General features: G+C 36.3%; 17 protein-coding genes, 1 long non-coding RNA gene and 3 pseudogenes across 30 annotated transcripts in view; 16 read left to right on the top strand and 5 right to left on the bottom strand.

The window, feature by feature from the left end:
* The first annotated feature begins 16,717 nt into the window (after window positions 1–16,717).
* On the top strand, window positions 16,718–21,560 carry LOC133851712 (auxin-responsive protein IAA9-like). Its single transcript, XM_062288260.1, has 6 exons — window positions 16,718–16,975; window positions 18,053–18,742; window positions 18,863–19,089; window positions 19,253–19,394; window positions 20,886–20,947; window positions 21,158–21,560. The coding sequence occupies exons 2-6, from the start codon at window positions 18,072–18,074 to the stop codon at window positions 21,193–21,195; spliced, it is 1,140 nt and encodes a 379-aa protein (XP_062144244.1). The 5' UTR covers window positions 16,718–16,975; window positions 18,053–18,071; the 3' UTR covers window positions 21,196–21,560.
* A 2,724-nt stretch (window positions 21,561–24,284) lies between these two features.
* LOC133851713 (serine/threonine-protein kinase ZRK1-like) lies at window positions 24,285–31,801 on the top strand. Of its 3 annotated transcripts, none has more exons than XR_009895837.1 (3): window positions 24,285–25,474; window positions 26,576–26,638; window positions 31,247–31,801. XR_009895837.1 is itself a non-coding variant. In XM_062288261.1 (1 exon), the coding sequence occupies exon 1, from the start codon at window positions 24,399–24,401 to the stop codon at window positions 25,485–25,487; it is 1,089 nt and encodes a 362-aa protein (XP_062144245.1). In that variant the 5' UTR covers window positions 24,285–24,398; the 3' UTR covers window positions 25,488–25,688. The 3 variants fall into 3 exon arrangements, 1 of the variants encoding a protein (XP_062144245.1); XR_009895838.1 differs by lacking the exon at window positions 31,247–31,801 and adding an exon at window positions 27,279–27,454; XM_062288261.1 differs by lacking the exons at window positions 26,576–26,638; window positions 31,247–31,801 and having other exon boundaries at window positions 24,285–25,688.
* A 1,084-nt stretch (window positions 31,802–32,885) lies between these two features.
* LOC133851714 (auxin-responsive protein IAA8-like) lies at window positions 32,886–35,667 on the top strand. Its single transcript, XM_062288262.1, has 4 exons — window positions 32,886–33,161; window positions 33,325–33,466; window positions 34,948–35,009; window positions 35,220–35,667. Exons 1-4 carry the CDS (start codon window positions 33,140–33,142, stop codon window positions 35,255–35,257), a joined length of 264 nt encoding a protein of 87 aa, XP_062144246.1. The 5' UTR covers window positions 32,886–33,139; the 3' UTR covers window positions 35,258–35,667.
* A 3,748-nt stretch (window positions 35,668–39,415) lies between these two features.
* Window positions 39,416–45,273, top strand: LOC133851843 (serine/threonine-protein kinase ZRK1-like). 4 transcript variants are annotated; one of them, XR_009895848.1, is made up of 3 exons: window positions 39,416–40,644; window positions 43,509–43,571; window positions 44,773–45,273. XR_009895848.1 is itself a non-coding variant. In XM_062288438.1 (1 exon), the coding sequence occupies exon 1, from the start codon at window positions 39,641–39,643 to the stop codon at window positions 40,655–40,657; it is 1,017 nt and encodes a 338-aa protein (XP_062144422.1). In that variant the 5' UTR covers window positions 39,416–39,640; the 3' UTR covers window positions 40,658–40,843. The 4 variants fall into 4 exon arrangements, 1 of the variants encoding a protein (XP_062144422.1); XR_009895847.1 differs by lacking the exon at window positions 44,773–45,273 and adding an exon at window positions 43,860–44,703; XR_009895846.1 differs by lacking the exon at window positions 44,773–45,273 and adding an exon at window positions 43,918–44,703 and having other exon boundaries at window positions 39,417–40,644.
* A 1,430-nt stretch (window positions 45,274–46,703) lies between these two features.
* Window positions 46,704–48,325, top strand: LOC133851882 (non-functional pseudokinase ZED1-like). Its single transcript, XM_062288493.1, has one exon. The coding sequence runs from the start codon at window positions 47,053–47,055 to the stop codon at window positions 48,136–48,138; it is 1,086 nt and encodes a 361-aa protein (XP_062144477.1). The 5' UTR covers window positions 46,704–47,052; the 3' UTR covers window positions 48,139–48,325.
* A 1,716-nt stretch (window positions 48,326–50,041) lies between these two features.
* On the top strand, window positions 50,042–51,311 carry LOC133852687 (non-functional pseudokinase ZRK2-like). The gene is made up of 2 exons (XM_062289447.1): window positions 50,042–50,619; window positions 50,662–51,311. Exons 1-2 carry the CDS (start codon window positions 50,402–50,404, stop codon window positions 51,242–51,244), a joined length of 801 nt encoding a protein of 266 aa, XP_062145431.1. The 5' UTR covers window positions 50,042–50,401; the 3' UTR covers window positions 51,245–51,311.
* Window positions 51,312–52,116: 805 nt separating this feature from the next.
* Window positions 52,117–53,108, top strand: LOC133852686 (serine/threonine-protein kinase ZRK1-like; annotated as a pseudogene).
* Window positions 53,109–55,332: 2,224 nt separating this feature from the next.
* Window positions 55,333–56,778, top strand: LOC133852768 (serine/threonine-protein kinase ZRK1-like; annotated as a pseudogene).
* Window positions 56,779–70,286: 13,508 nt separating this feature from the next.
* LOC133851278 (probable E3 ubiquitin-protein ligase EDA40) lies at window positions 70,287–73,584 on the top strand. Its single transcript, XM_062287615.1, has 2 exons — window positions 70,287–71,054; window positions 71,179–73,584. The coding sequence occupies exons 1-2, from the start codon at window positions 70,659–70,661 to the stop codon at window positions 72,958–72,960; spliced, it is 2,178 nt and encodes a 725-aa protein (XP_062143599.1). The 5' UTR covers window positions 70,287–70,658; the 3' UTR covers window positions 72,961–73,584.
* Window positions 73,585–75,981: 2,397 nt separating this feature from the next.
* Window positions 75,982–80,504, bottom strand: LOC133852003 (protein RMD5 homolog). Its single transcript, XM_062288654.1, has 2 exons — window positions 80,354–80,504; window positions 75,982–77,409 (listed from the first exon to the last, which is right to left on the bottom strand). The coding sequence occupies exon 2, from the start codon at window positions 77,365–77,367 to the stop codon at window positions 76,207–76,209; it is 1,161 nt and encodes a 386-aa protein (XP_062144638.1). The 5' UTR covers window positions 77,368–77,409; window positions 80,354–80,504; the 3' UTR covers window positions 75,982–76,206.
* Window positions 80,505–81,490: 986 nt separating this feature from the next.
* On the bottom strand, window positions 81,491–94,028 carry LOC133883130 (uncharacterized). Of its 2 annotated transcripts, XM_062322348.1 has the most exons (10): window positions 93,869–94,028; window positions 93,556–93,661; window positions 90,003–90,141; window positions 89,562–89,670; window positions 89,308–89,444; window positions 85,517–85,653; window positions 84,528–84,634; window positions 83,746–83,873; window positions 82,471–82,608; window positions 81,491–81,888 (listed from the first exon to the last, which is right to left on the bottom strand). In XM_062322348.1, the coding sequence occupies exons 1-9, from the start codon at window positions 93,911–93,913 to the stop codon at window positions 82,536–82,538; spliced, it is 981 nt and encodes a 326-aa protein (XP_062178332.1). In that variant the 5' UTR covers window positions 93,914–94,028; the 3' UTR covers window positions 81,491–81,888; window positions 82,471–82,535. The 2 variants fall into 2 exon arrangements, with proteins under 2 accessions (XP_062178332.1, XP_062178333.1); XM_062322349.1 differs by lacking the exon at window positions 81,491–81,888 and having other exon boundaries at window positions 82,479–82,608; window positions 83,746–83,877; window positions 84,536–84,634.
* A 15,347-nt stretch (window positions 94,029–109,375) lies between these two features.
* Window positions 109,376–116,093, top strand: LOC133851335 (phosphoenolpyruvate carboxykinase (ATP) 1-like). Its single transcript, XM_062287697.1, has 13 exons — window positions 109,376–109,527; window positions 109,927–110,199; window positions 110,855–111,027; window positions 112,271–112,424; window positions 112,534–112,618; window positions 113,428–113,528; window positions 113,762–114,060; window positions 114,252–114,425; window positions 114,539–114,604; window positions 114,844–115,022; window positions 115,215–115,384; window positions 115,482–115,650; window positions 115,768–116,093. The coding sequence occupies exons 2-13, from the start codon at window positions 109,934–109,936 to the stop codon at window positions 115,909–115,911; spliced, it is 1,980 nt and encodes a 659-aa protein (XP_062143681.1). The 5' UTR covers window positions 109,376–109,527; window positions 109,927–109,933; the 3' UTR covers window positions 115,912–116,093.
* A 2,793-nt stretch (window positions 116,094–118,886) lies between these two features.
* Window positions 118,887–126,010, top strand: LOC133851833 (protein spt2). The gene is made up of 10 exons (XM_062288427.1): window positions 118,887–119,178; window positions 120,099–120,189; window positions 120,282–120,538; window positions 122,297–122,414; window positions 123,978–124,052; window positions 124,145–124,268; window positions 124,372–124,820; window positions 124,949–125,079; window positions 125,513–125,599; window positions 125,768–126,010. The coding sequence occupies exons 2-10, from the start codon at window positions 120,169–120,171 to the stop codon at window positions 125,871–125,873; spliced, it is 1,368 nt and encodes a 455-aa protein (XP_062144411.1). The 5' UTR covers window positions 118,887–119,178; window positions 120,099–120,168; the 3' UTR covers window positions 125,874–126,010.
* A 5,041-nt stretch (window positions 126,011–131,051) lies between these two features.
* LOC133852101 (uncharacterized) lies at window positions 131,052–133,074 on the bottom strand. The gene is made up of 3 exons (XM_062288776.1): window positions 132,652–133,074; window positions 132,400–132,547; window positions 131,052–131,456 (listed from the first exon to the last, which is right to left on the bottom strand). The coding sequence occupies exons 1-3, from the start codon at window positions 133,009–133,011 to the stop codon at window positions 131,230–131,232; spliced, it is 735 nt and encodes a 244-aa protein (XP_062144760.1). The 5' UTR covers window positions 133,012–133,074; the 3' UTR covers window positions 131,052–131,229.
* Window positions 133,075–136,615: 3,541 nt separating this feature from the next.
* On the top strand, window positions 136,616–150,448 carry LOC133851558 (probable starch synthase 4, chloroplastic/amyloplastic). 5 transcript variants are annotated; one of them, XM_062288008.1, is made up of 20 exons: window positions 136,621–136,861; window positions 139,497–139,547; window positions 139,637–139,670; window positions 140,017–140,083; window positions 140,188–140,316; window positions 140,805–141,009; window positions 141,839–141,973; window positions 143,139–143,243; window positions 143,419–143,517; window positions 144,548–144,677; window positions 145,507–145,557; window positions 145,655–145,765; window positions 145,984–146,093; window positions 146,964–147,132; window positions 148,264–148,350; window positions 148,614–148,685; window positions 149,006–149,119; window positions 149,611–149,672; window positions 149,782–149,878; window positions 150,040–150,448. In XM_062288008.1, the coding sequence occupies exons 1-20, from the start codon at window positions 136,752–136,754 to the stop codon at window positions 150,157–150,159; spliced, it is 2,058 nt and encodes a 685-aa protein (XP_062143992.1). In that variant the 5' UTR covers window positions 136,621–136,751; the 3' UTR covers window positions 150,160–150,448. The 5 variants fall into 5 exon arrangements, with proteins under 5 accessions (XP_062143995.1, XP_062143994.1, XP_062143992.1 ...); XM_062288009.1 differs by lacking the exon at window positions 136,621–136,861 and adding an exon at window positions 137,026–137,913; XM_062288011.1 differs by lacking the exon at window positions 149,006–149,119 and having other exon boundaries at window positions 136,616–136,861.
* A 2,863-nt stretch (window positions 150,449–153,311) lies between these two features.
* On the top strand, window positions 153,312–170,493 carry LOC133851293 (probable sphingolipid transporter spinster homolog 2). The gene is made up of 16 exons (XM_062287631.1): window positions 153,312–153,467; window positions 158,080–158,211; window positions 160,352–160,453; window positions 160,653–160,757; window positions 160,863–160,938; window positions 161,068–161,142; window positions 162,011–162,113; window positions 162,217–162,273; window positions 164,255–164,336; window positions 165,713–165,810; window positions 166,257–166,333; window positions 166,480–166,593; window positions 167,199–167,318; window positions 167,399–167,527; window positions 169,160–169,238; window positions 169,751–170,493. The coding sequence occupies exons 1-16, from the start codon at window positions 153,409–153,411 to the stop codon at window positions 169,882–169,884; spliced, it is 1,542 nt and encodes a 513-aa protein (XP_062143615.1). The 5' UTR covers window positions 153,312–153,408; the 3' UTR covers window positions 169,885–170,493.
* A 5,034-nt stretch (window positions 170,494–175,527) lies between these two features.
* On the bottom strand, window positions 175,528–176,112 carry LOC133852742 (uncharacterized). Its single transcript, XR_009895971.1, has 2 exons — window positions 176,006–176,112; window positions 175,528–175,928 (listed from the first exon to the last, which is right to left on the bottom strand). It is a non-coding gene; the product is annotated as an uncharacterized LOC133852742 (long non-coding RNA).
* Window positions 176,113–179,701: 3,589 nt separating this feature from the next.
* Window positions 179,702–183,247, top strand: LOC133883039 (putative pentatricopeptide repeat-containing protein At1g12700, mitochondrial). Of its 3 annotated transcripts, XM_062322218.1 has the most exons (3): window positions 179,702–182,188; window positions 182,489–182,663; window positions 182,879–183,247. In XM_062322218.1, the coding sequence occupies exon 1, from the start codon at window positions 179,790–179,792 to the stop codon at window positions 181,974–181,976; it is 2,187 nt and encodes a 728-aa protein (XP_062178202.1). In that variant the 5' UTR covers window positions 179,702–179,789; the 3' UTR covers window positions 181,977–182,188; window positions 182,489–182,663; window positions 182,879–183,247. The 3 variants fall into 3 exon arrangements, with proteins under 3 accessions (XP_062178202.1, XP_062178203.1, XP_062178201.1); XM_062322219.1 differs by lacking the exon at window positions 182,489–182,663; XM_062322217.1 differs by having other exon boundaries at window positions 182,489–183,247.
* Window positions 183,248–188,087: 4,840 nt separating this feature from the next.
* On the bottom strand, window positions 188,088–189,473 carry LOC133850992 (uncharacterized). Its single transcript, XM_062287279.1, has 2 exons — window positions 188,574–189,473; window positions 188,088–188,482 (listed from the first exon to the last, which is right to left on the bottom strand). Exons 1-2 carry the CDS (start codon window positions 189,288–189,290, stop codon window positions 188,477–188,479), a joined length of 723 nt encoding a protein of 240 aa, XP_062143263.1. The 5' UTR covers window positions 189,291–189,473; the 3' UTR covers window positions 188,088–188,476.
* A 10,287-nt stretch (window positions 189,474–199,760) lies between these two features.
* Window positions 199,761–202,063, top strand: LOC133883110 (putative receptor protein kinase ZmPK1; annotated as a pseudogene).
* A 10,771-nt stretch (window positions 202,064–212,834) lies between these two features.
* Window positions 212,835–214,314, top strand: part of LOC133851304 (putative receptor protein kinase ZmPK1) — a 2,628-nt gene continuing 1,148 nt past the window's right edge. The window contains exon 1 of the mRNA XM_062287646.1: window positions 212,835–214,314. This exon is cut by the window's right edge and continues 1,148 nt beyond it. Coding sequence (XP_062143630.1) covers window positions 212,915–214,314 — 1,400 coding nt within the window. The 5' untranslated portion in view covers window positions 212,835–212,914.

The raw sequence follows: 214,314 nt of genomic DNA, 5'->3' as shown, positions 1-214,314 counted from the left end.
AATTACAAATACAGAGTTTGAAATTAAAATATTCGTTCTGATGTCATGTTAAATAACCAATTATTTCAAAAAAAAAAAAAAAAATTGCTGATCTAATTGATTTTGTACTAAAAAGTGTAAATGAGCTTTAAAAGGGGCAACAAAAAAAAATATCTTTTTGGGTCATTTTCTGATTCATATCCCAAATGCAACTAAAAAATGTTACTGGGATGGGCCTTGGGCCTAAAATATGTGGGTGCAGGGAGTTGAACCAGCCCAGTACTAGCCATTGAGCATCTGCAGCTCTGCTGTGTGGGGCTTACTTTGCATGGACCTGCTAGATGCAACTTGGGCCAGGGATCATTTTAGATTTTCAAGTTCGTAAAATCACGGGAAAAGTATATATATATCCACTGAAATTACTATCTAATTCATAATTGTTAATGTGTCTTGAAACTACCAATTATGTCAATGTCTCTCCCTAAATTACCCAACAATGTCAATGTCCCATAATGACAAAAATACTCTTCTTAAAATTATATAAAAACTAAACAAAAAAACAAAAAAATTATTATTTTTTAGTCACATTAATAAAATGGATAGTGTGTATACTTTAACATAACATATAATTATATAAGCTGCTTCCATCAAGGGTCAAAACATGGAGATGTCAAGAGTCCTCTCTCTTGGGGCTGGGTCTCTCTAGCGTAGCCAAGAGGAGAGTGTGATAGTCCTTGGCGTCTTCCTGCTGCTAGGAGGTTTTTCTAGTCATCTTGGGCCTGGTCAAGACCCCTGTCTTGATCAAGTCAGAGATGGAGGAGTTAGTTGAGAAGTTAGGGGAGAGTATGAGATTATTGGAGGGTGAGAAGGCGAGCATTGTGATCACAGAAGATGACACGGCAAACCTGAGACTAAGAAACGGTCGTTGTCTGATTGGGCGCATAATGTCCGAAAGAAGAGTCCAAAAGGAGGCTTTCAGGGCTTTTATGGCTCGGCTGTGGAAAACAACAAGAAAAGTGGCTTTCAAGGAATTAGAGGACAACTTTTGGCTTATAAAGTTCTCCTCAGAAGCAGACAAAAAGAGAGTTCAGAAGGGCTGCCCGTGGTTGTTTGATAGGAATATTCTGATCCTTAAAAAGTGGAAGAGAGTACCCCGCCAGCTCAAACGGACTTTTCTAAGTCCCCGTGTTGGATTCAGGTTCGTGATATTCCTCTCATTTGCATGAATAAAGAAGTGGGATATAAGATTGGAGAGTCTATTGGGATAGTTGAGGAGGTGGATGTCTCTGGAGAAGGGACATGAAGGGGAAGTAGTCTACGGATCAAGGTGCACATAGACATCACCAAGCCTCTGGATAGAGGCCATGCTCTTTGGCTGAACGGGAAAATGGTCTGGGTCAACTTTAGATATGAAAAGCTCCCACACTTTTGCTTTAACTGTGGGCGTATCTTCCATAATAAGGCGCAGTGCAGTGATAATAAGGGTCCCAAACAGAAAGGTGAGGAGGCCCCAAAACTATGGGGAACCTAGCTCCGAGCAGAGGAGGCGCAGACTACACAGTGAAGAATGTGGCTTGGCAGGGGAAGAATGGGTAGTCCCTTTCGGCCGGAGGTTGCTGATCAGAGGGGTGGTGACAGCGGAGACGATGATGCGTCGAACTTGCAACAAGCTGAGAAGAGGGAAGAGACACCGGTCCATCAAAGCGTGGATCCCAACAAATCTGTCAGTGTACACAGCGTTGGGAATGACAATGAAAAGCAGATCTTGCAGACAATTTTGGGGAAAGAGGTGCGGGACACGAAGGCTGCCGAGACAGGACAATTTCAGAGTCCTAATCGGCGATGTGATTTCATGGAGTTAATGCTCACTCCAGACCAGTTGGCTAAGGCGGACTACCCTTCGGTCATTGAGGGAGCCACTGTTAAGTCAACTGAGACTAATCCCCTGGAAGATCTCATGGGAGGCTCGGATCAAGATGGGCCAAAAAGTGGGCCGGTTGAAGGTAAGTTGGGCAATACCTCTATAGAGGATGGGCCTGGGGTAGAGATGGACCCTCAGGAGTTTGGCAGTGGTCATTTTATGGAAGAAAACAGAGTGGATATTCATGGGCATGGAGATGGGCCTACCCGCAGATGGAAACGTAGGATCCGTTCCCCCCTATTGATCTTAGACCAAGCGAAGGGGGGAAAAAGAGACTCGGTGCAAGCAAGATTAGGCGGGGGGGATGACTCCACTGAGCTGGGAAAAAAGGTGAGATTGGATGCTGAGACGTTTTCTAACATGGCTTGGGCGGAGGCTGGGCACCAGCCCCGCCAGCCACAATGATTCTCCTAAGCTGGAACTGCCGGGGACTTGGGCACCCCCGGAAAGTTCAGGACCTCCACCAAATTGTGAGGGAGAGACGGCCCACTTTTGTTTTCCTGATGGAAACCATTAGCTCCAAACAGTATATGGAGGTTATTTGTATGAAAATTGGTTTTGATAGGATCTTTGTGGTTGATCCGATAGGAAGGAGTGGGGGATTGGCCTTTTTGTGGAATTCGGAGTCTACGGTAGAAGTGTATAACTATTCCAGACGCCATATCAATATTGTGGTAAAGGATGGGAATAATAATCCTTGGTGGAAGCTCACTGGCTTCTACGGTAACCCGGACTGTGCTAGGCGGGCTGATTCATGGGAATTGCTTAAGTTTCTGAATACCAACCATCCGATCCCTTGGCTTTGTGCAGGGGATTTTAACGAGGTGGTTATGCAGGAGGAAAAGGAGGGCTCAAATCTTAGGAAGGAGTCTCAGTTGACAGGATTCAGGGATGCTTTAGAGGCCTGTAGGCTAGGAGACCTGGGGTTTTCCGGTTCTCTATTCACTTGGAGCAACCGGAGGACAGATGGCACATTTACGAAGGAGAGGCTTGACCGTGCTGTGGCCAACCCGGAATGGTGCTCTATTTTCCCAACCTTTTCTGTTGTGGTCTTGGCAGCGAGAACCTCTGATCACAGTCCCATTTTGGTTAACTTCTCTACCAGTTTTAGGAGAGATCAGAATCAAGGAACGTCTGGAAGAGGCTTTAAACTTGAAGCCAGCTGGTTGAACGATGTAGAGTGTGGGGATATCATTCGTTCGGCATGGAACAGTTGCACTAGTGTTGCCTCCCCGGTTGAGGGGATTCAGCTAAGACTCTCGGTCTGCCGTAGGGCCTTGTTGGAGTGGGGGGGGCATAAATTTGGGAGGGTGGAGGAGGTAATAAAGAAGAAAACCGACCAGTTGGCTGCTCTCCAAAGCAACGAATGCCCGGCTTTAGCTACCCAGATTAGATCTCTGCAAAGGGAGATCGATGACCTGCTGGAGTTTGTGGACATGAAGTGGAAGCAGCGGGCAAAACAACATTGGCTTCAGAATGGTGACCGAAACACAGCTTTCTACCACTCCTGGGTTCAACATAGAAGGAAAATCAACCGCATTAGGAGTGTCGCAGACGAGCAGGGCAGAATGTGGAGGAAAAATAGAGATATTGGTAAGGTTTTCCTCAGCTTCTATGAGGAGTTGTTCACCTCTCAAGGGGCTGACAGGGTGGAGGAGTGCACTAGATGGGTTGACACAAAGGTTACGGATGACATGAACAACCGGCTTCTTCACAGCTTCTCCGAGGAGGAAGTCCAGAAAGCCTTGTTTCAGATGCATCCCCTCAAGGCACCCGGACCGGATGGCTTCCCTGCTGCCTTCTATCAAAGGAATTGGCCCACGGTGGGCAGAGACGTGTGCAAAGCAGTTTTATCCTTTCTCAACGATGGGCAGATGGACATGGGGATTAACTCAACCAACATTGTCCTAATCCCTAAGGTGAACTCCCCTTCTAAGCCTTCTGATTATAGGCCTATCAGCTTGTGCAACGTTCTTTACAAGTTGATTTCCAAGGTCCTAGCTAATAGATTGAAGACTATTCTCCCTCATATTGTTTCTCCGGAGCAAAACGCCTTTGTTTCGGGCTGGTTAATTACTGACAATGTTCTTGTTGCCTTTGAGACCCTCCACACCATGGCAACTAGGGTTTTGGGGAATGAGGGGTACATGGCTTTAAAGCTCGACATGAGCAAAGCCTATGATAGATTGGAATGGGATTTCCTAGAGTCTATGCTCCGTAAGCTTGGTTTTGCTGCTAGATGGATCAATCTCCTAATGGCGTGTGTCCGGTCTGTTACCTACTCCATTCTCATCAATGGTAGGCCTTTTGGGAGAATCGTTCCCTCGCGAGGCTTGAGGCAAGGAGACCCTCTCTCCCCCTACCTGTTCATTCTTTGCGCGGAGGCCCTGAATTCTTTAATTCGCAATGCTGAAAGGGTTAGAGGGATTACAGGCGTTCCGATTTCCAGAGGAGGTACCCGGATACACCATCTATTCTTTGCTGACGATAGTTTACTATTCTGTAAAGCTAATCCTAGAGAGTGGAGTCAAGTTGATTCTATCCTCGATTGCTATGAGCGGGCCTCCGGCCAGAAAATCAACAAGGAGAAGACTTCCATCTTCTTTAGTAGGAATACCCCTTCAGAAGCCAAAGAAGAGATTCTATCCAGAGCTGGTGCGGGGCTGGTTCAATGTTTTGAACGGTATCTAGGACTTCTAGCCCTTATCGGGCGGTCTAGGGTCTCCTCTTTTAACTTCATTAAAGGGAGAATCTGGGCTAAGCTCAATGGTTGGAAGGAGAAGTTCCTTACGCATGCTGGGAAGGAGGTGTTGCTGAAGGCAGTCATACAAGCGATCCCGACGTACACGATGAGTGTGTTTCGTCTCCCAAAAGCTTTGACCAGAGAAATCAATGCCATGATGGGGAAGTTCTGGTGGAGTTTTAAGGAAAATTCCAATAAAATAGCTTGGATGGCTTGGAGGAGGATGGGCAGAAGCAAGGATCTTGGGCGACTGGGCTACAGAGACATTGACTGTTTTAACACGGCATTGCTAGCTAAGCAATGCTGGAGGTTACTGAAGAGGCCGGAATCCCTGGCTGCTCGAGTTATGCGCGAAAAATATTTCCCTAATTCGGATTTTCTAGTTTCCAATTTGGGGAAGAAGCCATCCTTTGCTTGGAGAAGTATCTGGAAGGCAAAGGGCCTTCTCCAGGAGGGGCTAATGTGGAGGGTGGGGAATGGTCACAGTATCAATCTGTGGGACGATAAGTGGATCCCAGCCATTTCTCACAAAGTTCTTGATCCTGTCAGGGTGCTTCCAAGAGATGCAACAGTGGCTGATATTATCAACAGGGAAGCTAATTGGTGGGATATTCCTCTCATAGAAAGAATTTTCTCAGAGGATACCGTGGAAAAGATATGTAGCATTCCCATCAATCCTAGGTATCATGAGGACAAGTTAATATGGAGTGGGACTAAAAATGGAGGATTTTCGGTCCGTAGTGCCTATCACCTAGAAGTGGGGAGAAGAGATAGGGATACTGGGAGTTCTTCTACGGTGAACTCTGCTTCCCACCTATGGCGGCGTCTCTGGAGTCTAAAACTTCCCCGTCATATCCTTCTATTTCTATGGAGAGCATGCAACAAAATTTTACCTACGAAAAATAACCTCTACAAGAGGAAAGTGGTTTCTGACCAGTTATGCCCGATGTGCGGCTCCGAGGCAGAATCCGTTGGCCATGCTTTGTGGAGTTGCGGCTCGGCTCAGGCGGTTTGGGGCTCCTGTAAGGGACCCATCCAGAAGTGTTCTGTCGGGGCTGAGGAGTTCTTTGGGGTCTTTGCCGCTCTTTGTGATAAGCTGGAAGATAAGGACCTTGAGCGATTCGCCACGGTCGCCCACAAAATTTGGTCCCGGCGTAACAGGGTGGTTTTTGGGGGTGTTGTTCTGCCTCCGAACATCCTGATTAAAGAAGCCTTTGACCTGGTGGAGGAATTCTGGAATGCTCAATTGCGCGCTGAACATCCTGATTAAGGGGGGCAGTCCTCCAATGGCAGATGGATCAAACCAGCGCCGAATTGTATTAAAATCAATTGGGACGTAGCACTAGATGGTTGGGAAAAACTTATGGGGATAGGGATTGTTGCTAGGGACTCCCATGGAGACGTGAAGGTAGCCATGTGTGATGTCTTTCCTTACATTAAGGACCCAGTTGTTGCGGAAGCCATCGGCGCTCGGTGTGCAGTTGTTGCGGAAGCCATCGGCGCTCGGTGTGCTGTCTTTTTTGGCCGTAATCTGGGGTTTCAGTCGATAGAATTGGAGGGTGATGCCCGAGAGATCATCCTGGCTCTAAGCAATCCGGCGGAAGTCGATTCTATTCATGGGCATTTTTTGATCGAGACAAGGCAGATGTTGGGGTCTTTGTTTTCCTGGAAGGTCTCCCATGTGAGACGCGAAGGGAATATGGTTGCTCATATTCTAGCTAAACTAGCTTTGTCCAAACAGTTTAATCGTGTGTGGCTTAACTCTTGTCCCAGTGAGTTGTTGTGTGTTGTAAATGCTGACCTTTTTTAATGGAAGCCTCTGTTTCCCTTAAAATATATATATATAATTATATAATTTAGCGAGTAAAAAAGCAAGGCCGATGAAAATGAAGATAATGCCAACAAAAATCAAAGTCACATTCTTAAAAATTAGAAGTCTTAAATATCACATTCCTGAAAACGTAAATGTCAGAGGGAATATTAAATTTCATGATCCAAACATAGCGTTAGTATCATGGATAGATTTAGGGGGTTGGTATAAGCCATGCCCCCCTCCCCCAACAATTCTAAAAAAAGAAGGTGAAAAATAAATTATAAGGTAAAAAATAAAAATTCAACCTATTGATTCCCTATTAACAATTTTTTTTTTAGTCCCTAGTCATTGACTATAAGAGCTTCTGACTCCGTTCCTGGTTAGTATAATTTTATTTCATTTGGGGGCTAGTGTTGGTGAAGACTATTATTCTAGTGATTACACTAGTGTGTAACTTTAAATTATGAATTGAATGGAATTGCATGTCACGCATTGATTGTTCTTGGAGAATTAGAGATCTCTTACCCTTCCAACTGTCTTCCTGGCTAGTTTATTAGTTTTTCACTGATCATGTCAGAACAATATATCTTCTCTTCACTGACTTCATCCCCTAGGGCTTGCAGAGTTGCAGTTTCTGAATTTTTGAAGTCGATCTGTCCTTTTTGCCTCAATAATTGACTTACTCAATGCCACCAAATTCCTGGGTTTTTTTTTTTTTTTTAAAGGAATATTTTATTAATAAAAAGTAAAATAGTCACCAACTCCTATGCTTTTTTTACTATTTCGATATTAAAATCTTAATAATTTTTAATTTAATAAATTCAATATATGAGTTTAACTTTAATCACACTTTAAGTTCGAGTCCTCTATTATATTTTTTTTTATAAAACTTGTTTTTCAGTACTAAATTAATTATAGGTATTATAATGAAAAGTTGTTTTAACAATATGATCAATGGGCATGAAATTCGGCAATCGAAGAACCTTGCAAGGCCGAAATTTTCATGTAATTGTCTTCAAAAAGTTCAAGAACCATTTGAAATTATAGCTATGTATTTAAAAGAAAGATCAGGTTTAAACGAAGTGAATTTTTCCAAGAAATCCCGAGAAAATTTACAGATTTGAGTTACTTCCAGAAAGTTTGTAAGACATGTTTAGATATGTGTGTTTGATCCGTTATAGTTTGGTTATGGGCTTTAAGAGATGTTTATAATTAGCTAATTAAGCCCAAACTAGCATGTTATGTTCATAAGCTCGTTTAAGTTGTTTAAGGCTTTATAATTGAGAAACTAGTTAGGAGAAGTTTGGAAAAATTTCACACTCTTTATATTTCATTACTTTTGCAATTAAGCACTTAAACTTTTAAAAGTATTAATTTAGGCATTCATCTTTCTCTTTTTTTCAATTTCGGCCTACTGGCTTGCGTTTGTAGCTTTCAGGCTGGTTGTTTGTCTTCGGATTGATGTATTTGCCTTCGGGCTTTTTATTAATGAAAGTTCCAGTTCCCATTAAAAAAAAAAAAAACTATTCGTTAAATTTTTTTATTAAATTCTCTCTAAATTTCCAAAATACACCTTTTTTTTAGGATTTTTTAGGAAAAAAAATTGCATAGATTTAGGTGTTGGTTATAATTTAACAGGATTACCCATTCTTAAATCTTTGAAAAATTAATATTTTTTTTAAAAAAAACATGGATTTTTTGAAAAATTTGATAGGATTTAATATAAAATTTCAAAATTCTAACATAGAGTTGAAATTGAAAAAAATTGAAAGATAGATAATTTAAATTGACATTTTAAAAAATTTGAGTACTTAATTACAAAAATAATGAAATATCAATGATTATTCGTGAAATTTTTCCAAAAAAAATATATAATAAGAAAAATGTTTAACCCAGCCTATTTTAAATTGGTTGGAAATATTTCTACTCGTTTTGTTTTCCTTTTTCAGGTGTAGAAGAGACAAACGAGTAGATGAATAGGATTTATTTACATTGTATTTATGTTTTTGTTTTACTTGCATTTAAATTTCAACAAGTGGCTATGGGCTAAGGCCTAAGGGCATAGGAGAAAAAGAAACTCTTTGTTGCATTTACAGTTTATGATATGCTTTTATTATGTTTAGTTATAAATGCTTTGGTTGTCCCATTTATTGCATTTGCGGCATCCAAAATCAACCCCTAACAAATTTGGGTGTTATAGTGGCGAAACACTTTCTTGAATTGCTTGGAAAAAGAATGTTTCTCTTTGGGTTAAGATTTTTTACAATTATTTATTTAAATTTGAAAAAATTCAAACAGGCGTTAACTTATGAGACTTACCTGACTAAATAAAAATTGAACTGCCCAACCACTTATCCGGTCAAATGGGTCTCATAAGTAGTTTCTCACAATTACATGTTCAAATTCAGACAAATAATTATAGAGGATCATGATCTCCTATCTTCTCGTAGAGGAATTAAGATGAGAGAATTTCTCTCGAATAAGATCAGAATCCCTTATAATTTATTTAAAATCGTAGATTTTAAAATTATGTGAATTAGGTGGCTTCTTACATCGAACGCCATGATAATGTTTCATATTCAAAATGTGACATGTTAACAATGAGAATTGAGTATATTTTTATTAGGTTCTTACATTTTATGTCGTATATAAGTTTAACCAAAAATTATGTTTTGACTTAATAAAAAAGACGCGTCTTTTCAAAAGTGATGTAAAAGCCTTTTTGGAATGAATTATTTTTGTTTGGTTCTCTCGATAATATGTCATATCTTTAATATGTAACATTTTTTATAACGTTCAATGTAAAAAAAAAAAAAAACGCAAAAATTCACATAATTTGAAAGCATAATTTTTTAAAAAAATTGTATAAAATTCTGACCCATTTCTCTCTAAAAAAAAGCTAGAGAGAGAAGCATAATAATTTGTTCTATCGATCCCAAATGGCTGGATTGGAAAGCTGTTACTAAAATGTTTCTAAAAGATTGACAACAATATTTGTCCATTAGTATCACAAGCTTTTGTCGGTCGTTTAGAGTGCACTAACCCTAATGGCAGTTCCGTTAGATGTACCTTAGCCTCCCCGCTAATCGCTATCATTATGTTCCCAACATCCCTCCTATTATTTCTAATCGTAGCATTATTGGTTTTCGCATTAGAGATGCCAATCATAGCTGTCAGTCTTAGTAGACCGTATCCAATGCATATTAGTTTTTATAAAGTTTTTTTAATTCGGTTTATAAAATTATCATATATTTTTTAACATATAAAAAGTACATTTTTTTTTTTATTAAAAAATTTGTGTAAAAACTAAAAAGCCTGCTAGCTATAAAAATAAAAATAAAAATATATGCATTTTAAAATGATAACACATTAATCATTGAGGCCACTCCCTTCTGTATATTAGAAAAAAGAAAAGCATTTTCACGACACCCTCCATCTACCTCCAATAAAATCAACGGGTAAAAAAAAAAGTATATATATATATATATATAATAATACTGACAACTTTATACAATGATTATGTTGTGCGTTGGATTCCATATTCATCACTGTAATACGAAGGTAATTGATAAATATTAAAAAAAAAAAAAACACGATGATAAACTTTAATTATAAAATATGTTCATAACGGTTTTGCTTTGATGCTACACTCTCTCTCTCTCTCTTCAAATTCGACTATGTCCTCATATGATTCATCTGAAGTTCAGACTGCTTCACATAATCTAACTAAGGTGTTGGAATAAGTTGTTCATAATTTTTTTTGGTCATAGAGAATAATACGAGAGTACCAATAAATATGTAATGATGTAACCCTAACGTATGTTATTGAATATAACTGCACTTTTGTGGACGTAGACAAATTGTTAATCCACGTTAAATTTGTGTATTTCTTTTCTCTTATTTTTTCTTTTTCGATTTCATATTATTTATTATTGTAGTGCATGGTAACAACATAAGGTTGTTGTAACTTGTTAGGAAATGAAAAATTCAATGTGGAATCTAGTTAAGGCAATAACCAATTCGTGAACGCTTTATATAAATGAAAGTAATATGATTATTTCAGGAACATCCATTCTCATGTATAAAATTTTAGCAAAAAAAAACTCTAGCGATATACAGTTCTCTTTGCTACCTGAAGCATAAAAGGGTTCCCCGTTAGCAAGTCCCTTATTTATCTTTACTCATTTGTAGGTGTTCGTCGTTTGAAGGTGGTCATCTGATCAATGATATAATATTTTCTTTATTGTATTTACATTGATTGTGGGTTTTGGTCCTATAAGGAAATGCCCAAATGTTGTTGAGCGATTTATAAGCTTTATACACTTCAGCTGAATAGGAATTAGATTCCTACAGGATGTGCCATATTGTATGTAGGCTTGTAACTCTATTAAGTTAGGAGGAGTTTGTGATGGGTGAACTCCATTTTCTACATACATGCTAGGTCCCCCTCATTTCCATACACAAAAGCTTATATTTTTTTTTTTTTTTTTTGAGTAATGTTATGAATTATATTTTATCTCACAATAATGACATGGCATTCTGGAATGAAACTAAAAATTGAATTCTAGGGGAGCCAAATTGCATAAAAAGGGGGGGGGGGGGGGGGGGGGGAGGGAATAAGAAAAGAAAAAAGAAAAGCATAATTTCTTTTTAACAACTTTAAATATTAAAAAAACCTTTTTTAACGACTTTAAAGATTAAAAAACCGTTTTTAACAATTTTTTTTTTTAGAGGTGGGGGTTGGTGGATGCCCCCCACCCCCCACCGGCCCTACCTTAATTTCGATTTTAGTAGCATTTTCAATTAACTATTAAATCATTTTTTATTAAAAAAAAAATGTTTGGTTATGATTAGTACGTTAGTATTATAAAATGTTGTAAGATTAAAATATGATATATAACACTTCTTATATTATTTTAAAATACATCTGATTCAACAATAGCAAAAGTATGATTTCTACAGTATTTATAATCTCTAAAAATTCTTGATCTCTGGAATTATTATTTATTTATGTTATAATATTATAATATGTTTAACATAGTTCTAACAATAAGAAATCAACTGCAGCATCAGTGGCGAATTCAGCCTTATAAATATGGGAGGGTCAAATTAAAAAAAATAAAAACAAAAATAAATAAATAAAATTGATTTGGTAAAAAAAATGGCGAATCCAGCCTTAGAGCTTAGAAGGCCCGGCTCACATGTAGGTCCGCCCTTGAACTGCATAATCACCAACTTTTATTTAGACTTCAATAAAATAAAATAAAAAAAAAATAAAAAAATAAAAAAAAAAAGAAGAAAAAAAAGAAAAAGAAAAAGAAAAAGGTTTCCTCAAAACTATTTTCATTTTCCCAAAACCATTCATGGCCAGAAGCCTAGAACGTATGGATTCCTGACGTCATTTCGTGGTAGTAGCTACAAGTCAATAAATATAAGAATTTTAATTTTAATTTTTTTTTTTTGTCTGCTCTTGTGAAAACAAAAATAGATTTTATTTTCTTTTTCTTTTTTCTTTTTTGGTTCAAAAGCCAAAGCATATTCAAGCTACGTATCTTTCACACGTGAAGTAGCAGAGAGGAGCGTGTTAAAGCGGGCCCCTACTTCGTCAGCCTCATTGACCTTGAAGCCCAGGCCCTATCCCCGTCAGTCAGAGTCCACGTGCCATTATGCCTGTCACAAAAGCTTCCAGCTAATAAAAACGTGTCAGTCCCTTATTGGATGATACAGACCTTCAGAAAAAAGTGTGCCTACTGCCTAGTCTCGGACGCTTATCTGACGTCTCTGCTTTGGAACCATCACCAATTACTCAACTGGCTGATCAGAAACCTCACGGTACCTCAACCGTGGTTAAATAATGTGACTCTTTTAGCCATGGTTATGTAAACCGGGGTTAGAACTTTAGTGACCGGCAAAAGCGGGAGTCTCCCGGCATTGGGTCCCATTGTCGTGGCACAGCACCGCAATCTGTGGCCCTAAACCCCAAAGTACTACCCCACACATTTTTTTATTAAATTATTATTTTGGTCACCGCCACTTTCATTATACTCATAGTCCCATACCATACGAAATGAATTGAATTTGGAGTTTTTTATTATTATTATTTTTTAAGCATTTAAATGTGATATAAAGCCATAAAGGTAAAATTCAGTTTTTTATGTTTTAATGAGTACTTTTTTTTTTTTTTTTTTTTTTTTAAATTTCTGGTTATTTGTTAATATCTTTAACTTAAAGAAGAAACGACAAAATACGTAAAACAAAAATTATTAACAAACACCGTATGAAATATTTTTGTGTTGTATATTAATGTCATAGGCTAAACTCGTTCTTAGAGCCTTGGCAGCTATTTTCTTTATTTTTTATTTTTTAAATTTAAAAAACCAAATCACTTTATGAGTCATTATTTAAATGAGCGTCACAATAATTTTTCTTATCATTTTCTTATACTTTTTAAATATTCTTTAAATTAAATAATAGGTAAAAAAGAAAAGAAAGATAAATAATTTAAATACTGTTTCAAATAAATGTCAGAGGAATGAAAAAGAAAATATAAGTTATGACTTTTGGTTAAGGGGAATACAACTCTAGATTTAAGTTATAACTTTTGGTTATTTTATTATTATTATTATTATTATTATTATTATTATTGCAAAAAAGAAGCTGATAGAACGTGTCTCAAAGTAAACCTAAGTAGGATTACAATTTAGTAAAGAAAAAGCAATTGAGCCAAATTCTTATTTATTTCTAAAATGAGGAATTTTCAAAATTGAATATTGATAAAACTTAGAAGGATATCAAACTTGACGACACTGTTATAGGATTATATGTTAATTTATCCGTTGTTTCAAAAGCTTAACACAATAAGAAATTGTGAATTTAATAATTTAATTAACATTTTAATACTTTATATTATGTGTGGGCTCAAATTTAGAGTATTAAACTGAAATTGGAAAATAAACTATAGAATCACTATTTGAATTTAAGATATTAGTTATAATACTATGTTAAATCATTGATTCTCTTAACAATTTAAGCTGATAAAAAATAATAATTTAATTCTCTAAACACTAATTAAGTTGAGTATATGAAGTTTCACATACATCAAAACCTACCCTTATTATTCCTAATATCTTCACGACACCAAAAATAAAAAATAAAAAAAGACATGATGTATAAACATATTAAAAATTTGAAATTCTCCGGGGGATTTTATTGAGTATTTATTGATTCAAACGGCTATGTTCATTCCCCCACATCCCTTTCTATTATATATAGAGAGAGAGAGGGGGGGGGGGGGTGGGGATTGACTGAAAAAATCAGATATAATTAGCTGTTTGAATAATTATCCAAAGAACTAAGAAAAGAGATAATTCACAACTGGTGAAGAAACATAAAAACAGCAAGCTTAGCAACGTTATGGGTCACACTATTATCACCTTTACAAAAAAAAAAAAAATCAAGCAATTCAAAATCAGATGGATGAATAAACTTCTATTGTATACGGCTAATTGTACCAATTTTTTAGTTCAAATTTAGCTATAAGAATAAACTTTTTATTTAGGTCTTAAATGACAAAAATTAAAAATTAGGATTGCGGGAGTCAATATTTGATGAAGAATCGATCAATCGCATTTGTAATTAATATTTAATTAGGAAGGAGAGAAAACAATATTATTAATTGTGTATATTGGTGACGTGGGGTGATGCGAGGGTGATGATGGGCGGTTACGGTGGCATGCAACTATGCAAGTAAGATGAACCAAGCGTGCAAAAGCAGTTGCAGTCAATGATGGTTGGGAGATATTTTAGTATAGTATATATAAGACTTTCAGCCAAAAAAACAATTAAGTAGACAAGAGGGGTAATGATGGAAAGGGAAAGTGATGAGGGGGAGGTTAGATGTCCCCGTCACCGCCCGGCAAACTGACTTCAAATGCCGCTTTCTTGTCCCCCAATCACACCTATTTCCCCTGTTTTCCTCTGTCCCCCCTCCTGCCTTTATCCTACCTCTCCCCATTAAATGCTCTCTACGCCACTTCACACCCACTCTCTTTCTCCCTCCTTCCCATTTTCCCTCTTCGCCCTTTCTATTTCACGTTATGTCAATCTTATCCTTTTTTTTTTTTTTTTTCAAATTAAATAAATTAAAATTTATCATTTCGAATTTTTCTTTCTTTTGACCCCCTTTTTTTAAAAAAATAAAAAATAAAAAATTCTAAAGGGTTTTTACATTATTTCTAAAATTTGCTCTTTTCACATTGTCCAACTCCGGATATAAGTAGTTGGATAGTTCAATTTTTATTTTATCGGATGAATCTCATAAGTGGTCTCTTACAATCACATATCTGAATTATTTCAAATTCGAAAAAATTAAAATTGTATTTGATTATAAATTTTGTATTTTTATGAGGTTAAAGAGACAACCTACCGTCATGTTTGTTAATGATTTTGTTTTTTATTCTTAAGTAAAAGACAGTAACAAACAACTTATAACATAAATATTATTGAAAATATAAAAATTATTCTCATATTCAATGTCACATTAAATATTACAACTCTCTACGTTTATGGACATTTTGTGAGTCATGACTCATGACTTAGTAGTGGTTGAATTTGCAATTATTAATTATTTCTGCAACTGTCTGTTAGTTTTGATGTCTTGGGATCTTCGATTATACTTGCCATTATAAATGAAACTCAGTTTTAAGGAAAGTCGAATTGAATAAACACCTAAAACCTCTTCTCTTTCCTTATGTCCACAGCATATATCACTTGACATGACCTACCCATTTCTTTTGTCACTTGAAGCCTGAAGGTGTTTCCTGCCACTAGTCATTATTGGACCCAAAAATATCAAAAAGGAGACAACACGTCATATTTTTGACCAGGAGTCATTACCTGGTAAATGAAAGAAACCTTGATAATTTAGAAAATAACAAAACAAGGCTCAATCACAAAAGAAAATTATTAACATACAATTCTAAACATTAAAAAAAAAAAAAAAATCAAAATACATAATGTAAAGGGTGTTTGGACCATGAGTCGTTCTCGGCTAGTTTGATAAAACTTTTAGAATGTAATGTTAATATAAAATGATAGTAAAGAATAAGAGAGCCATTCGGATAGAGCATAATTAAATTAATGTTATTTATTATATAATTAAATTTCAGTTGCATTTCAAATAAAGCATAATAATTTTTTTTATTAAATAATAAAGAAGAAAGGACGAGTAAGTAAAGTTCATATATTAAAATATATCCCAAGACCCAAATTACCTCTTTTTTTTTTCTTTTTTTTTTTTTATTTTTTATTTTTATTTTATTTTTTATTTTTATTTTTTTTTTATCAATTGGGCATTTTGGAGAGGTCAAGCGAAGTAGCTTTCCCATCTGCGCAAATACTGCCACCTCTCACAGAAATGCAAGCAACAGAGGACGAGTAAAAGAAACACACGGGTAATGCTAGAGTTTTTTCATATTTTTAAGGTCATTTTATTTTGACATGACATTATATGTTTTTAATAAAAATAAGATAAAAAAATTAAATTGTAGTTTTTTTAATTAAAAAAAAATATCATATCAGCATAAAAAAATCTAAAAAAAAAAAAAATTGAAAGATTCTAGCATTTCTAAAAACAACATAACGAACACCCATTTTTTTTTTTTAATTTTTTTTTTTATATTTTTAGGTGACTTTTAAAATCACAATTGAATTAAAATTTAATAAAAATTTATATTAAAATTAATGATGATTTTAAAAATCACATAAAGTGTTGAGAAATAAGTGTGAAAAAGGAGGAGTGTGTAGCCATATTATGGTTAGTTTTAGACTTTTAGGACAAATAAGGGCGAGGGCAAAAGCGACCTTTGACCTGCAAACCAGCGGGATTTAGCCCCAACTAGAAAGCCAGAATCAGCCACCGTTTTTCGTGTTCTTTCGAAGACAGAAATTTCCTACGTTAAAAGATTTTCTTTACCTCCCATTAAAGAAAATAAAAAAATATATATATATATTTTTATCATTTATTAAAAAAAAAAAAAGTGAAAAATACATATTATTAAAAAAATACGTACTTTTTACCTACGAAGGGACACGGGTTGAAGATGGGAGGACATATTATCAAAAAAAAGAAAAATTAAAAGCAGATCATCATGATTTTATTGACAGTTAATGGGAACCGTCGGATCATATTCCTCTCGTATACCGCCGCAGTACAAAACAAAACCGTTCTTCATTTAGGAGATTGAAAATTAGAAAAATAATGCCAACTTTTTGCTCTATTTGCCGGTTTGCCCTTTACGCAATTTTTAATTTCTCAGCTTCGGGTTTCTCGGCGAGCACAGCCTAACGCTTTCTTCTTCCGTTGCTTTCTGCTTAATGGAAGGGCCTTGAGCTCTCTCTCTCTCTCTCTCCCCCGGCTCCGCTCTCTGCTTTTGCATCTCTACGTCTCGTGCATTTTCTGAAGGATTTCAAAAGCGTTGATCGGACTTCTCTTCCTTGTCTGATCCACAAAAAAGCTCAGGTACTTGTTTTGAATCTTCACTTTCGGCTTTATTTATTTATTTTTGTAGTTGATTATATGCTTGACGTTTAGCTTCGTTTCGCTTGAAATCAGAGTTTGAGTTGAATCTATAAGTAGCTGTTGGTTGATTCCCTTTTTTTTTTTTTTTTTTAAATTTTTAATTTTAGAAATATCCTGAGGTTGATTTTTCTTTTCTTTTTTGCTTTTTCTTTGGATTTCTTTGTTATTGTACATTATTTTCGGTTAACCTTTTTTTTTTTTTTTTTCCTGGAGTCTGTTTGGCTGCTGAGAAAAGTGAGGAAATGAGAAAGAAAAAAGAGTTAACTACATTCTGTATTAACTTTCTGAATTTTCAGGAAAGCTCAGCTCGTGCAGATAAGAAAGCAGTTGAATTTGGTGTTATTTTGGGTTTTAGAACGTTGATTGAGCTTACTATCCTCTGATCTCATCATTTGTGTGTGATGCTTATGTTTTGGAGTCTCTTTGTTGTCTTTGGTATGAACTTTCATATTGGAGAAGAATCTGATCATTTTTAATGGCATATTATTTTGCCATAACTTATTGGTTGTAGCAGGGTCGGCAAAGGGTTTTGGACTTGGTCGTTACTATGACCCCTTCCCCCCCCCCCCTTAAATTTAACCTTTTATTTTCAACTATTTCAAGTTTTTGTTTTTTACCAATTCAACGTCGCTTATTGTTAGAATTAGCTTAACTACTAGTATTTTTCTTCTCTCTGAAAGCAAAGTTTAACGGATTTTGGGTCTTAGAATCTGTAATTTTTTTTTTTTCTGATAAGCTATCAACTCGTACTCTAGTTATTTCGACTAATTTCTTCCCGAACATAAGAAACAGGAAAGGTATGTGATCTGGGACCTTGTTGTTCTGGTCGTCTGATTTATTGACTAATTTGCATGGTATCATTACCAAAAGCCAGGGGATGTGCTTGACAGAGTTCTTATTTGTCATGTGGAAATTTTGAGTTCTCAAATTAATCTTCCGCTTATAAATTACTACTTGTTTTCATATTTTGGCAATTAAATATGTGGGTTGAAGGTGGATTTTTCTCTTCCAAAACAGTTGAAAATATTGGAATCTGATGTCTCCTCCGCTGCTGAGTGCTGAGGAGGGAGAGCAGAGCAATGTCTCTCTAGTGGCTTCGTCACCCTCTATGGACTGTATCTCCCAAAATGGCTCAGGATTAAAAGAACGCAATTACATGGGTTTGTCAGATTGTTCTTCGGTAGATAGTTCTCCTGTCTCGAGCTTGTCAGAAGAGAAAAAGAACAATCTTAACTTGAAGGCTACAGAATTGCGGCTTGGCCTTCCTGGATCCCAATCACCTGATCGAAAACCTGAGCTTTGCTTGCTGAACACAGGGAAACTTGATGAGAAGCCACTGTTTCCCTTACTTCCTTCAAAGGAAGGAATCTGCTCGTCATCACAGAAGAATGTTGTTTCAGGCAACAAGAGAGGTTTCTCTGACACTGTGGATGGATTCTCAGAGGTAAAAAGTTCTGTGTATACCACAGGGAATTGGATGTATCATGCAGTTTCTGATTCTGAATCTCCACAATCTGTGGGGCAAGGAAAGTTTCCTGGTAGTTCAGGGATGAATGTAGTGCTATCATCCAGGCCTTCTGGGGCTCAGTCACCCATAATGAAAGAGTTGCCCACAAAGGTGTTGCAGGAACGTCCTCATGCCACCAATGGAACTAGCCACAACAACAATACTGCTACTAATGGCAACAGCAGTGCTCCAGCTCCCAAGTAAGTGAAGAATGCTACTCGGAAAGTTCTCAATTTTATTTTTTGTCGTAATAGAGTAATTTACGAATAATGAATATTTTGCTTTGTTCATAATTTATATCTAATTCCCCCCCATGACAGGGCACAGGTTGTTGGTTGGCCTCCAATAAGATCATTTAGGAAGAATTCATTGGCCACCACTTCGAAGAACAATGATGAAGTTGATGGGAAACCAGGTCCAGGTGCACTTTTTGTGAAGGTCAGCATGGATGGTGCTCCCTATCTCAGGAAGGTAGATCTGAGAACCTACTCTACGTATCAAGAGCTGTCAACTGCTCTTGAGAAGATGTTCAGCTGTTTCACCATAGGTGAGAGAATGTTTTAGCTTTTATCATAATGGCAATATGCTTTTGTACATATTTAATATTATTAAAAAAATTAAATTTGTGGGATTATCATCCTTATTGTTCGAATAAGGACAACACTTAATTTTTGCCTAGATTTGGTTACTATTCTTTATTATGACATCAGGTCAATGTGGATCCCAAGGAGCACCAGGGAGGGAAATGCTGAGTGAGACCAAGTTAAGAGATCTTTTGCACGGATCGGAATATGTACTTACATATGAGGATAAAGATGGTGACTGGATGCTTGTAGGGGATGTTCCGTGGGAGTAAGTGTTGATCTGTCATTTCTATCTTTTTCATCTACCTTCATGCTCCTCCTATTGTTTCCCTTGAAATAAATTAGTAAATAGCAATGAAATTATAAGTGATGTATAAAAGAAAAATGGACTTTGAGATTTCAGCAGAAGCATTTTGAATTTGATGTGCCTAATCATGTGAAATTACAAAATTTGTCTTCTATTACTGAATAATGTTAAGGCTGAGGTTGGAAAAGTCAAAGGCCTATATCTTATTGATAGATTTAGATTAACTCATCTTGCTTTGACTCTGTTAGTTCTAGAGGTCATGGCGAATGTGAATTTTTATCTATTACACTTGTAAAAAGAACAAGACTTTGCGACAAAGTGGAGAGTTGATGCAAGGGGCGAGACACGAATTTTACTTTAATTTAGTCTTCTTTAATTTTAGCAATCAATTCTATCTTCTTCTTCTTCTCTTTCTACTTTCTTTTTTTTTTTTTTTTAATTCTGGTAATATTGGTCCATGCACTTTTATTTAGGTCCTATTAGTTAATTGGGTTATTACTTATTAGTATTTAGTTTTATGTTTATTTAATTTTCAAGGGTGAAGATTGTTTTTGTTATTCAATAAATGAGCTTTGCCCAAAGTCAATTAGATTATGGTTCAGTCGTAAGTCTATTTGAGTGTGTTTTGTACTCCAATGGGGAAGACTTTGATGATATAAAAAATGTGGAATTGGATCTCGCTATTTCTCTCTTTCTCTCACCTTGGCTTCTTTCTTTCTCCCCTTTTACTGTAAATCCCGGTCACAATATTAACCCAACCTCCTCACCACTTCCCTTCTCCTCGAGTCAGTAAAAGAGAAAATAAGATAATGTGGATTCTCACACCTAAATGGATACTGATTTTCAAATCTCCACTTTTTACATGGTGAAATTTTTTGAACTTAGTATACAGGAGCAGTAGTACATTATTTGATAGGTGTCCAAGTTGTCATGCATGTCGGTCCATATATATTCTAAAACTTACACGTGGTTTCCTACTTTATTTGAGCAACTATATACAGGACCTATTGAAACCTGATAGCTTGAAATCAAATAATTCACATGATTAGGGTGAATTAGAATCCACAAATATTTAAGGTGGATAATCTTATGAATTTTAAAAACGTGGGGTGTCTTTGATAACTACAATGTTGACATGAGCTTCTTGTTCTACTTATATCTTTCTCAATGGCTTTGGGGTTACCTAAACTTCAAAATGGAGAACTCAGAGCTCTGTAATTTTGCCATTGTACAAGACTTATAGTAATAGGCTGTACTACTGTTTCCACTTCCCACGTTTGAACTATTGCACAAAAATTACTTGGCCTAAATTAGAATTTTGTGTTACTTGAAAAATGATTACATATTAATCTTTGTCTTGAATAAACTGTTTTTATTGTTCATGAACTGAATATTCTTCTGTCGTGCTGTATAGTATGTTCCTACATCTCACTGCAACTTGGTTTGTTACAGGATGTTTATTGACTCATGCAAGAGGCTGAAGATCATGAAGGGCTCTGATGCCATTGGCTTAGGTGTGTATATTTTTATGAATGCACACGTGTCATACATATATCAGTTATCACACTCAATATTATCATGTGAATTGTTGTTTTGGATGATGGCAAGTCAACTGAAATTTTTGTTACCTTTTTATTTTTATTTTTATGCCCTTATCAGTGATTACATTTTTTAAATTGCAATTGATAGTTCTCTGAACTTCTTACCTTTTGTTTGTTCCATAGCTCCCAGGGCCATGGAGAAATCCAGGAATAGAAACTAGCTAGTCTCTGAAACTCTTGATTGCTTTGTGGCTGGCAAGTTCAATGCTTGGAATTCAAGCGGGTGAGGAAAGAGGAGGAAAGCTTTTAAATGTGAATGAAGAAAATGACAGGATGATTCTTTAGCTGGATGATAGGTCATGTTCAGATGGACATCCTGTCTTAGACGTATCTATGTTTTGATTAAATCAAAAAATTTGCTTATGTCTGAGTTGAAGTAAGGTTATTTAAAACCTCGTAAAGCTATTAAAAAAATTAGTACTGTGGAGTTCATAGTCCTTATAAAATTCTAGTTGTTGAAGGTGTTTTGTATTTGATGAATCTTTGTTTGATTGAAGACCATCTGGATGCTATTCTTCTGCTGCTTTGTTGACTGTCAGTGTTATCAGTAAATTTCCGGGAAGTTGTCTTATATCCGCTATAACTTTGATTATGTGAAAGATTGGGACCAGAGATTTTAAATTTTGATAATTAAGGATATGAGTTTTAACCAGATGACATATCGCAAATTTTTGACGTTTGAAGTGCAACTTGGCATATTCTTCAAGTAAGACCAATGAAATTGTCACGTGTATTAAAGTCATCATGTCATGTATACGTGTAAATAAATAAAAGAAAAAGAAGAAAAAAATAAATAAAGATGAGAGGGTTGGCGTGGTGGCTCCATCATCTACGATGGTCCCTCGCGGCGGGGTACAGTACCCTTGTAGGGTGGATGGAGCATGGAGTGCCTTCAGCCCACTGCTGGGAGGTGGGTGGATTAGCCAACTACTCTATCACAAGGGTGGATGGAGCATAGAGTGCCTTCAGCCCACTGCTGGGAGGTGGGTGGATTAGCCAACTACTCTATCAAAGGGTGGCCACACGAGCCACCCTACTGTTGGGGTGTGGCCGCCCCCTGTCCCCTTTGTGGTGGTGGAACCGTGGAGGTGGTTGCTCCACCTTCCTGCACCATGACACGGTGGCGGTGAAGGTGGAGTCACCCCTCCACTCTTTTTATATATATTTTTTTCTTGTATGGCGTATGTGTTAAAGTATTGATTAAATGATTAAATTTTCATTTTTTTATTAGTTTTAACTTTTGGGATAAGTAGTAATTTAATATGGTATCAAAACTAAAGGTCATAAGTTCGAACTTGACTCCACAATTTCCTCCCACCCACCGCCCATACCCATTTTAATTAAAATTTCACGTGTTAAACCTTATTAAAAGAGAATTTGCGCCTACACATGAGGATGATATGAGTGAGTCAAGGCGGTAGGAGAACATATCATATGGTCAGTAACACCATTGTCAACAATCTATTGGGAATCATCATACAACACAAAAGACGTACCACATAGAGATGATTCGGTACTACTTGCTTGGTGGGCCATGGACTATTATGGAGTGACGATAATCACAATTGCAAGGAATTGTTGGCACTAATCATGTATAAAAGAGAGACTACTGGTAGTGGAAACCTTGTGAGCATGGTACTTATGACCATGGCCTGAGCCAAATGTAGAGCCAGAGTTAGTCTTGCGATGGGCAGGAGGGAAGTTGTAAAGATGGTAGCACCGTTCTGTAGTGTGACCTTCACGACCGCAATGACTGTATTTCAATCGTTCCTTCTTATGAGAATCTGATCGACTGTCTTTCCTGTGTTGGTGCTCCTTTTGAAGGACCAAAGCATAGGCACGATTGGCTGAAGGAAATGGTTACAGCAAGAGGACATGTCCACAAACAGCTGCATATGATTCATCAAGACTCGGCCATAAGGAACTTCACAGTATGCCGATATTGCTATAGTTGGAGCCCCTCCTTGACTGCACCACATGTGTAAGATAGGCTGAGCTGAAGTGCTGATAGTTCATCCGATAGTCCCTTCAATTTTGTGATATATGTGGCTATTGGCATGGTGCCCTAAACAAGACGACTGATGTCTTGCCTTAGTTGAAACATGCAGGGCCATTTGTTTGGGAGAAACACTTTTTAAGATCCAACCAGATGTCGCTAGCAAGGTTGTAATAAATAACAATAGTGCAAATGTCTTTAGAAATGGAATTTAATAACCAAGATTTTACTATATTGTTGCAACAGCTCCATTGTGGAAAATCGTTGGAGGATTTCACCAGTTGAGAGATGGTACTGTCAACAAATTTGAGCTTGTTCTTGGTGCTGAGAGCCATAATGATTACCCTACTCCATGTTTGATAATTCTTTGCAATAAGAGGCTGAAATACTACACCATGCCTGGATGATCGGAATGGTGAAGGTAGAGCTTAGGGGTGTACAGGCGGTCATTGGCTAAAATCACTAACTGCAACCGCCTAAGGTGGTTATTGAATTTAAACAATCGCAATCGCTTTCACCTAGACGGTTAGCGGTTATTATGTTTATAACCAGAGGTTTGAAAACCGCTTTTTAATTTGGGCTTTGGGCCGGTTTTAATTTTTTCAAAAATAATAATAATAATAATTTTTGGACCTTTTTGTACAAAATTAACAAATCTAAATACAAATCCAATATAGCTATTAAAAGAAAATACAAATCCAAATAACCAAATACAAACAAATTTTTAATATATATATATTTTCTTGTTTTTGAGAAACTAAACGACCTGTAGCTTAGGTATGAAGTATGACTTGATGCCTAATTAAACAAGCTGTAAGTTGGACAATTTCCGTAAATTTTTTACAAACCTAGCTGATCTTGTTTTGCTTGAATGTCCTAACCTAGCGTCTAGCGAGATTATGTAATGGAGCTGAAATCAAGATTTAATCTGAAATCAAGATTTATCAGACAGCTGTGCTACAAAATCCAATGGGATACATTTCCCCCCCCTACATTTTCAGAACTGACATCAAGATTTATAAATATAACAATTGGGTAATTACTTTGCAAGAGCTTGGAAATGTTGTATTGGGGTTCTCTGTCTTGATCAGCCTTGTCAATTGTCATTTGGGCCGGGTCTGATCCTCATTTCTAATGCCCCAATTTTTTTTTATGAATATTGTATCTAAAATATAAGCAAAGCATGCTATGTAAAGCCCTTCATATATATACCGGGAGGGAGCATTTATTAATTGTTAGTGAGACTGACTTTGCTGGTTTTTTTAACGGGTTAACGCGTGGATGAGGAAGGCTCCGCCTACTTTCCACGAAATCAACCTTAATTTACTTTTGCGGACGCAAGGGGAAATTTGAGATCGAGAGGGAAGCATGCTACCGAAGAAACTGAATATTGCTGCTGCTCTTGTAGGTCATCGCCGGAAAAAGAGAGAAGAAGAGAGAGAGAGAAAGAGAGCATTTCTAGAGAATGGAGGGCTTGTATTGGAGAAGCTGGTTGCCTCTTGTAATGGCAGGCCTATTCCCATCCGTACCTTCTCCTATCAAGACCTTATCTTGGCAACCAATAACTTCGATCATCGCCTTATTCTACATGAAGATGAAGACTCGGGGTTTCAAGTTTACAAGGGTTCTTTTGAGGGCCGAATACTTTGCATTAAGAGTTATAATAGAAAGATGTCCTCCCCAAAGGGCTGGGCCCTAATGGATATAGGTATTTCTGCAAAGATGAGCGCTCACAAAAATATTCAAAAACTGGTAGGATGCTGTCTCGAGACTTCGATTCCGACTAGAGTGTATGAATATGCTCAAAATGGAGTCCTTGCCGATCGAATTTATATCTCTAAACGAAAAGGTACGCCTATGGTGTGGCAGAGCAGGTTAAAGATTGCAAGACAGATTGCTCATGCAATTGCATATCTCCACACTGCCTTCTCCAGACCCATCATTCATAGAGATATAAAACCGCAAAATATCTTATTACACCAGTATGATGTTCCCAAACTCGCAGATTTTTCATTTTCTATTTCAATTCCTGAGGGTAAAACTCACGTGGAGGATGAGGTGTGTGGGACTCAGGGTTTCTTATGCCCTATCTATTTATTGACAAATATGATAACAGAGAAAACTGATGTCTATAGCTTCGGTATGGTTCTATTACATATTTTAACTGGACAGTATAATTATGGTCAAGAGGCGGAATTAGCTTCTGAAAACATTGACATGCGGAAGAATAATTCTCTTGAAGGCCATGAAAAGTTGGTGGATTCTTTGAGAAATCGTGCTCTAAATGAGATTGTGGATCCTGCAATCTTGGAGGAGGAAGGAGGAGCTGGTTTGGAGCCGCAATTGCAAGCTGTGCTAGAGCTTGGTCTAACATGCACAGAGTACGATCCAGAGATAAGGCCGACAATGGTGAATGTTACGAAAGAACTCAGGCGGATTGAGAGGTTCTTGGCATGATTCTTTTCTCATTTGATTAGTGATTTTATTATTGATTTTGAGCCTGTTTCGCTTGAAATCTAAGTCTATGTACCATTGACATCTTCATTCTGTTTGAGTTTGACTTGAATTTAGTTAATTCCGTTTTTGTAATTTTCAATTATCTCTATCTTTTTAAAAGAAGAAGAACAAAAGTTAATTATGCAGTTGAATTTGATATCATTTTAGTGTTTAGAGAGCTTCATTTTTTTAAAAAAGAAAAGAAAAGACAAGAAAATGCATTATCAAGAATAGTTGATGGTGACATTGGAGGATCATAATCCTATCAAATTATATAACTGAATTTAAGAGAATTCGAATAGGTGATTGTGAAATATCACTTATGAGATCCATCTGATCAAATAAAAATTGGACAATCAAGTCTGTCCAACCACTTATCAAAAAGGGTAATTACTTGTTTTAGGAAGACCCAAATCTTATAAGATCCAGGGAATTAGCAATTTTTTTTTTTTTTTTGAATAGTCTAGTACTATTTTTGTAGTTTAATTTTCTGTGGCACTAAATGGCTATCATTCAGATGTTATAGTTCTTTCCAAACTCCAATGTAGATCCACCAGACAATTTAATGTTGTCTAAATACTGAATGGAAGTGGTCGTTGAGAAAGTTGCGTTTAATATCTTTGTCAATAAAAGCTGCGTTCAAGCCTTTACGCGTAGATTGGGTCCAAAAATAAAAAGCCATTACGCGTAGATTGTTTCCCAATCAATGGGCGTTGATCCTCCAAAAAGCCCAATAAAGGCCAACACGTAGCAATGATGAGGAACGCTCCGCTTAGTTTCGACCAATTTCGTGCACATTCAATCAATGGGGGAGATGGAGATCAAAAAGAGAGGATTTTTGTCAAGAATGACTTGAAAGTCTCAAGTCAAATAATTCAAGTCCATGATAAATTAGAATCCACAAATATTTAAGGTGCATAATCTTGTGAAAATGATTACATATTAATATTTGTTTTGAATAAACTGTTTCTATTGTTGATGAACAGAAGATTATTCTGTCATGCTGCAAAGTATGTTCCTAACTCTCACAGCAACTTGGTTTGTTATAGGATTGTTTTTTGACTCATGCAAAAGGCTGAAGATCATGCCGGGCTCTGATGCCAATGGCTTAGGTATGTTTATTTTTATGAATGAACGCATGTATACATATATCAGTTAAACAGGGTGCCTTTTGTGCAAAGTTAAATTGAATTAGAAATGAAGCTTTGGGGTTGGAGGTGTAGTTGTAAGAGTCATATTCAGTGATTACATTTTGAAATTGCAATTGATGGCTAAGTTTTCCACTTCTGAACTTTGTATTTTCTGTTTGTTCCACAACTCATCATAGGAACTTTGTACTTTCTCTGAAACTCTTGATTGCTTTGCGGTCGCAAAGTTCAATGCTTGAAATTCAAGCGGGTGCCGGAAGAGGTAGAAGCTTTTAAAGGTGATTGAACAAAATGACAGGATGGTTCTGGGCCAGACGATATGTCTTGTTCTGATGCACATCCTGTCGTAGGAGTTCATAGTCCTAGTAAAATCCTAGTTGTTTAAGATGTTTTGCGTTTGATTAAAGACCACTTGGATACTATGATTCTGCTGTTTTTATTAACTTTTGGATAGCCTATGTTCTTAAGTAATTTTTTCAACCAGCTGGTCTTTTTGTTTGAATGTCCTACCTAGCAAGATTCGGCTTTTGTTTTTAGAACTTGTATTCGATCAGCTTAATATCTTGTGATCTCGTCATTTATATGTGATGTTTATTTTGTGAAGGTGAGCATGGATAGTGCTCTTTACTTGAGAACGGAGTCTACATATAAAAAAAACTATCTACTGCTTTTGGAAAATGTGCAGCTGTTTTGCCCATAGTGAGAGATTATTTTAGCTTTATGTTAATGGCAGTATGCCATTGAAAAACAATAGAAATCATATGATGTTCAGTAATTAATGGCTTTATGTTAATGGCAGTATGCTTCTTTTTCTACTTATTTATATCTCTTGCTCAGTGGATATGAGGTGACCCAGATTATGAAAGAAGAACTTGGCGTTCTTTCTAATTTACTTACAGGCTGAGCTAGTATTTCCACTTCCCATATTGAACTATTGCACAGAAGAAGAAAGAATGTTGAAATGAAAAATGACAAGCTAGATTTACTTTCAGAATAAACATATTTTGCCTTTTTAAGGATTTGAAACCTTAGGATTGGTTAGTTTAGACGAATTTTGCGAACATTCAATCAGGGGGGGAGATGGAGATCAAAAAGAGAGGAATTTTGTCAAGAATGACCGAAAAAAGAGAGAAATTTTGTCAAGAATGACCGAAAAAAGAGAGAAAAAGAGCGTTTCAAGAGAATGGAAGCAAAGTACTGGAGGAGCTGGTTAGAGTCAGTTACAGACTATTTTTCAAGAACGATGGCAATCGTTAACAAGATGCGAATCCATGGCGACAAGGTAGAGGATGTGAGCATTGTTGAGAAGATTCTTCGATCCTTGACACCAAAATTTAATTTTGTTGTTTGTTCTGTAGAAGAAGCCAATGATGTTGGTGAACTTTCAATTGATGAATTACAAAGTTCTTTCTTGGTTCATGAGCAAAAAAATTAACCAGCAAGAGACAGAAGAACAAGCGTTGAAGGCCTTCTCAAAAAATAACTTTACACCCAATGGAGCTTATAGAGGGCAAGGTAGAGGCAGAGGTCGAGGTAGAGGAGGCAGATACAACAATGGTCGTGGGAATCAATAACAACATCATCAGCATCAAGAGAGTCAATTTCAAGGAAGAGGCAGAGGACATGGCGGCCACAACTCAACAACTTATAGCCCAAAGTCAGCAGACAAGTCCAATGTTGAATGTTACAAATGTCATAGGTATGGCCATTATAAGTCAGAATGTCAAACTAATTTGAATAGACAAAGCGGAGAAAACACTAACTTTGCAGAAAAAGAAGAAGAAGTGTCTTTTTCGATGGTGTGTCACGTGAAGGAAGAAACTCAACAAAACATGTGGTATTTAGACACTGGTTGTAGCAACCACATGTGTGGAGATAGGAGGCATTCTCTGACTTGGATGAATCTTTTCGCAGCTTTGTTAAGTTTGGTGACAACTCCATGGTTTCTGTTATGGGAAAAGGAAAGGTAACCGTCCAAACCAAAGGAAATTCCACCCACACTATTGCTAATGTTCTTTTTGTACCAGAATTAAAGACCAACTTGCTTTGTGTGGGTTAGTTGCAAGAAAAGGGATACGAGATTTCTATCAAAGATGGAGTATGTCAGATTCAAGATGCAAAGTTGGGCTTAATTGCTCAAGTTAGCATGACAGCAAATCGTATGTTCCCACTTTATCTCCACAACACCACTCATTCATGCCTCAGCGCAATTGAAGGATGGGGCATGGCTATGACACTTCCGCTATGGGCATCTGAATTTTGGTGGATTAAAAGCACTACAGCAGAAGAACATGATGACGGGTCTTCCTCAAATTACAGCTCCTTCTCAAGTCTGTGAAGAATGTGTTGTTAGCAAACAACACCGCAATCAATTCCCACAAGGAAAATCTTGGAGAGTGAAGAAGGCATTGGAGCTTGTTCATTCCGACATTTGCGGGCCAATAACACCACATTCTAATGGAGGTTAAAGATATATAATTACCTTCATTGATGATTATAGTCGTAAAGTATGGGTTTATTTTTTGCGAGAAAAATCTGAAGCCTTTGTAGCTTTTAAATGCTATAAAGCGCTTGTTGAGAAAGAGGTTGCCAACCCAATAAAAGTTCTTCACACAGGATAGTGGTGGAGAATATAGCTCACATGAATTTGCAAATTTTTGTGAGAACCATGGAATCAAGAGACAACTTACAGCAGCTTATACACCCCAACAGAATGGCGTATGCAAGAAGAAGAATCGCACTATTATGAATATGGTGTGAAGCCTTTTTACAATGAGTGGCATTCCAAAAAGTTTCTGGCCTAAAGCAGTTAATTGGAGCATTCATATATTGAACAGAAGTCCCACACATGCTGTTCAAAATATGACACCGAAGGAAGCATGGAGCTGAAGGAAACCTGCTGTAGATCATTTCTGGATTTTTGGGTGTATTGCCTATGCCCATATACCAAATAAGAAGAGGAGGAAGCTAGATAATAAGGGAGAAAAATGCATTTTTCTTGGTGTTAGTGATAAGTCAAAAGCTTATAAGTTATACAATTCTAGCACCATGAAAATAGTTATTAGCCGTGATGTGGTTTTTGATGAAGAAGGCACCTGGTCATGGAATGAAAATGGTGTTAAACAAAATATTCCAGCAGATTTTGATGATGAGGAGAAAGGGCAGCAGCCTATGGAGAATGAGCAAGAACAAGAAGCCGCACAAAATGATCCAATAGTTGATCAAAGCCCACTTGCAGCTGAATCACAAAGGCCTCAACGTGTTCGAACAAGACCAGCATGGATGACTGAGTATGAGGTAACTGGAGTTGACCAAGGTAATGACCCACTTACACATTTTGCTCTGTTTTCAGATTGTGATCCTACCACTTTCGAAGTGGCTGTAAAAGAATCAAAATGGAGAAGGCCATGGATGCTGAAATTGCAGCCATCAAAAGAAACAATACTTGGGAGCTACATGATCTTCCAAATGGGCAGAAAACAATTGGTGTAAAGTGGGTTTACAAGACAAAGCTGAAGGAGAATGGTGAAGTTGACAAGCACAAGGCACGCTTGGTGGCTAAGGGCTACAAGCAGGAGTTTGGTGTTGATTATAAAGAAGTCTTTGCTCCAGTTGCAAGGCATTACACAATCAGATTGGTGATTGCATTAGTAGCGCAAAACTCATGGCCTATCTTCCAGCTGGACGTAAAATCAGCATTCCTCCAAGGAGATTTGAAAGAAAAGGTATTTATCGATCAACCTCCTGGTTATATGAAACTTGGCAATGAGCATAAAGTGTATAAGTTAAAGAAGGCTCTATATGGATTAAAACAAGCTCCACGGGCTTGGTATAATCATATAGAAACTTATTTTCTGAAGGAAGGATATGATAAATGTCCTTATGAACATACACTTTTCATAAAGATTGAAGATGGAGGGAAAATGCTCATTGTTAGCTTATATGTAGATGATTTAATCTACACTAGAAATAATACAGCCATGTTTGAAAGTTTCTATCAGTGTTATCAAAGCCAGGTTCAATTGAATCATTTGATGGCTTCCGACAGTTTTGTACAGCCAGCCATTCCACACTTTGATGGTCACTATGACCATTGGAGCATGCTTATGGAGAACTTCTTGAGGTTCAAAGAATATTGGGCGGTTGATGTTTCTGGAGTAGCAGAACCAACAGAAGGTGCTGTGCAGACAGATGCGCAAAAGACGGAGCTTGAAGAGCTGAAGTTGAAGGATCTAAAAGCAAAGAATTATCTCTTCCAAGCTATTGATTGCTCAATCTTGGAAACCATTCTTGCAAGGACACCACCAAGCATATTTGGGATTCCAGGAAGAAGTACCAAGGTACAACAAGGGCTAGGAGGCAGCAGCTTCAAGCACTTCGTTCTCCCTGGAAGTCTTGAGAAATTCTCTGCTTGGTTACAATCCAAGGCAGAGGATGTTATCTTATTTATAGTAGTAAAAGATTACACCTTGAGCTCATTGAGCTGAAAACAAACAAAAGCACCTAAAATTGTGTGCAAAGAATAAACTAATACACAACTAACTTCTATGCTGATTACATTGTTTTGAGCAGGAAACATGGAGGCCTTGAAACCAGGAAAACAGGTGGCTGCAAAGTCTTCTAGGGTCAGCTGTAGATGTGCAGCTAGATCATGTGCAGACTGTGGGATTTGGTGATTTCTGTTTATGGAAGGCTGAAGATGATGAATGCTGAAACATGTGCTGATGCAGATAAGAGAGGACTGAAATGGTGTGTCACGAGCTGGTCTAGCTACTGCTGAAGAAATTGTTCACCGGGTAACGGCTACTAGCCGTTACTTGGTGATTTCTGCATGATCTTGATGTTCTACCTTAATACTCCCATCGGTCTGCACAGCAATGGCAGGCCTATTCCAATCCGCACCTTCTCCTATCAAGAGCTTAGCCGAGCTTCGGGTTTCTCAGCGAGCACAGCTTAAAGCTTTCTTCTTCCGTTGCTTTCTGCTTACTGAAAGGGCCTTGAGCTCTCTCTCTCTCTCTCTCTCTCTCTCTCTCTCTCTCTCTCCCTGCTCCGCTCTCTGCTTTTGCATCTCTTCGTCTCGTGCATTTTCTTAAGGATTTCAAAAGCGTTGATTGGCCATCTCTTCCTTGTCTGATCCGCAAAAAAGCTCAGGTACTTGTTTTGAATCTTCACTTTCGGCTTTATTTATTTATTTTTGTAGTTGATTATATGCTTGATGTTTAGCTTTGTTTTGCTTGAAATCAGAGTTTGAGTTGAATCTATAAGTAGCTGTTGGTTGATTCCGTTTTTTTTAATTTTAGAAATATCCTGAGGTTGGTTTTTCTTTTCTTTTTTGCTTTTTCTTTGGATTTCTTTGTTATTGTACATTATTTTCGGTTAACCTTTTCCTTTTCTTTTTTTTTCCTGGAGTCTGTTTGGCTGCTGAGAAAAGTGAGGAAATGAGAAAGAAAAAAGAGTTAACTACATTCTGTATTAACTTTCTGAATTTTCAGGAAAGCTCAGCTCGTGCAGATAAGAAAGCAGTTGAATTTGGTGTTATTTTGGGTTTTAGAACGTTGATTGAGCTTACTATCCTCTGATCTCATCATTTGTGTGTGATGCTTATGTTTTGGAGTCTCTTTGTTGTCTTTGGTCTGAACTTTCATATTGGAGAAGAATCTGATCATTTTTAATGGCATATTATTTTGCCATAACTTATTGGTTGTAGCAGGGTCGGCAAAGGGTTTTGGACTTGGTCGTTACTATGACCACTCCCCCCCCTCCTCTTAAATTTAACCTTTTATTTTCAACTATTTCAAGTTTTTGTTTTTTACCAATTCAACGTCGCTTATTGTTAGAATTAGCTTAACTACTAGTATTTTTCTTCTCTCTGAAAGCAAAGTTTAACGGATTTTGGGTCTTAGAATCTGTAATTTTTTTTTTCTGATAAGCTATCAACTCGTACTCTAATTATTTTGACTAATTTTTTCCCGAACATAAGAAACAGGAAAGGTATGTGATCTGGGACCTTGTTGTTCTGGTTGTCTGATTTATTGACTAATTTGCACGGTATCATTAGCAAAAGCCAGGGGATGTGCTTGACAGAGTTCTTGTTTGTCATGTGGAAATTTTGAGTTCTCAAATTAATCTTCCGCTTATAAATTACTACTTGTTTTCATATTTTGGCAATTAAATATGTGGGTTGAAGGTGGATTTTTCTCTTCCAAAACAGTTGAAAATATTGGAGTCTGATGTCTCCTCCGCTGCTGAGTGCTGAGGAGGGAGAGCAGAGCAATGTCTCTCTAGTGGCTTTGTCACCCTCTATGGACTGTATCTCCCAAAATGTCTCAGGATTAAAAGAACGCAATTGCATGGGTTTGTCAGATTGTTCTTCGGTAGATAGTTCACCTGTCTCGAGCTTGTCAGAAGAGAAAAAGAACAATCTGAACTTGAAGGCTACAGAGTTGCGGCTTGGCTCTTGAGAAGATGTTCAGCTGTTTCACCATAGGTGAGAGAATGTTTTAGCTTTTATCATAATGGCAACAAGCTTTTGTACATATTTAATATTATTAAAATTTTCAAATTTGTGGGATTATCATCCTTATTGTTCGAATAAGGACAATGCTTAATTTTTGCCTAGATTTGGTTACTATTCTTTATTATGACATCAGGTCAATGTGGATCCCAAGGAGCACCAGGGAGGGAAATGCTGAGTGAGAGCAAGTTAAGAGATCTTTTGCACGGATCAGAATATGTACTTACATATGAGGATAAAGATGGTGACTGGATGCTTGTAGGGGATGTTCCGTGGGAGTAAGTGTTGGTCTGTCATTTCTTTCTTTTTCATCTACCTTCATGCTCCTCCTATTGTTTCCCTTGAAATAAATTAGTAAATAACAATGAAATTATAAGTGATGTATAAAAGAAAAATGAACTTTGAGATTTCAGCAGAAGCATTTTGAATTTGATATGCCTAATCATGTGAAATTACAAAATTTGTCTTCTATTACTGAATAATGTTAAGGGTGGAGGTGGAAAAGTCAAAGGCCTATATCTTATTGATAGATTTAGATTAACTCATCTTGCTTTGACTCTTTTGGTTCTAGAGTACATGGCGAATGTGAATTTTTATCTATGAAACTTGTAAAAAGAACAAGACTTTGTGACAAAGTGGAGAGTTGATGTAAGGGGCGAGACACGAATTTTACTTTAATTTAGTCTGGTTTAATTTTAGCGATCAATTCTATCTTCTTTTATTTTTTATTTTTTTTTAAAAAAAAAATCTGGCAAAATTGGTCCATGCACTTTTATTTAGGTCCTATTAGTTAATTGGGTTATTACTTATTAGTATTTAGTTTTATGTTTTATTTAATTTTCAAGGGTGAAGGTTGTTTTTGTTATTCAATAAATGGGCTTTGCCCAAAGTCGGTTAGATTATGGTTCAGTTGTAAGTCTATTTAATTGTGATTTGTACTCCAATGGTGAAGACTTTGATGATATAAAATAAAATCTCGTTGTTTCTCTCTCTCTCTCTCTCACCTTGGCTTCTTTCTTTCTCCCCTTTTGTTGTAAATCCCGGTCACAATATTTACCCAACCTCCTCACCCCTTTCCCTTCTCCTCCGGTCAGTAAAATAGAAAATAAGATAATGTGGATTCTCACACCTAAATGAATACTGTTTTTCAAATCTCCACTTTTTACATGGTGAAATTTTTTGAACTTAGTATACAGGAGCAGTAGTACATTATTTGATAGGTGTCCAAGTTGTCATGCATGTCGGTCCATATATATTCTAAAACTTACACGTGGTTTTCTGCTTTATTTGAGCAACTATATACATGACCTATTGAAACCTGATAGCTTGAAATCAAATAATTCACATGATTAGGGTGAATTAGAATCCACAAATATTTAAGGTACGGTGGATAATCTTATGAATTTTAAAAACATGGGGTGTCTGATAACTACAATGTTAACATGAGCTTCTTGTTCTACTTATATATTTCTCAATGGCTTTGAGGTTACCTAAACTTCGAAATGGAGAACTCAGTGCTTTGTAATTTTGCCATTGTACAAGACTTATAGCAATAGGATGAGCTAGTGTTTCCACTTCCCACGTTTGAACTATTGCACAAAAATTACTTGGCCTAAATTAGAATTTTGTGTTACTTGAAAAATGATTACATATTAATCTTTGTCTTGAATAAACTGTTTTTATTGTTCATGAACTGAATATTCTTCTGTCGTGCTGTATAGTATGTTCCTACATCTCACTGCAACTTGGTTTGTTACAGGATGTTTATTGACTCATGCAAGAGGCTGAAGATCATGAAGGGCTCTGATGCCATTGGCTTTGGTGTGTATATTTTTATGAATGCACACGTGTCATACATATATCAGTTATCACACTCAATATTATCATGTGAATTGTTGTTTTGGATGATGGCAAGTCAACTGAAATTTTTGTTACCTTTTTATTTTTATTTTTATGCCCTTATCAGTGATTACATTTTTTAAATTGCAATTGATAGTTCTCTGAACTTCTTACCTTTTGTTTGTTCCATAGCTCCCAGGGCCATGGAGAAATCCAGGAATAGAAACTAGCTAGTCTCTGAAACTCTTGATTGCTTTGTGGCTGGCAAGTTCAATGCTTGGAATTCAAGCGGGTGAGGAAAGAGGAGGAAAGCTTTTAAATGTGAATGAAGAAAATGACAGGATGATTCTTTAGCTGGATGATAGGTCATGTTCAGATGGACATCCTGTCTTAGACGTATCTATGTTTTGATTAAATCAAAAAATTTGCTTATGTCTGAGTTGAAGTAAGGTTATTTAAAACCTCGTAAAGCTATTAAAAAAATTAGTACTGTGGAGTTCATAGTCCTTATAAAATTCTAGTTGTTGAAGGTGTTTTGTATTTGATGAATCTTTGTTTGATTGAAGACCACCTGGATGCTATTCTTCTTCTGCTTTGTTGACTGTCAGTGTTATCAGTAAATTTCCGGGAAGTTGTCTTATATCCGCTATAGCTTTGATTATGTGAAAGATTAGGACAAGAGATTTTAAAATTTGATAATTAAGGATATGAGTTTTAACCAGATGACATATCGCAAATTTTTGACGTTTGAAGTGCAAGTTGGCATATTCTTCAAGTAAGACCAATGAAATTGTCACGTGTATTAAAGTCATCATGTCATGTATACGTGTAAATAAATAAAAGAAAAAGAAGAATAAAATAAATAAAGATGAGAGGGTTGGCGTGGTGGCTCCATCATCTACAATGGTCCCTCGCGGCGGGGTACAGTACCCTTGTAGGGTGGATGGAGCATGGAGTGTCTTCAGCCCACTGCTGGGAGGTGGGTGGATTAGCCGACTACTCTATCAAAGGGTGGCCACACGAGCCACCCTACTGCTGGGGTGTGGCCACCCCCTGTCCCCTTTGTGGTGGTGGAGGTGGTTGCTCCACCTCCCTGCACCATGATAGAGGGTGGCGGTGAAGGTGGAGTACCCCTCCACTCTTTTTATATTATTATTTTTTTCTTATATATATATATATATTATGGCGTATGTGTTAAAATATTGATTAAATGATTAAATTTTTATTTTTCTACCAGCTTCAACTTTTTGGATAAGTAATAATTTAATATGGTATCAAAGTCAAATGTCATAAGTTTGAACTTGACTCCACAATTCCCTCCCACCCCACCCCATTTTAATTAAAATTTCATGTGTTGAACCTCATTAAAAGAGAATTTATGCCTATGCATGAGGAGGATATGAGTGAGTTAAGGCAGTAGGATAACAGACCATATGGTCAGTAGCACCGTTGTCAACAATCCATAGGGAATCATCATACAAGCTAGAAGACGTACTAGAGATGATTCGGTACTACTTGCATGGTGGGCCATGGACTATCATGGAGTGACGTTATTCACTATTGCAAGGAGTTGTTGGCACTAATCATGTGTAAAAGAGAGACTACTAGTAGTGGAAACCTTGTGAGCATGGGACTTATGACCATAGCCTGAGCAAAATGTAGAGCCAGAGTCAGTCTTGCGATGGGCAGGAGGGAAGTTGTAAAGATGGTAGCACCGTTCGGTAGTGTGACCTTCATGACTACAATGACTGTATTTCGGTTGTTCCTTCTTATGAGAATCTGAACGACTGTCTTTCCTGTATTGGTGTCCATTTTCAAGGACCAAAGCATAAGTACGATTGGCTGAAGGAAATGGTTATAGCAAGAGGACATGTCCACAAAGGCACAAACAGCTACATATGATTCATCGAGACTCGGCCATAAGAAACTTCACGGTATGCCGATATTGCTGTAGTTGGAGCCCTTCCTTGACTGCACCACATGTATAAGATAGGCTGAGCTGAAGTGACAGTTCATCCCATAGTCCTTTCAATTTTGTGAAATATGTGGCTACTAGCATGGTGCCCTAAACAAGACGACTGATGTCTCGCCCTAGTTGAAACATGCGAGGGCCATTTATTTGGGCGAATCACTTTTTAAAATCCAACCAAATGTCGCTAGCAAGGTTGCAATAAATAACAATAGAGCAAATGTCATTAGAAATGTAATTTAATAACCAAGATTTTACTATATTGTTGCAACAGCTCCATTGTGGGAAATCGTTGGAGGATTTCACCAGTTGAGAGATGGTACTGTCAACAAATCTGAGCTTGTTCTTGGTGCTGAGAGCCATAATGATTACCCTACTCCATGTTTGGTAATTCTTTGCAATAAGAGGCTCAGATACTAACACCACGTCTGGATGATCAGAATGGTGAAGATAGAGATTAGGGGTGTACAAGTGGTTACGGTTAATGATTATTGGCTAAAATAGCTAACCACAACCGCCTAGGACGGTTATTGAATTTAAACAACCACAACCGTCTTTGCTTAAGTGGTTAGCGATTATTATGTTTATAACTGGAGGTTTGAAAACCGCTTTTTAATTTGGGCTTTGGGCCGGTTTTAATTTTTTCAAAAAAAAAAAAATAATAATAATTTTTGGACCTTTTTGTTCAAAATTAACAAATTTAAATACAAATCCAAATAACCAAATACAAACAAATCCAAAACCAAAACATTACAAATCCAAATAACCAAATACAAATAAATTTTTAATATATATATTTTTTCAATATATAATATATATATATTATAAGGGTAGGCGGTCAACGATTACTAGGGGTAGGCAAAACCTGCTCCAAACAAGCTGATTTTTAGGCTTAAAATCGCGGGTATGGGTCTCAATTTGGACCGCTAGGCGGGGCGGGTCACAGGTATAAGTTTTTTTTTTTGCTTGGATCCCCGCCCCGCACTAAAACAAAGTTAACAAACATACCTAAAAACCCTAAACTACCCCCCTCCTAAAATAACCCTAACATTCATTCCCTAAGCCGCTCAACTCCAAGATCTCAGTCCTCATTCCCTCACGATCTAAACATATGTTGCGCCGCTCACCCAGATCTCTCTCTCCCTTTCTCTCTATCATTTTCTTGTAGAAGCTTCACCTTCTTCTCTGTATTTTGGATGAAGGATTCGCACTTGTAGGGACGTCATGAAGCTCCAGATCAGGGTTGATGAGGAGACCGGGAAGATCGTCGACGCTCACTTCAAGACCTTCAGTTGTGGGCCTTGTGGCTTCGCAATTGCGTCCTCATCCGTAGATTGTTGTTCCTTTGTTGCTATCATTTGTTTATGATTTGTTTGGTTGTTGAGAAAATCGAGGAAACGAGAAAGTCGGTAAGGGTTGCTTGGTTTCTCATGTTTCTAGGTATTGAATCTCGCTTTCTTGATTTCTCAAGCTCCAATCTTTTCCCCTCTCAAATTTTCACCCGCATCGCCTCACCAAAACCCGAAGGTGTGGGGGTGGGGGCCAAAGTGGCCGAAATCCGCCCCGCCCCACCCCACCCCACCCCACCCCACCCCATGCACAGCCCTAGCGGTTACTAAACACTTCCGCTTAGTCCTAACCTGCTTTTGAATGCGGTTATGTGGTTAACGATTATAAGCGGTTACAAAGCGTTTATAACCACCCCATTTGTACAGGCCTAGTAGAGATGATGGTTGGGATCTTGGAAAGAAGGTAGGAAAGGTGCCGAAACTATGGTTTCAATCATGGTGGAGAGTAGCTAATTAAAAAAAATGTTTTTGTTTTTTTTGAGAAACTAAACGGCCTGTAGCTTAGGTATGAAGTATGACTTGATGTCTAATTAAACAACCAGTAATTTGGACAATTTCCGTAATTTTTACAAACCTAGCTGATCTTGGTTTGTTTGAATGTCATAACCTAGCGTCTAGGTCTAGAGAGATTATGTATTGGAGCTGATATCAAGATTTATCAGACAGCTGTGCTTCAAAATCCAATGGGATACATTTTTTCCCCCTACATTTTCAGAACTGATATCAAGATTTATAAATATAACAATTGGGTAATTACTTTGCAAGAGCTTGGAAATGTTGTATTGGGGTTCTCTGTCTTGATCAGCCTTGTCAATTGTCATTTGGGCCGGGTCTGATCCTCATTTCTAATGCCCCAATTTGTGATCCTACTTTGATTTTTTTTTTTTTTTTTATTTTTAAATTTTTTATTTTTTATGAATATTGATTATTGAAACAAAAATATAAGTAATAAATCATGCATGCTATGAAAAGCCTTTCTTAATCTTATACCGGGCAATTTTTGTAATTTAAAGTGATATTACTGGGACCAACACGGTGGTGCTAAACTCCAGATTCCCACGAAATTTCCTTCTACTTTCGTGGACGAGAGAGGGAGCATTTATTTATTAATTGTTAGTGAGACTGACTCTGCTGGTTTTAACGGGTTGACGCGTTGATGAGGAAGGCTCCGCCTACTTTCCACGAAATCAACCTTAATTTACTTTTGCGGACGCAAGGGGAAATGGGATTAAAGTTAGGCCACTTAATTTCCAGCCCTGCAGAGCGGGTAGACAGATCGAGAGAGAAAGGGAAGCATGCTACTGAATATTGCTGCTGCTCTTGTACATCATGTCCAGAAAAAGAGAGAGAGAAGGAGAGCATTTCTAGAGAATGGAGGGCTTGTATTGGAGAAGCTGGTTGCCTCTTGTAATGGCAGGCCTTTTCCCATCCGTACCTTCTCCTACCAACAGCTTATCTTGGCAACCAATAACTTTAATCAAATTCTACATAGAGATGCGTTTTATACACTGTACAAGGGTTCTTTTGAAGGCCGAATACTTTCCATTAAGATGTATGATGAACGTGATTCATCTGCCAAGGACACGGCCCTAATGGATATAGGAATTTCTGCAAAGGCGAGTGCTCACAAAAATGTTTTAAAACTGGTAGGATGCTGTCTCGAGACTTCAATTCCGAGTTTAGTATTTGAATATGCTCAAAATGGAGTCCTTGACCGTCGAATTTTTATCTCTACAAGACAAGGTACGCCCATGTTGTGGCAGAGCAGGTTAAAGATTGCAAGACAGTTTGCTCATGCAATAGCGTATCTTCACACTGCCTTCTTCAGACCCATCATCCATGCAGATATAAAAATGAAAAATATCTTATTAGACCAGCATGATGTTCCCAAACTTGCAGATTTTTCATTTTCTGTTTCAATTCCTGAGGGTGAAACTCACGTGCAAGTTGATGTGGTGCGGGGGACTGGGAGTTTCATTTGCCCTATCTATGCTTCGACAGGAAGGATAACAGAGAAAACTGATGTCTATAACTACGGTATGGTTCTATTACAGATTTTAACTGGACAGCGTACGATTATTCTTGATCGAGAAGATGAAGATTGTTCTTTACCAGATCACGTAAGAAACCGTGTTATAAATGAGATCGTGGATCCTGCAATCCTGTTAGAGGAAGGAGGAGCTGGTTTGGAGCCGCAATTGCAAGCTGTACTAGAGCTTGGTCTAACATGCACAGAGTACGATCCAGAGATAAGGCCGACGATGGTGGATGTTACAAAAGAACTCAGGCGGATTGAGAAGTCCGTCGCATGATTCTTTTCTAATTTGATTAGTTGATTTTATTATTGATTTTGAGCCTGTTTCACTTGAAATCTAAGTCTGTATACTATTGACATCTTCATTTTGTGTGAGTTTGACTTGAATCTAGTTGATTCCGTTTTTGTAATTTTCAATTATCTCTATCTTTTTAAAAGAAGAAAAACAAAAGTTAATTAGACAGTTGAATTTGATATCATTTTAGTGTTTAGAGCTTCATTTTTGTTTGATGTTTATGTTTTGAAGCCTATTTGTTGTCTTTGTTATAAACTTTCATATTGGGTAGAATATGATAATGTTTAATGGCATATATGTTTTCTTTTTTGGGTGCTTAATAAAGGTTTCGGTAATTATTATATAGCATACAGTAGGATATAGAGATAATTGAAAAAGTTCATTTATAAAAAACCAAGTCCTGATGGTCTTTTTGTGAAGGTGAGCGTGGATGGTGCTCTTTATCTGAGAACAGAGTCTACACATCAAAAACTATCAACTGCTCTTGCAAGATGTCCAGCGGTTTTGCCAAAATGCGATATTATTTTAGCTTTATTTTAATGGCAATATGCCTTTGAAAAACAGCAGAAAGTAGTATGGAGTTCGGTAATTGCAATCTTAAGGTTTATAATCTTAAAATAAATGTGTTAATGGAGTTTGGTAACAATCCTAATGTGCGCTTCTTGTTATACTAATATCTTGCTCAATGGATTTGAGGTGACCCAGACTATGAAATGAACCACTTAGCGTTGTTCTTCCTAATTTTGCCATATTATAAGACTTATACAGAGAAAGAAAGAATGTGGAAATGGAAAAAAGAAGGAAAGTTTGACAAGAACGGTCAAAATTTGGTTATTGGGTGATTTCTAAGTTTACTTTCAATAGAGCTGCTAGTAGAGGAGGATTTGCACGTCCAACAATAAACATATTTTTCCTTTTTAAGGATTTGAAACCTTATAAGCAGAGTGGTAAACCTTAGGATTGGTGCCATTATATCACAATGGAAATGGTTATGAATATAAACCAAAGCATCTTTTGATTCAGGTGGTCCATCATCTTAAGTTCATGGCCCCTACATCATAGTCTTGTTTGTTTGGCTCATGGATTGGTAGGTTCTGCACCATGGACAGGCTGGTATATGTGCAAAGTTACATTAAGTTAGAAATGATATTTGGGGTTTGGAGATGTATTTGAAAGAATCATTATTACCTTTGAATTTTGTATGGTTGGGACGAGTAATTGCTGCATTTTCACATGCAAATTAGGTAGGACTGCTTCAACTTTGTAGTCTTATTTTATGTGATTGGTCCGGAGTTCACTATGATGTCTATAGCACTGTGTATTCTATAAGTTAATGCCTTATAAGTAATTACATTAAATGCAATAGCTCCCAGGGCCATGGAGAAATCCACAAATAGGAACTAGCTAGTCTTTGAAACTCTTGATTGCTTTGCGGTTGCCAAGTTCAATGTGTTAAATTCAAGTAAAAGTAGATGTTGGGTTTCTATGTCCCAACTATGCTATTACAGGCATGGAGACTGACGTCTATAGCTTTGGTAAACTTGTATTAGGTCTTTTAATTAGACAGTGTTCTGAGTATATGTTCCGAACGACGCCAAGTCATTGGAGCTTATTACATGGCATAAGAAACACTGCTATAAATAAAATTGTGGATCCTCTAATCTTGGCAGAGGAAGGAGGAATTGGTGTAGAGCAACTGTTAAACTCTGTGTTGCAGCTTGTTCCCATGTGTATAGATGAGAATTTTGAGTTAAGGACAAATATGATTGATGTTACAAAAGAACCAGGTGGATTGAGAAATCCATCGCAAGATTATTTTCTCACTTGGTCCATCTAAGTTCCTCTGTCCATCATGGGTCAATTTATATATTTTAATAGTTGATTATATTCTTGATTTTGAGCCTCGTTTAGCTTGAAATCCGATTCTGTGTACTCTTGACATCTTCATTCTGTTTGAGTTTAACTTGAATCTCCTCCCCCCGCAGAGACAGGCAGCTTTCCTTCACGTAGTTAATTATGCAGTCAAATTTGATATTATTGCAGTTTTTAGAATTTAATTGAGCTTATTATCTTGTGATCTCATCAGTTATGTGTGATATGTTTTGAAGCATATTTGTTGTCTTTGTTCTAAACTTTCATACTGTGGGAGAATCCAGTGCTTATTATCTCTTGTGATCACATCATTTATGTGTGATCTAGGGTGTTGAAAAGATTTAGATTCTATGTTCAGAAGTCACTGATCCAGTGCTTGGTGTTCAAGTTTCATCCTAGATAGTGGTCATATGGTATTTCAGTGTGCACTCAACATGGAGCTAAACAGCATGCACAATCCTTCAAACACTGGAGTACTATACACATTATCTTTGATTGGCTTCCCAAAAAATCAAGACAAGTTATTTTGATGATCGTATATCCTAGTCACAATATTAACCAAATTTCTCTCTCTCCATTCTCCTCCGGTCAATAAAAGAGAAGATAAGACATTTGTCCACTTTTTACATGGTGGAAACTTTTGAACAACTTAGGCTCCGTTTGTTCCGGCGCAAAATGTTTTCCGCTGGAAATATTTTAATGGCAGTATTTATGTTTTATTTGAGCAACCATATATGGGACCTATTGAAACTTGTTGCTTGAAACTCTCAAGTCAAATAATATATTCACATGTGTAGGGTAAATTAGAATCCACAAATATTTAAGGTGCATAAACTTGTGAAAATGATTACATATTAATATTGGTATTGAATAAACTGTTTCTTTTGTTGATGAATTGAAGATTATTCTGTCAAGCTGCAGAGTATGTTCCTAACTCTCACAGCAACTTGGTTTGTTACAGGATTGTTTATTGACTCATGCAAAAGGCTGAAGATCATGCAGGGCTCTGATGCCAATGGCTTAGGTATGTTTATTTTTATGAATGCACACATGTATACATATATCAGTTATCACCCACAATATTATCATGCGAATTGTTGGTTTGGACGATGGCAAGTCACATGTATACATATATCAGTTAAACAGGCCTGTTGGCTTTTGTGCAAAGTTAAATTGAGTTAGAAATGAAGCGTTGGGATTGGAGGTGTAGTTGCAAGAGTCATATTTAGTGATTACATTTTGAAATTGCAATTGGTGGGGCGCACTATGTTTTCCAACTCTGAACTCTTTGTACTTTCTGTTTGTTCCACAGCTCATAATAGGAACTTTGTACTTTCTCTAAAACTCTTAATTGCTTTGTGGTCGCCAAGTTCAATGCTTTGAAGTTCAAACGGGTGCCGGAAGAGGAAGAAGCTTTTAAAGGTGATTGAACAAAATGACAGGATGGTTCTGGGCTGGACGATACGTCTTGTTCTGATGCACATCCTGTCGTAGGAGTTCATGGTCCTAGTAAAATCCTAGTTGTTTAAGGTGTTTTGTGTTTGATTAAAGACTACTTGGATACTATGCTTCTGCTGTTTTTATTAACTTTTGAATAGCCTCTGTTCTTAAGTAAATTTTACAACCAGCTGATCTTTTTTTGAATGTCCTACACTCCTACCTAGCAAGATTCCGCATTAATCTGAAATTTACATATATAACAATTGTGTTACTCTGCAAGAGCTTGGAAATTTTGTTTGGGGTTCTCTCTCTTGATCGGCCTTGTCATTGGGCTGGGTCTGATCCTCATTTCTAATGGCAAAATTTTCTTATTGTCTTCTTGTTTTATTTCTTATATGATTTCGTTTAATTCTGTGTCTACAATAAGCCTAATTTGAGACCGAAGAGCATCACAATCACAAAAAGCTATGTGTGATCATACTCTGAAAAAAAAATTATGAATATTGATTATTGTAACTAAAATATAATAACTTCTAATTTTGATTACACTTCACGTACCCCACCGGACAATTTATTGTAATTTTGATCCCAACAATTCAGTCAAATTACATTAATTTAAAGTGATATTACTGGGACCCAACATGGTGGTGCTTCACTCAAAAGGTTATCATCCGATAGCGAATCCAACTTTCCACGAAATTTTCTTTTACTTTCATGGACAAGAGATGGAGCATTTGTTAGTGATTAACGTTGGCACGCTCAGAAGCTATGCTTTACTTTTGTAGACGCAAGGGGAAATGGGATTGAAGTTAGGCCACTTTCAAGCCCTGCAGAGCGGGAGACAGAGAGAAAGGGAAGCATGCTACTGGTTGTAGATCATGGCCGGAAAAAGAGAGAGAGAGAGAAAGAGAGCATTTCTAGAGAATGGAGGGCTTTGTTTTGGAGAAGCTGGTTGCCTATTGTAATGGCAGTATCTATTGCTTTTGGAAGATGTGCAGCTGTTTTGCCCATCGTGAGATTATTTTAGCTTTATGTTAATGGCAGTATGCCATTGAAAAACAACAGAAATCGTATGGTGTTCAGTAATTAATGGCAGTTCTACTTATTTATATCTCTTGCTCAGTGGATATGAGGTGACCCAGACTATGAAATTGAAGAACTTAGCGTTCTTTCTAATTTACTTGCAGGCTGAGCTAGTATTTCCACTTCCCACATTTGAACTATTGCACAGAAGAAGAAAGAATGTTGAAATGAAAAATGACAAGCTAGATTTACTTTCAGAATAAACATATTTTGCCTTTTTAAGGATTTGAAACCTTAGGATTGGTGCCATTATATCACTATGACATGTATTCCATCCATAAGTTAATGCCGTGTAATTATCAGTACTAATTACATTAATTGCAATAGCTCCCAGGGCCATGGAGAAATCCAGGAATAGGAATAGCTAGTCTTTGAAACTCTTGATTGCTTTGTGGTTGCCAAGTTCAATGTGTGAAATTCAAGCGGGTGAGTAAATTAAGTGGAGGGAGGTGTTATGTGCGAATGAACAAAATGAGAGGATGGTCTGGGTTGGATTATATAGTTCATGTTCTGATCATGCATATCTTGTTTTGGTTGCGCCACAAATTTTTGCTTCTGTCTTCATATTTTGTGCTTTATTTTTAGTTCGATGAAGTTACAGCTTTTTATCATATTAACCATACTTAACCCTTTTGTTTTATTTTTTATGCGAAATTGTTCTAGCCTAATTTGAGACTGAAGATCATCTTCATCACTTTCTATCAATGTGATCTTATTTTATATATATATATATATATATATATATATATATATATATATATATATATATATATATATATTGGGTATAATAGCTAAATAGTAACAAGAGCATCGTATATGAAGAACAGAAGAACCTTAACTTCTTTGGAATTTCATGCATTATAGCTAATGGTCTCAATAAGTAATTGTACTTTCTCTATTATTTAGGGAGACATTCAAGGCTCAACCAGGCTACCGTGGGTGCAGATATATAGCCATAGAAGATTTTTAAATCAATTTTAGCTTCTTTTTTTTAAAAAAATTTTTATATCAATTTTAGCTTCTTCTTTTTTCTTTTTTCTTTTTTCTTTTTTTTTAAAAAAAAAAAAAAGAAAAAGAAAAAGAAAATGCATTATCAAGAATGGTTGATGGGTGGCATTGGAGGATCATAATCCTATCAAATTATCTGACTAAATTTGAGAGAATTCAGACAGATGATTGTAAGATACCACTTATGAGATCCATCTAACTGAATAAAAATTCGACTGTTTAACCCCTTATCAAAAAAGGGTAATTGCTTGTTTTAGAAAGCCCAAGATCTAATCAAGTCCAGGAATTAGAAAATTTGTTTTCTTTTTTTCTTTTTTTTTTTGAGTAGCCGAGTACAATTTTTGTAGTTTAATTTTCTGTGGCACTAAATGGCTATGATTAAGATGTTATAGTTCTTCCAAACTCCAATGTAGATCCACCAGACAATTTAATGTGTTGTCTAAATACTGAATGGAAGTGGTCGTTGAGAAAGTTGCGTTTAATATCTTCGTCAATAAAACCTGCGTCCAAGCCTTTACGCGTAGATTGGGTCCAAAAGAAAAAGGTCATTACGCGTTAGATTGTTTCCCAATCAATGGCCGTTGATCCTCCAAAAAGTCCAATAAAGGCCAACACGTAGCAATGATGAGGGACGCTCCGCTTAGTTTCGACCAATTTCGTGCACATTCAATCAGTGGGGGAGATGGAGATCAAAAGGAGAGGATTTTTGTCAAGAATGACCGAAAAAGGAGAGAAAAAATAGAGAAAATGACCCAACACGGTGGTGCTAAAGTACTCCAAATTTCCACGAAATTTCCTTCTACTTTGGTGGACAAGAGAGGGAGTAATTGCTAATTGTTAGTGAGAACTGAATTTCCTCGTTTTAACTGGTTAACGCGTTGATGAGGCCAAGAAGGCACCGCCTACTTTCCACGAAATCAACTTTCATTGACTTTTGCGGACGCAAGGAGAGTTAGGCCACTTAATTTCAAGCCATGGCCTGCAGAGCGGGGAGACAGAGAGATCGAGATCGACAGGGAAGCATGCTATTGAAGAAGCTGAATATTGCTGCTGCTCTTGTAGATCATGGCCGGAAAAACAGAGAGAGAAAGAGAGCATTTCTAGAGAATGGAGGGCTTGTATTGGAGAAGCTGGTTGCCTCTTGCAATGGCAGGCCTATTCCCATCCGTACCTTCTCCTATCAACAGCTTGTCTTGGCAACCAATAACTTTGATCATCGCCTCATTCTACATGTAAATCTGACGTATACAATGTACAAGGGTTCTTTTGAAGGCCGAATACTTTCCATTAAGATGTATGGCTTGTATGCTGATCGTGGTCTATCTGACAAGGACTTGGCCCTAATGGATATGGGTATTTCTGCAAAGACGACCGCTCACAAGAATATTCTAAAACTGGTAGGATGCTGTCTCGAGACTTCAATTTCGAGTTTAGTGTTTGAATATGCTCAAAATGGAGTCCTTTTCGATAGAATTAGTATCTCTCGACGACAAGGTAAGCCCATGTTGTGGCGGAGCAGGTTAAAGATTGCAAGACAGATTGCTCATGCAATTGCGTATCTCCACACTGCCTTCTCCAAACCCATCATCCATAGAGATATAAGACCCCGAAATATCTTATTAGACCAGCATGATGTTCCCAAACTTACAGATTTTTCACTTTCTATTTCAATTCCTGAGGGTGAAACTCACGTGGAAGATGTAGTGCGGGGGACTGTGGGTTTCTTATGCCCTAGCTATTATTCGACAAATAGGATAACAGAGAAAACTGATGTCTATAGCTTCGGTATGGTTCTATTACAGCTTTTAATTGGACAGCATCCACTTGAATCTCTTCGAGAAAATGAAGATCAGACTTTGGAAGTTCACTTGAGTAACCGTGCTATAAATGAGATTGTGGATCCTGCAATCCTGGCAGAGGAAGGAGGAGCTGGTTTGGAGCAGCAATTGCAAGCTGTGCGGCAGCTTAGTCTCACATGCATAGAGGAAGATCCAGAGATAAGGCCGATGATGGTGGATGTTACGAAAGAATTCAGGCGGATTGAGAGGTTCATCGCATGATTCTTTTCTCAATTGATTAGTTGATTTTATAATTGATTTTGAGCCTATTTCGCTTGAAATCTAAGTCTGTGTACTATTGACATCTTCATTCTGTCTGAGTTTGACTTGAATCTAGTTGATTCCGTTTTTGTAATTTTCAATTATCTCTATCTTTTTAAAAGAAGAAGAAAAAAAAAGTTAATTATGCACTTGAATTTGATATCATTTTAGTGTTTAGAGCTTCATTTTTGTTTGATGTTTCTGTTTTAAAGCCTATTTGTTGTCTTTGTTATAAACTTTCATATTGGGTACATTGGGTAGAATATGATAATGTTTAATGGCATCTATGTTTTCTTTTTTGGGTGCTTAATAAAGGTTATGGTAATTATTATATAGTATACAATAGGATATAAAGATAACTGAAAAAGTTCATTTGTGGAAAACAAAGTCCTGATGGTCTTTCTGTGAAGGTGAACATGAATGGTGCTCTCTATTTGAGAACAGAGTCTACACATCAAACACTATCAACTGCTCTTGGAAGATGTCCAACTATTTTGCCAAAGTGCGATATTATTTTAGCTTTATTTTAATGGCAATCTTAAGGTTGATAATCTTAAAAAACTTGGGTTAATGGAGTTTTGGTAACATCAATCCTAAGGTGAGCTTCTTGTTATACTTATGCTATTACGGGCAGGAGACTGACGTCTATAGCTTTGGTAAACTTGTATTAGGTCTTTTAACAAGATAGTGTTCTAAGTAAATGTTCCGAACGACTCCCATTCACTGGAGCTTAGTACATCGCATAAGAAACAATGCTATAAATAAAATTGTGGATCCTCTAATCTTGGCAGAGGAAGGAGGAATTGGTGTAGAGCAACTCTTAAACTCTGTGTTGCAGCTTGTTCCCATGTGTATAGACGAGAATTTGGAGTTAAGGCCAAATATGATTGATGTTACAAAAGAAATCAGGTGGATTGAGAAATTCATCGCAAGATTATTTTCTCACTTGGCCCATCTAAGTTCCTCTGTATATCATGGGTGAATTTATATTTTTTAATAGTTGATCATATTCTTGATTTTGAGCCTCGCTTAGCTTGAAATCTGATTCTTTCTGCTAATTTGTTTGGTGGCTGAGAAAATTAAGAAAACACAAGTTAATTATGCAGTTGATCCAAACGGAGTGCCTGTTATTGAGACGTTTGAAAAATTAGATACTCTAATTTTAGGCGTTTTGAAGTTCAGTATCCTTAAGTCAAATAGGTCAATAGTTCGAAACCTTAATGAAATTCTTAAAAAAATAATAAATAAATAATAATAATAATAAAAAATAAAAAATAAAAAAAGAAAAAGAAGAAGAAAGAGAAGATTTGGGCTCCATTTCCACATTTGTCCAAAGACTCCATTTTTGCTTCAGACGCCCAAAGTGCTTCATTTTCGCATCTCTATGGCTTCAAACTGTGCACTGGTGGTGATGTTCATGCAATCCTTGGCGATCCAATCGGTCTTGAAGCTGGGACGAAATCGTTGATGAGGAGGGATAGTGACTGGTAGTCGAACCAGTAGTGGAGAGAAATAAAAAAAGTTTTGACAAGACGAGCTGGCTGTTAAGTGAAAGGAACTTTTTTTTTTTTTACCTGCTTATGTCAGTAACATGCCACATATTTTTTAATAGGTGGCATGTTTTAAGCCGTTAGATGTATCTCACTGCTTATATTTTAAAAAGAGCTACCACCGCAATTTCTTGTCGTGGATCTGAATCCAAAATGTAGACTCAGAGTCAGGAATAGTGGAAATCTGACGTGGCAAATGCCACGTCAGGGTGTATGAAGATGGGAGTAAGATGCAGTGCGTCTAGCATTTCTCTTAATTTAAAGTCATATTAGTGGGACCCAACAAGGTGGTGCTAAAGTCTAAACATCAAATATCCACGAAATTTCCTTCTACTTTCGTGGACAAGAGAGGGGGTCAGGGGAGCATTTGTCAATTGTTGGTGAGACTGAAATTGCTGGTTTTAATGGGTTAACGAGTTGATGAGGAAGACTCCGCCTTACTTTCCACGAAATCAACCTTAATTTACTTTTGCGGACGCGAGGGGAAATTTTGCAGAGCGGGGAGAGAGAGAAAGAGAGCATTTCTAGATAATGGAGGGCTTGTATTGGTGAAGCTGGTTGCCTCTTGTAATGGCAGGCCTATCCCCATCCGTACCTTCTCTTATCAACAGCTCATCTTGGCAACCAATGACTTTGATCATCGCCTAATTCTACATGAAGACTCGGGGTTTCAAATGTCCAAGGGTTCTTTTGAAGGCCGAATACTTTTCATTAAGAGTTATAATAGAAAGATGTCCTCCGCAAAGGACTGGGCCCTAACGGATATAGCTATTTCTGCAAAGACAAGCACTCACAAAAATGTTCTAAAACTGGTAGGATGTTGTCTCGAGACTTCGATTCCGACTATAGTGTATGAATATGCTCAAAATGGAGTCCTTGCCGATCGAATTTTTATCTCTAAATGACAAGGTACGCCCATGGTGTGGCAAAGCAGGTTAAAAATCATAAGACAGATTGCTCATGTAACTGTATATCTCAACACAACATTCTCCAGACCCATCATCCATACGAATATAACGTCGAGAAATATATTCTTAGACCAGCATGATGTTCCCAAACTTGCAGATTTTTCACTTTGCATTTCAATTCCAGAGGGTGAAATTCATGTGGTAACTGATCACGTGATCGGGACTTTGGGTTTCTTGTGCCCTAGCTATTTGAATACGAACACGATAACAGAGAAAACTGATGTCTATAGCTTTAGTATGGTTCTATTACAAATTTTAACTGGACAGGATTATTATGGTCTACATACATTAGCTTCTAAAAACATTGACATGTTGAGGAATAATCCTCTTGAAGACCATGAGAAGTTGATGGATTCTTTGAGAAACCGTGCTCTAAATGAGATTGTGGATCCTGCAATTCTGAAGGAGGAAGGAGGAGCTAGTTTGGAGCCGCAATTGCAAGCTGTGTTGGACCTTGCTCTAACATGCACAGAGTACTATCCAGAGATAAGGCCGACGATGGTGGATGTTATCAAAAAACTCAGGCAGATTGAAAGGTCCATCGCATGATTTTTTTTCTCACTTGATTTGTTGATGTTATAATTGATTTTGAGCCTATTTTGCTTGAAATCTAAGTCTGTGTACCATTGACATCTTCATTCTGTCTGAGTTTGATTTGAATCTAGTTGTTTCCTTTTTTGTAATTTTTAATTATCTCTATCTTTTTAAAAGATGAAGAACAAAAGTTAATTATTCAGTTGAATTTGATATCATTTTAGTGTTTAGAGCTTCGTTTAAAAAAAGAAGAAACGAAAATGCATTATCAGGAATGGTTGATGGGGGCATTGGAGGATCATAATCCTATCAAATTATCTGACCGAATTTGAAAGAATTCGAACAGGTGATTGTGAGATATCACTTATAGAATTTATTTGACCAAATAAAAATTGGATAGTCCAACTATTTATCAAAAAGGGTAATTGCTTGTTTTAGGAAGCCCCAAATCTAATTAAGTTTAGGAATTAGCAATTTTTTTTTTTTTTGGATAGTCGAGTACAATTTTTGTAGTTTAATTTTCTGTGGCACTAAATGGCTATGATTCAAATGTTATAGTTATTCCAAACTCCAATGTAGATCCAGCAGACAATTTAATGTTGTCTAAATACTGAATGCAAGTGGTCGTTGAGAAAGTTGCGTTTAATATCTTTGTCAATAAAAGCTGCTTTCAAGCCTTTACGCGTAGATTGTGTCCAAAAGAAAAAGCCATTACGCATAGATTGTTTCCCAATCAATGGCCGTTAATCCTCCAAAAAGTCCAATAAAGGCCAACACATAGCAATGATTAGGAACGCTCCGCTTAGTTTCGACGAATTTCGTGCACATTCAATCAGTGGGGGAAATGGAGATCAAAGAGAGAGGATTTTTGTCAAGAATGACCAAAAAAAGAGAGAAAAATAGCGTTTCTAGAGAATGGAAGCAAAGTACTGGAGGAGCTGGTTCGCGCATGTAATGGCAGGCCTATTCCAATCCGCACCTTCTCCTATCAAGAGCTTAGCCAAGCAACGAATGGCTTTGATCATTGCCTTGTTGTAAACAATGAAACGTTGTATAATTGGTATAAGGGTTCCTTTGATGACCGAACTATTTTCATCAAGGAGTATAAAGAAGACGCCGCAGTGCCGGACATGGCCTTCACCGACATAGCTATTTCTGCAAAGGCTAGCGCTCGCAAGAATGTTGTAAAGCTGGTTGGGTGCTGTCTCGAGACTCAAATTCCCACTTTGGTTTATGAATCTGCTGAGAATGGAACCCTCAGCGATCGAATTTTTGCCTTCGATTCCAACGGAGCTCGACAACAATGTCAGCCTATGGCATGGCAAAGCAGACTAAGGATTGCAAGGCAGATTGCTCATGCAATTGCATATCTCTACACTGCATTCTCTAGACCCATCATCCATAGGCATAAAATTGCGAAATATCTTCTTAGACCGACTCGATGTTCCCAAATTATGTGATTTTTCACTTTCCGTGTCGGTCCTCGAGGGTGAAACCGACGTGAAAGTTGAGTTACAGGAGTACACTATCGGGTACGTGTGCCCCATCTATTTTGCCACGAGCAGGGTAACAGAGAAAACTGATGTTTTTAGCTTTGGTAGAGTTTTATTAGAACTTTTGACCGGACGTTCTTCTTGGCAGCTAAATAAAGATGTTGAAGATATGAACTTAACAAGATTACTTGAGAAACCGTGCTATGAATTTGAATCTGATTGTGGATCCCGCAATCCTAGCAGCGGAAGGAAGAGCCAACGCGCAACAACAATTGCAAGCCGTACTTGAGCTTGCCATCATAAGTGTAGATTATGATTTGGTAAAAAGTCCAACTATGGTTGATGTTACAAAAGAGCTCAAACGGATCGAGAGGTTCGTTGCTTAATTACTTTTCTCACGTGGTCCGTCATCTAAGTTAGGGGTGTACAAGCGGTTATAACCGGCAGTTATTGGCAAAAACCGCTAACCGCCTAGGCGGAGGCGGTTATTGACCGAATAACCGACGGTTATATAACTGCTTTTTAGTTGGGCTATGGGACGGTTTTGAACCGTGTTTTTGGGCTGGGTTTGGACCATTTTTGGGCCAATTTTTGCTTCTTTTGAGCCGATTTTGGCCACTATTGTGCCGATTTTAATTCAATTTAATCATATCAATTTCACATATTCTACAGATCTTGACACATACATCCAGAAACTGATAAAATGGTGAATTTTTTTAACTTCTAGCAGATGGGTCTCTCAAAGTTCCATTTAATCATATCAATTTTACATTCACAAATAGGAACAAATCGTCAAAAGAAACGCATACAGAAATCATCAAAACAATGAAGATGAAAACTTCGTAATATCAAAAAATAAGGACAAAACCAAAAGAAAAAAAAAAAAAGAAAGAAGACTTTCACTATTCTCATATTGAGGAATGGGAGACAAAAATCTAAAGACCACGGGAAGGAGAAAAAAAATCATTTATTTTGCAAAAAAAAAAAAATGTCACAAAGAAAATGGGTATGGGTTTGGATCTACAAGCTTGGTAATAGAAGCGCACAGGGAAGAAGGCTAAGAGTACATGACATTAAAAAAACTGAGAAATAGTGGAGATTCGGGAGAAGCTAACAGTGTAGCTACTAGCTAGCAGTGGCGGAGACGAGATGGTCGTAAGCCAGAGAGGTCTCAACGGTGCTGGAAGAGTGGAGGGAGATGAGAGGCAGAGGCTCGGGCGTTGGGCGTCGTGGGTGAACGGCAAAAATGTGAGAGAGGTGAGGAGAAATGTTGAAATGATTAACCCTAACCCTTAAATATGCTTATATATGTATAGCAAAACGAAGCCCCTTGTTCCGGGTTTTTTATTTTATTATATATATATAAAAGCAGTTAGCGGTTATTAACCGCTTTTCTCAAACCCTATAACCGCTAACCGAATCAGCCTAGGCGGTTAGCGGTTATTTATAACCACTTTTAAAAGCGGTTAGCGATTATAAGCGGTTAGCAGTTTTAAAACGGTTATAACCGCTCTGTTTGTACACCCTAATTCAAGTTCTTTGGTAACCCATCAATTATCCATTATAGGTTAATTTTATGTATTTTTGTAGTTGATTACATGCTTGATTTTGAGTCTCATTTCGCTTTAAATCTGTGTAAGCACTCTTTATATCATCGTTCTGAATTGAATCTATCAATAGTTTTGGGCTGATTCCGTTTTGTAATTTTTAACTATCCGTGTCTTTTTTCTTTTTAAATATCCTGAAGTTCGAAGCTTTAATTTTTTTGGGTTTTAATGTGAATTTCTCTCTATTTTAGCCCCTCTTTTTTTCTTTTTCTTTTTTCCTGGTTATTGTATATCTATTGAGTTGTTTTTCTTTTTGGGTCTCGTTAACTTTTTTGGCTGCTGAAAACACTGAGGAAATGAAAAATGAAAAAATAAATATTAACTGGATTCAATACTAACTCTCTAAATTTTCAACAATATGCAATTGTAGATGAATCATATGATATATGAATATGATGGTATTTCGGTTTTCAGAACATTGATTGAGCTTATTATATCCTCTGATCTTGTCATTTATTCAAATTATTTGGTTATGTTTGTATGTTGGTGCCCTCAATGACCTCTTGGTCTCCTCCTTGATGCACACGCCGATGGTCCTGGAGAAGAATGGGATGGGTCTCCAACGAGAAGAGCTTGCCGCCGGCAGACGGAGTCTCGAGGCCAAGCAACTTGGTCAAGTCCATGGCAATAGCGGTCTTTTCGGGGTCTTGAGGCTGAGATTGGCGATGAAGGGAAAAATGAAGGAATAAAGAAATAGTTTAAAAAAAAAAAAAAAAAAAAAGATTTAGAGAAACTGAGAAAGAATGGACCACAAGTGGGGTTTTCTACTGTGGGCTAGCTGGATCATATGTGCTGGGCAAGATGGGTATGGCTTCAACTATACTATTCCCAGGACTAAATGGGCTATGAATTCAGATGTTAGCAATTTCTTTTTGAATTGAAGAGCGCTAATCAGTCGCTCTATTTAGATTTATGAGAAAGTTGCGTTTTGGGTCCCAACTTTTTCGAATCAGTGAGAATTGAGAAAGTTGCGTCTAAGACGAGCAGAGTGGAGACAGAGACCTTAGGCGTAGAATTGAATGGCCGGGAGTCGGGACCCTCCGAAAAGTCCAAATAATGGTTAACAAACGGCATTGACGAAGAAGGCTCCGCCTACGTCCACGAAATCAACCTTAATTTACTTTTGCGGACGCAAGGGGAAATGGGATTAAAGTTAGGCCACTTACAAGCCCTGCAGAGCGGGGAGACAGAGAGAGAGAAAGGGAAGCATGCTACTGAAGAAGCTGAATATTGCTGCTCCTCTTGTAGATCATCGCTGGAAAAAGAGAGAAGAAGAGAGAGCGAGAAAGAGAGCATTTCTAGAGAATGGAGGGCTTGTATTGGAGAAGCTAGTTGCCTGTTGTAATGGCAGGCCTATTCCCATCCGTACCTTCTCTTATCAAGAGCTCATCTTGGCAACCAATAACTTTGATCATCGCCTTATTCTACATGCAGACAATGGGTATCGAATGTACAAGGGTTCTTTTGAAGGCCGAATACTTTCCATTAAGACGTATTTTGATCATGGTCCATCTGACAAGGACTTGGCCCTAATGGATATAGGTATTTCTGCAAAGATGAGCACTCACAAAAATATTCTAAAACCGGTAGGATGCTGTCTCGAGACTTCAATTCTTGGGGTCCTTGCCGATCAAATTTATATCTCTCGACGACAAGGTACGCCCATGTTGCGGCAGAGCAGGTTAAAGATTGCAAGATAGATTGCTCATGCAATTGCATATCTCCACACTGCCTTCTCCAGACCCATCATCCATAGAGGTATAAAACCGCAAAATATCTTATTAGACCAGCATGATGTTCCCAAACTTACAGAATTTTCATTTTCTATTTCAATTCCTGAGGGTGAAACTCACGTGGAAGATGAAGTGCAAGGGACTCTAAGTTTCGTATGCCCTAGCTATTTATGGACAAATAGGATAACGGAGAAAACTGATGTCTATAGCTTCGGTATGGTTCTATTAGAGATTTTAACTGGACAACGTTCATTTGATCCAGAGAGTTTAGTTAGAGATGAAGATTGCAATTTAAGAATTCACGTACGAGACCGTGCCATAAATGAGATTGTGAATCCTACAATTTTGTCAGAGGAAGGAGGAGCTGGTGTGGAGCAGCAATTGCAAGCTGTGCGGCAGCTTGCTCTCACATGCATAGAGGACGATCTAGAGATAAGGCCGACGATGGTGGATGTTACAAAAGAACTCAGGCAGATTGAGAGGTCCATCGCATGATTTTTTTCTCGCTCATTTGGCCCATCATGGGTCAATTTAATTATATTATATTTTTCTACTTGCTTTTATGCTTGATTTTGAGCCTTGTTTCGCTTGAAATCCAAGTCTGTGTACCCTCTTCACATCTTCGTTCTGTATGAGTTTGACTTGAATCTATCATTGGGCATTAGTTGATTCCATTTTTTAGTTTTCAATTGTCTCTATCTTTTTGAAAGAAGAAAAACAAAAAGTTGATTAATTATGCAGTTGCTCGTCTATGTTGAAGTTGATCATTTAAACTCTTGAAAAAATTAGTATCATGGAGTTCACAATCCTTATAAAAACCTAGTTGTTTAAGGTGTTTTTGTTTGATTAATTAATACCACTTGGATGCACATGCAATACTCTATGTGATGATGGATTAATATTCCTGTTTCTACATTTGGTAGAAACTTCAAAACTGTGAGAATTCCTAACCTTGGCTACCTCGACGTTCAAAACACTCCTCAAGGAACCATAATCTTAGTTGAAACTGGAAGTGGAAGTCCTACGGGTCCTGCAGCTAGATGCCTAGATCTATGGTGCTTAAGTTCTTGGTAAATTTCATGCCATTAAACAGGAAATAATCAATTTTAGGCTACCAAAGTAAAGAAAAACGCAACTTTAATCCCCAAAGTAAGCTGAAAGAAGTTACTTCTGGCCCGGCAAAGCCCATCCTCAATTTTTGTTTTTTTTGGATGAATAGCCCATCCTCAATTTGGACGGCTTGGGTTTATATTTTAGACCCGTGAGGTCCAAACTTAAAATAGTATGATTTATGTCCCCGACATTTTCATACTTGATTTCAATATCATTTTGTGCTAATCATCATTCTAAGCTTAATAAGAGACTGAAGATAGTCAAATGCACCTAAATCTATTCTGGAAAACGTTTCAAATGTAATAACTAAAATATTAACAAAGTCATTACTATGTGAACCACTTTCAATCCATTATCAGGAATAGTCTACTAGCCTAATGATATTACTTGCTTTAGGAGCCCCAGATCTGATTGAGCCCAGAGCTTGTATGGGCTGCATTCTCTTTGTAGTCTAAGGGCTATGCTGTTTGGTAAAATCTGCATTCGTGTTTACCTGTACCTGGCTGATTAAGTCTAGTCCATCTAGCCCACCTAGCCAACATAATATAACGTATTAGGTCACCGTTAAACTCAAAAACTTGAGCAGATAATGAAATTAAAGATAAATAACAAAGACAATGTTCAAACTCAAAACAACTTTTTTTTTTTTTTTTTTTCTGTTAATCTAGCTAAGTTGATATGATGTTTTGCCCATAACATTTTACTGCATGTATTTGTGCTGAAAGTACTTATTTATTTTATTGCCTAGGAAAGTGCGCAGCTTTACTTGATATGCAAGATTTGGGCTCATTTGGCGACGCTTTTTAGAATAGTAAAAACATTAACAAATAACTTAGAACACAAAATATTCAAAAATTACTTTCACTTTATGTCATATTACAACTGAAATACGAAAAAAAATCCTCTTAAAAGTTTTTTCAAGCGAGGCTCAATTTTCTTTTGAGGTGATGCAATCAGATCACATTAGTATTCATATCATGCCTATGTTGACTTTGAGTACATGGATAAGCCACTTTCATTGTATAGTTGGTAGATTTTCTATCTAAAGTAGGATCTTTGTTAGTGGAAGCAATAATTCTAGAGTTATTGGAATGTCAACAATATGATTCGCTCTTGGTACAGAGTATCTCACCGTTGAATAATATTAATACCTGAGCCCAAAATGGTACACTGCTACCTCATCTCTAATTTGCTCTCAACAATTCTATATTTGTAATTATGCAGGATGCGACAATTGTATGAACTTGATTATTGTCCTTCTTGACTTTTTCTTTCTGCAATTTTTGACCTTTTCCCTTGGCAATACTATTAGCCCTGTGATGTGTGGTATTGGCTTCACCTTATTCTAGAGTTAGTGCAAGCTTAATCATGACAAACCCCATTAAATGATAAAAAAAATAAAAATAAAATTAGTCTTTTGCAAGGCTTCTTCGCTTATTCTGGATTCTATGCATCATCATGTTTTGTTTTATTTCAATCATGTAAAGTTGGATGGCACATGATGGTGTCTCTGCCTTAGGATTCACAAACCTTTACCAAGAAGTACTTTGAAAACACTACTGTTCTTATTGTAGTATACTTCCTTCATAAAGTAGGAAAACAGTACTACAATGACGGCGGGGATATGAGCTATTGAGAGCATAAAGGAAAGGTGCTTATGGCTGCTGTTTCGTATGTATGCTTTGATTCATTCAAACCCTCTGTTACTCGTTTACAGCTAGATGAAAGTGTTGGTAGATCTCCTTACAATATCCAAAAGGGTAAAATCAACTGCATCTCATTCTCCTCCAAAGTAGACCGAGTAATTGGTACATATTCTTTTTGCTTTTTAGGCCATTTGTGGCTTTCTCTGGATGAGATGTTGTATAACTAAGTTATTGCATTGCTGTCTCAAACAGTCGAAGACTATACCTTAAAAGGATATTTTCTACTTTGAACAGGTTATTGGGTCCTCTTAAAAACTTCTGAAGAGTATTAATTTCATATATAAAGCATTGAAAATGTAGTTCTTGAGGGAATATTGTGGATTGGTGTCAAAGAGTAATGATGATAATGGTGGAAATCAATGGAAAGTCGGTGTTGTTGGTAGGATTAGTTGTAATCAACTAACCATTAACTAATTGGTGGAGAAAAGTTTAAGCTGTGTGGTTAGAATCATTTTTGTCAAGCTATGATTAAAAACAGTGTCCTGCTGGGAGTACTAAAACTCCAGTTAATCATATGTTCATCATTTTCTGGTGGGATCTGCTTTGGAAGCAGATTTTCCTACATATTTACTGTGGTATATTATATCAAAGTCTTGTATTTATAATATTGAAGAACCTCCCATAAATTAAAACTCTTAAATAAGATAGAACAAGCAGTCAAGAACAGGTAACCTTTATGAATGAAGCTTCTTGAACAAAATTGCTTCACTTACGAGCTCTATGCTGCCACATCGCCCTATTATAACTCAGACAACAACAGCCGCTACTTGACTTTGAATCCTTAACTAATTTCGTGTTTTTCAGCCAGGATTCCATGTGTTCTCCCAGCTACCACCCCATTTAACATTGTTATTAATTATGTGCGTACGTAGGGTCGGTATCAATTAATACGTCGTCTCAATCATTACTAGAAAGCCCTAGCAGCCTCTAGAATTTGACGTGCAACTATCTGATATGAACATTTTTAGAACATTTTCCTTCAATTTAAGTGGGACGACTGAAACTTGTTGCAAGCCAACGAACTGTGGTACGTGGTATATATACCCGTTTTGTTAGTGCATATGAAACTTCTAGTGATTGAGGTGGACAGGTGCAGGGCTATAAAGTCATACCAACTAATAAAATTTTAGAAGTGCACAGTACAAGGATTTTATTTCATAAATAATGTACAACTTTGTCGGGATATAAATTACAGTTGAACCCATTGAAACCAAATCTCCCCTACGTGAAAAATAACTGCAAAAGCCCACTAAATAGAAAATGGCTGAATCAGTGATCAAACGGTTCTAAGCCGGCTAAGTGAGAAGCATCCAAGGAATTATTTTTATGGAGTCTCATTAAAAGGGAACATTACATCCCCAAAATCGATCACGTTCGTATATATATATCATCTCTCTCTCTCTCTCTCTAAACGTTTTCCATTCAGTTATTTTGTCAAACAATATACGGACATAAATGTAGATTGGGGGGTGGTGGTGCTGAGATTAATTAAAGTTGGTTGGAGGGGATAGTAGCAGTGATTTTTGCAGCATGTGCTCCAATAATGCCAACCACACAACCCACCAACCAAGGGGGAAATCTCTCAATTTCAATCACACAATATGATTATTATTAGACCTCTCAGACTATAATTAATTAAGTTTGTGGGACTAATTATCCCTCCTCCATACTTCTTGTCCATGTGACTTTACCTTGTTCTTGTGGGAGTTCAAACGAATCTCCATGAAACTAACTCATCATACACTTTTAAATAGGAATAAACAATTGATTTATTAAATCTTTGTGTTATAATTATGTCTGTTCATGCATTCCTTGTGGCTGGACATGTGAGGGCAAGCAATATGGTTAACCCATCATTGGCATCTGTCTTTTTGGAAAGGTTTTTCAGGCTCTTGGCAAGCACTTGCACCTGTGTGGTGGCGTGGAGTGAGTATCTTCTTAATTCCAACCCAAATGTTACCATTTACGCTTATAATTAAGCTACAATTCTTTTTGGTTGTATGGGCAGCCATATATTTTAGGGAAAATTATTAAACTAATTAATCCTTGAGGTTTAACCTTGTATTAAGTCGATTTTTGTGGTATAAATATTATCTTAAAGATTCTTGGGTATTATTTTATATCAAATGGTTCCCTTGTCCACCTTTGGGGTGATAGGACTACTTTTTTTTGGACTTTAAGAATGATTCGACTACTCTTAAACATCATATTTGAAGGTGGACGAACTACTACTTGAGGCGGTTAAGTAGTACTTGCACCCACATTTTCTATTTTTGTTTTGATTTTTTAACGTGTCAAGATGACTTATCATTTAGCATATGTGGCGAGATAATATTGGCGCCGACATTGATATATGCTAATATATCACTTTGTCAATAAAATCTAATTTTAGGTGGATTGAATGACTAATTCGATACAAAATGACATCTCAATGATGTTTAAGATAATTTTTGTACCACACAACTCGATTTGATGAGTCTCATAAGTGGTCTCTCATGATTATCTGTCTAAATTTTTTTAAATTCAGACAAATAATCGTAGAAAATCATAATCTCACCCGATATATTTTAATGTACACTTAATATATACTACAGTGACATAAAAGAATCATTAGCCTTCTGGTAGTTGCATTTCTTCTCATGCATTGAAGCAGTGCGGGCAATATTCGTCGGGTTGACATCAAGAAAGATCCTCAGTAAATGCAAATCATGTGATTGCAGTGGCTTTCCCTACGTCTAAGCAAAGGTCACTTCGTTCTTGTGGATGTATCATATGGGTTGTACGAATTCCGTGTGGAAAGTGCTACTTCTTATAGGAGAAAAAATTAGTACAATCTCTTAAACTAGTTCTCAATTATAAATATTTTTTAAATTATTAATTATGTCAATATCTCTTTTAAACTATTAAAAAATGTCAATATTCACCATAAGGCCAACAAAAAGACAAAAAAAAAGACCATTAAATTTTTTCTATAAGAAAAAAATATCTTTATAAATTCGAAGAAAAACCAATTCATATTTTTTGTTTATAATTTTTGTTCTCTTTTAGATTTTATTTCATATAATTTTAAGAATTTTTATAATTTTATGAAAAGATATTTTTATCATTATTGGGGATATTGACATTTTTTTTATAGTTTAGAGAGAATATTGACACAATTAATTATTGATAAATGATTTTTGCACATTTCTTATATATCTTTTGTTCATCACTTTTATAAATCAACCAATAGATTTGTATGACCCATAAGGATCCACATGTGAGTCCTTCAGATCTAATAGTTTATTTAAAAAAAGTGATGTACAAAAAATATACATGTAACATGTCTCTTGATCGTTTGGGAAGACATTAATAATAAAATGGTAGTTTGAAGAAATTATGTATATTTTTCCAATTCTTTTATTTATTTATGATGGATAAATTATATGCCAACCACTGGGTTGATTGGTTAGCTTCCTTATCAAATGTCGCATTTGTCCTCTTACTCAACTATTATTCTTCATGAAATGAAGGGCAAATTTGTGCTATCATTGTCTTGATGCTCGCAGGCACTCACATACCTAAATAGTCTGTCCAATTCTTGGGCATTTTAAGAGATGATGGATATGGGATTCAACTACTCCAATGGGTGAGCTCAACACCTTAGACTATACATAATGAGACATATTAAATATCTATCATTTAATCATTTTCATACAACTAAATTTTAAATTTACTATTAAATTTATGTGACACAATTGAATAATAAATTTGAAAACGGTATGGATAGATAATGGATTTATAGAATTTATTCAATCACCTCATCTCCCAATTTTATATTGTCACGCCACATAAGCTTTGAAGAATGATGGATGGTGATGTATAACATTACTCGACAGGATGAGTAAATTTTTAAAAAAATAAAAAATAAACAACCTAATTTTTGGGAATACTCACCATCCAAATCAGTCTTACCATATATCCTCAAGAGATAATCAAAATTCTTGGTTGATCCCAGCATGAATTGACGTTTTTCAATTAAAAATTGTAAAGCCAAAAGGAAGCTGGGGTAGGTTTTATTGGTAGCGTTGAAATGTTTTATCATATTTGTTTGCAATTAATTCTGTGAATGAATTCGTACAAAATCTTTTTAAAATCTATTCATGTAATGTGGTCAAAGGGGGATGCATGTGTCCCTTTAACAATTAACACGCATGATTATGAAATTGAAGAGACAGGGTTTTTTAGCCAATTCATCTCTCACCGCCAATGGGCTTCTACCACGCGGAATTGTGAATTAGTGCTTGTGTCCGAAATATGCTGCTTAATAATTTGAGTAGGCCGTCGTCAACATCTCGCTGCTGAGCCTCTTATTAATTAGTGGAATTAAGCCTACGGTCCCAAGCGTAGATGGTTTTGAACCAATTTTCACGTTCAAGCTTTCCTAATATGTTACTTCACGTGGGATGTGAAAATATATCTATTATTTAAATTGAAATATAAATTATTATTAAATTTTAATCAAATAATAATTTTAAAAATAACTTAAAGATAACAGCATTATAATGGAGTATCTCCATCCAATTTTTATTTTTTTTTAAAAAAAAGGTATTTCCATCAAAAGTTTACCAATCAGATCGATGAAGAAAAAAAACGAAAACAAAAAAAAAGCCAAATTCATGGTTGACTTTCTGTATAAATGCTTTTTTGAAATACTAAAGGCTGATTAGACCATTCATGGCCAATCTAGCCATCTAGGTACCCTCAATTTTTTTTTTTTTTTTTTGGTCAACTTTTGATTAATAACCCACATTAACTCCACGCATTTCAGAGGTATGAGTGATGCATGAGAGCACTTTTAGTAGGCATTATCCTTAACAGTACCAAAACCATCATCGCCAGTCGCCACTTACAGATAAGATAAACTCTATATATATAACTTTCTCAAAGAAGTATAATTAAACCTATATATATATGATTTGTGGTGTAGGATTGCACGTGGCCTGTCATGCTTTCAGCGGGCTACATACATATTATGCAACGCATCCTTTACACGCGCGAGCCTGTTTATTCTTTTAGATGAGTGAGGGTCATAATAAGCACCTATTCATGGAGTAAAAGAATTTACTAAGAACATCGATCATTCTTGCAAGCTGTTGATCATTCACATAGAATTCATGAAACTTATCTCTAACATTCACGTCATATTATTGTTTTGCAATAATTAATTACAATATATTTTTAGTTTCCACATTTGTCATGATAATTTCTCACGAGAATATCGGATATTAATCTTTCTTTGTAATAACTATAAGCTAGCTTTTAAAAATAAAAAATCGTTTAATTTCCTGTGTCATCGTTAAATTTCAAATTTTATTTTCTAAAATCTAAATTTTTTATATTTATTTAAAAGAAAATGAAATTTTTGTCATATTCTACATACGCTATGTAAGAATCGGTTTAGGAGAAAAATATTTATTTTAGAGAAAGTACACCTACATCTCTCAAATATACACTTAAATTGCAATGTTCTTTCGATCTTTAAAAAGTTATCTTCTAAACTATTAGCCTATTTCATTAGTCTTTGCATCAGAATTTTAGCCTATTTCATTAGTCTTTGCATCAGAATTTTATGTTCACTTGGACAACAAACACATTACGTGACCCACATGCACTTAACGTGAAATGTTCATTATACCTTGATGGTATGCGTGAAAATATCAATGTGCCCTTAGATTAAAATAATTCTCTGCCATAACCCACCGATGGTTGTGGCACCGTTGGTCATGTATGTAAATAAAGACTTTTTTAAAAAAATAATAATAATAAAAATCAATTCAAAAATAATATTGTCATTTTGAGTTATGATAGTCGTATACCCATTGAAATAGGCTAATTGTAACTCTCAGTCAACCATTTTTTTTATATATATATAGATATTGCAATAATAAATTACAAAAACAAGATAAATAATAATAAAATAATGATCTGACAAACGCCACTCTTACAACAATAGTTAAAATTGGCCATAAAAGCATTCCACATGGTTTGGAAAATTTAAGTGGTAAATAACTGGTTACCAAGATTATTTTTTTTTAAAAAAAAAAAAGACTAGTTACCTCGGTAATCACGAAGCCCACTGACGTCCAATTAGTACCCTGATTTCCAACCAAAGCCTTGGACTTCTAACTAGGAAGAAGTCACGTGCCACATGGGCATGATTGACCCAAAACATCAAAAGCTTTGATAAAATAAAAACAAATAAAAGAATTATCTCAACCGGTAGCCCGTTAACTTGATCAATCAGATGGGGAGAGGAACATAGTCAACCGGGAGAAGAAAATGAAAGCAGTAAAAAATGATTTTGAACCCACTTACCGAGGTTAAACAAAAATTATTTGGCACTAATTACATCGGAGAAAATTTTACCGTGACGTTGATGATGACAGTAATTGCGAGTTTCGAGGTTAAAAAAGTCAGGAAGATATATATAGTTGACTAACGCCGTCCCACTTGGCGTATTTCCCAAAGGAGGCAAAGCGTCAGGCGGAGCTAACGGCGTTATACGAATGTACTACTGTGGTTTGGTAGAGGGAGAGCACGTGAGTTTACGAGAGTAAATTATTGACTGTTGAATACTGTCAATTGTCAATTGTCAAATCAATCTACCCCGATTGTTTTTTTTTGGAAAGGAACTTCCTGTCACGCACGTATAGTACCATCAACGTTTCTATCCGAGGATGTAATTAATTATTTTTTATAATTTTACTAGTCCTACGGTACTATTTTTTTTTAAAAAAAAAAAAAGAAAATTGTTAAAATAGTCTTTCAAATTTTACTATTGGATTAAGAAGGGGCAAATCAATTCACAGTCGTACAAATAACAAAATAGGATCTTCTCCCTTTAAAGTCTATGCATTTAATAATTTACATAATTTATATCATTTAAATTTTTAAAAGATATGTTAATATCAATTTTATATACATTATTATATACATCAATTTTAAATCTTGGCATTTTATTTTAAATTGATAAATAAAACGAAAAGGATTCTATTCTATAAATAACTCACTTTTATATAAATTTGAATTTTTTTTATTTATTCAAAAAACATTAATTTTTTTGCCATTACACAAAATACATATGATTCTAGAGAGTTTAATTTAGTGTTGGAAGTAATTCAATTCCCAAACAATGCTCATTAATCAGTGTAAGACAGCACAATATTGCTAGCTGTCATGATCCACATTATGTTGATATCATTTATATTCATGGTGTTTTTTCATTCTTTTTGGGATATGATCCATTTTGATCATTAGTGGTGACATCTTTAGGTATGTTAATATGTCTAGTTAAGTAGGTGGATACTTTTATTTTTGCCCTACTTTTCTTGGCATCCAAAGCCCTTTGGGCCAATGAAGGCATGCCTTTTGTCTCCGTGGGGGCTCTCTCTAATTTTCTTTATGACATCCAGCCATGAATAATAGTTTAACAAAAATGAAAAAAGGACATAAATCTCCAGTTACTGTGGTCTCCGGTTCCACCAACACATCTCGCCGGCGGCCGGTGTTTGAAGTTCAACTCAATTAAATGACAGAACCACCATTCTATGCAATAATCTGACAGTATTAAAGTTGCACCGTAAGAACAGCGACGATTCCAGGACATATTTTTAGAATAACCACTCATTATGCATCAAATTATTTGCAATATTGACCACTTTTTTTGTTGGTTTAAGGCCCGCTGTCAGAATGTAGTTATTGCTGATCATAGGCTTATAGCTATATATATAGCATAATAAACTAACTATTTATATTCATGACTGCTTTTTTATTTATTTATTTATTTATTTTATTTATAGTTACTTTTTCTTTTTTATTTTGAAGATGGTAAAAAGAAGTAAGCATTTATAAAGACGATAAGCACAATTGTATTGTAGCTTATGATCCCCTCCAGGCTCCGGTACAAAGGCTACTAATTAAGATTAGAAATTTGCGAGAAAGAAGACATTATCATCTGGGGATAAATAGTCGATAGTATTTCGTATCCACATTAAAAGAAAAAAAAAAAAAAAAGAAAAAAAGAAAAAAAAAAAAAGTGTATCTTGTATTCCCCTTGCCCGGCATGCAACTATACGTAGAATTTGGATCTTCAGTAATTTGTTGTCTAAATTATTAATAATTTGAATAGCACATTGTGAGATAGTCCAAATGAAACTTATCTGTCCAAATAAATTTTGAATTGTTTGGTCATCTACTCGAAAAATGCGAATCTTATGTAGATTGTTAGTAATTTAGACAACAAATTGATAATTACCATTATCCTTGCACATATCAAAATGGTGGGGGCGCGGGTGAATTGGTTGTATTAATTGACGATTGTATAAAATCAAGAATTGGAATCTGGGCTATTTTCTACTTAGAAGTGTGGTTTGGGAGGGACATAAATTAGAAAACCAATATAATAAAATGATATGTATGTATCCCTTAACATATAAAAAACACGTATTTTCTTAATAGCGTGTGTTAATTTTTACATGTTTTAAGAACGTATGTCACTTTATTAGATTGGTTTGTAAAAATTGACTACAAATTAATTTGTAGCTAATTTATGTTTGTTTGGATGTGTGATTACAATCCATTTTGTTGATATTGAAGTTAGAGTTGATTAAATTATGTTAAATTTTTGCTGTCTTGTTTAAATGTTTTTATTTCACTAGTTATTTGTGTGTCGTATTTTTACTAATTCTCATTAAACTGTTGCTGTAATGTTTAAATGTCTTTTATTTCATTTATTTGTGTGTTGTATTCATTAATTGACATAGATTTTTTACTATTCTTAACCTTTTGGAATCATTTCACCTTATATTATTAATATTTGAGCTAGTGAGGGACAGTTCAAATGCCAAAAGTTGCCATACTTTCCATATCTTAACATAGATTACTATTCTCTCATTTATTTTCCATATTTTTAAAAGTCCTTTAAATTTTTATATTTTTTTAATGGGATGGACTCCCAAAATTAATTTTTTACACCCCAATTATTATTATTATTTTTTTGTTAGTTTCACCCCCCTCACTTAAAATTTTAAAGGTCATTTGACTTTGCGATTTTAAAAAATACGATTTAAAATAAATATTTTAAAATGTAATTTAAAAAAATAATTTTTAAAAACGCATTTAAGTAATTGACAAAATCGTAGTTTGACTTTTAAAATTATAAGTTAGCCTTTAAAATTTTGTGTTTTTAAAAAAAAACATCACATTGTTTGTAATTTTAAAATGCAGTTTTATGAAATATAATTTCTAAACAATTTATTTCCTACAATTTAATTTAAAATTACTCTTTTTTTTATTCTTTTTTTTTTTTTTTTTTTGTCTACCATACAACATCAAGAAAACTGATGGCCCCTAATTATTTTAAAAAATAGGTTGGCCCATATCACCAGTACTGTATATTAATACTAGAGTCGGCAACGCGCTTGTCAATAATACCACTTTTAGTAGCGGTAAGTCATTTCATCCATGCAATGAACTCTTTCTACAATTAGTGCAAAGTACTTCCAAAGCTTGAATTTATTGCTCCTACCACTTCTCTGTGATGTCAACAGGAATTCATGACGACACCTACTCTTCTACGCAACGGGAATAACGACACTCGCAAGGGGGGTCCTTTGATTATTCTGAAGGGAAGGTTCAGTTAGGTTTACGTACATCTCCGTCAACTCACACCAATATTAATTAGAGCTCAATACATGGCGTAATTTGTACTCCTAAACACGCCAACTCCATCCTTAACAAGAGCAAAAAGTTCAGAAAAACGTAACCCACCAAAAATTTGGCAAGAAAACATACCACACTTGGTCCTTTAAGATCAGAAAAGAAAGAAAGAAAGAAAGAAAGAGACGGTTACAAAGAAATCATTTTCACAATCAAGATTTCAATGAAATAGAATATACATGGGAGAATACTATTAACAAATTTGGTTTGAGCAATCCATTTAGTTAAATTACGAGCTTAAAAACTATCGTTTATATAAACCTTAAAAGATTTTAGCAAACCAATGATGTCTAATAACACAAAAGTAGAGATTTTCTATTCTGAACAGGCGGAGTGAAACTAGGTGAATGGATTGGGGCTCTAGTCCCCCAAGTTTTAACTCTTTTTCTTTTTTAAACCATTAAAATTAATTTTTAACCCCCAAAAAAATATTGGTTTTAATTTTGCCTGCGCGTGGTCTTCCTCTGCCACTGTTGCTGATTTTTGTTGTTTTTTGTATTTTCTCTGTGCCCCTTATAACTATTCTCATAGTGTTTGGATTATTTGAACTCTTTACATACTTTTAACCACATTTACTGATGGTTCAGGTTTTTGGCAATCGTGTCACGAATCAATAGGCCGCGTCATCACGCATTGGTTCCGCACACTTGCTTTCTTAGATTTGTTTTTGTTGGGTTGTTCATCCCTAATTTATTGTAATTTTCTTTTCTATTGTTATTGTTCTTTTTCATGTATCTATAAAAATAAATAAATAAAAAACTTTTCCAACCGTTCAAACTAATTTTCACTATTTTTTTTTTTTTTTTTAATATCTCTTTCTATTCCTCATAAAAACTTGAAATCAAATATTATGAATTATTGAAAGTAATTGAACAATAATAACGCTGTGTTAAGCGAGACCCACATCTTTGGGTTGGGAATTGCGATTGTTGCTTTACTGTTACTGCAGTGGTTTCTGGATCTCTCGGGATTGATGAATCCAAAAAGATAAAAAATAAAAAAATAATGGCCGTTTTCTTTAATTTATTTATTACAAAGATGGGGGGGAGTGATTATCCATCACCATCAGACGCAAATGACTATTCCACCCTCCCCAACTAGAAAAGCCATACTTTGAAGATCCCACCCCCATTAAATTCACTAACAACGGAATGGACCCCACGCATGAACGGACAAGATCAGTCTGGATCAGGCTTCAGAGTTCGCTCAGCTGAGTCAGCTGAAATTGCAGACAGCAGTGAATTCACATCCCATCCCCCTCATGTGTCAGTAATTCCATTCAGGATATATTTTATTATTATTCTGTCAGATAAAAAAAAAAAAAAAAAAATCGCAAAAAAGAAAATTTGCTTTGTGAGAAAAGGAGAAGGCCGCGAAGAGTAAGGCGAAAGAGTGAGAGCCAAATGGCACCACTGAGAGATTTTTCAAATCTTACTGCACACAAATACACACGGAGATGGGTCGGTGATCATAACGTGGGAACGGGATAGACGACCCAATTCCAAGAGCCGGCCCCGTTGACTTGTTACAGTAGGTAGAAAACCTCCACTTGCCGGTCACCGACTTGTTACTCCCAACGCCCCCACCCCCCCCCCCACTTTGAATAATATATAACAATTGTACCATATTCTGTGTGGACCGTATAGGCTCTGTATTGTTTTCTATTTGCATATATCTCAATCTCATATCCCACACCCGCAGAGATTGAGATAGAGAGAGAGAGAGAGAGAGAGATTTCAATTTGGCAGGAACAGTGAAGCCTTTTCATACAGAACTCTTTTTGGGGCTCTCGAAAGAGAAAAAGAGGAAAAAAACACCAAGAAATTGTAAAGAAGCAGGGAAATAGAAACATGGAAAAGAGGAAGATGAAAAGGATGTCCCTATCTAATCCATTTCGTTTGTCTTTTTAACCACTTCCATGCCCAGCAGCCCGTCTTGTCCCTCTCCATAATATCACCACCTCAAATTTCCTTTCTAGAAACCCCCTTTAGCGTAACAAAGCTTGAGACGGTGAAAAAATGGTGACTGGGTGGAGAAGAGCCTTCTGCACATCCGTTCCCAAAGATAGAGAAACAAACAAAGTGTTATCGGAGAAGAATCAGCAGCAGCAGCATTGCGAGAATAGTAGCGTCGTTCAGAGCCCAAAAATCAGCTCCAAGTTCGGGTTTTTCTCCAACCCATCCACGCCCCGCTTGCAGTCTCAGCCGGTCTCGAGCCCCAGCCTCCGGTGCCGAACCTCCACCGCCACCACCACACCCACTTCCTCTTTGCCGAATAGCCCGAAACTCCAATGCAAAACCTCAACCACCCCAAAGAAAAACAGCAGCCCCAGATTGTTCCAGCTCTCCAATAATCCTATCTCCCCCAAATCTCCCTCTAGCTTCTCACTCCTCAAAGCCTTACGTCTCTCCAAAGTAAGCATCTTTTTTCTCTTTCTCCGTACGTTCCCGATTCCATTCCCATCAACCCCTCTTAACTGAATCACTGAATTAATATTCCTTTTACTTTTCGTGACGTTTTTCTTTATCTGTTTTTCAGAGTAGGTGCGGAATCTGTATACAGAGCGTGAAGACCGGTCAAGGAACCGCCATTTTCACCGCCGAATGCTCCCACACCTTCCACTTCCATTGCATTTCCTCGCACATCAAAAAGCACCAGCTCTTGATCTGCCCTGTGTGCTGCGCAACCTGGAAGGAACTCCCTTTGCTCGCTGTCCACCCCAACCCAGATGCCACCCAAGCAGAGAGAGACAATGCCAATACCATCAACAACAAGAGAGAATTCAAAGCCAGAGACGTCAAAACCAAGTGCTTGAGAGTGTACAACGACGATGAGCCTTTGATGTCCCCCACCTCCGGTACTCGGTTCAATCCCATACCAGAATCGGATGAGAACGAAGAGGACGAAAACGGAGCCGTCGAGTTCCAGGGGTTTTTCGTTAATTCTGCTCCTTTATCTTCGCCGAAAGTCAACGACTTATTCAGGGACGTGAAGGTGAGCTTGTTACCGGAGGCTGCGGTGGTAGCCGTGGGGAAAAGCTATGAGACCTACGCTGTTGTTTTGAAGGTAAGGGCCCCGCCTTCTCCGGAGCTAAACTCGGCCCGTCGTGCGCCGATTGACCTGGTGACGGTGCTCGACGTGAGTACGAGCATGGGAGTGCCCAAGTTGAAGATGATGAGACGTGCCATGAGGTTGGTGATTTCGTCGCTCTGTGCGACGGACCGTCTCTCTATTATTGCTTTCTCGGCGAGCTCGAAGCGGTTGTTGCCGTTAACGAGGATGACCACCAACGGTCGGAGGTCGGCTAGGAAGATTGTGGACGCGCTGGGTTGTGTGGGTCAGCGGACTTGTGTGAACGACGCCCTCCTGAAGGCCGCTAAGGTGCTTGAGGATCGACGGGAAAGGAACGCCGTGGCCAGCATTATGCTCTTATCCGACGGTAACGATGAGCGCGGATCCATCAGCTCCACCAATCAGAAGCGCTCCTCTCCAGCCGTGGTGTCCTCAACGCGCTTCGCCCATTTGGAAATCCCCATTCACGCGGTGGGGTTTGGTGAGAGCGGCGCGTACGGTCACGGGCACGATGAAGACGCGTTCGCCAAGTGTGTGGGCGGTTTATTGAGCGTAGTGGTTCAGGATCTGAGGATCAAACTCGGATTCGCGTCCGGTTCGGCACCGGCCGAGATAGCTGGAGTGTATGCCTTGACGGGTCGGCCCGCCGCGCTCGGGTCGGGCTCGGCCAGGCTCGGCGATCTCTACGCCGAGGAAGAGAGGGAAGTCCTTGTGGAGTTGAAAATACCAGCTTCTTCCATTGGGTCCCACCACGTGTTGTCCGTACGTCCCTCTTTCAAAGACACGTCGTCTCAAGAGCTCGTGTATTGCAAAGAACAGGCACTCCTGATACCGCGGGCGCAGGCTGCCCGATCGTCTTCTCCCAATATCCAACGGCTGAGAAACCTTCACGTTACCACGCGCGCCGTGGCCGAGTCTCGGCGGATGATTGAGCACAACAATCTGTCCGGGGCTTATCACTTGCTGTCCTCGGCTCGAGCCTTGTTGATGCAGTCGAAATCCGAGTGGGCTGAGGAGTACTTGCGCGGCTTGGAAGCGGAGCTAGCCGAGCTGAACCGGCGCAGACAGCATCAGCTGCAGACACAGAGACAGAGAGGACTGGAGCTCAACCGAGTGGATGAGAAGCCTGAGCCGCTTACGCCAACATCGGCTTGGAGAGCCGCCGAGAGATTGGCTAAGGTGGCCATTATGAGGAAGTCAATGAACAGAGTCAGCGATTTGCACGGCTTTGAAAATGCCAGATTTTAGTTTTCTTTTTTCTTTTTAAATTTTGTATTAATACAGAGAAACTATCAAGATATATATATAAATATAAATAATTTTTGAAAAAAAAAAAAAGGAAATTATGATTGGAGAGGGCCCAGGCCCATGATAGCGACAAGGAGTACCGGACGGCTAGGCCCTTTTCAGCAGTGGAAAGTGACGGATAGTGAAAGGGAAACCCCACATTAATTGATTGGGGTTTGTGAGGCTCTCTAATTTATTTGTCTCTTACCCTTTTCTTTATTTTTTTTGGGGGACACCCAAAAAAAATATATATTATCTTCAAAATTGAGGGAATAAAAAAAAATTGTAGGGACTAGGGAGTGGGGAGGTATGTATATGTGTTTGAATGATTGCATCTTTTAATAGATAGTAGAATGTGTAAATTGGAAATAGCTGCAAATGATGAATGGGTCCATTTTTGTACGTTTATATGAGCTGTAAGTTGTCCTAGGGGGTTAATGCCAAAGTGGGAGTGGCAGAGTTAGGGCACAGGATGATGCCAAATGCTTGTGGATATTTACTGGTTTGTTTTGTTTTGTTTTGTTTTGTTTTTGGGAGTGGGGTTTTTGTCATAATTTTATTGTATGTTCGATGCTTTTAAAAGTATACATGATGTTGTTCCATGCTAATTCGTCACATTCTTAAAAGCTCATGCCACGAAACCCAAGGCAGTTTGCATTTGACACTGAAGAACATATACTCGAGAGGTCGAGATGTTGATTGTTTCATCTCTTTTAATTAGCCATTATGATGTTACTCCGATATCCAACAAAAGAAAAAGGAAAGACATGGAGGAGAAAAGGATCTCGTAAAGAGAGAAAAAAGATAAAAGGAACCATTACCGCCACCCTCACTTGCCAATCCAGTAATTTAGAATTGTTTACACCGTATTCTATTAGCTTGCCATTCAAATTACAACAGCATTAATTGCCATATTTAAGTTTATGAATTGATGTTAGGATTATTGCAAACTCGAATCCAATACGTCCTTTTCCTTTTCCTTCTTTAACTAGTAGAACTTTATTGGTAAAAGTCACTGAAATAATTTGAATTTTCTTTCAAATCAGCAATCGTTATCTTCAAAACTTACAATTTTTGGGTTGAATCATTATACTACATATCAATCCAACAAATTTAAGGGTACGTTTAAGATTGCGATTTTATAAACAATAAGTGCGATTTTAAACCAAATCATAGAACCTAAATCGTTTGAGAACTGAGTTTTTAAAAATTACGATTTGAAAACGCATAAAATCTGCTTTTTCAAATCATAGTTAAGAAGGTGCTTTTTTTAAAACGCAAAATTTTAAAAGCTAAACTGCGATTTTACCAAATGCTTAATTGCGTTTTTAAAAATCATTTTTTTCAAATCGCACATGTGAAATCGTTATTTTAAATCGCACTTTTTTAAATTGCAAACCCAAACGCACCCTAAAGGTCCCTCTAAGTCTTTGACCTCAAATTTGGACCACTGGTTGGTTAATGTTCGAATCCTCTTGTGAACTTTCATAATCTAGTTATCCAAAAACCGCACAAAATCATGGGGTAGCTACACATCTATATCCTAAACCAAATAACTCATCACATCGTCAATATCTTAAGCCGCTTCAATTTGAACAACCTTTCACCTCTGCCCAATTTTCTATAAACTGTTAACTACTTAGCTTATCACATGGTTTGGATAATTCACATGCAAGTATAATTTTCACGTTGGCATGACTCTAGTTAAAAGTTTGTGAAGAACGAGAAAACCGAGAAAAGGCAATAAGAGCCTTCTTAAGCCTGAATCTGCGTGAAAGAGATAAAAGGGTGACAGTAACTTAAAGCTTTGTAAAAGGATTGGGTAGAGAAATTTGGATTGCTTTTATCTTTTGGCTAAGGAGGTGCTCTTTACTCAACTTTTGCAGATGCTGATGTTTTCCTTAAATTGCGCAACACTTTTGGTGCCTTTTTAGTGGTGTTCATCAGTGCCTACCTTTATGTGCTACAATTTTAATGTGCATTCCAAAGGAGATCTTTCCTTTTCTTCTTTTTTTTCTTTTTTTTTTGGCGAAGTTGAAGAAATAGAAGTAGATAAATTCATCAAACATGATTTCAGACGTACCTCAAAAGGAGTATAAGTACAATATCCTAGCTAGGCACATGGACTAGATAAAGGTTGTTGGTCCTCTCCCTTCTCTTTCTTAAGCGTCCATATCTAGGGTAAAAGCATACCTTTATTTTCTTGTTAGAGTGTTAACATAGAAGATACCAGAAGACAATAGAAAAGTGCGACACACAACCACCTTTTCTTCTTGTCCTTTATGGTGGTTTGTTTTTCATTTTCTTGCCCAAAAAATTAAATCTACGGGCACATTTGGTATGGGTGGCCAGCCACTCTAACAAAACAGGCCACCTCCAGAGCCTCTCGAGAGCCCATCACAATGAGTCTCGAGGATGGTCGCACGACCCCTTGTGTTCTGATAGGATGGCCGGCCACCCATAATTCTTAAGAATTATATATATAGGATTTTTTAAGAATTTTTATTCAATTTCAGTGAGATCATCCTGTGTTGCTACCAAACAAAAGAATATGAATAGTTATTTCATTCTAACTTCTTGTATTCTCAATAATTCCTATTATTATTTATAAAGGAATAACCATTTCTGTACCAAACGTGCCCTAAATTAGGAGTAGCAACTAACAACTCACCCCCAAGAGTCAATAGATTATCATTATGCTCGATGGACTGGTTGGGCTAGACTGCTGAGTCAGGTCATACTGTCCACCTAAAATTAAAGTAAAATACATAAAACAAAATAAAAACGTACCTGAAATCTTGAAGGAAAAATAAACCGTAGACTGCAAAACGACTTGAAGGCAATCGAAATAACCAGAAGGCTCTATAGTGGGCTACCACCATATCAGAGACAATTATACCCACTACATTGACATCTCCGAGCAAGCTTGGGGCTTTATCCGAGCATGTCCCCTTCATGGTGTAGCCAGATCTTGCCTTATAATTTGTTTCGAGAGAATTGACCTAGATTTTCATTACCAACAGAGAAAGAATGTCTATTTACAACCAATACATCAAAAGAGAATACATCACAACAGACCGGTCAGCTTTTGCCACCATCACCACAACCCCGCTACACAATACAACTTGATTCAGTTCACCACAGAGATGAGAGAGAAGAAGAAGAATAAGAGAGTAAAATACAACCTAAGGAACATATTGGGGTGCATCAGAAATAAAGTTGCCTACACTTAGTTGCTTCGATGTCGGATGGGCAATAAGGGCACTTGAAAGATTTTGTGCCGTTTTTGGACATCTTCGTGATAGACTGCTTGCACAGAACATGGCCACACGACATCAACATTGGTGGGTTATCTTCGGTTGATTGCTCCTTAGACACTGGACATACAAATATGGAATGGAATTGAAAATCCCTGTCCAACTCCACTGGTACAGGCAACTGCTTCATAGTCTGCCATTCATGCTTCTTCCCTGCCATCACATTCATAAACTTCAAAAGAGGTGGCAACCCCTGAACACCTGCTGCTATGGTCACACCCAATGGGCTTTCATAAGAGTACCCCAGAAGATTGCAGAACTGCCTGGTTAGCTCCTCAGCTAGTTTATCCCAGTTAGTTGGCAATAGTAATGCAGAGTATGGGGAGCTATCAAGTCTTCCAGCCCAGAGAAGACAGGCCATGAGCTTCTGCAATTCAGCCATATTGTTGAAAGCAAAAGGAGTGAGGTGATTTCTGGCATACTTAAGAGCTTCACCTCTGCCTCCCTTTTCAAGTATTTCCAGAAACTGCATGCTGTGAAGTCTCAGAACAAGGTCTGATCCATTTTGTTTAAGTTTATCAGAGTTGTTGGCTGCCCAGTTCAGTGCTGGCCCTAGGTTCCGACTCTTCATAGCTTCAACTATCTCATACATCTCCAGAAATGGGGATTTCAAAGCAGCAGCAGATTCTGGTTCCCTTGCCTCACTTATGAAGCAGTCCCCAATGTCAAACAGGCCCTGCCGGTAAAAATGGCTGGCAATTATCTGGTTCACTATGTGTGCGTCAAAGTCAATGTTCCGGTAAGCCTTAGCTATATCTGGATTGAATGATTTCTCAAGAAGCTTTGCATACTTGCTGAGTGCTATGTTCAGCTCCTTTTGTGTGCCTTCCAGCTGACTGAGTGGAGCAATATCCTTCAGTATGGTTCGAAGATCAGAAAGGGAATTTTTATAATCAAGTTGGGAGTCAGGGTCACGGGCTGACTGTATTTTTTCTAATGCCTTTTCAATTTCTTGGATAATCTGGTCAATCACTTCTTGAGTTTTTGAACAGGACAGCTTTTGTTTCTTCGCAACACGATCAAAAGCATCTTTAATGGTATTCAGCTCCATTTACTTTAAATCACCGAACCAGAAATTTGTGCCACAAAACACCTGCAAGAAAGAGATGAGGACTTTCATGTGTATATTATTTGAAAGAATAACCCGTCACCAAAGGAACATGAATTTCACAACAAAACTTATGAGCCATATTGGCTTTCATCACAAGATGAACTCATCATGTTAAATTCATGAAGACAAAACATAAGAATGACCACTACCTAGTCAAGGAAAATGACTGATAAAATACTTGCAACAACAAATGTATACTTCTATAGATTCTGAAAGGAATCACGGGTTAGAAAATATGAAGCCCCAACACATTTCAAAATGCTCACAAATAGCATCTGTGGTGGTTACCCTAAAGATCCCAAAACAATATGGTAAACTTACTGTTCTCAATGAGTTCTAGAATGTTAATTAAAATTAAAAAATTGCAGTAACGAACAGTCATTAAAAGCTTTATAATATGCAGCAACTCAGCCACCAGGCCGACCAGTAGAAGGTGTGTGATTTTGGTTTCAAATGGAGGATACTACTTTGCTAAAGAACGCTTAACAATTAATTAATGTGCAGTACGGCCCCCTTCCCTACTGATTGTGTATTTTGGGATATCAAGGCAACAATATTAACCAATAAATTTATTTAAATAAAAATAGTAACATACAATCAAACAGTGCTTGCTCATTTGCGAGAATCTAACACTCAGTAATGACATCATTTAATACCAAGTTCTTCCACCATATATAGTTAAAACACATTATATGACTTCATCCGATCAAATTGCTACTTATAACTACCGATCCATACATTAGATGGGTGACAACTCAAATCTTGTTCTTGCATGTTCATTGCAATGCCCAATGACAGCCCAAGTAATAATCCTTTAATGCCCCCCCAAATTTTTCTCTCATTTTCCAAAACTCCTTTCTTTCCTACTTACAACCTTATGCCCTCTCCCAGATCAAAAGCCATACAAGCCACGCCGAGTGCCTCAATCCATTTATCCTTCTATTGCCATTTTTTTAATTATTATTATTTTCTAAGCAAATCACCTTTTCTTACTCAATATCTCCTAAATAATTATCTTAGGTACATTCTGCAACTTCATGGCAAGCTAGAACTCAACCAATTGTCTACCATATTTCCTAAGAGACAATGGTAATAACCAAGGAAAAGAGCTGGCCACATCTACCTTTAACTCCAAAACGACTAGTCATTGGAACTCATTAAAATCACTTATAAAGCTCAATCTCACCTACCATAGTGTTAGTAGGTTACTCCGATACCATTTGTAAAAACCTAGAAAAAGTGCTAGCAAAATCTACGCTCTCACCCCAAAATGACTAGGTCAAGTTGCAATTAGAGCTAGTTAAAATCACTTATAAAGCCCAATCTCACCTAGTAAGAAGCCAATGTAGGACTTAACACTCATGACCCATGAGCTCCTTTATAACCCACCTACTCCATATGGGTAATTCACAATATAGGACTAACTTTTGGGGGATGTCACAATCTTCTCCACTCAAATCTTTGACATCCTCGTCATGGCCCACGTTATGTAGTGCCTGAACGCCACATGATGTCACTAAGTTGCTCTGATACCAACACGACCTAAGGAACGTGCTAGTCACATCTACGCTATCACTCCAAAAGGACTAGTCAATTTACAGTTAGAGCTCTCTAAAATCACTTATAAAGCCTATTTTTACCTAGTAAGGAACCAATATGAGACTTAACACCCATGAACACTTTTATAATCCACCCACTCAATGTGGCCAATTCATCTTCTCGATGTGGAACTAACTTTTTAGGTTGTCACAACAATCTTATAACTCGGATGCAAAGAATTAATGAGTTCACTAACTAAATTTCAGAACTAAAATAATTCCACATTAAATTCTAAAGAAAAATATACTTATTTACCTGCTACTGCCTTGTACTAGTATAACCACATCTCATATTACAAAATCTTTTAGTATAGTAACATGATTTTTAAGTATGACCTGTTGGCCATGTTCAGCACATAAATGTAGACATTTCGATAGATATTAAGTGGAAGCCATGGAGAACTGAATCAAATGATCCACCTGATAATTGTAGATATATGACATGCAGAAAATACTTAACCTCATATGTTGTTCTTTTATTCTTTCTTTGTCACGCAGTCACAGACTCACACAAAAGAATGAAGAGAGCTTCTCGGAAAGCTCCCATAAGCAAACGCAGTATACACAAAATAGAATTGTAGGAACACAGTAGGAGTTCAAAACAAAACAAAACAAAAACTAACACATCAATCAAATATCATCCGATAACAAGAAATCTAACCCTATGGCAGAAATTCAAAGATGCTAAAGATTATCCAAATGTCAGAACAGTTGCCTCCCTCATTCGCAATGCAGATTTAATTAAGAAGCAATTGATATCTAAAACATATGCAATCAATTAACACAGTAGCTTGTGTCCACTTCCAACTACTCAGAATTACAAGAAACATCCGTTAACTATCTTGACTTTCAGTGCGTATTCAGTGCAGAGTCATATTTTTAGATTTCAACAACTATAATGCAATGGTCAAGATTCACGAATTATATTCGCAACAAAAATCAAATACTACACGCACTCACTCAAAGTCCGGACATAAAAACCTCAATTCCTAAGCTGATAAAAAGAGTTTCATCAATTGCTTGTAACCGAATCGTGTATTTACCATTAATCAATCAAAAATGCTTGGACTAACAGATCAGTAAGATCTTCAACCAGCCCAAAAAAAGAAAAGAATTTATAGAACGGAAACAAGAACCTAAAATGTCCAAAAAGAAAGAAAGAAAAATAAGACAACAAATTTGAAACAAAAATAGATATAGAAATGTGAAATTCAATAGAGTGCAACTGAAATTGTAGGATTTGATTGAACTGTACTAACGAAATTGTTCAAAGAAATGAGTCTCTGTGCACCAAATCCAATCGAATATTCAGAGAGAGTTAGGGTTACCAGAAAGCAAAGAAGCGCGGTAGAGAAAACCTATACGCACAAGGTGATCGAATTCGAAGCGTATCAGCGAGAGAAACCTTGCGAGAGAGAGAGAGAGAGAGAGAGAGAAATTTGTTTGAGAATTTCCTAAAATGGCTCTTAATCTACTTCATATGCCCTTTTTGTCCCCCCTTGATTACTCAATTCGTTGGTCAGTCATGAATTTGTTGACTGTAGATGGGCTGGGCCCAACCCCGTAAACTCGTTGATTTGAGAGATCGATGTGGACCGTGGGATCAGAAATTAACGGATACGATGAAGCTGTGCTTTTGTAGACGCTAAATGAAGTTAGCCATTGAGAGCTTAGATTCTCTTTGAAATAAGGAAAATTGTTGCCAATTTTGGTTGGACTTGTCTTTTGCTTTCTCAGCCAATCAGGCTTCTTTCATTAATGTGAATAGGTAAAAAAAAAAAAAAAAAAAGAGTTTAGTGTCATTCCGTTTCCCACTCTATTGCATATCCTGTAGATGTTCATCCAAGTTGTTTTTTGAGGAAGGACACTTATATAGTTATATGGATTTCACTTGCTTCATTGCACCTAACCATCTTAGCGAAAAGCGCACAAATAAAAAATGATAAACACCTATCCCCCTACCCATCCCTTGTAATCATATTTACAAATTCATCATTAGATTACTAAAAGTCTAGAACTCACGTGAATCCAATAGTGAATTTGAAACTAAGATAGGCAGGAGATGAGTATCAACTCTTATTAAAAATAATAATAATAATAATAATAAAAAAAAAAAAAAAAAAAAAAAAAAAAAGTAGTAAGCAAACATCATGGTTTTTAATGTGGGTTTTGATATATGAATGCTAAGCTGCTTGGAGACAGCTGCAGTGGCAGCAGAAGGTGCCCCTGTAACACCGCCAAATAGGCAGCGTAGTTTGATTTCGTGAAGAGTGAGCACTGCAAAGATTCAAGCAGCTAGCTTTGGATTAGTTCTTACTGCTAATCCAACGAACTACGAAACCACAAAATCCTTACTGATATCCCCGGTTGCAAGCATATTTAATTTAAAAAAGAACAAAAAAAGAAAACAACAAAGATGATAGAACACTTTCTCAAACCAAAACAAAAAACACTCCCAAAACACATTAGCAAACATATAATTTATTTTTTCCCCCAACAGAATGGTATGCCTCTATCTCATACAGGATACGTCAAACAAAATGGGATGGGAGAGATTTGATGCTAGAACTAGACAGGCCTGAATTACTTCGATAATGTATATCATACCACCCCTCCATACACCAGAGATCCTTACAATATCAAGGATCAATGTTTAAGCAAAATGCCAGCCAGCCATAGATACCAATCAATTTTTGAAGAATGCAGAACTAGATGCCCCAAGAACCCCAGGTTGGTTCGGCTTTATGGCCCCAAGGATGAGACAAGAACCCCATCAGCTTTGGTTAATTCAATCTACGGTGCTTCCCTGCTTCCAAGTCCTGAACACAAAGAACGGCTTCTTTCCAAAATAGTGCATGGTTATCTGCACAAGAACACGTTTTCCTCTTTTTTATATAGAAAGGTGCCCAAGGAAGGAATTATAGCAAGAAATTGTGGACTTTTAGCATACATGAAATGACGTTTAGGTACCTAATGAAAATTCCAAACATTTAAAATGGAAAGAACAATAATGCCACAATTTCAAACCGACGCAAACAACAAACATTTTCATGAGAATTGAATTTTGTTTGTACAGTTTTGATAGTTTCTGGGTTTATAAAGATCCCTTATTCATCGAAAAAAAAAAAAACATCTTCATGAGAATCATGATAACAGATCTAAACCAAAGAGGGAAGAAATCATCCAAACTGATCCATGCAATTATTTTATTGGGTTTGGCGCATGGCTAAGCTTAATAGTTTACTCCAGATAATATTGCCTTACAATGAGAGAACCCAATTTGCCATTTTTGAGATTGTGACCATTTTTTATAAGTTACATCCACCAATTTTTTTTACCTTTATGATAAAATGAACGAGTAGAGATATGCCTACATAACTTTGGTGGCTATAGCGTAGATAAAGGGTGTCTGGATATAACTGAAAAAAAAAATTGCAAAACTCACGTGCTTGTCTTCATTTGGTTGACAGACAACACTCAACAACACTCGTGAACAAAAACCACAAAGATTCATCTACTCCCATTGACCAAGAATCTTTTTGCGTTGACAATCTGATAGTACTTGTCCTCCCCATAAAGTTGCCTGAAAGGTCAAACAAAACATCATCAGCTACCATATAAAAAAAGAAATAAAATAAATGCAATGTACAAGTTAATTTAAGTTCTTAGTTGCAGAAATCTTCGAAACCTATTGCCTAAAAGAACTAAAGAAATAGATTTTGTTGATATGATATATTTCCATATGGATTAGTCTTTTCACAATACCTCGATTTGTTGTTTTCCATTATATCAAGAAGATCTAAACTAAATATCCAGAATTTTAGATATTAAAAAAGCATAAAAAAAAATAATAATAATAATAATTAAAAAAGAAAAAAAAGAAAGCATTACTTATAAAAACTAGAAAGACTTAGTGTATATTTTGTGCTACCTTACCAAATGTTGGTATAGGCTCTTTGTATATATAGAGAACTAGAAAGTAGTTACATGTGTTTAGGAGAGTACAATCGTAATAGGAATAGAAGACTACAATCTGATTAATCAATGTGATTTAATCAGTTACAAACAGATCTAGTATTTGAATTTAAACTAGGGATCTTATCACTAGCTCCAATCTTTTAGGTCTTATCTTTATCTTGAGATCTTATAGGAGTAGGAGATTTAACTATAGAACACATATCTAGCCCTCAGCTAGATATGTCTTTAACATTACTCTCCAACATAGTACATTGATAGCATGAATTTTCATTTTTTTTTTCATATATAAATTAAACTTCATATTCCATTTGATCTTTATTTGTTGAGGGCCTGTGTTGCTTTGCTCCCATACAATGCACTTGTCTTACAGCTAGAAATTTGGCACTAAGCAACAATTGAGGTCAGGTACTAGAAATTAGGTTAAAAACAAAGTGTATAAAAACTACCACAACCAACATTTGAGTTACGACTGATTTCGATGAACAGCAAAATCCCACAAATTTGGTATATTCATAAGATTTCATCAACTCAGCCAAAGAGAACTTCACCACAGGAATTTTAAATTGCATCCATGTACAAACAAGAAGCAAAGGTGCTCGATGGATTTTCTAAATTACAGCAATTAGTTCAAACCCTTGGGTACTTCCCTTGAATAATAATATGGATTATGGAATATGCACCCATAAAATAGGACGAATAAATAAAATCAATTTGTGTTGTGCACAAAACAAACTGAACTTACGCTAAATCTGCCAAGCATTCTGATTTGATCACAGCCTTCCCTTCTGGGAGCTCAAGGGAAGAATAATGCATAATCATCTCCTTCAATGTGTGCTTTGTGCTTTTAATGTCATTATCCCACAAGATGCTCTGAAATCACAAGTGCAAAACCAAGTTAGCCCACCTAAACTTCAATCTGACCTACTAGAACACAATATAGTGTCTGCATGGTCTTTATCACATCTATATATATAGACTAATAATAATGAGTAAATATTCAAACACAAGTTTGGGATTAATTCTGCTTACCTTTATTAATAAATTCATCTCTTTAAATAGAGGAACATACCATGCAGAGTTGAGTTCCACAACTTGGAAAACAAGTTCTATCATGACTCGACTAAGTGGAGATAAACATCTACTGGAACTAAACGTTTATAAGCGATAACATAGATATGGAGATAACTCTTATATAGAACAATAGAAACCTACTACTAAATGACTTCTTCACCATAGTGCTACAAATAACTAAAACTCTAAAAGACTCTTGACTTAGAAGGATATCTATAACTATCCTTATTTAATTAAACTACGACTACTCTAAGATAAGCTACAACAAAGATAACTTCAAGAGTTTCATTGGACGTGTGCTTGTGAGTCATACCGACGTCGTCTAGACACAGTAGAATTCTACTTTCACAACAAAACATCCTTTAAGAAGGGTATTTCTGAAAGGGAACATCAGAAAAATTACTCATTAAGTACGACCCAAGATACAATGTTTTGTCATGAGGAGAAAAATACCTTCCTGATATATTCTCTTTTCACATCTTCCCAAGGCATTTTGCCTTCAGGAGAGAAAATTGAGGCATTCCAAAGAGCTCCTCTAGCAACCATGACTGATGAGGCACCTGACAAAAACCATTATCACTTAGAAATTGTATGTATCAATAAATTTTATAATTCAACCAAACACCAATGCATGTATAGGCCAAACATGGGAAGAAAGATAGCAAAATGGAAGTCCAAAATGTTCAAAATATCTCTCAAATACATAGCCATGACCCATACATGCAAATACTTGGCCTGGAGAATGGGACGACACTACATGCTGTCTTTATCCCCGCTTTTCCTTTGAAGTGACATCTCCATCCCTTAGAAAGTTTCAACAAAGTACAATTCTATTACATTGCATGAAGTTATAATCTTAGGCCAAATCAGAGCTAAACACCTAAAAATACTGGCCAACCCACCATATCCTCAATGTATACATTCCTCAGTGTAACTCATGCTTCCTAATAGCACAATTTCTAAAACTTGCCCATTAACGCAGCGAAAACTGAAGTGGGAAAACAAATAAGCCTTATGCTGTGAATAACAGACAATAATCCTGATGATTGTGTGAAGAATCATCCCCAAAATGGACTTGCACAGCTAAACAAAAAGAATTGGATTGTTTCTAAAGCGACAGTTATTCCAACTATAGAAGCAACCAGCACCTTTTATGATTTTATCTCTTGGCTGAAAAAATCATGATCTATATTTGAGGGAGGCATACATGTAGGAGAAAAGAAAGATAAAATGTGGTATGCAAATCAGACAGAAAAATAAAACAAGGTTAACAGCATCCCTAGATTCCCCACTCCATGCATAACTGATCAAACTAGACTCAGTTTCTTGATGGATCTGATTCAGTTCAGTTCCACATCATAAATCTGTCCATTAAAGGCCTCATTGTGCAGTCAGATCATTTTCAATAAATATCACTCGTGATAAGAGAATCTCTTAACTACCTGTAGCATCTTTGATGTGTCGAAAATCATCATACTCGAAGACATCGCCATTTGCTATAACTGGAATCGATAAGGCTGCTACAATATCAGCAATCTCACTCCACTTAGCTGGATCCCTGGGCCTATCCGCAACTCTTCTGCAAGTAATTGAACAAGGATAATCCATTGATTAAGCACTTAAGAGAGAAAACATAGATATTTAACTTTGTTAAAGGTCCCAAACTCATGAAAGACTCCAGAGAGCATATGAATATAAACATGGCGAGGCCTTCAACACACATTCAAGTTGATTCTATCAATACTTTAGAATGTAAACTTGCAATGATAATATGGCACCCATTTTAATCTAACAATAAATACTAGTTTACCATCCCTATTACAGTGTAGTTTTGTTGTTTTTGTTTCTCATCATGTATCTCTCTCTAGCACCATACATATTAAAACTCTCGTTCTTTGTAAAGCCACTTCTTTTACAATTGATGGCACCCAACAGTCTTCCCTTCACCCTCTCCTCTACTAACTAAACCCTTTTTTGGGGGCCTTGACCACTCATGATTGAAGCCTGTAACTATCAAAAGCAGTTTAGAGGCCTCAGGATATCCTCATTTTGGATTCTGCTGAACAAGTCATAGTTGGAAATGTTGCTTCCTCGCCTACTACTGCATGCTACTAACTTCTCCTTGAATAGCACCAGCCTAAAAAACTTGCAATTACTGGCTTTAACATCAATTTCTTATGATAAATCCTGTTCACATGGCATTTTTAGCTTCCATGACTGCTATCAGTTCATCTTATTTCCTAATTCTCTGACTCTTAACTTTTAGTCCCTCAGTTAAAGCAATTTTCAACCTAGAGAGACCTAACTCATGGCTAGAAGTATTCTCTCTACTATGCTTTGCTTTCATCACCTATAGTTCATAAAAAAACTACTATAAAGAAATGCTTAGACTCATTCCTTCTTCTTCTTCTTTTTTTAATAAGTAATAGAAATATCATTAAAACTTAAAAGTGTAAGGCGCCCCCATATACACAATAAGTATACAGAAAAAGCCACCTAAAAGAACAAGGAAATCATGATAACCAATCACCAAAGGAGAAACATAAGCAGTTGTCCAAAGATACAAAGTGTTGAAAAATAAAAACTTAACCCAAAGTCCTCTTGCGGTCCTCAAAACATCTATCATTTATTTCCCTCCATAGACATCACAAAAGACACGAAGGCACCATCTTCCACACAGTCACACTCCAAGTGCTGCTGGTAGTCTACCAACAAACATACAAATTGACTACTCATCGAGGCATAACCCAAGACAATCCAAATCGACAGAGAAAAACATTCCAAATGGCACAAGCAACCTTACAATGAAGAAGATGGTCCACGGACTTCTCATTCCTTTTGTATATACAACACCTATCAACCACATGGACACATCGCTTGACGCTTCCAAAAATTGTCCATGGTAAGGATCTTTCGTATGCCCATTGACCACACAAAAAAGGCCACCCTTAACGAAACCTTAGTCTACCAAATTCTATTCCAAGGGAAACGGAAACCATCATGACAACCCATGACATTGTAGAAGAGTTTAACACAAAACAACCTTCTTTTGGAAGGGACCTACCATAACTTGTTTTCCCCTTCCCGTCTCATTTTCACTAAATACAACATCATGAAGAACGAGGCAAAGGTATCCACCTCTCAATCATGAGCCGATCTAGCAAAGTTCACGTTCTACTAAATGGCACCTACAGAAAATTCCACGTGAGCTGCAATAAGAGCACCCTTTGCGCAAGCAATACCAAATAAATTGGAAAGGCATCCTTAAGGGCCATATCCCCACACCAAAGATCACGCCAGAATCTAACTTTGGAGCCATCTTCCACCTCAAATTTGGTGTGACTACAAAACTTTTCCCAACCCCTCCTAATATTCTTTCAAGGACCCACCCCATACACCCCAACAGCCACTAGAACACCATTCAGAAGTTTATAGGATTGGAATGATGCCAAATTTATTTATCGGACTTCTGAAACAGGCTGCAATTGTCACAGTAAAGAACATCTCATAATACTGAAGAGCTAACAGAAAGATTATCATAACCAATTTTGGACAATCTGTTTGTGTCCATAAGGTCTGTTTGGTATGAAAGAAAAGGGGAGGAGTGAAGAACACATGAAACATACAGATTGTCCAGATTTGGTTTGTAAAAGGGAAAATAGGATAGTTAGAAAGAGGAAAAGTTGTTGATTCCACTTGGTCCCACACTAGTCAATCCCCCCAAGTTAGGAGGGAAAATGGGAGGGAAAACGGGAAGAAAATGAGGGTGATGTGTTTTAACAAATATACCCCGCATCCTCTTAATTTTTAAGATTACCGTTTTCTTCAAAATGGTTTTTTTTTTTTTTGATGAATTAAAAAAAAAAAAAAAAAAAAAGGAAAAAGAAGTCATTATGGTTTTAAAAAAATAAGGGAAAAGTACACATAACCCCCTCAAACTACCACATCATTGTCAATGTCCCCCCCAAACTACCAATTGTGTGAATCTCCCCCCCTAAACTACCGAAAAATGTCAATGTCCTCCCTAATGACAATAATACCCTTCATAAAATTATTAAAATTTAAAAATAAAAAAACTAAAAAATTATTTAAAAAAATCTAAAATAACAAAAAGTTATACAAAAAAAAAATTAAAACAAAAAAAATTAAAAATAAAAACGGGGTTTTTCTTTTTTTTTTCGTTTGTTTTTTTAATTTTCAGTTTTTTTTTTCGTTTTTTTTTATTTTTTTATTTTCTTTTTTCCTTAATTTTTTTTAATTTTTTATGTTTTAGTTTTAATTGTTTTTCGAATTTATAAGGACATTTTTGTCTTATTGAAAAAAAAATTATGGTCATTTTTGTCTTTTTGTTGGTCTTAAGGGGCACATTGACATGTTTCTGTAGTTTAAGAGGGGGACATTGACACAATTGGTAGTTTGGGGGGGACATTGAAAATTGAGTAGTAATTTGAAGGGGATACGTGTATTTTTCTCAAAAAACAGAAAAAATCCTTTCCTCCACCTCATCCTTTAAACTTTAACAAAAATCCCCCCAAGTTAGGAGGGAAAATGGGAGGGAAAACAGGAAGAAAATGAGGGTGATGTGTTTTAACAAATATACCCCGTATCTTTTCTTCAAAATGTTTTTTTTTTTTTGATGAATTAAAATAAAAAATAAAAATTATTATTTTGGTTTTAAAAAAATAAAAAATCCTTTCCTCCACCTCATCCTTAAAACTTTAACAAACAAGGGAAAGAGGGATTCATTTTTTATTCTTTCATTTTTCCATCCACGTTACCAAACACAATCGAAAATCACCATCTCTTCTTTTCATCTTTTTCTTCAGTGTCCCTATATTTTCCTTCCTCAGACCTTTCAATCATTCCTATCAAACAGGCCTTAAGGGAAAAAGAAAGGAAAAAAGGGAACAGGACTAATGTGTTTGGTTGTCAAGGAATAAGAGGAAGGAAAGGAAAACTAACAAGGTTTACTGGAACAAGAAGTAAAAATTAACATAAAAGAAAAATGATCTATCCATTCCCCCCCCCCCCCCCCCCCCTCCCACTTCCAACCAAAGATACTTAAAGGGATATGATTACAATTATCTACTATGGAAAAAATAGATGAAGTATAAAAGATGTATCACAAAGAGGCTGATATCACGATAAAAGCCTTCATGAAGTAAAAAAACAATTGTTTCTACAGAAAGCTATAGAGGCTTGGGACAAAGAAACTAGGTAGATTAAAGACTACCTGCCATGGACAGCAAGAGCAGAAACACCAGTTTTCTCAATTCGCCTTGCTAGCTCTACTGTATCCTGAGATGATTTTAAAAGTCGAATCTTACACGTTACTGGTGTCTCCAAGTTCCTCCTTAATGTTGTCAGAATCTGGCTTTGAAAGTAAGCAAGGTGACGAGTCAAATACAAACTGCAAAAGTTCTTCACAAAAGGAAAAAGAAAAAGAAAAAGAAAAGAAAGCATTTTGAGAGGATAAGCATTGCATACATCATGGATGAGCTCTGGTTTAGTCAATAGTGCAGCACCCATGCCCCCACTAATGGAAAATGACCTGGGGCAACCCATATTGATATCTATTGCTGCTACATCTTTGCATCTTAAAGAAGGAATACTGTGTCAGTAATTTAATCATTGTGTCACATGAGAGAGAAGCCATTTTATTTCCAATCCCAGGCAGATTTAGAGTTTACGACAGACGTATTGTCCAAAGCAGAAAAAGTAGAGATCCCACTAAAAGTAGAGAGCTGCTCCATAAAATATATAGCTCCTAATGCAACAAGGCTATAGAGCGAAATGTAAGTCGAACAAAAAACTTATATTTTCCATCTAAAAATATTATTAAAAGAAGCTTCAAATGAGAGTAATTATTCTTGTTACATTATCCTGATCTCATAATAAAGGAGAAAATGCAAGCCACGATTAACTTACACTATTTGAGCAGCAGTGAGAGCTCTCACAGCATCAGAAGTGCCAAGCTGAAACACAACCTGATTTCTTTCTTGGTTGCAGGTTCTAAAAACAACATTCTCTGCCCCCTTCTCGACAAAATCAGTGGACCCAATATGTTCTGAGCAAGATTGGAAAAAAAAATTAAAAGTTTCCCAAAATTGCAAAAAAAAAAATTCAAATTAAATAAGGAATTGATACAACTTCCAAATTATGGCACGCATACCCCAAATCACATAAACTTCAGTTTGCCAATCAAAAGAAGACAGGATAAAATATAGAAGAGAAAAAAATAATAAAAAAAGCGCCTTTTCTATACAATTTTTTTATGTAGAAGTGGTAAAGAGAAAGAACAGGCCCACACAAGACCTATGATAATGGCTGTACCTTGTGCTAAATACTAATACAGTGCACAAGTGTACTGGTGCAAACTCCAAAGTTTATAAAAAGACCCAATATAACCCTCATATTAAAGCCTATAACCTTAAGTCCTTTAGTAAATTCATGTTTTCACACCTCAATCAGAAAATTAATCCTAAAACTAAGCCCCCATGTTAGTTTTACCAAAAAAGTATTTTCATTCTTATTAACTGAAACACTCAAATCCTCATCTCATTAAGCTCTAACTCAAACTACACTTCCTCTCTCTACATAAGAATTGGGTGAGGGTAAAGTCATGGGTGTAAGAACAAGTGGGAACGTAAGTTATCTTAAAGAAAACTCAAATCCTCAACTTCCACACAATTAACATTATCTAAGTCCTCACTTTTCCTTTCCCCAGCAAGTTTCTATAAATATATACGTCCATCCTCACCTAGCTTATGACATGCATCATCAAATGCATTATAATCACTTTTACCCACAACCCTTCAGCTTCCCTTTTGCAATGTTTTTATTTCAAAAACATTTAACATTCTCCATCTTTTGTGAGCTTTCTAATAGGCTCTTTCGCACAAATTCTAGAAAATTAGAAAAATGAGAACGGTTAAGAGTAACCTTCCACCCATAGAGTTTTGAACACCAAAACTTTTAACCCTATCACTGATCTCTCACAATCTTCAAAATTCCAAACATTTTAATAATGGCTTTGACAACCATGTAGGTGCTAGTTTTTTTTTTTTTTATAAGTAATCGAGATATTATTAAAAGCATAAGACGCCCCACATACACAGGAAGGATATTGAAGGTGCTAGTTTTGAATCTTAATAAATAATTAATTAAACTTAAAAGTATAATAAAGAAAGTAAATCGTTGTATTGGCCTTAACATAAAGCAGAAATTTACCATAATCTGCACTCACAACCGACTAGTTCATTATCAATAATCTTTTCATGTACAATATTGCACCTTATTGAACTGCTAACCTAAAACACGAGCACTAGAATAAAATAATACATTAAACATAATTAAATTCAGTGAATATGGAGGAGTGCCCTTTTTTTATGAATAATAATTTTTAGAAAAAGAGGAAAGCTCACGTACACAAAAAATATACAAGAGAAGCAACCACCCTCAGTGCCCTTTTATAATGATCTACATGCAAAATGATTTTATCATAAGTTGTTTGCAAGAAGCCATTGAGGATCCTAGATTTATAATCCAACCTGCTAGTCCACCAACCAAATTATTGCCTAATTGAAACTGGATTCAGCATTTTAATCCTGAGTGAGCCCAAAAAACAAACAATGAAACCCACAAGAAAAAAAATAATATTAAAATCTATAAAGAAACCAAAATGAGTAGTTCTCATATATTTTGCAGATTTAGCCACTGCAAGAAAAGGTGAAAGAAAGAAGAGGGGATAAAAAAAGAAGGGAACCGAATGCTAATTTGTGTTAACTTTATGGGTTTAAATTAGCATTTTTTTGATAAGTGACTTTATGGGTTTAAATTAGCATTCATTGTTATTATCCATGTGTACTTGGGTTGCACCTTTGCGCTTTTTAATGAATTTGTGATTACTTATCAAAACAAAAAATTATTGGTTTTACACTGTTACAAGCCTTGATCCTGGTCAGGTTGAACCAGATCTACAGAACTGAAAAGTGTAACCTGAAACTAGGGCTTGTTCTAACTCACAAGCATAAAACCTAAAGAGAAACAAAGACTCGCTTCAATGCAAAGCTATTACCAAAGTTGTGGTAACTGTAAGCCTGACCATTGCAAAGCTTATATATTATCCAATGTATATCATTTAAAGAAGGAAACCCGGACTCTGGAGCAAGCAGGCTGCATTTGGTAGAGGAGCCTAAACATCTCTCTGAATTCAAAAGAAAATGCTTAGGCTCAAACTAACAAATTAAAATAACTCTTATGTTTAGCTCTATGCAGTGCAACTAAATCCAAATTTCTGTTCTCATGATATGCAGCACAAAGGACAAAATGTTTGGTGGTAATCAAACTTGTAGACAAGCAAATCTCAACATCATTTTCTGGTTAATCTTTGCGGCATAGGCAGGCCTATAATTTATCGCGAACACTGCCCAAAGAAACAGGAATAGAAGGTCAATATCTCTACAATTAATCACCATCAAACAACAATAGAGGCCTTCAGCACTTCCAAGAAAAAAGGAAACAACTTCTTTATTCAAGGATGTCCTACAGGGTATTTGAGAAAGCCAAGAGACTGAAAAATGACCTGGGCGGAGCCAAAATTTCGAGATAGCCAGTGGGGAGTGGGGGTGTACTTAACACAAGACTAAGCTCGAATATAAGTTTAAAATTACAACTTTAGAAAGTACCCCTTGGATCAGCTAAATTAAAGTGCCACATCCAGTCTTGGCTGGTCAAGAATGAATTCACTGATGCGGATCCAGGAGGAGATTTGTTAAACTGCACATGTCGCTAGCACTAGACTCTTCTACAGACATGTTGGCACAAGAACCAATCCACCCGTGAATTAATATAAATCAGCCACATCTAAACCAATAATATATTTTTTTGATAACATTTGAAATCGCTGCTCCTCTAGCTAACCCTTTCTAATACCACACAACCTCTTTCCCTTTTGCGAAGTAACTGCATGACTATTCACAATACCATCAATTCATATCATGGGTGCCGAAAGTAACATAAAGTGCCTGCCTCTTTCTAATTGATAAATTCTCTTTTTCTTCTTATTAGTCGCCACATGACTTCCTACAGTTTAATACACACGCATTACACATTACCGTTCAGCAGGCAGATTAATTCAGCTGCATCAGACTGGGATCCCCAAAGTAAGAAATGCCGAAGGAAAGCACATAAGATGTAAACCGATTAACTTAAATCCCAAAAGCATTGAGCTTAAAATTAATTAATATTAGTTCTTATTTCTAATTAAAATACAAGCAAAATATAAATTTGTATAAATCAATTAATTACTAATAAGCTCCGTTTTATTTCTAATAACACGAATTATAGTAACAATACCGCCATCGCAGGAGTTGTGTAGAACAAAGGCAATTTAAATAAAAAAAAATGCAAAAATTGTATTAATTAAGAATAACATGAACCCAAAACCATGAAAATATTGATTGTAAGAAGAATAGCGTACCATTCACTCTTCGCTCGCATTTGACTAACTTATGGTCAATAATCTCCTCTCCGTATGTGATATCCGCACCGTATTGAGCGGCTAGTAATCTAAGCGGTAGCGTTCCCTACAAAACGCTCCAAATCAATAATTCTCCATTAAAAAAAATTGAACGCAAAGAGTTTATTTCGCTATCTGTTTCCCTCGGTTTCTCAGAAACCAAACAGAGAGGAAGAGGAAATTTGATTTATAATCCGTTAATAGGTCTGTAAAACCATGATTAAAGGGAGTAATTAACAGATTAAGCTGAATAGTTTAAGGGTCTGGAACTCACAACGCGAACCATGGGAGCGAGGAGGAGTTTGTTCTCGTAGTCCATCTTCGTCGGGCGGCTCAGTTCAGAGAGACCCGGGCTTGACCAGTTTCAGCTTTCGTTTTTCAGCGTGGGAAATTGCTAGCAGCCTAGCACTGATCGAGATTTTGGGAAATCAATGGGCTGTGCTTGGGTTAAATAAATATGTTCTGGCCCAGTTAATCCATTTGTAACGTTTTTCACAAATTGTTAACGAGTGATTTCCTTTTTTTAAACAATAAACTCAGGAGGAATGCTACATATCATCTTTTTGTCCTCCCAAAATTGATGTGGCTCTTAAAATCACCATTGGATTAAAATCCAACAATGATTTATCATAAATTCAATAGTGATTTTAAGAGCCACATCAATTTTGAGAGGACAAAAGGAGAACAAGTGGATGATATATAGCATTCCTCAAAACTCAGAGCTTCTGGCATTAATACTAAAAGGTCGATTGCACATAACAGTGGGTGGAAGTACAAACGCACGCTACCCATTAAACCAAAAAAATCTAGGGAAAAATATAATTTAGCCCCCCAAACTACCATCGATTCTCCGGATGGCACCCCAAACTACCAAACCTTGGATTCTGGCCCCCCAAATTACCTGACCCTTATATTTTGGCCCAATCCGCCAGCTTGGGCCGTCTAACTGGACGAAAACCGAGTCACGTGAGCGTCACGTGACTCATTTAACCAAAAAAACCCGAGATTACCCCTCTCCCAACACGTTAAAATTCCCAATTAACTCTTTGAAATTCCCGCCTCCTCGTTCTCTCTCAAAACACGTTTGATGTCCCAGCTCCGGTAAGAAGACCGTGAAAGCCTCCCCGACTTTCTCGCTCTTTCTCCTTCTTATGGCTTGCTTTTCCTCCTGCTTTTTTCAGCCTTTTCTATTTTGTGCTTGCTGCTATTTCAGCAAAAATGTGAGGAACCTGAGTGCCACGTCCTTGTGGTGCTCGGCTTTGCCGTCGAGTTCGCAGAGGAGGACGAGGATCAACCACACGATCTGTATGGAAATCAGACTATCGTCTTACTCAGGGCTCCAGAAGTAGGATTCCGATAATGGAGCTTGCACCGTTAACGGCCAGTCGGCGACTAGCACTTATCATTTCCCAGGCCAAGCCCTTATAAATGCATGAACTCCCACTCGTCTTCTATTGATAAGCTTGAATGGCAGCAGATTCAAGATGAACAACAGTGATGTGCATGCCACGGGTGACACGTTTCTTGAGCAAGTGATGTTGAACTTCTACACCTGGCTGGAAAAAGAGATGAAGTCGATCGAACTTGGACACGTCGCTGTAGTGAACTTTTTATAATAATACATATACATATCTTTGTATATAATTCATAAATATATGCAGGTTTCTCGTGCCAGGACCCATACAAGCATGCAACACGGTGAGGAGTAGATGACCGAATTGGGAATCGTCGATGACGACAAAAATGGGTGCTGCAACAACTCATCGTAGCTCCACTGCTTTTTCTGGTCTTTCCTGAGGCACTTCTCGAGAAAATCTCGACCGTGTCCAGAACTTTATCAAATGAGGATGGGATTCTTGGCTTTTATTCGCAGGAAATTGAGCTTGTATGCTCTGAGATTCATGTCCCAGGTTTACCAACATGCTCATCGGCACTGAACCATATCCGAGTCCAATGGGTCGATGACACCTAAATTCCGAACAGATGGATATGTAGCTTCAAGGGAGATTAAGCACTCAAACAATAGATTGGGTTTGACAAGATCCATCCCATTGACAATTTTAGTTCAGAACCAGATGCAAACAAATCGGCAAAAACAACCATAGCACGAGTTAAAACAACCTGAGCAAGGTCACGTTGGAGATCTTCACCAAGTTGGAGTAGAAATGGCTCTCGCACTGTGAGAACACAAAGAAGACTCGCATTCTTAGCATCGACGGTGGCAGAACCACCACCATTGTCGCCGGTTCCGCCCTTATCCACCTCGAGAACTAGATCCATCTCAAGACCGGTGATGCAAATGGTCTGCCTAACGTGCACTATTAAGTCACGTATCTGAAAAGAAGGGCATTTTGGAGAGTTTGTGTAATGTTAAGTCACGTGCACGGCATGTGACTCATTTTCATCCATTTAGACGGCTCAAACTGACGGATGGGGTCAAAATACAAGCGTCAGGTAATTTGGGGGGCCAAAATCTAAGCTTTGGTAGTTTGGGATGCCATCCGGAGAATTGATGGTAGTTTGGGGGACTAAATTGTATTTTTCCCAAAAATCTAACTTGGGCACCGCTTACAGATAAACATATATTACAAGATCAGACATTTGAGCCACTTTCTAACAGTTAAGCACCAATCCTAAAAAAGAGAGGATAAAAAACCTATAGACAGACTTTAGAAAGATAAAAAATAATATAAGGAGCAAACAACGAAACAAATACACAACAGAAACTTCAAAACAAGCCAACATCCGAAAGTAGCATATCTTTTTCTGCGTCGGCGCGTGTTGAACACACGCCATTCCCGACCACCACCCCTGCAGCAGACGACCGCTGAAACCATCCCCCACCAACGACCACGACCAAAAAGACAAACCCTGACCCACACGCGCGGTTCCAAAGAAGGAAAACCTAGGCGTGTGCAGGTCATGCGCCGACCACCGGAGACTCACATGGTCGTGGCTTGAGGAGATAGGACCAAAGAGCTACGACGAACACCACTAAAAGGCACGTGTCTCAAGAAGCCCAGTGAAAGGGCACAAATCTAACGACGAAAACAAACACGACGATGAAGCCTAGCCAGAAAAACCCCTCCTCAAACGAACGTCTCTTACTTGTCATTCCTGCAAAAATAAAAAACTTATACTAGTTTTAGAAACCTGAAAGAACAACCACTCCATAACCATAAAGGTTAGGAGACAAAACACCCCTAAATCCAACTATAGGGAAGCAACAAACTTTATAGGAGGTCAATAAACACCAAGGGGAGGAGAGAGGCGTGGAGCCTCCCTCCCCCTGCGCTGCATAGACGAAATCTCCCTAAAAGTACCAGGAGCCCCTCACTCTCTAAAAAAGAGCCCCTCCATGTGGCACTTATTAACGAGTGATTTCTTTCTTTCTTTTTTCTTTTTTTTTTTTTTTTTTTTGCAAGTAAATCGAGTGCATTTCTTAATTCCTTGTCGTTATATTTAAATTATATTATTCTTTGTATTTGTACAATGAATTAAAGAACGCACTAAAATCTTAGAGTGTGTTTGAGATTGCGATTTCATAGACAATAAGTGCGATTTTAAACCAAATCACAAAACATAGATCGTTTGAGAACTGCGTTTTTAAAAATTGCGATTTGAAAACGCAGAAAATCTGCTTTTTCAAATCGCAGATAAGATTATGCTTTTTTGAAAACGCAGAATTTTAAAAGTAAATTCGCGATTTTAAAGGTTAAACTGCGATTTTGCCAAACGCTTAACTGCATTTTTAAAAATCACTATTTTCAAATTGCACATTTTAAAATCGTTATTTTAAATCGCACTTTTTGAAATTGCAAACCCAAACGGACCCTTATAAAAGTAACAAAAACTGAGGTGATAATGTAAATCATTCAGTTTACAAATAATAGTTAGAATCTTAAAAATTCCATCAATAAATTATTGAAAATTTAGAGGGTCTATTTATGTCTTACGTTAATGAATATTAGTTATTGTTGAATTAAATAGTTTAAATTCCTGATAACGCAGCCAAGATGTTAATAAAAATAGGAAAAATGTTTGCGATACTATTACTTTTACAACAACTCTCTTACAAAAGTTAACGGCCGCATGAATTGAACTAAAAATAGTTTAAACTTTAAATCTAAATTAGCGTCCAAAATGTCAGTCGGCCCTCACAAACTTTATTATAAAATAGATAAAATTTGATATTAATAGTTGAGTTATCCATTTGCGTACAATAAACTAATAAAAACACTACGTATTATTATTATATCGGTCATAACAAAATATTCAAACTCTATTTTATGTTTAAAAAGTGCGCCCCCATTGAATGTCAAGAACAACAAAGGCAGCCTTTTTATGATTTCAAATGTTCTTTAATAGATGTCCTTTGGGCGCTTATCGTTAACATGAGACCTAAATGCATTTGTTAAAATAGATATTGAATTATTTCTCTATTTATTTCAATAATTGTATTATTTATTATTTTACAAAAAAATTACCTTTTAATCTTGCACCCTCTAAATCAAAATCTTGACTTTGCCTTTGTATGTAAACTCTCACATTAATTTATAATAAAAATTGCAATACTACAAAACAATACTCTATTGTTAGACTATCAATACATACACCACTTGGGTCATATTGTATGATTAATTAGTCCCAATTATTTTGAATAATACCATAACTAATAAAGTTGTTGTCGGCCTATCCTGTTTTGATTCTGCTTTCCTCCCTACAGGCCACAGTAAAGGAACCAAAAAATCTCCTTTAAAAAAGAAAAAATTCCAAAAATTGATAGGTCTTGTGTTAATTGCATTTAAGCCCTGCAATTATGAATTTGGTACAGCATTTATTTCCACGCGTGGGGTAGACGTTAGATCGCTCGGTGGCTGGTCCCAATCTCTCCCTCTCGAATTCTCTGTTCCGCTTCCGCAGCAGGGGCGATAATCCTGCACCCTATCGAGTGAGATGGAATCGATGGATCATTCAGCCTGTCGTTTAGCATATCAATAATTGTATGTTAAAAATATTTTCCGGATTCCGTGTATGTCAGCAATATCTTTAATTAAAGGTCGTTTTGCAGATAATGATATCGGCATTAAAGAAATACAGTCAAAATCCAAATCTACTTTTGTCAATTTAATAATGAGGCCTATAGTTCCACCAGGAAAAATTCATGTAGTTTCTTGTATTTTTTTTTTTTTTTTTTTTAAAAAAAATACTCATACATTAAAATAGCAAAGGATTACAAAGTTCAATAGGAATAGACTCCCAACAACAGAGTCAAATCAAATAAACAGTACTAAACAAGTAAGCAAAAAATAACAAGAAATTTGAGTTTTTTTATGACCCAAAGAGGTCAAAAAAATTCCGGTCCTCTAAACCTTGGGCAAAAGCCAAGGAATGGGCCATGTATAACGGTATAGGCGCCAAAACAAGAGAAGGAAAGGGAATGACACACGAAAAAGCCTTCCACCCAACCAAAATCATTGTTAGGCTAAAATTGCAACAACATTTGAAAGGACATCGAGGAGGAGAAAACACTACAGAAAAATGAATAGTAGGCCAAGGATCCAAGATTTTCGGTCCAAAAACCCATGTAACACAAGGCACATTAAAATAAAAACAACAAAAAAATTCAAAAAAGCAATAGCTTTAGCGGCAGGTGGGGCAGAGGACGAAGGACGGAGGAGTGCCGAAGCTGGTCGATGCATGAGATCCACGCGCCGGCACAGGGAGGTCGGAATGAGCGTCAGCTGATGGCGATGGAAAGCTGCAACGCCAGTGAATGCAGTGGAGGGGCGCATAGGCGACTATGTTTGTTGAAGGAAAGTAGATATAGATTTAAAGAAATATAGTCTCAAACCCTTAACAAAATCAGCTGCTGACACGGTTGAGAAGACCAGCCTAGTAATGGAGCCTTGATGCTGAACTTGTGATTTTGGGTGGGATAAGCTGCACACGGCGACGGGTAAAGCCTCGTGAGAAGCCAAAAAGGCTAGAAAAACCTCTAACCAAGCAAAAACAAAGGAAAAAAAAAAAAACTCGACAAAAAGAAGAGGAGGGGCGGAGGGAACCAATAGCGGCTAAATTGGAAAAAGGAGGAGAGACAAGTGTTTTTGTTGAAACACCATAAACAATAAGCTGATTCCCACTTCTCGAATTTAGATTGTATTGAAGCATGCATTTTTCTTTCTTGTATTTTTTACGAGATCTAATATGGGTAATGTTAGAAAATTATCCTGACCTGCCGAATGGGCCGAGATCCATCTCAATCGAGCCCACAACAAATCCTAAGAACCGGATCCATTGGGCCCATCAATGTCAAAGCCCAAAAGACTCATGATGATCAAGCTACCGAGTCCACTTCATTTATAGTCGATAAAAACACCGACCCCCGATTTTGTAGCACGCGCCCCACGATCTAGAGCCGGTTAAATAACCGACTTTTCGATCATCGCGGAAGATACTCCAAGATTTAGAGTCGGTTATTTACCGATCTCATGATCATCGTGGCTCATATACCACGACCCCACAATTCGGAATGTCGACAAATGCTCCAAGCCTGACACGTGGCCCAATGAAAAAGGGGGTTATTGTCACCATTCCACCTATAAATACCTTATAAATACACATGTATGATTGATTGCTCTTTGTGATTCTGAAAGTAAATATACTTGAAAAAGCATTGGCTTAGTCATCGGAGTGAGATTGTTGGGCTTCCCCCGACGCAACTTCCTTTTTTACAGGTTAAGGACTCTTGCAGATTGACAAGGCACTAAACCGAAATCTGTTCTAACACGTAATATACTAGTTTTTCCTCTCTTTTTTTAATTAGCCAGATTATCGTAAGATCTACACACCTCATCACAAAATCAAAAATGATTTACAAACAAGAGCACTAAAGAAATAACGATAGGATATAATGATTTATAATAAAGTTTTTATTTAAATTGAGTTGCATAAAATTACCTTAATGCCTTAAAACGACAAGTGAAAATGCTTGAGCCGAATGGACCTTGTACCAAGAAGCTTCGCGACCGCTTGTGGAGGCCCCAGTCTTGCACAATAACAACAGAGGACATATGGGCAGCAGATGGGCTACATTTCAATGGTTGAACATGAAATTCAGATAGGCCCTTAAATCAAGAATCTTTCTACTCCACGTTATGGAAGCTAATTCCCGTCATTGACCCGGTAAATGACTTTGAAATTTGAATATGTAATACCCCTGGCCTCCTCTTTTGATTCTAACAAAAAAATCACATTCAACGTAGTGAATCAATTAGAGCCTACTGGAATTGACCATTTGTACTGGAATTGACCATTTTACAAAATAAAAAGTTGTGCTGCAAAGGATATTTGATACTCTGATTTTTCCAAACACGGGAATTTTTTTGTTACATTTTTCTAAACCCCCCCCCCCCCCCCCCGCCCCCCCTCCCCTCACCATTTTTTTCTTCTTTGCTTGCAATTTGTCTCTAAGTGTGATTGGCCTCGCAATTTCGTAGGCCAAACACAAACACCACGTATTGTTAAACAAAATTTAAACAAGCATGTTGTTTGAGAGTACGTTTTTTAAAAGATAATTGTTCAAAAATTTGGACCACAAGTAAGGAGTATATTTTTTTTAAAACACGTTATTTTAAAGGATAAATTGCGTAATACAGTATTTTCTTAGAGGTTGTTATTTTAAAAAATAAAAAATGTTTGATTTTATTTTCTAATACATTTTTTGTTCATTTCTTTTTTAAATCCACAAAGATGGACAAAAAAATATATGTTGAAAAATGAAATGAGACATTTCTATTTTGTTTTTAATTGAAATAAAAGAGTACCTTTTCTTAATTAATTTCGTAGTAGGTTTATGTTGATCTTCTTCCTTTGTTTAAAAAGATAATATCTGATATTATAATTAAACCACAAATCACAGCAGCATGGGAAAGAAAAAAGAAACAATTTTTTAACATTGAGATTTCAGATATTATATAATATCCAGAGAAGCCAACCGCAGCACCAAATACCGAAGACCAGACACACCGACTCTCCCAATATGATCAGACCGCCGGCCAGTAGCGGAAAAACACAAGGCTGTATAAATACCTGCCTACTGGGTCGGGTCAAGAGCAAAATGTTCCAACTTCTTATTTATTTTATACATCCAAAGATGTAAGTTCAACTGACATTGACAATCTCCACCAAGCTTGGAACTCACCCCACTACCCCCTTGTTTTTTATTTTCTTTTTTTATTAAAAAAAAAAAAAATTATCTATCTACCCAACAAGGAGTACCCACCTCCCCCTAAACCAGACAAATGCTGGCCATTCCACCCCTCATTCGAATTGACCCATCAATGTCACAAGACTCATCGGGGAAAGAAAAGGCATTCAGCCTCTACCACATATCCCCTCCCCCTAGTGTCCATACCTTATCTTTTGATATGCCGTTCACATTCAGGGAAAGTGTCATTGAGATGTACAATTTTCAATGGTTTGTGGTTTCCATGATGCCCCTCGTGTGAACGGGTCCTGTCACATGTGCATGAATTAAATTGAAACCAGTTGTTTGGAGATCACTATATCTTTGATCACGAAGAAATTAAAAAGGGGATCAAGATTCTTTTGACTACAGTTCTTGGTTTGTTCAGGGTAGCGGTTAACTCATTGGCTTTTAAAAAGGCAACTTTGGGCAGCGCTTCAGTCTACATCTACATATATGGGCCTTGAAGTACCTCCGAGTCAACACAACTTTTAATAAAGAGCCTTAATTGACTCTCTTTTTCTCTTCTTCAAAATACTTAAATAGGCATTTTTTTTATTTAACTTAATTTAAAATAAAGTAAATTTTAAAATTATTAAATTTTGATCAAATGATGAAGGACATGTAGAATTACTCAGATACTTTGATAAATAAAAAGACTTTATTTCATAACAATTCATTTCTTTTTCTTCTTTTTTTCTACAGTAAAAATATAAACGAACAATCTAAAAGTACATGAGATTCGTAAAATATTTAAAATTATTTTTTTAATTTTACGTCACATAATAATAATAATAATAATTTTTCAATCAAGACGCTGAAAATATTCTCTAAAAATCATTAACAAAACTAAATCATGTCTTTGTTTCTAAAACTCTATGGTCTATGGTTATGGCTTTTCCATGCACCTTTTATTGGTCACCCAACAATATGTCATGTTTATAGGCGTCGAGGAATAGTTCAATCAGTTGGTCAAAAAGATCGCTGCTAACATATTCTCCGTTTTGAATTTTGATCCTACTACTATTTCTTTTGCCCATTAACGTGTTACACGACTTTCCACCACGACTATGTAGTATTTTAATTAAAGTGTACGCATTCTACCTACTACGTACGTGGACAGGAAATTTGGTCCTTTTTAGCTAGTCTTGTTATATGTATTAGAACACGTAGTAATGCTATTTTTACATTATTTATCATGTCTATTCTACACATATAATGTATTTTAAGTAAATTTTTTTTTAAAATATATGATATAAAAAGTCCCTTATAACACGTCATCTTAGTTCATGTAAAATAAATATGATAAATAGATGTGAGTAATAGCGTTATTCTAAGGGCATTTTTAATGAGCTCTCCAATTTTTTTTTTCAAATTTTAACTAAAAAAAATTTATTTTTGTTATTTTATACATCAAACTTTTTAATATTTCTCTATTTTAAAAATATATTATTTCTTATTGAATAAGCTGACCTGGGTGGCTTCCGCAGAGGTGACCCATATAACAACAACACAGCTATGAAGAACAACCCGGCTCTGTATTTCCAAGTCATCACAAATCAAACAAGACCCAGATGTAGAAAAGCTACAAGAATTGCCAGAGATTTGCGTGGCGGTGGTCCTCTCTGATTTTTGAACCTGCCTTCAACGTTTCACCATTCACCCATATGCAAAAATAAGATATTTGAAGGTGGGTCTGAGAGATAGATAGAGAGAAGCCAAATGAAATGAAGAAGGGGGAGAAGTGGGAAACAAATGAGAAATAATAAAATATTAAATAGATTATAAAATTTGCGAGTCAAATTTGAAGTGAAATTTTGACAAAAGTCAAAATATAAAATTATAGAGAGTTTGCTGAAATTGACTTTTTTGAGTTTTTCACCACATTATGGTGAAAAAGGCTCTAAAATAATTAAATTTAATTATAATCGATGTAATAATGCCACGTGAATTGTTATGCTGTAATAAAAGTTAAATATCCCAAATATTTTTTTATTTTATTTTTTTTTTATCCTTTTTGCCTTTTTCAACTCGATGAGCCATAAATCCAACTTCCTACAAAATTCCGACTTTATGCCCAAATCTTCAATTTTCCAAATTCCAAGGCTCCAAACAATTCAACATTTTGTCAAATCTATTTGATAAACAAATACCCTAGTGGCATGATTATGGTAAACATTTTTCTCGACAAGATAAAAGAAATTAGTGGATCTAAGCTTGACTAAGCATGGACCGCTCGTGCGCCAAGCGCTCCGCCAAGGTGTTTTGAACAACGATTGTGTGCTTGAAGTTGAAGAAAGGAGAATCGTGTTATCTTTCTACATTATCTTTGAATGAACCACCGGATAACATCAAGCCAATATAAATGGATGTTGACATGGAGCCATGTCTGATATTCATATTCCCCTTGCCTTTCTTCGTACCCCCACCCCCCCCCCCCCCCCCACCCATCTGTGATTATTATTGCCGATCTCCAACGCTGACCTCTTTCTCTTGTACATCACATCTAAATCACATATTTCAAATGATACGCCTTTTACTGTAAGGAAATCAATAAACCGTGATACGTTCCAGGCATCAATCTAATGGTATTATATTTATTTTATATTATTTTATGTTCGTCGTCTATTTTAAGTGACTTTTTAATATTATTTACAATATATATATATATATAAAATAAATGTAATAAATTGGTGTGAGAAATAATATTACTCCAACTTTTATTATAAATTCGTTAAAAACTAATGCTACAGTCTATTTATTAATTATCATATCAATTACTAAAATATAGACTAACACATGATAATTTACATGACACTCAAAATTTTCATAGGAATTTATAAGAAAGTTAAAGCCTACTAGTAATTCAAATATTTTTTACTTTAATATTTATTTTAAACAAAAATTGTTGTCTTCTTAGAAAGAAGGATAAAAATTAAGTCCTTCTAATACAATTGTTTTTCTGCTTTTATTGATAATCGTATCATATATTAGGTTTATTTGGTTTCCTTCAATTTTTTACAATAAATAAATATTAAAATAATATAAAATTAATAAAAATAATTACTACAAATATTAATAAATAAACTCTACGTCATTTTAATATTCATCAAGGATGTTTAACATTTTTTTTTTTTTTTTTTTTTTTTATAAGTTGATGTTTAACATTTTTAGTTCATGAATCACAAGCCCGGAGTCGTGAATGCAAAGTGACGTGTGAAATTCCCGGCGGTTTTTTTTTTTAACAACAGTAAAAAGGGGGAGTGGACACGGCAGAGCATTAAAAGTAAAAAAGTAAAGTAAAGTGTTAGATGATGTCATAGCCGATATTTCTCGGGGGTGACATTTGGGGTGCTTAAACCTCGGATAGTTTCAAGAAAATGACAGATGACGTGGCCCTTCGTATTGCGGCCGTACTTGTTTTGATGACCGAACGATAAGCGGCTGACGTGGACGTAAGGATGTGAAGGCAATCAAGAATAACGCGTCGGGGTCCTATCTCATCCCCCTGAGGAGTACGTCCTCCTTGGAATCTTATTCTTTTATGTCATATTAATCAAAAGAGTAATGCAATATACTTTATGAATAAGTTCATGATGATCTTTGAAATTGACTTAAATTACGAATCATTCTTAGTAGTATTATAATTATAAATTACTTTTTGAACCTGCTTTTTGTCTACTAAGTAAACAAAGTCTGTTAGTAAATTACAATACAAATGATATTTAAAAATTATCTCACTATTTATATGATGTGATAAACTAACGGATTCTGTTAACTTAGTGGACAAAAAACGAGTTTAGGAAGTGATTTGTAATTATAGTTTACCACAAAGACCTTCCATTAATTTTTTGTACTACATGAAGTAATTCGTAATTCAAGCAAATCCCAAAGGCCAACGGTGTAATTATCTCCCTACTTTATTCTTAATTCTCAAAGAGAAATGATCCTTACACTCATTTATCACAATAGTCCCACAACAAGCTGACGTGGCTGATAATATTTTATTATTTTATTTTGTTTTGTTTTGTTTTGTTTTTGTAAAAAAGTAATAAAATATTACCAGCCACGTCAGCTTGTTGTGGGGCTGTTGTGAGAAATGAGTGTAGGAATCATTTATCATATTATTAACTAAATATCAAATAAAATTATTATAAATAACACTTCCCTAATAAAAAACAAAAAGAAATAATGACAAACGCACAACTCATTTGCAACTTCTTAACAAAAAAAAAAACACTCATTTACAACTTATTTACAACATTTTTATAAATCTTTTTATTTTCGGTTAATAAAAAAATCAGTTTTTAATTTAGATTATTTATAATTTATTAATGTTTTATTCTATAATTAATTAGAATAAAATATAAAATTATATTTATATAAAATTATATTATTCTAAATTAATTTGATATTATACTTCTTGAAACCAAGCTAATTTTTGAGCAACGTCAACTGTAATGGAATCAACCCGCAAAAACACCAACGCACCATTCTTGATATGTGTTAGTATATGATTAAAGGGTATTCAAATATTTTTTAAGTAAATATTATTTCAATCACACATTGATACGTGTAAATAAATAATAAAAAATAAAAATTGTATAAAATAGTATGTTTAGCATTAATCAAACAAAACAAAAAAAACGTGTGTAGGCCTATTCGCCTACATGGTTCTTGATTTGATCTAACAAGTATTAAGAAAAAAAAAATTTTGAAAATTATAACACTTTCTCAGGAACCATCACACAAACTGACAAAAGCAAAAGGGAAAAGAAAAATCCTCCAAAAAGTTTGATTGTACAACGGAGTTTTTAAAAAGAAAAAAAGTGTAAAATACGGGACATCATGATTAACAGTGAGCTTGTTTGGCAAGACTCATAAAATTTTTTCTCCTCTTCCTCTTTATTTATTTCAAAAACAATAAACTTCAAATATTTTAATTTTATATCACATTAATAATTTTTTTTTTATTATTTAAATAAAAAAAATTTACTACAAAACAAAACTTTTTCACATTTTTATAGATTTTTTTTTTACTTTATATCACATCTATTACTTTTAACTCCCACTAACAATTCCCCTTCCCTTACCAAACAAGGCCATTATGTTTGGCAAATGACTCATCTTCCTCCCTAATTTTTTTTTTTTTTTTTTTTTTTTTTGTTTTCCACTTCTTCTAAAAATGTTTAATCTAAGACATTTTAATTTTAATTTTTTTTTCATTTTTTTATATCAAATTAATTATTTTTTATTACTATTTAAATAAAAAAATTTACTACAAAATAATTTTTTTTTACTTTTCTATAAAATAATGAGAAATTATCCATACACTCATTTCTCACAACAGTCCCACAACAAGCTGACGTGGCTGCTAATATTTTATTATTTTTTTACAAAGTTGTGAGAAATGAGTGTAGGGATCATTTCTCTAAAATAATTTCAAACTTTTTTTTTTATACTTTATATCATATCAATCGCTTCTTACAATTATTCAAACAAAAATTTTACAACACAATCATTTATATAGTGTCACGTGTCAACTTCAGTAGTTGACACGTGGCGAATCATTAAAATCCGAACAGAAAATCTAATAGAGGTACCAAATGAGTTTTTACTACTAACTCAAATATCACCTATAATACTAATAAAAACTCAAATACTAAATTTAAAAACACTTAAATCCCAAATACGAATAAGTATTAGCAGTTAAAACATTTTTTTCAAGCACAATATCACTTACTTGTCAGGAATATCAGAATATGCGTACTTAGATCTATGATTGTCCATTTGACCATACCCCGATAAGGATTTTGACGTGTCCTCCATTTGAATGATGAATATTATTATTTACATAATTCTTCTGCATATTTTACGTATACATGTTTTATCCATATTGACAATTTGGATTAAAATTAAACAATTAAGAATTTGGCTCAAGTGTTGCAATAAAAATTAAAACCGTCTAAATTTAATTTAACTCTCTTGCTTTCTTACAAACAGTTTAAAATTTAATTTAAATCCTTAAAAAAAATAACATTTTCTTTTAACCATAACTAAGCAAAATCCAACCATTAATAATTTAATATGCTATTATCTAAGAATATATGACAGCAAAACAGAAAATGAGAAATAATAATAATACTATCCCCTAGGGATCGGGACACGAAAACCGTGAAAATTAATGGTCCAGCGAACCCTCTATATCACACACCTATGCTTTGATTGATTAATGGACGGCTGATAATGAATCCAAGACAAAAAAACTGTAGGCCTCACCGGTCTCCAATCGCAATGCACCTCCGCGTGTAGCGACCAGACGCCATACTCCAAACGGCGATTAGCTTTCTCAGATCTCCATGCACATATTGAGAAGAAAAATGTTAGAATTTTCAATTTTTTTTTTTTTTTTTTAAAAAATTTTTGAAAATGATAAATTACATGAGATTAATTGTGACACATCGTTAAACACTAATTCTTTTTAAAAATAAAAAATAAAAAATTAAGACGCGTAGCATTTTCCTGTTGGGAAATCTTGTACATACGAGCACACGGTAACGAATTTATTCACCAAAAGCGGTTTTAGTTACTGTTCAGAGAGTCATAATGACACAGTTCAGGCTAGAAAAAGAGAGATTTTATTCCAACGTAAAAGAAAGAGATTTGGGATAGACTTCACGGTGGTTTCGAACTTGCGGAACTGAATATGAACTTAAATTTGGTTCAATGTAACAACTAATACAGCTCAGACCATATTGCAAAATTTCTGTATACGTGTGGGGGCTACGTTGCTTACCGTTTCTTCCATCGGTGTGCATGCATTTTGGGAAAAATCAGCTGAGGATGAGACCACTGAACGTAGATAGCCTCAGCCAACCATTCCGTCGTAACAAAGCGCCAGTTTGTTTCCCACCTGAAATAGACAAACATCTTTTTATATTTTTCAGAAAAAAAAATTAAATTAAATCATTCATATTTTATCATATCAATATTTATTAGATTTATAATATTTATATTTTTGTCTATTATAGTTCATATAAAGACAAATCAAAAAGTATTTTTTTTTAACACTTTAAACTAAAAAAAATTAAAGGATCTCTATTTAATTTAATAAATTATTTTTCTTTAAAAAATAAAATTCTCCAAAAACTTTTGATTGTCTGTTGTTACTATGGTTTAAAATGACACTATTAATCTGATGAAGGTTTTAAAAAAATTAAGTTAAAATAATCATGATAGAAGAAGGCAAAAGCTCTAGTTTTTTTTTTTTTTTTTTAAAGAAAGAAAAAAAGAAAAAGGGTGAGACTCGAACGAGAAAAGAAAGCCTGAAGACCACCTAGCAAGTTAGCAACTATGGTACGAGGGGCACCAGATTCCATCTTTATACGACTTCAGCTTCTCGCTCGCTTAATGGGTTTTGGAATTTTTCTCTTTTTGGGGCATTACACTGAAAGGGATAGGATTTAACCATGGTTACCAACCGCTCGGGTTCAACTCTGGTTAAGCACGGGCCCTGAAGCCTTTAAAAGGCACCCCACGGCAATCCTTTTTCCCATCACCTTCTCATTTGCGTTCTCTCTAAACAATCACTCCACTTTGATGATCACAACCCTCCCATTCTATTTCATTTCCCTTTAGTGTTTCGCTTTTCCTTCTTCATCTTCGTTTCAAGCTCGCAATCCCTGGTCCAACCTCTCTCTCTCATAGCTTTATTTCTCATATATATTTTTTTCCTCGCTTTTTCGTATCTCTTAATTATCATTTTCCTTGTGTTGCATGGCTACCTTAATGATGCGCTAGACTATCCTTCTCATCTTCAACCATGCAACATAGATAGCAAACTTCAAGCCAAATCTGACAAAAAAAAAAAAACAATTTCTACATAGACCCAAGCTCTTTCTTGGGAAAATTTGCAATCTTAAACTTATCTGATGCGATGAATCCGAGAAATAATAGCTATTTCAGCTAAATAAATTGAGAACAAGGATCAAGATTTTTAGAATTATTAGTTCTGTTACAATATTTTAGCGTAAAAATATATTGAGCTAAATTTCTTTTGTTTTTTGTTTTTGTTTTGGGTGCAGAGGAGAGATGGCAGAGAACGGAAACGCCAACGGAGAGTTCAGCTTCGGGACCGGAACGGCACGGAACGGACTGGCGAAGATCCAGACCCACAAGAAGCAGAACGGGATCTGCCACGATGACAGCGGTCCTTCCGTTAAGGCTCAGACCATTGACGAGCTCCACTCGCTCCAAAAGAAGCGGTCCGCGCCCACCACTCCCATCAAGGAAGCCCAGGGTGCGTTCGCCACCATCACCGACGAAGACCGCCAAAAACAGCAGCTCCAATCCATCAGGTTACATAAACACGCGACGCATACTTTTATAAATAATGAAAGTGAAAGCGCTATAAAACTTAATAAAAAAATAAAAACTATTAAAAAGTTATATATAGTTATATTTAAGAAAAACAGAGGAAAAAACGTGATAGACTGGGGACCCAGCAATAAACTGGACGGGGTTGTGATTTCCGTTTGACTCAAAAAAGTAGAATGATCAGGCGGTGTAGAGCCATAGTGGGACTTTGATTATTGACCAGCGGTGGGGCCCACACGATGTTGGATAGTGTGCCACGGCCACGCTAAGAAACGACACAATACCAGATGCGGTATTTTAAGCCTAGCCGGCATCCATGATCCCCGGGAAACTGATAAAATAGTTTTTTAACATGGAATTACTAAAATATCCCTCTGTTGTGGGCCAGGCATGAGGCCTAATATTTGGTTGTTTAGCAGGATGAAAGGGGGTATTTTATTTCTAACCTGTTTTCAAAATCATGCTTATAAAACGGTGGGAAATTTCCGGGAAAGAAAGAAAACGTTGTACATCTCACTTGCTTCTATTTCTAAAACAATGAAACTTTGCTTTTCCTTTTTTTTTTTTTTTTTTTTTTTTTTTTTTTTTTTCTTTTGAGTTTTTTCTAATGTCACGTACTTTTGTTGTTTCAAACAGTGCATCTTTGGCGTCACTGACGAGAGAAACTGGACCCAAGGTGGCGAAAGGAGACCCGGCTCGGAAGGCAGAGACTCCAAAGCACGTACCAGACCACCACTTCGCACCCACTTTTAACGTTAGCGATAGTTCCTTGAAGTTCACTCATGTCCTCTACAACCTGTCTCCTGCTGGTACGATGTCACGTATTCCCTCTTATATATATACAGTATCTTTCGAAAGAATGCTAAAAAAATTCTTTTTAGTGTTTAAAAAATTATATTTATGTCTTTTCTGAATAATATAAATGTAATTTTTTAATTATATTTATATTTTTAATAGACACTAAAAAAAATTCTAGCATTTTTTGTATTTTTTATATTTATTTTCATTTCTCTCAACTTTTGAAATCACTGAATGGGTGGGATTCACGCAATGGCGGGGCGGACCTAGATTTTGGCTAGGGGGGCCCTGGCCCCCCAACCCTCAGAATTTTTCTAAAAAAAAAAAAAAAAAAATCTAAAATAAATAAAATAAAATAAAATCTTGTCCTTAATTTTTTTTACTTTTTTAGGTTTGCCCCTCCAAATTTTTTTTCTTTCAATTTGGCCCTCCCATATTTGTAAGGCTGGGTCTGCCACTGGATTCACGTGAATCTCCTTTCTTGATTTAATAATAATTTTAAAAAATAAAAGGATAATAGAAATATATATATATAAATATATTGAAAAATGCTTTTGACAATTTGTTGAAAGTTGCGGACATGTGTCAGAACCGTATATATACATGGTGGATCACTCATGGTTTGAGATTTGTGGAGCAAAGTAGAACCTTTTTCGTGACGTGTATGGTGGTAGTGATTGATTATTAAAATTATCAATTATTTTAAAAAGGTTTAAACGTTTAATCATAAATTCTAAGTTATGAAATATTTAATTAAAATATGAAGGTAAACGGAAGTGATGAGTTAGGAAAATTCGAGTTTAATAGATTAATTAATATTTGAATAGTGACTAACACTAGCCATATTGTCCTAAAAGTCAAGCAAAAGAAAAAGCGCCACATTAGCTTTGTGGATGCCTCATGTTTGGCCCCAGTGCTTGATTTGAAATCTGTACAATAGTTTTATTTGGTCGCCGACAAGTCAATTGAACACTCGAAGAGGAAAGAAACTAAGCCATTTTGAGATTAAAATTGGTCACTAAAATTCATCCGAAAAAAGTGCTAGTGTGTACCATTATTCTCTTTATATAATGATAATTTTAAAAGCAATTTAGTTTTGACTTTTGAGAGTACTCAAAAAAAAAAAAAAAAATTAACTTTAGTTTTGGGAGGACTCAAATTTTTTCAATTTTTTTTTTAGAATTACTCCATACGTTATATCAAGGTTTATTACTGTACTAATACACAAGCTTTTGGGACTTGGGTTTGGTGCAGAGTTATATGAGCAGGCCATAAGGTATGAGAAAGGATCGTTCATCACAGCGAGTGGCGCCTTAGCAACCCTTTCTGGAGCCAAGACTGGTCGTTCTCCAAGAGATAAGCGCGTTGTCAGAGATGAGACTACTGAGGATGATCTTTGGTGGGGAAAGTAAGTGCCCTTTGCTCATTTTCCACTCGTTGCCTACAGTTTCATCCACCTTTTTTTGTTTTTGCTTTGTCATTTTAACGTCTGCAATATTTGAACTTGTGTATGCTAGGGGCTCACCTAACATTGAAATGGACGAGCACACCTTCTGGGTGAACAGAGAAAGAGCTGTTGATTACTTGAACTCTTTGGACAAGGTTAACCTTATTAACTTTGCTAATGCCTATCATTTTTTGTCTTCATTGAAGCTGATTTTTTTTTAAAATATTAATTAAATAATTAATTTCTCCTCCTTCTATCAGAGGACTTAAGTTCAAACTTTTACAAATTATCCCCATTTCTTTAAAAATATTTCTTATTAGCTTAAGCTTTTGGAACAAATTTTGATTTAACATGCCATTGTTTATATTATTGATTTACATCTTTTTTGGATGGATACTAGTTTATACCCCTATTATAATGAATTCACGTGTTCTGGTTAAAAAACAATAAAGAATTGACCTTTAGATAGGGTGATATTTTTCTTTTGGAATCTATTTTATCTTTTTTAATTCAGTTGGTTAAACTGCCGCTGATCTATTGGAAGAAATAAGAAGGTAACTTTGTCCTCAATGGAATTAAATTATTTGTTGGCGTTTTAGTGGTGCTCCTTATTCATAATACTTGTGTCTTATTCAACCTCACCGATTCAGCAACCTGTAATCCAGAGAGTTAGGAAGGTATATGTAACTCTATAATTAATAATTGGATGAATTGCTCCATTAGGCCAACCAGCTCTATTAAGAGCAGGTGTTGTGGTCCTCTTTTGCGGAAAGAAAGTTATTCTAGTGTGTTTTGATGTCCTAATCAAATACAGAGTAGGCAATAAAGTATTGGAATTTATGGCTTCCTAACTAAGTGATAGGATATCCTTGAGAAGACAAGGATTATTATATTGTTTAATTATCCCTGTAAGCATGGAGGCTGAGAGTAATTGACGATGGGGGTTGAAATTCATGATTTTCAGGTCTTTGTGAATGATCAATTCTTGAACTGGGACCCACAAAACAAAATCAGAGTCAGGATTGTCTCTGCCAGAGCATACCATTCCTTGTTCATGCACAACATGTAAGTATAACATTTGAATAATTGACAATTACAGCATTCTTTGTTTCTCTGTAGTTCCTTCCACAGAGGTCTAAGCCTGCCAGATAAGTCTCCTTTAACGTTGACGCTATGCTAATTTATCCTGTATTTAGTAATTATCGGCCCTAGCTTGATTCCGTGGTGGAAAATCCCTGAAAAAAAAAATGGCCTATTAGCTAGCTTAGTGTACAATTGGATAACTGGGTGGGTGGCAGGTGTATCCGACCCACTCCTGAAGAGCTGGAGAATTTCGGTACTCCGGACTTCACTATTTACAATGCCGGACAGTTCCCATGTAATCGTTACACGCACTACATGACATCCTCTACTAGCATAGATATTAATCTTGGTAGGAGGGAAATGGTCATCCTCGGCACCCAGTACGCCGGGGAAATGAAGAAGGGTCTTTTCAGTGTTATGCATTATCTCATGCCTAAGCGTCAAATCCTCTCCTTACATTCTGGCTGCAATATGGGGAAAGATGGAGATGTTGCCCTCTTCTTTGGATTGTCAGGTATAGTATCGCCGGAGCAAGGCATGATGTGGCTCCAAATACTGCCATATGATATGTCCCTTCTAACTCTTATCTCGCCAGTCCTTGAGCCCTAAATATAACTGTTATGAAATAAGTTTTGGCATGTGCCGTTTATATATTCTCTTTCACTTGTCACTTATGAGTTTTATTTTCAAATGTCTTTATGTTAGGTACTGGAAAGACAACTCTGTCTACTGATCACAATAGATATTTGATTGGAGATGATGAACACTGTTGGAGTGAGAGTGGTGTGTCAAATATCGAAGGCGGTTGCTATGCCAAGTGCATTGATCTCTCCAGGGAGAAGGAGCCTGATATCTGGAATGCCATTAAATTTGGGACAGGTAATAAAAACCTTAAAGATTATCGAGAGGATTATAGTGTTAAGTTTATCTTGGAATTTTTCTTTGTTGCGTATGTCATCATTAAAATAATTGAATTGATTTGTCAATGGCAGTGCTGGAAAATGTAGTGTTTGATGAGCACACCCGAGAGGTCGATTATAGTGACAAGTCTGTTACAGGTAAAATTTTGATTGTTTTTTTTTATGATGAATAATATCCAAAGAACAGTTTACTTGAATATGATGAATATTAACCATCACTGCTGAAAGTTGACATAGAATGTGGTAAAGCTGATGAACAGCTGAAATGGATGATTGAAAGGGATAAAGCAGTCTGTACTTCATATACTAATATGCTTATGTATGAATTCCACTAAACTAGACAACTTTTAATGAGGTTGATCTTCTTTTTGAATCAGAGAACACTCGTGCATCCTATCCTATTGAGTACATCCCCAATGCGAAGATACCATGCGTTGGTCCACATCCAAAGAATGTCATACTTTTGGCATGTGATGCATTTGGTGTGCTCCCACCAGTGAGCAAGCTGAGCTTGGCACAGACCATGTACCATTTCATCAGTGGCTATACTGCTCTGGTAAATGTCTCATCATTAAAATACTAGTCTCTAGTTTAAAAGTAATTGGTAACAAAGGGGATTCCCATTAACATTGTCAGCAAAGTTGCACTTTCTGCTCTGTTTAAGATAGGAATGAGCGGTAATTGCATGCAAGCAAACTAATTGGGCTACTTGTTTATTGGTGACTGAATCTCTTGATGAAAATTTCAGGTAGCAGGCACAGAAGAAGGTGTGAAGGAGCCACAGGCAACATTCTCAGCTTGCTTTGGTGCAGCATTTATTATGTTACATCCTACTAAGTATGCAGCCATGCTGGCTGAGAAGATGCAGAAGCAGGGTGCCACAGGGTGGCTTGTCAACACTGGCTGGTCAGGTGGAAGGTATGGATTGTACAGTATCATATTGAGCTCATTGAAGTTAAATTACTCCATTTGGTCAATTTCATGAGAAAAGCTGATTTTCTTTCTGTCACTGCAGATATGGTTCAGGGAGTCGAATTAAGTTGCCGTACACACGGAAAATCATCGATGCCATACACTCTGGCAGCCTCCTGGAGGCAAACTACAAAAAGACTGAAGTTTTTGGGCTTCAGATCCCCACTGAGATTGAGGGAGTGCCTTCCGAAATTCTGGATCCAGTGAACACTGTTAGTTTTCCTTCTACTTAATACCCTTCACACCCTTTTTTACTATTGTTGGGCACTGTTCTGTCCTCGTGTGATTTCCAGTTTCAATGTCCTGATGTATTTGATTTTGGGTTGCAGTGGTCAGACAAGAAGGCTTATCAAGATGCACTGCTGAAGCTGGGTGGCCTGTTCAAGAAGAACTTTGAAACATTCACCAGCTACAAGATTGGCAAGGACAACAAGCTGACTGAGGAGATCCTTGCAGCTGGTCCAATCTTCTAATTGGGAGCAGAAGAATAAGAGGAAAAGCAAGAAACTCTCTTGGGGAATTGTGATATGTAGAAATAAGAAATTGTTTCTATAGAGATGCAATCATGTGGTTGAAAGTAATCATGTAAAATGGTTTGTGTAAGTTCATTCAGAACTTTATAATATTTAGATGGAGATTAATGCTTTTTGTCCAAGCATTCATTGATAGAAAAAATTCGTTTTTTTTTTTTTTTTTTTTTTTTTTTTTTTTTTTTTAATTTCGATATTACCTGCGATCTTTATCCAAGTTGCTTGACTTTTAGGGCTACATTCAGTATTTCAAACCTTTGAAGTAATTCACTATACTTTGTCAAATTTTTAGGGTTACTCTCATGCTTTGCAAGGTTTACAATTAATAAGCAGTGACAAGTGACGACAACGAGTTTAAAACCATGCTTTGTAGGTATTCTCTAAGGTTGTGAGGCTCTGATCAATCATCAATGAAATACTTAGATATTTTGTTTAAAATATATATATATAAATGCAAACTAAAAATTTCAAACTTTCAGCATCTACTCATGCATAATTAATAATACCATGCACCCATTATTCATTTTCATCATCTTGAATGCTGAATAATGGATCCATTAGTTTGGCTCAATCTTGTTGCTTTGCGACACTCTTTAATGTTAAGACCATTTTTTTTTAAGACCAATTATTTTTTATAGTTCATTAACTCTTTTTTTTATTAAATCTATTAATGTCGGGTGTTACCGTTTTGGTAACTATATTACTAACATAGAAGGATCCATGAATTCTTATCGAGAGAACTAAAGCATAAAGACACTAACTTTGTAACCTCTCATACTACTACATAATCTTCTCTTCTTTATGTATATTTTTTTTTTCTCAATTTTCTGGTGTTTCTTAATTGTCTTAATTTTCCTTTTTATGTTTATTTTTTTGATTGTTTCTTAGGAACTAAAAACTACTTTGGTTATTAAATAACAAATTGATATATTGTAGTATGCAATGAATTAACTTAAGACCCGTTTGATTGTTTTGGTTTATTTCAAGTTCGGTTATTTTGGTGCCTTAACATACATATATACCTTGATATCCATATAATAATGCATTTCACATTGTGGAATCATCAATTGACTTAAACCCGTTTGATTTCCATAAAAAAAATAAAAACTTATTTAAATTATAAATTTTTTTTTGGTGTAAAATGTAAAGGCTTATGTTTCCCCGGTACTACCTCGATATGTTTATGGGAGATTATGAAATTTCAGCATGTAATATTCATTAACACTTCAATCTCAATAGAATTCCCCAAGCTATTGAGTTCTTCATGTCGAAAACAAAGAATTAAACAAAAGAAAAGGAAAAACAATCATGCAATTATCCTACCCCCAGTATGCAAATACAACGTATATATGGAATTTCATACGTTGCTGTATTGCTAAAAGGGCTAAAATTTGGTCTTTTATGAGCTTTTAAATGAAATTTGAATATTTATAGCCATAAGGGTTGATTCCATGGAGCAAAACTTAAATTTGAAGCTCAAATATAATATATAGTTGTAACGATATATACAAGTTTTGAGAAGACGGGGTGGCAATGGCTCAGCTACCCCCTATGTCCGTTTTTGCTTGCTAATATTATTTGATGCAGTAATCAGGTTTATTGCAAGTAAGTTTCTAACTTCTCTCGTTGTATGGGTAATATTATCTTTGCTACTTTGATTTTTGATTTTTTTATTTTATTACTTGGAACTCCTCCTTCATTGCCATTGGTGAGTATCGGCTTGTGTGACACATCTTCGTTAATCTCGTCCAACTTATCTTTCTCTTTAAGGCCTATATTATCTTCATCCCTTTTTTCATGTTGTATACATTTGAACATGTCAAGAGGTGTATGAGCATCTTTGCCAATAGCATGAGAATCATCATATAATGGAAAAAGATTTGTATTTCTTTAAAGCAATTAGCCCTTTGCGACTCTATAAGACCAACAAATAAGATATTCTTCATTTAATATATTACGCACACAATAAGATTATTAATGTATAAAGCGTAATATGTTAAAATTTTACATGTAGATATGCTGTCCACACATCATCTCAACAACGATATATTTTTCTCACCTTATTCAATTTAAGGGAATTATTATGCGAACTAAACGTGCCATAGTCTTTTTTTTAAATGCTGAAAATCTGATTGAAAATCGGTGCAATCAGACAGAATACATATATATATATATATCTATTTATTTTTTTTTTTTTTTTTTTTTTTTTTTTTTTTTTTTTATAGCTTTTTTGTGGCAAAACAATATAATTTATTTAAACAGCTAAATCTCACAATGTCTCACAAAAACTGACCAATTGTTAATTGTCGTAGTTCTCATCCGCGTATGTTAGATGTATGAGAAAATCTCTTATGCGAATTGGCAAACATTTTTGTCTATGATTTCCCTCGTCTAAAAATAAAAAAATTCAACATCTATTTAAAATGGGCAGAAATTTTCTACGAAATTTGATTAGACGCATATATAAAATTGATATGTGTTTGTTTACATGTGAAAAATACATATTATTTTAATACTATGTGTTTCACATGTTTTTATAATGATATTAATAAAAAAAATTTGTACTTTTCACATATTTAAATGACATATATATAACTTTCTTCAAATCGATTTTTTAAAAAAATTGTTACGATTTTTTTTTTTCAATTTTCTCTTATTAAAAATTTAAATATCATTTTATATTTATATCAGATCAATTATTTTTTATTTATATTAAAAAAAAAAAATTATAACAAAACTTTGTACCACACACACCATCAGATAAGTTTTTAAGCAATATTCTATGGCTGATGTGACTACTCTCTGGCATTTATTGTTGTCCACGAAAAATGCCAGGCGTACCCGACAATTTCTTTCCCGAAAACGCCTCGTTTTGAGCTCGAACTCGGACTTCAAACTCGGAATTCCACCTCCAACTCAAACTTGTAGCGGCGCAACTCAACTCGGGGTGTGCGCACTACGCTCACAAGCGCATGTTAGAAGTCTGCCCCTTGTCTCTGGGTCCTTCCGTTTCCACTCTTTATTCCCTAAACGCCCAGCCCCCTTCGCCCATTGGATTCGTTTCCGCAGATCTGAGCTTGCTTCGCTCTTTCTTTCTCTCTCTCTCCGCGTGTCGCTTCGGTTCGATCTCTTACTTGTTCGGATTAGGGTTTCGGCGGTGAAAATCGCGAAATTTCGATCAGAACTCGTCAATTTTCGGCATATTCTCAGGTATTTCATTCGGTTTCATATCAGATTTGTAATTTCCGATTGATTCAAATTCGGTTTGTTCCTTTAGATTTTATTAACTAGGGATTGAATCGGATGGCTGAATTAGAGTTTGATAAAAATCAGGGGTCCTTTTTTGTGATTTTCGATCAGAATCATCAACTTGATATTTGATCAAAATTAGGGTTCGATCGCGAGAGTAGGTGCTGGGGTTCGTTTAATTAGAAATTGATTAAACATTCTTATTTTATTTTCCAAATAAACATCTTTATTTTTTTCGGAAACGAGCAGACTAATGGATGATTCTTGAAACGTGACATGTGCCGCAAGAAACAATTTGCTGTAAAGTTTACATGATTTCTTCGACTTCGCTTGGTTCCTTTCAATTTTATTAAATAGGGAGTTCATTGAACGCTTGAATTAGAACTTCATCAGAAAATAAAGGTTCCTTTTGTGAGAACTTCAATTGAAATTGCATGAACCTGATATTCGATCAAAATTAGGGTTCAATAGGGAGAGTAAATCTAGGGTTTCATTTAATTGGTAACTGATTAAAATTTTAATTTCTCAAGCTTAATTTTGTTTCCTTTTCAAATAAATAGCTTTATTCATTTGGGAACATCGATTCCTAAATTTCTATAAGCTAAACAATTCTGTTTACTTTACAATTAGGGACAGGATTTTTTTTTTAACTTTATTCATTTTTTTTAAAGTATTAGTCCTCCGATCCATGACTAATTTCCTCATTGAAAGACAAGCAACCTGATCTATCTTTTTTCTTTGCATTTCTTACCTACTAGTGTGGATATTTTTTTATTTTATTTTATTTTTTATTTTTATTTGTGTGTGTGTGTAATAAATAAGGATCTAGAATTGAGTTTGCGCATTGAATTATGATAAGTTACCTGGTTTTTTGGTTTCAGGTGTTGTGATACATGCAAAGTGGCGATTGACTGATTGTTGAAACAATCTTATTGGTGGTTCAACACAGAAATGCGGGGATATGATCGAGATGTAAGCAGACTTGTATCTTTGTAGAATTCATTATAATCATTTTTTAAATTTTCTTTACTTGATGAATTTTCTCACTGTTTGTGTTGATGTAGGAATTGCATGGAGGTATTGAAGATTATGATGACTATGAGGAGGAAGGGGAAGAGCTAGAGGAAGATGCTGGAGAGGGGCAGGGGGAGGAGGAAGGATATGAAGAAGAAGAGGAAGATCCAAAGCCCACAAAGGAGGAAATAGAGTATCTTTCGTTGAGGCAACGATTGAAAGAACAGATCAGAAAACAGATGAAGAAGGAAAACGGGTCTTCTCTCAACAGTTCCAATGAGAAGAAGAAGAAACTTCCCTATGATAAGTGAGTGATGTGCCCATTTCTCCTAATATCATGACACAATTATTACTTTTCAACTATTATAACATGTCATTGCCCCTTTTCCAGTGTTTTTTTTTTGGGGGGGGGGGGGGGGGGGGGGGGTGGGAGGTGGTGGCTTGGATTTTAATTTGTTGTTTTGCATGGTCAACTTTGGAATTTTCAGTAGTAACAGCTCACTTTTCATATTTAGATAACTTTTATTGATACATAGGTATGTTATTGTCTATCACAATGTAATTTAATTATGATGATATATATCAGCACCGACATGAAATTTTTTTTGTTTTTGTTTTTTTAAATGTGTGTGGGGGTATTTGCTTTTGTATTGTTCATAGTGTTCCTTACCAATGAGCTGCTAAATTTTGAAGCTCTCTTCTTGAGTTATAGTCACGTTTGGGTCATTTCTCTCAACTTAAAATAAAATACCATTGTTGTTTGCATGGCTATTTGTTTAAGCTCATCAGGCATTGTCATTTTAAATGCCTTCGAAGGAACCATATAGTTTTTATTTTTTCCTACCCTTCTGTCAGTCTTATATTACAAGGATTTACATTTTGCAGATATAGTTGCCAATGTGTTGATTGGCTATCTTTTTATGCATACATTCCAACTGAACTAATGCCAGATTGATGGTACCTGAACTTGAAAAGTGACAATAAGATGCTCTTCCTAAGCAGTTTTTAGTAGATAAAGATTTAATATGTTGCTTGATTTGATGACCTGTTATCAATGAATGAATAGTTGGCCTATAAGCTTTCAATATCTTGAGACTTTGAGAAAAAATAACATTTGCCGTTTTTGGATTAACTTTATATGCTCTTTAGATGAGACTTACAGAGGGTTCTATTGGCCACGGACACACCTGATGAGTATTCAAAAAGAAAAAAAAGTTTGACCATTCCAATGTGTACCGTAGGTTAAATTGTAGTAGAAGATTTAATGTTTCTTGGTAAGCAAGTTACAGACACACCTGATGAGTCTTGAATTCACGATATCTTCCTCTACCTAGTTCTTATTTGAGGGAATAGATGCTATTTGAGCTAGAACTCATTATTGTAATAATCCAACACTTAATATGATAATAATTTATAAGGAACAAATAATATAACTAAAATGAACTCAATTAACTGAAATAACATTTGTTGCAATCTGAAAATAGATGTTTACATGTGTGTTGATAATGTCTTCTATTGCTATTAACGTGATACACACACACACACACACGCAAACATACATACATGCACATACACACACGCACACACGTCATACACATACACACACGCACACACGTGTGTGTGTGTGTGTGTGTGTGTGTGAATGTGAATGTGAATGTTTTGATGGTAGCAGTTTGGTGATGATCTTTGTTGCATGAACATCTTGGCTTAGCATGATACAGGCTTGTTGACTCGAATTTTTTTTTTTTAAAAAAATAGGACTATCACAGCCTGACAGGCATACTTGTGTGTGTGAATGTGGTTCTGTGTTTGGTAACATTAAAACAGTACATCGATACTATATTGGAGAAAAGTTAAGACAGATGTGCATTGGCTACTGCCCTTCCCCACTGAGTGGGACAGTAGTTGGAATTGCAATAGTAAGAGTCTGCTATCAAATAATATGGTTTTAATGTCTTTTGCTTTGTGATGCTTAATGTTTTGTTTTATATTCCATGTTGATATTAGTAAATGAAGTTTACAGTGGTATAGATTTCTAAATATCTAATTTTGCTTATTTCTGCAGTTATGGATCATTCTTTGGCCCTTCTCAACCAGTAATTGCTCAAAGAGTAATACAAGAAAGCAAGTCATTGTTAGAAACCCAGCATTTGCCGTCTAGACTTCCAAACTCCCTCCATAGCGTATGTACTTTAAATCGCTGTCTTGAGATATGTCATAGGACTTCTGCTAATCTGATCTTTTTCTCAAGCTGCCATATTCATGTTTATTAAGATTTTTTACTTACCATTTGATTGGACCCTAGGGACACACATACATCCAAAGTGATGATTTTGCCGAGCACTTTTAATTATTTAAATCTTTATTTATTTTGAATAATTTGTACTCTTGGTCGGCTGCGTTCCTCGCACCTTTAACGTTTAGTTTTAATGATTTCCTTGTATTATTTTCTATTTCCTCTTAGATGCCTTTCTTGTATACTTCATGTGTACTTGATTGCGCTTTGGGAAGATTACTAAATGTTTGGTTCATTCTCTTGAATGAATTAACATGATTTTACATAAAATAATGGTAGTATAGACTGAACCATCCAAACAAGTTTTAATTATGTGTGCCCCTAATTAAAACTTGGACCTTTGGATGCACACATACATACAAAGTGAGTTTGCTGAGCACTTTTAATTATTTAAACTTTATGTTATTTTGAATAATTTGGGAAGATTACTAAAATAAATGTTTGGTTCATTCTCTTGAATGAATTAACATGATTTTACATAAAATAATGTTAGTATAGAGTGAACCATCCAAACAAGTTCTGTATTGTAAATTTAGAACATTACTCCCCCTCCCCCCCGTTTTTTGAAAGGATTCTCAAAGCTGACTTGTAGGTGAGGTTCAGGGAAGCTGCCTCTGGAAATATTTATAAAGTTGTTTAGTTTCATGCCTCAGAAGTATGAGACCCTTATTGGGGATGCTGTTATGCTCAAATAAGACTCGGATTTCTTTATGTTCTATTTTTTTTTTTTTGAAATGAATCCGTGCCAATTTATCTAGCTTTTTCAGACACTTTTTTTATGGCTATATTTTCCACTAGAGGATTATGGTCGTGTGGAAATACACGTCCGTTACTTATATATTTTCAAGTATTCTTGCGTTTGAAAATATTTGGTTGTGGATAGTGAGACAAACAAATCATGGTATTGTACTTTCTTGTTATTATTTTTATCCTTTTTTATTGTCAACGTAATTTTATTCCATTTTTCTCTTTCTAGGAATCTTTTCCTCCTTAGGCTGTATACCCCCTCCCCCCCCCCCCCTTCTTCTAACAACAGTTCATATATTACTCAACATAAATGGATTTTTTCTTTTCAGTGTTATTACTTCTTGATGCTCTCGCTTTGACTTGTAAGGAGAAAAACAATTTTGTCTGTCTTGTTTTCTAGAGGAATTTTACACCAAAATCAATAGTGATGGAGGATTTGATGATTCTGTGTTGTCTAATATTCAAGAAGTTGAATTCCATGGTCCAGATGTTGGCTAGTGTTTTTTTTTTTTTTTTTTTTTTTTTTTTTTTTTTTTTGTGGTTCCTTTTCTCTTTGACGTGCTTCCTGATTCCTTTTTCACTTGTGGTGTTATGGATTGTGACGTTGGGAATATGTGCATAATGGAAATGCCCTGTAGTTTTTATTTCGCTCTTAACTTCATATTAGATGTTTTTATATTGATTATGTTACTGGCCCTTGCAGAACAAAAAGAACTCTTCAACCTCTAAGGAATCAAGACCTGGTTCACGTGACCAGCTACCCAAAGTGAGAAGTGAGGTATTATAGAGCTGTCTGTTTTGTGTTTGTGAACATTGACAATTTGCTTTTGAGCTGTTTTCACCAATGCAATAAATTTTCTTTATTTGCAGTTAAAAACTAAAGTACAAAAACTTAAGGATACAAGAGATTACTCCTTCCTATTATCTGAGGATGCAGAGCTTCCAGCTCCTGCTAAAGAACCTCGGCCTAGAAATGTCTCCTTTCCAAATTCTGGTGTGTTGCTGCTTTATTATATCTGTCTAGCTCTTGATATATTGTGCTTAAATCATACTATTTCATTGAGAAAACTTATACAGGTTTTTTGCTGATGTTGAAGAGGCGCGATCAACTCAAGTGCCATTGAAGAGTAAACCTTTGGGCAATAGTGGCAAACGTCTTCATGGCACGCATGAAGAAAGGAAAACAGTTTCTGCGGCGCAGAATGGCCAATCGTATTCCAAAACAGGTTCTAACAAGTTGACTTCTGCGAATAAGCCCAATTTTTCCTCGGTGGATCCTAGAAGACAGCTTGATAGCAACATCAGGAATGGGCCTGGCCGGCCTACAGGGCCAAAAGGCTTGCCTTTGAAGAAGCCTGTTGCTACCATGGAGAAGAAGGCTTTGGCACCAGGTGCAAAAAATTACACACCTGGTTTGCAGAAACCTCTCACTTCAAAGTTGCAGTCATCGGTACCAAAGCAGCGCTTGGAACAGAAAAAGGGACTAGAAGAGCCTAAGAAATCTAAAATGATGCCAAAACAGCCTATGACATCGTCAAAACCACAGGTTTGTGTCCGCTCTTCGCACACCCTCACTCACACCTGTACTTTGGCCTGTCAGTTTTTTTGGGAAATTACATTGCAATTATTTGTTAATATTCATAATGTCTTCTCCCTATCATGAAATTTTAACAGATAAACAAGCCACATAAGCAAGTTCCATCACATCCGACTTCACAGGACCATCGTCCCAAGAAAAAGCCTCTCACACGGTATTCTGATGATGAAGATGGTGAGGCTATTAGTATGATCAGACAAATGTTCAGGTAAAGGGTTTCTTTACCCCTTTACGTATTTATTTCTCTCTTTTACTGGGTACAATGGTGTGAAGAAGTCTCAGGTTGATTTAAAAAAATCGTATGTGGTCGACTACTCATTCTTCTGTAATTGTTCACATGAAAAAGACAATTGCTCAGTTAAAAGTGCTTTTTAATTGTGCATTGATTAAGTCTCTTGTCAGAATTGTAATACTTTAAACAGAATGGCCAATTTGTTTGAGAAAATGGATGTGGATTGTTGTTTTGTCAAGGGTTGGAGAGATTTGGGTACACAGAGTTTGAATTTGACCTAAGGTAAAACGGAAAAGGCAATTGTGGCACAGCTACTTTGGTGCTTTTCTAGGAAAAAAAAAATTGAGAAAATTGAAAACAAAGACTCATGTTTTACATCTGATGATCAAACTGGTGAATGTTTTTGCAGGTACAATCCCAACAGGTATGATGATTATGGTGATGATAGTGATATGGAAGCAAACTTTGAGGATATCATGGAGGAGGAGAGAAGAAGGTTTGCATTGCTTACCTTTTTCTTAAATTAGCATATTGCTTAAATATTTTCTCCAATTTGATGAAATCATGTTCACTTCCTTCCTGTTTCTTTCCCTCACCTAAGCTCTATTCTGGTTTGTGTCTTGGCTAATGTTTTTGTTTACCTATTATCTTAAATTTTTTATAGTGAAAAAATTGCGAGGAAGGAAGACGAAGAGCAACTTCGCTTGATAGAGGAAGAAGAGGAAAGGGAGCGGTTGAGAAAGTTGAAGAAGCGTAAGCTGGGCCATTAGTGAGACCGAAGGGAATTTCATACCCCTCTTCGTTCCATATTAGTATTTTGTTGTAGTTGGAATCCTTTTTTTGATGCCAAATTTGCTAAATTATTGTACCGGTTCATTCTTCAATTGTAAGGTTGTCTTATCGCCGATTTTACGTGTGTTTTTGGCTAGAAGATCGTGTGGCAGCTGTCGATAGGGGCATGTATTTTGGTGATGGCAATATCTCCCGCGCGCTAGTTTGTGCGCAATTTGACTGAAATGGACAATAAAATAAAACGGAAAAAGAGGACGAGAACGTAGGCATTTATGACGATAAAAAATTACATAAATTTCATTTTAAAATAAGTAGTTAAATACATTTGTAGTACCTGAGTTTTAAAAATTTTAATTTTTGATATTTCAATTTTGAGGAAAGTCCGAATTGGTATCTCAGTTAAGTTTTTTATTTAAAAATTAACGGTTTATTATGTATCAGGTTGACACATCACAATATAAAAAATTACAAAAATAAAAAATCTTTAAAAATTAATTATAAAATTAAAAAAAAAACTAAAAAAAATATATTAAAAACTTAATAAATAAATAAATAATAATAAAAAGAAGAGGGTGGATCCTTGGCCACCATGGGGGTGGGGTGACCGGGGGTGGCACCATGAGGGTGGCTAAACAAAAGAAAAAATTGAAGCGTTTTGGTCCATGGGGGTGGCGGAGTCACCCCCAAGGGCCAAAAACCTCTTCTTTTTCTTTTTCTTTTTTTCAATTTTTTTAAGTTTTAATATTATTTAATTTTTTCATTTTTTTATACTATAACACGAGTCAACCCTCAAAGTTGACACGTGGCAGACCGTTAGCTTTTAGACGGAAAACTTGACTGAGGTACCAATTCAATCTTTTCTCAAAATTGAGGTACCATCTATGATACAAATTGAAACTCAAGTATTAAAAATAAAATTTTCAAAACTTAAGTACCTAAAATGCATTTAACCCTAAAATAAAAGGTTATAATGTGATGGAAATATCAAATAAGTGATTAAAACAATTAGATGCTAATAAAATACATTAAACCCCAAGTGTAAGTGTATTTTACCCTTAAAAGCTAAAAGTTACATAATCAGAAATATTCAAAGAATCTGAATGCATCAATATTGATTTCCATGTAGCAATCAATGTTTATTCATAGAATTGTAAAGGTACAATATTCTATCGGAAAATGATACATGCATTAGAAGTGCACAACTCCAAAGCATATTGAGGTGGGTCCCACACATGTGGATCCTCTCCAATGTGTCTTGGAGTTATGTAATTGTAATGCACTTATTGTAATTCTATCATTTCTCTATCCTATATCAAAACACTCCTACTCTTAGGGTGTACCAATTCAAAGCTAAAAGCTAAACTACCCGGGCAATGGTATTTTTCTTTTCTTCTTCCATAACAGGAAATTGTTCCCGATAGAACTTCTATCACAATTATAAATGAGTAATGTTTTTTGTACAACTTTAACAACTTTTTTTTAAGATCAACCATTGAATTTTTAAGGCCCACGAATCTAATAGTTGATCATAAAAAAAAAAAATTAAAAAAAAAAAAAAGTAGTTAGAGTTGTGCAAAAGTTGTGTAAGAAACGTTACTCATTATAAATTGTTACAACTATTCACCTCTTAATTTACCCTACATCTTCTAACATTTTGTATTCAATGTATTGTGATAACTTTTAAACTATCTAGTTATTATTATTTTCAACTATGGATGACACTTTATTATCTTCATTGAGATAATTATCATTATTGCAATTGGATCTTTAGCAATTATACATTTTATCCATTTTCTCATAACTCTTGTTCCCTCTCTTGAACTATGACCTTGCGTCCCTCTCTCTTACAGACTCTCACTTTCTTTTACTCTTCTCTCTTCCCAATTTCTTATTTCTCTACATATTAACAAATTCTCTCTCTCACACACTTTTGGGTCTCTCTGTTTTTATTTTATGCGACAGCTTCTAACTACTATATATATATATATAGAGAGAGAGAGAGAGATTTATTTTTCTTAAATTTTCCTGCTCCTCCTTAAACTGTCCGAAGACACCCATTTATAGGGTGAGTTTGCTGCCACATCAACTTTTTACCTGTCCTTTTTTTTTTAAGTTTTTTTTAAGAGTAATGATTCACTACCACCTAAATATACAACTTTTTACCACCTTACCTATGTGACAAGGTGGTCCCCCACCTTAATTTATTTTTAAAAAATAAAAAAATTTAAAAAGTAGTGGGAGATCACCTTATCACATAGGCAAGGTGGTGAAAAGTTGTATATTTAAGTGGTAGTGAATCATTACTCTTTTTTTAATCAAGATGGGAAAGGAGGGATTTCCCTTTTTAAAGTTGGTTTAACATGCACACGTACAGCTCACGACTCCAAGTATAGCAGCCACTCCTTAAAACTTTTCATACTTCAAGTGTCTTAAAACTTCGCATCCGTGTGGTGACTTCTCTTAGGCTATTATGTTGTCCGAGTGTTAGGCTTGAGTGGTTTAAGTGAGAGCATCTGCCCATTATATAAACACGACGGTACTTGAGTTTGGTGCTACCAATTTCGTTGACACAAATCACAAACTCAACCGGAATTCATAAAAATTAACCCCCAAATCAAAATAAGAGCAACCCAAAACCCTCAAGAAGTTAATTCAAGTATCCATTCGTAATCAATCCAACAACTAAAAATTGAAAAAGAAATTCACTACATTCAAGGAATTTTCGGTTTTCATCCTCAAATTCCCCTAAATGCTCTTATCAGGTCATCATAAAATGTTTGAGTAGAGAACTCACTTTGCATTTCATCCTGCGACTCCTCTTCTCAATAACAAGGCATTGGGCCTCAATCAAGAAGAAGTAGAAGGACCAACATTTTGAATTCCTTTCGCTCTTGTTCCTTCATTATTATTCAAGACATGTATGCTTGTCATTGATGCAGCAACCAAAAGATGCATTAGATAGGTAAAAATCCACCAGCAACAAGTATACATAAATAAATAAAGTTGTAATAAATTCAAGATATGCCAAACATTCTTGTGTGAATGCTGTGGCATGGGATGATCATAAAGGCAAAAAACATCATGCTCTTCGATTAATCTCCACAATCTTAACAAGAGCCCAAAAAAAAATTGTTAATCTTGAGCATTCTCAATCTTCTCATACCCCATGTTCTGTAGAAATGGCTACCGCCGTAACAAGAGCCCCAAAATCTCCACAAAACATCCAACCCCATGTTCTTCGGTGGAGTTGCGAGACAGTGACGAGGGCACAGAGGCAGCTAGGAATTGAGGTGCGGCATGTAATGGTGATGCCAGGGCAGCTTTGGCTTGTGATGTTGAAGACGATGTTGACGCTGTTGCCTCGACGACTTGAGTTTCAGCCGATGCATTTGGCGGTGGTTGAAGTGGGGCTGCTGCTACCTCGACGCCGATTTGAGTTTCAGCCGATGTATTAGATGCTTTACTTGCGTTATTTCCTCATTTTTTTTTTTCTTTTTATGAGCATTTTTTTTCTTTGCAGGGCCAGGTCTAGTTACTCGCTGTTCTTGCTGTCTCAGATTTTTATTAATTAGTCTCTCTATCTTGAAAATAATTTTATCAATCTTCATTTGCTCAAGTTGTTCCACCTTATTCGTCGAAGTTATGATGGTAACTTCCATGTTCTCTTTCTCAGTTTTACAAACCTAAATATAAAACACAAACAATTAGAAATGCTATGGTTCCAAAGATTAAAAAAAAAAAAAAAATCTCATATTTAACACTCTTATGCCAATATACTTAAGAATGGGCTATAGGTGAAAGGTGGCAGCCACTAGAGAAATAAAAACCGTAAATGCCAAGGAAGTGCACTAGATTACATGATGTAGTTTAACTTGATCTTAGTCATGTCTTGCCATTTGATATATAGTGCTTTCCAATGACCATTTGTAGTTTTGTACCATTCTAACATAATTAACCTTAGATGGTTTTCAATCTATTACCAATCATATCAATTCACCAGTAAGATTTACAATTCGGAACATAATTTTGCTGTGCTTAAAACTCCTTTCCCACAAGCAAACCCGACGATATAACAAACTATATATGAGCTGATGCCTTATAATGAGATACACATCCCCTAGAGAACCATACATGATTGCTGTGTTGGGTGTATTATAGGTAGACTAAAATCACTTGAATGCATAATGAAATTAAGGATTAAAAACGTAGTTTTCGTGCCAAGGCATTGTTAAGCATCACCAAATCTAGAGAGTCCTATATGTGCATCCACACACCAATGTGTCTTACCCCCACCCCACCCAAAAAAAAAAACATACATATATGGAACCCTATAAAAATGCAATTCCATGTTGCGTGTAAATAAGGAACCCTTTCTAAGTCAGGCTTCTACTACTGAAGGGAGAAGCTATAACAAGTAAACCATGGTTAACCACATAGTCAAAAAATGAGAGCTCGGCCATGCTAACCTTTACAGAATCAATCTCAAGGTAGTCAAGTTTAGAACATGGCACAAGTGAATGCTAAATCATTTTCTTTGTGACGATGAATTGACAACAGACAAACGTACACTGCATATTAAACTCGGGGAAGGCTATACAAAGCAGATGAATGCATCATGTCCTACCCTCAATGCCTATGGAATAAAGGTACCCGCCAACGAGAAATAAAACTTTTAAATTTAATACATAGTAACAACCCACAAGGTCAGCCCAAACTGTTGGGATGACCCGAATGCATTACAGAGGACATTACCTTTCAGAATATCCAATGCTAAAAATTGAGTGATTACAGAAAAATATATATATACAATTAGCACCACAGAAGATACAGATGGCAAGAATCTGGAACAAGAAAGATGTAATAATGAAGTATGAATTCATGATTCAGGAAACCAGCCTATAGAGTTTACCTCAATCAATGCACGGATTGCAAGCCTCACCAGTTCCTGCTTATAGTTTTCAGAGTCTCCTTCGGGTTCACTTCCAATATTTTTTGATAAGTAATACTTCTCATGCTCGTTGAGGAATTTATTCCTCCCTTTAAATCCTTTCCCAATTGCATAAGTGCTGAACTCTCTAACTCTCCCGCCGGTATCCACAATGAAGTTATAGCGTACAGATAATTTTGCAATGACTGAATAGCCTACTTAGGAAACATTGGAGGTAAAGAGAGCAATTTTATTTAACATTACAGACATGGTATACCCACACCCATTTGTTAATGCCACTTCATTATGTCATTATTTATGATACACTGACACACGCACATATATATACACATAATAGATCAAATTGATCCAATAAATAACAACAAAGAGTTGCATTCAGCATAAAATCACTTGTACTCAAAGGCCACAAGGTGTTCTTTGGTTGCATTAAGGAGCGGAAGCTTCACCTTTGGTGGCGTACTGGCAGCATAAGACCTCTGAGGGCAAAACACAATGTACATTATTTGATCAGGGTCACTTTGTAGGCTATAAAGATGTTGTCCAGCACCGTAGCTCCCAAGAAGTTGGTACGACCTCTCTGATTGATCCATTGCAAGACAAAGGTCATCAGTGCCTGCGAAAATCCAAGAATTAAAGGAATACTCAGCATCCATTTCCATCATATCAATGAGATCATAACAGCCTCAGCAATATTGATTACAGAGACTCAGTTTTACAACGAAACAAAAAGTACATTATTTCATTAGAGACTTTTGTCTTTATCTTTTTTTTTTTTTTTTTTCCTGAGCACATTTTTTCATTAGTCATTTCAAATCATAAGCGCTCGTGGATCAGTCACCAATGGTCCAATGCTTCCTGTTTGTACCAAACTAATCTTCAAAGGTTATTAAGGAGAGACTAATAAGGCAAGCAAGTCTCAATGGAGACATAATAGTGCCTCTTTTTGTAACAATACCATTAGTGTTAGTGGGCTGGATGGGCTTGAGTTAGTAGTTGTTAGTAAAGCCCATATCAATTGTTAGAGTTTAGCTTAGGGGCAATATAAGGTCCAGGAGTCTAATTGTACAGATCATCTGATGAAAGAAATTGATGAACAAGAAATGATAAATGAAATCTAGAAACTGTATTGAAATTCAACAATTCGAGATGAACAAGAAATGATAAATGAAATCTGGAAACTGTATTGAAATTGGACAATTCGAGATGTCAGACCTCCTAGAGCATTCGAGGTGCTCAACCTCCTATTCATAATTCACTCATCAGATAATTATTCGCACATAATTTGTATACAAATTTTACACACAATATCTTTTGGCTGTGTTTTATTTTTTAGGAAGAAAAAAAAGCCAAACGGCATTGAATGTACAATTTATATACAAATTATGCGCATAACGTATCTCTATTTATATTCTCTAAAAATGATAAGGACTTAATTTAGGGAAAGAAACGTGGAACTCGTGAGAGAGAGTGCTACTATACTATTGATTGACTTTTATTCCTTCTATACGAAGAAAGTGGGATAGAATGAATGGGATTAGTATATAGGGCTCACTCACATGCAGCTAATTCAATCTGGGTCTGGTAAATAAAATCCAGAGCTGCAGAAATCTCTTGCTCAAACTGATGAAATGGTCCGCTCTCAAAATTCATCTTTCTTAGCTTACACAGTCCCTCTCCCAGCTCCATCATGGCTCCTCTATGGTTCTAATTGACCACAAACAGTCAAAACCGAAAAACCAATTTTTATGGCGGTAGTGATGGTTGAGAGTTGCGACAATTAAAGCTAAACCTGCAAATTAAGTACGAACCTGATTAAAGAGGTGATGAAATCCCACAGCACATTGTAGAATGCCATGAATCAGAGTTCTGGTAGGCTCTTGAGCCTTGTTCCAGAGAGCTTCAAGAAAGTCATGGCATTTATAGTATTCTCTGTCGTTGAAGAGCGCGATTGCTTCGTCAAAGCTGCAATTGTTCCCGGTATCATCATCGTCTTCCACAGCAGAAAATCGATATGAAAGGCGAAAGGAGCAGTTGAAAGAGTTTCTCGTGTGTTTGGACGATTGCGATGGCGATGAAGAAAAGGTGGTAGGATCGTTACGAGGAAGAAAACAACGAGAGACTGATGAAAGAGAAACAATCTTGAGAGCAGAAGCAGATAGAAGCGCCATTGAAGGTTAATTTAATAGTACAAGCAATATTTTCAAGTTTGGCCATATCTTCTGCTTGTTCGTGTGGTGGATGCTGAGCCCCATTTTTATTTTTATTTTGGTAATTTATTTAAAGGGGTTAAACGGGTCAATCTGTAAACTAAGTGGGTTGACTTGATAATTACCCGTTAACTCGTTAAGTAAACGGTTCATGATATGTGGGACACGGTGGCTCGCGCATTCTTCGGATGGTTGAATTTGAGAAACGATTCTTTTCATATCGGACTTGTTTGGTAAAAAGGGAAAATATTCTCACTCTCCCTCTTTAAAAACACAATTAATTTTAAAATATTTTAACTTTATATTATACCAATAATTTTTTTATTACTATTTAAATAAAAAAATTCACTATAATACAATTTTTCTTTTTTTCATTTTTTCATACAAATTTTTTTTACTTTATATCATATCTATCACTTCCAACTCCCACCCCCTTAACAAACAAGGCCTCACTGATTTTTCTCCCGTCCTCTCTTGTGTGCGTGTGTGTGTTTTTTTTCTTCCACATTATCATTAAGTTTGTGAGATCTATGTACGTACTTTAAGGTTGTACAAATAGGATGGTTATAATAATCATGTAACCACTAACTGCATAACCGCAAATCACATAATCGCTTTTGAATGAGGTTATAAATAACTGCTAGCTGCCTTCGGTAGAATGGTTAGCGGTTTTAGGAGTTGGAGTAAGCGGTTGATAACTGCTAACCGCCTACCCTTATATATAAATAATAAAAATATTTAATATTAAAAAAAAACTTCAATACGCAAAGTAATTAATTTTATTTTTAACTTTTTTAAAAAAAAAATCTTCCATCCGCTCTAAATTTTTTATTCTCTTTGATAACAAGCAAATATTATACTTGGGATCACAATTTATTATTGATATATTAAAATCTGTAAAAATTTTAAATCACTGCCTTTTGAGTCTTTAAATCTAAGATTTTGGTGTCTTATTCAATTTTTTCCAAGGTCCTACAGTTTATCTTTAAGGTAACAAATTAATGGAGTTTGATGGGAATCTCATTGGTCAAATGGGTCTTTGAATTGGTAAGCTTGTCATGTAACTTATACAGTTTTCTTTTTTCAAGTTCATTCATGTATATGGATATATAATTTTTTACACTTTTCTTGGTATATATTGTTTAATTTTTACAGGGAATTGAGTATTACAATACATTTGTCAATGGATATGACATGGATTCTTTCCACTGCTTATTTGGTAAGCCCTTATTTAATTTTTTTTTTAAAAAAAAAAAAGAAAAAGAAGCTAAAAAACTGACTTAAAAGTCCACAAATAAAAAACGGTTATCAATCGCCAGTTATAGGATTTAATAATCGCAAATTGCCGGTTATAAAATAATTACTAACCGCCTAAGCGAAGTGATTGTGGTTGTTAAAATTCAACAACTGCCTTAAGCTGCTATAGTTATCAGTTATAGTTAATAACCACTAATTGCAACCGCTTGTACAACCCTAGACTATGTATGACAAAATAAATTAAAATAATGCATATCACATTAGCACGTCTAGTTATATTTTATGGAAATATGTTATTTGCACAATAATGCTTATGTGTCCAACAATTTTTAAAAATATATATATATATTTTGAACACGCCAGCGTTATTATGCATCTACCATATTTCCATTTTATGAGTGGGTGGTCTTGGGACGTGTGAGATATTGGGATTTGGTGGTATTCGTTTCAAGTTCGTTTATCCAGGACCCACGTCTCACGTGGCATTTTTATTTTTATTAAAAAAAGTCCAAAAACTTGTCTAAACATACTTGCGTACCATTCTCTCTCAAATTTCAAACTTCTCAAAAATATTTCCCTCCATATAAATGTGGAGCTAGCATTTGAAATTTGGAAGAGTAATTTTTTTTTTTAAAATAAATAAATAAATTTGGAGGGGTGCCTGTGCATGGCTGCGGTGGGGGTGGCCGATTTTAGTGGTCAGCCCTTGGTGGAGGCTGCGGCCACCCCGACAAGTGGTAAAGGCCACTCCCAAATGGGTGGCTGCCCCTTTGTTTTTGTTTTATTTATTTATTTTTAAAACAAATATTTTTATTTTTATTAGATTTTTTATTTTTTATTGTAATGGACACGTGTTAGCTTCCTATGGGGTGTGATGTGACTGACTAATGGAATCTGTTAACCTAGTGGATATAAAATTAATTCAGGGAGTGATTTGTAATTATTGTTTACCACGAGAATTTTTCATGAACTTTTTAAACCACAATAAGTGAAAAATAATTATGACCAACTCCAAGGACCAACGGTGCAATTATTATTATTCTTTTAAGCTTACCATTTATTAAATGTAGAAAAATTTCTTAAAAGATTTAAAGAAACACCAAATTAACCAAAATTTGTAACTTAAATTTAGGAAAGCAAATATGGTTCCTTAACATTGTTTTAATATAAAAAAACTTTTTTTTTCTCAAACATTTATTTTAAACAATATTTAAAAGGTTTATTTTTTCTTATTATTTAATTTAAATAATATTTAAATTATATAAGAAAATGATAAGAGAAGTTATTGGAGAATTTATTTGAAAAGTAAAAAAATTTCCAACGTTTAAGAAATATCTTAAAAAAATGGGTTAAATACCCCATTGATACTTGAGTTTTAAGTGTTTTTAAATTTAGTATCTCGGTTTTGTTTTGTATCATAGGTGGTATCTGAATTAAGAGTAAAAACTCATTTCGTATTTCTGTTAGATTTTCCATCTAATTTTTAACGGCTTGTCACGTGTTAACCAATAAAGTTGACATGTGTCATTATATATATAAAATAATTAAAAATAATAAAATAATAATTTAAAAAAAAATTGAAAAAAAAAAAGAAGAGAAATAAGAGGGGTGGCTCTTGGCCGGTCGGGGAGGGGGTGGTTCATGGGCAAACCCTCAATTTTTTTTTTCTTTTTTAGAGTTTTGGCCCTTGAGGGTGGCCACCAAAATCCTTGTATTTTTATTTTTTCATGGGGTGACTGAACCAGCATATGGGAGATGGTTTGGCCACCCCCAGACCAGCCAAGAGGAGCCACCCCTCTTCTTCTTTTTTTTCATTCTTTTAATTATTTTTTAAAGATTTTTTATTTTTTATATAGTGTCACATGTCAACCTCAGTAGTTGACACGTGGCGAACCATTAAAATTTAAATGGAAAACCTAATAAAATTATTAAATAAGTTTTTACCTCTAATTCAGGCACCACTTATAATACAAAATAATACTGAGGTACTGAATTTAACGGCACTTAAAACTCAAATACCAATAAATTATTTAACCCTTAAAAAAAAAAAAAAAATTGGTGCCAGTACTTTTATATGTGCCTGGTGGTCACCACATTCACCGCCATACAAATTTATAAAGAAGCCATTCAAGCCATCGTAAAAGCATTTGACGTATAGCTGCGAGCCGGCAACATCCAGCCGCCTTCATTTGTCGCCATTACAGCATCAACCGTCGCCTTTAGACGCACGCTTGGTAGCAACATTTCTCTTGCGTCAAGTGTTTTTCTTAAGGCGAGTGTTACTACCGTTACGAGTTATTACAACACGAAGACCAATTTTTCAGAACTTTCCAGTGACGCGTTTTTAACCTTCGTTGCAAAAACAACAATCAACACGAACTCTCTCTCTCTCTCTCTCTCTCTCTCTCTCTCTCTCTCTCTTCGTGAATGTGAAGCTGTGAGAAATGTTAACGGTGACTTCGCTAAATGCAGCGATCCCTTCGCATCCTCGTCTTCCTTACCCAAGCACAACGTACTGGAAACCTGTTAAAGCTCGAGCTGTTTGTTGCTTGAGGTAAATTCCTCTTGACCAACAATTCTGGGATTTGGTTCAATGTTCTAAGCTATGAATCCTGACGTTTTAAACCCTGATTTCTGTTAGTTGTTGAGAATTTTGGCTGAAGGCCATTTTCCTGTTCTTAGATTCTATCCTTTAGGGCCTGTTTGGAATCTAATAATTTAAAAGTGCTCTTAAACACACACTGAGTGGCGTTCAATACGGTCACTCTTCCTCTTTGAAGTTTTGGTGGATGCCACCATTGCTTTACGCAACGAAGAAGGAAATTCTGTAGCTGTTAACCTCTTAATAGTATTTTAAGTAATTGATCCTATCTATGGCATTAAGATTTCCAGGCAGAGTCCTCCATTTTTTCATTTGCTGTTTGCCGACGACTTGATGCTCTTTGCTGGGGCAAATGCCTCGAAAGCTTCCACCATCCTAAGTTGTCTTAGTAAGTACCCAGCTTGGTTCGGGCAAAAGGACAACATCTCTAAATCTTCAAATTATCTCAGCAAAAATTGTAATTTTTCATTCCCTCCTCTATTAACTCTAACCTTAGTCTTCGTCAAGTATCACCTAAAGCCAAAATATTTGGGGCTTCCCCTCTTTTTTCATCATAATAAGAACCAATCTTTGATGACATAAAGGCCAAAATCCTTAACAGAATTTCGGGATGGAAAGCTGCTGCTCTCTCAAGCAGCTCGGACCACTCTAATCAAAACAGTAGCCAATGCCATTCCGAGCTATACCATGTCCCTTTCCTTTTTGCCTAAATCTCTCTACCATGATATTGACTCTTCTCTCAGAAGGCTTTGGTGGGTTTTGCCCAGTCTAAGAAGCACAACCTCACTTTGATCGGTTGGAATAAAATTTGTACTCCCAAGTCCTTGGGAGGTCTCGGGCTGAGGACTATGGAATGCCAAAATAGATATTTACTTGCAAAGTTGTGTTGGAAGCTCCTGACAAATCAAAACTTCTTGTGGGTAATTCTCTGAAAGCAAAGTATCTTCAAAGAGAGGAATTTCTTCATGCTTCTGTCTCCCCTACCGCTTCCTGGCTATGGAAAGGTATTTAACGTTGTTAGATTAGTGGTGGAAAAAGGAGTCTGCTGGGCTATTTCTAGTGGTGTTAGTTTGAACACTTGGAACTCTCCTTGGGTTCTCCCACTTTACCTGGTTTTAAGCCTAGCCCTAACTCCAACCTCTTAAACCCTCCTGATTTGAACATTGCAGACCTTATCTCCCCTTCCCATAGATTCTGGAACTCCCCCATCATAAATAGCCTTTTTGACAGTACCTCGGCCCTACAAATCCTCAACATCCACCTCCCCTAATCTCCTTCCTTGGATCGGTGGATCTGAACCCCCTTTCCACCCAACCAATTCTCTGTAAAATCTGCCAATGAAGTGGAAAATCTTGGCCATTTCGCTAGCCATTCTCCTCTTAGCCCTGCAGATTAGACATGTATGTGGAGTTTGAAGAGATGAAACATCTTTTATGGAGTTTGGTGGGTTGTTTTGTATCTTAGTTGGGTTCTATTGTAGTTTGATTTGGGGTTTTTCTTCGATTTCGGGGGTTTAGGTTTTGTTGGGTTTTTGCGGGTTAGCTTTGGTTTTTTCTGTATATACTTCTTGTATACCTAGGGGTGCCTTACGCTTTCATTTATAAAGTCTTCTTACTTATCAAAAAAAAAAAAAAAAAACATTCTCCGGGTGAGGACCAGTATTTTCAGGTTTTTCCCTTCTAAGGATCCTGAAATCTGTTCTTGCCCCTTCTGTAATGGCTCCCTGGAATCTTCCCACCACATTTTCTTGGACTGCTCATTTGCCAGGTCCATTTCACAATACCAACTGGCCTCTGAACACATCAGTTTTTGCTTCTCAGCCAATCTCCTTCTCGGCATTCCCAAAAGAGCAGTTTAGAAGTTTCAAATTTCAGCCCTGGTTACTCTAGACCAAATTTGGTTTGTTAGGAACAATCTTGTTTATGAAACAATTGAGCTCAATCAATCCTCCACTCTGAAGTACATCCTCTCTACATTGAAAGCCAATATTACTGCTTAGAGAGAAATCCCCTCTTCCTCTGAAGATTGGACTCCTCCACCTAGCGGCTTGCTTAAGGCAAACTTTGATGTGGCTATCCGCCCAAATTTTGCTGTAGCTGCTGCTATTTTTAGTGACCATGAAGGTAACATCATTGCTGCCTCCTCCAAGTCTCCCCCATTTGGAAGCCTCAGCTGGGGAGGCTCAGGCAGGCCTCCTTGTTGTCAATTTGGCTTTGTTCAATGGTTGCTCCTCTCACTTTCTTGAAGGGGATTCTTTGTTGACTATTTTAGCCATCAACAAAGCACACCTGTTCACTGATTGGTTCTGTGACTCCTGTGCTCCCATTATTTCTGATATTCATTAGTAGCTGCTCCTTCTGAAGAAGAGGATTGCGTTGAAGACTTTTAGTTGTGCCAACTTTCGTGCACACCAAGTTGCCAAATGGACCGCTTCCCACGTTTGTTTGGAAACATTCCCACACATTCCCCTTTTCTCTCTTACATTAGAATTAGGAGTGGCAATGACCTTTCTATGTAGTCAGTAGTTTTCCCTTTCCTTTGTATTGATTAGAAATAAAAAAAAGAAGTAATTTATCCTATTTTTCAGGAGTAACGGGGATGCCAATGGCTTATATAATAAAGCCTCACCAAATGTGGAGTGAGTTTTCATTTTTCCCTTTTCAACTCTTTCTCTTTCAAAAAAAGGGGGAAAAATGCACCAACAAGTTTGATATTTATGAATTACAGGTCAGAAGGCCATGATAATGTGAAGATGACTCAGGTAGGCAGTGCTTGCTCCAAGAAAAATGCTTTGGGTACTATAGCGACAACCTCCTTATAAATTGACGTGGTACTACAACGACAACCTCCTAACAAATTGACGTAGCAGTTCACATATCACGTTTACGGTAGTCACAATCAAATTTATTTGTTTAGTGGCTGGCGTGATAAGTGTCACGCGGATTGCCACGTGACACGTCAATTTGTAAGGGACGTAGAGTAAATTTGTAGTATCCTTAGCAGTACTCTTACACCAAATATGACTTGATGGGTTTCTTTCTATATGGGATGTATTTTTTATGCTTAGGATTTTGTTGTTTGCTCATTGCTTATTGGAACTATTTCAGCCTTCAAATGAGGAAATGGAAGTGAAAAAGGGTGATATTTGGCGACTCTTCAGAGAAGCTCAGCAGAGTAAGTCCTCATTTGACTATTTTTTTTATTCTTTTTTGGGTTCTTGTAAATTTTTATGTGTATTCTGATGTGTTTTTTTTTTATTTTAAAAAAATGATATTCAGACATATTGTACTTGAACAAACAACGTCTCGTGGCCATACAGGAGCTGAACAAAGCAAATAAAGAGAAACAATTGTTGGTTGCTAGGATAAAGCATTTGGAAGCAGAAAAGCAGGCTGGTGTTGGAAAAGGTAAAAGGTGATGGTACCTTGGCCTGACATGGCTGAAGCAGTGAATCATTACTTTTTTAGCCCAATGTAGATTTTTACTCGTGTTATGGTTTTATTCTTTCTTTCGTGCATTTCCAACAATTATCTGGCGTTTTACTTCAAAAGCTGGGTATTGCATTCATCATATTGGATAAATTAGTAGTGATCACAAATAATTGATTGATTTGTTCTTAAAATAATTGTGTGTAAATGTTTTGCTAGTACCAAAAAATATGTTGTCTTTGGAACATCTTTGTTATCTGTGTCTGTATACCAGTTATGATAGGTTGCACATGTAACAGTGTTCTTCATATTTTGCCTTTAGTTTGAGAAATACAAATGCAATGTTCTCTGCTCATTTTCTTTTGATTTCAGTACTTATTCATTCTCCAACAAAGGAAATATATTATCAAAATTTGGAATGTGTTTGAATTGAAAATTGATTTCCCTCGGTGTCCTACCTAAACCAGATAAGGTATCAATTTGTTGGGAGTTGCTGCTTCGACTAGACTCAATGGTCCTCACTGGCATGATTAGCACTCGGGAGACATCTGATTTGAGAAGGCTGGTCATGGATCACGTGGTTGGTGTGGCTGATGTTTCTAATGATATCCTGCAGAAAAATGATGCTGAGCTTCTAGCAGAACTCCGCCACTTCTCAGATAGAAGCAAAAAGTACAAATGCCTACTAGATGTTGGAACACTTTTTTCTTGAACAGTTGAGGATGAACTATGGGCATTCGGTATTTCCTACGTCACACGCACACACAACACAGACATGCATAGTAGCACATACATAGAGAGATATGTATATATGAATGAACAGATGCATGCATGCATGCATGCATGTATGTGTGTGTGTGTGTATATATATATGTAATTATGCGTGGGATATTGACTTGTAAGTAAATATTCTTTCCTTTAGTATGTTTAAAGATAACTACTAAGTTATCATATAATTGGAAGTGTAGATTTATTGTGAATTTTTTTCTTTTCACATGCTAAGGAAAGTATTCCCTCAGTTATTCCACGTATGTAGATATTTATATGAATATCTCGTCTTTTCTATTTGCAATGTATCCTCTTTGTATATCTGTCTCCAGTATTATGATTGAACTGTAGTGAATATTTACATGGTAAACACATATGTCGACTGAAATATAGAAACATAAATGGTTGGGATTCTCGCATATCAAAAAAAGAAAAAGGAAAAAGTAAATGGTTGGGATGCCTTGCAACAACCTTGGCATACTTCAGTTATGATGTAGTCCCATAAAAGTGTGGTTCATGCATATTATATAATTTCATGAATTGATAACCCCATTCAATTGGCGGCTGAGTTACATTTCCCTTGAAGATCATAAATTTTGGTCTAAATGTAATTTTCTTATATCATCTTGTTATATTTCTTCTTTTCTTATCTTTGCTTTTTATTTTAATTTTTCCAATCTTCCAGAAGTTTTTCTCTGTTCTGACAATCATGTTCTGTATCATTTTCTATCAGGACTGGTTTTCGCATTGTCCACATTTGCACTGAGATGGAACCTTTGGTCTCTGTTGGATCTTTGGCATCATATGTGACAGGCTTATCTTGTGCATTACAAAGAAAGGGACACTTGGTGGAGGTTATTCTACCAAAGTAATTAAGGGACATTTTCTTTAATGTTCATTCTCTATCAGATTGCTTGTGGATGGAATTATGGGAGGTCTAGATCTCTTTTTCATGCTCATTTAGAAACCGTATGAATGCTATAACAACACTCTGTTTGGATTTGAGAAATAATGAAGGAAAGAGAAAGGAAACACTTAAACATTGTATTTTTATCCTAGGTGACATGGTGGGTTGGTCTTTCACTTGATATTTCTTTGAATTTGTTAAAATTTACTATAACCTGCTCTAAGTAATTTTTGAATTTGCTTTTAATCATTCTAATGTAATAACTCCCTGTCTTTCATCTCTAGCACTTATCTTTCTGTTGTTGGTCCCACGTGTCTAGCTTGTGCATCCAAGAAGTGCTTTAGAAAAGATGCAAACTTGTTATCATGCCTTTCCTTTTATCTTTTTTTCCCCTCTCTTTGTTTTTGGGGTTAAAGCCAAATGGATCTCTGTGTTTTTATGAACTTCGGCTGATGTTCATAAGTTGATGTGTCGCAGAGAAAAGTAAAACCATAAGAGATGATTCCTGTTAAAAAAAAATTCTGACAGGAGTACCCAAGTTTTGGTGTAGCCAGGGCAACCTCTTAGGTTTCCGTTCCCTAGTTGGGCTACCAATGACCTTCGTTAGGTCTTTTGTGAGCTGTGGAAGCTGGATGAGAACTGGGAAACTGAGGCAAGAGACTTTTGAGCGTCTGGAGAATCACATAGATAAGTTCTCTGGAGGATCTAAGAGCTCCAGCTGAACTTGTAGTAGCAGATTATAGTCTGTAGGAGCTTATTTAGGCTAAAACCAACATGATACAATGGAATTTCTCCCCCTTTTCTGCTAAGCAACAAGGCATAATGCTTCGGAAATCTTTTTATATGTAAAACTTGCAAACCTCACCTCCCCCGCCTAATATGACATCGCATTGTTTTTTTTTTTGGGGGGACAATCCTCTGTGTTTGCTTCTTGATAAAAAATGAATGAACAATTTATATGATTTACTGTAGAGGAAAGATAATATCACCTGTGTATAGTGCTCAAAATAAAGTGCATCAAATGAAAGGATTTTACTTGATATACTTTTCCCATCAAGTTTTGATTCCAAGTTGGATAGCAAGTCTGAAGTTTCTCATTTGTTTAAAAGGAATCTATTGTAAATAGGTACACGATTATGGACCTAGATGAAGTGCAAGGGCTGCGAGAAATTGAGACACAGTATTATTCGTATTTTAATGGTCAACTACATGGAAACAAAATTTGGACTGGGTGAGGTTGTGTTTCTATATACTGCATTTTTAAATTGAGTTGTTGATCAACATCAATTATACTTTGGTGGTACTAATTTAGGAAGGAAAAACGATGGATTCGGTCAGAAACTGTGTTTTACATTGTGCCTATTGATTATTTAGACTCTTCTTAATGTTTTGTACTCATTCTACAGTGTTGTACATGGCATCGGAGTCTCTTTTATTCAACCTCTGTACTACTCATCATTTTTCAACCGTGAGAAGGTATATGGCTACTCAGATGACTTTGAACGGTCAGTAAATTATTCTATAACTTATTTATTAGCTATCTGGTTTACTGTTAGATTGTTGATACTAGATGTTGCTTGTGACAATCAAAGCACAAAATACCCTCATGTAAAGATCAGCGAGCATTAGAGAGTAGAGACGATCTTTGTGTTTGAGTTAATTAAACATAAAACACCAAATTGTTAAGTGCACAGGCTTAAGTTTGAGTTGCTTGATTTTGGTAGATCCTATAGGATAGAAGGCAAGCCCTAGTCTGATACGAGTCCGATTCTACCAAGATTCAATATGAAAATAATTGCAAAGAAAGAAGTCTGACAATTTATTACAATTTTAAGTTTAAAATGCAGTGTACTCTTTGAATTGACATATGGATGAACGATGAGCAAGAGTTGACTGGACAAATGCTAGAGAAAGAAGTTACTAAGTAAATATCCTTTAAGTAACTATTATATGCTCCATGGCAAACCCATGATTTCACCTCTTTCTAATTGGGAATGTAGTTTCTGGAACCTTGCGACTTTTCTGTTCCTGGGCACCAGCTGTGTTGCCCTGGTAAACTTTGTCAAGGGCAGTTTTACAATCCCGACTCTGGGCCTGCCCTTTTTCCAGATTTTCCATTACGCTAATTAAATGCTGGAAATCTCTATACTATGTCAATCCAATCTCCATAGGTGATGCCTCTTAAACAGTGTGGATAAGAGTTTTCATGGATCATCGCTTCCATATAACTCAAAATAATAAGAACCTGGACTTCTTCTTCTTCTTCTTCTTCTTTTTTTAAGAAAAAAAATCTTATTTGTATCAAAGTTGTATTCTTAAACAGAAGCAGGATCCCCTAATTGTGGCCTTCAACCAGGGGAAAACACAAGAAAGGACGCCTGTAGAGTCAGTTGTAATGGCACTTCACTCACTTTGGATCAGATACACCAAATTTTATGATGCCAATATGTTGATTAGGGCCTTTAGTTTTATGATAGTGATAGATCTGTTCTTAAAAATTTCATTTGCAGTGGCCTATCTATTTGATGCCTTCAGGTTTACCTATTTCTCTCGTGCTTCATTGGACTATATTGTAAAATCTGGAAAGCAGCCTGATGTGTTACACATACACAACTGGGAGACTTCTATTGTTGGGCCTCTTTTCTGGGATATATTTGTTAAACAGGTGCAATTTGAAACTGCTTTTCTTTTGTCATGTTGAATAATTTGAGTACTTGTGTTGGATTACTCATTTTCATTATTCTTTGTTTTTTTTCCCCTGGTTGTATCAGTATAATGTGATGTTCGCACCTTAGAAGTCAGTTTTGCTTTGTGTTGCTTTATGAAGACAATTTATCTTAGTTTTTCCCCACAATCTTCAAAAAAATATTTATCCTAAAAGAGAAAAGGAATATAATAATTTGGTAAAGTTACTCTAGTGAACCATCATGCTAATTGCAGTATAGATAAGACTCCGTAAGAGAAAGAGGAGCAACATGTGTACACTTCTGCAGGTGCTTTGCTTGGACGGAATGGAGCCATTTTTCAAGCCTCCTTTCTCAAGTGTAATGAGTGAGGAAGCATTCTTAGTGTGTGAAAGAAAAGGAAAGCAATGGGTAGCTGGATAGATGGAACTACTTTAATAGGTTTTGAGAGTTAAAATTATCATATCCGCTCCATGGCCTCTCACAGTTGAACTCTTGATGAAATTATTCATCATGACCTAGTAGTCATATGAATTCATGAATGGGCTATAAGCAGAATTTGGGCAATTGGAACTCGTATTGATAACTGTGAAGTTCGGTCTTTAAGCTTAGACTTTGTTTAGAAAAGGATTTATTTTCATATCACTAATTCCTTTTATGCTGAGGTGAAGCTTTGTAAGGCTGATTTTTGGTTTTGCATAACATGCGACAGTTGATTTCTTTCACATCATTTTAGTTTTGTTTCACTATATATAAATATTTTGTGGGAATCATTCTCACAAGTAGAAGTGTTCTCGCTTGTATATACAGGGACTTGGGGCTACTAGAGTATTATTGACATGCCATGACTTTGATTTACAGGCAAGTTTCTTTATTGTTGACCTCTCCTGCTTGGAGTTTTCCAGTGAATCCTTTCAAGCTTGACATTATATGATTTTCTGTGTGTTTAATAACTCAGCATCTTCAGCAACCGGATAAACTTTCACTATGTGGATTGGATCCTCCTAGACTTCACCGTCCTGATCGTTTGCAAGATAACACTAAGACACATCTTGTCAACATTTTGAAGGTGTGCTCTATTGCCTGTTAAAGCTTCCTCTTTATTTTTACACACTGTCAATCACAAATATTGCCGAAATTCTTTGTTTGGCAAAAAAAATTCAATATATTCTCTGCTTTGAGCATTTATATTATGATGTACTATCCCTCATTGCAAAATCTCTGAAGCTTCTTGCTTCTTTTGGCTGTCTGGAATACTCAAATTTTCGAGTCTATACAAATTTGCAGGGTGGAGTTGTTTACTCTAATAAGGTTGTGATAATGTCATCCATACACTCAAAAGGCAGGATCATTCGTAGTTTTAGTCATGGATTGGAACATACCTTAAGCATCCACAAGTAAGTAACTTATCAAAACAAAAAAAAAAGGCATCCACAAGTAACGCTTGTTCTTTGTTCCTGAATTTGGATAATACATTATTCTGTCTTCTGCAATGCTTTGTTTCTGTTAATTCGCCCCCTCCTTCATGCAAACTAAAGCGGTGCAAGAAGTTCTTGGTGTAACAAACTTAATGGCCAAATAGCATTGTAACACCCCGGTCCCATATTGGGAAGAGATGAATAGTTCACAGAATGAGTAGTTTATAAAGATACTCATGGGTGTTAAGTCCCACATTGCCTAGTTACTAGGTGAAACTGGGCTTTATAATGGATTCTTGGAAAAGCTTCAAATTGACTAGTCCTTTTGGGGTGATAGCGCAGATGTGGCTAGCGCTTTTCCTTGGGTCGTTACAAATGGTGTCAGAGCCAGGTAGTAACGCCAGGTCATGTGGCACTAGAGCACTACATGACATGACCCTGACGGGGACGTCAGGGGTTTAAGGGGGGGAGTTTGTAACACCCCGGTTCCATATTGGGAAGAGATGAATAGTTCACAGAGTGAGTAGTTTATAAAGATACTCATGGGTGTTAAGTCCCACATTGCCTAGTTACTAGGTGAAACTGGACTTTATAATGGATTCTTGGAAAAGCTTCAAATTGACTAGTCCTTTTGGGGTGATAGCGCAGATGTGGCTAGCGATTTTCCTTGGGTCGTTACAAGCATAGGGCACACCTTTCTTCTAGCCAATTTTTTTTTTTTTTTTTTTTCATTTTTTTTTAAATAATACTGTATTCTTTTTTTCCTCCTTTACCTTCTTGCCTGGTATCTTTGAGAATGGTACCTTCTTATGCTATTTTTTTTTTTTTATTTCTCCCCTATATTTGCAGGGACAAGTTGGTTATTGCTCCCTGCGGATTTGACAACTCCATTTGGGATCCTTCCAAGGACAATTTTCTTCCAGAAAACTATAGTGTGAAGGATATGAAAGGGAAAGTTGTTTGCAGAGTTGCGTTACAACATCACCTGGCGTTATCCAACAATGCTTCTGCTGTTCTTGTAACTTTTTTAACTGGGGTTACTTTTGAACTTTATTGCTTTCTGCATCTTGAGAAATTAATTTTTCCTAAATTGTAAGACGGTAACCTAAGTGGCTGTGGGGGGACACTGCTGATGAAACAAAATCTTATCAAGTGTGAATCTTCTACAAGAAAATTTGAGACCTTAAGGTGAATATGGGATATGTACTGTTTCCAGGAAATGGATGTCTCTCTTTGTAGAAGAGTTTGTGTATGTAAGAAGCATTATATGGATAGAGGGTTGTCTGCTGTTTAGATATTTGTTTGACTATATTATGTATGGCTACTAGGATGTTACCATTATGCACGCATTAATATGTATGTATATGTGCATGCATTTGTGTGTCTATATAGCAGGTCTACTTGCTTTGAACTTGGCACAACCAAATCTTTACTTAGAATATTTTGTGTACAAAGTAGGTAACATGTCTATTTCAAATGTTCATTTTTGCCACTAGCTTTGCAGAGTTAATCGTTTCTATAATTATTGTGGAGATTTGATGAACCTGGACCTTACATGTAAATGGACCTCAAATCATGTGTGTCCCACATAATGAAATGGTCCAGGTCTGTTCATTTCAGAGAATGTAGCAGAACTAATTGCAGGTAATATTGTCTCAGCTCTGAAATCCAATGATATGACTCTAATACTCCAGTGGAATAAATTGCTTAGCCATAACGTGAACTGAACCTAACATTCAATAAGAAAAAAAATGTTTCATTGGTTTTCTTTACAATAAAACGAGGCTGAAGAATTTACCCATTTTCCATATACATGATGGTTAACAGAAGTAATTATTTCAGCTGAGGTTGAAAAATGCATCCTTGCGCTATAATGCATGTGGAATTTGAATATCTGTATTGTAATAGTGTTCTTCTATGTCACTTCTTATGTATTTAATGTTTTTCTGTACATCTTCATGTATTTTGAAAAGGTTAGTCATTGTAAGGACCATTAGGTGTGTCCTTCTTGGTCTTTAGGTGGTTGGCAAATTGGGATGTTCTACTTCATTTCTCTTCATTTTAACGAACATGTGTTCCATAATTTTATTATTTTCTTTCTAATCTTTAATGGAATGTCCACTGAAGTTAGGGTGTGATGTTTTATCAGGTTGGATGCATCATCGCTGAAGTATCAGATATTGATCTGGGGAACCTGAAGGCAGTTGTTCGGCATGCAACCAGGAGAGGTGTCCAGGTGGTTGTCTCTATTAGAGTTTGTGGTTACATTTTTTCCTAAGAAAATTGGCTTAGTAGCTAAATTTTACTAAAATCCCTTACCAGCTGATGTGGTAGTGTAGTTTTTATTTTCATCACAGCTAAGTCACCATTCGTTGATAGTAGGGGAAATGTAATGCGCCACATTAGTTGGTAAAAACTGTGGATATATACCTGGCTTCTAAGTTTACTCTTCTTCCAGTGGACTTCTCATTAATCAGATTGTTAAGTGGTTTCCTACAGTTTATCTTCATGGATATTAGCAAAAATTCAAGCAAAGATAGGGTGCTGGAATCTATCCAAGAGCTCCTTAAGGTGCAGGCCTTACTGCCTTTTTTTCCTCGCCTTTGACATCCTGCAACAAGTTATTCATATACACAAATTTGGAACAGAGATAAAAAAAACATCAAAGAGTACTGCATTTGTATTCAAAGTTTTCTTGCTTTTAGCTAAATTCCCATCATCCTAAACATTCAAGCTAACAATTTTTTGTTACGTTCCTAAGCTGCATGTTATTTAATTCAATGACAGATAATAATTTGTTTGATGAGCTTCATGCTATAATAAGTTGATAAATTCACTTATCAAAAAAAAATAAGTTGATAACCTATATATGTTTTCTTCCAATTACTCAGGATGAAAATGTGAGATTCATAAACGGACTTGATGAAGCACTATCACATTTAGTCTTTGCAGGATCTGACATTATCATGTGCCAATCTTTTCATGATCCTATGCTCCAAGTGCCAGTAAATTCTCTCTCTCTTACTACGAATTTTTTGAAGAGATCTCATACCAACATAAATACATGCATAAATCCTGTTCGTTACATGGATCTCTTCTTCAAGTGCATATTTTCGCTACTTGGGTTGGATACATGAATTTCCTCTTTCACTACACGCATACTGATTTATCTAGGGCTATGTGCTCTTATGATTCTAATCCTTTCTCTGTCTAAACATGTGTTCTGTCTTAGACTATCTCTAGTGCTCGTAGTGCCATTACCTTGTATTGGATCACTTCTCAGTTCTGCGTGCAGTTGTTGGTCGTCTATATGCCTGGCTGAATTATCATAGAGAACTATCCCATGTTATAAATTTGCTGCTGCTTCCACAACTTCTTGTATGACAACTTGGTCATGTGCACACACTTGTGCATGAAGTTTCTATAAATGTAATGGAGTATTCTACAAAATGTTGTTTCCTGGTTGATTTTTTTTTTTGTTATTTGAAAAATGTAGCTCAAGGCTTTAAAATATGGAGCTGCTCCAATTGCAGTAACCTCCACTGATAATACATTCAGGTAACTCTTTATTTTTCTTTTACGTAGAAAAGTAGATTACTCAGTTGTCTTTTTCCTCTGAACTCATTAGAAAAAGAAAATTTCATGCCTCTGTACAATGACTGGACAGGCACTTTGTAGATCATAACTATGAGAGCACAAAATTCTCCCAGTTCATCAGTTCTGGCTTTGGAAGACTGTCCTTAAGCCAAGCCCTGGATGAAATTGTATGAATACACTTATGTGATTGTGAAGTTCCTTTTTTCTTTTCTTTTTCTCCTCTGGTTTGATTCTGCAGTCGATGGAGGAAACTAATTATGGATGAAAATGTTTTGTTTGGGTTAAGGGTACTAAAGTTTTTGAGCTTCTTTGTCTTGTTTGTGTGTAGGAGAACAACCCATCAAGATGGAAGCAAAAAATAATGGACGCAATGGCAATGGACTTTTCCTGGGAGGCAGAGTGCTATGACGTGCATGCTTCTGCCTACGCAGCCATAAAGAATTTGTGAAGCAGGACGTTATGTATATGTTAGCGCGTGTTACATCGAGGATCGAGCATATTACAAGAGTTAGCAGTAAGGAATTGAACAAAAAGATCCCTTCCGGTTTCCCCCTTAATGCTGCGAAACAAATAAAAAAAAAAAAAAAAAATCAAATAAAAGTTTATATAAATTGAAAGAAGTTTAAACTTCAATAGAATGACAAAGAACATATATTCCACGTGTGACAACACTTTCACATAATTATGTATTTTCGTAACATTCATTTGTAATAAAACTTTTTTTATTTATTGAAAAATTACAAGCCTACCGATCTTGAATCCTCTTCTCTAGGGGTAGGCAAAATATCCTATTATTGCCTACCGACCGTCATCTACTGCCTACTGTCTTTACCGACTTTCGGTGGTCAGTTAGTCAGAGTAAAAAATTTATACCGACGTCGGTTCGATTCAGTTAATCGGTATAGGTGTTATTTTGTCGGTTAACCAAGCCGAACCTAGATCGAGCTGAAGCATGGGAGACAACATTGTTTTACTTAGTAGATGTGTGGATTTTTTGTTCAAGTTGATGAAAGGATGAAGACGAAAAAGAGAGAGAAAGAGAGAGAGGAGAAAAGGTAATTAAATGGGCGTTAGTAGTTATAAAATTTTCGGCTTTACTTGTTTGGCAAAAAAAAAAAAAAAAAACAACATTTGGTCCCCAAAAAAAACCCATTTTGTAAGGAAATAAGTCCTATTTCCCATTACATGTGAGATGCGAAAAATTAAGAAGACAAGGGAAAAAATAAATCACTTATAAATGACACAGATTTAAGTGGTTCCCTCAAATTGAGGTACATCCATTATAGGAGACGTAAAAAAAATTCACTATTAAAATAATTACATGAAAAAAAATCACTCAAATATCCAATACATCTAAATTTTCCTCTCACTCTAGAAAAGAAAATCAAAGAAACCTCTTTTTGTGTATCGCTGTACAGCAGATTTAAGAAGAGAGAAACTCCTCTTTCTTTTTGCTTTTTTTCACTTCGGTTGGCTTCTTCAAACAGCAACCGGACCTCTCTTTTTATAGCAAGAGAACTTCAAGATATTTTACAAGAAAACTTCAAGGCTAAGCTAAGTAAAGCCACGTAACCTCTCAAGAATTATCTTTACAATCATGACTTATCCAATAATGAGATATTTAATTACTTCTCAATGAAGGTAGCACTAGAAATATCTTCCATAAAATATATTTCCAATGAGTCATGGAGTTTTCTTCCTCAAGAAGTACGCACTTGTAAAATATCTTTTCCTGCACCTAGTATTGTTAATGCAAGTCAATCATAACACATTTTTTGCCCATAAAAATAGGCATCGTCCAATATAAAACAACTTAATCGACTTTAACCGACCGAACCGACCAACATTTAATGAAGTTTACCGAATTAATCAAAATTTTTGAAATGTATTGTTGTCGAAATGAAGTCAGGATATTGACCGAATTTAACCGACTTTGACGGTTCGGTAAGCGAAAATCCTCATATCGACCATTGACCAGACCTATACCCACCCGTTCTCTTCTCTAACTTTTTTTTTTTCTTCTTCTTCTTCTTTTTTTTTTTTTTTAAAAAAATAATAATTCAAAAATATCTATAGAGACTAGATAATATTATAGGTGAAAATGCGAATGGATGGTACCCGCCCACTATCCGCTATTAGCATATGTGAATGCGCCTACTATCCGCAAATGTGGATAGCGGTTTTAGGGTATACCAATATGGTTATTAATCGCATTCATTTTTTTCTTTATATATAATATATAAATATTTAATTACATTCACTAAAACGATATTGTTTGTATTGTTGTTGGACTTCACTACTAAGAAACTCTTATAATTTGTTATGATTTAATTATCTTATATGCTATTATTTCTTTTACCAATTGTAAATAGATGATGTAGGAAGCTGAATAATGTATAAGATATAAATTTTATGGCAAAATGATTAGAAAATGTGATTTGAATAATAGCATTCAACTATAGATAATGCATTTTGTATTTACTAGAAGCAATAATTAACACTTTAAGTCTCAAAATGTCAATTACCTCATACGTGGATAGTGGATAATAACAGTAATAACCGTGCGAATGCATATAGTAATCGCATCATGCGAATGTGAATACATAAAAATGATAATCGCATTATGCGAAAACGGATATAGCTAATAATTACATCTGCATTTTCACTCCTACTAGACATGTTATTTTGGTTAAAATTCATTGATAATAAACTAAAATAACAAATGATTTTTTTTCTTTTTTCTTTTTATGCAGTATTAGTTTATTCCTTCTTCGGGTAAATAAAAAGGAAAAAGAAACTCTCATTGTCCTGGTCCTCATTTCTTTCAATTTTGCATTATTATAAGTAATACAAAGTAGGGGTAAGAAAAACGAGCGGATAATAACCGTTCATATTCGCTATTCGCATATACATTCGCGTTATTTTTATATATAATATATATTTAATTAAATTCATTAAAATGATGTCATGTTGGATTTGGTAAGTTTAAGACATTTAGATTATGTTAGGTTTTTTTCACTATTACCTCAAAGTCATACCTCACTACATTTAATTTATTTTTTTAGTAATCAAAATCCCGATTACTCAATGAGATAATGACTATCTAAGGGTGATAATTGTGAACTGTGTAACAAGTGAAATATTAATTTATTTTATCTTGCATATAGTAATAGCCGCATTATTTAATTTTACATATAGATTTAAATAATAATCCAAATCGTCAATTACCTCATATGCAAATCATGGATAATAACCGTATAGACGCAAATAATAATCGCTTAATGCGAATATCTAAAAATGATAACCGTATTATGTTAATACAGATGTAAATATTATTAATAATCACATTCGTATTTTCAATCCTAATTACAAAGTCAGCAAATTTTATAGAAAATATTTTCGTAAATGTAGATTCTACACCAAATAACAATTTTAACCCTATGGAAACGCCTTTCCAAAATAAAAAATAAAAATGTTAGCAAACACGAGTAATTACTAATTACCATCACAAAGTGATTGAAAAAAAGGGGAAAAAGAGAAGAAGCGACCGTTTGTTGGATGATAAAGTGTCGACTTTGGAGGATGCTTGCGTGACAAAATGGATAAAGAAACAGAAAAAGTAAATAAGCAAAATCATCGCAACGTAGTCGACCAAGAACCAAAGCCCTTTGAAGCTACTTCCATCGAAGTCGAAGAAATGGCGAGGAGCAGCATCAATGACTCAGCTCCCACTCCTTCATGGTTCACACCCAAAAGGTACCACCATCGCATTCCTCTCTATCGGTATTTTTCAATAAAATATGTTTGTCAAAATTTTATTGTTTTGAAAATTTAAGCTCGCGTATCTAGGGTTTCTTTGACCTTGCGCTTTGTATTATGAGGGGTGGAGTTCGGTTGAAGATTTGCGTCTCTGTTATTTCAATTTCGGGTGCTTTATGAGAAACTATATGGTTCTGTTAGGTCGCCGAGAGAACGTGGGAAAATAAAGAGGAAAAGTACTGCGTTTGTTGATAATTTCTTTAGGTTGGAGTGGCAGTTGGGGAACTTCATAATTTTCTTTTCTTTTTCATGTGATTACTCACGACGGAAATGGGGTGAAAGACCGATGGATGAATTCTCAGACTGTGCTTGCTCATTGTAGATGGTGATTTGTATTTTCCATATCTTAAAAATTATTATGTTATAGGCTAATTATCAATTATTAAGAATGAAAAAGAAGCTTTTGGTTGCTTTAATACGGTTTCATCTCATGCAATTGGCTGGGTATGTTAGTAAATTAGGTAGACGTTTAGTGAGATTTTTGTCAGATTGTAACGGGTCTAGTTGTTGTGGGGTATGTAGTCCAGTTGGAATAATTGTCCATGTAATTAGCTTAGGAGGATTAGTTGGGTTGTTAGCCCATTTGTATTCTGTTTGGGTTAGTTTCATTCTGTTGCAAGTAGTTAAGCTTAGTCCTGTTTTGAATACTTGAATAAAAGTCCACGAATGATGTATCAGGGGGATTGAGAAGAATAAACAAGATTTTCCTTCTTCCTTGGAGAGTGACTCTCTCAAACCGGCCAAATACATTCACATTCATATACATTCTATCCATTCCTTTTTTACAATTCCGAAATCAAATCAGAAATTACAATCCTAATCAACTACAATCAATTACAATCACAAATCAAAAAGGTTTATTACAATTGGTATCAGAGCCCTTCGATCCTACAATGGAATAGTAGCAAAGAACACCAGGTGATCAGGTATTAATTGAGTTGGTTCTACAAATGAGCCAAATTTTGAGAAGGTATGAAGGTTTTAGTAAATGATCAAGAAAGTATTTTGGTGTGCTCACCAGATTTTGAGTCAATTGAACAATCTTATTGAGATTGAGAGCAAAGAACATGTTGAAGTGCCTGAGGAACAACTAAAACAAGTGAAATTCATTGAAGAGCAAAAAGGTGACTCAATCGAGGAACCATATCCGTCTCGAAATCAACAAACTAAACAACAAGATGGAGTGAGTTTACAACAAGGTGAAACACAAAGGCATGAAATTGCAGGTATTGTGGAAGAACACTTACCTTCTAGTTCTGAAAACGTTATGGGGACCATGGAAAAATTTAGGAATCACAAACGAAGACAAGAATAATTAGATCTTGGTATTATGGCTAATGATGGAGGTGTCGTTCAAGAAGCCATAGAGTTGGACAAATGGTTGAAGAGAGAAGGGTACATTTCCTTCTTTTGCTTATTTCAGTGTGTTTGAATCATTGGTGGCTTCAAAACAGTTTTAGACAGCATTGGAATTGTTTTTGGATGGCATCCGACTTGATAGGTTTGCCTTTGGGAAGGTGGTTCTTCTGACGGTGAAGTTGGGGGATTTGAATAGGGCATTTGAATTGCAGGATGTCATGAAGAAGTGCAGGGTGACTCCTAATGTGTTTGTTTACAATGTGCTTGGTGGGTTTTGTACAGAGAAAATGTTTGATGAAATGCTGAAAAGGGAGTTGGTGCTGATGATGGATGTGTCTTGGGCACATGGTTGGTGGGTCTTTAAGGTATTCGCTTTATCGCCCAACCCAATCCTCCCCAAATGCCTTATAGCTGACATTCTCAACCATCACCCGCTTGATGAAATTCTCCAACCAATCCAAATAGAGTTGAGCATCCTGGAATTGATCGGTGTGGAGATAATTGGCGTGATGCCCCCAATCTCAATCTGCATGCTCCTAGTTGTTCTTTTTGTGGAAAATGGTGCCTACGTTCCTCTTTTGGTGTTTATAGAATGAAGTGAATGATAGAAATTTTTAGGATAGAGAGAGGTCTATAGGGGATGTTATTTCTATGTTCTTTGAAACTTTGTATCTTTAGATGACAACCTCTTTGTCTCCTCTATTAATTAGTTTTAGTGATTTTATTTTTGTTTTGCTTTTTCTAATTAGGTTGTTCCTTTTATATATTGCCTGTGTGCATAAGGGCGTCTCACGCTTTCAATGAGATCAGTTTTATTACTTACAAAAAAAAAAGTGGTTTTTTTTGTCTATTTGCCCTCTCTTGCCAAACCCTTCTCCCCCTCTTCCTCTTCTTTCATTCCCATCTGCACCGTAGCCAACCTCGTCTAGCTTGACAGCCCCTCAAACTCCGCCACACACAAGCTTGAAGGAGCTCTCTTAAATGCCTAGTGTTCATCATCCTCGTCGTCCTTTACTACTACAACTACACCAATTTCTTGAATAACTATATGCGCTTCTCCGTGCTCGCCACCATGGGCGGCTCCAATTTCCTCTCCATAATTTGGCATTTCTCCATACCTGTCAATTCCATCACTTGCCTTTTGTTGCCCTTCAACTTTATGGTCGTGGGTGTGTTGTCTATCTTCTCCGGTGGAATATACATATTCTTGAGGCTTGAATTAGTGATGAGATTAGAGTTGGGCGAAGACTTTTGGATGATAGGGAAGATGAAGAGCCATGATGGAGGACCGAAGGGTGTTCTGCGAAGAAGACTTTGGAAGAAGTGTAATGTTAGCTATATGGGGACAGATGAAAGGCCAAGATGTTGTTACCTATATGGGAATAAATGAAAGCTTAGAACGGTGGGCGGTGTAAGGCTCTCAAGTAGTGTAGCATCTGAATAGTTTGTCTGGAAAAGGGTGAGGAGTGGGTGAAAACATTAATGTGTATGGTGAGTTGTTGATAGATAAAGAAGGATTAGGTGAGGTGGAGTGATCTGGTCAAAGAAGTGTGGGGGCAGTGTGTTTTAGTGTGGGGTGCGTGTGTTTCGGGTGTTGAGGCAGTCTTGGGTTTAGTAAGTCGATGAGATGGCTGCTGAGCTGGCGGGTGACGTTGCACAGCAATGAAGATAGGGATGTGGGCTGGGCTATTAGTTGGACGGATGCATGCATTCGATTGGGCTATTATAGGGCCTCTCTTCCATAACCAATTGTAAAGGAATTGTTACGGCCTGTTGTATTTTGTTAGTAGGATTTGTAAAAAGGCCCAATTACAGAAGAGATTGTCAAAACCTTTGATTTTACGTAAAAAAAAGAAAAATAAATAAATAAATAAATAAAAAAGAAAAGAAAAGAAAAAAGAAACTTCAAGTTGCCCACAAGGTGCTTTGAAGGGGTGGGGTATGTAACAGGTCTAGTGGTGGAGGGGTATGTAGTCCAGTGGAATAATGGTCCTTGTAATTAGCTTAGGAGGATTAGTTGGGTTGGTTGTTGGGCTGTTAGCCCATTTGTATTCTGATTGGGTTAGTTTCATATGTTGTAAGATCATCTCCAACAAGATAGCTAAAATCCTCATATTAACTATATTTAGCTAATATGAGCAGTTTTTGCTCTCTAACAGATTAGCTACAGACTAGGTAAAATAGAATTTTTGCTACAGTAAATAGCAAGAGGTTGCTATTTACTGTAGCGCGATGTCCAATTATTTTATTGTTTCTCTTTCAACTTCTCTTTCCCACAGTCGCTCAACCCACGAGAATCACCGACTAGTGTTTTTGTCAGTTTTTGGTATTTCCCATTCTTCTTATTTGTCAAAGCTGGAAAATCTATAGACGGGAGGAGTAGAGATGAGAAAGGCTTATCGTTATCATTCTTATTATTTGTGAGCAACTTCTTTTAACAAGTACTGGAGGGAGAGAAATGGGTTGTTGGGAAGAATATAATTAAAAAAGAATAAAATATAATTTTAAAAGAAAGTTTTTATTTTTTGATAACTGGGGTGTTCGAGGCTTCGTCTCGACTGGACTGTGATAATATTTAAAAGAAAGTAGAGAAGAGAATAGAGAATCTATTGGAGTGTGTATAGAAAAATCAGTAGCAAAAATAGAGAATTGTACTTTCTGGTTAGGTATTTTAGGTAGTGCTGCTGGAGATGCTCTAAGTGCTTAGGAGTTGTCATGTTTTTAGCACTTGAATAAAAAACCATGAATGATGTATCAGATGGGGATTGAGAAGAATAAACTAGATTTTCCTTCTTTCTTGGAGAGTAACTCTCGAATCAGTCAAATACGTTCACATTCATTAACATTCCATCCATCCATTCATTCTTCCATTTCCTTCTTTACAATTCCAAAATCCAATCACAAATTACAATCCTTATCAACTACAATAAATTACAATCACAAATCAGAAAGGTTCATTTAGACATTTGAGCCTATTAAAGGTTCGGAGCCATGCATTCTGCTTGTAAAGTGAATGATGTATTACTGGACTGGGTTATTGTTTTTGAAATGCAAAGAATGTCTGAAGCTAACTGTTATCATAGCAAGAAAACTGTATTTCGGGTAAAATTTATAGCTATATTTCTTGGATCGTGAAATTTTCTGCGTGCTGGCTTGTGCATATGATAAAGAATTTATTTTTTGTTTACAGGTTACTTATGATCTTCTGTGTAATTAACATGATAAATTATGTGGATCGAGGAGCAATAGCAAGCAATGGTGTAAATGGTAGTCTTGGGACTTGCACGGAGAGTGGCATTTGTACATCGGGTAGCGGGATTCAGTAAGATTTACTGAATTACTTTGTTTGATTGTGTAATACTTGCTTACCTACTATGGATTTAATTTGCTACACATTATATCTTGTGCTTGCTAATAGTATACTTTTGTGAATTGTCCACAGATAAATTCAAAGTCCATCTTCCTTGTCCGAGCAAAGAAAAAAAAAAAGTTTCATCACCCATGTCATGCTATTTTTTTTTTTGTAAGAAATAATTTTATTGAGAAGCGTAAGGCGTCCCTAAGTAAACAAGCAGTATACACAAGATGTTCCAAACGAGCAGGAAACCCAAGTCATCAAACCCGAAAGCCTACAAGCCCTCAAGCCCAAAACCCACAAAACATTAAAGCTCAAAACCCCCCCAAGGCACTCTAATTAGAAAACGTGAGACTTGCCTCTCCCCCACCTAGTGGATACAACCTTAGCATCGTAGTTGATTAGCCCTTTATCGTCTGAGGGGGTATCCTCCAAGGTGATATCGCCTTCACATGGCTCCCTCATCGAATCCATCTAAACGTGTGGCAAGCGAGAAATATCTGTCAACCCCGACGACAGGCGGGGTACTGAACGACGACACTATCTCTACAATCAAGCTATCGTCCATTTTCAAAAACCTGCTGCCCCTCTTGGCGCCTTACGCTTTCAATAAGACTAAATTTACTTATCAAAAAAAAAAAATTTACTTAAAATTTGCGTTTTTTAATAAAACCTCTCTTATCAAAAAAAAAAATTTACTTAAAAAAACATATTGCCCCTCAACTTACGGCTATAACACTGCAACTTATGTCATTTTTTTTTTCATATTGTTAAAGTGTCCCACATCACTAAGATTTCCTTCACCTAGGCACTTTATAAGCCATGGTGTCTCCTCCTCTCTGAAGGCGTTTTTTGAGAGTGAGTTAGGTCTATGGACTTTTAACATGGTATCAGAGGCACAAGTTTCTTGCGATAATGGACCTTTCTCTCCCGTTGTTGTCCACGTGTTTGATCATTAGTTGCCACATGTGAGGAGGCATATCAAAATGTCCCACATTGCTAAGATTTCCTTCTCCTGAGCACTTTATAAGCCATAGTGTCCCCTCCTCCTCTCTCAAGGCGTCTTTTAAGAGTGAGTTAGGCCTATGAACTTTTAACATATATATATACATTGATAATGCTTGAAATTTTTTTTACTATATCACATTATAAAATATCATTGTTGATACTCGAGGCTATTGTATTCCTTGATGGCTGAAAAATGATTTTCTGAAAGTAAATGCTTGAAATGATTGTGAAACAATATTCTGAAACTCATATTCATTTAAGGCTATTGCATAGTGATTTAGGTCATGAACACAATGAACACTAGCTCCAATGTACCCAAGGGGTGGAGGCTGTGGTTGTGGGTTCAAAATCCACCGGGTGCGCATGTAGCTTATGTTAAGAAGGAAAAGAAAATACTGATTTAGCTCATGAATGTGCTCCCCCTCCCCCTACCACACCCGTTCTCTCTCTCTCTTTATACATGTGTGTCTTTCTCGTTCTATGCATATTGGCACATTCTATAGTACTATCTTTATCACATTTGAAGATCAATTTGCTCAAGAACTTTGTGTGTGTGTGTGCTCGCGCGCACGCGTAGAAGTCTTTTAATTTACATTCTTATGCCGAAGCACAAGGGTTGTCTTTCAATGTGATCCAAATGGTGCCAGCCATTTTATTAGTTAAGTTTACTCTTTCTTTATAAAATTCTATAAGCATCTGTGGGTACCCACATGTGGTTGTGGGTTGTAGTGTCCATACTCCTTGCTAGATTTGTGCTTGCTACACGTGCGCATGAAAAACACATACCTGCACAAGCAGACATCAATTCTTTTATAATTTACCACCTGTAAAGCAAGATCCATTGTAAACGGTGACATGGGCAGGCTGGCAGCCACCATGCAGACACACTATGATCACTTCGTCCCCTATACACATGCCATAGCAACATGCTTTACATATTTATTTCCAAAGAAGAGATACCCATTCTTAATATATTGGCCAAAATTTTGCATTATCATTCTCCAAAATTTTGACCAGTTGAAGCATGATATGCTATAGCATTTGTTTCTTTATATAATTTAGTCTTTTTCCTCGGCTTATCATATCATGATTCTTGCAGGGGGGATTTTAACTTGAACAATTTCCAAGATGGTGTTCTATCTTCTGCATTTATGGTTGGACTTCTGGTGGCTTCTCCAATATTTGCATCCTTGGCAAAGAGGTGAACATCTTCTTTAGTACATGAGTTGCGCAATTGTTCATGATGTAAGGTTTTGACAATGATGTATAAGATAGCTATTATAAGTTGTATTAGTATCTTATCCTTTGATGAAGGTAGGTATTATAAGGTGTATTAGTATCTTATCCTTTATCCTTTTGTTATTCAAGTTGTTATACATAATATATATTTGCGCTTGCAGCCACAATCCTTTTAGGCTTATTGGAGTTGGGTTATCTGTTTGGACATTTGCTGCAGCTGGGTGTGGTGGTTCATTTGATTTTTGGTCCATTGCAATATGTCGCATGTAAGTTTAACTAAATTGGTGCTTTAAAAAATGTGATCTTGTTCTGATCTTTTGTCATCTTCTTGTACTAGACTGTGAGTTCTAATGTGGTTGTTTTCTGTCTAGGCTGGTTGGTGTTGGAGAGGCTTCTTTCATAAGTCTTGCTGCTCCATTTATAGATGACAATGCGCCTGTTGCACAGGTTTTTTTGTTTTTGCTTCATTTTTATGTTTAACTTATTATTGAACTTTTACAATTTGCTGACTTTTCTATTTATTCATGTGCTGATTTTGTGCAATTTACGCAATATGATTCTTTGTCATGTTACCAGAAAACAGCATGGCTTGCAATGTTTTACATGTGCATACCAGCTGGAGTTGCTCTAGGCTATGTCTATGGTGGATTAGTAAGTTTTCATCTGCGCTAGTTAATCTTCTGATTCTATTTATCAACCATGATTCTCTTTTTGGTTAAAATTGCAACTCTTTTTGTTTCCTTTTGTGAAGGTCAGTTTGGTTCTTAGTTGGCTTACAAAGATTTCCTTTGGATGCTACACAATGTTGATTAGTCTTTTAAAAATATGGCGGTGATTTTTATTATGTCCTCGAAATGCTATATCATGTCAACTGATCAGTTTTGGATGAGGTGATTATAATGAATGGTGTTCAAGATAAATATTGTCTGGTGAAAAGCTCTTTCTTCCAATTACCTGCAAAATTCTGTTGGTCTTCTGACACCACTGCTGAAGTCGGTTTCCTCTTCTATAAAGTCATGTATGGGTTGCTGTTTTCTCTTAACAGGAGACCCCCTGTCCCTCTTTTCTTTCTTTTTTGTCTTCCTATACTCGCAATCAACCAAAAGAAGAAAAATACTGTTATTCTATCCTGCACACTGTATTTTGTTCTCCCTTCTGTTGAAGATGATTCCCTCAAAATTCCAGAATGGCATTTAGCCTCTTTCCAGTTTCTGACTATATTTCCTGTACTATTCCTGTTTAGGACGATGGAGAAGTTTCTGCTATTTGGTTGGTTAGTAGCAACTGATTGTCGCTATGACTTGTTAAACCTGAGAAGCTTCATTAATTAATATGATTTTTGTTTTAGTAACCAAGATTAAAAAGCCCCAAGCGCCTGCCTGTGTTTGTTTCTTTGGTGTGTTAAATTTGACATCTGTTATAATTACCTAATTCATCTATTGGTTTGGTTGGTGGTGTTCTCTAGATTTTATACTGGAGATTTGTGATCATAAAGCATCTGTATTTGCTAATTTCTTAGGTTGGAAACTATTTGAATTGGCGTTGTGCATTTTTTGGAGAGGCATTTTTGATGCTTCCATTTGCTGTTCTGGGTTTTGTGATGAAGCCTTTGCAATTGAACGGTACTTGTTTTGGAGTGTATCATTTGTGCTTGCTGAGTTTTGATTGTGTCTGATGCCATATTATTTATTTTTCTTTAACCTGTTATTGAACTTGTGACCACAGGTTTTGCTCCTGTTGAATCAAAAAAAGCATCGACATCTATTGATCCGGCAATTGAAGGTCTTGCATGTCTCGTTGTTATTATAATTATCATTTTTTTCTTGCTATTTTTTTATGTGAGTACTGCAGTTATGATTTGGATTTGGCATCATTTTTGACATTGTTCATTACCTTTTTTTCAGAAAAACTGTACTATTAGTTATTATCATACTTAGTTGTAGAGTGGTCCTCAATAGTGGAGTAACAGAATAAATCTTACCAAAAAAGACAAATAAATGTTCCTGTGTTGTTGACTTTAAGTGTTTGGGAAAGTAATTACCAATTTTGCAGCCGTATTATTGTTTGGGACGACAGACCCTTATGTACCATATACTGATACACACTGCAATATAGATCTGAATTCAGGATACAAAATTCATTACACAGGACTGCCTTGAAATCCTGCAGAACAGATACGGGTGTAATATGCATCAATCCACAGTTTTGACCTAATTGCACCTTAGACTCGACTATCATATGGATGAATTCTTGCATCCCTCCATTGATCCAAAAACAAGACTTTTAGATGAATGAAGATTCAATTCAAACACGAGCAGTGAGTTCCATATCCAACACCCATATTTAGGCACTCATACTTTTGATGGATAAACAAACTTAATCACTATAGAGTATACCTTTCTTTGAAAATTGCCAATCTCATGTTCTCATTATGGTACAGAATGCAAGTTTCTTCTAAGTACTTCGCCATCTCTCTGAACATGCATGAAAACTAAGAATGCTGTTGACAATGTTGTAAACACTTTATTATCTTATCAAAATTCCCTGATGGCCTGATGCATTGGGATTAGATATTGCTCCTCAGTTCAAGCCTTATGTGAATCATTTTTCTAATTGAAGCCTATAATTATCGCTTTTTGAAAAGGAGTCCATGATTCCTATTATTGTAATGCTCTATGTATATAGCTTGGATGTAATTGCAAGCAATTTTCTGGTGGTAATATCATACATCTAATCAATGCGATAAAGCCTCATGCCAACAATATTTAATGCAATGCATAAAACCTCTTTTTGCTAGTCTGCTCTCTTCAAGGCCATATAAGTTCTAGTGTCATATTCTCTCCTCTCTCTCTCTCTCTCTCTCCCCTCCCTCCCTCCCTCCCTCCCTCCCTGAGCTTGCATCACTGCTTATTCATGCCAAAAACTCTTCGACTGAACTCCATGAAACCCGGTCAGACCAAGCTCCCCATCTTGTGACCAACGCCCCCATCACTTAAACCCACCCTAAAGCAAGTCCAATTCCCCTAATCACCATCATTATCTCTTGCAAGCCCACCATCTGAGAATTTTTTAAGACACCCCAATTCTAGCATTTTCTCTACTCATAGAAAGACAAGAGGTAATTAGGGATTTTTGTGGTGTTTTTGTTTATGGGTAAGCTTGGTTTTGAGTTATTTTGTTAAGCTTTAGTGTTTGAGAGCCATGAGAAGTTGAGATTGGGAATTGAGGTGATTGGATGTCATGGTTCCCATGGAGGCTAGAGGCGGAGGCCCACACATCTGGTTCTTTGATTGTGCTGGTTGTTGGTTGTAGAATGAGGGGCTGGAGTTGAAAAGTTGTGGAAGAGGAGTCATAGAGGTGAAATAGGAGAGTGCAGCATGGGATTGACACCTAGCTGGATAAAGAGCATGAGAGTCATGCCTCTATTGGACCACATTTGCTTCATCTCTCCCTTCTCTCTTTTTATTATTATTTTTTACTAAAAATAAAATCAAACTGGCAGCATCTAGAGGTCAAGTGTAATCTCCTGTCACACTAACGGGACTCATGCTGACAGACATGGATGCGATGACTACATTGAACGCGATTTAGAAGTCCAATGAGTAATATGATCAATTTAAAATTAGAGGGACCAAATTGACAATACATGTGACCTGAAGGGACCAACTTTAGCTTTAAATTTTTTGATCATAGAACTGTTTGTTATTTGCTTCTTTTGATTTAAGGCTTCTTTCATGAGGTACTAACTAGTTCCCAATTATAGATTCAAAAGTCTCATATATAAATGGGTGTGTTGTCGCTGAAGATGAAGGTATTGGTGCTCAAGCCTCTAGTAAAGCTTCCAAGTAAGTGGCTCTTGCATTTGTGCTTCTCCATGTCTCTTATATGCTTACATATGATTGTACATGTTGGCAGTTGCTAATGATGAGCAAAATCAATTTGTGCCAATTTTGGAAAACATATATAGATAGTGAATGGTGAAGAGTCTCATTGTCAAAGCACCTTATATTTAGCTTTTCTTTTGTGGATAGTTGACAATGTATGGTGCTAAAAATCAACCTACTCCATAAATTTTAAGGATAAATGCAAAATCAGTCTCAGTGATTGGATTAAATTATAAATCGCTATCTGTAGTATAAAAAATAATTTAAAGGTCCTCGGAATAGGCCAAAATAACAATTTAGTTCCTGCAGTTAAATTTTGTCAAGACATTTGACGGATTCCGTTAGTGTGCCACTCAGCACCAATAGAATGATGACATGTGTCATTTTTAATAAAAAAATATATATAAAATTTAATATATATATATATATATATATTATAAAAAAAGAAAAAAATATTTGGCAGCCACCCCCGGCCCCATATGGGGTGGCCACATGACCACCCCATTGGCAGGGGGTGGCTCGAAGGCCACCTACGAGCCACCCCCCTCCCCGAAGGGGGTGGCTGCCAAACCGACAACCACCCCTTTTTTTCTTTTTCTTTTTCTTTTTTTCTTTTTTTTTTTTAATAATTTTTTAAGTTTTATATATTTAATATATTTATATTTTTTTTATTAAGAGTTACATGTGTTATCATTCTATTGGTGATGACATGACACGCTAACGGAATTCGTCAAGTGTTTTGACGGAATTTGACTGTAGGGACTAAATTGTTATTTTGGCCTAGTCCGAGGACTTTTAAATTATTTTTTATATCGCATGGAGTGATTTGTAATTTAGGTCTATCACATGGATGATTTTGCATTTATCCCTAGATTTTAAAAAGATAATTGACTTGCTAGTGCCCCTTTAAAAAAGAAACAAACAACATAACCCTCCCAATTAAGACCAACCTAACACTTCCATTTGCATCTCATATATTGTAATAGTGAAGTAGGATTGCTGGTGTCTCTTCTTTAACATGTTTTATACAACTATCTGGTTATGGTTCACCATTTTGACAACTGTAATTGAGCCTAACTGGTTTAAGTTTCGCTTGGGCTTTGTACTAATAAGGTGGTTCATGGCAATGCAGGATGCATATTTGTTTTTTCCATTGCCATGCTTTGTCAACCATATCAGTAGATAGGATATTTTCCATGTTCCATTTGTTTGTCTAGTAACCCATTTGATGTCTTTTGATACCTCATAGAAATTTTGTGCAAAGAGAAATTATTATGTGTCTCCTCTCCTTTATTTACTATCCTCTATCTGATTGTCTCTTCTCCTTTGTGTTTCAGATCAAGGGGTGCATGCAATATTTTGAATCAGTTATCTAGATTTTCTAAAGACATGAAAGTGCTTTTGCTTGATAAAGTCTATGTTGTGAATGTTTTAGGTACTTTCTCAACTCACAGTTTTTTCTTCATTAAGATACAAACTTGGAAAAGTATCAATTCAAAAATCTTACAATTTTGATTGATCTTGATCACACTTTTGTATATATGTCTATATATTTCTGAATTCTTGTCATCGGATATGAAAATGTGATTATTTTTGTTATCATATTCTTTTTTAGTTTCATTCTAGAGTTTCTATTGGAAATTGGAATGGTGACCTTCAGGTTACTTATCATATATTCTAAATATTTGTTTTGTTGTGCTCTGAGTTTTTGGAGTTTTATTTTTCTTTTTCTATAATTTAGTGGTTATCTTGTATATTTCTTCTGTATTAGGGTTGCGCTGCTCTGCACTTTTAATAAATTTGAATTACTTATAAAAAAAAATATATATTTGTTTTACTGTGTTGTTGTTATTAATAATTTCACTTCCATTTGGTCGGCAGGTTACATATCATACAACTTTGTTATTGGTGCATACTCATACTGGGGACCAAAGGCTGGTTATAACATTTATCATATGGTATCGTTTGTTATCTTTTCATCTGACATTTTTTGCCTGTTAGCATACACCTCTTCTTGTTGCAAACCTCATTTACTTTAGATGAAAATAGAATTTTGGCCTTTAGTTATAATAGTTACCCTCTTGTTAATCGAAACTTTTTGCAGAATAATGCAGATTTGTTGTTTGGAGGGATCACAATTGTTTGTGGAATCTTTGGGACGTTATCTGGAGGCCTCATCCTGGATTACATGAGTGCCACAATCTCTAACGCATTTAGGGTGAGTTATGGTGCATCTGAGGGGTATGTAATGAATGGCTCTTGAAGTGCATAATCATATATTCTTTAGCTTATCCCAGCTGTTGAATATAGTTTAATTTTGAGTTTGTACTACTTGCAAATAACAAGACATTATTCAACCTTTAAAAAAGTTCACTTGTACAAATGGAAGTGCTTGTTAATGTTACCTAAATGCTTGAACTTTTTTTTTTTGATGGATTTACACATGATTTACTTGAGCCATTTTTTTCATTGCAACAAAAACAGTTTTTGAAAAGCTTTACAACTTCCCCCAAAATCTCACCGAGTTGCTTTTCTCTTTCTTTTTTTTTTCATTTTTTCCATGTCATATAATTGCTTTACACGCATGCACATGCATACAGTCACACACATGCTATATTTTAGAGCAGCTAAAAATTTTGTTGGTCTCTTACCAAGCATTTCCTATTCTTTTATTTTTTATTTTTTATTTTTTGTATTTGTGGTCAACTTATCATTAAAAAAATTGTATTTGGAACTTGTATTGTGTCTTTGATTTCAGAATTGTCTGACAATAACTCACTTGCTGTTTATCATATTCTAAATAATCCTCTGCTCCTGTTACAGCTTCTTTCTGGAGCAACATTACTAGGTGCAATGTTTTGCTTCAGTGCCTTTTGTTTTAAAAGCTTGTATGGTTTTGTAGCTCTTTTCTCAGTGGGTGAGATACTAGTCTTTGCCACTCAGGTAAGTTTATCATGGTATGAGTTGGTTAAAAATTTGATTTAGTGTCGTATTTTATTAACATTATAACTTTGCTTTTGCAGGCTCCTGTTAATTATGTGTGTCTCCATTGTGTCAAACCAAGTTTGAGGCCACTGTCTATGGCTATCTCGACTGTTTCAATCCACATCTTTGGTGATGTGCCTTCCTCACCTCTTGTTGGGATCCTTCAGGTGTGTCTTAGAAGCTCTCTTGATTCATATCTTTGAGGAAGGGGAAAGAAATATTATTGATATTAGGTAGTTTGTGTCTCCTACACATGCATAAGCTGCTCCAATAAATAATTTTTTTTTTTGATAAGTAAGAGAGATATCATTAAAAAGCGCAAAGCGCAATCAAGTACACAGGAAGTATACAAGAAAAGCAGCTAGGAAGAAAAAGAAAACAGAACAAGGAAATCATTAAAACTAAGAGGTAAAGGTGCGAGGAACGCCGCCACCCAAGAATACAAGGAATGAAAGAAAAAGGAAATGAGTTCCTCAATGGATCTTTCTTTGTCCTCAAACTGCCTGTCATTGCGTTCCCTCCACAAGCACCACAGAATGCAACAAGGGACCATCTTCCACGCAGCTGCACTCTGAGAACGTCCACCCGTCCACCAACAAGCGAATAAATCTACCACTCGCAGAGGCATAACCCAAGACAAACTGAAGCGACTAAAAAAGGCATTCCATAGAGCGCGTGCAACCTCGCAATGGAGAAGAAGGTGATCCACCGATTCCCCATTCGTTTTGCACATGCAACATCTATCAATCACTATGACACGCTTCTTCCTGAGGTTGTCCAAGGTGAGGATCTTCCCTTGCGCTGCCGTCCAAGCAAAGAAAGCCACTTTCAAGGGAACCTTGGTCCGCCAAATACTTTTCCAAGGAAACTGGATAGCCTCTTTGCAAACAAGAGCCTTGTAGAAAGATCTAACATCAAATTTCCCTTTGTGAGAAGGATACCACCGGAGCTGATCTTCCCCATCACAATTCACTCTAGTTGAATACAGCAAAGAGAAAAAAGAAGCCAAAACATCCACCTCCCAATAAATAATTAAATGATATACATTCAATTACTTTTATGATTTAGTTTGTGATGAAAATTATAGCATGTTCCAATGTGGACATATAATCTTGCCCCTCCATTTTTTCCTTTAATTGTCTGTAATTAAATTTTAGTGTTTGACAAAAGCAATTTCCTGATATAGTATTAGCAGCAAGAGCATTAGGTTGATTATTTATATCAATATCAAATCTGCAATTCTTCAAAATCATGAAAAGTTACTCTCAGGGTGCGTAAGAGCTGATGCTATTGACATTCTCTACTGTCCCATAAGCCATGTGCATGTGTTGGCAGAATATTGAGGCAAGAATGGCTGAGTGGAGGTTTTAGATATTATGAGGCTAGAAATGGCCTCATCGAAATTCTTTGCTGTGTAAACCTGGTTAAAGTAGGATCCTTGTGCACCCCCGATCATGGAAAACATAAAGCATGTACTCCAACCAAACTTGTAGTTTTATAAACAGTGGTCAGGAAGACTCAAGGCACCTATTTTTTATTTCAAGTAAAAAAAGGTTGTGGAGGTTTCTTTGTTAACTCCCACAGTATTGAATGCCAACCTTGTTACTGAAATAATTCGTTGTACTAAAACCATTATAGTCACTGTTTGAAAATGCACTTGCAATTCCTTTCTTTGTCTCGAAGTGATAAAGCTTCTAATTTGGTTTCCTTGCCTGCTTTGGGTCCTTTGTTTTTATACGGGTCTTTACTTCACATCTCTTTTTTGATGGTGCCATTTTGGCTTTGGTAAATGTACACAGGATCATGTTAACAACTGGAGGGAAACAGCACTTATTCTGACATCTGTTCTGTTTATTGCTGCTGGAATATGGTTTATAGGTGAGTGACAGATAATCAGTTAAACAGTTTTATAGATGTTTTGATAAATTATTTTATCTACCTTTGATTTTAATTTAAGCCTCCAATATTGTGTTTTTGAAACCTTTTCAAGTGAACTCAAGTTTAGAACAATTAAAGAAAGAAACTCAAAATTTACAATACATCTTTGATATTGTTGCATCATCAATACAACTTTCAAGCCTTGATTAGGTATTATTAGGTGCTACAGTGTTTTTTTATCTCCGTCATAACAGCTTCCTTGCCTATTAAAACCCTGGCTCTTTGTAAAATGTCTTCATTCCTTGTTTTACTGTGGATATAGACTAAAATTTTCAAGCCTGAGACATAGTTTTGTGGCTTCATGCACAAGTCAGTCTGCTGAACTGCTAAGAAAGATAAGACGTGCATCCCAGTGATGTTGTGACAGTGGAAATGAAAGGCAATGAAACTTGCTTAATTTGTTGATCAAATACTGAAAAATGTGTCCAATGAAAATTGTATTGCTTTTACAGGGATCTTCCTGAACAGTGTGGACATGTCTGCTGAAGAAGGTGAAAATCAGGTCACCACTGTTGAGAAGGCGACCATGAAGCCATTGCTGGCTGAGATCAGAGATGAGATGCTAGATGACTCTGGCGAAGCATAAGTTTCTATAATGCTAAGTTGAAAGTATGCTTTTCGTTTGCTTCAGCCCCTACTGCATTGCCTTCCACTTGCCTCATCCTGAATGCAATGCAAAATTTGATAATTTACTTGCATGTCTTTTGACTATTGATTTGAGGTGGAAATATAAAACATTCTTCTGGGTTTTTTAAGGTGCTCTTCTAGATTGGTAACCTGATAGTTGGACAAAGGTGAGCAGCCACCCTCTTTCTGGTTCATTATAGGCTTTGAAAAAAAAAAAAAAAAGCACTTTGTCTGTGTGCTGTCACATCGTATATGGATGAAAAGTGTTGGGTAAAATTGATGTCCACATTTGGATATAGAGGATTTGTGAGAGATCGTGCAAAGCTCTATATATATATATTTACACATTGAAACAATCGGAAGACATGCAGGTAAATGTCGAGGTTGAGCATTGCTATTTTTTTTTTTCAATAGAGAAAGTGTTGATGGCAAAAGCTTGTAATCAGAATATGTTTATGTTCTTCACAGAACGATTTTCTAGTGTATAGTCTTAAACAATTATGTAAATATCAATTATCTACTGACAAGTCTATTGAATATAAGAAGTGTGTATTGTGTTCATCCTAAATTGTGTTTATATACACAAAAAGCAAATGGAAGTCGCTTCGTTACACATGCTTTCTTCCTCTCTCTAAATCAGAATCACAAGTGACTTGGCGTAATTTACTAGTGCAATGCAATCAACATTTAATTGCTCAACCTACACGGCCAAAAAATTTGCATCATCTTGTTTGGGAAGATTGTAGTTTTAGCCCTTTTATCTTTTATTTTCCCTCTTTTCCACCTGAAATATTATAGCGATACGCCACTAAAAAACCACTGGGTAATTAGAGAAATACAATTAATTAATTAGATTCGGATTTCCTCAAATTTTTTAAAATTTGAGATTCTTAAATTCCAAAATCTTGATTGCCTTTGTTACAACAATTATATCTTTTATCCATTTTGACTTTTCTCGTAAGTCTTTTTCCCTCTCTTGTACCATGACCTTGTGTACATCACTCGCACCTGACTCTCTCACTTTCTTTTACTCTTCTTCTCTCTACCCAATTTCTTCTTTCTCTACACATCAACAATTCTCTCTCATACTTTTGGGTCTCTCTGATTTTATTTTCTGCGACGACTACTAACAGCTATAGGAGTTTGATTCCTACACTTCACCGGTACAACAATTGCACAACACTCCCTCACATGGGGGTGGACTCCACACACTGGGCCCCACCCCCATGTAAGGGGGTGTTGTGTAATTGTTATAGTGGTGTTGTAAATTCATCATTTTTCTATGAACAAAGATCCTCTAAAAAGAGCCGATTATTTAAGTAAAGGGGTAAATTTGTTGTTTTATATTTTTTTGAACAAGTTTGAAATGAATAATGAATTGGAGAGGATCCAAATGCCCCATTTATAAGGTGAGTTTGCTGCCTCACCAACCTTTTACCTGTCACTTTTTAAGGTTTTTTTTTTTTTTTTCCTGATCAAGATGGGAAAGGGGGGATGTCCATTTTTTAAGGTTAGTTTAACATGCACACATCTAGCTCAGCAGTCCAAAGTATAGCAGCCACTCCTTAAAACTCTTCATACATCAAGTGTCTTAAAACTTTGCAGCCATGTGGTGACTTCTCTTAGCCTATTATGTTATCTGAGTGTTAGGCTTAAGTCGTTTAAGAGCATCTGCCCATTATATAAACACGACAGTACCTAAGTTTGGTGCTACCAATTTCGTTGACACAAATCACAAACTCAACCGGAATTCATAATAATTAACCTCCAAATCAAAATAAGAGCAACCCAAAACCCTCAAGAAGTTAATTCAAGTATCCATTCGTAATCAATCCAACAACTAAAAATTGAACAAGAAATTCACTACATGCAAGGAATTTTCAGTTTTCATACTCAAATTCCCCAAAATCCTCTTATCAGGTCATCATAAAATGTTTGAGTAGAGAAATCACTTTGCATTTCATCCGGCCTCCTCTTCTCAATAACAAGGCATTGGGCCAAGATCAAAAAGAAGAATTAGAAGGACCACCATTTTGAATTCCTTTCGCTCTTTGATGCAGCAACCAAAAGATGCATTAGATAGGTAAAAATCCACAAGTATACATAAATAAATAAAGTTGTCAAAAAGGCAAAAAACATCATGCTCTTCAATCAATATAATACTTTGGGAATAACTTCTATTCGGTGGAGGCAAAAACCACCACCTTTTTGTCCACCAATAAGAAGTTGACATATCAACATGAAACAAAAAAAAACACAAAAAATGTAAGTGTCGGCAAAAATACCGGATCATCCTCATTCCTTCACTCTTTTAGTCTTTAGAAAAAAAAAAAAAAAAACCAAAAATCCTTCTCCCAGCCACTGCTCCACGCGGCCACGCCGGACCTTGAGATCGGCGGCAACTCCACGGCCGGATCGGCAACTCCATGGCGTCGGAACTCAAAGGAGAAGACGAACGTGGTGGGTGGTCCCTGTACGGGAAGGAGAAGACGAACGGATTGGCAACTTCTTGGACCCTAAGTTCCCTCCTGCATGTTGTACGAAGACTGTCCAGCGCCCAAGCTTTTTGGCAGATGGCATGTCTTTTGGTTTGAGCGTGTTGAACGAGCTTGCTTGTTCTCTTATTTTCACTTCTCATTTTACCCTTGGTAAACATAAAAATCAAAGCTGCAGGTTTTTAAGGTAAAGGCGGATGATTTTTAATTTTTTCATCCTACCAGGAGTAAAATTTCTTTGGTACGATCAGTCAAATTTCTCGCGGAAGGACAGTCACAAGTTGTAGATGCATGGCAGAAGGGAGGGTCATGGGCATCGTTGCTCTTTTGAATTTTGATTTTACTTTTGGTTTACAAACTGTAATAAAATGTGAAGGTAAAATGCATGTCAAATTAATTCACCCCAAGGACAACTCATCTTCTTCAACCACGGATCTACATAAAATCTAAACCAATAGGCAAACATAATTAGTCCAATTTGTTTGAACAGCTGACCAAAAGAACATCTACTATCCACATTCCATTAAGTTCTTTCTACAATTTTTTTTTTTTAGAATAACAAAAAAAATTAAAACATTAGATCGTTTTCTCATTGTAGCAAAATAGATCGTTTCTTTAATTTTTTTTTTTTCTCTTTTTTTTTTGTCCTTTTTCAAATTACCATAGGGAAGAATACATATAAAGAAATAATAAAATATAATAATTAAGAAAAAAAAATAGATATGATAATAAATATTAAGTTCATATTAAAAAAATAAGTAAGTAAAAGCTACGAAATAAATAAAAATAAATAATAAGTTTATAGTAAATAATAAGTGGTGAGAGGCAGAGATAGAGATGCTCTGTACTGTACCATAACTTTTACGTCTTATTGGTGAGAGGCAGATATACTAAAAGCTCTCTTGATCTTCGCTGACGTCTCTCTTGCTTTTGTTCATCTCAGAGAATCACTGCAGCATTTGATCCGTGGCAGAGGAAAATGGACTATAAAGCAGAAAAGTGAAGAACAAAAAACGTGAAGAGATCGATATCACAGGGGTGTTTGTATAAAAACGTATTAAGGAAACTACACCCACACATTATTTTGTTGGAAATTAAAGATGTACAACTACATAAAATAAAAATTGTATAAAAGGAATAATGGACATGCAGTAATGTGAATATAAATCTGTTTTTTTTAAGATAAATATTATTTTCCACTTAAAATTTATTGTTTACCATCGGGATATAATATTGCTCAAATGTAATGTGCAAATTACAAATTCTAAACACCACTTTGAATTCATAAATTCTGTAATAGCAGAAAAGATGAAAAAGAAGAGAAGTAAAAAAAAATATCGAAAATATGATAGTAAAATATAGTTTTATCTAAATTTCAGAAACAGATTACAGCAGTTTTAATACAGTTTATAACTATTGAAAACTCGGTTTTTGACTGTTGAAGCAACGGTTATAAAATATAGTTTCTGATAATTTAGAAAAACAGTTAAATATTTAAAAATATTTCTAAGTTTATAAAAACAGTTAAGTATTCAAAAATATTACTGTTAGAAAAGTAGTTGTACACATTAGAAAAAATACACACGTAATTAATAATCTCGTGTGCTAAGTGCGTCTAAAGCGACATGAGTGCGACGACCAGTGCTTTGTACTAGGTGACGCAACTAGCACATATATACTCAAAATTTTAACTAGTATAAGAGCATGATAAATACTTATAAAGCACACAAAATACTCATAGTTTTTCAATGTGGAACAAAGAGTAATAAAAGAAATAGAAATAAGTTTAAATATTCAAATTTAAGATAAACTTAAATTTTCATATATTCAAATTGAAGATAAACTTAATTTTTCATAAAATAATTTTCAACATATTTTAGCCATGAAAATTTACCTTGAAATGGCCACGATTGTATGATGGATATTTTTATGGGCAATTTTTTTTTTTTTTTTTTTTTCTCTAAATTGAGTTTGATGACCTCACTTGATTCCATTTTCATATATATATTTTTTTATAAAATGAATAAACAATATGATTTTCACGTGAATTTTAGAAAGTCAAATGAGAATCACATTTTATTTCGATATCATGAAGAAAGCGTTGTTAATTAAAATAGGTGTTATTATAAGAAATTCAATAGAAGAGTGTGTCAGTTATGATAATGAGTAATTCTTGTTGCACACCTTTGTCCACGATGAATTCATATATTATGGTGAGGGATTTCTTTATTTTATTACCCTTTTCACACAATTTTCATGTAACTTAAATATATTGGATATGATTTATGCATGATAAGTCTCATTTGATATATTTATGAATGTGTGAAAGTTGTAAATAAATCATTTTATATTTATAATAGAAAGAAAAAACAAGAAGTAAAATCTGTCTTTTAATCCCTTATTCATTTGATGTAAAATACTGCACTGCAATTACTTTTGTATAGGTAAGAACGCAAGAGCATCCCAACAACTTCTATAAATTTTAGCTTAAAAAAATTATTTTTGTTATTTTAATTATTATTATTAACAAACTTCCTACACTAAATTTTCTAAATACTTATTTATTTATATTAAATATTAATTTTTTTGGTACAATGCCTTACATTGTACACGAGAGAGAGGCAAAGGATTGTGAAATTTGTATTTAGTGGTTTTTAATACAATGTGGAGTGAAAGGACGGCAAGAGAAAGAGAAAGAGAAAGATAAAGCAACTTTAGTAGGGAGAAAGAGTGGCAGGAGAAAGAGAGAGCAACATTGTTTTATTATTTTATTTTATTCTATCCTTTTTAAATACAGTAGATGTGTGGACCAGGGGTGAGCATGGGGCGGGGGGGGCGGGGATTGGCTTTTTTTGCCCCCGCCCCGCAGGCGTGCGGGTTCCCCAAAGGGAACCCGCGCCCCGCGGAAAATTCCCAGCACCCGTGCGGGGCGGGTGGGCGCGGGGCGGGTATGAACGGGGCGGGGATCCGCGGGTATGCGGGGATCCCCGCGGGTTTGAAATAAATTAAATAACATTTTTTTTTAAGAAAATATATTAAAGAATGAACAGGCCGGAAAGCAACTGGCTCCCAAAAGAAAAGCAAGGATATCGACATGCAACAGCAAGTATAGTTGACAAACCAGCTAAAATTAACCTCGAAATGGAAACGATACAAACAGATCGATCAAATCAGGGAGACTAAGCACAGTAGCTAATCATAGTGCAAAAAACCACATTTACAAATGCCCCGTGCTGCAAATCAATCCGCAAGTCGAAACCTCCCCCCACCCACCAAAGAATCTGAATCCAATAAAATCTCTCAACTAAGCAAAGACTTACGATCTGATACAACCTCCAAACATATATAGCCTAATCAATAACCAATTGAAATCTAACCCACAACTCAATAACCAATTGAAACCCACTTTTGGAAAGGAAAATCCACCAAATACCCAACACTCTCTCGGTGTTTGCGAGTGGAGACAATGGAACCCAGCAGGCCAGCACTTCGCGACTTTGTTGAGCACCTGAGAACGTACTATTTTATTTAGTTAGAGAAAAAGGAAAGAAGAAAAGAGGAGACCGAGAGAAGTAGTGAACGTACCGTGGGCGTGGGGTGCGGGCCATACGGCGTTGTGGGTGGTGGCCGGTGGGCGTGGGCAGCTGGACGTGGGCGTCGTGGGGTGCGGCGTGGGCAGCTAGGCGTGGCCGTCGTGGTGTGGGCAGCTCCTCAGATGGGGGCCGTTCTCTGAAGACCGAAGGTGAAGAGTGAGAACTGAGAAGTGAGATTTTAGGATTAGGTCTTTCTTTTCCCCTTTTCTCTTTTTTTTTTTTTTTTTTTTTTTTTTTAAACCTGCGGGGTGGGGCGGGGACCCGCGAAAATTCACGGGTCCCCCCCGCAACCCGCCCCGCACCGCGCGGGGGGGGGCAAAAAAAGCCCCGTGACCCGCACCATGGGTGCGGGTTTTGGGCTCTACGGGGCGGGTTGGGGCGGTTTCTGCGGGGCGGGGCGGGTTTCACTGGGATTTGCTCACTCCTGTGTGTGGTAAGAGTTATTATCAAATAACCGCTTTGATTTAAAATAATATCATAGGTGGAACCGATCGTTAAACAAAATATCTACTTATACTTCCGTATGTCTAGGTTTTATCCATTTTTTTTTTTACGATCATCCACATCATCCTCTTAAAATCGTGATACTTGTCCCAGTTGTCACATATTTTAGTCAAGTCGAAATATTATCCTTACGTGCACGTATATCACAGATGATGCATATGCTTTTAATGCCGATGTAAGAAAAAATGGGTAATTACCTTTTTCTCATGAACTATAAACCTCCGTCAATATTCATCTACGAACTGACACTCTTACCATCTAATCGTATTGAACAACCATTTACTTACCAAAACCCTATTTTTGTTAGTCAACCTTATTGAAAAACTTGAAATGACTCAAATACCTTAACTTTATAATCATAATTTACATATAATACTATCAAAATTAAACAAATAAAGAAAAATGAAAAAGAAAGGGGGCGGCTGCCCGTGGCCAAAGTATCACCCTGAGCTACCTTTTGGCCAAAAGAATAAGGGTGGCTGAGCCAGCCCTTGGCCACCATGGGGGTAGCTTGGCCTTTGAGAATATTATATAGTTTTTTTTTATAATTTTTTTATAACTCACATGATAGTTCACATTTTATAAAAATAAATGTCATGTGAATTAATTGTCACGAAGCAGTTTAAATTTGAGTGTCTAATGCGATGAGTGTCATCATATACGTCAGTTTGTAAACATAATAAATATAATGTAGTCTACATTTCAGTAATTGGGATGATAAATATCAAGTAAATTGTAGTATTTTTAGCAAAACTAATATGCCTGTCAGCTCTTCTTTATGGTAAAACCCACAATTGATATAATAATCTTGATTCATCTAAGGCCGGTTAAAACACCCAAAATGAAGGAATTGGAATAATTTAAACAAATATTCGATCAAAAGTTAACTATATATAGTTGAGTTATCTTCTAAAGTGCTAGAAAGAAGATTGAGAAAATTGAAAAAGTTGTCAAACTTTGAGGGGTGAATTGTATTTTTCCCTAAAAAAATGTAAGATGAAGCTCCTCAAAGCAGTGTCTGCCCTACAAGGTATGATTGAATAAAGAGCCAGCATGTCAAATACTTAGATTAAGTGTCCCTTGAAATTCACAATTTAAAAATAGAGATTTTAAAATGTGCGATTTGAAAATATAATTTTTAAAAATACAGTTAAGTGTTTGGTAAAATCATAATTTTGACTTTAAAATCGCAGTTTAGCTTTAAAGTTGTGTTTTAAAAAAACATTTTGCATGCGATTCGAAAAATCAGATTTTTCTACGTTTTTGAATCATAATTTTTAAAAATGCAGTCTCAAACGATCTATTTTTTGTGATTTAGTATAAAATCGAATTGATTCTACTCGTGAGCGTAATGGTATAAGCTTGCATGACTGTCAGACTGACTGGTCTTTGATTTATTGCATTTTTTTTGTAAACATGATCAATACTTTTGTTTATGAAATCACAATACCATATGCATTCAGAGGCTTATGATTTTTTATACGACCCGCAAAATTCAACATGAATTCAATACAAAATTAATGGGTTATGACTGAGAGGTCTAACGTATTTAATTAAAAAAGTCGAATTAAAATTAACTTATATAATCTTATATCTATGTCTCGACACGATTTGAATTCAATAAATAAAAAGTAATTAAAGTAATTAACAACCCCCCTCCCTGAACTTCTAATTTCCTCTAAATTGCATGTGTTGATAAAGTAGAGACTTGAGATATCCAAATATATATATATATATATATATATATATATATATATATATATATATATATATATATATATATATATATATATATATATATATATATATATTGTTTAAAAGTGTTTTAATGGACATAAAATATACAAAAACGTGAACAGCGCACCTTAAAAGTTTGCTTAATATGCTATCTCATTCTCAATCTTCTTCTTTTTCCCATCTATTATTTTTGTGAGAGCGAAAAAAAATCATCCTTCAATCTTTTTCTTCCAATATATTTGCCGCTACCAAAACAATAAGATATAATGGGCCCATTAAACCAGCCCAATTAGGTTCCCATGATCATTTCGGGTCACCCAAGGAGCCCAAAATACCCATTATTACCATACCTCATGAAGAATTCAACTACACAAAAACAATTCAAAGCTTCAAACTTTCTGTCTCATTATCCAATCACCTCCAATCATCAATACCCTCTAACCATACACCATCTACACATTATCAAAACTTCAATTTCTTTTCTTCCATACTAAATTTAGCAAGGAGTCTAGAGTAATTTATATCGCATCATATTTTTATTCTACAATTGTCTTATAAATGCTAATGTGTCAATTTTAACAAATATTTAATTTTTGTTTTTAACAATGATTTATCCAAAGATTAGTTGGGACTGTCACATCAACATTATAAAATAATTATATGATAAAAATGTATTTTTTAACATTACTCAAAGACTCCATGTGATTTTTCAAGAAAAAATTTGGCCATAACATGTGCAAATCACCCCACATTAGACTCTCTATATCTACGGTATTTGAAGTTGCTAGATAAATGTAGCTAGCAACTACAACAAAGCCAAATAATTTTGCTCAAATTTTTTTTTATTTACTCTCTCTCTCCTCTCTTCAACATGAGCACAACGACATAAGCATGGTGGCGGCGAGCACAATGAGACCTTTTTTTTGGCTTCATGTAGCCATCCAAACTACTAGTATTAGTGTGGGTTGAGTTTAGCTTCAAAGAGAGATTTTGATTTTTAACAAGTGGGGCGGTGTTGGAATGATAATAAATAACAAGTTTTAAGGTTTTGCATGGTTCGCGATAGCGATTGTGGTAGAGAGAAAAAGATTAACTAAATAAGAATTAATATAAAATTATTTTAATAAACTATAGAAAGATTTAAAGAATAAAAAAATATAGAAAAATGAAAAAAAAAAAAAAAAAAAAAAAACTTTGAGTTTTTAATTAAATTTTGGTTGGTCCAATTATAACGTTCTACACTTCTACATGCCAAGGCATTGCTAACTGCTAAGCTTTGCTGGCAGTCGTAATAAACTGCAAATGAAATGGGTGCAGAGGAACAAAACCCAGGCTTTCCTACGCATAAAACATTAATCCAAGAGGGCAAATCTTTCATTGATACAATCTGCTTCAATAGCCTCTGCGTATTTTACTGTCTGTTGCATCTCTTCTCAGGTCAGTAATCCCTCTTCGTTTGAATTTTCCTTCACATTACTAAATTTTCCGAGAAATTTTTTTTTTCCGAGAAAATAGAGGGTTCATGAACTGCTTTTATGGCTGTAAAGCTCTCATCTTTGGCCATTTCCAAGAGAATTCCCAAATGGGTCAATCAAAATGCATTCATTTCTTCAGTTTCATGCGCTAATAGTATCGAAATTTTCCCGGAAAACAATCAGAACCCACCGAACTCATCGGATTTTGAACAAAATTTTCAGTTTTTAAGGAATAAGCTTTCCCCGGATAACTTAATCCGGGTTTTGGATAATACCAGTGATTTGAACTCAGCAGTGAGGATATTCAAATGGGCTGCCCTCCAAAAACGGTTCTGCCACACCGCCGATACGTATTGTCGGATAATTTTGAAGTTGGGCATGGCTGGAAATGTTAAGGAGATGGAGGGGTTTTGTCAGAATATGGTGAAAGATAGGTGCCCAGGTGTTGAGGAGGCTTTTGTGGCATTGATTGATACCTTTGTTAAGCATTGTAGGCTAAGTGAAACTATACGGGTTATTGTTAATATGAATTCGGGTGGTTTTAAGCCCTCTATAGATACGTTTAATGCCGTGCTCGCTGCTCTAGTGGATGAGAAGAGAGAATTTCAAGATGTAATGTTTGTTTATAAGGAAATGGTGAAAGCAGGAATTGTACCGTCTGTTGATACTTTGAATCATTTGTTGGAGGCTTTGTTTGAGACAAATAATGTTCAGTCTGCTTTGGATCAGTTTAGGAGAATGAACAAGAAAGGGTGTAATCCTAATAGCAGGACATTTGAGATAGTCATAAAGGGTCTCGTGGAGAAAAGCCGAGTAGATGAAGCTGTTATTGTTTTAGGTGAAATGTCTGAACTTAGGTGTCAGCCTGGTTTGAGTTTCTATACCTGCACAATACCTTTATTTTGTAGGGAAAATAAGCCTGAGGAGGGAATTAGGTTGTTTAGATTGATGAGAGCTTCTAATTTTGTTCCTGATTCATTCATTTGTGAGGCTCTAATACGGTGTCTGTGTGAGAACCTTTGGCTGGATGATGCGATGAGCATTTTCAAAGAGATGATAGACGGTGAAATAAAGCCGTCTAATAATGTGTTGTTGGATATGATAAATGTTTTATGTAAATTAGGGAAAATAAATGAAGCTATAGAATTCTTGGAAGACAGATATGCTTTTGAAACTTCACCACACAATGCATTGCTTGAAGGTTGCTGCCGTGCTGGTAAATTTTCCCTGGCAAAAGGTCTACTTGAGAAAATGTCTGAGAGGAACATAGCCAACTGTGACTCTTGGAATATTCTTATCAGATGGCTTTGCGAGAATGCAAGGATCAGGAAAGCATTTGAACTTCTAGGGAAAATGATTGTCTCTCCATATATTCCTGACTGTGCCACCTACTTGGCATTAGTTATTGGCAACTGTAGATTGAACAAGTATGGAGATGCATTGAAGCTATTTCACAAGATTCGTGCTAATTGCTGGGTTTTGGACTCTATTTCTTATTCTGAGCTAGTTGAAGGCCTATGTCGGGAGGAAAGAACACTAGAGGCTGCTGAAGTGTTTTGCTATATGTCTAGTAATAGATGCTCTCTTCAGTCTTCCTCCTTTGATATGTTGATCAAGGGTGTTTGTGCCACAGAAAAGGTCGATGAAGTGATAAATTTACTGCAGTTAGCTTATTATTCTGGTACTTCGTGTAGTAATGCAACTTACACTACAATTATGCTCGAGTTGTCTAAACTGGCCAAGGCAAAAGATGTGTTAGTAGTTCTCTCACAAATGCTGATAGAAGGTTGCAGTCTTGATCTGGAAGTATATAGCATCCTCATACAAAGCATGAGTTCACAGAATCGAATCAAGGATTGTGTATTCTTTTTTAACATGATGGTTAATGAGGGTTTGGTACCTGATTCTGAAAGACTATTTGATCTACTTTTATGTATAGCAAACCATTCTCAGTTGTGTATGGTTTCAAGTTCGATCGATAAACTTATTTGTAATTCTGAAATTCTAAATCCAGCAATTTACAATATGCTGATTAATGGCTTCTGGAAAGAGGGTAATAAACGTGAAGCATGTCATTTATTGGATTTGATGTTGGAAAAAGGTTGGGTACCGGATTCTACTACTCATGGATTGTTGATTGGCTCTGTTTCTAGAGAGGAAGGGGACAGGGGGGCATTTGCCTATGAGAATTCCACCGCACAAGATGCTGTTAGTAACATACTAGCTGAGGGCTTCGGAAATACGTGATGTACCCACTTTTCTAAGAATAGCATTTTGATCAGCTGAAGGCCCAGTTCCCTGGCAAATGATACTCTGACTCACAATTTCATGATTATAGATTTTCTCTCCAACTCATCAGGAACATGAGGGATTGAAACTGCTTTCAGACCTAGTTCGTGTCTATGGTGGAATTCTGTGACAAATGGTCTTTTTGTGGAATGTGATTACTGGCATTCCAGGTTAGCAGTAAATTCATCTTTTGATCTCTAAGATATGCAGCGCACTTGTGTACTTCCGAATGTACTTTGAGCAAGAAAATCTTCAGAAATGATAAAATATGATAAGTTCATCACTATGCTGCTTCTTTGTTGTTGTTCTTATTTATTCTTGCATGTCTGTCTATTCATACTTGTAAGATTACAGATTTTAATTCCTCTTGAATGCAGAAGAGTCTACCCTGTTCTTTTTTTGCCCATCCCCCCTCTTTTTTTTTTTGGGGGGAAATGGGAAACTTAATCCCACTGATGTATGCCTTGCAGATGACTTGCTTTGTTGCTGTAATCCTATTGAGCAGAGGTATCAACCACTAAGGAGTTCTTGGGGGCATCAACTTGTCTCTAAACACAGAGAAGAGTGGCATTTTCGGTTGGTTGAGGAGGATGAAATGTACAAATAATTAATGAATAATTGAGATTTGAAGAAGGGAAATTAAGGGTGCATGCAATGTAGGGATTGCCCTTTTTCAGCCAAGCTATTGTCCACAGATTTTCAAATCTAATGGACAAGATAGTAGCTGAAGTTACTGACAATATACTAATAGACAAACTGATTCACTTCTATTTAGCATTCAAGTTACTAGTGCAAATGTCTTTCTTCTGCCATAGAAGATGTTAAAAGGAGTACTAAGGTGTCAATTTTATTTTGGGCAGGTGTAGACAAGAGCTAATGCATGGGCTAGCTTTTCTGTGAAGCTCTTTGAAATTTAGAGTTCAAGGCTACTTAGGAATTAGATGAATGGATTTGGACCAAGCATGTATTACGAGATGTGTTTGATACATTGCTTCTGCTGTTTCAACCCCGTGGGGAGAATTGGTGAAGACAGCACTAGTCAGTGACAGGAATTTGAGAGATAGCCGAGTGGTTTACTACTATGTTGTATATAGTTACTGTAAAAACAAAGTGAAAAAGGGGAAGAGGTCATCATTATATGTTGGGTATTCAAACTACTCTGTTAATTTGTTTTTTATTTGATAAACTATTTTGATAGGACATAAAAGTAAAAATTATTTTTGTGTTTTTACGAGTGTTTTGTGTTTGGGTTGTTAATAATTTTTATTTGAAAAGAAAAAGCAAAAGACAACAAAAATTTTAACAAAGAAAGTTTCGATTTTCCTTCAATCATGGAAATAAAGCATGTTCTGTATCATTCAGTGCATTAATGGAAGTGTATACACTATACTACTATATTTTTTACCTTGACTTTTTAGGTTAAATGTCTCTTTATTTAGAGTATTATTTTTCACCTCCTGGTTTTCATTGTTAAATTTAACCCTAGGACCTACATCCCTTCCCTTTTCTTTTAGGTGCAAGAGCCAGGAGGTGTCCATGCCAACCTCTAGATGGCTTGCATTGCTTCCCGAGAAATGCTAGACATTTAACATATTTTTTTTAAAAAGAGAGAAAAACGCCGATCTTGTTCAATATCAATATTTATAAAGAGTAATGTTATTTTTTACTCCAGTTGACACGATATGTTTAGTGAATTTTGATATTATGTTAAATCATCGCTTGTTCTACAAATTTAAGCCGATAAAAATGAATGAATTTAATCATTTAATTAATATTCCAACAAGTCTGTCCGACACAGTTAAACTATGTTAACTATGCTTAGGGAAAAAAAAAAAAAGTGTGTTAATAGGTAAAGCTTGATAATTGACAATGACAACTTTGTCCTCACAAAGTGTCTTTAGGATTTGAGGTTGTGGGGAGACGATTTAAGTTGACGTGGATCAAAACTTATCAAAAACCAATTAAACAAAAACAAAAAGAAATAAATTTAATCAAATTATAGTAGCATAGAGAGGAGGCCAATTTAAACAAATCGAATTTTAAATTATTAAACATGCCAATATATATATATATATATATATATATATATATATATATATATATAATGGATAATTGCACCATTGGTCCCTGTGGTATGCCATAATTATTTTTCACTCCCTATGGTTTAAAAAGTGAATGGGAGATCCTTGTGGTATGCAATAATTACAGATCGATCCCTGTCGTCAAATTCTGTTAAAATTTTTAACAGATTTTGTCAAATGCCACATCAGCGCCACGTGTCGTCATATTATTGGTGACACGTGGCGCTGACATGTCCAATCTTAATAAAATAATATAAATTTATTAAAAAATAAATAAAAATACTTATTTTTTTAAAAAATAAAAATAAAAAAGAAAAAAAAAGAAAAAAAAAAGAAAAAAGAAAAAAGAAAAATGGGGGCAAGGGGGTGGCGCGCGGCCACCCCCAGAGGCTGCCTGGGGTGGCGCGCAGCCACGCCAGTGGCCAGGGGTGGAGCACGGCCACCCCAAGTGGCCGGGGGTGGCCATCGGGCCACCCCTAGATCCCCGGCCACTGGGGGTGGCGCGCGGCCACCCTAGTGGTCGGGGGTGGCCCAGCCACCCCAAGCCTGCCCTTTTTTCTTCTTCTTCTTCTTTTTTTTTTTTTGTTTTTTTTTTTTAAAAAATAAGTTTATTTATGTATTTTTTAATAAATTTGTATTTTTTTTTATTAAGATGGACACGTGTCGTTGACGTGTAGGACTAACAAATTCCGTCAAAATTGTGAACGGAAAATCGATCCAGGGAGTAAAACGTAATTATTGTATACCATAGGGACCTCTCATGAACTTTTTAAACCATAGGGAGTGAAAAATAATTATGGCATACTACAGGGACCAACGGTGCAATTATCCATATATATAAAAAATGGGGTAAAGTCTACATATCGTTTAGACTACCATTCTATTTTTATTATTTTGAAAAAAAAAAGTTTTTTTTTTTTTTTTTGAATTTATAAGAGTATTTTTGTTTTATTGAAAATATATAAAGGTCATTTTTGTCTTTTTGCTAGTTTTGGAGACATTGATAATTAATTAATTATTATTATTATTTTTTTTTTTTTTTTTTTTTTTTAAAAAAAAATTTGGGAGACATTGTCGATTTGGTAGTAATTTAAAAGAAGTATGTAAACTTTTTTTTAAAAACAAATTATATTGATTTTTTTTTTCCTTGAGAAGAGTCCGACGCCGTTGAGATTTGGACATAAAAGTTCTCTTCTTTTTCAAGAATTTATTTATCATACTAGGCATCATCTTTCTAGAATGATTATGGACAAAGTTCCAGTCAATTAATTAGAGCATGTGATTTTTATATATATTTTAAAAAATGATGTGAAAATTAATTAAAATGCTTGCATGTTTGTTTATTCAGTTAAGACTTAAGAGTGAGTAATAAGATGTTAAGCCTATTATTATTAAGGAGGTTTCCAACAAAATACTGTTACCGACAGTATATGATTTTCGTTGCTTTCGTGAGGCCCCAGGCTTATTTGACGCATACAAAAAACTAGCTAGAGATTCGATTACCCGATTATCCAAACATCGATCTCCGGTATCATCATAATTAAGATCGAGAAAGAGAGATAAATTTTCTGTGTACGTACGTCCTTGCTAATGGCACAATATGATGAGGAGGAAATAACGCCAGATGACTTGCTGACTAACATGATCATAATGGGGGCCTCTCTTATAGTAATTGCAGCAGTTGTCATCGCCGTTGTTGCCGGAATAGATAACAAGGGTACTGCCCCGGGAAACCCAAGAAACCCGAGGAATGTGACCGTTGATGCTATTTGTAAACGTACTGATTACACGGAATCTTGCATGGCTAGCTTACAACCTGTGGGCACTGCCGCCGGAGTGGAAACCTATTTAAGAGCCGCAGCCAATGCTACTATTGTAGAAATGACAGTTGCAATGAAGAAGGCAAAAGTTGATGCTGACGCGATTGCGGATCATGATCATCAAAGAGAGAAAATGGCGTTTGAAGATTGCATCGAGTTGATAGGGCTATGCATTGAGGAGCTACAGTCCGTACGGATTCCAGTGGTAGATGTAGGTGATGCTAGAAGCAGCTTGAGCGCCGTCATCTCATACCAAAGAGCGTGTCTTGAGGGATTAAACGAGTCTCATTCCACATCTGATATGGATCGAGGTTTGCAGAAGTCGAAAGAGCTTGCAAGCATTGTCTTGGCTATAATTTACGAGAATTTTCCGAACGACGATTTTGAGGCAAAGCCTGCAGCGACGCCTCGGAGAAGAACAGATGAAGATCAGGGCATCGAAAATGATGGATATCCAGATCAACGACTCTCAGCAGAGAAGCGCAAACTCTTGCAGACTCACGAGGTTGGGCAGTCACCCAATGCTGTTGTGGCCAAAGATGGAAGTGGGGATTATGGAAGCATCACTGCCGCTCTTGATGCATATCCAGACGGCTTCAAAGGACGATATTTCATCTACGTAATGTCCGGGGTGTACGAGGAGAACGTCATCATCGCCAAGAATAAGACCATGGTGTTCATGTATGGCGATGGGGTTGATGAAACCATTATCTCTGGAAGAGATGTCGAAGGGACTGCGTATAGGAGAGCAACTTTATGTGAGTTCCTGAAAGAGAAATTGAACAGAATTAACCAGAATATGTGTCTAAAAATAAACCCAATATAAGCTCCATTTTTCTTCTCATTGTTTAACGCACTAAATTTCCCTATCTTGTTACAGCGGCAATCGGCAAGGGATTTGTTTGCGCGGCTATTGGAATCAAAACCCCAGAAAAAAGCAGTGGAAATTCCATGGCGGCTGTAAAAGTCCAGTCTGATAAAGCAGCCTTCTTCAATTGCAGAATAAATGGTACAACATCAAACATATATGCATTAGCGCATCGCCAAATCTTCCACGGTTGTGAAATCTATGGCGTCACAAACATCATCAAAGGTGACGCTGCACTTGTAATCAAACACTCCAAAATCATTGTGACACAGCCTTCTGAACCGGTGGCAAACGTCATAGCTTTGCAAGCCAGGAGTGATAAGCGTGAAAACACTGGTTTTGTGATCCACAACTGCACTATCAATGCAGACGAATCTTACTTCCCTGAAAAACTGAAGAATGGTGTTTACTTGGGCATGGCAGTGGAGAAATATTCAAGAACAATCGTAATGGAATCATTGCTGGGAGATTTAATTAATCCACAGGGATGGTTTACCAACAACTATGGAATACAAAATGTGACCTTTGCTGAGTATAGAAACGAAGGGCCCGGAGCTCAAACCAACAAGAGAGTTGATTGGCTGAGTCACACTGAGATCACCAATAGAGCGGATGCACTGCGTTATACGGTAGATCGATTCATCGAAGTACAAAAATGGTTGCTAGGCGCCATAGCCAGCAAATTACAGCCCGGGCTTGTTTCCTCAAGATAGATAGAAACATGTAGGGGAGGCTCTGAGGTACAAAACCGTATAACTGTTCATATGCAAGTCAATTTGTTTTTGTTTATTTATTCTTTGTCAATCACAATGATAGGCTACATAATGATATGAGAATGAAGAAAAAAAGATGGCATTAACCAATATTTGAGCATGACACAAATGGTGTATCTAGGAATTGCAGCACTTTGTTGTTTCTTTTGAGAAAGAAATTATTTAGCCTAGAAAACAGGGAAAGAAGTAAGCAGAGAGAGAGAGAGTTAGCTTCAAAAGTTCTCTAGATGTTTGAGATGGTGTTCAATATGACCTGAGATGCTTCAAGCTGCCATGAGAGAAGTAACTTCAAACAATCCCTTCTTGCAGTTTGTCCATTACTCAAAATAACAATATGGAAAAGATCTACAACAAGTCGGGACAAACAGCTAATGAACAAAGGATAGCAATACTTACGAATCATTCTTTAATGAACTTACAAAATTGTTCAACCTTCATAAACAACAGCAAGCAGCATTTTCATTGAGTGTGATATTTCTCTGACATTAAAACGTACAGGACTCAGAGCATTACTCACAAGAAGCAAATTCTTTCAAGCTCTCATACCATTGAGATCAATTGCAAAAACCCACATCAGCAAACATGTGGACTACTCATTTACAGGAAAAAATACATTCCATTATTTCACTACAAAGAATGACATCTGCATCCTTTTTACCCACAAATAAAAAAAAAAAAATGGAAAATTGGAAAATATCTCTGTACCCTGGCTAACAATAACAACAATGTGCACAAAGTTACAATCGGGAACAACCTACGTATCAGTCACATAATTCTTAGAATCCCTACAGGCTACAGCAGAAATAAAAGCAACAAAACTAATGCATGATGCTCCGGCAGAAAGAAACAACTCACTCATCACTCACTCACATTCCCATAAAGAGTGACGAAATTCCAATTCCTTGAGCCCCCAATTTCATACCTGCATTTCACAACCAATGAGAAAATCAAAATCAGAGACTAAAACCCAATAAAGAAGATCAAAAATCAAAGACTAAAAACCCAAATCTTACTTCAATCTTTGTGACAATATTTTGCTTGGTCTCCACCCTCTCATTCCCATTACTTTGCATTGAATCAACCACCTCCGCTTTCATCTTTACATTGCTATTGCCATTGCCATTGCCGTTCTCGTTCTCAATCTTCCTCCTGCTGTTTTTCTCTCTGGCCTCCACCATGGCCAGGTGCTCCAGCGCCTCACGGGCGCGCTTCTTCGCGAACGAGGCCTCCTTCACCTTCCGCTCCGCGTCGGCGCGTGCCACGATCACCGCCCTGCTCATCGACGCTGACGCGATCCTGGCCGCGCAGAGCAGCACTGAGGCCAGCTTCGCGTCCATAAAACGCTGCGTATCGTCGAGGTCGAAGAAGGAGAAGCTGGGGTTGGAGCAGGGGGGGCAGAGGTAGGAGGCCGATGGCGTGGCGGCGGTCGGGAGGCAGCGCGCGTGGGCGAGCGAGGAGCACTTGGAGCAGGGGACGGTGGTGGAATTGTTTGGCATGGGAGGGGCATAATGGGGATTATCGAAGAATACGAAGCAGAGCGGGCAGAAGGAGGAGGGGTGGAGGCGGAGGACGCAGGAGGTGCAGAGCACGCGGTCAATGCCGCGGAGGCGGACGTGGTGGAGGAGGAGGGCCCACCAGCCCCACCCTTTCTTTCCCTTGTGGGTCCACCCGCAGTTGCTGCACTCCGATGCTTCTTTTCTTCCACCTCTGTTGGCGGTTGGGAGGTTCATTTGGGTGGGATTTGTTATTCGGATTTCTAGGGTTAGGGTTAGAATTAGGGTTAGGGTTAGGGTTGCAGAGGGCGAGAGAGAGGAGGGGAGGAGAAAGAGACGACGACGAGGACAAGGTTTTTGTATTTTTATTTGGATTTCTCCGTACGACGCCGTTTGGCTGGAGTAAGGTTGGATTTTCTTTCTCTTCTAGTCTATTTGTTGATTATAATCACGTGCAGACTAAAATAATTCTAAAATATTTCACAAAGCCTAATCTACAGAACTACAAATTTCCAATTTTCCCAAAACGTTAATAGGGACACTAAAAGTTTCTACGAACTATACCGTACATTACATCATAAATCTCTTTCATCCATATGAGTAGCAGCCTTACGGGCTAGACCATGTGCTTCTTTTTTTTTTTTTTCTTTTTTTTGAACAAGTAGCATCTGCTACTATAAATGACTGAAGAGCCCAAAGACAAGGTACAGAGAAAAGGAGTACAAGACCTCTTAAACCCTAAGCCAGACAAGCCTTGCTTTAAACAACAAAGAATTGATCCCAAAAATACATAAATTTTAGGATCTAGGAATTCTTTGATCCTTGGTAACAATATCAAAGATATATGAAGGAATGTCTTCTAACCAAACATCATCACAAAAATAAGCGGCTGCTGATTTTGCAAGAGTGTGGGCTGCCTCGTTTAAGGCTCTAGGCACATGAATAAAAGAGTGGGATCTGAGATGAAGCACTTCCTGCTTGATTCCTTCAATAAAATGGCCACTTCTAGAAAGGTAGGGGGGAGAAGAATTCACCTCCCTTATGACATTCAAAGCATCTCCTTCAAAGATTACATCAAAAAAGCCAACTTCTAAGCTAAAAGCAGTGAAAAAGAATTGATACTTTTAAAACATAAAATCATGTATCTACTTCAAAACATAATAAAGAGATTTTAACTATAAAAGAATCACATGAAGAAACAAAAATAGAAGTACTATATGATGAATCTTACATTAATGAATTACGATCTCAATTAAAAAATTTAGATTTAAATAAAATGATTTCAGGAAATGATTAAATACCGAAGAATAATTACAAAAAAAAAATATGTAACACATACTTCTATAAATTCCAAATTACAACTAAAGCATTATTAGATTCAGGCGCATATATGAATTGTATCTAAGAAGGAATTATACCTACAAAATATTATGAAAAAACTACTGAAAAATTGCATCAAGCTAGTGGAACAAGATTAAATATAAAATATAAAATACTTAATGCTCATATTTGTAATGATGAAGTATGTTTTAAGATTACGTTCATTTTAGTAAAAAATATCACTTCTAGAATAATATTAGGAAATCCGTTTTTAGCATTACTTGATCCTTTTATAAAAACAGCATGAGAAGCAGCCATTAACTCTGCAGTGTGGGCATCAATAAGCATAGATTTAGACAAACGTTTTGCTCCCAACAGGTTTCCCATGAAGTCCCTTGCAATCACGCCCATTCCCATTAAATTTGTTTTCTTGTTGATAGCCGCATCAAAATTTACTTTGATAATGCCTTCCGGTGGTGTCTTCCAGCAAGGATGGACTCGAACATCAAACTGGTCAAGCTGATTTGCCTCTTCAACACTTTTGAGGCATCTTTTGAAATCATCCACCACAGCAATAGCACTTGCATGAGACTTGTTTGGATGTTCAACAACACCCTCAAAAATCAATTCATTTCGCCTCAGCCAAATCCGTCTGGCAATAGCTCCAAAGTAATCCATTTCATCCCTGTTGAACCAGTTTAGGCAAAGCTGGAAAATTTCCATAAAAGAAAGACCAACAAAGGCACATTTTTGGAAGATAGAGTGGCCTACATTCCACACATCCTTGGCCGCTGGGCAGTACCAAATTGCATGGGCTGTAGTTTCCTCTTCTAGATTAAACCAAGGGCATTTGCCATCTTCAATCACCCTTCGTCTAAGAAGATTCTTCCTAGTAGGGAGGATATCATTGCAAGCACGCCACAAAAACATTTTAACCGGGTTTGGAACTTGGAGGTTCCAAAGATAGCGCCAGACATCAGTGCCCTTCTCAACTTGAGAGGTTTGACCTTTCTCTCTTTCTATAATTTCAAGGCCTAAATGATAAGCACTCTTTACAGAAAAATTTCCATTCTTGGTACCTAACCAGATGAGGTGATCCGGAGGCAGGTTCAGGGCTAAGAGGGATTGAAGCTATCACACTAGCTTCTTCTGGATTGAAAATGGCATGCAACAAAGGCACATTCCAGCTTTTAGAATCCCTATCAATGAGAGTATGGACCCAGTTTTCTACCAAGTGCAAGCCTGGAGAGGATTGAACAATGTAAGTTATGGGAGTGGGGATCCATCTATCCCCCCAAATAGTAATGCTTGCACCATTTCCAACTCTCCAAAAAAGGCCCTATTGAAATAAATCTCGAGCTGAAAAAATGCTTCTCCTAGCATAGGAAGGATGTCTTCCTAAAGATGCCTCCAAGAAAGATGAATTAGGGAAATACTTTGCTTTTAGAATGCTGCCCGTAAATGAACAGGGATTTTGGCAAAGTCTCCATCCCTGCTTAGCAAGGAGAGCCTTATTGAAACGGTGGAGATCCCGAAAGCCTAAACCACCAATCCTTTTTGCCCTACCCATTCTTTCCCAACTCATCTAATGAATCCTTGAGGAATTAGCCATATGCTTCCACCAGAATTGTTTCATCAATCGATTAAGATCCTTGCATAAAGAGGCTGGCAGCAAAAAGACACTCATGCTATAAGTAGGAATCGCTTGTACCACAGCCTTCTAAAGTACTTCTTTGTCGGCTTGGGAAAGGAATTTCACTTTCCAATTTGTTAATTTCTGTCCCACTTTTTCCATAATGCTGTTAAAGGCTCGCCTTTTAGATTTCCCAATCAGTGCAGGCAACCCTAGATAAGTGTCAAACTTGCTTGTTTTCGTCAAACCAGAGAGACTAAGGATTTCAGCTCTTCTATCTTGGCGAGTATTTCTGCTGAAAAAAATGGAAGTCTTCATTAAATTCACCTTTTGACCTGATCCAGCCTCATAAATCCCCAAGATCCTCAAAACCCGTCTCCATTCCACAGAGTTTGATTTGTAGAAAATAATGCTATCATCAGCCAAAAAGAGATGGCTAATTGTTGGACCTTTTGGGGAAGTGGGCACACCTGAAATAATTCCCTTTTTTTTTTCCTTTTCTTTTTTTTTTTTTTTTTTTTTTTTTTTTTCACCTGTGAAAGTAAGGAACTGAGCACCTCAGCACAAAGAAGGAATAAGTAGGGAGAAATCGGGTCGCCCTGGCGGATTCCCCGTGAAGGGATAAAAGGTTTCCCCGGAGTACCATTAACCAAAATAGAGTATTGCATCGAGGTCACGCATGTCATAACAAGCTGAACCCATTTAACATCAAAGCCCATTTTAAGCATAGTAGCCTCCAGGAAGCTCCACTCTACCCGATCATATGCTTTGCTTAAGTCCAGTTTAAAGCCCATAAATCCAGTCTTACTCCACATACGAGTCTGCATGGAGTGCATTGTCTCATAGGCAGCTAAAACATTATCAGAAATTAGTCTACCTGGAATAAAAGCACTATGTGTAGGAGAAATAATATGAGGCAGTATTAATTTAAGCCTATTTGCCAAAACTTTTGAAATAAGTTTATAAATGACATTACAAAGGCTAATAGGCCTAAAATCTGTGACATTTTCAGGGGAAACTTTTTTTGGGATAAGGGCAATGTAAGTCATGTTGATTTTAGCATCTAAGATCCCTGTGTTAAAGAAATGTAAGATAGCCGAACATACCTCTTTCTGAACAGTAGGCCAATTTTGTTGAAAAAAGGTAGCTGGGAAACCATCCGGACCCAGAGCCTTTAAATTAGCCATTTGATTCAAGGCTTGAGATATTTCCTCCACATTAAGCTCTGCCACCAATTTCTCATTCATTTGAGGAGTGACCTTCCTTTCAAGAGCAGCCAAACTTTGATCCACATCCAAATTGTTCTCGACAGTGAAAAGGTCTTGGAAAAACATATTAAAAGCACCTTCAATTTCACTTTGAGTACTACAAATTCTGCCATCCTTATCCACAATTTTTGAAATCTGTTTCCTCCGGCTTTTTTGGTTGGCACAAGCGTGGAAGAACTTTGTATTCCGATCCCAAATTTGAGCCAATCCTCCCTAGCTCTTTGTTTCCATTTAATTTCCTCCTGTTCCAACATAGAGTGTAACTCAGACTGAAATGAGATCTCCTTTGCTCTATTAACTTCAGAATCTGACATTTGAACATCAAGCAGCTTTTGGGACACCTCCCTGATTTTCACCTCCGTAAGATTTTTCTTCTTCCTCACCCATCGTTGCAGCGTTTTTTTGACAACGTTTCAAATTGCCCTGTACCAACATCCATTGATCATCCTGCCTGGATCTAAAATGCCAAGCTCTCCTAATCAATTCCCCATATTCCTTCTGCTTTGCCCAACCCACCTCATATCTGAAAGATATGTGTTTCTTCCACTTCATTTCTTGACTGTTGGAGCATGATAATAAAAGTGGATTATGGTCTGAAGCTGAACGAGCTAACACATTAACTTGCGTCACATTGAAATAATTGCTCCATTTTGCATTAGCTACTGCTCTATCAAGTCTAACTCGAGTCAGATCAGTGCCACCACGACCATTAGTCCAAGTATATTTAGGGCCATAAAAACCCAAATTTACCAAATGACAATCAACCAAAGTTTGCTGGAAATCAAAATTATGTGGAGAGGGACGAATAGAGGAGCTAGATTTTTCCACAGAGGAGGTGAAAGCATTAAAGTCCCCAATACACATCCACGGTTCCGGAGGGAATTTTGCCAAGTGGCGTAGAAGAGACCAAGCTTCATTTCTTTTATTTGCATCTGGGTGACCATAGAACCCAGTAAATTTCCATTTCGGTTCTTCATGAGAGCATTGAATTACTGCATTTATATGACGCTTGCTGTAGTTTTGGATGTCAACTTCTATTTCTGTCTTCCACATCAAAAGTAGTTTTTTGAAGTCAAAATTAGACCATGTGCTGCTAAATTGGCATTCCTTTTGACATGTATAACACTAGAAGCAAAGACAGAGGAAGCCGGTATAAGCCATGACCTTCCCTCAACTTTTAAAAAGAAAAAATTTAAGGTAATATATATATATATATATATATATATATATATATAAGGTTATTTGCTTATTGGCTCATAGCAACAATTTTTTTTGGTCATTTGGTCCCTTCCGTTTTATAATCTCTTCAACTGGTTTTATTTCATCTGGGACGATAGCTTCATTGTCAAAACTTTTTCTTTTTAATATTTTACGGGTAGCAACGGATATGTGAGAAAGATAACAATGGAACGAGCTTTACAAAGTTGCCAAGATTTTGTTCAAAGTAAATGAAAGGGGTTTAATAAAACTGTATTGGAAGAAGACATATGTGGACTCGAGGAGTCACACGCTTAGCAAAGCTCGGTTTCCTAAGGATGTGTGGCAAATATAGCATAAAATAGAGATTCATTGCAATATAGCTAGCTAGGTGGCATTAGAAAAGTTTAGAAGATATGAGTTTCATTTGTTTTGTGTTGCGTTTAGCTGAATGCGTTTTGTGTATAATATAGTGTGTTTGGTATAACAATTAGTGGGCTATTGTGTTAGTTAGAGTGAATTATTCTAACAAAATGAGCAAGAAAATGTTAGCTTCAAGAATTGTAAATGTCATTTAGGTAAATCCTTACGAGAGAGAAATTGATTGAAACCCTTTTTTATTAAAAAAAAAAAAAATAATTTCCTTTTCTGATCTTTGGATAGTGTTTTCTTTACTTCATTTCCACAAAACTCTTTTTTCAATTTTGCTTACTGATTTTTAATTTCAATGGAATAGTAAAAATATAAAAACTGAGTTAGGTGGCATTATAAAAGTCTAGAAGATATACATTTCATTTGTTTTGTGTTGCTTTTAGCTGAATGCGTTTTGTGTATGGTGTAGTGTGTTTGGTATAACAATTAGTGGGCTACTGTGTTAATTAGAGTGCTGTTCTAACAAAAGGAGCAAGAGAATGTTAGTTTCAAGAACCATGCCATCTAAGTAAGGCTTTACAAGAGAGAAATTGATCGAAACCTTATTTTTAATTTTTTTATTTTTCTTCTCTGAGTCTTTGGACAATGGTTATCTTTAGTTCTTTTCCAAAAAACTTTATTTTCAATTTTGCTTACTGATTTTTAATTTCAAGGAGAATAATAAAAATATAAAAACTGGGTTAGGTTTAATTTACTCAATTATTATTATTATTATTTTTTGTTTAATATGAAGTAACATATACTACTTAGATGACCAATTAAACAAGAGGACATGGACTTATATTTTTGAGTTATATATATATATACTTTAACCCCTACTTAAAAAAAAAAAAAAATATTTGACCCCCACTCATTAAAATGTCTAACGGAAGTCTGCAGAGAGCCTAAACCTAGTTTGATATCTTCCACATAAGGGTTAAAACTATTAAAGCATCGTGTAGTATAATTGACTTCCTTCATGATGTGTAAAACATTCCCATTCAATATAATGTCAAAAACACTCACCAGGGACGGAGGGAGAGGGGCCATGCCCCCCCCCCCCCCCCCCAAATTTCCTAAAAAAAAAAAATTATTAGGTGTAATTTTTTTTTTTTTTCTAAAAAATCAAAAAAATATAAGGTAAAAATAAAAATTTAGCTTATTTGGCCCCTACCAAAATTTGTTTTTTTGGTAATTGGTCCCGGTCCATAATAATTTCTGGCTCCGTCCCTGACACTCACCTCCTTACTAAAAATAGTTACATATAATGCAGCCATTGCTTTTGCAGTAACTATAGATTCCACGACAAGCTGTAGGATAGTGCTACGGGCAGCCAACACATTCGATCCCCTCACAGTCACTGCTATCATCTCAAAACCTACTCGCCCATTCATTTTATCCAAACCGGCATCCCATTTGATTTTGACGATACAGGGGTACGGCGGAGGTTGCCAAAGCACATCTTGGCAAAATAACTTCCTCTCGGTCATTGTAAAATAACCTCTACTTTTACTCAAGCAGGAAAATAAACTACCATTGAAGCACAAAAGTTGGTGGGGGGGGGGGGGGGGATGGGGATAAGACATGCATGCAAAATCTATATTCAATGATGGGAAATGTTGAGACGAGCCTGCAATATGTATTGGGCTTTGGATTCAATTTGTTATTATAAATCTATTTATTTATTTATTTATTTATTTTTTTTTTATGAATAAGAATATATTAAAACATAACTGTTATACAAAAAGAGGGCAATTTTTCTGGGTAACAAGGAAAAATTATGTATGCATAGCTAATTACATGATTATTCTACGCTGCAGTATAAGTAAATCTCGATCACTTGAATTATCTGTCATCCAAACACTAGGTCAATAAAAGATTTAGGAGTTGTTTGGGATTGCATTAGAAAGCTTAAAAAATATTTTTAGTATATAAAAACTTGTGCAAAGTAAAAATTGGTCTGTTTGATAAAAACTTTGAAAGTTTTTTTTTATTTTTGACTTTTTTTCTTAAAAAAAAAATGCCAAAAACGCATTTTTAGAAAAATTAAGCTTGAAAATGAAGTTTTTTTTTTTTTTTTTTTTTTTTTTTTTTTTTTTCATTCTATTTTTTCTCAAAAGCCCTTTTTGACTATAAAATTTATATTTTTAAATACAATCCCAATCATGCTCTTAAACCTTCCCTAACAACATGCGAAATTAATATTCCTAATTTTCAATTGAGATTATTGGAGAAGCCAAAAGAGAGAAACCATGCAAAACCGTAAACATCAACACCATTGATATTATAACTAATGCTCCGTTTGTTTTGTTTCGACGTAAAATGGTTTCCGTCGTAAAATGGTTTCAGGGAAGTCATTTTTCTGAAAAATATTTTTCGTCGAAAGCATTTTTCGGTGTTTGGCGCGTACAAAAAATTACAAATATTTTTTATATTTTCATTCAAACATATTAACCTATAAAAATTAATTTTTATTCAAAACATATAAATATTAATATAAAATAATATAAAAATCATCGATGACGAGATTCCGTCACTGACCGACAAGATTCTGACCATTTTTGCTTGATTTCGGTTAATACAGTCAGAATTCAAGATAATGGCCGGAATCCGGACAGTTTCGTCGGAATGTGGGATGGCCGGATTCCGGCGAAGTGGCCGGATTCCGGCACAAACGGCCGGATTCTGGCCATCCTGCCGGATTCCGGCCAGAGAGGCCGGATCTGGCCAGATCCGGCCGGCATCTAGCCGGAATCCGGCCTCTCTGGCCAGAGCCGGCCGGCTCTCTGGCCAGACCGGCCGGATCCCGGCGATCTGGCCGGATCTGGCCAGACCGACCGGATCCCGGCCAGATCCGGCCGGTCTGGCCAGAGAGCCGGCCGGATCTGGCCAGATGGCCGGATTCCGGCCATCTGGCCAGATCCGGCCAGATCGCCGGAATCCGGCCGGTCTGCCCAGATCCGGCCAGATCGCCGGAATCCGGCCAATCTGGCCGGATTCCGTCCAGATTGGTTGCCGGAATCTGGGCTGACCGGATTCCGGCTAAGGTGGCCGGATTCCGTCGCCGGATTCCGACAACATTAACCGGATGTTGTCGGAATCCGATACCGGCAAGATTTCGATGGTGGTCGGCTGCTTAAACGTGAAGGTCGACTGCTTTATTTAAAATAAATCGACCGCGTCAGACGTCTTCGGAAAATGATTTACGCTTTTAAAAAGCGTAAATCATTTTCCGAAATTTACTATGCATTTTTGGTCATACAGAAATCATTTTCCGGTTGACTATTATTTTCGCCCCTACCAAACACCGGAAAATACCGAAATCATTTTCCAGAAATCATTTTACGCCGAAACAAACGGAGCATAAGATAATAGATTCAATAGGCATCTAATGTAAACCAGGTCCGCCAATAAGGAATTGCCACGTCAATTTGAAACACAATATCGAAGATACACGTTCAGATACATGGAGTCGTATGTTTTGCTACATGTTTGGTGTTGTTTGAATTACCGTCTCCTTACGCTTATGTAAATTGATATGTTAATAGAGACTTTTGTAGCTGGCGATGGTTTTTCTTTGACAATTCCGTTCGGTTCTACATGGAGTGTTGTAGAAGTCGGCCGGTTTGAATTGAAACACCTTCCGGGTTTTAATAATTATCAATATGGACAAATTGAAAAAAAAATAGACACCAAAGTTACAAGTAGAGAAGCCACTTGCTTTCTTTTAATGATTGAACTGTAGCGTTGAGAATATTGAAAATAGATATTTCTCAGAACAAGTTGTGGCTTGCCAACATCCCCACCACCCTTTTACCCACTTAAGTGCTTAATGAACAAAACATTGACGGTGGACCGTGGATATTGCTAAATCCAAAATAAGTTGTTTTCCATATTCAACAATAGACCAATAAAATAATTCAACAAATCCTCAATTACGGGTAGCCGAGTCTTAGGCGATTTAGACGGTTGGTTAAGGCTCCCAATTAAATAAGACCCTTAACTAATAATTATACAATAAATGTATTTATTTTTTTAAAAAAAATTAAGGCTCTAATATAGAAAAAGTTAATAAAATACCTTTTAATTAAGGCTTCCACTTAATAATTGTACAACAAATGTTATTTTCAAGACAAATTTTAAGACTTATATGATAAAAATTTAATAAATAGTTTTTAATTAAGGTCTTCAATTATGGTAAAAGTAATTGCAAATTGAAAGTCTCATTATTCACATTTAGAAAAAAAATCCATAAATTATTGAAAAGTTCCACTTATTTACTATTTTTAGAAGCCCAATTTTTACATTCATGAAATTAGTCCAACGTGAATAATTTTTTATCCAACGTTTATTTGAATTGAATGTTTAGAAAAATATAAAAAATCTTTAAAGTGTGTAAATTCTCATTGTTTGTGTTGTGCATAATAGATAGAATTACACACTCGATGAGTCTTTAATATCCATCAATTTTTTTCCTGCATTATGCTCTATTACAAATCAATCTTTATATAACTTATTTTCATTTTTCTCTTTATTTTTTTTTAAATCTCATTATTTCATGTCTTTGAATCAAGTCATAAGTCCTTCTATATCTAATAAGTTATATAAATATATATATAAATTACATTTTACAAATAGAATAAGTGTTCAAATTGACATATTAAATAAAAAAAATTATATAAATATTAAAAAAAAATTAATTTAATTAATATTTAAATATAAGAAAATGACTTCACTTAAACTCGTTGCCTTATACCTCAAAATTTATCGAGCCTGCCATGTCCTCTATGCATAAAAATTAAGTCGCCCATGCATAAAAATTAAGTCGCCCATACGGACAATCTTCTTTTCTTAATTCGTCGGCTATATATGCAGTACTATGAACAAGATTTTAGGCCACCTCTCGCATATCTATGGATATCTCAATTTTAATCCTTCTTCTTTGTCTGCTGCAAGCTCCTTCTCTATCTTCATCTGAAACACTTGACATTCTCAGAGGTTCATCTCTACCAGTCGAGAAACCGAGCGACGCATTGGTTTCAGCAAATGGTGAATTCTCTGCGGGGTTTTTCCCCATTGGGGATAACGCTTTCTGCTTTTCCATATGGTTCACACTGTCCTCGGTTCCCACCGTTGTTTGGATGGCAAACCGAGATGATCCTGTGGATGGAAAAGGTTCACAGCTTTCACTTTGGAAAGATGGCAAGCTTATCCTAACAAACTCTGTTGGTATAACCATTTGGACCACTAGAACACCAGTCTTGACCTCATTCGATGCCTCCAAGCTGCAGCTACAGCTCCTAAACACAGGCAATCTTGTTCTTCATAGTTCTGATCAGAGCGTTGTCATCTGGCAAAGCTTTGATTCACCTACAGATACTCTTCTTCCTCAACAAGCACTCACCAGGGTTTCAAGCCTTATCTCAAAAAAAGGTGAAGCTGACTATTCTTCTGGCTACTATAAGCTCTATTTTGACAACGATAATATACTCCGCCTGCTTCACCAAGGCATAACAGTATCTAGTCTCTATTGGCCTGCTCCATGGTTAGATGACCCCGGACAAGCCGGAAGGTCTAGGTACAATACAAGTAGAGACGGAATACTAAACGTCACAGGCTATTTCCAATCGTCTGACCATTTTGCTTTCCAAGCAGCAGATTTTGGTGTGCTAGTTCCCAGACGATTGACAGTGGATTCTGATGGCAACCTGCGATTGTACAGCCTGCAAGAGACGAATGAAGGTCGGGATTGGGTTGTGACATGGCAAGCGTTGTCTGTCCCATGTCAGATTCATGGCATCTGTGGACCCAATAGCGTGTGTAGTTATGATCACGCTTCTGGCAGGAATGCTCTTGCTTACCGGGCTTCAAGATGGAGGATCCAACTGACTGGTCTTTTGGGTGTATGCCAGAATTCAACATCTCTTGCAGTCACAGGAATGAGTCCAGTTTTGTCCAACTTGCTCATGTTGAGTTCTACGGCTCTGATATAGAGGCCCCATTGAATGTTTCCTTACAAAGCTGCGAAGAACAATGCCTGAAATATTGTGATTGCAAAGGGTTCCAATTTAAGTTTATCGCTGATGAAGGTGTCTATTATTGTTACCCCAAGTTTATGCTACTCAATGGGCAACGTACACTACATTTTGACGGAGATATATATTTAAGACTACCCAAAGCTGGTCTTTCCCGCAACAACACGCTGGATAACGAATATTCAAGGTTGGAGTGTTCAGGCGAAGCTTCAAAGCAAGTAAGAAAAACGTATGAAAATAAAACGGTGAAGCTTTTGCTTTGGTTTGCCATTGCAGTCGGAGGTGCAGAGGTTACCTGCCTTTCGCTGGTGTTGTTTTTCTTGTTCAGGACTAACAGACATTCAGATCCAACTGAACAAGGATACCTCCTGACAACAAGATTTAGGCGCTTTACCTTTGCTGAGCTCAGAAAGGCAACGAAAGGATTCAGTGAAGTGATCGGACGAGGTGCGGGGGGGACAGTATACAAAGGTGTACTGCCTGATCAGCGGGTATGTGCAATCAAGCTACTCAACGAAGCCAACCAAGGAGAAGCAGAATTCTTAGCAGAAGTAAACATTATTGGGAGGCTTAACCACATGAACTTGATAGAGATATGGGGATACTGTGTAGAGGGAAAGCACAGGCTTCTGGTGTATGAGTACATGGAGCATGGTTCCTTGGCGGAAAATCTTACTTCTAATGCACTTGATTGGGAAAAGAGGTTTGAAATTGCAGTGGGCACAGCAAAAGGCCTTGCTTACTTGCATGAGGAGTGCCTGGAGTGGGTTCTTCATTGTGATGTAAAGCCTCAGAACATACTCTTATCCTCTGATCATTACCAACCGAAAGTTGCAGATTTTGGGTTGTCTAAACTTCTAAATAGAAGTGAACTTGATCATTCAAGCTTCTCAAAGATGAGAGGAACTAGAGGTTACATGGCTCCAGAGTGGCTTTACAATCTTCCTATAACATCTAAAGTGGATGTCTACAGTTACGGGATCGTTTTGTTGGAAATGGTTACTGGAAAGAGCCCGATCGACAGGTATGCATAGCTCTAACAGCAGAGGGGCGGGGGAGTATACGAGAGTGGTCAAGTTGGTGAAGGAGAAGATCAACAACAATATTGCAAGCACTAGTGCAAAGGAGTCATGGATTCAAGCAATTATTGATCCCAGGATGGCTGGGAAATATGAAACTGCCAAGATGGAACTTCTGGTCAAAGTTGCTTTGCAATGTGTGGCAGACGACAAAGATGACAGACCCACCATGAACCAGGTTGTAGAGATGCTTCTGCACCATTAGGGTCATCGATCTCTAATATTGTTGGAAATATAATTTTAAAGTTGTGTTCTTTAAATTGTGATTATTTTCTTTCTGTAATCGTTTTTTTTTTAATGAATACTTAGATATTTGTTTACCGTAATAAATGGATTAATTTGACGATTCATCAACACTTCTTGGATAGAATTTTGCCGACCAAAGGATGGGGCATATACCACAGTACTCAACCGGCCGCCACATCGATCAATTACAGTGCTTTTGTGTTGTCCAGGCCAACAATGGTTGACATCTTTTGGAATATTGAGGGTCGTACAATAAATAACCGATTATATTATTTAGAATTATTGCACATCCAATCCCATTAGTGACAATTGACAAGTTATGAACTTATGAGTCTTCCCTTAAAGGAAAAAAAAAAAAGAGAGAAAAGAAAATTTTCAATGAGGTAAGCGAGCAAATGTTTAAGACAGATAATTAATTAATTAAAAATTAGTAAAAGATAAAAAATAAGAGAGAGATCGTTAAAGAAGCTAGGTAGGTAGACCTGCTTGTTGCACTTTGTATCGGATCTATTAGTTAATGGCCACCTTAATAATTTAAGGAAAATGTTAGATTTACAACATCAATACAACAACTGCACAACAACTTCTTGTATGAGGGTGGGTCCTACACAGTGAGACCCACCCTCATGTGAGTGGTTGTTGTGCAGGGATCTGGCTTGTGTGCTGTAGTAAAAACTACAGCACACATGCTGTAAAAATAATAAAGGGCTGAGATTTGATCAAACGTTTTTTAAACCAAACGTTCTCTCTTTTCAAGGATAACATCTAAAGCAAACATTTGTGATTGACGCCGTTTAAGGAGTAGGGGGAGGAGGAACGATGAACTGCTACTCTGTGTGGGTTGTGAACAAGAACGGCCAAAAGATTGTAGGACAACTCGTGTTTCCATCCTTAGCCACCATCAAGTCGTATTTGGTCTCAACAGTTTTCGATCTTTCAGCAAAACCCATGCTAGAAACCCATTTTTCATGCCTCCATACTCGACGAACACCTCAGACTTAGATATTTTAACCTTGGTTAATTATTTTCGAGCATGAGGTGCTGAGGGATATTAGACAAACTGTTCTAGATTTCATCTCCAATTTCTGCTTTGCTATAAACCAACTCGTCAAGGCACGTGTACATGGTTCATCATCGCAGCACTTAGCAAAGTTTGTAAGTCATGGTAATTAGGGGTGAGCATGGGGCGGGGGGGGGGGGCGGGGATTGGCTTTTTTTGCCCCCGCCCCGCAGGCTTGCGGGTTCCCCAAAGGGAACCTGCGCCCCGCGAAAAATTCCAAGCAACCGTGAGGGGCGGGTGGGCTCGGGGTGGGGATGAACGGGGCGGGGATCCCCGCGGGGATGAAGCACAGCATTTTCTTCAAAAGATTCACAACAAAATCCCCAGCTAAAACGAGATCCGGCCGAAAAAATGAGCAGGTGGTCGGGATTGAGTCGGGGTGAGAGAAAGAGAGATTCGGCCGGAAACCCACACACACCGGCCGGATCTCTCTCTGTCGCATGTGGTTGGGTATGGGTCGGGGTGAGAGAAAGAGAGATCCAGCCAGATCTCTCTCTATCGCCGGAGGTCGGGGTTGGGTCAAGGTCGAGACTGAGAGAAAGAGAGATCCAGCAGTTCGCGACTTTGTGGGTGGTGGCCGGTGAGCGTGGGCAGCTGGATGTGGGCGTCATGGGGTGCGGCGTGGGCAGCTGGGCGTGGCCGCGTGGGTGTCGTAGCGTGGGCAGCTGGGCGACGACCAGGTAGAATTGCTCGTCCTCAAGACGCTCTTGTCGACGGTTACCGGAGTGATGTGGGCTTACCGGCTTACTGGGCAGTGGGCAGTAAGGGGGGGCTGCGGCGCAAGTAAGGTCAGGGAGTTAGAGAAGAGAGGTTAGAAGTTAGGGACTTAGGGTTTGTTTTTGTTTCTGCCGAGCGCCGCTGTCTTCCTCTTTTTTTTTTTAAATATGCGGGGCGGGTGCGGGGCGGGGCGGGGACCCGAGAAAATTCAAGGGTCCCCCCCGCAACCCGCCCCGCACCGCGCGGGGGGGCCAAAAACAGCCCCAAAACCCGCCCCATGGGTGCGGGTTTTGGGCTTTGCGGGGAGGGTTGGGGCGGTTTCTGCGGGGCGGGGCGGGTTTTGCGGGGATCTGCTCAGCCCTAATGGTAATGCTTGGAGGCTGATTCTCGGAGAAAGTTGTTCTAAGCTCAGCAATGATGTCATCATCAAATAGCTTAAGGCAAATGTGGAGAGATCCCTTTTGAAAGAGATCGAGATTCTTGAGCTTCTTTTGGATGCCGGTGCAGCTTCTAAAGCAGGCTTTGACCTCGTACATGGTGTGATTTTCATTGCCTGAGAGTATCTGTGGGACTGATTTGGGAAATTAAGATCTGGAAATGAAGAAAGGGTTGAGACGCATACGGCATAGCCTGCATAAGTCTTTCCTAAAACGGCGTCGATGACAAACGTTTGCTTTAAACGTTGTCCTTGAATGAGACGGCAGCGTTTTGTTTAAAAAATGTTTGATCAAATCTCAGCCCTTTATTACTTTTACAGCATGTGTGTTGTGATGGTGTAGTGCAAGAATCAAATCCCAGCCTTGGGCCTTATTAGTTAGTGGCTTATTAGTTTAGTGGTCTTTAGGTGAGTTTATATAAATAAGACTAGTTAAATGTTTTATGCATGAAAATTGGTATTCAGTTTTTGGCTGAAAATGAATGGAGAGTACCTCGAATCACTCACGGAGGCTTTAGGCATCCTCGAATTTGCCTAATTTCAGTATAATATCATTTTCCAATTTTATTGTTTTTCATTGTTCTTACATTTCTTCTATTCCATTTCCATTTTCCTTATTCAATTTCCATTTCAGTAATCTGCGTGTAACACACTTGATGAGATCGAGAGGAGGAGTGATGGCCACGCGGGTCTGAGGATAACCAATCGTACACCCCGCATAGAAAGTCGGCCAGTGATCTAGTCCATCTCGATCTTCTCCTTCGACATTAATGAAGAAGACGAGTAGAGAAAGGTTGGCCGGTCTCTCTCTCTCTCTCTCTCTCTCTCTCTCTCATTTTTTAAAAAAGTCCACGTAACCTGTTAAATTACCGTCAAATCCTTCGTAAGGTTCATATGCAGGTAATTCTTTCCCTCTTCCTCAACGCAGGACCCACGTGCCTACATATTCACCATTTGGTTTATTGGATCCGGATGTTGGTCCTATAGATTTAATCAGAGGCGTAGCCAGCTTTTGTAAATTGCGGAGGTCAAATTGAAAAAAAAAATTGGAGGGGCCAAAATTTTTAAAAAAACTTAAGAGTTAAAATTTTAATTTTTAATTTTTTTTTTGTGGGAACAAATGTATAAAAAATGTATAGAAAATGTAAAAAAGATCACCACCTTTAAAAGTTTGTGAAGAATATTAATATCAATTAACTAATAGTTTGAGAAGTGTATATATATATATATATATTGAGAAATGATCTTTTTACATCTCTTCTTCGTACATATAGTGTACATCTCTTTTTTAAATAAAATATTGAATTTGTATAGTAATTCTAGAAGTCTATCATGTGTCATTCTTGTGTCTATCTAAAAATGAGGTGGCTTTTAAAATTATCATTGGCCTTTTGATTGATCACTATTGAATTTTGATCATTGGTGATTTTAAAAGTTACCTTATTTTTAGATAGACACAAGAGTGACTTCTAGAATTACTAGAATTTGTAGGACTCACATGTAGGTCCTACAGATCAAATGATTAATTTAAAAAATATATGTATAAAAGGAAATGATATTTACACTTATTGTGTACAACAACTACACTCACACAAGACACATTGGAGTGGGGCCCACACACTGGGCCCCACTCCAATGTGTCTTGTGTGAGTGTAGTTGTTGTACGCACAATAAGTGTAAATATCATTTCTCATGTATAAAAGATGTATATGTATCATGTCTATTAGTTAGGCTAGTATAAATGGATATATATTTTTAGGCAATAAATGATATTTTTACATCTTTTATTTATATATATATCCATGCACATCTCTTTTTTAAATTAACATTACATCTCTAGGTCTCATATATAGGTCCTATAAATGTAATGGTTAATTTTAGGGTTAAATACATTTTAGCCTTCCAAACTACCACATTTTTTTCATATGGCCCCCCAAACTACCAATGTTTAGATTCTGGCCCCCCAAACTACCACTTTCTGATTTTTTGACCCCATCCGTCCATTAATGCCGCCAATTCTAAACAGAAATTCGAAAATACCCATCGTACACTTTGAAATTCCTACGGTTAAGGGAGGGATATTTTCGAGTTTTTGGCCAATTTCTATTAGAATTGACGGTATAAATAGACGGATGAGGCCAAAAAATCAGAAAGTGATAGTTTGGGGGGCCAGAATCTAAGCATTGGTAGTTTGGAGGGCCATCCGGAGAAAGGGTGATAGTTTAGAAGACTAAAATGTATTTAACCCTTAATTTTAAAAGAAAAGATGTACTTAAGATGTAAAATATATATATATATATATATATATATATATATATATATATATATATCATGATGTATAGGTTCATGTGTGAGACACTTGAATAGGATTTGACTTTGGCCGTATTCTAACAATAAAAAAAAATAGCTCTTGGTTCGATTAGTAATAGTAATTCACTAAAAAAAACTTGTTATTTAGTCATGTGCAGTTAGCCACGTGCAGTTAGCCATGTGGGTCTCACGTGGTTAATTTGATTGTTGCTAAATGTCACTTAGCAACGTGAATTTTTATACATGTGATAACTTAGCAATGTGGCTTTTAGCCATGTGCCTCTCACACATGGCTAAATACATTTTATTATATATATATATATATATATATATATATATATATATATATATATATATATATATATATATATATATATATTTTTAAAATTAAGCACTTTTAGCCACTTGGAACTAACCCACATCACAAAAATCATATATAAAAGAACAAAAATTAATTAATTTTTTTTTCCTTTCTTTCGCCGATATATATATATATATATATATATATATATATATATATATATATATATATATATATATATATATATATATATATATATATATATATATATATTTTCGCCGATATTTTCTTTCTAGCCCTCGCCGGAAACTTCTTTAAGACCGGCGAAATCTTTCCCTTCCTTCCCCCACGAAATGCAATCCTAAAAATCCCCCAAAAATCTTCTGTCGACCGCATCACCAACAAAATATCAAAAAATACCAACAATCACTAACAAAAACTAAAAATCACCACGTTGTCATTCTTGTTTTACCGGAAACGGAGCGAAATGAAACTACAAAAAAAAAAAAAAAAAACCATAACTTTCAGATCAGAAAAGATCAACAACAATATTGCAAACAGTGGTGCAAAGGAGTCATGGATTCTAGCAATTATTGATCCCAGGATGCATGGCTGAGAAATATGACTCAGCTAATTAAGATGGAACTTCTGGTCAGAGTTGCTTTGCAATGTGTGGCAGGCGACAAAGATGATAGACCCACCATGAACCAGGTTGTGGAGATGCTTCTGTGCCATGAGATTAATTAATGTTGTTGGAAAATAAATTTAGAAGGTTTCTGTAATTTAACTTGTGAGGGCTTCTTCTTCTTCTTCTTCTTTTTCCTAATGTTGTGGTGAAGACTATTGTTTTAAAAATGTTATGAAAATCAAATATAAGATTATATATAATCTTATATTTTTATTTTTTTATTATAAGCGACATGCACACTGTGTTTAGTGCTGATATAACACATTAACGGATTATGTTAACTTTTCTGACAGCATAACCTTTTTTTTTTCCTCCTACCCCACGAAAAAAAAGCGACGCCATATAACAAATCAAGTTTGAAATGATCAGGCAAGTTCCTAAGCAACTAAAAATAACGTATATCACCAGTGACGATGATTCTGTGATCTCAAGAAAATCTCCATGAAGTTAAAATCACACAATGAAAATCAATAATCCCTTATTAGCGTTAGTCACCTTGAGTCCTGCTGATGCCTTGATGAGACTGGATCAAACTATGGCTTAATTGGTCTTGATGGAGCACCTATGGTTATTCGTCGTCTAGGCCCCTCCTGAGCAAATCCCAATGAATAGGTGCTACCATGGTAACGCCTAGATTGAGTTGTCACAATTGGTCGCTTCCTTCGTCGTTTCTCCGTCTCTTGTGGTCAGATCTGAATGGCTCAAGAATTAGGAAAATGATTTTCAAGGGATGGACGAAAACCGTCTTCGACAGTCTTTTTTTAATTAAAAAATAAAATATAATCAAAAAGTGTTATCTGATCTAACCATCAGATGACACTTTTTGATTATATTTTATAACTTTTTTATTAAAAAAGAATATAACTTTTTTATTAAAAAAGAACTACAAGAGGACGGTTTCCTATCCCTATGTATCACCTCTCCCTATGTATCGCCTCTCCAAGAATTACACTTTGCATTGCAAATTTGTAAGAGCACTAGCATCAGACACCCAACCATTTTCCCTAATTTAGGAAAAATTTAGAGAACCAAACCACTTTTTTTTTTCCCTATACAAAAACACCCCACAACAGATTCCCTTAATCTTCCATATATCATTAAAATAATATTTTTTTACTTTTAATATATATATATTTTTATTTCCAAGAAACTGTTTGTCCTCTCTATCTTCTCCGTCTTTCTCCTTTCTCTTCATTTGTCTCTGCTGCTCTGCATCTTCTAGCTCTTCTCTCTCTCTCTCTCTCTCAACCTGATCTCTCTTCTCCGCATTCTTTCTTTCTCTTTTTCGTCTCTCTTTCTCTCTCTCTCATCTACGCCTTCTCTATCTCTCTCTTTCTCATCTGAGTCTTCTCTCTCTCTCATCTCTGTCTCTGAATCTCTCTCTTGTCTCCATTGATTTCTTGGTTTTGTTGCTTTCTTGTTCTTTATTTGTTGATTTCGAGTGGTATTTTGGGGGTTTTTGAGTTGTGGAGTTTGGTGGTGTTCCCGGACGAGGACGACTCAGAGATTGACGACGACAACGACGTTTCACGGTGCTCTGTGGCGGCTGGAGGATTGGACTCAGAGGAGAGACTGATTCACTTTGCTTTGTGAATGAAATGTGTGTTTAATTTTAATCTGTTTAGGTCTATTTTGTTCTTATAGTGATTGTTTGGTTGTTGAGAAAAGAAAATTGGATTCAAATTGTGTGGTTATTGCTTGTCTTTCTTCATTTTACTAGAATGAGTGGCGAATTCATTGAAGGCATCGGGTGTTGCTGGCGTTGAGCTGCAAAAGAAAGAAGAAGCAGAGAGTGGGCAACAAGATAGGAGAGAGGAGAGAGGATAGAAAGATTTTTTTTTTTTTTTTATTAAAATAATCTATTGGGTAGCTGCAGTGCTACCCAAGCATGGAGCCCTAAAATAGGGCAACTGCTGTGGCTTGTTTTTTTGGAACTTTTTTCAAATTTTTCCTATTTTAAGGAATAGAACTACTTATAGGGCATCTGCTACTAGTGCTCTAAGTGGTCCAACAAAGATATCTCAGAAGTAGACTTTGGTCTGTGCGGCTGCTATGTTTCTATTGTACAGGCTGTCAAGTTGTGTAGCTTAACCTAAAGTGTGAGAAAAGAGCCACAAAAAAAAAAAAGGAAAAAAAAAGTAAAAAAGAAAAGAAAAGGGAAGATGAGGGGAAAACGAGAAAAAAATAAAATAAAAAAGAGGTCAAGTTGTCCATATTATTTTGGCCTTTTGTTGGCTCATTATTTTGGTTATTGTTGGTCCAATTGTTGACCCAGACTCATCTTTTAGCCTTTGAGGTATTGTTTCAAGACCCAAGCCTGACCTTCGTGGCATTGTTCAAAAGTCGAGCTAATTTCAGCCCATAGTTGGCTATCATTTTGGCCTATAATTGGCACACTTTTAGCATTTGTGGTATTGTTTAAAACTCATGCCATGTTTAGCTCATAGTTGGCTCTGGTTTTAACTCACAGTTAGCCTATTGAAATTTAAGGCGTATCTCTAATCACTGTCGCCAATCACCTCGATCTAGTCATCGCCATCGACCGTCGTCGATCGTTGTCATCTCCAAATGAAGCTATAAGATGAATTTATTGCAAACTTAAGCTTCCATTCTCCTTGCACCTTGAGTTTGAGAGGGGATGTTAGAGAATATATTTCCTATATTGAAAGGAAATATATTATATTGATATTGTATGTACCTTCCTTTTTATAAGGTTGATTGTAATTAGGTTTGATGGCCATCAAATCAATCATATTTGATTATCATCCATACATATTGTATGTTTTCCACGTCAATTTGAAACACAATATCGAAGATACACGATCAGATACATGGAGTCTTGTGTTTTGCTACATGTTTTTAATTTGTCTTGTTTGAATTACCGTCTCTGTAAATTGATATGTTAATAGAGACTTTTGTAGCTGCATGGCAACTGTTATTCTTTGACAATTCCGTTTGGTCCTACATGGAGTATTGTAGAAGTCGGCCGGTTTGTTTAATAATTATCAAGATGGACAACATCCCCACCACCCTTTTACCCACTTAATTAGTGCTTAATGAACAAAACATTGACGGTAGACCGTGGATATTGGCATATTGCTAAATCCAAAATAAGTTGTTTTCCATATTCAACAACAGACCAATAAAATAATTCCCCAAATCCTCAATTAATTCAGGTGGCTGAGTCCTAGGCAATTTAGACGGTTGGTTGTTAATGCTCCCAATTAAATAAGACCCTCAACTAATAATTATACAGTAAATATATTTATATTTTTTTAAAAAAATTAAAGCTCTAATATGAAAAAAAAAAAAGTTAATAAAATACCTTTTAATTAAGGTCTCCACTTAATAATTGTACAATAAAGGTTATTTTCAAGACAAATTTTAAGACTAATATGGTAAAAATTTAATAAATAGTTTCTAATTAAGGTCTTCAATCATGGTAAAAGTAATTACAAATTGAAAGTCTCATTATTCACATTTAGAAAAAAACATCCATAAATTATTGAAAAGTCCCACTTATTTACTATTTTTAGAAGCCCAATTTTTACATTTATGAAATTAGTCCAACGTGCATAATTTTTTATCAAACATTTATTTGAATTGAATTTTTAGAAAAATATAAAAAAAAATCTTTAAAGTGTATAAATTCTCATTGTTTGTGTTATGCATAATAGATAGAATTACACACTCGATGAGTCTTTAATATCCATCAATTTTTTTTTCCTGCATTATGCTCTATTACAAATCAATCTTTATATAACTTATTTTCATTTTTCTCTTTATTTTTCTTTAAATCTTATTATTTCATGACTTTGAATCAAGTGATAAGTCATTCTATATCTAGTAAGTTATATATATATAAAATTATATTTTACAAATAGAAGAAAGTGCTCTAATTGACATATTAAATAAAATAAATTATATAAATATTAAAATAAATTTAATTTAATTAATATTTAAATAAAAGAAAATGGCTTCAGTTAAACTTGTTGCCGTAGGCCTTAAAATTTATTAAGCCGGCCATGTCCACGATGCACAAAAATTAATATCCAATAAGGTATTTTTGTCTCTCTCTCTCTCTCTCTCTCTCTTTGGTTATTTGTCTTTTTTTTAGTCTTGAAGAGTTATTGACAATTTTTTAGTAGTATGAGAGAACATTGTTCCAATTGAAAGTTTGAGAAATATATTGTCAATTAATTGAGTAGTAATTTGAAGAGAATATCTTGAATTTTCCCAAAATAATACTAATTAATAAATCTCAGCCATGTTTAGTAAACACAAAAACATTTAAAAAAAAAAAAAAAAAAGAGTTACCAAATAAACAAGTTTCAAAGACACAAAATACAAAATATTTTAAAAGTACGTGTTTAAAAAAATAGAAAGGACGCACCTCCCAATACTAATCACAGGCACGAAGCTGCACAACCAATTATATGATAGGAAATTGATAGAAATCTTCGATGATTTTATTGTATAGATGGTTAATAATTCAGACAGTAGATATAAAAAAATTAATATAAGGTATATAGTGTTGAGAGTTCTTATAGAACATGTAAATCGTATAAGAACATTTTCACATTAATTTATTGTTTGAATTAACAAAGTGACAGATCCGATAAGAATACCACCTCGATCATTGATTGATAACAAAATATCCCATAATTCCCCGTATGGGCCATATCACTAGCACATGCTATATAGTATATATATATTAAAACATATATAAGGCAGCGAACATACAGATACCTTCCCCCCACCCCCACTGTCCGATCAAAGAACGTGTGCCATGATTGAAGCTTAATTATTGTATAATACTCTGACTAGACTTTGCTAGCTACCGCTGATTAATGCAAAAAAAAAAAAAAAAAAAAAACCTTACAAAAATCTACTTTGGTATATATATATATATATATAAAACAACGTCCTAAAGTTGATCTAAACTAGCAACTTTAGTCAAAGGTCAAAGGTGAAGTGAATATAGACAGAACATGTGCTAATTACTGTGCCTGCCTTATTCGGGAGGGAAGACTCAACCATCAAAATGGTAAGTCGCCCATACGGACTATCTTCTAATTTGTGGTCGTGAGCATTTGCTTTCTTAATTCGTCGGCTATATATGCAGTATGAACAAGATTTTACGCCACCTCCCGCATATCTATGGATATCTCAATTTTAATCCTTCTTCTTTGTCTGCTGCAAGCTCCTTCTCTATCTTCATCTGAAACACTTGACCTTCTCAGAGGCTCATCTCTATCAGTCGAGAAACCAAGCGACGCATTGGTTTCAGCAAATGGTGAATTCTCTGCGGGGTTTTTCCCCGTTGGGGATAACGCTTTCTGCTTTTCCATATGGTTCACACTGTCCTCGGTTCCCACCGTTGTTTGGATGGCAAACCGAGATGATCCTGTGGATGGAAAAGGTTCACAGCTTTCACTTTTGAAAGATGGCAAGCTTATCCTAACAAACTCTCTTGGTATAACCATTTGGACCACTAGAACACCAGTCTTGACCTCATTCGATGCCTCCAAGTTGCAGCTACAGCTCCTAAACACAGGCAATCTTGTTCTTCATAGTTCTGATCAGAGCGTTGTCATCTGGCAAAGCTTTGATTCGCCTACAGATACTCTTCTACCTCAACAAGCACTCACCAGGGTTTCAAGCCTTATCTCAAAAAAAGGCGAAGCTGACTATTCTTCTGGCTATTATAAGCTCTATTTTGACAACGATAATGTACTCCGCCTGCTTCACCAAGGCATAACAGTATCCAGTCTCTATTGGCCTGCTCCATGGTTCGATGACCCCGGACAAGCCGGAAGGTCTAGGTACAATACAAGTAGAGACGCAATACTAAACGTCACAGGCTATTTCCGATCGTCTGACCATTTTGCTTTCCAAGCAGCAGATTTTGGCGTGCTAGTTCCCAGACGATTGACGGTGGATTCTGATGGCAACCTGCGATTGTACAGCCTGCAAGAGACGAATGAAGGTCGGGATTGGGTTGTGACATGGCAATCGTTGTCTGGCCCATGTCAGGTTCATGGCATCTGTGGACCCAATAGCGTGTGTAGTTATGATCACGCTTCTGGCAGGAAATGCTCTTGCTTACCGGGCTTCAAGATGGAGGATCCAACTGACTGGTCTTTTGGGTGTATGCCAGAATTCAACATCTCTTGCAGTCACAGGAATGAGTCCAGTTTTGTCCAACTTGCTCATGTTGAGTTCTACGGCTCTGATATAGAGGCCCCATCGAATGGTTCCTTACGAAGCTGCGAAGAACAATGCCTGAAATATTGTGATTGCAAAGGGTTCCAATTTAAGTTTATCGCTGATGGAGGTGTCTATTATTGTTACCCCAAGTTTATGCTACTCAATGGGCGACGCACACCAAATTTTGAGGGAGATTTATATTTAAGACTACCCAAAGCTGGTCTTTCCCACAACAACACGCCAGATAACGAAAATTCGAGGTTGGAGTGTTCAAGCGAAGCTTCAAAGCAAGTAAGAAAAACGTATGAAAATAAGACGGTGAAGCTTTTGCTTTGGTTTGCCATTGCAGT

Source organism: Alnus glutinosa, chromosome 12 (assembly GCF_958979055.1).
Source record: "Alnus glutinosa chromosome 12, dhAlnGlut1.1, whole genome shotgun sequence".
NCBI lineage: Eukaryota > Viridiplantae > Streptophyta > Magnoliopsida > Fagales > Betulaceae > Alnus > Alnus glutinosa.
Note: the sequence above shows the minus strand (reverse complement) of the source record. Positions and strands in the feature narration are given on the sequence as shown.

Coding starts and splice junctions, on each gene's coding strand:
- LOC133851833 (XM_062288427.1), top strand. CDS start 120,169: ATGCGGGGATATGATCGAGAT. Junction 120,190..120,281: donor TGCGGGGATATGATCGAGAT/GTAAGCAGACTT, acceptor GTGTTGATGTAG/GAATTGCATGGAGGTATTGA. Junction 124,053..124,144: donor TACCCAAAGTGAGAAGTGAG/GTATTATAGAGC, acceptor CTTTATTTGCAG/TTAAAAACTAAAGTACAAAA.
- LOC133851278 (XM_062287615.1), top strand. CDS start 70,659: ATGGTGACTGGGTGGAGAAGAGCCTTCTGCACATCCGTTCCCAAAGAT. Junction 71,055..71,178: donor AAGCCTTACGTCTCTCCAAA/GTAAGCATCTTT, acceptor TCTGTTTTTCAG/AGTAGGTGCGGAATCTGTAT.
- LOC133852003 (XM_062288654.1), bottom strand. CDS start 77,367: ATGGAGCTGAATACCATTAAAGATGCTTTTGATCGTGTTGCGAAGAAA.
- LOC133851713 (XM_062288261.1), top strand. CDS start 24,399: ATGCTACCGAAGAAACTGAATATTGCTGCTGCTCTTGTAGGTCATCGC.
- LOC133850992 (XM_062287279.1), bottom strand. CDS start 189,290: ATGAACCTCCCAACCGCCAACAGAGGTGGAAGAAAAGAAGCATCGGAG.
- LOC133852687 (XM_062289447.1), top strand. CDS start 50,402: ATGTCCAAGGGTTCTTTTGAAGGCCGAATACTTTTCATTAAGAGTTAT. Junction 50,620..50,661: donor GTCCTTGCCGATCGAATTTT/TATCTCTAAATG, acceptor GTGGCAAAGCAG/GTTAAAAATCATAAGACAGA.
- LOC133851843 (XM_062288438.1), top strand. CDS start 39,641: ATGCTACTGAATATTGCTGCTGCTCTTGTACATCATGTCCAGAAAAAG.
- LOC133851293 (XM_062287631.1), top strand. CDS start 153,409: ATGGCGAGGAGCAGCATCAATGACTCAGCTCCCACTCCTTCATGGTTC. Junction 161,143..162,010: donor GCTATGTCTATGGTGGATTA/GTAAGTTTTCAT, acceptor CTAATTTCTTAG/GTTGGAAACTATTTGAATTG. Junction 162,114..162,216: donor GAAGCCTTTGCAATTGAACG/GTACTTGTTTTG, acceptor TTGTGACCACAG/GTTTTGCTCCTGTTGAATCA.
- LOC133851714 (XM_062288262.1), top strand. CDS start 33,140: ATGTTCAGCTGTTTCACCATAG. Junction 33,162..33,324: donor GTTCAGCTGTTTCACCATAG/GTGAGAGAATGT, acceptor TTATGACATCAG/GTCAATGTGGATCCCAAGGA. Junction 33,467..34,947: donor GTAGGGGATGTTCCGTGGGA/GTAAGTGTTGGT, acceptor GGTTTGTTACAG/GATGTTTATTGACTCATGCA.
- LOC133851335 (XM_062287697.1), top strand. CDS start 109,934: ATGGCAGAGAACGGAAACGCCAACGGAGAGTTCAGCTTCGGGACCGGA. Junction 113,529..113,761: donor TCCTTGTTCATGCACAACAT/GTAAGTATAACA, acceptor GGTGGGTGGCAG/GTGTATCCGACCCACTCCTG. Junction 115,023..115,214: donor TCAGTGGCTATACTGCTCTG/GTAAATGTCTCA, acceptor TGAAAATTTCAG/GTAGCAGGCACAGAAGAAGG.
- LOC133883039 (XM_062322219.1), top strand. CDS start 179,790: ATGGCTGTAAAGCTCTCATCTTTGGCCATTTCCAAGAGAATTCCCAAA.
- LOC133851712 (XM_062288260.1), top strand. CDS start 18,072: ATGTCTCCTCCGCTGCTGAGTGCTGAGGAGGGAGAGCAGAGCAATGTC. Junction 19,090..19,252: donor GTTCAGCTGTTTCACCATAG/GTGAGAGAATGT, acceptor TTATGACATCAG/GTCAATGTGGATCCCAAGGA. Junction 20,948..21,157: donor CTCTGATGCCATTGGCTTAG/GTGTGTATATTT, acceptor TTTGTTCCATAG/CTCCCAGGGCCATGGAGAAA.
- LOC133851558 (XM_062288008.1), top strand. CDS start 136,752: ATGTTAACGGTGACTTCGCTAAATGCAGCGATCCCTTCGCATCCTCGT. Junction 148,351..148,613: donor CAACCAGGAGAGGTGTCCAG/GTGGTTGTCTCT, acceptor GGTTTCCTACAG/TTTATCTTCATGGATATTAG. Junction 149,120..149,610: donor ATCCTATGCTCCAAGTGCCA/GTAAATTCTCTC, acceptor TGAAAAATGTAG/CTCAAGGCTTTAAAATATGG.
- LOC133883130 (XM_062322348.1), bottom strand. CDS start 93,913: ATGGACTACGAGAACAAACTCCTCCTCGCTCCCATGGTTCGCGTT. Junction 85,654..89,307: donor GCTCTTGCTGTCCATGGCAG/GTAGTCTTTAAT, acceptor AATTACTTGCAG/AAGAGTTGCGGATAGGCCCA. Junction 84,635..85,516: donor ACACATCAAAGATGCTACAG/GTAGTTAAGAGA, acceptor GGTTTTTGTCAG/GTGCCTCATCAGTCATGGTT.
- LOC133851882 (XM_062288493.1), top strand. CDS start 47,053: ATGGCCTGCAGAGCGGGGAGACAGAGAGATCGAGATCGACAGGGAAGC.
- LOC133852101 (XM_062288776.1), bottom strand. CDS start 133,011: ATGGCGCTTCTATCTGCTTCTGCTCTCAAGATTGTTTCTCTTTCATCA. Junction 132,548..132,651: donor TTCATCACCTCTTTAATCAG/GTTCGTACTTAA, acceptor GTGGTCAATTAG/AACCATAGAGGAGCCATGAT. Junction 131,457..132,399: donor CCAGATTGAATTAGCTGCAT/GTGAGTGAGCCC, acceptor GGATTTTCGCAG/GCACTGATGACCTTTGTCTT.